General features: G+C 42.5%; 4 protein-coding genes, 1 non-coding gene and 1 pseudogene across 8 annotated transcripts; 3 read left to right on the top strand and 3 right to left on the bottom strand.

The window, feature by feature from the left end:
* The first annotated feature begins 63,729 nt into the window (after positions 1–63,729).
* LOC146683794 (retinoic acid receptor beta-like) lies at positions 63,730–228,920 on the top strand. Of its 2 annotated transcripts, none has more exons than XM_085447045.1 (8): positions 63,730–64,039; positions 129,538–129,686; positions 177,988–178,129; positions 194,402–194,562; positions 207,912–208,088; positions 214,018–214,222; positions 216,357–216,515; positions 222,888–228,920. In XM_085447045.1, the coding sequence occupies exons 1-8, from the start codon at positions 63,850–63,852 to the stop codon at positions 223,124–223,126; spliced, it is 1,422 nt and encodes a 473-aa protein (XP_085303171.1). In that variant the 5' UTR covers positions 63,730–63,849; the 3' UTR covers positions 223,127–228,920. The 2 variants fall into 2 exon arrangements, with proteins under 2 accessions (XP_085303171.1, XP_085303170.1); XM_085447044.1 differs by lacking the exon at positions 63,730–64,039 and adding an exon at positions 114,138–114,491.
* LOC146683795 (U6 spliceosomal RNA) lies at positions 118,201–118,308 on the top strand. Its single transcript, XR_014917789.1, has one exon. It is a non-coding gene; the product is annotated as a U6 spliceosomal RNA (small nuclear RNA).
* A 256-nt stretch (positions 228,921–229,176) lies between the features above and the next one.
* top2b (DNA topoisomerase II beta) lies at positions 229,177–252,064 on the bottom strand. 2 transcript variants are annotated; one of them, XM_085446879.1, is made up of 36 exons: positions 251,535–252,064; positions 248,496–248,651; positions 247,684–247,774; positions 244,350–244,413; positions 243,787–243,932; positions 243,597–243,694; positions 241,523–241,735; positions 240,904–241,077; positions 240,712–240,813; positions 240,483–240,620; positions 240,238–240,376; positions 239,292–239,449; positions 239,020–239,145; positions 238,820–238,930; positions 238,516–238,621; positions 238,300–238,409; positions 238,102–238,194; positions 237,844–237,958; positions 237,540–237,661; positions 236,942–237,090; positions 236,575–236,806; positions 235,701–235,835; positions 235,403–235,603; positions 235,119–235,314; positions 234,938–235,029; positions 234,674–234,829; positions 234,483–234,566; positions 234,030–234,224; positions 233,721–233,847; positions 233,332–233,496; positions 232,568–232,787; positions 232,173–232,255; positions 231,453–231,545; positions 231,158–231,289; positions 230,996–231,081; positions 229,177–229,649 (listed from the first exon to the last, which is right to left on the bottom strand). In XM_085446879.1, exons 1-36 carry the CDS (start codon positions 251,574–251,576, stop codon positions 229,491–229,493), a joined length of 4,809 nt encoding a protein of 1,602 aa, XP_085303005.1. In that variant the 5' UTR covers positions 251,577–252,064; the 3' UTR covers positions 229,177–229,490. The 2 variants fall into 2 exon arrangements, with proteins under 2 accessions (XP_085303005.1, XP_085303006.1); XM_085446880.1 differs by having other exon boundaries at positions 231,158–231,286.
* On the bottom strand, positions 239,677–239,776 carry LOC146683793 (U6 spliceosomal RNA; annotated as a pseudogene).
* Positions 252,065–252,345: 281 nt separating the features above from the next.
* On the bottom strand, positions 252,346–259,011 carry ngly1 (N-glycanase 1). Its single transcript, XM_085446881.1, has 12 exons — positions 258,805–259,011; positions 257,437–257,551; positions 257,091–257,300; positions 256,322–256,484; positions 256,018–256,237; positions 255,089–255,210; positions 254,651–254,796; positions 254,219–254,329; positions 253,954–254,139; positions 253,506–253,691; positions 252,980–253,157; positions 252,346–252,895 (listed from the first exon to the last, which is right to left on the bottom strand). The coding sequence occupies exons 1-12, from the start codon at positions 258,903–258,905 to the stop codon at positions 252,720–252,722; spliced, it is 1,914 nt and encodes a 637-aa protein (XP_085303007.1). The 5' UTR covers positions 258,906–259,011; the 3' UTR covers positions 252,346–252,719.
* oxsm (3-oxoacyl-ACP synthase, mitochondrial) lies at positions 258,694–265,407 on the top strand. Of its 2 annotated transcripts, none has more exons than XM_085446882.1 (3): positions 258,694–258,774; positions 259,330–260,379; positions 263,290–265,407. In XM_085446882.1, the coding sequence occupies exons 2-3, from the start codon at positions 259,385–259,387 to the stop codon at positions 263,690–263,692; spliced, it is 1,398 nt and encodes a 465-aa protein (XP_085303008.1). In that variant the 5' UTR covers positions 258,694–258,774; positions 259,330–259,384; the 3' UTR covers positions 263,693–265,407. The 2 variants fall into 2 exon arrangements, with proteins under 2 accessions (XP_085303008.1, XP_085303009.1); XM_085446883.1 differs by lacking the exon at positions 258,694–258,774 and adding an exon at positions 259,181–259,244.
* Positions 265,408–288,358: the final 22,951 nt, after the last annotated feature.

Genomic DNA, 288,358 nt, shown 5'->3' with positions numbered 1-288,358 from the left:
CGGGGAAAAGCAGAGGAGGAGGTTTGTGCATTTACACACATAACAACTGGTGCACAAACACTAAGATCATCACCACAGTCTGCTCCCCGGACATAGAGGCAATGTCTGTCATGTGCAGACCTTTCTACTTGCCTAGAGAACTGCCTAGCCTACCTGCACGACTCAATATCTGAACAGCAATGGCCATATCCAGAGGGAGTACATTGCAGGGGATTTCAACAAAGCATGCTTGTGAACTGTGCTACCTAAATTTGTTCAACATGTGAAATGCTGTATGAGAAGGAAAAACACCTTGGACCATGTTCACTTAAATATCAGGCAAGCCTACAGATCTGTTCCCCTCACCCTCACCCTGAGGCTGTCCGACCACCTCTCTCTGCTCGTTGTCCCGGCATACACACCACTCAGGAAAAGGACAAAGCCCACCATCAGAACCATTAACACCTTTTCTGAGGAAGCTCTGGCTCAGTTGCAGAAGTGTTTTGCCCTTACAGAGTGGAGTGCCTTTGAACATGATGACCTCGAGACTCACACAGTTGCAGTGCTGGGTTACATCAAACACTGCATGGACACTGCCACCACGGAAAAGCGGGTCCGGTTCTACCCCAACCATAAACCCTGGATGACAAGCAAGGTTCAGGCATTGTTAAAGGCACGCAACTCTGCATACAAATCTGGGGACCAGGATATGTACAGCAGAGCAAGAGCAGAAAAAGGCATCAGAGCAGCAAAACTGACTTTTCAAATAAGCTATCAGATCACCTCTCAGATAGCAACTCCAGATAGGTATGGGAGGGTCTGAAACAAATGACCAATTACAAAGGCAACGGGACAAATACAGATAACATGGACATCTCATTAGCAGAGGAACCTAACCACTTCTTTGTTCGTTTCGAGAGAAGTGCAGACACCTCTACTATGCACACCGCCCTGCCCACAGCCTCCTCTGAGCACAGCCCCACACATTTAGCCTCCAAGAACACCAGGTTTGCAGTGTGTTCAGAGAAGTAAATCAGAGAAAGCTGCTGGCCCTGACAGAATACCTGGCAGTGTGCTGACCAGCTGGCTCCTGTGTTCACCAGACTATTCAACCTCTCCCTGTTACATGTCACTGTCCCTCACTGCCTAAAGTCAGGAACAATAGTCCCAGTCCCCAAGTCCACCACCATCAGTGGCCTCAGTGACTACAGACCCATGACTCCAGTGCAGGTGTCAGGGTCCTGGGTCGCTCCCTGAGCACTTATGGACTAATATTATAATATATATTTTGTATTGCTGTCCCTCGTTATCCCTGCTTGTGTGTGTATGTGTTTCTGCGGGCGCCTTCAGGCCTGGTGGGTGTGGCCCTGCTGGCGGACTGGCCACACCCGAAGCCACACACCTGCTGCTGATCAGGCCTCGTTGGGGGAGCTACTTAAGAGAGTCTTGGAGCTCCCACCGACACGGGATCATTTCGTGAGACTTCCCGTCAGTTCTCCAGCTGGTCTGTTTGTGAGTGTGAGCTTACCAAGTGAACTGAGGGTACTAACTACTGCCTCTATTTTCCCAGGAAGGATTGCTGGATGAGAGGGCAGCAGACACAGAGTGCACTGGCACGAGGGAGCAGACACATGGGCACAAACACTGGGAGAAGACACGGAGTGGAAGTCGGGAGCACACGGGGATGTATTATTGTTGTGTATCAGTTCCATCACTGTAAATAAACGCACTGCTTGTACATAGAGCACCGCACCTGGGTCCCCCTTCCCCACACCCCCCACGGTCTGCTAGTCAGACCGTGACAGCAGGGGTGGCAAACTCCAGGCCTCGAGAGCCGATGTCCTGCAGGTTTTAGATCTCACCCTGGGTCAACACACCTGAATCAAATGATTAGTTCATTACCAGGCTTCTGGAGAACTTCAAGAAATGTTTGGGAGGTAATTTAGCCATTTAAATCAGCTGTGATGGATCAAGGACACATCTAAAACCTGCAGGACACCAGCTCTTGAGGCCTAGAGTTTGCCACCCCTGCTCCAGTAGTTATAAAGTGCTTTGAGAAGCTGGTCCTAAAGCACATAAAGGACTGCCTCCCACCTAGCTTCGACCCCCACCAGTTTGCCTATAAGGTAATTTCCACTGCCCTTCACTCTGCTCTGCATCACCTGGAGAATCCTGGGACTTCAGTAAGGATGCTCTTCATTGATTTCAGCTGGGCTTTTAACACCATCATCCCACCTGGTAAAACTGGACCCTACATGTGCATGGATCAGAAATGTTCTTACTGACCGAACACAATCAGTCAAGGAGATCATCCACCCTGTCACTCAGCACTGGCTCACCACAGGGATGTGTGCTGAGTCCTCTCCTATACACCATCTACACCAGTGACTGCATCCCCACGCACCCTGCAATATCATCATCAAATTTGCAGACAACACCTCTCTGATGGGGCTCATCACCAACGATGATGACACCGCCTACAGAGATGAGGTCCAGACAGTTCATCTGACAGAATGGTGTGACTACAATAACCTCACCCTCAACACCAGGAAAACCAAGGATGTGGTCATGGGCTTCCGCAAAACAAGAACTGATCCCCCTCCCCTCTCCATAAAAGGTGGAATGTGGGAAGTGTGCCCTCCTTTAAGTTCCTCGGTACCCACGTATCCGAGGCCCGATCTTGTACCACAAACACACCAGCCCTAATGAATAAATCCCAGCACCGCCTCCATTTCTTGAGGGTTCTGAGATGGAACAGGCTGCAGACTGACCTACTAGTGTCCTTCTATTGAGCCACAACTGAGAGTGTGGTGGTGCACACCATCTCTGTGTGGCACGCTGGTTGCACAACAGCCAATAAGAAGAGACTCCAGAGGGTCATCAGAATTGCAGAGAAGGTGATCGGCTGTACACGCTCCTCCCTGGACTCCATTGCTAGTTCGAGATGTCTCTCCAGAGCCAGGGCAATTATAAAAGACCACCTCCATCATAACCACCACCTCTTCAACATCCTGCCCTCTGGAAAAAGATTCAGATCCGTCAGTTGAAAAACCAACAGACTGAAAAACAGCTGTCAGAACTTTTAATGCAAACTAAGAGTGTGAGCAGACCTCTCTCATACAATCACACTGTCGCTGCTATTGCCAGTGCAATATTTTGTTCTTTCCTTGTTCTGTGCAGTATTTTCTGAGCAGTATCGAGGCTCCGCCTACTGGGCAGGTACCGGAGATAAAATAGGAAAATGGTGGAAAAACACTGGATGCTCACTCATCTTTAAAGCCAGCCTTAAAACACATTTTGTAAAGCTTGCCTATTCTGTTTGATTTTCATTTTATGATGTGATTTTATCCATACTGTGATTTTGTTATTTATTTGCGTCTATTTTGACAGATGCCTATAAATAAAACATATTAATATTATTTATTATTATTATGTTCAGGGGAATATTTATGTAAGTCATGTAGAAAGAGAGCTTAAGATTTGCTAACAGGTCTTTGGAGGTTGAACATATATCTGCTGAAATACACGTTCATTATTGTGGATAAATGTTCACCTGGAGCTGCTTGTCAAACATAAATCTTGATATAGTTTAGTGCGACTGTGTGCAAATTTGTGCAGTCCTTAACATTAAATAGCAGTGGGCAGTATGATAAAAAATACTGCATTTCTGTGTTGCTTTCTGTTTCGATCTGTTTGTTATTCGATTAAATGTTTTAGGCATTTGTTAAGCTAAATGAATATAACCTACTAAATCCCTAGACTAAACCACACATCACAAATATTTTACAATGCTATAAAGCATTTTTTGGCAGGTGAGAGAAACCAACTTCTCTTTTTTCAAAACACGGATGCAATGTCAGACATTTCAGCTCTACTGCAGTTTAATAAACGTGTACATAGAAACAAAGAAAGAGATCCAGGGAAACAGAGATTCCTGGGAGATGGAGGAAAAAGTGAGAACAAATTGTGTAAATGTGTGTTACAGAGATAAAGCTCTGCACTATTTATGGCTAAATAAAACCCACCATGCCAAAATGTAAATCGAAACGCTGTGCTTAGCTGAAAAAAATGAAAGAATGTAATTCTGGTCTTACAAAGAGATGAATGGCTGCTTGTATTAGAAATATGAAACAGAATATGAGAGTGAATGAGTGAAATGAAGTTCAATATGAGGTAAAGTACAGTTCACATAAATATTCTGCTGTTCCACAACTAGGATTTCTTTTCTGCGATCCCTCTGAGGTGTCCTTAGATATTCACACTTTGTATTAATGAGCATCTGTGCTCGCTTGACACATCGAGGACAAAATGGTTTAAAAAGAGTCAAATCCAGACCGAAGGGTTGATGCAACTGTGTGATTGTCAAATCTCACAACGCTCTGAGAAAAAATTCACTTTGGTCACGCCGCTTAATTGTCCTACAGATGGTGGAGACTTGAAATGCAAGTGACAAAAGGCATAAACATCGGGAAATACCTTGAAGCAGTATGACTGCTGTTCTAATATCTTTTGTAAAAAAGTTGTTTTTTTTACCAAGGTTCAAATACCACAGTTTGTTAATTTGTACAAACCAGTACTGAGCAAACAGGAGTAGTTAGCTAACAGCTGCTACTTTTGCTCTTCACTCTTAAAATGTTGGATGTTTCTTGTGAAAATAATGGAAATCACCATGTGACAGTTTTTCTCCTTTTATTTGCAGCAGGACAGAAAAAGGACAGGGCTGTGGAATATTTAGTTGTGAGAAAATTTCACAACTCGACTCGATGCACAGGTGGCGTCCTGTCATGGTATCATGCAGGAATGCAGTGAGAGCAACCCATTCTTTCATAAATGTTTGCTGAAGGAGCATGCTTGATTTTGTAGACGTGTGCTTATGAAAGTAATGTGGTGGATACTTTTGGCAACATAGTTTATCTTAAGGATCTCACAGTATCGTCACTGTATTGTTTTAAAAGTAGAGCCTTCAGTTTTCAGGCCCCTCTCTTATAGAATCAGCTCCCACTTTAAATTTGGGAGACAGTAACCCTTTCTACTTTTAACATTAGCTTAAAATGCGCTTTTTTGATGAAGTTTCCAAAGTGCTTTTTGAACAGAACAAAATATTTTCAACAGAAAATTTCTAAATATACTAGTTTTCTTGAGAAAGCATAAATTATTTCTATTTGCACACAATAACAGAAGTATTCCAGAAAAAAAAAACAATTGTCAAGTGAATGACTTAGTCAAGTTGGGATTTGTAGTTTCAAAGAAGACAATCACTACAACTAGGGCTGCCACAAACGATTATTTCGATAGTCGACTAGTCACCGATTATTTTTGCGATTAGTCGACTAATCAGATCATCATCCATTGGACGTAAAACTACAGCTTCTTGCACCAGCAGCATCTGCTCTTATATAACTATCATTAGCTTACAGCTTTAAGTGTTTAAGGTGCTAACTACAAATAAAGACAAGATGATAGTTTATTAAAGTTTAATGAAATCTGCAGATTGTTTCGGTGAAGTTTAATAAACTCCTTCTATCTAAAATATAACAGGACACCGGAGTAAACTCTGAGCATCTCACACTTCTGATGATCAGCTGTCTGCTTGACGTTTACTCAGCTGTGTAAAAACTATAACTTTAATCTCAGCCAAACCGATTTACTCAGGAACAAATAAAACACTGAAAAAAGCCAAACAACAACATTTTAAGTTATCTAAGTGACTCATATATCATGTTTAACCTGAGTAGCGAAAGACGGCGGTGGGTTTGAAAACGATTTGCGGGGAGTCCGGTGTTCTCACGGCGCTAGTGAGCCTAGCCCCCGGCTCGCTATCGAGCTAGTGGGTAACAGACGTCTCCGAAAACGTCGGAGCGCTTTTGAAAATATGTGGTGTCCTGATAAACTGAGCAGATATTTGAGGTTTGCACAGCTACATTCTCGCCTGAAAATATGTTAAACGTTTATTTTGTGACCCAGAAAGAATAATAAGAGTAACATTAAAACTAACTAGCTGCCGCCATTGTTGGAAACTGCGCTGGGCCGCGCTATGAATTCTGGGACACAGCTTCTTCTTCTTCGGGGTTTAACGGCAGCTGGCATCCTTGTACATGCAGTGCTGCCATCTTCTGTTTCAGTCCGTTATTACACTCTTAAATCCTGCTACTTATTCCTGCGTCTTTCAGGATCTTACAAAGCTTCAAACGACGCGTCGACTATTAAATCAGTCGTCGACAATTTTGATAGTCGACGTAATCGTGACTAGTCGACTAATCGTGGCAGCCCTACCTACAACTCTGCACAATAAAGGGCAAACTCCACTAATGCAGAAGATACACAAACTAGACTGAAGGATGACCTGCAGAAAGATTATAAATACTGGAAGTTTGTCATTTGGTCAGATGAGATGAAAATAGAGCTCTTTGGAGAGATGCTGCTTATGTTTGGTGAAAGAAAGGAGAGGCATACCATCCCCACACTGAAACACAATAGTGTACGTATCATGCTGTGGGGATGCCTCAGTGTGTCCCGGGCTGGGATTCTCATCAAGGTGTGAAGAGTCATGAAGAAAGAAGAATCTGTGAAGAATCTGGAAGAAAACCTCAAGCAGTCAGCTGCAAAACTGGCACTGGGTCTGGGTCATCACTTTGTCTTCAAACATGTCAGTGACCCAAAGAGCTCCTGGTGAAGAGCTACCTCCTGAAGGCCAAAGTGAACATTACTGACTGGCTTGCACAAAGCCCTGATTTGAATCCTGCTGAAAATCTTTGGGACAAACTGAAGACAAAGGTTTTTGTGAGAAGACCATCAAATCTGGAGGAGCTGAAGAGATTTGCCAGAGAACAGGCTAGGACTACTCAGGAGATATGTGTGAGAGCAAAACAAACAACTGAAAACAAAAAGGACACATGGTTGACCAGATGACTAATAAGAAGTAGTAGTCTGGAAATAATTGCATCGCAAGTCTGTGTGTAAATTAAATGTCTCATTTAGTATTTGAAACTAAACTCTCCCAAATCCATCTGTATACAAGCTGCTGTGGAAACATGTGGATTTAAAAAAAAGTCCTTATCGACAAGATTTGAACTATTAGACCTTCTTAAGACATTTCTAGTATTACCATTCCTTCTGCAGTTTTGAACCACAGGTTTGAATTTGTGCCTCTATCTCTGGGGAAAATTGTTACTCTAACCTGGCTCTCCTCTCTGCTCAGTTATAAACAAGTCTGGGTCACTATTGGACCTTATATTCAAAAGCTCACAAACATCAACCTGACCTCAGGCAGGGTACCTGGAAGTTGTAAACATGCAGGGGTACAGCTCTGCTGAAATGCCTTTGTTGGCTCTTCAGTCTTAGACTAGTAGTGGCCTCTCAGGTGCTGTATTTTTAAACACTCACAGCATTTTTGGGTGTTTCAGTTAATTTTTAAAGCTTTCCAGAGCACAGTCTGCACTTTTGAAAGTTTGAAAGATATTTCCACCAAGCTGGCATTACAGGCACTGCCATGTTCAATTGGTACATGACTGACAAAGGGGTTTCTGTCTCTCTTGGTCATTTCTGTTCATCATGCTCCCTCCTAAGTTGAGTGGTTCAAGGTTCCATCCTTGGGCCACTTCTTAGTATTTACTTCCTTCCCATTGGGATCACTTATTTAAAAAACACAATGTCTGATTTCATTTTTGTGCGAATGACAGTAAGGTTTACGAAACACAGTGACCCTGGCGCTCTCAGGCCTGTGTTAGAATCCCTGAAAGACAGCAGAGTGGCTGGCTTTAACCTTGTTACATTGTAAAGAGAATAGCACCGAGGTTATTATATTTAGGCCTTGGACAGCTTTTACAACAGCGCAATAGCCCTAATCCATGCTAACAGCTGACCTGATTGGCTACCTCCCTGGAGTTTTGGGGGGTCTAATAACAATAATAATGATACTATTGTGCAATAAAAACATACACTCATTTTTATTTGTTAAGTTAAGTTACTATTTTGTGTTGTGTAGTTTTGTGCGTAGTGCCGACGTGGGACAGTTTCCAATTTCGTTGTACTAGGTATGACTGCAATGACAATAAAGAGTTATCTCTTATCTCTATTGGTCCAGGTGTAACACCTCCCCACTTGGTGCTCTTGCATGTCAGATCAGTTGTCATCAACTTTGGGGTGAACATTTAAAAACAAAAATAAAGAAACACATAAATACAAACTGCCAAAGCTTTTTTAGCTGTTTCGTTTGTTTCTTTTAGTGGCTTGGAGAGAGGCCGTTCCAAGCATTTGTGACCACTTGTCTTCAGTACTGCAATGGACTTTATGTTGTTACTGTTAAGGCCTCACAGTCACACTTATAAATGGTCCAGATTTAAAAATGCACCTTTTCTTCTCTGCATTTCAAGACTGGTACCAGAGTTAGCATCTAGTCGGTTTTAATCATTTTTTGGTTTTTTAGTATTATTTATTGTAAATATCATTTTCAGTTTTTATGTTTACTTTTCATATTTCATTGATATGAAATATGAAACTATGTGTTTTTGTATTTTATTGCTGTCTTTCAACTATGTTGTTTTTAAAGTGCTCTCTAAGTAAAGTTACATTGGATTAGATTTGCAAGCCAGTAAGGTATGTTGAGAGGATGTCTTCCTCACCTACATCACACTGCTAATGCTTTGACTGGTTGCCACCTCGACTCTCACACTAATGACTAATGCTGTCATCAGCAACTCTATTGATGACTTCAGTCATCAGAAGTGTAGATTAGGCCACAATTTTATAAATGGGCTGAGTTGTACATTATGTGTATCAACATGCATCGTGGGGAAACTTAGCTGCCCCGGTTCTCATTTCATAAAAAGCTAATGTATTATTAATGGCATGGTTACTCTGAAAAAGGAACAGTTGTGAAAAATGGGTCTGGCATTATGGCTACCATCGCTCTCCCTCCCTCATGAAATGAAGAGTTGTTCATTGTGTGTCAATAACTTTCACAGTTCATTTGTCTAGTTTGATCAAATGAAGACTCATTTCAGACTGCGGGAGTTTCACCATTCGCTCACTGTGAGTCTCTGTCGTCTGTAATTGTGCTTAACAGGTGGGTTTTTTTATTTAACGCTGACTGATGCTCACTGCTTTTTTAAGGCCCCATGATTCCAAAGGTGCTTGATGACATGCACAAAGCTTTAACTGTAAGCATGGCTCTTAACCACGTACAGTCATGTGACGAAATTAGCGCAACCTATGAAAACATGTTGTTTAGCATATTTGGACATGTAGATATATATCTTTAATATAATTGTCACAATATTAGGGGACTCCAGTACTTACATAAATCAAAAGTGAAGAAAAGACTTTTCCGTAAAATGTAATTCTTTAAAACGTGTATTTTCTGGTAAACAGTAAATTAGGACATTCCCACTTAAAATACCTAAATTCACACAGAGGCGTTTCACATCGGGTGCAAAGATTAAAACATTGTTACTCATTGTCACGCATTTTGGGGGAGGATTGCCTTCCATGTAGGACTGGCTAAAATCCAAAACATGGAGAGTTCTGGAAGAGCCAGAATTAAACCTTCACCAAGAACAGAAACCAGGAACCATAAATACAATACAAACAGAAAAACATAATTCAAAGAGTATAACTTAAACAAAGAACACAAACACTGGGTTACCAGACATTGATATGTAAACTGTGAACTTACTGTGTGTTTATGATGTTGTATCTTACTTGGCAGCAATGGTCAGCCCAGTTGTTATATGTTGCTGTATTTATTTGGGGTTTTTTTGTAAGTCTGTTTGGAACGACTTTTATATGTCAATTGGCCCGTATGTGGAAAAGTAAAATATTCTGAACTTTACTAAATGTGTTATTCAATATTCAAATGTTTCATCTTTATAATAAATGTATGTTTAGTAACGCTACATCTGGGCATAACTCACCCATGTTTTGGGCTTTACTGGGAAAGTTTACTTAGAAAAAACAACAATCTGCACTGCAACAGTAAAGCTGTCTGAGGAAACTGGTTGGTGATTCGGGGACAGCCAATATCACTGAATTTGAAGTCGTGCTGCTTTTGAATTGTTTGCTTTGAAGACCGGGAGGAGATCTGTGTGAAGACGATGGAATCAGTGTGCTCTCAGTCTGTGATTGAGTGCAATCAGGTTGGCAGTTATTTGCCATCTGTTTGCAATAATAAAGCAATTAACTTAAGAATGACAATTTAACTGCTAAATGATAGAGGTCAGTGGTCTGTCCAGCGGCCTGTTTTTCTATTGAAGACCACGGCAGTGTGCATGGTGAGCCGTCTCTCTAGGTTCCTCTGTCTGCTGTTTGTTCTTATGTTGCCCTGATGGCTCTGTTTTACTCATTTTTGAACACCAAACACTTCTGAGTCTTTGTCCAGTTAAACTGCAAAAGTTTGATCTGACAAATAAGCCAGGAAGTCTTCCTCGACTAGTGGTGGACATAACACTCTGTCTTTCTTGGAACACTTTCCCTGCGCTTGTTCATTTATTAGCTCTCCCTGGATCACTGGTTAAGGTGGCTGCTTCAGTATGTTGTTGTTGGCAGCTGTCACCTGTCTTCTAAACTAGATTCAAAGTACCACCAAAATGTGTCAAGGATTTTAATCTTGATTTTGCCAACTTGCTGGGGAGTCTTAGGATATAACTGTGTTTTAATAGTTGGTGAGTTTAACATCCATGTTTGCTGTGAGTGTAATAAAAGACTTTCTCACTCTTATTGATCCAACTCATGACAAAAGAAATACACTCAATCTGACAGAAAACTAAAGACTAGGAACTATAAACACAAAACCATGAAAAACAACTAATCAAAGAACATAACTTAAACCACATTACAATAATCTTTCCTTCAAGATGATCTAACTGCTACAAAATCCAGAGCAAAAAGACTCAATCTTGAATCTCTGGGTCTAATCCAGTTGATCCATACCCCAGTATGGGTATGGATGATTTCCATTTCCACTCAAATCATTGCTGTTTTGACTTTACTATTCAAATTTAGAATAAATTTTTAATTATTTGATTATTCCTCTTAAAGCACAGCATTGTATTTAAACTTGATGACCATGAAGCCAATCTCCAGCAGTAAGCTGGTATCTTTGGTAAATGAATGCATCTAATTCCTGAGAGTGATGAGCTTATATTTTAGCTCTGTTGGCTCAAGCTGTGTGCCAAATGTACCAAAAGAAGCGTTCTTGCACGGTGAAATAATATGAAATTTACAAAAATATATGAATCTTTGTATGGAAATATTACAGCAATTACTCAAGCTTGTAGACATTGTAAACATAAACAAGAGTAGAAGAGAACACTGTTGAAGAGTGGATCATGCCACAGTGGACTTCTTTGGTTAGTGGAGGGAGGAAAAGGGGACAACAACCAGGATGCCACGTGAAAACTCACAACATTAAAAAAAGAAGAAAATAAAAGAGTTCATGCTGAAACTATAAAAACATACATGTGAATCAGAGATGCAGCAATAATGACACTTTATAACTATTTTCAACATACAAATGATTGTTTTTATACAAGATTAGCTCCTGCTTGTGTTGAAGCAATAATTATAATATATGATTCTGAAATGAGACACATAGTGTACTTTTAATTTAAACACTTTTTTACATTTAGGGTTTTAATTGCATGACTGTTTTTACACTGCTGAATCTGTTTCATTTATTCCTCTTTGCCTGAACCATTGCATTGATGGTAATAATGGGATTTGTAGTGTTTTCCCTTAGTGGTGTCTCTGTGAAACACAACTACACAACTCCCCTTGATTCCTTACTGACTGTCATTAGCTCGTCTGTCTTACTGTCCTGCAGTCTCACATTGCCCATATCACGGTTCTGGTTCTGTGAGCCAGTGTTTGTGTTTTGGGACTTGTTGTTTTATTGTTTTGACCTTGAAGAATTAGTTTGCTTTTCTTATGTCTATATGTTTCTGATGATATTGTTTATCTTTAGTGATTCAGGTTAATGTTGAGGTTGTTTAGTTTCCTACAGCATCTCTTGTTTCCATCTTTGTCTCTCTCTCTCCGTGTCTCATATCCCTAAACTGTTCCCATGTTTCTCTCTTTTTCTTGTTCCCATGTGTTTCTCAGTGTCAAGCCGTGTGTTTTAGTTTACGTCTCGGTGTGCTTCCTGTGTTATTTTGACAGTCCCGTGTTCAGTGTGCTCAGTTCACTTCCCCCGTCTCGTTATGTCTATTCGTTCCAGCTGTGTTCCCATGTATCTCTATTTTTCCTAATCACCCTGCTGTGTTTATATTGTGACAGTTCCCCTTTGTCTCTTGTCAGGTTATCAGTTCTTCTCCCTTTGTGTTTCAGGTGTCACGTTCGGTGTTCTTAGAGTTTAACATGAAAAAGGCAACATGGCAAGAACAGAGAGAGCTCTTTCAATCAGCAAATTTAGACATGGCACAGTGTAAAAGGAGTCACCAACAATAAAGTAAATACGTGAGAGAAAATAAAGTTAAAGCAAAGGAAGCATTGGACCAGCTATTTCACTCTCGGTTTCAGCCTTAAATTAATATTTATTTATATCAAGAATAATATTAAATCTATGTATTCTTATTCTCTAATACTTGGACAGTCTGCATTGTTAAGATCAACAACATCTAGGAGACTTCTCAAATAATAATAATAATAATACATTTTATTTGAGGGTGCCTTTCTAAAACCCAAGGTCACCTTACAAAGAGAAAAAGACATCAATAAAACAGTCAAATAAAATAGATTAAAATACAGAAACCAGCAAATTACAACCACAAACAACAAATTAAAAAACAAAAAACGATTTGACAGCAAGTAAAATCTGTATTAAATCGAGTAAGCCAGTTAAAACAAGTAGGTTTTGAGGAATCTATATTTCTTAAGACTGAAGGAAGTGAGTTTCAGAGCCGAGGAGCAGAGTGACAGAAAGCTCTGTTCCCCACAGTGATGACACGAGCAGAAGGAACAACAAGATGAGTGACAGACGAAGATCTGTGAGAGCAGGAAACAGTGGTGATATGAAGCAGATCACAGAGATGAGGGGTAAGGTTATGGATGCACTTACATATGAGATGTAAGATTTTAAAGTTTATCCTTGCTTCTATGGGCAACCAGTGAAGCTGTTGAAGAAATGGGATAATATGGTCTCTTAAGGGAGTACGAGTTATGACCCGAGCTGCAGAATTCTGAAGAAGTTGAATTTTATGGAGGGACTTATTGGGGAGACCAAATAAGAGGGAGTTGCAATAATCGATCTGGGAAGTAATAAGACTATGGATGAGGATGGCAGCAGCATGGGGAGTAAGGAAGGGACGAAGTCGGTTAATGTTACGTAAGTGATAGTATGCAGAAAGGGTTATGTAATTGATGTGAGACTGGAATGAGAGAGTACTGTCAAATATGACACCCAAACTCTTAACCTGCGGGGAGGGAAGGATGGAGGAATTTTTAATCTTAATGGAAAAACTGTGAGATTTTGTTAAGGTAGAGGCCGTGCCAACGAGTAAGACTTCTGTTTTATTACTGTTAGGTTTGAGAAAATTGGAGGAGAACCAGGATCTGATCTCCATAAGACAGTTCGAGAGGGAGGTAGGTGGGAGGGATGAATTAGGTTTGGAGGAAATGTAGAGCTGGGTGTCATCAGCATAACAATGAAAACTGATAATATATTATATTATATATATTTTTGGAATATTCAACCAAGGGGGAGCATGTAGATAACGAATAAAAGAGGCCCTGATACTGAACCCTGGGGCACACCAGCAGAAACAGGATAGAGACTTGAAGAGTGTGACTGAAGTTGGATAAACTGGGTGCGGTCTGAGAGATATGAGGTGAACCAGGTGTGACTAATGCCAATGGATGCTAATCTGCTCAGGAGGACATTATGAGAAATTGTGCCAAATGCCGCACGAAGATCCAGAAGGATGAGAATCAGCTGCCATCAGAAGGTCATTAGTAATCCTTAACAAAGCAGTTTCTGTACTATGATCAGGGCGGAAACCAGATGCAAATTGTTCGTAGAGATTATGGTCTTTGAGATGTGAGTGAAGCTGGGAGGCAACAACTTTCTCAAGGATCTTTAAAATAAAGGGGAGGTTTGATATAGGGTGGAGATTATTAAAATTATTGGGATCTGCATCAGGCTTTTTGAGAATCGGAGTGACAGAAGCAGTTTTAAAGGATGGAGGAAAAATCCCAGTGTTAAGGGAAGAGTGGATAATACTAGTTATGAGAGGAGCCAATGAGGGAACACAAGCTTTACTAGCACAGTGGGAAGAGGGTCGAGCTGACAAGTGGATCATTTAGATTTTTGAATACGATTTGATACATGTCTCACAGGAAGACAGTGAGGAAAACAGAAAGTCTACAGTTAGAAGCTCCTACAGAGTAATATTAAAATGGTTGTTTCAATTCCGACTGGTCAAATCCATTTGAGGCACTCGGGCCTCTCTCCACTGATAAGTTGTTTCAATGAGATGGAAGCTGAGGGGCTGTCAGCAGAACACTCACATCCACCTGTTAGCTGTGTCTGTGGGTTTCTTGCTGCAGACAGCTGAAGCATGAGCTGTATTTACAGAAAGCGATATCAGACGAGCACACACAGTAGAAGCATGAGCAGCAATGGTAGTTTCCATAATCTTACTCTGAATCTTTCATCAGACCCTGGTCACTGGGTGAGCACATGACTGGAGTTACTAAACAAACTTTGGGTGTTGTGTATATCCACCATATGGGGAAGAGAGCCAGCAGGCCTCTTTTTGGGCAGGCATGCTTCATGTTGTACATGATTTACAGTGAACCAAATATGTGTCAGATATCCAGTGACACATTTGGCTAAAGGTTAGTAGTCTTATTATCTTTGTTGCATTTAAAGTTTAACTTTAAACCCCCGCATTTCTAGAAATAATGAGTGCATACATATGACTAAGATGTGGCTTTTAAATGTTTTGCCAGGAAGTTTAAATCATGTCACATGAGTTTAAAATTTGATTGAAACAGCAGTTATTACACATTTATCCATTTTAATTTATAATGGCACAAACCTTGAGTCTGTCACTGGCTGGTATTCTAAATGAAAGATTACAGGCAAAGGAGGGTTGAATCAATTATTTAGGCTAAAATGAAAACTACAAAAGGCACAATTTCACTGCCTGCAGCAAGCCTTGAAAATTAGGTCAGTTTCATAATATTCTAGTGGGATCTAAGCTCTGCAGCTGCTGCACTAAAGGGAGCTTGGAAACAGCCATCGATAGACCTGAAGAAACTCCACTGCTGTCAATGAAAGCGTGTAGACTTCCACTATATATGTGCCCAGTCACTTTGGTTTGTTGTGAATTTCCCACAGGTAGTTACAATTTACAAGTACAGTTAAAGCTGTTTTATATAGCAGGCCAATTTAATTACATTTGTTCTAATTTGACCATAAAAATAATGATAATTCTGTGATAAGACTCAAACATCTATCAGGACTGTATTGCTTTCCAATAGTGCTGAAGAGTAATACAGTTTCACAGTCATTATATACTTTGGTTATTCACATTTCAAGTAGACATGGGATGAAATAGACGTGCAACACGTTGGATTGTTAAAGACAAACTAAAAGTGATACTTACAAGCAGTCACTTGCTAAACATATACAGTTTATCAAATTAGCTGTTTGTAGCGGGCGACCGTGGCTCAGGGGGTTGGGAAGCGCATCTGTAACTGGAAGGTCGCCGGTTCGATCCCCGTACTCTTTGTCCTGGTCGTTATGTCCTTGGGCAAGACGCTTTACCCTACTGGTGTTGGCCAGAGGGGCCGATGGTGCGATATGGCAGCCTCGCCTCTGTCAGTCTGCCCCAGGGCAGCTGTGGCTACAACTGTAGCTGCCTCCACCAGTGTGTGAATGTGAGAGTGAATGAATAGTGGTATTGTAAAGCGCTTTGGGTGCCTTGAAAAGCGCTATATAAATCCAATCCATTATTATTATTTGTTTGCTGGTGAGTTAATAGAAGTTTTATAATAATAATGATTTAATGAATTATAAATAGAGGCTACATTCATATTGTTTCATGGGTAAATCAGCAACACCCAAAAAGGTTGATGCTGTTCATCTGGACGTTTTCAGTGGGAGAAACGTTTCATCATCATCAGGTGACTTCTTCAGTCTCAGCTGACTGCAGGTTTCTCCAACCTTATAAACAGGACATTTACACAATAACTGAAACCAGGCAGTAAAGCAGGCAGTTATTAGTCATACAAAGCATGTAAAAAATACTTTGAAACTCAAACAAGTCTTCTCAGCGGGAAAAAACAGACAAAGCACAAAATACTGAACATATTTATAATAATAAATAATAACAGATAATTTCCTTTGGGATTCATAAAGTATTCTGATTATTAGAAGATACAAATATAACTCACTTAGGTTCCCAGAATACTGAAATTTTAAACATGTTTTAATGCTGTTTGGGAAACATATATGGAAGTTCAAAATATAAACAGCAGGGCACTGTTAGCTGTTCTCTCTAACCTTAAGCTTATTCAACACTACAAACTTGCTTCATGAGTTTTAATCCCTGCTAGTCTACCTCTCAGACCTACGGTGGCTGGGAAGTGCAAATCACATTTACAACATCAACAACAAAATAACATTTCCGAAAACTTACATTAAAAAACTAAAAAAATTGACAACATGTTTGTTGTTGATGTTGTAAATGTGATTTGCACTTCCCAGCCACCGTACAGACCTCTGTATATGTACTGTGGATGAGGTTAGAAAGGATGCAATATGCCAGGATCATTCTGGACTCTCTGTTAGGCTTTTAATGAGTGCTCCTGTACCGACTCAAGGCCCTGGGGTTGCAATCAAAGAGGAGAGGGATTGGAGGCTGATTATCTTGTTCTCAAGTGCTGGATCTTCCTTTGATTTCAGTTGAGTACTTTGCAGCGTCTATCAGCACAACATTCTCTGTGCCTAACCGTGCATTATTACCTTTGTTAGGAAAGTAGTAGGAAGTAGTATTTCTACTCTGGCTGGAACCTTAATTATGTGACTTCTCACAGTTTCCCACTGGTTTACAGTATTATCAGCAACATTTTAACAGCTACTGTTAGGTTCCATTATATACACCAGTGAGGCATTTTGAACACTGACAGGTGAAGTGAATAACATTAATTATCTCTTCATCATGACGCCTGTTGGTGGGCGGGATATTGAGTTAGGTCCATAAATATTTGGAAAACGTTTTTCTAATTTTGGTTCTTTGCTTTATGACAATAAATTTTAAATGAACAGAATAGAATAGCCCTTTGTAGGTGCTCCATGCCAGTAGTGCTATTTAACAGGAATAAATAGCAAACAGAAGCGATATATACAGTGGGGCAAAAAAGTATTTAGTCAGCCACCGATTGTGCAAGTTCCCCCACCTAAAATGATGACAGAGGTCAGTAATTTGCACCAGAGGTACACTTCAACTGTGAGAGACAGAATGTGAAAAAAAAATCCATGAATCCACATGGTAGGATTTGTAAAGAATTTATTCGTAAATCAGGGTGGAAAATAAGTATTTGGTCACCTCAAACAAGGAAAATCTCTGGCTCTCACAGACCTGTAACGTCTTCTGTAAGAAGCTTTTCTGTCCCCCACTCGTTACCTGTATGAATGGCACCTGTTTGAACTCATCATCTGTATAAAAGACACCTGTCCACAGCCTCAAACAGTCAGACTCCAAACTCCGCCATGGCCAAGACCAAAGAGCTTTCGAAGGACACCAGGAAAAGTATTGTAGACCTGCACCAGACTGGGAAGAGTGAATCTACAATAGGCAAGCAGCTTGGTGTGAAAAAATCAACTGTGGGAGCAATCATCAGAAAATGGAAGACCTCTGTTATTGCCAACAAAGGTTATGTTACAAAGTATTGAGTTGTATTTTTGTTATTGACCAAATACTTATTTTCCACCCTGATTTACGAATAAATTCTTTACAAATCCTACCATGTGGATTCATGGATTTTTTTTTCACATTCTGTCTCTCACAGTTGAAGTGTACCTCTGGTGCAAATTACTGACCTCTGTCATCATTTTAAGTGGGGGAACTTGCACAATCGGTGGCTGACTAAATACTTTTTTGCCCCACTGTAGATGCAGTCTTGTGGGACAAATACAAAACAGTAGACAGGCACACACTGGAAAACAACGTGTGAAACAACTCAGATGTAGCTGAAGTGAAGGTTGAACAAAAGGATTGCATAAAAATGAACTAATGCATTTTTAACACAATCCCTTCATTTCAATCTGTGTTATAACTAAGCAGATAAAAGGCCTGCAGTTGATTTGAGGTGTGGTGCTTACGTTTGGAAGATTCTGCTGTGAACACATGTTGTATGTGGTCAAAGGAGCTCTCCATGCAGGTGAAACAGGCCGTACTTAAACTGTGGAAACAGAAAAACTCATCTGAGAAATTGCTGCAATATTAGGAGTGGCAAAATCTTCAGATTGTACATCCTGAGAAAGAAAGAAAGCACTGGTGAACTCAGCAACACAAAAAGACCTGGACGTCCACAGAAGACAGCAGTGGTGGATGATCACAGAATCATTTCCACGGTGAAGAGAAACCCCATCACAACCAGGTGAACAACACTCTCCAGGAGAGGTAGCTGTATCGATGTCCAAGTCTAAATGCAGAGGGTTCACTGCAAGGTGCAGGCCGACCATAAGCCTCAAGAATAGAAAGGTTAGACTGGACTTTGATTAAACAAAAAGAACTGAAAAAGCCAGCACAGTTGTGGAAAAACATCCTTTGGACAGATGAAACCAAGATCAACCAGAACGATGGCAAGAAAACAGTATGACGAAGGTGTGGAACAGCTCGTGATCAGAAACATATCACATCATCTGTAAAACACAGTGATGGCTCGGGTGTGCATGGCTGCCAGTGGCACTGGGACACTGGTGTCTATTAACGATGTGACACAGGACAGAGGCAGCAGCGTGAACTCTGAGGTGTTCAGAGACAGCCTGTCTGCTCACATCCAGCTAAATGCAGTCAAACTGAATGTTCCATAGTTCAGATGATACAGGTATTGATCAGGCTTACTGAAATTTATTTAACACACCACCTTTGTTGATGATGACAGCTTCAAGATACATCCCGTATAGAGTACCTAGTTGCATTGTTCAGGTGTTATTTTGACCCCTTCTGTGAACTCTGAGCATTAGTCCTTTCCTTTTATTTTTCAGTTGGATTCGGGTCAGTTGATTGGCTGGGTCATGTCTCTGCAGTGTTGGGAAGGTTACTTTTAAAATGTATTCCATTACAGATTACAGATTACAACTGTAGCTGCCTCCACCAGTGTGTGAATGCGAGAGTGGATGAATAGTGGCATTGTGAAACGCTTTGGGTGCCTTGAAAAGCGCTATATAAATCCAATCCATTATTATTATTATTATTACATGCCCCAAAATGTATTTTGCAACATCTTCCGAATACGTTACTCAGTGACAGTAACGTATTCTGAATACTTTGGATTACCTATTATATTATCATGCTTTTTACAACTACATGAATGTACTATTGCTGTGTGATTTATTACTATTACTGAAGGTTACTCTCCATACCAATACCAGCTACATGTTTAAATCTTAATATAAATGAGTAACAGTAGGTGGACATTAGGTAAAGCTGCACTTTTTGCAGCGATCTCGTATAGAAAACTATTTCGCGCGTATATAAAACAGGTCCGCGGCTCCGAACCGTAGTAAAGGGACCTCTGGCTGATACGTCGGGTTCGTGTCGGGCTCGCAACTGAAAACTAGCTTTAATTTGTTGTCTGGGTCAACTTTGCTAGCGAGAGACAGAGAGAGGCGTTGAAAGGCTGCTCCAACGGAGCTTATTGTTTCAGAGGAAAACAGGAACACAGTGTACAGTCGAGTCTTAACAGCTTACTTACAACTGGGCTTGTCAGGCTCTCTTTTTGGCTGCAGTGGTTATTATTATATTTACATGCTTCCAGCTCCCGTTTCTGCTCGGTGACAGCTCGTACTTTTCCTTTTTCTCCCTCTTAACCTTTTAAAAGGGTAACTGTAACGGAATACAGTTACTCATATTTTGTATTTTAAATACGTAACGGCGTAGTGGCAGTAGTCAGGCCTGCGCGTGGCTACTAAACTGAATTTCCAAAGAAAGTGATTTAAAGCAAATTCATGATTTAATTAACTATTTTTATTGTTATTAATAAATTTCAAAACTGTATTTAATATTCTTTATATTTGTAAGCTTAAGCTAGCTGTTATACCGGGGTCTAAGGGTATGGGAGCACAACATAAGGGTTAAAAAGAGACTCCTCGCTGTCCCCAAAACAAGAAGACCAGTCGCAAATTCAGAACCTAAGGTGAGGTTTACTGCTGCTCCAGTAACACCAAAAACTAAAAGCATAAACTCTAGGGTGAGCCAAGGCAATCTATTCCAACCACATGCTGCCTAAACCCTGAAAAAAAAACCAAACAAAACAAAAGTGCTACCCCGAACTCCCTCTCTATATAAACCAGAGAAAACTGTGAAGAAATAAATTAGCAGTTTAACAGCTACAACATTCAAATGTGTCAACCTTCCCGCTTTACAAAATATCTGTTGTTTCCAGCTGTCGGTTTGACAGGGCGTATCATTTCAGAAGATGTCACCAATTTAGCTTTGACACTTCCTTTCCCCTTGATCCTGGCACTGCAGCTGAATGACAAAAGGACAGAAGGCACCACCTGCTCATTCCTGCTATGACTGAACAACAATAGGGAAGAAGATGGAATAAATGTCTTGATGGATTTTCATCCTGGTATCACTGCGTGGAGCAGTGAGTTGTCATGCGTCTTAACTTCTCCATTAACTGTTAATCAAAGCAGGAGGTTTTTTTTGGTTTTGATTTGGCTTTTGAAGGGGGGGGAGGCATCAAGGCTGAGGAGGAGCAGCCTTTTCAGATGCTGCTGGTTTATGAGCAGCATCTGAAAATGCACACTAGAGCAGGGCAATATGACCAACAATATTTATCATGATAACAATAAATTTGCGATAACGATATAACCGACGACATAACTAACTCTAGACAAAATACTTTACAACTCCACAACTTTATTAGTGCAAAAAACCCATCAATGTATTTTCACTTAAACAAGCAGCTGTTTTTTGCATTAAAGTTATATAAACTTTAACAGTGCAAATGCAAATTCTTTGCTGACAGTTTAACCAAAAGGCATTTCCAGTGGAAACTGGCCGACACATCCTCAGCATAACCATGTATAATATCCACAAAACTTAAAAAGAGCTTATACACACACAATACGGTAATATTATGTTGAAGCACAGTACATATCACTCCGCGAGGCTCCGCCTACGACAGCTGTAACGCTCCCACAATCCATCAAGCGGTGCGGCTTCGTAGCTTAGCAAAGTCGCACTGAAACACTTGACAGATTTTCGAGCGCCGTGCACATAAAATCGTTTCCAGGTCAGTAAACACAACCAGAGTTCATACATAAGGCACACGGGATTATAAGGGGCTCTGTCGACTTTCAGAAAAATCAAAGTATTGATTTTAAGTGCGCCGTATTTTCCAAACAATACGGTAATAACGACGGCCCGCTAGCATGCGCTACCAAAAATAGTGCTTTGTTGTGTATCTGACGGACGAAAGCCAAACCAGTTCCACACCAGTGAAGCTGCAGCATTTTTACAAACCAGTTCAGGTTCATCTGTTTCATTCAACGATCTGCTTTCGCCGCCATGTGTGTATGAAAACAAAGGCTCTGCACATGCGTGTTTTACCCATATTCTATCGCCATATTTCATTTTCTTATCGTTGCCCAACATTATACCGGTATTACTGTGAACGGTATAAAATGGCCCAGCCCTACTGCAGAGATCCTCTTATATTTATTACTGACTTTTAAGCTGCTACTATGTTACTAATAAACAACTATGATTTTCATTATTTGACAGTTTATTTAAAGCTAAAGTGTGTAGCACGTTTATAAAGAATTTACAAACATTCTAAATTAATAAAATAAAGAAGACCTTATCTAATTGTCAAGGAGAACGAGATCCCCCGATTCTACTCAGAAGTGGAATAAAATACTTCATATCAGCCCTTTTATGGTTCAAGTAATAGAGTGCTATAATAGAATATATCTATGTGTGATTCTGCTAGTAGTTAATTATGCATAAATCTAATCAATATATTGAATAAGGAAAAATAACCTGTGTAATGTAATGATTGACCGTTGCCCTAGTTTGTATTGTGTGTGTGTGTATTGAGATGAAACGAGGAAGTGCAGTAAAGTACTGCTGAAAGAGGTTGGGAAGTACAGGAGATACAGGAACATGTCCATGTACTGTAGGTTCTCAGTCATCCAGGTCATCGTACTCTAAGGAGCATGGAATGAAAAGCGTCTGGTCTCCTGCAAAGGTTTTCCTCAGTGTTTCACTTATAAGGATCCAGATGTTCTTGTTTTTGTTTTGTTATGTTGAGTAATAGTTTCATTGGTTCTCTAAAGGCCTTTCAAAGGGTTTCTTTGAATATTGGCTGCACTTCCATTCATTTTCAATCCTTTCCTTGTATCTGACCATTTTCAGACAAACCTTTTTTGTTTGCTTGTTAAGCCATTTGACACTGACCTACAAATCACTCAAACATTGCATCTAACTTGTTCAGCTATCGTGTCTCTACATAACAGAAAAGGTGGCAAAGAATACATTGTATAGATTATGTCCATATGCACTTTCTTAGCAAAAGCCTCTTGTAGAACCGATCATTTGTTTGCATTTCTTTAGTTAAATATATAAAAACGTCATGCTTAAAATTACATTTTTGTACCAACAAGATGATAAAAGCATATCAACACAATAGAACAGTCAGTCATGGATTGGCCTCACCATACCCCACACCTCAAGGTCATTGAAACAGGGGTCAATTTGACAGAGAACAGAACAAAATGCATCAAACTCAATGGATCAGAAAAGCTTTGCATTGTCCTCTGAAAAGCCTGGAGAACTATTCCTGAAGACTACTAGAATAAATAAAAAAAAAACATTTGCCTTAGAGAGTTCAGGATTTGTTGAAGAATAAAGGTGACTTTCAAGCTCGTTTGGATAAAAAACTATTTTTCTAAAAGAAATGCTAAACTTATTTCCCATTTTCCTGGCAAATATGGATGGCTGAAGAGCTAGAGGAAATGATTGTAATGTAATATAACTTGCTGATCTTTAATGATCACATTGAAAACATTGAACACACATGGAGCTCTCCTCACACAAGTCCATTAAGCCAGTTACAGCAGGGCAGGTGAGAAGGAGTCACGCGGGTGGATACAGTGGAGTCTGTAGTGCTCGCAGGAATCTGTCTGTGTGTCAGTATGAAATTTTAATGATGGTGGGTGGTTGGCCATGAGCACTGAGACATCTGTATTAGGAGCTGTACTGGCTGGCAAGCTGGAAGTCCTTGGAGAGACAAATGAGGAGCTCATCCAGGGAAGGGGAGCTTTGATCAGCTCCTCTTATTTCCATATGACAATACACCAACCGCTCGTCCCGCTAAATGAAAGACTGCATGGATTATGACTAACTGGGTTCAAGCGGCAGAACTGCATGCGCTCACTGCTTGGACAAAATTGAGAATGATGATCCATTGCACCGTTGAGTTCATCCTGTGCCACTTCAGCTTTATTTTCACAGTCCTGATCAAAGGTTTAAGACCATTTAAAAAATGTCAACAAAATCATATTTTGCATGGTTGGATCTTAACAAGGTTCCAAGTAGAGCTTCAGCATGAAACCAGAAGAAATGGGCGTGAGACAAAATCTTTTTTTGAGAATGCAATTTATTGAAAACAACTGAAACAGGCTGTTTTACAGCTGAGTATTGAACACTATTGAAGTGCTGAACAGACAATAAATTCATTTAATCCTTCATTCAAAAGCCTTTGTTGGTGATGAAAGCTTCAAGTGGAGAAACTAGTTGCATGCATTGCTCATTCTTCCACACAGTCTTCAAACCCTGAAGGTTCTGTGGGCCACTTCTATGAACTCTGATCTTTAGCTCTTCCTATAGATTTTCAGTTTGAGTCAGGTCAGATAATTGGCTGGGCCATTCTAGCATCTTACTGATGGAGTTAGATCAGTGGGAGTGTGTCTCACTCACTCCTGATATACAGCTTGACCTCATCCATCTACAGCAGGTGGCTCATGATCACTCTGCTCCTGAAGCTACATTCATAGCTGTTTTTATGAGCTGGCTTAGAGGATTGAGGCTATGCAGAACACCAGTGGGCACAATGCATTGCTTTGGTATAATAAGCAGCTGATAGTGACTTCTGCCATTGTCTTCCAGTTGTCTCCATTGTTGTCTTCCACAGTCCTACAGGGTTCCTGTTTAATGTTATCAGCATACTGTTAGTCTTGTACAGTGCCAAGCACTCCAGTATCCATGTGTGAGTCATCGGCTTTCTTGTAGCCAATCCAGGTGGTGCTAAGGTTGGTCTGTCTGGTCTTATAGTGCTGGTGTACTGTTCTATCAACCAGGACCTGGTGCTTTGACCCTTTGGTTTTATTTTCAAAGCCTTTCTGACCTGTCCTTGTGTGGATGCTTGTGTTGGTTGCTGTGATGCCCTAAAGGACCCTACATGTTGTATTGAGGCAGGGTAGTCGGCTGATAGTTTCTTGGTGTCGTACCCTTGTGGCATACTTGAGGTTGTTCTGTCCTGTCTTAGCTGGTCTCCATGAGTTTGACCACAGTCTTCATTATCAGCTCAGCAGATGCAGAATTGCAGGGCTTGAGAATTATTAAGTTCAATAGCACTCCACCTCTCTGGGAACTCCCAGGCCCTCCAAGGCCTATCTCCCCTCACCACACTCCCTGCCGGTGACTGATGCCCTCAGGGGTCGGTGCGTTGGTGGTTCTTGGTGTCCGGGGATGGGCGCTCAGGTATGTACCAGCTCACTTGGCGGGGCCTGGCGCCTGATGCTCGGTCAGGCCTCTTCCGGGGCAAAGGGGGCCCTCGGGCCTCTGGGCCTGCGGCTCGGTTCACTCTGGCACAGCTGGCTGCCAGCAGAGCCGGCGGGCACGCCTGTCCGGCCCCCTCTGGCTTCTGCTCCGTAGCTACTGGGTGACCCCTCATCTGGGGCTCTCCTCAGCTCTTCCCAGGAGGGTGGCACGGATGCCCCTCCAGTGGTCCTCCTTGGGCTCTCGCACTCTGGGGCCTCTGGATGTCCTCCATGCCTGCTTCATGCCCTGGGGGACGGGGCTATGGCTCTCTACATCCTCTAGCAGACCATTACATGGGGAAACCTTTTGAATACGAGCGCGCTGATCCACACAGGTGTGCACACGGGTGTTCACTGTTCATAGACATAAACTACACCTTTATTGGCTGCTACTTCCAAGCACATTGTGCGCTGTCTGTCCTGCGTGCTACACAACAACATTCAGTATTTAGTATTTACTGCTGTTTACACTTAGCTAGATTAACGTGATGGTGTTGTGTTTAGTATGTTGCTCTCTTCTTTTTCTCTCAACAGCTGATCCAGGAGATTTTTTTTCTCTTCTTTCTCTTTTTAAGTTTCCTTTCTCACTGTCCCTCTTCCCTTCTGTTTTTCTTGTCCTTCATCTTTCTTTCACCCTTTCCTATCCCTCACTCATGTCTGTCCCGTCTGTAACAACTGAAAATAAAATAAAATAAATAATAACAACAAAGGTCGATCAAATGGACTACAGCTTTCTTGGCTGCTGCCTCAAAGCACATTGTGCGCTGTCTATCTTGCGTGCTGCACAATATCGTTTATTATTTAGTATCTACTGTTATCTACTGCTAGCTAGTTTATTGTGATGGTGCTGTTTTTCTTATTATGTTGCTCTTTGTTGTTTGCTTTCTCTTCTGTTTTTTTTCTCCATACAGGTGATCCAGGTGTTTTGTTTCTTTCTTTCTTCCCCCCTTCTCACCGTCTCTTCTCCCCTTTGGTTTTCTTTCTCTCCCTCTCTTTCTTTCATTCTTTCTCCCTGTCCTATCCCCCAGTCATGTTTGTCCCGTTTGTAGCAACCGAAAATAAAATAAATTCATAATTATAATAAAGGTCAATCAAATGGACCAATATGGCAAGGCCATGATGATCCACTTGGTAAAGTAAATCTGCTTGGCATCTTTCTTGGCCTTCAGACAACAATTCTGATGACTAAAGATCCAAACGGGACACAAAAAAAAAAAGAAAAAAAAAAAAAGAAACAACAAAACCACTTTTAACCCCTGAGTTTGGCACACGTCATCTCTTTTCATGTGACACCCACTGGTGATTATTACACAAACCTTTCATGTGTTACTGTTTAGGCTCAAATCGGCTTCACGTTTGAAGGCTGGCAGCGATGACATATTAACTCTCCCAAAATGTGTCAAACCAAAATGCAGTGAGCCTGTTTTAAAAATGTAAGGAATAGAAAGTACAGATATTGTACTTAAATTGAACTTAATTACAATTTTCAGGTACCTGAAAATTGGTATCTGAAGGGTGGTCTTGGAAGCATGGGGACCCTCAAAAATGTAAAATGTTTACACAATTTCTGTTTAATATTCAGCATCATATTCTACAGTGGGGCAAAAAAGTATTTAGTCAGCCACCGATTGTGCAAGTTCCCCCACCTAAAATGATGACAGAGGTCAGTAATTTGCACCAGAGGTACACTTCAACTGTGAGAGACAGAATGTGAAAAAAAAAAATCATGAATCCACATGGTAGGATTTGTAAAGAATTTATTGGTAAATCAGGGTGGAAAATAAGTATTTGGTCAATAACAAAAATACAACTCAATACTTTGTAACATAACCTTTGTTGGCAATAACAGAGGTCAAACGTTTACTATAGGTCTTTACCAGGTTTGCACACACAGTAGCTGGTATTTTGGCCCATTCCTCCATGCAGATCTTCTCGAGAGCAGTGATGTTTTGGGGCTGTCGCCGAGCAACACGGACTTTCAACTCCCGCCACAGATTTTCTATGGGGTTGAGGTCTGGAGACTGGCTAGGCCACTCCAGGACTTTCAAATGCTTCTTACGGAGCCACTCCTTTGTTGCCCGGGCGGTGTGTTTTGGATCATTGTCATGTTGGAAGACCCAGCCTCGTTTCATCTTCAAAGTTCTCACTGATGGAAGGAGGTTTTGGCTCAAAATCTCACGATACATGGCCCCATTCATTCTGTCCTTAACACGGATCAGTCGTCCTGTCCCCTTGGCAGAAAAACAGCCCCATAGCATGATGTTTCCACCCCCATGCTTCACAGTAGGTATGGTGTTCTTGGGATGCAACTCAGTATTCTTCTTCCTCCAAACACGACGAGTTGAGTTTATACCAAAAAGTTCTACTTTGGTTTCATCTGACCACATGACATTCTCCCAATCCTCTGCTGTATCATCCATGTGCTCTCTGGCAAACTTCAGACGGGCCTGGACATGCACTGGCTTCAGCAGCGGAACACGTCTGGCACTGCGGGATTTGATTCCCTGCCGTTGTAGTGTGTTACTGATGGTGACCTTTGTTACTTTGGTCCCAGCTCTCTGCAGGTCATTCACCAGGTCCCCCCGTGTGGTTCTGGGATCTTTGCTCACCGTTCTCATGATCATTTTGACCCCATGGGATGAGATCTTGCGTGGAGCCCCAGATCGAGGGAGATTATCAGTGGTCTTGTATGTCTTCCATTTTCTGATGATTGCTCCCACAGTTAAATTTTTCACACCAAGCTGCTTGCCTATTGTAGATTCACTCTTCCCAGTCTGGTGCAGGTCTACAATACTTTTCCTGGTGTCCTTCGAAAGCTCTTTGGTCTTGGCCATGGCGGAGTTTGGAGTCTGACTGTTTGAGGCTGTGGACAGGTGTCTTTTATACAGATGATGAGTTCAAACAGGTGCCATTCATACAGGTAACGAGTGGGGGACAGAAAAGCTTCTTACAGAAGACGTTACAGGTCTGTGAGAGCCAGAGATTTTCCTTGTTTGAGGTGACCAAATACTTATTTTCCACCCTGATTTACGTATAAATTCTTTACAAATCCTACCATGTGGATTCATGGATTTTTTTTTCACATTCTGTCTCTCACAGTTGAAGTGTACCTCTGGTGCAAATTACTGACCTCTGTCATCATTTTAGGTGGGGGAACTTGCACAATCGGTGGCTGACTAAATACTTTTTTGCCCCACTGTATAAAGCACATGTTTGTGGTGGTTGTCCTCTGAGGACCACATATCTATAAAAAAAAGAATTGTTGTTCATGAGTTCAGTCATATAGCCCCGCACCATAACCCTCCCACCCCCTCCATCAAACTTTACACTTGGTACAGTGTAAGTCAGAGTAGTACTGCTGTCCACACCCAGACTTGTCCATTGGATTGTCAGTGAAGTTTCACTCCAGAGAACACATGTTCACTGCTCTAGAGTCCTGTGGTGGCCTTCTATCCACTCTTCTTGAGCTAATCTAAAGGCCACATAACATTTGGAGGTCTGTAGTGATCCTGTCTGTAGAAAGTTAGCAAACTGTGCCCTACGCACCAGCTGACCCTGCTCTGTGAGTTCAAGTGGCCTAACACTTTGTGGCTGAGTTGGTTTTGTTCCCAATCACTACTTTCTTTTGATACCACTGACAGTTAACTGTGAAGTATTTAGTAGCAAGGCATATTCACAGGACTATCACTATTCCTCTCACTGTACCACTGGAATTCGCTGAGCTCCTGACAGCAAATGTTTATAGAAGCAGTCTGCATGCCTGTGTGCTTGAATTATGATTCCTGTGGCTGTGGAAGTGACTGGAACACCTAAATTCAGTGATTTTGGTGGGTGAATGAATGTGTCAGAGGCAAAGAAAGAAAAAAAGATTCCTATAGAATGTAACCTATTAGTAATTACATACAGGATGAACTTTATTGATGGTAAATACGGAGAAAACAATCAAACAACCCCTTTTGAGCAAACACTTGGCCACAGCTGGAGTGTGTTGCTATGTAAGGTTATCAAGATTTCTGCCCTTTACATTTTGTGGTTGTCAGATAAAGGAACAAAAATGTAGAGTTACAGTGCTGTGAACAAGTATTCTCCTCTTTTCTGATGACACAGGATGTTGAATATGGAGCTGCCAGGCAGGAGTGAGGAAGACCACAGAGGAAATTCATGAATGGAGCTGTCCCTGTAGGAGACATTACAAGTAAGTACATTTTGTAAATTTACATTCAAATAGAGAAGATAATCAATCAATCAATCAATCAAGGCTTTATTCGCCACGTGCAGGTTGCCCTGCAGTGAAATAGGACCCCCCCCCCCCCAACCTTAAACACACAACACAGACATCACATGGGGATACAAGTCGGAGATCGGTAGCGTTACAGAAAAACACTGAAATGTACACTACAATGGGAAAGTACAAGAGGAAAAAAGAGACCTCTACTCATGCTGGGCTCCTGGGAGGACAACATGAGAACAGGAAACAAAAAAACTCCTCTGCACAAAAAGCACATAAATGTCCACAGCACAACATTATGGAACACGTGACAAGCCACAGGGTCGGGTGGGGGATGAGGAGTAATCCGAAGCAAACACAGCAGCCATCCTGCCCAGCACTACCATTCCAGCGTGCGCTCAGACCCGCCGTGTTCCCCAGGAGGGAACAAGCATCGAAGGCGTTTGGAAAGGGAGGGGAGATGAGAGTGTGCATATCAGTGTATATGTATGTGTGTGCGTGTCCAGAGTTCAGCTGAGACAGTGTCCTTCGCCCTGCCAGGCTCAGTAAACAGTCTTCCAGCCAACCCAGGTGGTCTTGGATGGAACAGGAAGGAACAGACTAAACACAGTCGTTATCAGGGTGTTGTTGTTCAGCTCCAGCCTTGAGACCGCAGCTGGCGCCAAAGGGGTATCCGCATGAAGTGATGGTGCTTTTTACTTTAGTGCGAACAGCTCATATGAATTTCAAAGCAGTTCTACAGTCCAACACTGGTCTCTCAATCTCCCGTTGGAGAGCCGCGAGCTTCGCCATGATGTATCAACCTTGCGCTTGGTGATGTTGTTATTCTTGTGCTCAAAGAGCAGATTCTGAGAACTCACGACCACAGTGAGCCTCCCCAAGATGTCATCCAATTTGCGCTCAGAGATGTTATTCCGAGCGAGCCCCTCCAAGATGTATCCAGTCTGCAGTCAGAGATCTTATTCTGAGTATTCACAGCAGCCGTAGCCTTTCCAAGATCTTATCCGTGCTGCACTCAATGAGCCCATTTTGAGAAACTCACGCCTCTTCCCATCATTTCAATCCCAGCGGGCAGCCTTGTGGAGGTTTGAATAGCCGGTTCCGCTTTCTAAATTTTTCGATAGGTCAGGGCCAAGCCAGCTCCGATCAGCCAGAACCCTGTTACCATGGTTCCGAATAGGTAGATATCTTCAGCACTCAGGCTCACCCAAGCCCAGACTTCTAGTTGAGAAAGGGTGTCAATTGCATTTAGGGACCAGTTGATCAAATCCATAATTCCTCTTTTAGGTTTTAGAGAACAGACTGTGAGAGAGTGTTCCAGGGAAAAGTAATACAAAAAACACGAGACTAGACAAGGACATAAGAGGCTAAGCAGGGAAGCTAAGGGAGAGGAGGAGGAGGAGAAAAGTGCGACCGCCTTCGTCAAGAGCAAGAGCAGAAAAATAAATCTGGTAATATAAAAAAAACCTATTAATTAAAACTAAAACTAATCTCACTTAAATTAAAATGATCTGTACTGCATGGTGTGCATCTCACAAGGATACAACATTTAATGGGGTGCAGTGGTATCTGCAATAAACTAGAAGCTCCGGTTTTTGTGAATATACTAAATTAAATGTTCAGATTTGAACATTTAATTTAATTTTAATTTTCTGCATAATCAAAATGAAATAAATTCTTACTACTCTCCTTATATATCTAGACTAACACTGTTAGTTTTTATAGGAAAGTAAACAAAAGAATGAGCACTCCTTACTGAATGTACTGCAGGGTGCAGAGCGGTTCTATCAAACTGTCAATTCTCTATGCACCATCTCGCTGTTTTTAATGCTATTTTTATTCAGCTTGTGCTCGGTGGCTGTGTGGTTTCTATCCACAGCGTATGAGTTATACTTCTAAAATTAAACCTCATGAATTATTCTTGCAGTGCTTTACCCCTTCTTTCTTCCCACAATGAAGGAAGAAAGTTGTCTTGAAGGAGACTGTTAAGAAGTTGCAGGATGCCTCTGCAATAGCCAGTGACTGCTGTGTGAATAACACTAACCTGTAAAGAGTAACATTGCCAACAATGTTAGAATCCTTCCCTCGAAGTTCAGGAGACTGTCTGTGAACATGTGTAATCCAGTTTACCCTGCCTCATGTCCTGGTTTGACACACCATTTTTAGCTTTTGAGTCTAAATGAAAAACCAAGTATCTTGATGACTTCTCAAAAACATCAACAAGACTTTAACATATTGATGAGTGAATGTTATTTGGATAATTAGGTAAATAATACTAATAATATAAACCAATTCATATAAGAAAAACTGATAAAACCCCAAAGAACAGATGACTCAGCTTACCTTTTCTAAAAAAAAAACACTGCATATAGTGCTTAGAAACATTTTCACCACAATGTTTACCTACGGTATGTTTTCCTATTAAAAGCTGCAAGGAAATGCCATGTCGACACAGGATAAGTAGAACCCAATTCCAAAAACGTTTGGATGCCATGTAAAATTTTAATAAACATGGAATACAATGCAGGAAGGCAGAAGCTTAACAGAAAAATAATGTTTTCAATGTTGATCAAGTTTGTGGGGTTAGGCTAACTAGTGATTCTAAACTGGTGATTTGGCTAAACTGGGATTCTAACAGGTGAGCTGTACACTTGGAAAAATTGAGAAAATGAGGAAGTGGCACAGAACAGAACAGGGGGATATGATGAAGTTGACACGAGGAGAAAACAGGCAGACATAGAGAAAAAGGTGGTACAGAAGGAGAAACAGAATGGAGCCACAAAGGGAATTAACTAAAGAGAGTAACAAAGCTAAGAACAGAAGAACAACTCAGCACATCCAAACAAAACACTGACAAACAGACAGAGGTACACAGACACTCAGTCCTAAAATATAACCTCAATTTTGTAGGACTGTAAAAATAAAAATGGAGATCTCTTGATAAACAATAATAAGCAAAACGAAGACAGTTATAATACATTTTAAGAAGGAAACAATGAACAGAATCACTTAACAAATTAACAAAAAACTCGATACTCAAACGTTTTGAGTATCGAGTATCAAAAAAAAAGAAAAAAGAATGAAATCATCATTTAAAAACAAATGGTCACAGAACTGGTTACTAGGCTGAAGAGACACACCAGACAAGCAGAGCCAAGGAGAACTAATGGCCTGCTCTCCAAGTATCCACACAGGGTGCACAGGAAACATAGAGCTTGAACAATACATGAAATACATGTATTGTTCATGAAAACCATCTGGGAGAAAGGAGTTCCATGACAACACAAAGTAACTGGTGGACATAAGAGCAGACCACAGGAAAAAAAACACCCTGAAGGGTTAGAGTCTGACCAGACATCCAATCTGGCACAGAGAGGAAGACAGTGTCAGAAACAAACGTCATTCAAGGCTTCTCTCTAAAGATACTAATGGCAGCAACTAAATGGGTCCATGGAAGGCAACAAAGGAGGCCAACTTGAAGGCAATGGCACAAGTCACTATCAAGTGCAGAAAATATTAACTGCCTAGGACCTGGGTTCACATATGTGGACATCACAGTTTGGGTTATTTGGAAAAAAAAACTTGATTTTGCTCTACAAGGGCCTGATATCCACTTACAAGGACATTATACAGCTACTGTTCTACTGAAATTTTAAATGAATATATGTGGCTCTCATTTTCTTAGAAACAAAAATCAGGTAAAAAAAGAAAAAGCCTGACGAGCCAGGAGTCAGAGCTCTGTTAGAGCCTTCCTTTAACCTGATCTAGTAATAACTGCATTTAGTTCAATTTTATTTACATAGTGCTACATCAAAACAGTCGCCTTCATTAATTTCTTTGAATAAAAATTTAACATTAAAAATAAATACTCATAACCACATCAGAGATATAAGCCGATAATAATCATTTCCTCCAAATCATCAATGTGTCTATAAGATCCCATTTCTTCAAGCCTGCTCAGACACGTCTTACCATTAATTAAGGCTCCAATCTTAAATATGATCAGTGTAGTTCTATTAATGGCTGCATACCACAGGCCTTCAAGCTGGCAGTAATTAAACCATTACTTAAAAAGATATCACTTGAGCTATTTTAGCTAATTATTGACCAATCTTCAACCTTCATTTTCTAGCTGAAATTCTTGAAAGAGTAGTTGTGCTCTGAAGAGTTTCAGTCAGGTTTCAGAACTCATCACAGTGTTAGTGACAGTGGACTCATCTCTGTGCTTGTCCTGCTAGAGCTCAGTGCAGTGTTCGATACAGCATGCCATACAAATGGAAGGTAATATACTTCAGTGGTAACCAGATGCTTACTCTAGATCTGTCAGATCTGTCAGAACCCACACGCAGGACTCTTTGAATGAAGACTGTTTGCTTACAGTGAGGTGAGTGACAAAGTGCAGAATATTTTCTTCTGGTGACGATGGCCCGTGTCTGCGTTTCCTCTGTTCCCAAAACCTGTGCGTCAGCTCGACCCACCTGTTTCCGAGATCCTGCAGGAAACACCACAAAAGCTGTTGTTAGAAAACTGCATGTTAGCCGAGAATCACACACTTCCTGATATCTAAATCAACTGGGAAACTGACAGTTTCTCAAACAATGATCCAGCGCTGATGGATGCTCAGCCGCTCTGCTAAGACTGCTCTCGATATGAGACTGATCAGCTGCAGGTGTGATTGCGTTCCGGTGTGGCGAGTCCCATGACGGGGACACCCCTCTATGGGCCCGGACTTGGAGGAAAAACTCCCTTTTAACAGGAAGAAACCTCCAGCAGAACCAGGCTCAGGGAGGGGCGGGGCCATCTGCTGTGATTGGTTGGGGTGAGAGAAGGAAGACAGGATAAAGACATGCTGTGGAAGACAGACAGAGATTAATAACAAGTATGATTCAATGCAGAGAGGTCTGTTAACACATAGTGAGTGAGGTAGAAACACCCAGTGCATCATGGGAATCCCCCAGCAGCCTACACCTATTGCAGCATAACTAAGGGAGGATTCAGGGTCACCTGGTCCAGCCCTAACTATATGCTTTAGCAAAAAGGAAAGTTTGAAGCCTGATCTTGAAAGTAGAGATAGTGTCTGTCTCCTGAATCCAAACTGGAAGCTGGTTCCACAGAAGAGGGGCCTGAAAACTGAAGGCTCTGCCTCCCATTCTACTTTTAAATACTCTAGGAACAACAAGTAGGCCTGCAGAGCGAGAGCGAAGTGCTCTAATAGGGTGATATGGTACTACAAGGTCATTAAGATGAGATGGGGCCTGATTATTTAAGACCTTGTATGTGAGGAGCAGGATTTTGAATTCTGGATTTAACAGGAAGCCAAAACAGGAGAAATCTGCTCTCTCTTTCTAGTCCCTGTCAGGACTCTTGCTGCAGCATTTTGGATCAGCTGAAGGCTTTTCAGGGAGTTTTAGGACTTCCTGATAATAATGAATTACAGTCGTCCAGCCTGGAAGTAATAAATGCATGAACTAGTTTTTCAGCGTCACTCTGAGACAGGATATTTCTAATTTTAGAGATGTTGCACAAATGGAAGAACGCAGTCTTACATATTTGTTTAATATGTGCGTTGAAGGACATGTCCTGGTCAAAAATGACTCCAAGGTTCCTCACAGCGTTACTGGAGGCCAAGGTAATGCCATCCAGAGTAAGAATCTGCTTAGATGCCATATTTCTAAGGTTTTCAGGGCCGAGTACAATAACCTCAGTTTGATCTGAATTAAGAAGCAGAAAGTTAGCGGCCATCCAGGTCTTTATGTCTTTAAGACATTCCTGCAGTTTAACTCATTGGTGTGTGTTATCTGGCTTCATGGACAGATAGAGCTGGGTGTCATCAGCATAGCAGTGTAAATGTATGCTATGTCTTCTAATGATGCTGCCTAAGGGAAGCATGTATAATGTAAACAGAATTGGTCCTAGCACTGAACCCTGTGGAACTCCATAATTAACCTCAGTGTGTGAAGAGGACTCTCCATTTACATGCACAAACTGGAGTCTATTAGTTAGATGTGATACAAACCACTGCAAAAAAAGGCAAAAAAGGCACGAAGCCTTTATTATGGCTGATCACAAACATAAACCAAATGAGGGAAACAACTAGAAGGGAACGAGTGTAAAACCTGAACTGGGAAGAACTAAATGCATGAAACCTAAAATAACTGGAAATACCTGGATGTGCTGAGACATGGAGGTACAGGGAAGGTTAACAGACGACCCGACAAAGCATGAATGACGACTCACACCATAAATACAGAAGAGGGTGACGAGGTAAGAGGAAACACACGGAGAACACAGCTGGGGCGAATAAACACGACACAGGAGGATGCAAAACTAAAGACACTGAACCCAGGACGCAAGACTATCAAAATAAAACAGAAAACACGCAGACTAAGGCACACGGACTTCACACTGGGACCAAAAAAGTCCCTTTAGAACAAAAAGGGAGAAAAGATATGAACACATCTAAGAATCAAACACAGAGGACACGACAGACTTGGATAGGACACAGAGAGTGACACGGTGACAGGAAAACATGGAAACAGAATTATAACTAATGTTCCCTCTAAGCTGCGCGCTTGCGCAATTGCGCACTGCTGGCACGGTCTCTGTGCACAGAAAATCTGTGTTGCGCACACACAAAAAAATAATCTAACCTGAATTGAAATTAAAATAAATACCTTAACAATTCTGTTTTGCAGTGTTAGTCAGTGAGTGACTGGCTGCTCCCGTATGGGATTAGAGCGATGCCATCTTATCCCAAAGTCCAGCCAATGATGCGATTCACATTCGTATATACGCAGCTAATCAACGTGGTTGACAGGCTATGACAGCATCCTTATGTGCGACACCGGTGTTTTCTAAGCTTACTGCAGTAAGCTTAGAAAAGTGCTGAAAATAAAAAGTGCTGAAAACAAAATAATATTTATACACATACAGATACAGCTAATGAGGTGCTCCCATCTGAAAAGCACCAGCGGTGACATAATTTACATGTGCTGCAGATTCTTCTATATACAGTGATGGTATTTTGTGACTTTTTTGTTTCTCCAAGAAGTGTAGTATGTAGGTGCAATATTTTTGGCAATCTTATTTTTGCTTTTTCTCCCACCCGCCAATCCACAGTGCCACCCCTATTCATGGCCCAGTCCTGCCAATCATGACAGTAGATGTCAAAGACGCCATGAAGAAGGTGAAAAATGGAAAAGTACCTGGTCCCAAAGATATCCCGGCAGGAGCCTGGAAACTCCTTGGCCAGCAAAGTATCACAATTGTATTATCATGGGTGGCAAAGTGCCAGAAGCCTGGACCAACAGCATCACGGTAACAATTTGGAAAGCCAGTGGCGATGCCATCAACTGGGCCAACTACCGCCTAATCCATTTTCTATGCCATACCATGAAGATATTTGTACGGATCCTGGACGCCCATCCCGGGAGTCTCACCATCAACGTGGGTGTACCCCCGGGTTCGGCCCTTTCGCCCCTCCTGTTCATCTTTTGCATGGACACTAAGATTACCGATCTCCAAACACCTCACCCATGGTCACTCCTCTACGCCGACAACGTCTTCCTGGTAAATCCATCCAGAACAGACCTGCGGCACCATATGCAGCAATGGAAGACATGCCTGGCTGACTATGGCAGGAGACTCAACACCAGGAAGACCGATTACATGGACACCCAACAAGATGTTGATGAAGATTAAGAAGACCTAAAGAAGACCAATGAATGTAAGTACCTGGGACTGATGGTCAGTAGTGATGTGGATATCCTCCCTGACATGCAGGCAAGGGCCAAAGCCGCTTGGACGAATTGGTATCAAGTAACGAGTGTCAGATTGTAGACCATCTCGAGGCAAAGATCTACAAGACCATTATCTGCCCAGTCACCCTCTATGGATCAGAATGCTGGTCAGCCACCGCAAAAACATAAACAGGCTCCACATATGATGGAAATGGAAACCTTTTGCTGCAGGTGGGGATGAAGCAACCCCTCCAGAAGAGCTTGAGGTAGTTTCTAGAGTTGGGAAAGAGCTGGTGGCGGATGATGAATGTCCTGACATCTGACTGCATTTCAGTTAGAAGTCGAGCTTTTACACAGTCAACGTTTGTCACAGAATCCCAGGTTTTTAAATCTGTTGTCCAGGAAGGTGCAGACAGCAAAATCATAAAATGTTTCAGTAGAGTTGAAACGACGGTGACAATGCCCTGACAGCTGAGCAGCTTGCTTGCTACCTTGAGACTCTGAAGCTTTAGTGGTTCTGAGAAGCAGTGAGACCAGGGGAATCACCTTGGACACAGAAACATATTTTTTCAGGAGACATCTCTCTGGTTGCTTCCTCAAATGGACAGAGTACATTTATGGAGAGACGGGTGACCATTCTTCCTCATTTAAACAAAGTGAGCTCTTCCCAAGGATACAGAGGCCTGTGTTAACTGCCTCCTTTTGCTCAAGCAATCTCTCTCACATGTAGAATATAGAATATAAAAATACTATTCCTCCTCTTCAGAGAGGTTTAAGCCTGCTGTGTCTATGTTTTGGTTACAGTTGGTTGCAGGAAGAAGACACAAATGAAGCCTGTTAAGGCAACAGAATAAAGTGAAAACTAGGGATGGATTTGCCATTTCAAACAAACAAACAAAAAAACATGCAATGCATACTTATAATTATACACACACAGTACACTAAGAGAACAATAGCCACAGTTATGAAAGTGCAAAAATATCTGTTTTTGATTGTAAAGGCAAAGAAGCAGACAAGCAAGAGCGGCATGTTCTCTATGTGCAGAAGTGGTTCAATGAACTCATCACACCCTAAGACAGCTGATTGTGAGCACACAACATACTCAACAGATTTCCATTTGTTTTATAATTTTTGGGTTCTCAAACTAGCTGCACTCTTTTAGTTTCAAAAAGACATGAGACTTAAAAGGAGTATCAAAATAAAACGGACGACTACTTGACAAGATGGCGCCAGCAGTACGCACGGCGACACGTCCGCTAACCCTGCTAACTTTGCTTTGGCTTTGGCTAGCCTTATCCTTCTTCTTTCTATCCCAAAATGCTCTCGCTCTGCGTGTGTATAATCGCCAGTTACTCCTTGAAATCAAAGCTTCATATGACCTCGCTCTTAAACAATCGGTGGTAGGAAATGCTTATGGGCCTCCTCCACCACTTCTAGAGCCCTGTATCCCGGCCTACCTGTGTCAACACACCTTCACAACGTCCTGGAAAAAGCGTCCGAGGAAACGAGGAAAGCGGGCTGGTACACTCATCAAACTCCGAGCTGTTCTCCGCGCTTCTCGCGGAACTACTGGACCAGCAGAGTGCATCTCGAGATGGATCCTACCTGTTGTCCCTGGAACTTCCACGTCACTTGATCCCCCGTCCTCAGCTTTTTATTTTCCTAAGCGGCCTCGGACCCGTGGATGCGGTGTGGACCACAGAAATCTTCGCACACTTAACCGAGCTGGAGCGTCCGATGCTAGGATCTACACATTCCAAATGGCCTTGCTAAATGTAAGATCATTAGCAAACAAGACGTTTGTATTAAACGACTTCATAAAGTCACAACAGTTGGACTTTCTATTTCTGACGGAAACATGGCTCCAACCCGGTGAGTCTGTAGCGTTTTCGGAACTGGTCCCTCCCAATTTCTCATTCTTCAGCCTCCCTCGGTCCTCTGGCAGGGGGGGAGGCCTAGCCACTGTGTTCAATTCTCGATTTCACTGCCATCAAATATTACAGCATGACTCATTTTCTAGTTTTGAACTCCAGCTGTTTGAGTTACATCTTAATCCTGCTGCGCCTCTGCTGTGTGCCCTCATATATCGCCCTCCCAAGTTTAATAAGGATTTTATCAAAGAGTTTTCTGATTTTATGGCTGGAATCGCTCTTAAATACGATAGCTTTTTGATCCTTGGCGATTTTAATATTCATGTCTGTTGTGATTCGAAACTTTTGGTCAAGGACTTTTTAAATATTATTGATTCCTTTAACTTGACCCAGTGGGTTTCTGGTCCTACGCACGAAAAAGGTCACACACTGGACTTGGTGCTTTCCCACGGGTTGGAAGTGTGCATCACGGATATATCCGAATTACGCATTTCCGATCATCTTCCTGTGTTGTTCACTCTAACACTGCGCTGCTCGATGGACAAGTCGAACGCCCCACTGCGCAAAAAGCGAGCGCTTAATGTACTAACAGCACCTGCCTTTTCTGCTGCCTTTATGGACTCTGGAATATTGAACTCCAATTGTAAAAATGTTGAGGACCTTTCGGCTATTCTTCATTCTACTTGCACTTATATCTTGGACTCTATTGCACCATTCAGAACTGTGCACGCTAAGAATTCATCAGAACCGTGGTTGAACGATTACACCCGCTCCCTCAGACGCGACTACAGACGCGCTGAAAGGAGATGGAAAAAGGACAGATTGTATGTTTCCTTACAGATTTTAAGGACTCGTCTCTCTGCTTATCAAGAAGCTGTAAAAACTGCAAAAACACAATTTGTCTCAAACTTAGTATCAGCAAACGGTCATAGGCCTCAGGTACTTTTTAACATTCTTAATCGCTTTTTTAGTTTATGTGATAATCCTGGAGTTACTTCTTCACCAAGTATGTGCGATGATTTTTTAGCATTTTTCAATAACAAGATCTTATCGATTAGGGCCCTTGTTTCGTTGTCTGTTGTCTCAGTTCAAAGCCCTCCACCTGTGTGTTCAGCTGTCTTAGAGCAGTTTGATCCCGTCTCCCTTAAGGACCTGACCGCGATAGTTAGTGGCCTAAGATCATCACACTGCCCCTCTGATTCTCTTCCCCCGAGTCTGCTCAAAAACACTTTTAATATTGTTGGCCCTTTTATTCTGAAATTGATTAATACGTCCCTTACTACAGGCTGCGTCCCACTATGCTTCAAACAAGCTGTAGTTCAGCCTCTTCTTAAAAAACAAAACCTGGACCCAACTGTTCTGTCTAATTACAGGCCCATCTCAAAGCTTCCTTTTCTATCTAAAGTTTTGGAGAAAGTGGTCTATCTACAGTTGCAGGCACACCTCGATTCTAATATGATCTCAGAAAAATTTCAATCTGGTTTTAAATCATTACATAGCACTGAGACAGCACTTTTAAGGATTTTTAACGATATTCTCTTAACTATGGATTCTGGCAGCCCTGCTGCCCTTTTACTGTTGGACTTGTCAGCAGCTTTTGACACGGTTGACCACGACATCCTGTTATCACGGCTAGAATCGCATGCTGGCCTAAAAGGATCTGCCCTTCAGTGGTTTCGCTCCTACTTGACAGAAAGGTTCTTTTATGTCAATATGGGCCCCCACAACTCCAAATTAGCTCCTCTTAAATACGGCGTTCCTCAAGGCTCTATTTTGGGTCCCGCCCTCTTCGCACTCTATTTGCTGCCATTGGGCTCCATCTTCTCGCGGTACAGCATTTCATTTCATTGCTTTGCGGATGATCTACAGATTTATCTACCTTTAAAATCAGGATCAGATCAACCGCAGCTCTTATTACGCTGCCTTGACGACGTTAAACAGTGGTTATCATTAAATTTTTTACAGCTAAACGAAAACAAAACTGAGGTTGTCATTTTTGGCAATTTCAATCATATCGACAGCACGTTGGGTACCCTCTCCTCGTATTGTAAAACACATGTAAAAAACCTCGGAGTTTACATTGATGGTTCTTTTAAATTGAATAAGCAGGTGAGTGCAGTAGTTCAGTCCTGTTTTTTTCAGCTAAGACAGCTAGCCAGGATAAAGCCATACCTTCCGGCTGACGTCTTCGAGCGTATCATCCACCTTTTTCTTACTTGCAGATTGGACTACTGCAATTCATTGTATTATGGCCTAGATCATGCCACCATCCATCGCCTTCAGATGGTTCAGAATGCTGCTGCTCGCCTGCTAACCGGTACCAAACGGAGAGAGCATATAACCCCAATTTTAGCCTCTTTACACTGGCTCTCTGTCCCCTACAGGATCCAATTTAAACTCTTACTTTTTGTTTTTAAGTCACTCAACGCCCGAGCCCCCCCCTACTTGTCAGAGCTCCTCTCTGCCTATGCTCCAGGAAAACCCACGAGATCTAGTTCAAAACTATTGTTGTCCATTCCACGGACTAACCTCAAATCTCGTGGTGATAGATCCTTCTCTGTGGCAGGTCCCAGACTTTGGAATAGTCTCCCCTTTAATATTAGATCTGCTCAAACTCTTGAGCAATTTAAATCTTTACTAAAGACACACTTTTACGCTCTGGCTTTTAACACATTATGACCCAAGCATTTTGGATTTATCTGAATTAGTTAGTATTGTTTCAATTCTTCTATTTTATTGTTTCTATTGTTATTATTGTATTACACTGTAGTTTTAATTTTATTGTTATTGTTAAGCACTTTGTGCAGCATCGGCTGTTGGAAATGTGCTATATAAATAAATCTGACCTTGACCTTGACCTGACCTTAACAGACTGTGCAGATAAGTGCTTTTGAGGTGGTGACGTGTATGAAGGTGTGTGTGTGTGTGTCAGTCCAGTCACTGAGTGTTGGAGTCTGACGGCTTGATCATGGGCGTAGGTGTTGATAGCCCAGATCTTGTTTTTACCATCCAGCTGACTCCTCAGGACTTGCCTGACCATCTGCAGGTACTTGGTGGTTGCAGCTTTCCTAGCGGCCTCTTCATGGTTTCCATTTGCCTGTGGGATGCGCAGGTACTTAGCTGTCCTCTATGTCTGCAATGTTGCCTTCCGGTAGCTCGATCCCCTCAGTTCTGACTACCTTCTCTTTGGTTACCATCTGACTACACTTCTCCTATACACCAATGGCATTAGAGTGTCATTGCTATATATCCTGGTGGCGTGGATCAGTGAACTGATGTTTCATTTACTCCTGGCATACATCTTGATGTCATACATGTACACGAGGTGGCTGACAGTTGCTCCATTCTGTATTCAGTATCTGTAGCCTAGTAATCTAGTAAATAATCTCTCAGATGGGGTTCAGGTCTATGCAGAACAGCAGACAGAGCATCTCTTCAATTCAATTCAATTTTATTTATTTATTTTAGAGAGACCTTACAATAATACATACAGAGAAAAACCCAACAATCATATGACCCCCTATGAGCAAACACTTTGGCAACAGTGGGAAAGAAACCCCCTCCCCCCCTTTATTTATAGAGTTTTTACATGTAATTTGACATATCAGGCCCAATAAAGCACCAACTGATACAAAGACATATCTCAATACAGATTAGGCCATTAAAATTTGGATGATACCAATAAAAAATAAAATAAAAATAAAAGGAAAAAACCCCACACTGTCATGGTCCTGGGTCGGTGACCCAGCGCTTTTAGTTTGTTATCATTTTCTAGATGATTGTTTAGGTTCTGTGTTATATTCGGTCTGCCTCTGAGTCTGCGTCTGTATCTGTCTGTCTATGGTGTCACCCCATCTGTTTGTGAATCTGTCTGTTTAGTTCAATGTCTTGTCTGGTTCCATGTGTCTGAGTTTCCTGTTTTATTGTGAAGGTCCGTGTCATATGTGAGTGTGTTCACTTTTCATTTCCCCTGTCCCGTCAGCCCAGATTCCTCCCAGCTGTGTTGCCCTCCTGTCTCTCATCCCCTGATTACTGCTGTGTGTATTTAAGCCCTGTGTGTTCTCCTGCCTGTTGCCGGTTCGTCTGTGTTCCTCTGTGTCAGTCTGTTACCCTGTGTTCCACGGTGTCCTGTTCCTCGTCTGCGTCTCTCTGCTATTCATCATCCGTTGTCATATGCTCCCAGGTCTGTTATTTTAGTTCTCCCAGTTTAGGTGTCTTTAGTTGTTTGTTATGCCCCACTGTTTGTTTGCCTCTACACCTCTGTAAATAAAACCACCGGTATCTCATCCACTGCCTGCATCTTGGGTCCTCCTTCTAAATCCACACGGCTCGCCTCGGCAGCCGTGACACACACACAGAACCCCCCCCCCCAAACAAAAACCCCCCAAACAAAAACAAAAAACAACTTGTAAGTTGTACGTGTTTTCAATGAATTGAAGTAAATAATAAAAGGCTGCCACATCTGTGAGATCTTATTAACATTTCCTCTGAGTCTGAATGTTATTTTCTCAATTTTTAAAAAGAACATAACATCTTCCACTCAACGTGATTGGGCTGGAGGGTGAGGAGCTTTCCAAGACTGTAAAATTCTACACTGTGACAGCAGTGAAGTGAAAGCGATAACATCCAGCTGCTTATGACTAAGGTTTAGGGTGGCATCTTCAGAAACACCAAAAATGGCAACTAGTGGGCATGGTTTGAGTGTAACGCTCAAAACATGAGAGAGCACTTCAAAATAAAAAGTGCAGTATAACTGAAGTGTCGGGCACGTAAGAAACATATGAGTTAAATCACAGGGGGAGGTACTGCATCTGTTGCACAGGTCAGGATTGCCGGGGTATATTTTAGGTAGTCTAGATAAGAGAAGTGTAATCCGTATACCGTCTTAAACTGAATAAGGGAGAGTCTTACACATGAGGCATGAGGCTGAGGTATGAATTTTTTCAATTACTTTGTCCCAGTAACCTTCCCCAAACTTAAGACTATTAAGTTTGAGTAATTGCCCGATACCATAATTAAAGTATATATTCAAAGTTCAACGTTCAAGGTTCTTTATTTGTCACATGCATAGTTATACAAGTATAACACACAGTGAAATGTAACCTGACACGCTCCTCGGCATGTACAAAAATGGGGGGGGGGGGTAGAGGAAGAACATTATATATATACAGTGTTGGGGAGTAACGGAATACATGTACCGCCGTTACGTATTTAGAATACAAAATATGAGTAACTGTATTCCGTTACAGTTACCGTTTAAAAAGGTGGTATTCAGAATACAGTTACTTTGTTGAAATAAATGGATTACACTGCGGTACTTTCCTGTTTCATATTGTCGCGGGTCAGGACTGTTTGGGTTTTGTTTGACAGCTACGTTCTTTTGTTCCAGGCGGCAGCGTTACGGTTGCCATGGTTACAGGGCGACGCTCTCTCTCTCTGCGACTGTGTGTTTCCTGGGTGAGAGAGCGCCTTTTCGTTGTTGTTGTTGTTGTTGTTGTTGTTGTTGTGCTAAGCTAACAGGCAGAATGCTACAAGCATAGCTCTAAAGAATGTAGCATCATGGGCAGTGTAGTCCGTGCTGCTGGGAGAATGGACTGCCATACACGTTATGTGTCTGTGAGCGAGGAGGGAGGAAAAGGGGAGTGGAAAGGTATGAGCAGTCATCGAGCAAAAACGGGAGCTGGAAGCATGTAAATATAATAATAACCACTGCAGCCAAGAAGAGAGCCTGACGAGCCCAGTTGTAAGTAAGCTATTAAGACTCGACTGTACACTGTGTTCGTGTTTTCCTCCGAAAACAACAAGTTCCGTTGGAGCAGCCTTTCAACGCCTCTCTCTGTCTGTCGCAAGAAAAGTTGACCCACACAACAAAGTAGAGCTATTTTTCGGCTACGAGCCGACAGGGACCCCACCGTATTATGCTGGGCTTACACTGTGCGATTTTTTCAGTCGCGCGATTCAGCTCCTGCTCAAACTGTACGATTGACTCGCAGGGGTTAGAAGTTCATAGGTCACGATGCAGGGTCTCACACTATACGGCCCGATGCTCTGATGCGACCTGAGTGCTCACACTGTGCGTCCATAAAATGAAGGTTATAACAGAAATTCTGTCGCTCGCTCTCCCTCTCCGTCTTTCACTCACACAGACACACCACCACCATCAACTTTGCTAAATTGCTAATGAAAAACATTGGTCAGGCAGCTGTGATTGAGCAGCAGTGTCGATCCAACTATTTTCACGGTTGTTGTGGTCGTGATAATTTTGTGAGGCCACATCGAAAGGGCTCGGATGGTTCTACAGGTTGTGCCTCCATCGCTTGTGTCCAGATCACACGCTGCACTGCCGTGCTACGCCGTCTTTTTCGCTGACATTTGTGTTTGCGCGTGCGCAGTGTGGCAAACTGCGGTGACACCCTCACGACCAAGCGATTGATGATCGGGAGCTGGTCGTGAGGTGTCAATCGCTTCTCGTTACCCCACATATACTACACGATGCATGACGCACGATGAAGGCCAAAATCGGGCCGATCGCCAAAACGATCGCACGACTCAAAAATCGGCTCAAAATGGGCCAAAAATCGCACAGTGTGAGCCCAGCATTAGTCAGAGGTCCCTTTACTACAGTTCAGAGTCGCGGACCTTCAGTAATAGTAATAAATCACACAGCAATAGTACATTCACGTTGTTGTAAAAAGCATGATAATATTGTAGCGGGTCAGGGCTGTTCGGGGTTCTGCTTGTACAGTTATGTTTTGTGTATGTTGCCATGGTGACGGGTGACGCCCTCTCGCTGCGACGGTGTGTCCTTCCGGGGTCAGAGGGCGCCCTATGTGTGTTGTGGTTGCCGCGCTGAGCAGTTAGCTAGTGGCAGTGTGTTCTTCTGCAAATTTTAATAAACGGCTGTGCTCCCTGGCTAGCTCACGGGAAGCAAGACCAAACGATACCTCCGTCTCCTCCTTGTCTGAACTCACCACAATATATTAAGTAATCCAAAGTATTCAGAATACGTTACTGTCATTGAGTAACGTAACGGAATAGGTTACAGAATACATTTTGGGGCATGTATTCTGTATTCTGTAATGGAATACATTTTAAAAGTAACCTTCCCAACACTGTATATATAGTATATACATTGGGTGAATGTGCAGTAGTAGCAGCAAGCAGGTGAATTCTGTACATTAATATGAATAGACAATCTGACTATTTTACAGGATAGACAATATAAACATATTTAAAATTAAAGGTATTGAAATGTACATTGTGCCTTGGTTTAGTGTCTGGAAGAGTCCTGACTCAGTCAATTATAGATGATGTGAGAGGGCGGGTGTGTGTGTTTAGGGCACGGATGGCTTGGGGATAGAAGCTCCTCTTGAGTCTCTCTGTCCTTGCCCGGAAGATGCTGAACCTTCTACCAGATTGCAGAAGTTGGAACAGTTTGTTGCCAGGATGGGACGGGTCCTTCAGTATCTGCGCTGCTCTAGTCCGGCATCTCCTGGTGTAGGTGTCCTGAAGCGGGGGGAGAGCAATCCTGCAGCAGCGTTCTGCTGTACGGATCACTCTCTGGAGAGCTTTTTGGTCCTTCACACAGCTGTTCCCAAACCACGATGTCATGTTCTGTGTGAGGATGCTCTCCACAGCGCCTGTATAGAAAATCCTGAGGATCTTTGGAGAGACCCTGAACTTCCTCAGTTGTCGTAGGTGATACAGGCGCTGCCTAGCCTTTTTGGTCTGGACCTGAATGTGGGCAGACCATGTCAGGTCTGAGGAGATGTGGACACCAAGATACTTGAAGGACTGCACCCTCTCCACTGGAGCTCCATTGATGATAATGGGCTTGTAGTCTCTGTGCTGACTCCTTCTGAAGTCCACCACCAGCTCCTTGGTCTTGCCGACGTTCAGCTGGAGGTGGTTGTCCTGGCACCATGATGCCAGATTCTTCACTTCGTCTATGTAGCCCACCTCATTGTTGTTGGAGATGGCACCCAACACCACTGTGTCGTCAGCAAACTTCACAATGGTGTTGGAGCCATGGGTGGCCACACAGTCTGAAGTGTAGAGGGAGTAGAGCAGTGGCGAGAGGACACATCCCTGAGGTGCTCCTGTGTTGATGGTGATGCTGTTGGAGAAGCACCTTCCCACCCTCACCACCTGAGTTCTGCCAGTGAGGAAGTCCAACACCCATGCACACAGACGGCTGTTAAGTCCCAGATCCCTCAGCTTTGTGAACAGTCTGCAGGGCACTATTGTGTTAAACGCTGAACTGTAATCAACAAACAGCATTCGCACATAGTTACCCTGTTTCTTGGCCACGTGGCTGAGAGTGGTGTGTAGGACGTGGGCGATGGCATCCTCTGTGGATCTGTTGGATCTGTAGGCGAACTGCAGCGGATCTGTGGTGTCTGGGATGGAGGAGGAGATGATGTTCTTCAGCAGCCTCTCAAACACCTTCATTACTACCGAGGTCAGTGCAACTGGCCGGTAATCGTTCAGGGATGAGGGTTTTCTGTTCTTGGGCACAGGGATGATGGTGGATCTTTTGAAGCATGTGGGGACCACAGACTTCGCCAGGGACTCGTTGAAGATGGAAGTGAACACACCTGCTAGCTGGTCAGCACAGCAGCGCAGCAGACAGCCGGTGATGCCATCTGGCCCTGCCGCTTTCCTTGTGTTCACTCTCCTCAATTCTAGGCGGACGTCATGCTCCGTGATGGTGGTCACTGGTCTCTTGCTGATGATGTCACTGTCCTCGGTAGTCAGGCGGTAGATAGCATTAGCCGCCTGGCTAACCTCGAAACGGGCGTAGAACTGATTCAGCTCGTTGGTGAATGCAGAGTCGGCGTTGATCGGCACAGTGTCCCTGGCTTTGTAGTCCGTAATGGTGCGTAGTCCGGGCCACATACTCCGTGTGTTGCCCTGGTGGAAGTGGGACTCCATACGCTCCCGGTACCGGCGTTTGGCATCTCTCACCGCCACTTTGTAGGCGCTCATATCGCCAGTGGCGAGACCCGCGTTGTAGGAGGCGGTCCTGGCGTTTACTGCAGTGCGGATCGATCTGTCCATCCACGATTTCTGGTTTGGGAATGTGGTGACTCTCGCAGTGGGGATAATCTCCTCCACTAGCATATTGACAAAGCATACTGCTACTTCCGTAAACTCGTTGATGTCGCCTGCGCATGCTCTGAACATGTCCCAGTCGACGTTGTTGAGTGCGTCCTGTAGCGTAGCTTCTGATTGGGCAGACCACCGTTTCACCTCCCTCATGGTTAACTCCTCCCTCCGTATGTTTTGTTTATACTGGGGAATGGGGAAGATGGCGTTGTGGTCACACTTCCCAAAAGCCGGGTGTGAGACAGCTTTGTAGCCCTGCTTGTATGGCGTGTAGCAGTGATCCAAAATTCGATCCCCTCTCGTTGGACACGAGACATGCTGGTAAAAGTTTGGCATGACTTGTCTGAGGTTCGCTTTGTTAAAGTCTCCTGCTACAATGAGGGCTGCGCCCGGGTCCTTGTTTTGAAGCGAGCTCAGCACATCATGTAATTCGGACAAAGCCATACCTGTGTCCGCTTGGGGTGGGATGTAGACCGCCGTGGCGATGACCGAGGTGAACTCACGGGGCAGATAGAAAGGGCGGCACTTAATGCTCAGGAATTCCAGATGTGGCGAGCAGCCGCTGGAGAGAGTAGAAATGCTCCTGGCATCACACCACTTTCTGTTTATCATGAAACACACTCCCCCACCTTTGGTTTTGTTCGACTCTGCCGTTCTGTCCGCGCGGAGCACAAAGAATGAATCCGACGGAGTTACGGCCTGGTCCGGCACGGTGGGGGTCAGCTATGTCTCCGTGAAGCACAGAATGTTGCAGTCCCTCATGTCACGTTGGAAGGTGACTCTTGCTCTTAGGTCATCGAGCTTGTTCTCCATGGATTGTACGTTGGCCAGTAGGATACTGGGCAGTGGTGCGCGATGCGCCTGCTGTCTCAGTCTGTTCCTAATGCTAGCCCTATATTTGTGATATTAGAGCCTTACTGTGAAGCTTCAACTGGAATAAGTCTTCCCACCAAGGCTTGAGAGGCTGACTTGGAAACTCTGGCAAGATAGAAGATGCACAGTGTCTTACTTGAAAGTAGCGGAACAAATGATACGAGGTCAAATCATACAAAGAAGAAAGGTCACTAAAGCTGAGAAAAGTGTTATCTTTAAAATATTTTTAGAGAGGCAATTACAACAGGGTTGTCTGTAAATTGTAACAGGGAAACAGGAAGGCATGAAAATAATAGTGCTGAAAGTGAGGAAGAGAAACATGATTGAGCCTCAAGGCCACACCAAGTAGCCTGAGGATTATTCAACCAATAGGTATACTTTATGTTGGCTGCCCAATAGTAAAACATCAACTTGGGCAGAACAAGCCCCACACTAAGCTTACCCTGTTGTAGTGAGGTCATACTAATGCCGGGGGTCTTATTTGCCTATATAAATGATGAAATCATTTGATTCACAAATTTGAAGAAGGATTTAGGTAAAAACAGTTGGACACACTGAAAAAGATAGAGAAATTTGGGTAGAATATTCATTTTTATAATATTTATCCTGCCAAGAAGTGATACAGGAAGGTTTGCCCACCTTTGAAAAGCCAACCTTACATAGGTGAGTAAAGGGTTAAAATTTGCAGTTCGCAAAGCTTTAAATGAACTGGCAATATGCACTCCTAGATATTTAAAGCCTGAAGAAGCTAAGTGGAAATCAAAATCGGTTTGTCTAAGCTCTTGTGCAGCTGGGTTTATAGGAAAACATTCACTTTTTTGTATATTAATCTTGTACCCAGAGAAAGAGCCAAAATTTAGAAGTATTTTCATAAGTCATCTGCATATAGAGTAACCCTATGTTCCACCACAAATAACCCCTTGAAACAGAGGAGGGGTTCTTGTCACGGCTGGGGCAGCAGTCGTGTGGTGGAAAGAATGAGGACCCAAGACGCAGACAGCAGTGGAGATCCGAGTGGAGATTTATTTACAGTGAAAATAACAAAGGTGAGGGCAGAATTGAACATAAACCTAAACTAGGAAAAACTAACAAACAAACCTGAAACATAAGGACAGCGGGAGATGTACAGAGATGGCAGATGAGGAAGGCTGGGCAGAGAGATGCGGAGGAACACAGTGAATGAACACAGACGACGCGACGAGGAACACAGGCAGACACACACTATAAATACACTGAGGGACACTGGGAAATCACACACAGGTGGGAGACACAGCTGGACCTGATTAACCTGACGAGACAGGGGAACCAACAGAGGGAGCACCAACCCAGAAACCCAGTATCCAAAAACACCAAAACACAAACCATCCCAAAACAGTCCACAAATAATAATGATAATAATAATAACAACAATAAATACACCAAACACAAAATCACTGAGTCCACGGACCATGACAGTTCTGAAAGTCACAGAGAGAGGCGTCATTACTAAAGTGAAAAGTAAAGGTGAGAGTGGGACAGTTTAGCCGGGAAGAGGAGCGCAGGTTTAAATCCCCGCTTATAAAGTTCAGACATCAAAGTGCGTCTTTAAACTCAGCTCAGTTTTTCACCACCTTGGGGCTGTAATCTTCATATAGCCGGATCCTATGGCCATTGTAGCTGAGCTCGCCGCAAGCTCGGCTACGAGCTTCACGGATTACCAGGTCTTTTATTTGGTACCGGTGAAATTGCAAAATAACCGGCCATGGTTTCGCCGATTTCGGAACTGGACTCCTGTGCGCCCTGTCCAGCCCGGGCGGTGAGGGAAGCACCTGCGCTCCGAAAACAGGAGCTAAGAGAAGAAAGCTGTGCGGCGTGGACCTTCAATGTCCTCAGGTAATCCCACAAGTCGTATATTCTGCCTTCTCCTGCGACCTTCCAAGTCTGCCACCTTGGATTTTAGCCAGTTGTTGTTTTTGCGAAGCGTAAAGCATTCCGACTCTAATTGATCCGGACGTTGGTCAAATTCGATGTTGACTCGAAAGAGTTAATGCGTTGACCGTGGTCCTGCACTGCAGACTGCACATTGTCTAACTTAGAGGACAAGTCCTCAAAGGATGACTTAAAGTTCACTAGCAATGCAGCTCTATGCTCCTCGAGCATTAAGCTAATCTCGGCTGCAGTTACAGGTGCCGTAGGTATCAAAGTTTCTCGGTCTCGGTCTTGTTTGCCTTTTGACTTTGACATTATTTGGATCTTGGGTAGTCGACAATGGTAAGGTAAATCCTGAACCGTGTAGCGGAGCAGACCTAAAACACGTCTACTCAGTAAACACCATTACCGGAAGTCCCTAAACTCCCTTTTAACAGGAAGAAACCTCCGGCATAACCAGGCCCAGGGAGGGGCGGGGCCATCTGCTGCAACCGTTTGGGGTGCGAGAAGGAAGACAGGACATGCTGTGGAAGAGAGCCAGCAGCCTACACTGCATAACTAAGGAAGGATTCAGGGTCACCTGATCCATCCCTAACTATATGCAACATCATCATCTCTTGCCCACTTATATACTTGATGGTGACTTGTGCTATTGCCTTGACGTTTGCCTCTAGTGTTGTTCACCACATCCCCAGTGAGTTCCTGATGAAGGGTCTTTGGGCCCTGTTGATCTTCTACAGTTCTCCAAGGCATTCCAGGATCCATGTGTTGAGTTCTTGTAGTCAAGCCTAGGGACCCTTACTGGATACATACGCCCTGGTTGGGAGTCAAACCCCCAACCTGAATTTCCAAATGTGTGTAATATTACCACAAAAAAAGGTGTACGGTTTAAGCTTTATGCCTTTATAAGAAAATGTATACCTCTGTTTGGAATTATGCAGGTCGTGTCTCTGACGTTGTTTCAGATTAGTATTGTCAAAATGAGGGAATAACAAAATTAGCTAACTGGTGTCTTTGTGGAGATGGGTAAAATGGTAAATGGCCTGTATCTGTATAGTGCTTTTACTAGTCCCTAACCCCAAAGCGCTTTACACATCCAGTCATTCACACACTGGTGATGGCAGCTACATTGTAGCCACAGCTGCCCTGACAGAGGCGAGGCTGCCGGACACTGGCACCACCGGGCCCTCTGACCACCACCAATGGGTGAAGTGTCTCGCCCAAGGACACAACAACAGAGACTGTCCAAGCCGGGGCTCGAACCGGCAACCTTCTGATTACAAGGCGAACTCCCAACTCTTGAGCCACAATCACCCCGATGGGGTGAATATTTCAGCGTTTCACAAAACCTTGCTTTGCCCCTCACTACTGAAAACTCACTTTTTTTAAACTGATGGAAAAATTAATAATCCATATAACATAGCCCATAAAAATGCAGAAATTCAGGCAGGGAAGGCACAAGAAGTGAAAACAAACATTGTGACAAGGACTGAGGGAAAGACACCACTAAATACACATAAGAGGGCACTTAGGGGATGTAAACAGCTGGGGTAAATGAGACTCAGGTGAGTAGAATCTTTTTTTTTTTTTTTTTTTTTTTTTTTTTTTTTTTTTAAATGACATCAGAAACAGCAGTATGCGACATTACGTGATGGCAGAGCTTCAGTTCATCCTTTGTCATTTTTTTTTTTTTTTTTTTTTTTTTTTTTAATAAATAGGACAGGGGGAATGAATGAGAGAGAGAGGGGGAGAGAAAGAAAGAAAACCCAAGGGGAGAAGAGACGGTGAGAAGGGGGGGGGAAGAGAGACAAAAAAAAAAAAAAAACTCCTGGGTCACCTGTATGGAGAAAAAACAAACAAACAAACAAACAAACAAACAGAGGAGACAGCAAACAACAAAGAGCAACATAATAATAGAGAAAACAAAGCACCATCACAATAAACTAGCTAGTCATAGATATCAGTATTTACTAAGTAATAAACGATATTGTGCAGCACGCAAGATAGACAGCGCACAGTGTGCTTTGAGGCAGCAGCCAAGAAAGCTTTAGTCCGCGTCTGTGAATACCCATGTGTGCATACCTGTGTGGATCAGCATGCTTGCATTCCAAAGGTTTCTCCATGTAATGATCTGCTAGGGAGTGTGGGGGGGCCACAGCCCCATCCTCCAGGGTGTGAAGCGGGTATGGAGGAGATCAAAACTCCAGACATCCAGAGGCCCCCAGAACACAAGAGACCATGGAAGACCAACAGAGGGGCAGCCGCGCCACTGTTCCAGTAAGAGCTGAGGAGAGTCCCAGATGAGGGCTCACTCAGCAGCCGCGGAGCAGAAGCCAGGGGGGGTTGCAGTGACGCGCCCGTGAGCTCCGCCGGCCCCCAGCTGCGCCTGAGTGACCGAGCCCTAGGCCGAGAGGCCGGGGGCACCCCACCTCCAAAGGGGCCCGAGCGAGCCCCAGGCCCCAGGCCCCGACAAGCGGCCGCCAAGGAGTGAGCCGGTGTGTACCCGGACGCCCACCCCCAGGCACAAAGAACCACCAACACACCGACACCTGAGGGAGTCCGCCACCGGCAGGGGAAGTGGTGGTGGGTGGAGATAGGCCTCCAAACCTTGGAGGGCCTGAGGTGTCCCCAGAGAGGTGGCGTCTGATACCCAACCTGACATATAGACACAGACATACAGGCACACACAGACACAAACATCCATTCCCACCCTCATGCTCTCATATGCACTCACTCCACACTCAACCAACGTGGAGACAGACATAAAGAGACGCTGTACACACAATCACACTCCCCAAGCGTACTCTACAAACCGGGTCTAGGTACCCTTGCCCCTGGAGGGGGGAATTGCACCCAGACCCAGGTGGTGTTACCCTTTTCCCTGCGGTGGGGAGAGGCAGACCACCCCGACTCCGCAGCAGCAGGGAGGCCCCACACCCCAGACCGCAGTCGGACGGCCAACTCCTCCTACTAGCCCCCCCGCTCCAGCAGGCCGCAGAGAATGGGGGTGGGAGAAGACTCCAAACCTCCCTCCACCCGCTCATTGTAGTGTTGATGCATATGTGTTCTAAGGTGCAATTAAAACCCAGGAGGGCATGGAGCTACCTGCCAAGGAGCAGCAGGTAAGCGCATGGTCCCTCCTGCTAGCCCTCAATGACTAAGTGTATTTAAAATTGAGAGGTGGGCAACGACGTCAGGGGTGAGGTATACACCCTGATGGTGATTTGGACTCCGTGATTGTGCCCACCCCCAAGATCCTATATGTATGTGTAATGAGAGTGTGAATAATGTGAATGTCTAAGTTGTGGGATAAAATTGAGGCAGAGGCAGCCAGAAGGGGACAGGGGGGGGGGGGGGTAGCCTCCTCTGCACCCTGGTGACATACCCCCACTCCAAGGCCCTGCATGTGTGGGTGGTTGTGGAGGAGCGGGAAGAGGGAGGCAGCTGGAGATGGGGAGGGAAGGAAGGGAGGGGCAGGTAACCCCTCCCTGGGGCCAGCTCCCCCGCTGACCCCAGTAGGCACTCCCACCCTCCGCGACCCGCCAGGGAAGGGGGGCCCAGGCCCATCAGACCGGGGCCCAGTGCAGTAGCGCCCCCCGGCTCCACAGAGCCCTGGACAGTCCACCCAACCCCACCACAGAGAAAACTGCACCCACCCCACCAACCACACATCTTCCAGACTACATAAGACGGTAAACGCCCAGGCTGAGATCTTCCTCCACCTCTCCTGTATCTCCCCCTCCTGCAGAGAGTTCCTGAGAGAAGAAAGCTCCTGCCAGATGTGACCATCCCCCCCACCAGTTGAAGAGCCCCCCAGGCGGCTCGATGCACCGGCGGCACCCTGCTCCAGGGCCGGGCCCCCATGCACCCACCCGCCCACAACCCCGGCAACACACCAACCAGGACCCGAGCCCCCGAGGCCCGGCCCGGGCCCCCGCCCAGAGACGGAGCACCCCCAGAACCTCACGCCCATCCCGGACCCACCCAGGGGCAGCCAGGTTGCCAGGTCAGTAACCCACGTCCGTCAGCACAGACCCTCCCCTAGCCCCGCTGCACGCAGCCGCGAGGAAACAGTCACCTGAGAGCCAACAGAGCCCTCAACCGGACGTGACCGCTACCCCGGGTTGAGCCCCCCAAGGAAGATGCCTCCGGGGAACCCCCCGACGCCCTAAGCCTGTCCCTACCCCCTCACCAATCACAACAGTGAAGGCGGGACCAAACTATGACCCCCCACCCCCACTAGGTGATGGAGCTGATAAAAGGGGCCCAGAGCAATTGATCTGATGTGGTGGCAGAGGCTGTGTCAAGACTAATGTAATCTAATAGATAATTTCTATATTGGTTAGAATTAAGATTATTTTTATTTTTCCAGTTCATGAGGACTGTTTTCTTGGCTATGCATAGGGCAGTGAAGATCATATGGGCTATATTCTTTTCTGAAGTGACATTATCTAAGCTGCCCAACAAACACACTAAGGGGGAGGTTGGAATGTTACATTTCAGACATTTTGATAAGTCTTCACATATCTCGCGCCAAAACTTTTGCACTGGTGGACAGAACCAAAGAGCGTGGATGTAATTGTCTGGTGTATTGCCTTGACAGTGTGAGCAGTTGTTGGAAGATGTAAAGCCCATCTTAAACATCCGATGACCTGTATAGTGCACTCTATGAAGTATTTTGTATTGTATTAATTGCAGACTGGGATTTTTAATTAATTTAAAAGTTTTTAAGCAAATCTGAGACCAGAAGTTTTGGTCTAGGTTGACTGATAAATCTGCTTCCCACTTTGCAGTAGGAAGGGATATTGATTCATCTAATTTAGAAAGTGTTCTGTATATTTTAGATAATAATTTGGGGGATTTAAGAGTAAGAAAATGTGCCGCACTTAGTGGTGTTTGTAATTCAACTTGACTGAGGTTAAATTTCTTTTTTACTATGGATTTAATTTGTTGATATTCTAAAAACCTTGTCTTGTTGATCCCATATTGTTCAACTAGTCTGTCAAATGGAATAAATTCTGTTCCCTCTAATATATGTTCTAAGTATTTAATTCCTTTACAACTCCATTCTGGGAAATTAATCATATTATTGTTTTGTAATATGTCAGGGTTATTCCAGATAGGTGTACGTTTGCATGGGATTAATGAAGACTCCGTTATTTTTAGAAACTCCCACCATGCTGTTAGAGAAAAGCTGATGTTGATACTTTTAAAGCATTCATGTCTTTTGATGTTTGAGCTAATAAATGGTAGGTCTGAAATCTCTAGATCCTTGCATAGTGCCTGTTCAACATCTAGCCAGGGCTCAACTAAGAAGGTATGTTTTAACCATTCTGAGATGAACTGAAGCCTGTTGGCTAAGAAGTATTGGTGAAAATTAGGCAGATCTAATCCTCCTCTATCCTTGGTTCTTTGTAGCGTTTTTAAGCTAATACGCGGGGGTTTATCTTTCCAAAGGAATTTGGAAATATATGAATCCAGAGATCTGAACCAATCTTGTGATGGTTTGTTAGGGATCATCAAAAATAAGTAATTTATTTTTGGCAAGATCATCATTTTTATAGTGGCGACCCTTCCCATGAGTGATATGGGTAAAGATTTCCATCTAGTCAGATCGCCTTCTACTTTCTTTAGAAGTGGGATGTGGTTTAGTTTAGTTAAGTCTGAAAGCTTAGGAGAGACATTAATACCTAAATATTTAATATTTCCGGATTGCAGTGGGGCAGAGGAAGAATTATGGAAGGAGCAGTTAATGGGGAGAACTGTAGATTTTGGCCAGTTAATTGAATAATCTGAAACTCTTGAAAACCAGTTTATTAAAGTAATTACCTCAGAGAGGTTGGTTTGTGTGTTTTGCAGAAAAAGCAACACATCATCCGCATAGAGACTGATTTTATGTTCTATGTTCTTACATTTTATGCCCTTAATTGTTGTAGCCTGTCTAAATGCTGCTGCTAGAGGTTCGATAAAAATTGCAAAAAGTGAGGGGGAGAGTGGGCATCCCTGTCTGGTGCCCCTCAGGAGATAGAAGCTGGAGGATGTCTGGTCATTTGTTCTGATACGAGCCGTTGGGGAATTGTATAATATTCTTATCCAGTTTATGAAAGAGTTTCCAAAACCAAATTTGTGTAAAGTTGCGAATAAAAATTTCCAATTAACTCTGTCAAATGCTTTTTCTGCATCTAGAGATAATATTATGGCTTCGATGTTTTTATCGTATGAGTAGTCTATTAAATTAAGTAATCTACGAGTGTTTGTTGAGGAGTGCCGACCCTTTATGAAACCAGTTTGGTCAGGATGAATTAAGAGGGGGGTCATTTTCTCTAATCTCTTTGAGAGAGCTTTGCAGATTATTTTAAGGTCTACATTTAAAAGAGAAATTGGACGATAGCTTGAGGGAAATAAAGGGTCTTTGCCTGGTTTTAGCAGGAGACTAATGTTGGCAGAATTCATATTTGGTGGTAGTCTGCCATTTTCCTCGATTTCCTGCAACATGCTGTGGAATACTGGTGCCAAAATTGTCCAGAATTCTTTGTAGAATTCTGCAGGGAAGCCGTCTGGACCTGGAGCCTTATTATTGGGCATACTTATCAGGGCTTCCTGGAGTTCACTTGGCGTCAGTGGCGAATCCAATTCCATTGCTTGACTGTCTAGTAATTTTGGAAGAGTTACGTTGTCAAGAAACAGATCAATTTCATTTTTAGATGGGTTTATTTGTGGTGAGTATAAAGTTTCATAGAAATCCCTAAAAATGTTGTTTATTCTTCCAGGATCATATATTGTGTTCCCCGATAAATCTTTAGCAGCACATATAGTTGTTTTTTCTTTATTTATTTTTAGCTGGTTAGCTAGAAATCGACCTGATTTGTTACTGTGTTCAAAATTCTGCAAGCGAAGTCTTTGTATAAGGAATTGTGTTTTTTTATTAATAATTTCATTTAATTCTAGTTTTGTTTTGCATATTTTGTTCAATGTTTCCTGATCTTGGTCGCACGCGTAGGCTTCTTCTAGTGATTTGATGTTTTTTTCTAATTCCTGAATATTTTTGTTTTCTTCTTTCTTTTTGTGTGATGAGAAAGAAATTATTTTACCTCTCATCACAGCTTTCCCTGCTTCCCATAGAACAGAAGCAGATATTCCGGGAGTGTCATTAAAGTCTAAATATGAAGTCCATTCCTTTTTAAAGTATTTAATAAAGTCTTCATCTTTAAGTAGTGATATATTAAATCTCCAGTTTTTACTTGGCGTAGTATTATTCTTGTGCATTAGTGTTAAAGATACAGGAGCATGATCGCTGACAGCTATAGGATGAATCTCAGTGTCTGAAATGTCACACAGCAGTGAGCTGCTGACCAAAAAATAATCCAGACGAGAGTAAGAGTGATGAACATGCGAGAAAAAAGTATATTCCTTACTGGTGGGGTGAAGAGAGCGCCATGCATCGCAAAGACCAAAGTCGTTCATATACTGTTTGATTATATTTGTGGACTGCCAATTACGCTGAGTTCCTGTTGTGTTGAGCCTATCCATTTCTTCATTTAGTCCAAGGTTGAGGTCACCGCCAAGAATGAGTGTGCAATCAAGGTGTTCAGAGAGTGCACTAAAAAAACCGTGGAAGAATGAGGGTTCATCAACATTTGGACCATATATACTAACAATACATAGTTTTTTGTTCAATATTGATAGTTTAATAATTAGAAATCTACCCTCTGGATCTATAACTGTATCGAGTACTGTAAAATTAACATTTTTATGTATTAAAATTGCTACTCCCCGTTGTCTAGAATTATAACCGGCTGCAAACGCGTTAGGAAACTCAGGTGTTTTAAGTTCGTTTAAACCTGTGACAGGTTTGTGAGTTTCTTGTAATAAAACAACATCTGCCTGTAGTTTTTTAAGCTGGTTAAATATTTTTAACCTCTTTCCTCTGGTGCCAGCTCCATTTACATTCCATGTGACAAACCTCAGCATGCCCTTAATTGTGCGTGTATGTTTAATGATGTATGCTGGGTGTTTCGTTTAGACAGGTGGAGAGAATATGGAAACATCCCTTGTTTGTAAATAGAAAGAGAAAAAGAAGTGTGGTGAGAGACTCCATAAGTCTGACTATGTGTGTGAATATTCACTAATATGAACAAGCGTGGCTTGCTTATGTGTCCTGCAAGTCTGTGCGTGCTGTGAGGCTGTTGTGAATGTGCTGCCGTTGAGCTGATGTGTTTGCGTGATCGTGTTGTGAAAATATGGAGAAATAGAGGGTGTTGTTTGTAGGTGAGTGGGGAAGTAGGTGATCACAGCAGTGAAAGACAAGAGAAAGAAAGAAACCACATGAACTGTGAGCGACAACAAAAAAAAGGAAACGAAACGGAAACATTCCAATTAAAGCAATGACGGAGGGTGACGGTATTATATCTGCTATGACATCCTACTGATATTACTAGGTTAAACACATTTTAAAGGAGAAAGTGTGAATGAATAAGAAAAGAGTGTAGCGGGTTCTTATCTGGAGTGCAGTCAGTATAACCACGGTGTGGTGCCGGGGTCGCGGTACAGCTGTCCGTCCACGTAGAGCCGGTCCACAGCGATGACAGCACGGGAGCCTTTCTGGATAAAGCTACGTCGAACTGGGAACAGGACCTTGCGTCGTTCCAGGATCTCTTTGGGGAACTGGTCGTTCACGCTGAAGTCCGTTCCTTTCAGCTCTCTGCCGCGACTCTTCACCTGTTCCTTTTGTTTGAATTGGCTGAATTTGGCCACAATAGGCCGTGGTCTCCCGGTCCGCGACCTCACGCCCCCCAAGCGATGTACTCTATCGAAGTCGATGTTCTTTACGGTGTCCTCCGGCAGCTTCAGGTGGATTTTAATGAAGCTTTTCACCGTTGCCTCTGCGTCCTCTCCGGCAGTTTCTGGAATACCAGAAAACACAAGATTATCTCTCATGCTACGGGCTTGTAAATCGATAACGGACTCTTTTATTTTTTTATTTTCAATGTTTAGCTGGGTCACGTTATCGGTGAGAGATTTAACCGACTCCCGTAGCGTGGCATTTTCAGCGGCAAGCGTTTCCACCTGCCGCTGGCTGAATTCCAGGGATTCTCTCAGAGATTTAAATTCCCGGTGTAAGATCTCCACCAGGGACAGCCTCGCATCGAAACTGGACAATCGCTTGTCGATGGACTCCAGGATTTCTGCGATGTCTTTGCCGGCAGGCGATGTTGTACCGGGGGAGTCTGCCTGGCGACTTCTCTTCGATGACGGCGTCTCGATTTTGGCCGGGGAAGATGCACTCTGGGCCTTATGCATTACTAAATCTTGAAAACAGCGGTCGATGTAATCTTGGAGAGCGTCTAAACTCTCCCCGTTGTCCTCCAGGGTGTTAGAGATGATAAAACAGATGTTGTTAGTTATATGACAATTGATTAGTATATTTGGTAATACTGAAGCTTGGAAAACCTTTGTTAAACTCTATGCTACCATTTGCTTTTTCTCCGCCAAAATCTCCGGCGTCTGACGTCACCTACAACATCACTTCCGTCACTTACCTCTCCTTCCGTCACTTACCCTCCGGGGGTCTTATGCCGGGGGTCTTATTTGCCTATATAAATGATGAAATCATTTGATTCACAAATTTGAAGAAGGATTTAGGTAAAAACAGTTGGACACACTGAAAAAGATAGAGAAATTTGGGTAGAATATTCATTTTTATAATATTTATCCTGCCAAGAAGTGATACAGGAAGGTTTGCCCACCTTTGAAAAGCCAACCTTACATAGGTGAGTAAAGGGTTAAAATTTGCAGTTCGCAAAGCTTTAAATGAACTGGCAATATGCACTCCTAGATATTTAAAGCCTGAAGAAGCTAAGTGGAAATCAAAATCGGTTTGTCTAAGCTCTTGTGCAGCTGGGTTTATAGGAAAACATTCACTTTTTTGTATATTAATCTTGTACCCAGAGAAAGAGCCAAAATTTAGAAGTATTTTCATAAGTCATCTGCATATAGAGTAACCCTATGTTCCACCACAAATAACCCCTTGAAACAGAGGAGGGGTTCTTGTCACGGCTGGGGCAGCAGTCGTGTGGTGGAAAGAATGAGGACCCAAGACGCAGACAGCAGTGGAGATCCGAGTGGAGATTTATTTACAGTGAAAATAACAAAGGTGAGGGCAGAATTGAACATAAACCTAAACTAGGAAAAACTAACAAACAAACCTGAAACATAAGGACAGCGGGAGATGTACAGAGATGGCAGATGAGGAAGGCTGGGCAGAGAGATGCGGAGGAACACAGTGAATGAACACAGACGACGCGACGAGGAACACAGGCAGACACACACTATAAATACACTGAGGGACACTGGGAAATCACACACAGGTGGGAGACACAGCTGGACCTGATTAACCTGACGAGACAGGGGAACCAACAGAGGGAGCACCAACCCAGAAACCCAGTATCCAAAAACACCAAAACACAAACCATCCCAAAACAGTCCACAAATAATAATGATAATAATAATAACAACAATAAATACACCAAACACAAAATCACTGAGTCCACGGACCATGACAGTTCTGAAAGTCACAGAGAGAGGCGTCATTACTAAAGTGAAAAGTAAAGGTGAGAGTGGGACAGTTTAGCCGGGAAGAGGAGCGCAGGTTTAAATCCCCGCTTATAAAGTTCAGACATCAAAGTGCGTCTTTAAACTCAGCTCAGTTTTTCACCACCTTGGGGCTGTAATCTTCATATAGCCGGATCCTATGGCCATTGTAGCTGAGCTCGCCGCAAGCTCGGCTACGAGCTTCACGGATTACCAGGTCTTTTATTTGGTACCGGTGAAATTGCAAAATAACCGGCCATGGTTTCGCCGATTTCGGAACTGGACTCCTGTGCGCCCTGTCCAGCCCGGGCGGTGAGGGAAGCACCTGCGCTCCGAAAACAGGAGCTAAGAGAAGAAAGCTGTGCGGCGTGGACCTTCAATGTCCTCAGGTAATCCCACAAGTCGTATATTCTGCCTTCTCCTGCGACCTTCCAAGTCTGCCACCTTGGATTTTAGCCAGTTGTTGTTTTTGCGAAGCGTAAAGCATTCCGACTCTAATTGATCCGGACGTTGGTCAAATTCGATGTTGACTCGAAAGAGTTAATGCGTTGACCGTGGTCCTGCACTGCAGACTGCACATTGTCTAACTTAGAGGACAAGTCCTCAAAGGATGACTTAAAGTTCACTAGCAATGCAGCTCTATGCTCCTCGAGCATTAAGCTAATCTCGGCTGCAGTTACAGGTGCCGTAGGTATCAAAGTTTCTCGGTCTCGGTCTTGTTTGCCTTTTGACTTTGACATTATTTGGATCTTGGGTAGTCGACAATGGTAAGGTAAATCCTGAACCGTGTAGCGGAGCAGACCTAAAACACGTCTACTCAGTAAACACCATTACCGGAAGTCCCTAAACTCCCTTTTAACAGGAAGAAACCTCCGGCATAACCAGGCCCAGGGAGGGGCGGGGCCATCTGCTGCAACCGTTTGGGGTGCGAGAAGGAAGACAGGACATGCTGTGGAAGAGAGCCAGCAGCCTACACTGCATAACTAAGGAAGGATTCAGGGTCACCTGATCCATCCCTAACTATATGCAACATCATCATCTCTTGCCCACTTATATACTTGATGGTGACTTGTGCTATTGCCTTGACGTTTGCCTCTAGTGTTGTTCACCACATCCCCAGTGAGTTCCTGATGAAGGGTCTTTGGGCCCTGTTGATCTTCTACAGTTCTCCAAGGCATTCCAGGATCCATGTGTTGAGTTCTTGTAGTCAAGCCTAGGGACCCTTACTGGATACATACGCCCTGGTTGGGAGTCAAACCCCCAACCTGAATTTCCAAATGTGTGTAATATTACCACAAAAAAAGGTGTACGGTTTAAGCTTTATGCCTTTATAAGAAAATGTATACCTCTGTTTGGAATTATGCAGGTCGTGTCTCTGACGTTGTTTCAGATTAGTATTGTCAAAATGAGGGAATAACAAAATTAGCTAACTGGTGTCTTTGTGGAGATGGGTAAAATGGTAAATGGCCTGTATCTGTATAGCGCTTTTACTAGTCCCTAACCCCAAAGCGCTTTACACATCCAGTCATTCACACACTGGTGATGGCAGCTACATTGTAGCCACAGCTGCCCTGACAGAGGCGAGGCTGCCGGACACTGGCACCACCGGGCCCTCTGACCACCACCAATGGGTGAAGTGTCTCGCCCAAGGACACAACAACAGAGACTGTCCAAGCCGGGGCTCGAACCGGCAACCTTCTGATTACAAGGCGAACTCCCAACTCTTGAGCCACAATCACCCCGATGGGGTGAATATTTCAGCGTTTCACAAAACCTTGCTTTGCCCCTCACTACTGAAAACTCACTTTTTTTAAACTGATGGAAAAATTAATAATCCATATAACATAGCCCATAAAAATGCAGAAATTCAGGCAGGGAAGGCACAAGAAGTGAAAACAAACATTGTGACAAGGACTGAGGGAAAGACACCACTAAATACACATAAGAGGGCACTTAGGGGATGTAAACAGCTGGGGTAAATGAGACTCAGGTGAGTAGAATCTAGGAAACAAGACAACAAGACAATATAATTTAAAACAAAGTACAAGTGAGAAAGGAGTGTCAAAATAAAACAGGAAGTAACAAACATGGGACAGAGACGAAGACTTAACAAGAAACACTGGGGAAACACTATGCTAAACTGAAACACAGAGAAGTAAACACAAACCAAAAGCAATTCTCAAGATAACAAAAACAAAGAATAGAAAACTAACCAGAATTAAAGACTAAAACCCCTCAAGATAACTATGTAAGCAGTAAGATCTTGATTCATTTATACCTATAGGAAACATTCAGCAAGGACACAGGAAATGATTAACAGAGAAATGCAGACTGGACCGCTCCACACCTTGTTCATATGTGTCTGTGTTACAGGGTTAGTCTCTGAGTCAACCTGGATGACACTAAACTCCACCACCATGCATCTTCGGAGTGCAGAGGTGGTACCACACCTGCTCCAGTTACATTAACTGCAACCAGGGGCTCATACGATGGTCTCCCATTTTCTCCAAACCTCTGACCATTCAGTGCTCAGCACGTCATTTGATCATCACTGTGATGAAGACGGCCAGCCGTGCCCCGGCTCGCAGCAGTTCCCCACTGACCCAGATGAAGCACTACACACCTGGGATCTACTCTTTTCTTATCCCATCAGTCATCAGCCCCCTGCCTCAGGTGCCACCACAATTAACTCAGAGACTTCAGATTCAGCACCTATCCAGCAGTGGCAGCACACCATTGCCTGTTGGTGAGTTCTCCTGATTCGCCACTTATACATGTTATAAGGATTTAAATGTTTTCTATGTGAAACGAGTAACCAGCTAGTATGAAATAAGATTACACAGCTTGTTTGGTTCTTCCTGTCATTCCTGCCTTGAACCATATAGCACAAGTACCTACCTTAACTTGTGTCACTTGGCTGGTAGAATCATTAGTATATAAAATTCTATGATTGATGGATCATGGTGACCTAATATGGAGAATTTTGTTACTTACATATGTTAATAAAATATGCTTCAATTTTTAAAACAGCTTTTGGCTGTGGATTGATACACTTAAGACACGTTTAGATTGAGAGGTCTAGGTGCAAAAGAGTTGTGAAATCCACACTGTTGCTGAATGATAAAGCAGTGGATTTATTGGTAATGCTTGCCCCGTGTGTGTTTAGTTTTACTCTCCCCGGTCTCATACAGCTGTGTTCCAGGAGTGTCTATTCTCCCTAATTACCTGCTGTGTCTCCCATAGCCTTTGTCACGTCATTCTGTTTCTATGGTCCCTGTTATTATAGTTTCTGTTTGGTGGTCCTTGTTTAGTATTGCTTAGTTACACGTCTTCCCTAGAATTATTGCTTTCTTTCGTGGATTATTATTGGATAAAAGGCTGTTTTAGGTTTGAAGTCTGCCTATGAGCCTGCATTGAGGTCCTAGCTCTTCCTGAAATATGACAGAATGACACGACCACACACAGACTCCCAGACTTCTTGGAGGAGCAGTTGGAGCGCATCGAACAGCAGATGGAGGATCAGATGGGTAGTCTTTGAAAACCCCAGGCTTGTAGGCTTTTTTCCAATCTGCCTAAAAGTCATTTCCACCCTCAGTCCTCCGTCAGATACTGTCTTGGATTTTGCATCGCTGCATCTCACTTTGCCTGTTGTCTCCTGCCGTTCACCCGGAAGCCCCTCTCCAGTCAATATTCAGCCTCTGTTCCCCTGCACTCAAGCCCTGTTTGCCAGTGACTCCCTGTCCATCTCTTTGCCATCACAGCAACCTGCTTCCTGTTTGAGGAAGTGTGGGCCTCAGTGGTGGATGCTAGAATAATATGCCTGAGACATGCATCACCTTAGCGTTCATCCACCCTATTAGATCTTGGACACAGAAGTATACCTTGCTGTCCAGCCTCTTATCCTCGATGCAGTTGCCAATCAGTTCCCCAGGCTCAGTGCTGCCATTTCCCAGATTGTCATAGGTCAACCTCTCTGGCCCATCGGTAAAAGGCTGACTGCAAGTTCTGCTCACTCTATGTCAGGTCTAGACTTACATGAGGAAACAAGGACATTCAAAGTTCAACCCTCTTTCTTCTGAGCCTGTTCACAGCGTGAGGGTGGATAGTGCCCAATTTAACCCTGCACCCAAGGGACTGGAGTCAGGGTAGCCAGTGTCTAGCCTGCCCCTGCCCCTTACGCTGTCCCCAGGGTCAGTATAGCTAAGTACCATGTGCAGCTTCATCCACTGAAGGCTGAGGGTCCTTGCAATCAAAGGGGTTACAACAATCCTGTGGGTCTCCAACCTGGAGCCGCTGCAGTCCCCATCTCCAAATCTCCCCCTGGTCAGTTGAGTAGCCCCAGGTTTTGTGTCCCTGGGTTCCCCTCTCTCTGCACCTGAGACAGAGAGTCCTGAATCCATGGGTTCCAGGATGTCTGTATAGAATTATTTTGCTGTCAATAGTCAGGCATGAGAAAAAACATAATCCTAGCAAACAATTTCATTTCATGTGTGCAGGTATTCATTGTCACTTGTGCAATTAAATTCTTCCCATAAATTTAACAAACACATGTAGAACATTGTAGCCATGTGCACAAAACTTTTACCAGCATGTCTCGTGTCCAACGAGAGGGGATCGAATTTTGGATCACTGCTACACGCCATACAAGCAGGGCTACAAAGCTGTCTCACACCCGGCTTTTGGGAAGTCTGACCACAACGCCATCTTCCTCATCCCCCAGTATAAACAAAGCATACGGAGGGAGGACGTGACCACGAGGGAGGGAAAACGGTGGACTGCCAATCAGAAGCTACGCTACAGGACGCACTCAACGACGTCGACTGGGACATGTTCAGAGCATGCGCAGTCGACATCAACGAGTTTACGGAAGTAGCAGTATGCTTCGTCAATATGCTAGCGGAGGAGATTATCCCCACTGCGAGAGTCACCACATTCCCAAACCAGAAACCGTGGATGGACAGATCGATCCGCACTGCAGTAAACGCCAGGACCGCCTCCTACAACGCGGGACTCGCCACTGGCGATATTAGCGCCTACAAAGCGGCCTCATACGGCGTGCGGCGTGCGGTGAGAGATGCCAAACGCCGGTACCGGGAACGTGACCAGCTTAACAGACTTAACTTAAGACCCAACCTGACATATAGACACAGACGAACAGGCACACGCGGACACAGACGTGCATTCCCACCCCATATGCACAACCAAATACTCGGCACTCACCCAACATGTAGACAGACACAAATAGACACTGCACAGACAGTCGCACTCCCCAAACATACTCTATATCCCAGGTCCAGGTATCCCCGCCCTCAGAGGGGCAAGCCGCACCTAGACCCAGGAGATGTAACCCTTCTCCCTGGGGTGGAGGCAAGCGGACCACCTCCTTATCTGCAGTAGCAGGGAGGCCCCGCATCCCAGACCCCAGTCTGACGGCCAGCACCTCCTCTCAGCCCCCCAGCCCGGACGGCTAACAGAACCGGGGTGAGTGAAGACCTCAAACCTCCCTACGCCCGCTCATATGTAGTGTTGCTGCGTGCTGTTCTAAAGTGCATTTAAAACTCAGGAGAGCATGGTTCCTGCTTCCTCTCAGAGAACAGCACGGCTCCTCCCGAAAACCCTTAGTGTCTAAATGCATTTAAAATTGAGGGTAGGGCACCAGCGCCAGAGGTGGGTTGGAGTACACCGACCATCCTCTGGATGCTGTAAAACGTGCCCACCCCCAAGGCCCTATATGTATGTGTTATGTGAGAGTGTGAGTAATGTGGATGTCTAGGTTGCAGAATAGAATTGAGGCACAGGTGGCCAGAAGGGGACAGAGGGGGAGTGCCTCCCCTGCACCCTGGTGACATACCTGCACCCCAAGCCCTGCGTGTGTGGGTGGGTGTGGTAGAGCGGGAATAGGGAGGCAGCTGAGGATGGGGAGGGAAGAAAGGGAGGGGCAAGCGGCCCCTCCCTGGGGCCAGCTCCCCCGCTGACCCCAGTAGGCACCCCCACACTCTGGAACCCACCAGGGCAAGGGGGCCCAGGCCCATCCGAACCGGGGCCCGCTGCAGCAGCACCGCCCAGCACCACAGAGTCCGGGGCAGCCCACCCGACTCCACCCCAGAGAAAACTGCACCCACCCCATCATCCAATCATCTCCCAAACTACACAAGACAATAGACGCCCAGTTCATTCTCCACCTCTCCTATATCTCTCCCCCCACCTACAGAGTGAGCTCCTGTAGTGAGGAGACCACCTGCAAAGATATAAAAACCTCCCCACCAGTTAGAGAACCCTCCAGTTGGGCCGATGCACCAGAGGTCCCCTGCACTGGGGCTGAGCCCCCATGCACCCACCCGCCCACTGCTCCGGCGACATAACAGCCAGACCCCCTAGCCTCCACGCCCGTCCCGGACCCTCCCAGGGGCAGCCAGGCTACCAGGCCAGTAACCAACGTCCGCCAGCACAGACCCTGCACAGACCCTGCACAGACCCTCCCCCATCTCCGCTGTACGCAGCCACAAGGAAAACACCATCTAAGAGCCCCCAGAGCTCCTAACCAGGTCATGGCCACATCCCGCAGGTTAGGCCCTCTAGGGACTCCCCAGACGCCCTAAGGCCGTCCCTATCCCCATATCAACCACAATAGCGAAGGCGGGACCAAACCATGACCCCCCACCCCCACTAGGTGATGAAGCCGATCAAAGGAGCCCAAAGGGATTGATCAAATGTGATGGCAGGGGCTGTATCAAGACTAATGTGATCTATTAGATGGTTTTTATATTGGTTAGAATTAAGATTATTTATATTTTTCCAGTTAATGAGGACCATTTTCTTGGCAATGCATAGGACCGTAAAAACAATGTGGGCTGTGTTTATTTCTGCAGTGACCTCATCCAAGTTGCCCAGCAAGCATACTAAAGGGGAGGCTGGAATGTTACATTTCAGACACTTTGATAAGTCTTCACATATCTCACGCCAAAATTTCTGAACTGGTGGACAGAACCAAAGAGCGTGGATGTAATTGTCCGGTGTATTTGCTGTGCAGTGTGAGCAGTTGTTGGAAGCCGTATAGCCCATCTTGAACATCCTATGACCAGTATAGTGCACTCTGTGTAATATTTTGTATTGTATTAATTGCAAACTGGGATTTCTGATCCATTGAAAGGTTTTTAAGCATATCTGAGACCAAAGGTTTGGGTCTAAGCTGATCGATAAATCTGCTTCCCATTTTGCAATAGGAAGGGATATTGATTCATCTATTGTAGAAAGTGTTCTGTATACAGGGAGTGCAGAATTATTAGGCAAATGAGTATTTTGTCCACATCATCCTCTTCATGCATGTTGTCTTACTCCAAGCTGTATAGGCTGGAAAGCCTACTACCAATTAAGCATATTAGGTGATGTGCATCTCTGTAATGAGAAGGGGTGTGGTCTAATGACATCAACACCCTATATCAGGTGTGCATAATTATTAGGCAACTTCCTTATCTTTGGCAAAATGGGTCAAAAGAAGGACTTGACAGGCTCAGAAAAGTCAAAAATAGTGAGATATCTTGCAGAGGGATGCAGCAGTCTCAAAATTGCAAAGCTTCTGAAGCGTGATCATTGAACAATCAAGCGTTTCATTCAAAATAGTCAACAGGGTCGCAAGAAGCGTGTGGAAAAACCAAGGCGCAAAATAACTGCCCATGAACTGAGAAAAGTCAAGCGTGCAGCTGCCAAGATGCCACTTGCCACCAGTTTGGCCATATTTCAGAGCTGCAACATCACTGGAGTGCCCAAAAGCACAAGGTGTGCAATACTCAGAGACATGGCCAAGGTAAGAAAGGCTGAAAGACGACCACCACTGAACAAGACACACAAGCTGAAACGTCAAGACTGGGCCAAGAAATATCTCAAGACTGATTTTTCTAAGGTTTTATGGACTGATGAAATGAGAGTGAGTCTTGATGGGCCAGATGGATGGGCCCGTGGCTGGATTGGTAAAGGGCAGAGAGCTCCAGTCCCACTCAGACGCCAGCAAGGTGGAGGTGGAGTACTGGTTTGGGCTGGTATCATCAAAGATGAGCTTGTGGGGCCTTTTCGGGTTGAGGATGGAGTCAAGCTCAACTCCCAGTCCTACTGCCAGTTTCTGGAAGACACCTTCTTCAAGCAGTGGTACAGGAAGAAGTCTGCATCCTTCAAGAAAAACATGATTTTCATGCAGGACAATGCTCCATCACACGCGTCCAAGTGCTCCACAGCGTGGCTGCAAGAAAGGGTATAAAAGAAGAAAAACTAATGACATGGCCTCCTTGTTCACCTGATCTGAACCCCATTGAGAACCTGTGGTCCATCATCAAATGTGAGATTTACAAGGAGGGAAAACAGTACACCTCTCTGAACAGTGTCTGGGAGGCTGTGGTTGCTGCTGCACGCAATGTTGATGGTGAACAGATCAAAACACTGACAGAATCCATGGATGGCAGGCTTTTGAGTGTCCTTGCAAAGAAAGGTGGCTATATTGGTCGCTGATTTGTTTTTGTTTTGTTTTTGAATGTCAGAAATGTATATTTGTGAATGTGGAGATGTTATATTGGTGTCACTGGTAAAAATAAATCATTGAAATGGGTATATATTTGTTTTTTGTTAAGTTGCCTAATAATTCTGCACAGTAATAGTCACCTGCACACACAGATATCCCCCTAAAATAGCTAAAACTAAAAACAAACTAAAAACTACCTCAAAAATACAACTTGCCTAATAATTCCGCACTCCCTGTATTTTAGACAATAGTTTGGGGGGTTTTAGACTAAAAAATTGTACCACACTTGGTGGTGTTTGTAATTCAGCTTCACTGGGATTAAATTTCTTTTTTGCTATGGATTTAATTTGTTGATATTCCAAAAATCGTTTCTTGTTGATCCTATATTGTGTAACTAGTCTGTCAAACGAAATAAAGTCTGTTCCTGCCAATATATGTTCCAAGTATGTAATTCCTTTGCAACTCCAGTCTGGAAAGTTTATCATATTATTGTTTTGTAATATGTCCGAATTGTTCCAGATAGGTGTATGTTTGCATGGGATTAATGAAGACTCTGTCATTTTTAGAAACTCCCACCATGCTGTCAGAGAAGAGCTGATGTTGATGCTTTTAAAGCATTCATGTCGTTTGATGTTTGAGCTGATAAATGGTAGGTCTGAAATTTCTAGGTTATTACATAGTGCCTGTTCTACATCTATCCAAGGTTCATCTAAGAGGGTGTGTTTGAACCATCTAGAGATGAACTTAAGCCTGTTGGCTAAAAAATAGTGATTAAAGTTAGGCAGATCTAATCCTCCTTTATCCTTGGTCTTTTGTAGTGTTTTTAAGCTGATACGCGGGGGTTTATCTTTCCAAAGGAATTTAGAAATATACGAGTCTAGAGATCTGAACCAATCTTGTGATGGCTTATTTGGGATCATTGAAAATAAATAGTTTATTTTTGGCAAGACCATCATTTTTATAGCGGCGACCCTTCCCATGAGTGATATGGGTAAAGATTTCCATCTAGCCAGGTCACCTTCTACTGTCTTTAAAAGCGGGATGTGGTTTAATTTGGTTAATTCTGAAAGTTTAGGAGAGACATTAATACCTAAATATTTTATATTTCCACATTGCAGTGGGGAAGGAGAAGAATTATGGAAGGAGCAATTAATCGGAAGAACTGTTGATTTCGACCAATTAATTGAGTAATCTGAGACACTTGAGAAAGAATTTATCAATGCGATTACCCCAGAGATATTGGTTTGTGAGTTTTGGAGAAAAAGTAACACATCATCTGCATAAAGGCTGATTTTATGTTCTATATTCTTACATTTTATGCCCTTAATTGTTGTAGCCTGTCTAATTGCTGCTGCTAGTGGCTCAATAAAAATTGCAAACAGTGAAGGGGAGAGTGGGCATCCCTGCCTGGTGCCCCTCAGAAGAGAGAAGGTGGACGATGTTTGGTCATTTGTTCTGACACAAGCTGTTGGGGAGTTATATAATATTTTTAACCAGCTTATGAAAGCGTTTCCAAAACCAAATTTATGTAAAGTTGCAAATAGAAATTTCCAGTTAACTCTGTCAAATGCTTTTTCTGCATCTAAAGAAAATATTATGGTTTCAATGTTTTTACTGCATGAGTACTCTATTAAATTAAGTAATCTACGTGTATTTGTTGATGAGTGCCTACCTTTTATGAAACCAGTTTGGTCAGGATGAATTAAGAGGGGGGTTATTTTCTCTAATCTTTTTGAGAGAGCTTTGCAGATTATTTTAAGGTCTACATTAATAAGGGACATTGGACGATAGCTTGAAGGAAATACAGGGTCTTTGCCTGGTTTTTGTAAGAGACTGATATTTGCAGAGTTCATATTTGGTGGTAGTCTACCATTTTCTTTGATTTCCTGCAACATTCTGTGAAAATTAGTGCCAGAATCGTCCAGAATTCTTTGTAAAAATCTGTTGGAAAACCGTCTGGACCTGGAGCCTTACTATTGGGCATACTTATCAGAGCTTCCTGGAGTTCACCTGGTGTCAGTGGCGACTCCAGTGCCATTGCTTGGGTGTCTAATAATTTTGGAAGAGTTATGTTGTCGAGAAATTGATCAATTTCGTTTTTAGATGGGTTTATTTGTGGTGTATATAAAGTTTCATAGAAATCCCTAAAAAATTTGTTTATTTTTTTAGGATCATATATTGTATTCCCAGATAAATCTTTAACAGCACATATAGTTGTTTGTTCTTTATTGATTTTTAACTGGTTAGCAAGAAATTGTCCGGATTTGTTACCGTGTTCATAATTTTGCAGGCGAAGTCTTTGTACTAAGAATTGAGTCTTTTTATTAATAATTTCATTTAATTCTAGTTTTGTCTTGCGTATTTTGTTTAATATTTCTTGATCTTGGTGGGACACATAGGCTTTTTCTAAGGATTTGATGTTTTTCTCTAGTTCCTGAATTTTTTTGTTTTCTTCTTTCTTCTTATGTGATGAGAAAGAGATTATTTTACCTCTCATCACAGCTTTCCCTGCTTCCCAGAGGACAGATGCTGATCTTCCAGGAATGTCATTAAAGCCTAAATATAGAGTCCATTCTTTTTTGAAGTATTTGATAAACTCTTCGTCTTTGAGCAGCGATGTATTAAATCTCCAGTTTTTTCTTGGTGTAGTATTATTCATCTGTATTAGTGTTAAAGATACAGGAGCATGATCGCTGACAGCTATAGGGTGAATCTCAGTGTCTGAAATTTCATTCAGCAGTGAGCTGCTGACCAGAAAATAATCCAGACGAGAGTAGGAGTGATGGACATGTGAGAAGAAAGAATATTCCTTACTGTTGGGGTGAAGGGAGCGCCATGCATCGCAAAGACCAAAGTCGCTCATATACTGTTTGATTATATTTGTGGATTGCCAGTTATGCTGAGTTCCTGCTGTATTGAGCCTATCCATGTCTTCATTTAGTCCCAGGTTGAGGTCTCCCCCAAGAACAATTGTGCAGTCTAGGTGTTCGGAGAGTGTACTAAAAAAACCGTGGAAGAATGAGGGGTCATCAACATTTGGACCATATATACTTACAATACCTAGCTTTTGGTTAAGTATAGATAGTTTGACAATTAGGAATCTGCCCTCTGGATCTATAACTGTATCGAGTACTGTGAATTTAATATTTTTATGTATTAAAATTGCTACTCCACTTTGTCTAGAATTATAACAGGCTGAGAACACATTAGGAAACTCAGGTGTTTTAAGTTCATTCAAGCCTGTGACAGGCCTGTGAGTCTCTTGTAATAAAACAACGTCTGCCTGTAATTTTTTAAGTTGGTTAAGTATTTTTTAACCTTTTTTCTCTGGAGCCAGCTCCATGCACATTCCATGTGACAAATCTTAGCATGCCCATAGTTGTGTGTTTGTGGCTAATGATGTACGCTGTGTGTCTCGCTTAGACAGGTGAGGAAAATGGAAACACGTCATTTTTTTTTTTTTTTTTTTTGTAAGTAAAGAGAAGAAAATGCGCAGCAAGAAGCTCCATAGGTCTTACTATGTGTGTGCATAATAACTAATATGAGCAAATATGTGCGTGTGTCCTATATCTGTGTGCGCTGTGTGGCTGTTGTAAATGTGTTGCCTTTAAACGCATGTGTGTGCGTGATCATGCAGAGTAAGCATGTAGAAATAGACAGTGTCGCTTGTGGATGGATAGGGAAACAGGTGATCGACATAGTGATAGAAAAGAGAAGCAAATAAACCAAAGAGCAAGGTGAGCGACAAGAGAGAGAGAGGGAAAAAGAAATAAAAACGGAAACATTCCAATTAAAGCGGTGACGTTATACTAAATTAGCAAACTGAAATTACATATTTAAGCAAAAGTTAATACAAGAGAGTGTGAGTGAAGAGAATAGTGTAGCGGATTCTTATCTGGTGTGCGGTCAATACAGCCAAGGAGTGGTGCCAGGGTCGCGGTAGAGCTGTCCGTCCACGTAGAGCCGGTCCACGGCGATGACAGCCTGGGAGCCTTTCTGGATAAAACTACGTCGGACTGGGAAGAGGACCCTGCGTAGTTCCAGGATCTCTCCGGGGAACTGATCGTTCTCGCTGAAATCCGTTCCTTTCAGCTCTCTGCCGCGACTCTTCACCTGCTCCTTCTGCTTGAAGTGGCTGAATTTGGCTACAATAGGACGTGGTCTCCCGCTTCCTGTCTTCGGAGCCTCTATGCGATGCACTCTATCGAACCCTATGTTTTTCACCGTGTCCTCCGGCAGCTTCAGGTGGATTTTAATGAAGCTTCTCACGGTCGTTTCCGGGTCCTCTCCGGCAGACTCTGGAATACCAGAAAACGCCAGATTATCTCTCATGCTACGGGCTTGTAAATCTATAATGGTCTCTTTTATTTTTTTATTTTCTATGTTTAATTGGGTCACATTTTCGGTTAGAGATTTGACCGAGTCCCGTAGCGTGGCGTTTTCCGCAGCAAGTGTTTCCACCTGCTGCTGGCTGAACTCCAGGGATTCTTTTAGAGATTTAAATTCCCGGTGTAAAATCTCCACCAGGGACAGCCTTGCATCAAAACTGGACAATCGCTTATCGATTGACTCCAGGATGTCGACGATATCTTTGCCGGCAGGCGATGTTGTGCCGGGGGAGTCTGCCGGGCGATATCTTTTAGATGACGGCGTCTCAGCTTTGGCCGGGGAAGAAGCGTTCTGGGCCTTCTTCATTACTAAATCTTCGAAGCACCGGTCGATGTATTCTTGGAGAGCGTCTAAACTCTCCTCATTGTCCTCCAGGGTGTTAGAGATGATAGGACAGATGTTGTTAGTTATGTGACAGTTGGTTAGTTTATTTGGCAATACTGAAGTTTAAAGAAACTTTGTTAAATTCTATGCTACTATTCGCCTTTTTTTTCTCCGCCAAATCTCCAGCGTCTGACGTCACCTCCAACATGGGTCGCTTACCTTAAAAAATGTTATTAAAAAGACAACAAATTGTGTCTCTTCATTGATCTTCCTTTAGTTTGTGAAACAGACTAATAATAATAATAATGGATTGCATTTATATAGCACTTTTCTAGGCACCCAAAGCGCTTTACAATTCCACTATTCATTCACTCTCACACACACTTGGTCGACCGTGTTTCAGGGGGTTGGGAAGCTGATCTGTAACCGGAAGGTTGCCAGTTTGATCCCCCAGCTCTCTCTGTCCTGGTCATTGTGTCCTTGGGCAAGACACTTTACCCTACCACCTACTGGTGTTGGTCAGAGGGGGCGATGATGTGATATGGCAGCCTCGCTTCTGTCAGTCTGCCCCAGGACAGCTGTGGCTACAACTGTGGTTTGCCTCCACCAGTGTGTGAATGTGAGACTGAAGACTCACGACAAAGAAAAAAAGACTACATGTAAGCCTATCTGATGCTGATACTTTGTGTCTGAACACATCTGAATTCCTTCTGTTTTAAAAAATCAAAACAGAAGGAACAAACATTAAGATAATGGCCACTGCTGTTGAGTGTCATTTGTAGATCCACACAATTGATTGCTGTCACAGCATCCCCAGAGGACACACTCAAACACAAACTGTTGTGAGTCAGCCATCTGGTTGGCCCTGTCTGCTTGCACTTCCACCGTAGGATTCACAAAGGAAATTTAGTGCTACTGCATAAATCATACACCTTCTGGGAATTCCAATGGCCAAGTAAACACCTGAGTTGTATGTATGTGTGTGTGTGTGTGTGTGTCCATGTTTATCCATTAGAGAGACAAAAAGAAGAAATAACAACAAAAGAAAAATAATGCAATTAACTGAAGTTTATATTCACACAGATATTTAACTAAATCAAAAGAGTTATACAGATTGGATTGTCTGAAAGCCAGCGCTGACAACTGTGTTAACATCTTATCACAGAAATACACAGTAACATTTTAACCTGGTTTTCTGTGGTTCTTTTGAAGGGATGCCCCCTAAATTGCCAATTCATAGGCTACGTTTTTAGTCAGTTGTTGTGTTCCATAAGATTTAAAACACCTGCATTCTGTCTTTTGTTATCTGGTTTGTCCAGTGTAGTTTTGGTACCATAGACTGTGGTACATAGAAAAAGAAGTACTGCCTCATTTTCAGACTTGATAGTGTCATTTTGGCAGATGACTATGTAGTGAATGTTGGTTTTTGTGAAGCATTAGAATATTCCAGATGTTAGAAATAGTTAATATGTATGGTAACCAATATAATAAAAGGAAAAAAACATTACAGCATTAAAGATCTGAAGGTATCTTTATATTATCAGATATTATCAATATCCCACATAGCAAAATTGGTATGGCCCGGACCTGGCCCACACAATGTGCTTACACATGGCCCACATACTGCAAAGAATGACAGCCATTTGGTGGCCCAGATCTGGTTTGCCAGAGGTGGCCCACACATGGGCCAGCACAAGGCCAGTTGCAGACACACTGGTGGTCCTGTGCTGGCCCATGTGTGGATTACCTCTGGCAAAACTGATCAGGGCCACCAAAGGGCCATCATTCTTTGTGGTATGTGGGCCATGTGTAAGTTGTGTGCAGCCACGGGCCTGTTGCAGACACACTGGTCCTGTGCTGGCCCAGGCAGTTTCAGCTCTGGACCCAGATGTCAGCCTAATGTGTACCTTAATCAAGCCATGTAATAACAACATGTGCTGGAACATAATAGTGCAAAAGTAACATGACGAAACTCTGTTCAGATAGTGAATGGACTGATTTTTATATAGTGTTTTTCTACTCTCCCAGATTAATTAAAGTGGTCTAGGCAACATGCTGCATTCACCCAGTCACACAATTTTTCTAAACTGAGTGTTTCCTAACTACATCCATACATATTCATACTCTTGACAGTGGTAAACATGAGGAAAATCCAAAACCTCACTAGGTTTTGGATAAAGTGTACACTCACAAACCTGTCAAACCTGCATTTGAAACGTTGGCTACCATAGCAGTATAGTATTGCAACATAGCATTTGGGTCTTCTAACTAAAATAGGAAAATAGGAACATAAATAGTGCCATCATTGCCAGACCTGGCCCACATCTGGTTGACAGACACCCTGCCATGACACCGGTCAGTCAGAAGTGCCAGCTTGATGCCGAATCCGGGCCAGACCTGTTTTCTATGAGCCTGGGCCACATACCAAACCATTATCGGGCCAGATATGGCATGCCATCACATAAATAGTGTCATCTACACCAGGCCTGGCCCAAAACTGGATGACATACAGCTTACCATGCCAGAAGTCAGCCAGCAGTGCGGTCTGCTATGTGGGATGACAAGTTCAGTTCAGAGTTAATATAACATAACAACATCACAATACTACAGAACTACTATTTTCAGTATGAATACATTTAAATCATTTTAAGTTCATGGCAGAGAGAAATAACAGTGACTTTATATGACACTTAAAAAAAAGATTACAAATTAATACATATTTTGAATAACATACACATTAAAATGTGAACATATCCCAAATGCTCAGTCAAAGATAGGTCTTATATGTATTCATTTATTTAAATACTTCCATACACATATTAGATGTGAACTAAAGCCAAAAAGTAATGTTGTTAAGATTAAGAAAATGTTCTGGACGGAGACCTCTGATGTTGGGGGCGATCGTGGCTCAAGAGTTGGGTGTTTGCCTTGTAATCGGAAGGTTGCCGGTTCGAGCAACAGTCTCGGTCGTTGTGTCCTTGGGCAAGACACTTTACCTGTTGCCTACTGGTGGTGGTCAGAGGGCCCGGTGGGGCCAGTGTCCGGCAGCCTCGCCTCTGTCAGTGCGCCCCAGGGTGGCTGTGGCTACAATGTAGCTGCCATCACCAGTGTCTGAATGTGTGGATGACTGGTTGTGTAAAGCGCTTCGGGGTCCTTAGGGACTAGAAAGGCGCTGTACAAATACAGGCCATTTACCATTTGTGACTGAAATCTGCTGGAGCCACTCTTCCAGTTTCAGGGTTATTACTTCTAATGCTCCTGTGACCATTGGGACCACTTTTGACTTTAGCTCTTTCTTCACTCTGGTACTTCTCTGTTTTATCAGGCTGCAGCTGTGGGCTGCTGGGTTTCCCACATTATCACAACGCTCTTTTGCTCCTTGTCAGTCACTACTATGTCTCTGACTTAAACTAAAGTCCCACAGGATCTTAGCCGTGTCATTCTCAACAACCTTTGGTGGTGTATCCTATTGAGACTTGTGGACTTGTAGTCCATATACAACACAAATACTCCTGTACACTGTCCATACCATTTCTCGGCGTATACAGTTCCAGCTTCTTACATCCTGCAACTATGTGCAGGACAACACCTTTGCACCAACTGCCACTTAGGTCTATCAGGTGTGGTAGACTCATGGATAGGTCCTGTTCCTCATCAGTATCTGTTTTCAGGTGCCCAACACACTCATCTTGTGATGGTTCCTCTTGGATTATAGCTCTCACACTCTTTAATGATCATGCTTCCTCTTTCTGTTGCTTGTAGGGCACCTACAAATGAAAATGCTTTCCCTTTCTGCAACCATTAAGCCACACTTATCCAGTTTGACTGACATTTTAATGTCCTCAATGTAGATCCCAGTGAGGTAAATGAGTGCCAGCTCACTCCTGGCATGCAGTTTGATGTCATCCATGTACAGGAGGTGGTAGATGATCATTCCACTCATCTACCAGTTTTCATAAATGTGCTTTGCAATGATCTGGTTTAGTGGGTTGAGTCCTGTTTAGAACAGCAGTGGGGAACATGAATCACCTTTGTATATGCTGCACTTTATGGTGACTTGTGCAACAGTCTTAAAGTTGGCCACCAGTTATTTCATCTCTGGCATTATTTCCAATGCCCATCTCAGCTGCAATCATGTTTTGATTAATGTCCCTACTCATCTTTGTTGCCATGATACCTGAGAAGCGCTTTAAATTTGTTTAGGGGCAGGTCATTGGCTGGTGGTCAGCCTTGTTCTGCCCTGTCAATCAATCAATCAATCAATCAATCAATCAATCAATCAATCAATCAATCAATCAAAGCTTTATTCGCCACATGCAGGTTGCCCTGCAGTGAAATAGGACCCCCCCCCCCCCGACCTTACACACACAACACAGACATTACATGGGGATACAAGTCGGAGATCAGTAGCGTTACAGAAAAAACACTGAAATGTACACAACATCGGGAAAGTACAAGAGGAAAAAAAGAGACCTCTACTCATGCTGTGCTTCCATGGTAGGACAGCACGAGAACAGGAAACAAAAAAACTCCTCTGCACAAAAAGCACATAAATGTCCACAGTACAACTTTGTGAAAGACATGACAAGCCACAGGATTGGTTGGGGGGTGAGGGGTTATACGAAGCGAACACAGCAGCCGCCCTGCACAGCGCTACCATTCCAGCGTGGCACACAGACCCGCCGTGTTCCCCTGCAGGAAACAAGCATCGAAGGTGTTTGGAAAGGGAGGGGGATGAGTGTGTGCTTATCAGTGTAAGTGTATGTGTGTGCGTGTCCATAGTTCAGCTGAGACAGTGTCCTTCGCCCTGCCAGGCTAAGTAAACAGTCTTCCAGCCAACCCAGGTGGTCTTGCATGGAATGGGAAGGAACAGACTAAACACAGTTGTTATCAGGATGTTGTTTTTCGGCTCCAGCCTCGAGACCGCCGCTGCCGCCAAAGGGGTATCCGCATGAAGTGATGGTGCTTTTTACTTTAGTGCAAACAGCTCATATGAATTTCAAAGCAGTTCTAAAGTCCAACACTGTTCTCTCAATCTCCCGTTGGAGAGCCGCGAGCTTCTCCATACTTGTGTTCTGTGATGTTGTCATTTCTTGTGCTCAAGGAGCCGATTTCTGAGAACTCACGGCAGTGTGCCTCCCCAAGATGTCATCCAATTTGCGCCCAGAGATGTTATTCCGGGCTAGCCCTTCCGAGATGTATCCAGTCTGCAGTCAGAGATCTTATTCTGAGTATTCACAGCAGCCGTAGCCTCTCCAAGATCTTATCCGTGCTGACTCAATGAGCCCATTTTGAGAAACTCACGTCTCTCCCATCATTCAAATCCCAGCGGGCAGCTTTGTGGGGGTTTGAACAACTGGTTACGCTTTCTTAGTTCTTCGATAAGTCAGGGCCAAGCCAGCTCCGATCCGCCAGAACCCTGTTACCATGGTTCAGAATAGGTAGATATCTTCAGCACTCAGGCTCACCCAAGCCCAGACCTCTCGTTGAGATAGGGGTATTGTTGAGTCTTAGCTCTGAGTGGGTCTGCCCTCGTATTATTGTCCCCTTGTAACTTAGGGGAACACCCTGGATGGATCTTTGGAGAACAGGCTGTTTATTCTCTTGGGCTCAGCTTCACTGGTGTATCTCTTCACCTTAGTAATCAGAGCTGAGAGGCCTTGTTTCGCAATTTCTACAGCCTCAGTTAAGTCTGTAATCATTCTTGATCTTTCTTCCCAAATGTTTCCAGGAGTGCACATCTGAGCTCATTGATTTCAGAGAAACAGTAAGTGGAGATGTTGAGTAGAACACCCGTAGCTAGCCAGGCCCCTGTAGCTGGTGCAGCCGAAGATAGCGTAGGCCCCGCTAGCTGTTCCCCGGCAGACCCCAAGCAGCTGGGGAAAGAGGGCGGCTGGGTGATGGTGAGGAGGAAGCATAGTCCTAAACAGAAGCCCCAGGTACACCACCAACCCGTTCATGTGTCTAACCGTTTTTCCCCACTCGGCGACACACCCGCCGGGGGTCAAACTCTGGTAATTGGTGATTCTGTTCTCAGACATGTGAAGCTAGAGACACCGGCAACCATAGTCAATTGTCTTCCAGGGGCCAGAGCAGGCGACATTGAAGAAAATTTAAAACTGCTGGCTAAGGGTAAACGTAAATTCAGTAAAATCATAATTCACGTCGGCAGTAATGACACCCGGTTACGCCAATCGGAGGTCACTAAAATCAATATTGAATCGGTGTGCAACTTTGCCAAAACAATGTCGGACTCTGTAGTTTTCTCTGGTCCCCTCCCCAATCAGACCAGGAGTGACATGTTTAGCCGCATGTTCTCCTTAAATTGCTGGCTGTCTGAGTGGTGTCCCAGAAACGATGTGGGCTTCATAGATAATTGGCAAACCTTCTGGAGGAAACCTGGTCTTGTTAGGAGAGACGGCATCCATCCCACTTTGGATGGAGCAGCTCTCATTTCTAGAAATATGGACAAATTTATTAAAACCCCAAAATATGACTATCCAGAGTTGGGACCAGGAAGCAGAGTTGCAGTCTTACACGCCTCTCTGCAGCTTCTCTCCTCCTGCTACCCCCCCCAAAAACCCATCTACATAGAGACTGTGTCAGCTTCCAAAAAGACAAAAAACAAACTAAAAACCAGCAACAAACAACTTAAACATAAACAATTACAAAGAAAGAACAATACAGTATCCACATCTGAACCAAAGAGTAAAACTGTCATGGTCTGGCTGGCAGACCGTGGGGAGATGGGGAAATAGGACCCAAACGCCGGACTCTTCAGTGCAACAGTGTTTATTTACAAGGTGGTGAAGTAAACAACAATAAACCCCCCGTTTCCCAGACTCCCGTGTAGTGTCTTCTTCCAAAAGTCCCCATGTAGTGCTCTCTGCCCCAGTGTCCCTGCGCTCCTTGTGCTCACTGCTCCTTCTCGTCCCACACTCCTCCTGAGGGGAAAACAATAGAGGCAGCCGTTACACACTTGTCCCAGCAGGCATACACTAACACTTGACTGTGCTAGAAGACTAACGTGTAGCCAACCACAATAATCCCGCGTCGGTGGAAGCTCCATCGCTCATCTAAATAGCTCCCCCGACGAGCCCAGATGAGGAGCAGGTGTGCGGCCAGGACTTCGGGTGTGGCCAGCCCTCAAGTTAGGCCACGCCCCCAGGGCTGAAGGTGCCTGTAACTTGGCCCAGCAGAAAGGCAATACACACAGATATACCTGCCTACATACAGATGTGCACAGGGGCAGTGCAGACAACACACCTAATAATAATAATAATAATAATAATAATAACAACAACAACAACAACAGTCATAGTCCCCACTGCCCACGGACCCCAAGTCCCCAGAGCCGGGTCGGTGACAAAAACAGTGAAATGTGGATTATTAAATATTAGGTCTCTCTCCTCCAAGTCTCTGTTTGTACATGACTTAATAATTGATTAACAAATTGATTTACACCCCCGAGTCATTCTAACTACCAGAAATCTCGAAGCACAGGCCGAGGGGGAGGTGTGGCAGCAATTTTTCACACCAGCCTATTAATTAATGAAAGACCAAGACAGACTTTTAATTCATTTGAAAGCCTGATGCTTAGCCTCGTCCACCCCAGCTGTGAAACTCAGAAACCAGTCTTACTTGTTATCATCTATCGTCCACCTGGGCCTTACACAGAGTTTCTGTCTGATTTCTCAGACTTTATATCTAATTTAGTTCTGAGCTCAGATAAAATAATTATTGTGGGTGATTTTAACATCCATGTAGATGCTAAAAATGACAGCCTCAACATGGCATTTAATCTGTTATTAGACTCAATTGGTTTCTCTCAAAATGTAAAAGAACCCACCCACCACTTTAATCACACTCTAGATCTTGTTTTAACACATGGCATAGAAACGGAACATTTAACAGTGTTTCCTGAAAACCCTCTGCTGTCTGATCATTTCCTAATAACATTTACATTTACAATAATTGATTACACAGCGGTGGAGAGTAGACTTTATCAAAGTAGATGTCTTTCTGAAAGCGTTGTAACTAAGTTTAAGAATATAATCCACCCACTGTTATCATCTTCAATGCCCTGTACCTGTCATGATCCTGGGTCCTTTTGACCCAGCGTTTTGTGTTTTCTCTTCGTGATTTTGGTTCTGTTCTTCCTCTGGTTAGCGTTTACTCTGTTCTGCCCGTGTGTTCCTGTATCTAGTCCGCGTTTCTTAGTTTGTGTCCTTTCATGTGTAAGTTCCTGTTTTATTGTGAAGGTCTGCATCTTATGTGAGTGTTTTCAGTTTGCCTCCCTAGTCTCGTCATGTTAATCACTCCCAGCTGTGTTCCCACCTGTGTGTAATCTCCCTGTGTTCTCTGAGTGTATTTAAGTTGTGTCTTCTGTCATAGTAGTTGCTGGTTCGTCTGTGTTGTTTCCCCTCGGTCTCCCTGCGTCTCTTCATGTGTATTTCCCCGGATCTCCCTGCACCGTCATTCCTGGTTTGTGTTGTTAGTTTACCCAGTTTAGGTTTTCGGTTTCATGTTCACACCCCGTTGCTGTTTGTACCCACTGCTGTAAATAAACACTCACCTGCACCAGAGCTGCCGCCTTTTGGGTCCTTTCTCCACCTCCACTGCCCCGGCAAACCGTGACAGTACGAACCAGCCACCATGGACCCAGCGGCAGTAAATCCGTCCGAGGAGCTCCAGGACGACATCGCGTATAATGTGGAGATTCTCCTCGGGCTATGGCTAGAGAACCCTCCAGAGGAGCTTCGTTGTGCCGTGGAAAGTCGGCTACAACGGCTCTTTTCTGGCCTGCCATGGCTTCTGCAGTTGCTTCCTCCGACCATGCAGGCTTTTCTCCAGCTCACACCGCACCTTCTCTCAGCCGCTCCTGCCTCGCTGCCCGACTCGCCGGATGTGATCTTGCCCGGCCCGTCGGAGCCGTCTGCGGGGAGGAAACGCAGATCGCGCCGCCGGCGCGCCACCCCACAGCCGGACGTTCGGACTTCTAATTCACCGGCTGTGGTGAGTGAGGACTCTGTGTCTTTTCCAGACTTTTTGACTGTTCATTCAGGGGCTGTGTTTTGTGTGGCGGATGTCAACGCGAGCTGCTTATCGCCTGTGCAGCTACCGGCAGCTCAGTTAGCTCCCCCGCAGCCATTCTCAGCTCGGTTAGCTCCCCCGCAGCCACTCTCAGCTCGGTTAGCTCCCCCGCAGCCACTCTCAGCTCGGTTAGCTACCCCGCAGCCACTCTCAGCTCGGTTAGCTACCCCAGTGCCACTCTCAGTTCAGCCTCCAGAGTCACCCTCAGTTCAGTCTCCAGTGCCACCCTCAGTTCAGTCTCCAGTGCCACCCTCAGTTCAGCCTCCAGAGTCACCCTCAGTTCAGTCTCCAGTGCCACCCTCAGTTCAGCCTCCAGTGCCACCCTCAGTTCAGCCTCCAGTGCCACCCTCAGTTCAGCCTCCAGAGTCACCCTCAGTTCAGCCTCCAGAATCACCCTCGTCCCTTTCAGTTCAGTTTCCAGAGCCACCCTCGTCCCTTTCAGTTCAGTTTCCAGAGCCACCCTCGTCCCTTTCAGTTCAGTTTCCAGAGCCTCCAGTGTCCCTTTCAGTTCAGTTTCCAGAGCCTCCAGTGCCACCCAGTAGCACCAGTGCCGCCTGTAGCGCAGGCCCCAGTAGCTCCAGTGCCCCCGCTACCCGTAGCTCTGGCTCCAGCATTACCGGTTTCACTCATTCACTCCATGCAGGGAGAAAGTCTAATTCCAACTCAAGGTGCTTTTCATGGTTTAGCCGCCATTGGCACAGTTTGCCGCTCCAGGGCTTCCCCAGAGGCTAGGTCCCAGTCCTCAGCTGATTCTGTACCCCTGGAGTTTAAGCAGCCACCCGAGGGACCGCTCCGGCCTTCGTCTCCTGTTTCCGCTGGAGGGTCCGAGGGGCCCGTCCGGCCTTCGTCTCCTGTCTCCGCTGGAGGGTCCGAGGGGCCCGTCCGGCCTTCGTCTCCTGTTTCCGCTGGAGGGTCCGAGGGACCGCTCCGGCCTTCGTCTCGTGTCTCCGCTGGAGGGTCCGAGGGACCGCTCCGGCCTTCGTCTCGTGTCTCCGCTGGAGGGTCCAAGGGGCCCGTCCGGCCTTCGTCTCCTGTCTCCGCTGGAGGGTCCAAGGGGCCCGTCCGGCCTTCGTCTCCTGTTTCCGCTGGAGGGTCCGAGGGACCGCTCCGGCCTTCGTCTCCTGTTTCCGCTGGAGGGTCCGAGGGACCGCTCCGGCCCTTGCTTCCTGCCTCGTCAGCTGGGGGGCCCGAGGAGCCCGTCCAGCCGCCAGCAGCAGCTTCCTCATCATCCTCGCCTGCTGCAGCTTCCTCATCATCCTCGCCTGCTGCAGCTTCATCATCATCCTCGCCTGCTGCAGCTTCATCATCATCCTCGCCTGGCCCAGCCTCCGTGCCTTCAGCCTCGCCTGGCCCAGCCTCCGTGCCTTCAGCCCCGCCTGGCCCAGCCTCGTTTGGGTCTGGAGCTAAACGGCCGTTGTCTAGACCGCTGGCTAGGCCACTGGCCAGGCACCATTGCCGTCGTGGGCGGCCCCCGGACCGCCTTCGCCTGAGCGGCCGCCGTTGCCTTCCGCACGGCCGGCCCCCGGACCCTCTTCGCCTGAGCGGCCGCCGTTGCCTTCCGCACGGCCGGCCCCCGGACCAGCGCTGTCGCCGTTGCCTTCCGCACGGTCGGCCTCCCGAACTGTGTCCACGTCGCCGCCGTTGCCGTCCGCACGGTCGGCCCCCTGAACTGTTTGGACTCCTGTGCTGTTGGCCCCCTGGCCGGCCCCCTGAGCTCTTCTGTTTTGGACTCCTGTGCTGTCGGCCCCCTGGCCGGCCCCCTGAGCTCTTCTGTTTTGGACTCCTGTGCTGTCGGCCCCCTGGCCGGCCCCCTGAGCTCTTCTGTTTTGGACTCCTGTGCTGTCGGCCTCGGGCCGGCCCCCTGAACTCTTCTGTTTTGGACTCCATTTTTCTTGGGCTGAGGTGTGTTTCGTTTCATTGGTTGTTTTGGGTTGGGACTCGTGTTTTGTTTTTCTTTTTGTCTTTTGGCCTTCTGGTGCTCCTGTTTTGTTTTGCCTCGTGCCCTCCTTCCTGGACCCCCTCCGCCCGCCCTGGTCGGGTTGTTTTCTGTTTTGGGCGGTTTTCTTTTTTTTGTTTTGGTGTTCTTGTGTTGGGCTGTCTGGGGCCAGCCCTTGACGGGGGGGGGGGGGGGTACTGTCATGATCCTGGGTCCTTTTGACCCAGCGTTTTGTGTTTTCTCTTCGTGATTTTGGTTCTGTTCTTCCTCTGGTTAGCGTTTACTCTGTTCTGCCCGTGTGTTCCTGTATCTAGTCCGCGTTTCTTAGTTTGTGTCCTTTCATGTGTAAGTTCCTGTTTTATTGTGAAGGTCTGCGTCTTATGTGAGTGTTTTCAGTTTGCCTCCCTAGTCTCGTCATGTTAATCACTCCCAGCTGTGTTCCCACCTGTGTGTAATCTCCCTGTGTTCTCTGAGTGTATTTAAGTTGTGTCTTCTGTCATAGTAGTTGCTGGTTCGTCTGTGTTGTTTCCCCTCGGTCTCCCTGCGTCTCTTCATGTGTATTTCCCCGGATCTCCCTGCACCGTCATTCCTGGTTTGTGTTGTTAGTTTACCCAGTTTAGGTTTTCGGTTTCATGTTCACACCCCGTTGCTGTTTGTACCCACTGCTGTAAATAAACACTCACCTGCACCAGAGCTGCCGCCTTTTGGGTCCTTTCTCCACCTCCACTGCCCCGGCAAACCGTGACAGTACCAACATAGAGCAGAGCAGCTATCTGAACGCTACCCCAACAGAGGTCGATTATCTTGTTAATAATTTCACCTCCTCACTACGTACGACTCTGGATACTGTAGCTCCAGTGAAAACTAAGGTCTCTAATCAGAAGTACCTGACTCCGTGGTATAATTCTCAAACACGTACCCTAAAGCAGATGACTCGTAATCTGGAGAGGAAATGGCGTGTCACAAATTTAGAGGATCATCATTTAGCCTGGAGAAATAGCTTGCTGCTTTATAAGAAAGCCCTCCGCAAAGCCAGAACATCTTACTATTCATCACTGATTGAAGAAAATAAGAACAACCCCAGGTTTCTCTTCAGCACTGTAGCCAGGCTGACAAAAAGTCAGAGCTCTTTTGAGCCAACCATCCCTTTAACGTTAACTAGTAATGACTTCATGAACTTCTTCACAAATAAAATTTTTATCAATAGAGAAAAAATTACCAATAATCATCCCACAGATCTAATATTATCTACAGCTACTCTTAGTACCATTGATGTTAAGTTAGACTCTTTTTCTCCAATTGATCTTTCTGAGTTAACTTCAATAATTACTTCCTCCAAACCATCAACGTGTCTTTTAGACCCCATTCCTACAAAACTGCTCAAAGAAGTCCTGCCATTAATTAATGCTTCGATCTTAAATATGATCAACCTATCTCTAATAATCAGCTATGTACCACAGGCCTTCAAGCTAGCTGTAATTAAACCTTTACTCAAAAAGCCATCTCTAGACCCAGCAGTCTTAGCTAATTATAGGCCAATCTCCAACCTTCCTTTCATATCAAACATTCTTGAAAGAGTAGTTGTCAAACAGCTAACAGATCATCTGCAGAGGAATGGTTTATTTGAAGAGTTTCAGTCAGGTTTCAGAGCTCATCACAGCACAGAAACAGCTTTAGTGAAGGTTACAAATGATCTTCTTATGGCCTCTGACAGTGGACTCATCTCTGTGCTTGTCCTGCTAGACCTCAGTGCAGCATTCGATACTGTCGACCATAATATCCTATTAGAGCGATTAGAACATGCTGTAGGTATTACAGGTACTGTGCTGCAGTGGTTTGTATCATATCTATCTAATAGACTCCAATTTGTGCATGTAAATGGAGAGTCCTCTTCACACACTGAGGTTAATTATGGAGTTCCACAGGGTTCAGTGCTAGGACCAATTCTGTTTACATTATACATGCTTCCCTTAGGCAGTATCATTAGAAGACATAGCATACATTTACACTGCTATGCAGATGACACCCAGCTCTATCTGTTCATGAAGCCAGATAACACACACCAATGAGTTAAACTGCAGGAATGTCTTAAAGACTTAAAGACCTGGATGGCCGCTAACTTTCTGCTTCTTAATTCAGATCAAACTGAGGTTATTGTACTCAGCCCTGAAAAGCTTAGAAATATGGTATCTAAGCAGATTCTTACTCTGGATGGCATTACCTTGGCCTCCAGTAACACTGTGAGGAACCTTGGAGTCATTTTTGACCAGGATATGTCCTTCAACGCACATATTAAACAAATATGTAAGAATGCGTTCTTCCATTTGCGCAACATCTCTAAAATTAGAAATATCCTGTCTCAGAGTGACGCACTGTAATTCATTATTATCAGGATGTCCAAAAAACTCCCTGAAAAGCCTTCAGCTAATCCAAAATGCTGCAGCAAGAGTCCTGACAGGGACTAGAAAGAGAGAGCAGATTTCTCCTGTTTTGGCTTCCCTTCATTGGCTTCCTGTTAAATCCAGAATTGAATTCAAAATCCTGCTCCTCACATACAAGGTCTTAAATAATCAGGCCCCATCTTATCTTAATGACCTTGTAGTACCATATCACCCTATTAGAGCACTTCGCTCTCGCTCTGCAGGCCTACTTGTTGTTCCTAGAGTATTTAAAAGTAGAATGGGAGGGAGAGCCTTCAGTTTTCAGGCCCCTCTTCTGTGGAACCAGCTTCCAGTTTGGATTCAGGAGACAGACACTATCTCTACTTTCAAGATTAGGCTTCAAACTTTCCTTTTTGCTAAAGCATATAGTTAGGGCTGGACCAGGTGACCCTGAATCCTCCCTTAGTTATGCTGCAATAGACGTAGGCTGCCGGGGGATTCCCATGATGCATTGAGTTTTTCCTTTCCAGTCACCTTTCTCACTCACTATGTATTAACAGACCTCTCTGCATTGAATCATACCTGTTATTAACCTCTGTCTCTCTTCCACAGCATGTCTTTTATCCAGTCTTCCTTCTCTCACCCCAACCGGTCGCAGCAGATGGCCCCGCCCCTCCCTGACCGTGGTTCTGCTGGAGGTTTCTTCCTGTTAAAAGGGAGTTTTTCCTTCCCACTGTCGCCAAAGTGCTTGCTCATAGGGGGTCATATGATTGTTGGGTTTTTCTCTGTATCTATGAAGCGCCTTGAGGCGACTTTTGTTGTGATTTGGCGCTATATAAATAAAATTGAATTGAATTGAATAGAACCTTGCTCACATCTACAAGCAACTTCTCTAATAGGTAGCGAGTTGAGAGTAGTGACCTTGGTTTTACGGTTACTGTCTGTCCACAGTGTTCATCCGCAGCTCAATATACGTATCTGGTTGGATATCATGTAGTTAGTTTCACTTCTGTGTAACACTGAAACACCTACACCTACACACACACACATACACACACAGAGTCACATACCACCAAAAATGAGCAAGCAAACAAATAAATAACAACAGTAAGTAAGTCAGTAACAGTAATAAGCAGCCAGTGAGCTTTGTTGTACTGAACACCGCCTGTGTGCTTTGTACTTCCTGTTGGCAGACCAAAGGTTTTTCATATTTCCTGTTTGCATCTCCGGGCCGAGCGAATCTGCTTCATAACTCGAAAGACGTGAGACTGAACCCAAATTTAGTTTTGAAAATTACACCAAACACAAACAAAAAATTCTAGCCCAATTCTGCTTTCTCAGTGAATCTGGTGTCAGACATAAATATCCAAATGTACATTATAAGATATAGCCTTGTCTGCCTGAATAGTCTTCATGTTGATAAATCAAAGAAATGGCTCCTTTTTGCATGTTCATTAACAGGCACAACATGCACTCTTACAGATCCTCAACTATTCTTTGAATGGACTTTGACTGAAAGCTGGCCTTATTTAACAATGGCATTGTTATTCTCGGCCTGTAGCAGCTTGTCTAGCTGTCTGAGCGCTTATTTTTTACCCATTGAAGATGAAACAATGAAAACGCAGTTCTCAGAGATCTCTTTGAATGTAGAGAACTGCAGCACAAAGCAGCTAGAGAGCATCTCATTGTTTGACGAGGCCAGCAGAAATCAGGCTTGCTTCTTTTTGGGTGGTGGGTGTTAAGGGAGTGGAGGAGGGGCTCTGAATCTATCACTAGGAGCAGATTTCATCAGAACAAAGAAAGGGAGGCTGTAGGAATTGTGAGGTGGGGCTGGAGATTCTCAATCAACCAATCAATCAATCAATCAATCAAGGCTTTATTCGCCACGTGCAGGTTGCCCTGCAGTGAAATAGGACACCCCCCCCCCCCCCCCCCCGGCCTTACACAACACAGACATCACATGGGGATACAGGTCGGAGATCAGTAGCGTTACAGAAAAACCTCTGCACAAAAAGCACATAAATGTCCATAGCACAACATTATGGAGCACGTGACAAGCCACAGGGTCGGGTGGGGGATGAGGAGTAATCCGAAGCAAACACAGCAGCCATCCTGCCTGAAGTCAAATACTGGCCACTGTGAACTTTCATGTGCTAAATTTTACTCACTTCTTTGGGAGTTTTACTGCACTTAGTTTTACCGTAATCCCTCCAGAAAAGCAAGCACTTTGTTTCCTTTCAGTTCATCTAGACTCAAAAAAGGGGGTTGGGAAATTAATGTGTGAAGCCATTTAGCATGCATCCATGAGTTGTCTGTATGAACCTACAAAAACATGAGGCACAGAGCCCAGGTCTGCACTCAGAGATAAGTTGGATGAATGTACACTGTCATTCACAGAGAGCCAATGTGCTTTTTCTGCTAAATGGGCTAGGGATACATCACAAGATGAGGCTTGACTCTGAAATACACACAGGGATGATGGAAAACTATTTTTAATTTGCAGGTAAGATCTGGATAGCGTTGCTGTGTAACACGCGTAGAGTGTCACATTTGGGTACAGTTGCCACACAGCAGAAGAGTTCTGGGCTAGAGTTTTCTGATCAGCTGAGGCCTTTTTGTGCGGAGTTTGGATGGCAGGCGTAGGTTATCCACAGAGATACATATTGATTCCAGATATTATGGTTTACTGGTGGTGGAATGTAAGTATCTCTGAGTTTTCACAGTAATAGATATGTTGCCTATCTCAGGTGTTATCCTACCCGCCCTCTATTTTAAGTAGGACGGGCTCCAGCCACACTGCAAGCCCAAGCTGTGTATAATTGTGAGAGTTTTGTTCACTATTCCCATGAGATCATCAGACTTATCGAGTCTGAGAATCTGATTGAGAATATAAACTTTGTGAATGTTACCATACAAAGCTCCTCGGCACAATGACACATTCGCTCAAATGTCTCTACAGTTATCTGACATGCTGTGGCCTAAACACTCAGTCGCTGTCTTTACAGTGTACCCGCCTCTGTTGGACCCTTTCTGTAGCCTCTGGTCACAACCTAGAGCCAAACTCCTCAGTTACATTAGAACAGGGGTGTCAAATTTATCCGGCCCGTGAGACAATTTCTTGTGTCGGTATGTAGGAACTGAATCTTCAGCCCTGCTGAGAATCCATGCAGGGTGGGAACTTTATTTTGATGGACAAACCGGGCGGCCAATCACATGCAAAGAAAGACTGGGATCATACGATTATGTGAAAGGAGGAAAAGGCTCAGGTGTTCTGTAGACAGCAAGCATATTGTCACGGCGAGTGGGATGAGCCATGTGGAGAAAATAAAGGAGGCAGGCACTCGTGGAGGTGCAAAAGAGGTTTACTGTAAAAATAAAACACAAGTTGAAAACGGCAAACGATAATCTAAACTGGGTAAACTAAACTACTAAACATGAACAAGAACACGAAGGAGGGTGAGCTGAGGCATATGACCGTACACAGCAGGGAGAACACATGGAATGAAACACGGTAGATTTACAGACAGACCAGCAACTAGCACACAGTTAGACACGACTTAAATACACACAGGAGAACACAGGGAGATTACAAACAGGTGGGGAACACAGCTGGGAGTAATAGACAAGACGAGACAGGGGAAGAAAAACAGAATACACTGACATCAGACGTGACCCTTCAAAGTAAAACAGGAAACGAGACAATTCACAAGACACAGACTAGACACTGAACTAAGCCTACATTAAACATGAGACACAAAACTTAAGAACTAAGCTGTCACCAACAATAACTGAAACATAGATTTATAATAATAATCGACAAAACACCAGAGAATCAGAAAATACTCCACAATACAAAAATAAACCAAAACATAAGAAACTCAAAATGCTGGGTCAAAATGACCCAGAAACATGACACATATACGCAACTTTTCATTTTCTACTTGGCTGCTGGTCTTGGCCTCCTCCAGCAAATGCAACCCATAGACAGACAGGGAGGGGGTGGTTCATTAATAGAGTAAGATGGGTTCTCTGTTTCTGTTTGTTGTGCAGGCTTTGAAAGCCGCTAAGCCACACCCTCCTGGGTTCTGCAGAACACTGGCAAAACTGCAGAGCTCTAACAATTGATTATCAAACGCTGGATATTTGGCGTTGAGGTAACAAGACAAACTTATAGACTGATTATAATGATGAGATTATACCAAATGAAGTTAAGGAAATGAATGCAAAGAAAGAATATTGATTGATTTTTACAAATGCAACTTTTATAAAGAATGTCAGACAATTGTGCAGAAATAGTTTTTGTCATCAAGCAATTTTCTATAGCAGAGGTATTAAGTCCCTTTGGTTATGTATTTTTCCCATCAATAAAGTTAGATGACAGCTCTGACCCATTGCTCTTTGTACACTCATGAACGTGAAATCCCTAACAGAGAATCTACAGGGTGGGCCATTTATATGGATACACCGTAATAACATGGGAATGGTTGGTGATATTAAAGTCCTGTTTGTGGCACATTAGTATATGTGAGGGGGCAAACTCCTCAAGATGGGTGGTGACCATGGTGGCCATTTAGAAGTCAGCCATCTTGGATACAACTTTCAAACTTATTGGTAATGTCACAAAACAATGGTGTGCTTGGTTTCAACGTAACTTTATTCTGTCATGAGTTATTTACAAGTTTCTGACCACTTATAAAATGTGTTCAATGTGCTGCCCATTGTGTTGGATTGTCAATGCAACCCTCTTCTCCCACTCTTCACACACTGATAGCAACACCGCAGGAGAAATGCCAGCACAGGCATCCAGTATCCGTAGTTTCAGGTGCTGCACATCTCGTATCTTCACACCATAGTCAATTGCCTTCAGATGACCCCAAAGATAAAAGTCTAAGGGGGTCAGATCGGGAGACCTTGGGGGCCATTCAACTGGCCCACGACGACCAATCCACTTTCCAGGAAACTGTTCATCTAGGAATGCTCGGACCTGGCACCCATAATGTGGTGGGGCACCATCTTGTTGGAAAAACTCAGGGAACGTGCCAGCTTCAGTGCATAAAGAGGGAAACACGTCATCATGTAGCAATTTCAAATATCCAGTGGCCTTGAAGTTTCCATTGATGAAGAATGGACCCACTGTCGTTCTACCCCATATACCACACCAAACCATCACTTTTGTTGTTCCAACAGTCTTGGAGGGATCCATCCAATGTGGGTTAGTGTCAGACCAATAGCGATGGTTTTGTTTGTTAACTTCACCATTCACATAAAAGTTTGCCTCATCACTGAACAAAATCTTCTGCGTGAACTGAGGGTCCTGTTCCAATTTTTGTTTTGCCCATTCTGCAAATTCTGTGCGCCGACCTGGGTCATGCTCGTTGAGATGCTGCAGTAGCTGGAGTTTGTAAGGGTGCCATTTGTGAGTAGCTAATATCCGCCGAAGGGATGTTCGACTAATGCCACTCTCCAGTGACATGCGGCGAGTGCTACGCTGTGGGCTCTTGCTGAATGAAGCTAGGACAGCCACTGATGTTTCTTCATTAGTGACAGTTTTCTTGCGTCCACATTTTGGCAAATCCAACACTGAACCAGTTTCACGAAACTTAGCAAGCAGTTTGCTAACTGTAGCATGGGAGATGGGTGGTCTCGTAGGGTGTCTTGCATTGAAATCTGCTGCAATGACCCGGTTACTGCGTTCACCACATATCAACACAATTTCGATCTGCTCCTCACGTGTTAACCTCTTCGACATGTCAATGGCTGTGAACAAAGAGAAACTTGTAAATAACTCATGAAAGAATAAAGTTACGTTGAAACCAATACCATCATTGTTTTTCTTGTGACATTACCAATAAGTTTGATGTGTCACATGGCCCTCTTCCTATTGAAAAAACAAAGGTTGTATCCAAGATGGCCGACTTCTAAATGGCCACCATGGTCACCACCCATCTTGAAGGAGTTTGCCCCCTCACATGTACTAATGTGCCACAAACAGGACTTTAATATCACCAACCATTCCTGTTTTATTACGGTGTATCCATATAAATGGCCCACCCTGGAGATTGCTTTTTGGCACAAGCTAAAGCCACCTGCTGTGTTGCAAAGATCCTGTCATTTGATACATATGATACAATCAAGTCCAAATGCATAATATGAAAGAACGCTGCTCTGTGCTGTGTATTAAATAGTGGTCATAACAGCTGTTTCCAAACTGTTACACTTACTGACTCTTAAAAATAAGCAGACTGTGGTAGCGTTTTTTCTTTCCTTTCTTCTCGTCTTATCCCTTAAACCCAATAAGAAGTCAGTTATATCTTTAATATATAAACAACTTATGGATTTAAATGTCCATTCAGTTGCTAAAATTAGGGGGGCTTGGGAGCGGGAGTTAGGAGTAATTTTTTCGGATCAGCGATGGGAGAAAGCAGTATCCAATGTCCGTTATAGTACGTCCTGTGCCAGGTTACAACTTATCCAGTTCAAGGTGTTGTACAGGGTTTACTATTCAAAGTCTCGTCTGTCTGAGATTTACCCACAAGTGATGGATCAGTGTGAGAGATGTCATGCCACCCCATGTGACCTAGGCCATATGTTCTTTCTGTGCCCAAGACTCCATGGCTTCTGGAGTCAGTATTCAGTTATTCTTTTGCAAGGCTCTTGGGACCCAGATCTGCATGGACCCTTTTCTAGCTGTTTTTGGGCTTCCAGTCAACACTGGTCTAACCGACCCAACACACTTCAAAATATTAGCCTTTACATCACTTTTGGCTAGACGTTGCATCTTACTCCTTTGGAAATCTTCAAAGTCACCTTCAGTTTCTTTTTGGTTTAGAGATGTGATGTCATTTCTTAAATTGCAAAAGATAGGCCTTGTGGCGAAGGGCAAATACAGATAATTTTATCGTATCTAGGGCCCCTTCATAGACTATTGCAAGCCATTAAATGCTCTACCAGCTGATTAATATCATATCCCCCCCCCCCCCTTTTTTTTTGTGTTTTGGGGTTTGTTGTTTGTGTTTGTTTTGGGTCTCTTATTAGGTTTTCTTTTGTTCGTTTGTTTGTTTTTTCAATTTTATTTAAGCGTGTGCGGGGGTGTGCCTGTGTGTGTGTGTGTGTGTGTGTGTGTGTGTGTGTGTGTGTGTGTATTATCGTATCTGTTCATGTAAGAAAAACTAAAAAATATGTGAGGGGAACAGATTGTATCCGGTTGTTCAGTGATGACGCGACGAATCCTACTTCCGGGCCTAAAGTAGTCTGCGTTTAATATGGCCTTTGTGTTGTTAACATGTTTAATGTTTTGTATTTTCTTCTATTTGATCTCAAAAAGCTCCTAAAACAGTCAGTGATCACTGTTGACCTCCCTCGGCTTTTATTACCGCTAATCATTTATTTAAGCTCAGTTTTTAAAACCTTAGGATGTAACTACAGCCCAGCCCATGCAGCAGTATATGAATGACTAACCTCGTATTGTGGATGGATTATCTCAGTTGTTCTCCTGGCTGAAGTTTGGTCCTTTTACAGCATCCTGCCATGCGATTACATTTGTTCCTGACCACCGAGAACACTCACGTTAACTTTTATCAAGTGGAAAAAAAGTTAGCTTGTTTATATTATGCTAACATAGCTGTGCCGCTAGCGGTCACGTAGCACATCATTATATACCAGCTAGCCCAACTTCAGTAACCGTACAAACGTCACTGCTGTTTAGTTTTCTGTCTTCATTTATGTTGGAAGTGATAACAGAGCTGTACGTTTTAATTTGTTTCCAAAACCCCGCAGCCAGGACATGCTATATTGTATTTAGATAGAAGCTAGCGAGCTAACTCCCTGCTAACTTCTAACTCTGTTAAATGTCATAAATTCCGTTTTCATGGATGCCTGGATGTTAAACTCAGTTGTTACACCCGGTAGAGCAGAACGCTGATCATTTTATTAAAGATGAAAGACTTTAGACAGTTTTTCAACTCTCAGTAATGCCACAGTGATCGTTTGATATATGGACCTGCAGCGGAGTTTAGACCCAGACATGGCTAGTGACGTCAGACTGAACAACCGGATTGTCATTGTAAACTAATGTACATTTGTCTCTCAATAAAAATATGAAAAAAAAAAGAGTTCTACATGTGAACTCTTAAAATCAGGACTTTCCTTCATATTCCCTTTTTTTTTTTACAAGCTCTAAACTTCACTCTGATATTCAGATGTTTTATTGTTTTAAGGCATTTTAATTTCCTGTTCTTATTAAAAATCTTTACATTTGTATCTGTACTCTGCATTTAAATGCATAGAAACTTTAAAACAATTAAAATCACAATGTCATGGTGAGCCAAAGTAAAGACAGGTGAAAAAACTGTAAGGAAGAAGAATTTTTACAAAGCAGCAAACTAGTGAGGAAAAAATGAGCACAGCAGAGGAAAGTTTCAATGTTAAAGCGGCGGTGACTGGATGTCAGGCACCATTTCGGCAAGCTTCTAGTCCATTGACCAGGAAGGCCCTTTTTAATTGTTGTCCTTGGGGCGATCCCTGCTGTGCAAGACTTATTGGAGTAATCTGCCCCTTGCAGCACCTTCATTATGATGTATGAACTCCAATAAATGCGAATGAGATGTGTGATAGCAGCTGATGAGATGTAAGTTTGCTTGTATTTAAAGGAGTCCATCTGAATAACAGTTTTTAGATGTATAAAACTGTGTAAAAAGGTGTATACGAAGATTGTGTGTTTGGAAGATGTAACACATGTAGCTGATGCCATTTCAAGAAGGTGAGATCCTTTTTGAAAAAATGAGCATGAGGTGGTTCAGGCATCTCTATAGTCTGTCTAATAGACTCCAGTTTGTGCATGTAAATGGAGAGTCCTCTTCACACACTGAGGTTAATTATGGAGTTCCACAGGGTTCAGTGCTAGGACCAATTCTGTTTACATTATACATGCTTCCCTTAGGCAGCATCATTAGAAGACATAGCATACATTTACACTGCTATGCAGATGACACCCAGCTCTATCTGTCCATGAAGCCAGATAACACACACCAATGAGTTAAACTGCAAGAATGTCTTAAAGACATAAAGACCTGGATGGCCGCTAACTTTCTGCTTCTTAATTCAGATCAAACTGAGGTTATTGTACTCGGCCCTGAAAATCTTAGAAATAGAATAGAATAGAATAGCTCTTTATTTTCATTGTTACAAAAACAATGAAAGGCAGTTTGGCAGTTTGGCATCTCTCCATGTTTGTGAAGTACACAATAGCATAAGTATTTACAATAATACAGACAAAGTTACATTTACACAATAAAGATATGTACAAGTTATACATACACCCATGCATGCATATATGTATATATACATATATGCATGCGTACATATGTACACACACATATTTCCACATACACGCTCACATATATATATATACACACATATATACATATATACACATATAATAAATATGGTATCTAAGCAGATTCTTACCCTGGATGGCATTACCTTGGCCTCCAGTAACGCTGTGAGGAACCTTGGAGTCATTTTTGACCAGGACATGTCCTTCAACGCACATATTAAAACAATTATGTAAGACTGCTTTCTTCCATTTCCGCAACATCTCTAAAGTTAGAAATATCCTGTCTCAGAGTGACGCTGAAAAACTAGTTCATGCATTTATTACTTCCAGGCTGGACGACTGTAATTCATTATTATCAGGAAGTCCTAAAAACTCCCTGAAAAGCCTTCAGCTAATCCAAAATGCTGCAGCAAGAGTCCTGACAGGGACTAGAAAGAGAGAGCATATTTCTCCTGTTTTGGCTTCCCTTCATTGGCTTCCTGTTAAATCCAGAATTAAAATCCTGCTCCTCACATACAAGGTCTTAAATAATCAGGCCCCATCTTATCTTAATGACCTTGTAGTACCATATCACCCTATTAGAGCACTTCGCTCTCGCTCTGCAGGCCTACTTGTTGTTCCTAGAGTATTTAAAAGTAGAATGGGAGGCAGAGCCTTCAGTTTTCAGGCCCCTCTTCTCTGCTGTGGTTTTTGAGTTTTGTAGAGTTTCTACTGCCTTTTCTGTTGTATTGTTCTTGTTATTTTTATGTCTTTTATAATTTAGCTCCATTTGTTATTATTCCTCCCCTGTGTCGTATTATTGTTCCATTATTGGAGTCTTGTGTTTTAGGTTTTCCTTTAGACCAGTTCATACTATATTCGTAGTAAGTTCTTGCTTTATTAGTCATAGAAATTACCATTTGTTTCTTTATCAATTAGTTTACTTCTTTCTTGTTTTTGCTGATATTTGTTTAGTACCTGTCAGCATTCTATCCCATCTTCTATTCTATTGTATTCTTATTTGAGTTATTTTATTGAAGTTTGCTTTTACGTAGTCGTTTCTCTCTTGTCTGTTGTGTTTAGTTTTACTTCCTCCTTCTGTGTCATTGATTGGATTCACCTCTACCTTGCCTTTGTCTTTGTTCTTTGTCTGAGTATCTCTTATCATCCCCTGTCTATTCCTGCCCCTGTGTTTAGTGGATTTAGTTTTGACTTTTGTTTTGGGGGTCCCAAATCACAACGCGTGAAATATATGTGGAAAAAAAACAAACTCATATGATTCTGGAGAGTTTTATAAACACAACTTCCTTTCTTTGTCTGAACAACTTCATGGGCTCCTAAAATGTGGGATAAATAATAGGGATTCATGTTTAAATATAATAAATTATTTGTACAACATTGAACATCTTTCCTTTGTGTCTCATGACTTGAATGAGCCTGTGCTATTTTCTTACTGTACCTTGATGCTTGTGAGTTCTTTTATTCAGGCACATAGAAAAAACTACCAGTGACTGAAAAGTATTGATTTTTCCTGCACTGCCCTGTGCCGTTCGTAGATTAAGAAATGCCAATACAAGTATTCCACTCCGACTCTCTGGTTCATGTCAAGTTCACTTGTCATTTTCGATAATTCTGACAAGCTCAAGATGCTTAACCATGATGTAGTTAGCAATGCTGGGTGGCCCTCAGGGTTTCTGATTGAATTAGCTGTCTGTGTTCTGCCATTTGGTACTAGTCTGAAGAATCCCCAACACTGAGATGGGAGAGACACCCCTTGAACCAAAATGTACTAATTTATAGTACTCACTGAGATGCAGTAACCAGTGTTTTCACTGCCCAGTAGTTGGATACAGTTTAAAAGTCAACTGAGCCAAAGCCAACCAAACAAATGACATGGTTATCCACAGCATATCCCTGCAGAAAAAACCCACGGTAGCATTGATGATGGTTCTTTTCCATTGAGATGTCTTTATGTTAAGTTATGGTAATTTTTATGCACAATAACTAGACCCCCAAACAAAGGAAGGTGCATGGAAAACTTTCATCATATCATTTACACCAAATGTCTGTCAAAAACAAATGTACAACAGATTTTTATGAATCTGGGATTAGTACTTTCCAGATTTGTGTATACTATTCCTTTAAGACTTTTGAGATCTGTTTTATTTAAAGATATTTGCTGGTAAGTTGTCTTCTGGAGTTACTTTTTTGCAAGTTGTTGGTTATTACGTTCTCGTGTTTGTACATAAAGGAATGTGATTGCCAGTATATGTATGCATTCATATCTGAGATAGCTATCAGTAGAAAGAGAAAGAGGAGGGAGAGATTAGGCGACTTTGTGTGCTAATCCCTGTGAAATCATTGCCCCAGGGGTATAAGGTGGGGAGATAGGAGAGTGCTCCACTGATCAGAGAGGCTGTGGCTCACTGTGTGAAGCTGTCTGTATCCTCAGTAATCTCTCCCCAAGCCACAGAGAAGACTGCCTGAATGATAGGCAGCTTCCCTGTCTGCAAAACCAGACTTCTGCCTCTAAAACTGTTCATTACAGCCAGGACTGTGAAGACTACAGCGGAGTTAGGGAGGTAAGGGCTGAGGTGACGCATTAAGGAGAAATTTGATTTGGCTGTGAAATAACCAGGGATATCAAAAATATGGTTTTGTTGGTTTCGTACAACGGTTTGGAGATATTATGACCATGCATACATGAGGCAAATAATGTTGATTGTAGTCTGCATGTCTGTGGGTCTAAAAGGGCAAATTTAAAACCAGTGTTGATGAAATCATTATTAGACTTCTTGGTTAGAAAATCTCCAGGTGAGCTGGAGTATTCCTGGTCAGCAGTGGTGAGTACCTGCCAACAGCAGTCAGAGAAGGCCTGAAACAGGAAACCTGGTCTTGGATGTTGAGGTAACTGTTGGAATAAATTTCATTCACATCAAAAACTGGTCATTTGTTAAATTCTCCAATGCCAGGGTATTCATAAAAGATAGCAAGCTGCAATTTGAAATTCAACTTGTTGTTTGACAGCTTTAGCCACTAAAAGTATTTTAATGTTCTATTTTGTAAGATTTGTAAGAACAAAATGTCAAAAAAGAATAATAGTACATTTTTAAACATACTATAAAAAATAGCAACCTTGGTATGTTATTACCTTTTTATTATTAGCTTAACTTAATTTAACTTAGGTTAGCATGCAGCCATGCCGGGACCTCAGATAATTTATAACTTAACATTAAGATGCAACAGAAACAATTCTCCAAAGCTGTATTTTTAAAAGTAGAAACAGGAATATTATGTTAGCAATGCCAGATGTCCACTTTATTTGTTGTTATTCGATTAGCTATTCACAAGCTACATTGTCCAAGCTCGGGTCCTCTACAAGAGGTCTGGGAGCTTGAGGGTCCTGCAGTATCTTAGCTGTTCGCAGGACTGCGCTCTTCTGGACAGAGATCTCCGATGTTGTTCCCGGTATCTGCTGGAGCCACTCGCCTAGCTTGGGAGTCACCGCACCGAGTGCTCCGACTGGGACCACTGTTACCTTCACCCTCCACATTTTCTCGCGCTCTTCTCTGAGCCCTTGGTATTTCTCGAGCTTCTCGTGTTCCTTCTTTCTGATGTTGCTGTCGTTGGGAACCGCTACATCGATCACTACGGCCTCTAGTGTTGTCCGCCACATTCCCATTGACTTCCTGATGAAGGCTCTTAGGGTCCTGGTGCTCTTGCATAGATCTAGGAATTCCAGGATCCAGGTGTGGGGCGTTGAGTCATAGGCCTTCTTGTAATCAATCCAGGCAGTGCACAGGTTGGTCAGTCTGGTCTTGCAGTCTCGGCTGACTGCTCGGTCTGCCAGTAGCTGGTGTTTTGTGCCTTTGGTATTCTTGCCCATCCCTTTCTGTGTCCCGCTCATGTATTGACCCCTGTACCTGTTCATCTCACCCGCTATGATGCCTGACAGGAGCTTCCATGTAGTACTGAGGCAGGTTATTGGTCGGTAGTTGGATGAGACCGGTTCCTTCTGGGGGTCCTCGGTTAGCTATTCTGGGTGTCTCTTGTCAACTGGTTCATGTGTGCTACCAGGAACTCGTGGAGTGCAGTCAGCTTCTTTAGCCAGTAGGCATGAACCATGTCAGGGCCTGTCCAACTGGACAGCACCAGGGGACCCTTTCTTGGATATCTGCCACTGTGATGTTTACTGGACCCTGTTCAGGGAGGTCGCTGTGGTCTGCTCCTAGATCTACTAACCACTGAGCATTGCCGTTTTGGGTTGCGTCCTTCTCCCATATGCTCTTCCAGTATTGCTCTGTCTCCAGCCTTGGTGGTGCTGCTCTCTTATTGTTCCCTTGCCACTGAGAGTACACCTTGGCTGGTTCTGTGGAGAACAGCTGGTTTATTCTCCTGCCTTCAATCCCTCTGGTGTACCTCTTAAAGTGGCACGCCAAGACTGTGAGTCTCGCCTGGCAGTTTCAGGTATGGAAAGCTTGCTGTATTTCTTAGGCACCTTCTTCATTGCACCTTTCTGCAGCTCCAATAGTTGGCTAGTAGCCAAACATCTCACTGATCACTGCTGCCGTTGTGTAGATCAGCTTGTTCGTCTTGGTAATGGTGACGGTGGGTATCGTCCATATGTAACACTAATGAAGCTCTATTGAATTAATACATGTCAGGTATTAAGCAGAATATTGGGCTATTGTTAATCAGAAGATTTAAGAACGGCCACTGGAGCTGATTGTCAGTAACTAATAAATACACATAACACAAAATGCTTTTGCAGGTACCATGTATTTCAACAAAACCAAAGGAAACTAACAAAGAAAAGGGAAAACTTAAATAATCATTCCTGCTGCAGCGGTTCGATTAATCAAAAACCCAGTTGGGGTGCACAAAGATAACTAAATAATCCTGTAGCTTATATCAAGCAATATAGATTCTCAAATTTAAAAAAATGTTCCCCATAAGTAACACACATCAACATCAAAAGCACTTGTCCACACAGAAGAGGGAAAAGTCCATGAATTTTATCTGAGTGTCCATGAGAGATGTCCAAGCGCTATTGTCCATAAACGGGGGAATGGTGTGTATGATTGTAGAAATCAGTGTAATTGAAAAATGGTTTCAGAGAAGAGCACAGAGCATCGTCTTTGATAACTTCCTACCAGACCAGTGGAAGTGGAAGCTTCAATGCAGAACGATTCCTGTTCCTAGCCGTTCGTTGGCTCGCCATCCTTTTTTATACCCAAAAAGGGTCACCTGGCCTGCATTAAATAAACAGAGCCAATAACAAATCACAAGAATATGAAAATGTCAGCCAGTTGAGCTAAATACATTAAGTTATTCTTGTTCCTGTGTACACAATTTATAAATACATAAATAAATAAATAAATAAATAAATAAACAGTATATTTAAAGTATATTTAATCAATAAGGATTTAACTAAAACAGTTCAACTGCTATATACAGATTGTATAGCTTCAAAACATTTGTTATCCAACAAATAGACAACAATCCTTCAAATTGTTTGGACTGGCAGCAGCCAATTAGCATCAGCTGCTAGCATCACAAACAGTCAATTAAAAGTTCAAACTCACCAGTGTATGACAACACTATACAGCTCTTGCTCACAGTAGTCGGTGTCTAAGTCACATAAGGTTATAGTTGGTGTTAAAAAAAAGATGCATTAAAAAATGGAAAAAGCAAGTGTTAATTGATTTTTACCCACTATTCAGTGAATCTTGAGTGTTCTTTCTATCACTATCTTGTAACAAACTGGCTCAAAGAATGAGACTAAGAGAGAGAGTCAAAATGTCTATTAAAATAATAAAATCTAATGATTTATTTACTGGCCATTAAAAAGAATTCAGGTTTGACATTTTCATGTGTATGCACACAGCAAATAAATTTTTTTACAACTTTAAGTAAACTGCAGTAACATAATATACAGTTTTGGGAAGGTTACTTTTAAATGTATTCCATTACAGATTACAGATTACATGCCCCAAAATGTATTCTGTAACGTATTCTGTTACGTTACTCAATGACAGTAACGTATTCTGAATACTTTGGATTACTTAATATATTATCATGCTGTTTACAACTACGTGAATGTACTATTGCTGTGTGATTTATTACTGTTACTGAAGGTCCGCGACTCCGAACTGTAGTAAAGGGACCTCTGACTAATACGGCGGGGTCCCTGTCGGCTCGTAGCCGAAAAATAGCTTTACTTTGTTGTGTGGGTCAACTTTGCTAGTGAGAGACAGAGCGAGGCGTTGAAAGGCTCCAACAGAACTCACTGTTTCAGAGGAAAACACGAACACGGTGTACAGTCGAGTCTTAATAGCTTACTTACAACTGGGCTCGTCAGGCTCTCTTCTTGGCTGCAGTGGTTATTATTATATTTACATGCTTCCAGCTCCCGTTTTTCCTTGATGACAACTCGTACTTTTCCACTCCCCTTTTTCTCCCAACTCGCGCTCATAAGAGACATAACGGGTATGGCATCCATTCTCCCTGCAGCAGGGACTACACTGCCTATGAGGCTACATTCTTTCAAGCTTATTCTCTTGCTGGTCGTGCGATCGAACATTGCAGCTGACCACACAGCAAATACGAACCATGGCTGTTGTGTGTGCCTTTGCTCCTTTTTTGCTTGCGCTTTGTTTAGACCCTCAAAATGGCGGCTCGGGCCAAAATCCTTTCCACGCCCACCCCCGTGACATCACGCTCCAAAGCCCTATACCTGTAGCATTCTGCCTGTTAGCTTAGCACAACAACAAAAAGGCGCTCTCTCACCCAGGAAACACGCAGAGAGAGCGTCACCCTGTAACCATGGCAACCGTAACGCTGCCGCCTGGAACAACAGAACGTAGCTGTCAAACAAAACCCAAACAGTCCTGACCCGCGACAATATGAAACAGGAAAGTACCGCAGTGTAATCCATTTATTTCAACAAAGTAACTGTATTCTGAATACCACCTTTTTAAACGGTAACTGTAACGGAATACAGTTACTCATATTTTGTATTCTAAATACGTAACGGCGGTACATGTATTCCGTTACTCCCGAACACTGATAATATGTAATATATATACTGGAAACAGAACTTTTTTCTGTGAATATCTTGGAATCCCCTTGGCAGAGCTGAAAACACAATATCAGGGCTATGGGTTTTATGGACAAATTAGTACATTTATTGATTGTTTTTCTGAAATGAGAGCTTCTTCTTTTTGAACATCTTTTAAATGTTTTTAAATCACATGCAAAGGTGATCAATGCCAAGAGAATGAATAGAGTTTATTTCTATACTATAGCACTATATCCCTTTATTTTATAAAGATAACTTTATAAAACTGTTAAAGAACCAATTGTTGACCGTAATAGATCAATTTCCACAGAAAGGTTTGGTTCTATCACAGTTTGAAATGTTGCTGCCATGATAGCTAAAACCACAGCTATCATGAGACATGAGCCAAGTAAATATGGACCTGTCAAAACAACATCTAAAACCTTTTCTTATAGGACAGTGGATGTAGCAAATGAAAAATTAATAGTGTTTTGCTCACCATTAAAATACACTAAAGTAAACTAAAAACAGATTAAAACATTAACAATTTTGTAAGAAAGCCTTTGCTGTAGGGCTAAATGAGAAAATTGTCTTAGATGGATTCGATTGCATTGTGACACAGAAAATACGCTCATACACATGCATATGGTGACAAGCAGATACACACATGCCCTCACAAATTGGAAATGAAAATGATCCATCAGCCAGTGTTTGGGAGACAGAAAAGTAAACAATTTAGGCAGTCACATTAAGACACTTAGAAGTGTAATTACTGCTCCTCCATCGACCCAGATTTCCAGCAGGGGACCCATTGCTGAATGTACTTAGGTTGTTAGGAGTAAATGAGCTCTCTTTATTGCAGTCTCGTTTCTAATGGGTCTCTCTTCTGCACCTCTGGCCAGCGGTACACATCTTTAACCACTCACAATCAGCCCTCACAGTCATTGTTTATAACCTATTGTCTTGTACAGAGCAAACAGTAATGTGCATTTAACTTGAAATACCCTGTCAGGGGAGCCTTGTGCTTACTTTAAGTCCAGTGTGAAGGTTGAACTGTGTTTGGTTGACAAATATGGTGGAGAATGCCATAAAATATTGCAAGAAGTAATTTTTCCCAGAGGAGAGATCCTATTGGTAGTGCTATTTCCTGAGTCTCTTAGTGCTACCAACAGGTTAAGAAATTGTTCTGGAAAACACTGAAGCATTTTTTAGACGACATTTGATCATCAAAGTAATGACGTACCATCTACAAAGTAATCAATCTTTCAGTCTCCAGTTGATCTTTCTGAGTAAAGTTCAATAACTTCCTCTAAATCATCACCATCTCTATTAAACCCCATCCCTGGAAGACTACTCAAAAAAAGTCCTGCCATTAATTAATGTTTCGATATTAAATGTGATCCATCTGTTTCTATTAGTGGGCTAAATACCGTGGGCCTTTAAGGTGGTGGAGTTCCATGCTAGGATCATTTCTATTGATATTATACAGCGTTCTCCAAGACAGTATTATTAGATGGGATAGTATACATTTTCCTTGCTATGTCAATGATTCCAGGCTGTATCTGTCTATGAAGCCAGGTGACACATACTACTTAGTTAAACTGCAGGAATCTCTGAAAGACACAAGGACCTGGATAGGCTCTAATCTCCTGGCCTAAAAGTCTTAGAAACGTAGTGTTTAACCAGATAACTACTCTGGAAGGCATTACAGTAAAAATGTGCGTAATCTTGGAGCCATTCTTGACAAGGATAGTGCACATAATCAATAAATACTGTGCAATTGTGAAGAAAAACATTCCTAAAAATCTTAAAATTACAAAATTAGAAACAGCTCAAAGCGGGAGACATGAAAAACATACTTATGTTCTGAGTTGGATAACAGAGTTGGGTGGGAGTTTCTTAGATTCTTTTTTTTTTTTGCCGCCTGTCCCGTTTGGTTCTTTTGCCATCAGAATTATTGTCTAAAGGCCAAGAAAGATGCCCAGCCGATTTACTTTACCGAGTGCACCATCCCGGCCTTCCCGTATTGGTCCATTTGATTGACCTTTGTTTTTATTGTTTATTTATTTTATTTTCAGTTCTTACATACGGGACAGACATGACTGGGGGAAAGGAACGGGAGAAAGAAGTAGAGGGAGGGAAAGAAAAACACCTGGATCGAGCAAAAATACAAAAGGAAATGGGAAAGGTGAAAACTAAACTATAACCTAAACTGGGTGAACTAGGACTAGACACAAGAACCTGTAAAAATGAACATGGTCTGAATTTCTACGAACATTATTGCTAAGGATTGTCTTATTGCATTGGAGTCACACTGGGTTAAATATGTACACTTGGGTTTTAAGGGGTATTTATTATTTTCTTCTTTTTTTGGGTTGTATGGAAGCCCCAAACGCAATTTCATTGTTCTTGACAATGACAATAAAATAATACTACTACTACTATGGTGTCATGGACCCAGTGTTTTGAGTTTTAGTCTATTTTGATGTTTATTGTTTGTTTAGGTTCATTAAGTTATTCTAGCTCATTTGTTATTATATTACCCTTGTGTTAAGTCTCCCTTGCCCTTCATGTGTTTATGTCTGTGTGTCTTATGTTGTCAAGTTCATGTTGTCGTTTCTGTCATCTTCCCCTGTACTCGGTCTCCCTGGTTCGTGCGCTTACCCGTTATGTGTCATGTCTGTGTGGCTCTTGTTGTCTAGTTCGTTTCATGTCTATGTCTCCGTGTTTCCTGTTTTATTTTGAAAGAGTCTGTTCTTTGTTCACTGCATTTAGGTTACTCTTTTCTGTGCATCATTATGTATATCCAAGTCAGCTGTTTCCTCATGTGTCTCCACTTCCCCTGATCGCCTCATGTGTGTATTTAAGTCCTCTGTTTTCTGAATGTCATTGTCAGGTCGTCTGTTATCCCACCATTGTCATTGTTATAGTCTTAGTCATAGAACGGCATAGTGTTTGTTTCTTAGTGTTTTTTAGTTTGCTTAGGGTTCCATGTTTAACTCCTGCTATCATCCAAATAAAGGATCGCTTTCTGTTTAAACCTGCAACTCCTCGTCCACATCTGCTTTTGGGTCCTGTTTCAAAAAACACAGCGGCGCACCCCGCCGTGACACATGGAAGAAACTGAGACTCGATTGTCTCATTATGAGCATGCCCCGACATCGTCAGGCATGCATACAAGCATGTGGGAGCCACACAAACTACCATTGTGAGTTGCTTGAAACATATTTCAGCAAAATGCTGCATCACTTTTTTCGGGGTGTCTTCAGTGGCCCGTCCAGAATGTTTCCATACAGTGGTCACTAAAAAGAATCTCCAGTTTTATTATACTCTTGTCAAATAAAGGGTTACTTGAAAAATGTGGCAAAAAAGAGAGAAGGAAAAGAATTGTCTAGTTAATTTCCTGCTATTAAAGTTGATATCACTGAAAATAGGTACATATGAAAACCAAATAAGATTTTTAAATCCGTAATAAACAGTCATGTTAGAATTATTGCATACATAGGACAGTGCTGCCAGAGGAGCCCAGAAAAATTTGGTTTCCTTGTTTTTGACTCATAATTTTGTACTTTGTTTTAGTTTAATAAAGCCATCTTTTAGTTTATCTCTTCTGTTTCCAAGTCTTGCATTTTGTTCCAACTCTGTCAGCCACACAGCCAGCTTTGGCATCTGATGTGTTTTCAAGTGTTGCTTAAATTTTTGGAGCAGCGTATACTTCCTGTTATTGGCCAAGTTTCTGCTGTAACCTCTGTGAGGCTGCATTGATACATTTTTCTGTGGCAGTTTGACATTAGTTCATTTTTGCTCTCTTTCATGAAAAAGTTTCTGATGTGTGCATCAAGAAATGTTTCGGGACTGGACCCGAGCTTCTCTGTTTTTATCAGATGAACAAAATAAACACAATCAGTCATCAGAACACAGACGTCCTGAACTTCATAGCACATGATACATGAAGTAAACTCAAACCATGTAAAAGGAAATATAAAGTATTCCAACTCTTGATTACTTCTAATAGTCATGTAACTAGAAGTCATTTTGTTGGCACATTTGCCACAACACCGCTCTTCTTGGACCGCACAAATCATCCATCCATCCGTCTTATTCCATTTATCTGGGACTGGGCCCAGGTCGCGGGGGCAGCGGCCTAAACAGAGAAGCCCTGACCTCCCCCTCCCCGGCCACCTCCTCCAGCTTGAACACCAAGGGGTTCCCAGGCCAGCCGAGAGATATAATTTCTCCAGCGTGGACAAATTATATAAAATCTATATGCAGCAGATAACACTATACTGTGTGAGATTTCATCAAAACAATTCTAAAAATTGAATTTCCAGCCCTTTCCCCATCTGTGGATCCAACCACAACCATCTTCAAATGTTTATTTTGATCCCAACTGCAGACCTGAAAAGACTACCCTGACTCTGTCTTACTTAGTCACCACACTGCAGTCTTGACAGAATCTGCACGCAGACAGGCATACCAACAGATTGGAAGGTCATTACATTGAGACCCGACTGTCCAGTCCACAGGCAAAAGTATCCTGGGGCAAGATGCTGAATCCCAAATTGGTTTACTTTCACTCTGTATCAGTTTGAAGCTCAAAGGTATAATTTCATGTACTGAAATCGTGCTCAGGCACGATTCATGAGTGGAAAATTACTTTCCTGCTTCATGCAGGTTCAATTAAATTAACAATAGATTAAGTGCAAATGTAACTAAATATAGCTGTGTGAACAGGTTTTGACCCATGAATGAATTGTGACTACCAAACTGACTAGTTCTCATAAGTACTTTATAAAATAAGGATTTCTTGTGGAGAAAAAATAGGATTTGAAAGTAGCTAAAAACATCAGCTGCTGTATGCATGTTCCCTTGAGGCTGTCAGACTTTACTCTTCCTTATTAAATGATCAGCTACACTGCTTATAGTCACAGTAGAGTGAGTTTTGGCAACAGCCATGAACTGCGGAGCAGTGATGCCAAAAAGTGGCTTATCTTGATGGATGGGTTCATTATCACCTTCTAATTACAGGTGGATTGTCAAATGTATTCATTACCTGTGCTGACCGGGGTTGTGTGAATGTGTGTCCAGGAGTTAGTGTTACACCTGCTGAACTCCAAGGGGTCAACTCGTGTGTGTTGGGGAGGGGCTTGGGGTGGGACTGGGTTCCAGGGGGTTTTGTTTCAGCTTTGCTGTAGGCTCTGTGCAATATTCATGAGTTATGTGGGGATCAGTGTGCTGTGTGCTGTGTACCACTCAAACTGGTTCTGCCTCTGAAACTGCCTCACTTACTCTGTGATCTATCTATCTATCTATCTATCTATCTATCTATCTATCTATCTATCTATCTATCTATCTGTTTTCCTTGTAAATCAAGTAAAACTATACCAGAGAAGTGGAAAAATTGATTTTATCAGCATTTAGAACAAACGCCTTTTTTTCAACAATCTTGACTTATAAAACTATAAAGTTTAGAGATTTGCTGTAGATAAAAACAATGTTTAGAATTGTAGGTTTTTGTATTTATTGTGGTTCCAAAAACACTAGAACATTTCCCATAATATGACTCAAAAGTATTTCTTTATAAGCACCACTGGTGACTGTTTGTTACAGATACGGCCATGCCCTGCAGAGCCACAGATAACTTTGCTTGTTTATACAGGCTTCACAGGCTGCATGGTGCCTTTCATAATGACTGTAATGATGAAGATATGTGATATGAATAGATAGAATGTCCTTGTGTCAGATCTAGTTGAAACCTTGAGACTCGTTTTCTGCTCTTCATGGTTTTCTCTGGTATAGTATGGTGTCGGGTAGCAAATTAATGGTGTTAGTTTAGATGAATGAGTATCTTCTTTTGACACTTGATTTTAATAAGGCTTAAGCATCCAAATATGTATGTAATATTTCTGCTAGACAAAGATTTAGAAATGGGACAATTCGGGAATAAACCAGTTTGGCTGGTTTATTTAAACCAGTGGAAACCAGCAACTCAAAAAATAATTTCTTGCTGTTTGGACCTTTATGTTAAGGTGCAAGCACCAAAGGTAAGTGGACTCTAAAGCATGACTAAGTTGAGACTAGAGAGTAGTGCAAATGTATTTACTTTGCACAAGAAGTAGAGAACTTGAAACACTGAATGGTTTGCACTGGGAAACTATGTGCCAGAGAATACGGGCACAAAGGGGAGAGCATAGATGGGTGAGCTTCAGAAGGCAGAACCTGAGCCTGGGATGGCGGTCCACTGGGAGAGAGGTGATGGGTGTTAAATCCCGAAAATGTACATGGGTAAAATAACAGTTCCAAGTGTTGTTAAGATTAATGTTCAGGTGTACTTGTGAATAGTGGTCCAGGAGGGGTGGACTGGTTTACTCACAGGAGATCATAGGCAGGAGGGCAAGCAGCTGGTGGAGCGGAGGGTTTTCCAGGGGCGATTTTTAATGGAGAACCAGCTCAACAAAACAGATGAAGGAATACAAAGGCAGAGATTGCTTAGGTCCACTGGGAGAGAATCTGAAACAGGGAGCAAAGAGGCCTCAGAAGACAGGAATATTTAGCACTGGGGGCCCTGACACCCAAAGTGCTTCAGACTACAAGGCACATTTTCAAACGTACATTCACACAGCACTTTTATCTACTTTACATCCATGACAAATTTCACATCACCAATTACCTTACATGTGTTTTTGGAGGAAGCCAGAGAACTTGGATGAAACCCAAGCAGGCGTTGAGAGAACATTCAAACTTTCACACAGAACCAGAACTAACCCAACCAGGAGATTTAGACATGAGACATTACTATGATGCAGTAGAACCAACCACAGCACCAGCATGAAAGATTTCCTCTGACACAACTCAAGCAAACATAACACAATATCACAATGTGCTGGTGTGGAACAGCTACAAGGCAGGAATAATACAATCACAGGAATCAATAACAAGAATGATATTGACAAAACTTATACACAAAAAAATCAAAGAACTTTTTTTTACTAGAGCAACTGTAGAAACTGACATTGACTAATGTAAACCAAGAGTTCAAACCACAAAACAGAGATGATAAGAATTAGAGACATTTACAAGAAAATACAATTCTGGTTTTAGGTGATTGTTTCGGTGTTTGCCTGGTCTGTCAGTAGAACATGTAGAGCCTGGTGGCCAGCAAAGAATATCACAGTAATTTAGTCTTAATTTGAAACCAAACACAGGCACAGGGAGAGTAATTATTAGATAGAATATACTGAGCTTAGTTCAGAAAGCAGCACTTCTTGTCTAATTAGCACATGATGCTAATTAAAATAAAATATTTACAGGACTGTGTAAAAGTCTTGAGCCACTTAACTTTGATCTATAAATCATTAAAACATCAAAAGGCACCTCACTAGGTGAATAAACTAGTGTTGTACCTACACCTACACACCTACACAAAACCAAGTCTATCTTTAGTCTGGTCGCAAAAACACAAAATCTGTTCTCATTTCTTTAGTTGAATTTACAAATGTCCAAAAATGTCAAGGTTTGAGAGACATACAATTGTATCTTTGAACCAACGAGGTGATTCCCACAGAGCTATCAGCTGAAACATTTGTCAAACCTCAATGTGGTATGGGATTTGTCCTTAAAGAAATGTAAGAAAACTGCGTAAGTAAAAGAAGTGTCTATAGCATATATATGTCTATAAACAGTATCTAAAAGTCATGTCCTTAGGAAATGGGGGTAAAATCCCAGCAAAGAGTCTCAATGGAAGAGAGAATTGAAATGAGGAGAAAAGGCTGAGCTATTTCTAACCACACACGTACTGGACTGCAACTTGTTTTAATCATTCATTAATCCAAAGTGGACATTTTGGGTTCAAATTATTGTTTATATGTACGGTCTAGGTTAGGGAAGAAGTACATCAGTGAGCGGTTTTAGCCATCTGTAAAATACACCTTAGGTGTCGTCATGGTTTTTTGGGGACCTTGTAAAGTTAAAGGTATTGGAACAGCTTCATTTTTCCAAATTACAGTGATCCCAACACTGCAAGTGCAGTAAAAGCATACCTGCATAGAAAAACATACACATGGGAACACGATCAGTCATGGATTGGCCTCGTGAAAGCCTGTACCTAGACATTATTGACGTAGTGCATCTTAACAAAGATTGGAACAAAAGGCAGCCAACTCAAAAAAAAAAAAAAAAAAACCTATGAAATGCCCCTCATGAAGCCCAAAGAAGTACTTCTGTTCCTTTTTAGAAGACCTACCTGCAAACCTGAACGACCTTCAGGTACCATCTCAAGCTACCAGTAAGTAGTCACGATGGTTTTTGTTTCCTAACTGAAGTTTATCTCTCTTTGTGTTTGTGATCAGCAGCTGTTCCCTTAATGTTGTTTTGAGGATTTGTATATAAGATTTCCCCCTCATGCATATTCCTAAATGTGCGAGAGGGCAAATAATTTATGTTGATTGATTCTCTTATTCATATGATTTCATGTTTGAAAACAGATAAAGATTCATCTGCCTGGAAGATCAACAGTCAGATGAATCATGTTGTTGTCAATAACAGATCATAAGAAACTAATGCTGTGTGAAAATGCTATACAAAGAACACTTTAAATAAGGAAGATTCTCGAAATAATACATTTGTTCCCTCAGCATGTAAGCCTGTAGGCTTAAATGTGTTCTACTTAATTCATTTCTTGGAATGGCAGCTGCACTGTAGCCAAAATAAATAAGAGTATTTAGAAGAACTCTCAGTAAAGTGGTTCAAATTATTATGCTAAAGTTTCTTAATTTTTTTTTTTTTTGCTTTAATCTGCTATTTTAAAATTAAGTCAAAGCAACTTAAATCTGTATTCTGGGTCTTACTGAAACTCATGTTTTAGAATGCAGCCATTTAATTATTCCGATATTAAATGCTACCAACATTGTGTATATATGTTCAGTATATCAATATAACAACAAAGTCAGCAGTTTTCTAAAATGTTGCAAATCACAGGTCACAGTTTAGTTTATAAGCCCTTTATATCTTTTACTAATGCGCACAACTGTGAATATGCTTATCGTTGTCAGTGAAAAACATGGTTTTCATGTAAAACAAGAACGCTTACTATTAACAAAATAGAGTATTGTTTTTTAATTCAAAAATAAAAGATAAATAAAATGACGATAAAGTTCTTATCACTAATCAAATAAATAATATGACCTCACGACTGATCTCATGGTCCAACATTCACCAACAGTGAGCGTCGTGCGTAAAAAGCAATATGCCCATCACAGCCAGAGAGATGTGAGTGCTGATACTGTATAATGACTAATAACAATAATAACAATAACAATAATACAATTGATAATAATAACGACAATAAAAAAAACCTCGTTTCAAATTTTAGGGACAGCTGCGTGGGTCTTCTTTCCCAACTGAAGAAAGTATTATTTTCCCTGCGTTTCTTCACTTCGCCTTGTTCCGCGCTGCGGAGCTGCAGTGATGTCAGCCTGCCTGGGTGATTTGAAGGTCAGCCGCCTCGGAAGGGTTCATACAGAGTTCACCGGCATATATTAAGCATTTCAATCTTTCACTCTCTGTGGCAAAACTAGTTGGAAATGAGTTGCGCGGGGGGGGTGGATAACCCATTCGTCATCGCAGAAGAAACGTGAGCTTTTAAACGCCGTCCGTGGTTCTTTTTTTTTATTATTATTATTACAAGAGACAAATTCTCCTGTTCGCGCGTGTTTTACCACCGCTCCCAATGCGAGACGGGGCGATTTCCAAAAAACAGGTCGGATTATTGTTATTATTATGGAGTCTTCAGAGGTTCGCGGCAGGGCGGAGAGTAGACTCGGTGCAAGAAATGAGGATTTAGAAAAAGCGGCGGAGCGTTTCGGACTGAAATAATTAGTGATTCCAGTGCGGGACGAAGGAGAAGAAGAGGAACGAAATCCGCCGTGCCAAGGAGAGGGGGAGGGAGGGGGAGAGGAGTTCGACGGAGTTGCTTGCGCTTATGTCGGCGATTTTTATCCATCACACACAAGAGTAGTTGAACGAAGAGCCTCTTATCATGTTTGACTGCATGGACATGCTCACCGTAAGTCCCGGACAGATGCTGGATTTCTACACCTCCAGCCCGTCCTCCTGCATGTTGCAAGAGAAGGCTCTGAAAGCATGCATCAGCGGACTGGCGCATAGAGAGTGGCAGCACCGCCGGAGCGCACACTGTAGGTCCAACTTCTCCACATTCTGTCGTATTCATGCTGTCGTTCTTGTGCTTATTGTTTCGCTTTGAGTCGCAGAGGTGAGCTTGAAATAATCATACAGGCGGAGTCCGGCATCTGTTCACAACAAGTTCTAATGAAAGGGCCTGCAGGTGGCAAGAGTGACAGTGGTAAACACGATGGAAACTGCTGGGTAATTATTTGAGAGTTTTACGCTGCCGCATAATTAAATCTTCCAAAAAAAAAAAGGTATTAAAGATTCAAAGGGAGACCATTTGTGGAGCATCTTTGGAGCAAAATCAAATGTTTAGATTATTAAAAACAAAGAAAAAGTCTCCGAGCGCCTCACGTGCTTCCCAGCAGAGCCGATCTACTGAATGAATGCTGATGGCTTCCAGCAGTTCAGTTCAGAGAGCAGCACCCTAGCTGGAGGAATGTAGACCGTAAACACGGGCGGTGTTTCCACACCTCCCTCCCCGGGCTGCACATGACAGGAGGGGGCGGCCTGGCAAACCGCGACTTACGTTCTCTGACACTAATGCAGATAAACGAGCGCGCGGACTTCATTGACTTTAGCGGCAGCTCGCTGCTGGAACACGAACTGACCAAAGCTAATGAATGATTTTGTGCTAGTTTTTATCCAGGAGACCAAGTGGACGCTTTAAGGGCACAGAGTGTTGCGTGTACTGTTGACATAAAGAATAAATGTAAGATTTAACAGTCCACAGTCAGGACTATATCGAGAATGAGCACTGTGTTAATTATTATTATTATATGAATTATGACTCGTTATTTGTGGATCTGTTTAGATTTTTGTTACAAAACTAGCCTGCATGTTACTGCACGACATTCGAAACAGCCGATATAATATCACACTCACAACTGAGCCTGTTGTCATGAGGCAGTTGTCAGTGTTTGTTTATGGCTGACGCCCTGTTGCTGCTCTCTGATTCATCTTAATTTGTTAACGACCTCCTCATGTGTCACTGCTCAAAGGCAAAACCCAGTGAGCAGAAAAGTTTCGGCTGAAGCCTTTAACCAGCAGCCGACTCCCACAGCGCTGTGCTGCGTGTCATTTACCTCAAATTTACATCTAGTTCTTATTTTCGTAATGACTGTATTTTCTGCTAACCTGTCAGAAACCTGTTCCTGGTGGTCAGGGCTCTTTAAATGATCAGCATGCCAAAACTCGATTGTCTTTAAGAGCTATGCTTTTTCTCCTAAAATTTATATCCAGTTGACATAAATTTGTGGTTATCTACAAATTATTGCTCTAAATAAAATAACAATAATAAAAAAACAGCGATCAGGCCGTTAAACCTGTTAAATATTTTCCCATTTAAAAATGTTTTCTATTACATTATGTGCTCAGTCAGAACTATGTAAACGTTTTAAATATGTATTTAAGATTAAATGAATTATTGTTTTTTATTTACAGGTATTCTGTATAGTTTTTCAATTATATGCTTTTTTATTTTTGTCCATTTATTTATTTAAGACACGAGCAAAACCAGAAAGCGATGATAGCATGGTGCTGTGAAAGGTTTACTCCAGCGGGTAAAGTGTCCGCATTAAGAATGTAAATGTAAAGACATTTCATTACTTGGAAAAATAATATTTTTTTTAAAAGGTAAATCTTAGTGTGTGTAGCAAGGAGCATTAGTCCCACGAGTTCTTGGATATGTCCATGTAAACTCGTCCTGTCAGCTTTGAACAAAAGGCCAACATGGACTGGATTTTATTCAGACTTCTGCCGTGTCCAAGTGTTTTTTCTTCCACTAAGTCCAAATGACTTTTTAAGCATTGGTCTATATTGATGCAGTTTTACATGATCTCTTAATTTGCAGTGAGCCTACTAATTAACAGATTGCGTAAATTTACTTTGTCTCACTGGCTTGCAGGGAGGATTTTCTCTGTCATCAGAGCAGAGGCCTGTTCCAGTGCATATTTATTTCTTTATTTCATGTATCTACTATTTCCTATTCAGTTGTTCCCTTTTTGTTTGAAACAACAGTTTTTGCACTTGATTTACTTCAAATAGAAAAGTGAATGTTTTTTGTTTGTTATATTTTGCATTTCATAATTTTTTATGGTTCTGTGATTGAGTGAATTCACTCTTATGTTCCTCATTGACGATGCAAAATGTCCTTAATCTTTTATATGAACCTTCAAAATGAACTCAGTACTTTAATTAATAAGTTAATTAAGTAAATTAAATTAAGAATCGATTGATGAAAATAGTGTAGCTTGTGAATATTTTAATATCTGTAGGGCATGTAAAACTGCTGTTGGTGACTGGGCAATGTTTCTTTTATCAATAATTCTATTCTTGATAAAAGTTTGCAGATTAATTTTTAAAGTAAGGTAGAAATAAGGAAATGACTGGGAAAGCCTCCCCTGCCCCCATTTTTTTAAATATGCCATTATTTTTGTGCAATCTCTCAATGTCAGATCTCAGTGAACTTGAAATAGCCGCAATGCTAAAAATGAGGAACTCATGAGTAACACTTTGGCCTGTGAAGCCCAGTGTGCAGGTGACAGGAGGCCTTCTAACTAACACATCCCAGTAAGCTACTGTTTAAATAAGACCTTGATTTGAAGAAGCATGTCTTGTGTTCACTGAAACATCGGTTTTATAGTTTGTTTTTCCAGGAAAATGCAAACCTCCTGAGTATTAATTAGCTGCAATGACAACAAAGCAACCATTAATGCATTTCCTCGTTCAGTTCAGATGTTAATTAAGAGTGAAAGAAACTCTTACACTGATGAAATGGACTATCGAATGGCTACACATGATGTCAATAATCTGGAAACAAGCAGCTGAAATGTTATCATGAAAAGACAAAGCCAAAGAGACAGCCTGGTATGGATTGTAGATCTGACACATGCTATGAAATAATGAGTCTTTTGTCTTTAAGCCTTAGCATCTCTGATATGGACATGAAAGGCCACGACTTGCCACCAAACTAATTGACTGTGTGAAATGACAGGTGAACGGGGGGAAATAAAACGCTGTGTACAACAGTGAAATGATTAGGGTGGCATTAAGGCTGCCCTGGGCTCTGCTGACACTGTGTGTTGATGAAAATACCTGCCTTTAAATAAATATCATATATTAGCGAGCTCATAAATGATCATAGCTGCTGATACATGCAACTTTTAGATTTCATATTATAAAGAATGACTCATTTTCACACTTTCTATAGCTGATGTTGTAGTGGTAATTAAAAAATCCTAGATGTTATTACTTTTAAAAAAGGTTTATGATGTTGAAAATTAGATTTTTTTCACAGAATTTTTTTTTAAAATAGCCTGCCCTGAGCTTCATGTCATCTTTAAATGTATAAAATGGACAGTTTTGTTTAAAACTGCAATAAAAAATAAAGAAATAGGATAAAACAACAGCGCGAACAACGGGAAACCTCAGTACAAACCAATAGATAATAATTTTATCGACTATGTTAAAAAATATGAGGAATTTTTTGTTGTGTCTTTTGCAGTCTTATTAGAGTTTTAGAGGAGTTTTCCCTGATTTGTCATTAATTACTTGACTATACATTAGAATTTCTCCTTCTGAAAGTATATTTGCAGAAGTGGAAAATATACATGTTTTAGGCTACTACAAAACACTATATATGGACCTCTCCCATCCCAACAATGGCCTCTTCTCAATGTTGAGGTCTGGCAAATGCTTCCAAGCACATAATCGTATGTGCTTGCTTCGGCAAGCGCGTACGCTAAATTGGATACGATACAGAGAAGATTAGCATGGCCCCTGCGCAAGGATGACACGCAAATTCGCAAATGCTTCCACTCTCTTAAGGCCAAAACAGAGAGAATGAGGACGAGCTTCTTCCCTCAGGCTATTCGGGTCTTGACCCAGGGATACTCTGAACTGTCATGCATCATGTCACTGCACACACACTGTTTATTTGCACACTTCTTATAATTTCTTTCTTAAATATTTTATTTGCATATTCTATTTTTTATCTTATAATTTAGCTTAGTTCTTAGGTTAAATTCCTAATTTATTCTTCAAATCTGTTAGACCTTTTTTTTACTGTAAACTTTTAAAATGTAAATTTTGTAAATTTCTTTACTGTAGTTTAATGGTCGGATATTGTACAGCAATAACGTTTCACTACATGTTGTACTGTGTACGACAGAATTTGAATGTACAAACCTGAAAAATACATTAAAATACATTATTGAAAATATACTGAAAGTTTTTCAGTCTGCTCTTAACACACCGTCACAGACCTTCTTATTAGGGTCCCAGTGATAGTTTCATAATTTTTCACAGTTGTGTGTTTATGTGATTTTTCATGATTTTTGATTTCCAAAAAAATAAACGTTGATTTTCTAATATAATCATACAGTTTTCTGAAGCTGACGGGCAAACAGTGAAATGTTTGGTTGTAAAGTAAAACAATTATTCTTTTATCAGAACGATTGCTGAATAACAATAACACACACACACACACACACACACACACACACACACACACGCACACACACACACACACACACACACACTTCTGAGATATAGTAGCGGATATAAATCAGTTGAAGCTTGAATGAAATTAAGAACAGAACAAACATTTTCACTCTTTATCTTTTCTGTTTTTTCATTATTTTGCATTTGGCTAGGGTCAGTGACCCTACGAGCAGCGCGAGGCAATAAATGAACCCTGCAGAGGTTCCACAGGTAGTCCAACGTGTCCAGGATGGCACATTAAGGCCACCTGTGTATGTGTCTTTAATTAAACAATCAGAAACAGACTCTATGAGGGTGGTCTGGTGGTCCTAACTCCTGTAGTGGGCTTTGTGCTCACTGCCTGGCACCATAGCCCAATTGGAATTTGCCATAGGATACCAAAACTGGGAGGTGTGAGACACAGACCTGTACAGGCTAGACCAGGGATGCCCAATCCCAGTCCTCGAGAGCTACCATCCTGCAGCTTTTAGATGCATCCTTGTTCCGTCACACCTGAATCAAATGAATGGCTTGTTATCAGGCCTTTGCCAAACTTGATGGCACGCTGAAGAGGTAATCCAATCGTTTGATTCAGCTGTGTTGGAGTAGGGATGCATCTAAAAGCTGCAGGACTCTTGAGGACTGGGATTGGGCACCCCTGGGCTGCACAATGGCACCCTGACTGCCTTTAGGTACTGGGGTGAAATCCTTGGCTCTGCGGTCATATCCTACGCTTCCAAAATGGGTCCTGAAGTCTTCCTGATTCAAGACGATGCCTCATGTGGGGAGAGTATGCAGGCAGTTCCTGGAGGATGAAGGAACTGATACCACTGACCTGCCCCCACACTGACCTGACCTAAATCTGATAAAACAGATCGGAACATTATTTTTCCGTCCATTTGATGCTGCCAGGTTACACCTCAGATTGTCCAGGAGCTCAGAAATGCCCTGGTCCAGATCTGGGAAGAGATCCCCATTATCCATCATCTCATTAGGAGCCCATGTTGTTGGGCAGACATACAAGCATGTGGGGGCCATACAAACTACTAAGTAAGAGTGGACAGAAGAGTGCAGAATGGACTAGTCTCTCACATCAGTTTTTGCCTTTGACTTTTGGTCTTTTGAATTCAGCACTCGAGGTTGATTTTTACTTCCATCAAAAGATGTGGCATTCTTTTGTTCCTAACACATTACTATGTAATGGTATCGATACCATGCTCATATTAGCAAAGACATCCAGCATAATCTTTTCCCATTGAGATCTGATGTTTTAACCCCCCCCCCCCACACACACACACATATATGTGTGAGTAAAATATGCAATATATTCCCTCATGCTACCAGTACTGACCAGAACTGACATCCATCCATCCTCTTCCACTTAACGTTGTCAGGGTTGCAGGAGGGCTGGAGCCAATCCCAGCTATCATAGGGCGAGAGGCAGGGTACACCCTGGACAGGTCAACCAGTACTGACACTGACCCCTTAAATTAGCTTAAATGCTTTGAGTATTTTAAGCTCTTCTTAACCTTGCTCCCTCTGGCACACATTGTAAGGCCATGCAAAGCTGCTTCTAATGTGGTGCACACTTTGTGAAAACCTGAACAAAAACACACTCCCATACAGAGGAGTGTCAGTATTAAGAGTGAGCTTCCTTTCCACAGCCACTCAGGTTATGCCTACGTCTCCACATCAAGATCACCACAGCTTAACACAAACCAAATACAGAAACATCTCTTTGTCAGGTTTAATTAAATCCTGTGATTTATGATAGTACCACTCAATTGATTTTTACTTAGGACATACATTTTTAGCGCACCTTCCCTTCTGCAGCATAAAAGCAGCTTTGTCCTCCAAAGCTTCATTGCTGTTTGTAGCGACAGGCTTTGCTTCATATTCTTTGCCATGTGTCTGTTTTGTGGACCGTGTGGACAGAGTTTCACAGGCTACTTGTTTTCCATCCTAGAGAATTGGATATAAGGATGCAGAGAGCACAGAACGAATCTCCAGATTAAAACCTAAAAACCTTTGTGTATGGAATTGACATGCTCTCCCTGTAAATAGGTTTCCGTCCACAGTCCAAAGATAATCATGGTTAGGTGTGGTCATTCTAAACTGGCTGTAGTGTGCTGTGAAAATGAAAACACTGGAGAAAAAAATGGTTTCCTAAAAAAATAAAATGTAGCATTAAGGGTGAAATCTTTCATAAAATAAAGGATGTGCAAAGATTCTTTGAATGGCAGAGATGTAGCACAGAGCCATGGCTCAACGTCTCACAGTGAAGCCATTTATAATTCTTAACTTGTTTGATCTGCTGCTCACAACAAACAAACACAAGCAGAATTTGTAGACTTTTAACTGTATTTTCATAAACTTTACAGCTTTTCCTACTGATAAAAACCTCCCTTATGGCCGTTCATTAAACAATAAATATATGACAGAAAAGTTTCTTTTTTCACCTTCTGCTATAGAAATTTTAGTTTTTTCTTTTCAGTTTTTCTTTCTTTGTCACAGCAGCTTTTTCTTCATCATGTAGAAAAATAGTTTAATATATTAATATTAATATTATATAATTATATATTATGTATAAATGTATGTAAATATCCTTTACAGTGACACAAAGGGGAGTGTCACTGCTCCGGCCCACTAATATCAAAGTGTGCTGCATGTGGCCCGCCGTGTAAAATGAGTTTGACAACCCTGCCTTAAACTGTGGCAGCGTCAGCTCCAGTGGAGCTATTGTGTTATCAGTCTTTTTGTTGAAAAACTGGGGGCTGCTGGGTTTAATGTTGTCAAACTTATTATTCACACACTGTTGTGGTGCAGGTCTATTTTTAGTCACGAATGTGGGTTAAACGCTCCCGCTTACATGGTGACGACGGTGCACTATGGCACTGTGCGATTAAAAAAAAGCATTGAAGCAAAAAAAATGTGAAGATTTTTTATAATTCTTTTTCAAATTACTTGGTGAATGGTTGCAGCCCTATTCTGAATTATTTTAATTTCTTTAAGGGGGAGGTATATGGTGTGAGTTCTCCATTCCAAGAGAGAAGAACTTCTCAGTCAGCATGTTCTCTTACTGGCTGGTTGTAAAAGGCAGTGTGTGTTCATATCAGCATTCTCTGGTGTCACTAACCACAGTTCTCATAGATAGCCAATCACAGTCCCTCCCCTTATTCATCTCGCAGACTCCAGCAGGGAGCCTGTGCTTTTTTACCCAACCGGCAGGTTCAGCCAGAGGGTAAGGGTTGAGGAGTCGCTCATTTTTCTCTCCCTGTTCGTAAGCCACACTAGCTGTGCCCACTTGTCTGTCAATGGCCTTTATTTCTCTGAGCTTTCTGTATATGTTAACATGCAGAGAAGCCGACTCAAAGTTTAATCACGCAGAAAATGGAAAAAGGCTCCCCCGCAACTGATGCCCATGTAGCTAACTGATGACCACACCTCCACACATACATGTAATGAGGGGTGTAATGCATCTATGTTTATACGTCCCATCTGTCTGCAGGTGGTCACACTGCCTCTTAGAAGCAGCCATGAGTTTCAAATAGGTAGCAGGGCTAAATTGTTGTGGCTGCCTCTCTTCAGTGTGTAATCGCCCAGCCATCACAAATGCACCAAAGTATTTTTCCTCTAGATGTATGTTGAAGTGTGCTGTACCGCCTGGTGAAGGCTAAGGCACATTAATTCTGTGCTTCAGTAGCCCTCACCTGATGCGAACACCTTGTTTCAGTTATTAAGTGTTTGATACAGAATATTACACTGTGGTTATTATATAGGGAACTGTTCTTGTGTAGAATGCTGCTTCTATATTTTAAGTCACAACAACAGACTGAACTATGTAAGAGTAAAACGTTATAATTCAATACAATGTGCTGAAAAAGTAAAATTACTTAAACATTTATTACTTGATGTATGTATAACATACATAATCTAAGTAGGCGGTAGGTGAAGTGTCTTGCCCAAGGACACAAGAGAGTCCGAGCCGGGGCTCGAACCAGCAACCTTCCGGTTACAAGGCGAACTGCCAACTCTTTGAGCCACGACCGCCTTATGTTATGCTAACTTAGCTGTGTAGCTAGCGATCAAGTAGCACATCATTATATAGCAGCTAGTCCAACTTCAGTAACCCTACAAACGTCACTGCTGTTTAGTTTTCTGTCCTCATTTATGTTGGAAGTGACAGCAGAGCTGTACGTTTGAATTTTTTCTCTCAGGGCTTTCTGTTGCTCTGCCTCCCTGTTAGGTGTGGCTGTGTGCAGGCAGGAATAGGACCCAAGGTGCAGACTCCGGAGACAGAACTTAAACCAAAACAGCTTTAATGCTGAACGCAAACATCATATAACTAGAAAAAACTCAAAATAAACTTACACCGGTGGATGAGCAAAACACACAGCAAAGTAAACGCGACACGGACACAGAGAAACACAGGGCTTAAATACACAGAGGGAGCAATCAGGGAATGAGTAACAGGAGGGAAACACAGCTGGGACAAATCAGAACTGACGAGACCAAAGAAGCGTAAACTGAACACACTGAGAAAAGACAGAGACCTTCAAAGTAAAACAGGAAACACATAACACAGACTGAACAAAGACACAGCCTCACATGTAGGCACTACAGAGGGAACAGAGACGTGGGACCAGGGCAGACACAAACACTGACTGCACACGGGGATATAGGAACTAAGGATACACATAGACGCGAACTAGACAAGGGGATGCAGGTGATAGGGGAGACAGAGCAACTAAAGAAGACAGAGACATAAACCATAAGACAGAACTCAAAAAAACCAAAAACTAGAAAATATAAATAATATCATAAACTCAAAAACTCTGGGTCAACGACCCAGGCATCCTAACACTCCCGTCTTTGGAACTCCCTTCCTCCTGAGATAAGAAACATCACTTCCTTCCCTCTTTTTAAGACTCAAAACTCACCTATTCACAATAGCCTATTTCACGGAAACTTTTCCATCCTGCTACTTTAATTTATTTTATTTATTTGCTCAATGTTTTATCCTTTTTTTTGTAAATTGTTATGTTTGTTGTTGTGATCGCTTGTGTACAGTGTCCTTGAGTGTTTTGAAAGGCGCTTTCTTAAATAAAATGTATTATTATTGTTATTATTATTATTATCATTATCATTATTATTATTATTAATCACTGCAGCAAACCCTCCTGGCACCGGGTTGCAAGTTCTTCTCACCTCGGCTTCTCTTTACAATATTTCAGCCTACATTCCTACTACCAGGTATCCAACTATATCTCCTCCTAACCCAGTTCTTTTTCCTCCTTCCGTCAGAGCAGCTCCAAGCAGCACATGGCCAAGTTTTTTAGCCCAGGACCCCTCTTTTCAAACTAATATTGCTCAGTTTTCGCTGGCCTCTTCACCTCCCTCTGCAATTCCTCTTCCCAGCCCACCAGCTCCAAAACCTTCCCCAGTATCTGCTCACCTTCGCCAACAAATCGTTGCTGGTAAATATATAGATCTAGCTGACCTCATTCTACTACCACTCAACCAGCCCACTCCACCCAGGTTGATCGACAGCCACGACGGTCCCATCATCATGTGCGGCCCCATCTCGGGCAAAGGAGCTCACTGCGCTTGAGTTTGCTTTCGCCTTTTCACTATACAGAGGTGTTCTCTGCACCGCTTTCCCCTTCCAAACACAAGAGCTCGATACGTACTTGACTATAATACTTGATCTCACCCTATGATTTGGCGGCACCGGCTTTAACTAGTACCACATCCAGTTCGCTTCTCATGCAGCAGTTTGCTTACAACAGTTTGATCAGGACACATTCAGGGGCAGTCTCAACCAGGAACTCTGGTCGCATCTTCGCTGCCCGTTTTTGTCTTTCCTGCAAGATATGCGGTGCTCCTGTATCATCCTGTATCGTTTGAGCCCAAAATAATTCACAGCCCATAAGCCGCACATCCGCTCTTAACTGCTTGGCCCCAACATGTACACCAGAAATTTCAAAACACACAGAATCCATTCCTAGCATGCCTTTGCCACAAGGTACAGATAGGAAGGGCAGACCCATCATGCATCCAGGAGGCCGCACCATTTGCAATAATTTCAACGATTCTGGTTGCCTCAGGTGTTAGTGCCGCTATCTCCACTCCTGCTCCTGTTACAACGGCGGCAATTCCCGCTCAGCATGCCCCCCAAGCAATGACTAGCTTTACCCGTTTCGACACGCATTCAGAATCCAAGATCAAAAGAAGCCTTAAAAAATCACCCTAACCCAGACTTTGTCAACTTTTTATTCAAAGGTTTTTCAGAAGGTTTCCACCCAGGCATTGTCACCCAGCCATCAGTTTCTTGTACCTGTAGAAACCTCCAGTTGACAGCCAAAGAAGTTAGGGAGGGTTTCATGATTGGACCCTTTTCTAAACCGCCTTTTCCCCTCTTTTGCATCAGCCCACTTGACATCACAACAGAAATTATTCAGGCAAAAAGCGCAAAATCGTTGAGTTATCTGTGCTTCATGGTAGTCATATTGCGTGCATAAATAGCCTTGTTCCCAGCGATGATTATTCTCTTAAATACTCTACAGTGAACCATGCCATTTCCCTTGTTAAGATCGCTGGCAGAGGTGCATGGCTTTTAAAATGCCTGCCAATTCACCCTGACTTCAGGTGCCTGTTCGGAGTCAAGTGGAGGGATGTCTATTATTTCGCCGTCAGGCTAACCTTTGGTTGCAAAAGCAGCCCCAAGCTGTTTGAATCACTCTCTGAAGCTCTATGTTAGTTCCTTTTCTACAACCATAAGCTGCCATTTTTAGTTCATCTTCTTGACAATTTCCTAGTCATATCCCCTTCCATGTCACCGCCAGCTCATGAGTCTTCTCCGAACTTGGCGTTCCAATTTCAGAAAAAAAGAGGGCCTATTGAAAAACTCTTGAAAACTCTTGAAAATCACTTTTGTCCTTCAAAACTTTCTCCTCGTTGCCACATGTTCCAAACGACAGCTAGCCTCCCTTACTTAAACTTTGCACTATGGATAATTCCTCAAGACCGCTCTTTTATCTCTCACTTGCTTTCACTTGCAGCATCTAAACCATCACTCCGCAGCACTATCACGCTAGAAAACTCTTCCAAAGCCAAACTGCGACTCTGGCAACTTCTCCTTGCTAACTGGACTGGCATTTCTTTCTTTTATGACATTCAGCTTTACACAGATGCTGCCCCTTCTGCCAGCTTTGGGGGTTATTATGGCAGAAGATGGTTCACTTCAGCATGGCCTCCTGAGTTCTGCCACTATATCCAGGAATGGTTCCTGCCTTCCTCAGCTGTTTTCGAAATCTACCCAGTGGTCATCTCAGCCTTACTGTGGGGCCACAAATGGTCAAAAAGATCCATCCTCATTCACTCAGACAACCTCACTGTAGCTCACATAATCAACAAAGGCCAAAGCAATTCCCCTTCCATCATGCCCCTCATGCATCTGCTCATGCATGGCTGTCAGCTCTGACACTAGTTCTCCATTTTCAGCCACAAAATGCGTGATCTAAACCCTAGCATCGCAGAGCTCATCGACCTCTCCCAAGAAGCTATAATCAATAGTCTTGCCGCAAGCAACTTGGAACATGTTCCGTTTCTTCCACAATCACTTCAATCTTCCCTTCCCGTTATTTGACATTGCAATCACGTCTAGGTTTGTATCTTTTGCATTCCGATTTCTGGGCGGCATCAATTTCTTTGCCAAAACACTCACAGGTTCGCCTTGCTTGACCATTTCATCGCCTCAGCTATCGCTACTCATCCAAGGTCTCAAACGGCAGACACCCTCTGCAACCCCACGGGTGCAACTCAATTCAATTACAATATAAAAATGCAGTCGAATTGAACATATGAGTCTTATAAGTTACAAATGAAATGAAATTCTCAGCTGTTGGTAACAATCTATCCAATCCACAGATGCAATGAAATCAAAACATGGATGTCCATGGGTTAAGTTATGAGAAATGACATAGGGAAATAGTCTTTAACATGCTTACTGAAATATATTTAATACTTTGTGTTGGTGGGGACAGCTTCAAGATACGTGAAGAAACTTTGCATGCATCAGGTGTGGTTGTGGCCCAATTTTCAACTGTTCTGATAATTCTTTATACTCCTCTGTCTAAAATCTTGCGGGGGGCATCTAATTGTGGTTTATGGTGAAATGATGATCTTTCCACTTCCAGATTATGGCCCCAACAGTGCTCACAGGAGCCAGTAGCATCAGTAGTTTTTGCAACAATAAGGTTATGAAGGTCTTGAGAGAGCTCATTGTTTTTACCCATCATGAGATGTTTCTTGTGTGACATGTTGGTAATGACACGTTTTTATTGGCCATCAGTTGGGACTGAACCAGCTGATATTAATTTGCATGACTGCTTTCTAATTACTGATAGATTTCTGCTGGTGTCATGACTGTCCATGCTTTTTTGCACCTTGCCTTCTTCATGTGTTCAATAGTTTTCCCCTGTTTTATTTCTTATTAATACACAAAACTTATGGACATCTATGGTTAGATTTCTGTGCATGTGCGATTTGGATTTTTTGTTACCGAAATCTGGTAATAATGTCAATAGCACCTGTTATGGGCTGGTGATTTGTTACACAAGACACACACATTGTGCTGAACAGACAACATTATTACAATTTATTCTGTCTGATATTCTCATATCATGTAAGTACAAGTATCTAGAGATTTGGACAAAATAGACCACCTGAAAATCAGCAAAAAAATTGTTCAGCGTAGTATGACTAGTTATAACTTGTATAGACATGCTGCCACACAGTAGAATGATGTATGTAAGACAACTGCATTAATGCATTATTCCAAGTATCTATATGTATTATCTGTGGTTTGGTTATATGAGCGAATTTTGCAAAAAAATGGAGATAGAAAGTTCAAAATTCTTCCTTAAATAATTTCCAACCCAGGCTGGTCTTTAACTCATACTGTAAATATATAAGAGCATGCACAAGTGTCTGTTTTCTTGATCCTCCTTTATCAAGTGGCTTTGTGTGTCAGACCACTGGCTCATCTCCAGCAGATTGTCTCAACGAACATCTGCTTTATGTGCAAATGTTTTAACCTGCTCTCTGCCAGCTTCACAGGGAAACCATCTGGAGCATTGGAAGCAATGAAATGAAAATCAGTGCTTGTCTCCCTGTCCTTACCAAGTTGGAAGTGCATTGTACATTGGCACTATAAAAATGCAATTGAATTGAACAAAGTAATAGTAAAATGCCCAAATATAAATAGTCAAGAGTACAGCTAAATATAAATACCCCAAATTGTATAATTTGGAATAACCTTGTAATTTGTAAGTAAACGGTGAGTGTGATGGAAGATCAGATTAAATCACCAGGGAATTCCATACAGGGACAAGGGTCCAGTAATTATAAGCTGGTCTGAGCTGGTCTCTCAAGATTGGTAATTGGGTTTACCCTGATGAACTACAGAAGAATGTAATCTTATCTGCTGGATGGAATGCTTCCCATTTCTATGTAGAAAGGTTGTGTATGTGTGTGGACAGCTGCTTGGTCTCTACAATCATCATGGTTTTGGTGCATTTTTATTGATGGTGCTAAATTCTCTCTTGTAGCATTGTTAGTGGTATTTTATCTGCATGTTACATGCACATCTCCCATAAACACTGCTGTTTAATGATTAATGCTTAACATTTATTTTATAGCCATCTCTTTTCTGTGTGTGCTCAGCTAATTTACTGGACCCTCCTTCATAATTATCTGAAAATGAAATAATATTTTGGAGTAAATTAGATGGATGTTTCCAAGAAAGGCCTATGCTGTTTGTTAATTGTAATAAGAGGAATTTGTTAACAAGTGTCTGTTTGGTGGATTCAAGTTTGACTAAAATAAAATGGGAAATTTAACTTGGATTGAACCAAAAGAACTTCCTATTTTTTCACTATTCTGGTTGTAAATCCTTGTAACCCGTTTTAGTCCTGGTTTTCAGTACACAGTGAACATCATGTATCAGTTAGTAAGTTTCTGTTCACATACGCACGTTGGTTGGAAAGATATTCATGAATATGAGCTTCAGTAACTTATAAGAAATTAAGTACAAATACGAGCAGTGCCTATTTCTTATTGTAGTAGACAATTAGTTTTTTATTCTAAAACAATAGTGACTTTTACTCAGTTGTATCACCAAAATCATTTCAAATATCTTCATTTGGTTATACTTCATCAAGCAATTTGATAAATGGTTATATTTTCTAGATCAAAGACTTGGCTGAGAAGGTAATTTAAATGAAAATGAACCATCCCTGGAAATGCATTAAGCATTTTGACCAAGCAACACACACAAACTAATCATGAGAAATACTCGAAAGCAGAATGTGATGTATAAAAGTTTATATGTGGAATTTGTAGCTAATGTTTTCTCTCTGTACCCAAAGAACCTAATTGTAGTGAGACCAGTTTAGTTTCCTGTAGGTTAAAATTTAAAGTTCTTTTCTAGTTCCAAATTGTTCAATTATTTTAGTTATTTTAGCAGAACAACCTTCTTCATCTCCTTCTTTTTGTTTGCAATCCCTGCAGCCATCGAAACACAGAGCACCAGTTCTGAGGAACTTGTCCCCAGCCCACCATCCCCACCACCCCCTCCTAGGGTGTACAAGCCCTGCTTCGTCTGCCAGGACAAATCCTCTGGATACCACTATGGTGTCAGTGCCTGCGAGGGCTGCAAGGTAGGACTCTTGTACTTTGTCACACAAAGTAATGAGCTTTTTTGTTTCTCTGCCATGCTGAGACCAGGGTTGTTTTTGCTGAAGAGGATTACACACAATTGCCTTTGTTTTTGCCTTCTGAGAACCTTGTGATGGAATTTTTGTTTCTTAATTGTTAACTTTTAAACCTATTTTTTCCATTGTGGGTGCCATGTTGCCTCGTAAGTAACAGCAAGACTGAGAGACAATGATACAGTGCTATGAAAAGAAAGTATTTGCCCCCTTCCTATTTTTTTTATTAAAATATTTATTTTCTCTTTTCTTTGTGCACATTTGTTTCAGATCATCAAACAAAGTTTCATGATAGACAAAGATAACCTGAGTAAATAAAAAATGCAATGATTTTTTTGTTAAGTGAAAAAAACTACCCAGGACTACCTGGCCCTATGTGAAAAAGCAATGGTCCCTTAAGTGATTGTGCCACTCTTGGCAGCACGAACTGCAGTCAAGCATTTGCAGTAACTGGACATTGTTTTATTTCTGCCACATTTGAGGGTTTTCAATACAACTTGTTTAAGGTCATGTCTAGGCAACTCCAAAGCCTTTAAGAGGTGGATTCGCTGGTGTGATGTGTTCATGCTCCTGCTGTATAACCCAAGCACGCGTAAGTCTTTGAGGAGTTTCTGGTAGAGAGCAGAATTCATGGTTCCATCACTTATGGCTAGTTGTTTAGGCCCTGTCCCAAATCATCATGCTACCACCACCATGTTTGACTCTTAGTGTAATGTTCTTTTATGATATGCTATGGTCATTTTATTCCTGATAGAATGGGATTCAAACTTCCAAAAAGCTGCTGTTGTCTTTTCAGTCCACAGACAATTTTCCCAAACGTCTTAGAGATTATCAAGATTTTTTTTCTTGATTCAAATGTGCGACAGCAATGGTTTTCACCTTGGAATTCTGTCAATATCCCAGTCTCTTTCTTCTTGCTGAATCGTGAACGATGACTGTGACTGCTTAACTGAGACTGAGGCCCTTGGATGTTGTTTTGGTTCTTTTGTGAGCTCCTGGAGGAGCTGTTGATTTGCTATTTGAGCTCTTTGTTTTTAGGACAACGACTCCTGGGAAGATTCAACACTATTCCACATTTTCTCCATTGTCAGATAATAACTATCGTGCTGGTTCGCTCGAATCCCCAAACCTTCTAAATGGCATTCCAGATGTCAGTGACTTTGTTTCTCCTCTGTTCTTTCGTTTCTTTAGATCATAGCGGGATGTGTTTTGCTTTTTGTGCTTTTTGAGGGAACCACCTGACTTTGTCTGAATGTATTCCTTGATTCAACAGGTCAGGCCTGGGTGTTTCCAAATTATGGTCGCGTCCAAATTCATGGGCTGCTTCCTCCTGAGGCCGCATTTGTAGACCGATTACGTCACAGCGACGCGCCGAAGGCTGTCCAAAGTCGTAGACTCCTCCGAATGCAGCCGACAAATGCATCCTTCATTTCCCCGAATTTGAAGGATGGGTCGGGTGTGTCCTTTGTGGCCCACCATATCCCAGAATTCATAGCGCGGCCCAGACAAAAAAAAGTTTCCGGCAATGGCGGCCGCTACTAAGTTTTAAAATTACTCTTACTAATCTTTCTGGGTCACAAAATAAACTTTTAACATATTTTCAGGTGAGAAAGTAGCTTTGTAAACTTCAAATATCTGCTCGGTTTATCAAGATATCGCATATTTGCAAAAGTGTGCCGACGTTTTCGGAGACGTCTGTTACCCACCAGCTCGATAGCTAGCCGGGAGCTCGAGGGTCACTGAAGCCGCCGAGAACGGCACAACTCCCGGCACATCATTTTCAGATCACTGCAGACTTTTGCTACTCAGGTTAAACGTAATATATAAGTCACTTAGACAACCTAAAATGTTATTGTTGGGCTTTTTATGCACTCCATACTGTACAGTAACGCCACTGTTTTGCACATGTCTCACTCTGTATATTTTATTTTATATATTTTATTTATTGTTTACTCTATTTAATTTGTAAAATATGTGTACACACACACACACACACACACACACACACACACACGTAGAAAAATATTTAGTATACACATCCAGAAATGCATATACTATTATATATTGTACATATATTTATTAGTTTCAGATGCAGCCATTCTTGTATTTTGCTTGTTTACATTATTGTATTTTGCACAACTCTGTTGCTTGTGAAGCTCGCACACAAGAATTTCACTCACATGTGCTGTACCAATGTACCTGCACATGTGATGTGACAATAAAAGTGATTTGATTTGATTTGATTTTTCAGTGTTTTATTTGTTCGTGAGTAAATTGGTTTGGCTGAGATTAAAGTTATTAGATTAGATTAGATAAAATAAAACTTTATTAATACATCGGGTGGGTTCCTCCTTGGTTTTCACACAGCTGACTAAACTTCAAATAGACTACTGATTAAACAGAAGTATGAGATGCTCGAGAATTTACTCCAGTGTCCTGTTATATTTTAGATAGCACGGAGCAGACGGCCGAGTTTATTAAACTCCACCGAGACAGCGGTGACCCGACCTTCTGAGGATCCGGCCCACGTAGACCGCGAAGGCCGGTTCCTCAGGAGGATGCAGCCCGTGAATTTGGACAGGACCTATGTGGTTAATCAAAGTTAATTTGTGATTTAACAAATGTGTGAAAAAAATAATTTCTGTAGTGTATAGATTTTTAGTTTTGTTTATGTTGGTTTTCAAAGCCTTAAACGCCATGAAGTAATTTTTTTATATATCTGCAGGAATAAAAAGATGTTAAGTGAGAAAATCTGATTGTTTTCCTAATTTGAGTCTACCACTCCTTTGTTACACAAGTGTATTCGTGCCCCGTCTCTGTCTGCCACTGTTCTACTTTTAGAAACTCCTCCCAACATCGGCTCTGGCAGCAGTTTCATATCTGTTGCTAGGCAACTGCTCACACCTGCATGCAGATAGACACGTATACAAACAATATTCAGTAGGCCTGTGTGGAGTTTGGTGTGCTTCTTTAACGTTTTTAATGGATTGGTGTACAGTACTGTTAGTAGGAGCAGTAACAGAGTAATATAATAATATTTTCTGAGGAATCCACATGTATTTGTTGAAGGTGGGCTGTACTATTTCTTGTCAAGTTCTGCAGTTTTCCTTTCCATGCAGTCCAACTACGTGATGACCTCTCCCCCTCCTCTCTTTGTAACTGAAGCAGTGGTATGAGAAGGATTTTTGGACTTAGAGAGGCGGTGATCCAACATGTCCTCATCCCAATGTGTAACATACCGACGACAGTGAGAAATCGTCGGTTACGCGCTGGGAATGATAATGCTCTGGGTCAAACTAAGTGCTGTGTAGGCTCCTATTACATCTATGTCTCATCATAAAGATCTGTCATGACCTCTGACCTTCTTGCTGTGACCTTGATTTAAGGAAAGCTCACATTAAGTGCGGCATCACACAAGAAGTATGGAAAACAAGAAGAAACAAAAGAAAAGAAAATCAGGAATGGAGCATATCCTTTTTCACAGTGTTACTAACTCTGATGTTAAAGATGTTAAAATCATGGCCGCATGTTTTGGGGGGTTTTTGTATTCTATTTGTTACAATGAATCTTTCTGTCTCAGTGACAAAAGCTTTTTTCCCTGCAGTGCATGGGGCAAGCCCCCTCTTATAGGCTGGTGCAACAAGCATGCAGTACAGCTGCAGGCTTCAGGCCAACAAAGAAGATGTTTTACTGCTCAGTGAATGTGCCAGTTAGAGCCACAGATACAGTCAAAAGCAGACAGTGGGAGATTCTGTGTGTAGGCCCGGTGGAGAAATGTTTGAGTAAACTTTTAAAAGTCTTCTATGAAATCTGGGAAACAGACACTATCTCTACTTTTAAGATTGGGCTTCAAACTTTTCTTTTTGATAAAGCATATAGTTAGTGCTGGATCAGGTGACCCTGAATCCTCCCTTAGCTATGCTGCAATAGACTTAGGCTGCTGGGCACTTCCCATAATCCACTGAGTATTTCTTCGCACACCTTTTTCATTCACCATGTATTGTGTATACACTAGTGGTGCAACGGATCATGGTTGATCCGATATCCGAACCGATATCGGATCAACTCCACGGTTCGGCACGCACGTGATCCGAAGAAAAAGAAAAAAAGTATCTGTATGGTGGCGTGGTGGGTCTGTCAAGCGATAGCTATGGTCAGCGCTAGAGGTCCAAGTGGAGGAGCAGAGGAGTTTGCGGCATTTAAGCAGCCCTTTGGTGCCCAGTCCGACCGGGCTAAAGCTATTACAGAAGCTACTGGGTGTTTAGCTGCAGATGGGAGGCCGTATTCTGTTGTGAAAAACAAGGGGTTTAAACTGTGATGAACGTGCTTGAGCCACGCTATGATATCTCGTTGCGCGTCCGCTTCAGTGACAAGATCGTTCCAAGCATGTATGAGCAGGAGAAGTTTAAAGTTATGGCTGAACTGTCCCAGGCATCTTCTGTTGCCCAACTACGACCTCCAGGGCAACGGAAAGCCACGTGACCGTGACCGCTCGTTATATCACAGCGGAGTGGTAGATACAAAGCCCTGCACTGCCCTATAGATTACATTAGATTAGATGAAACTTTATTTATCCCTCGCGTGGGTTCCTCCAGGAAATTCAGTTTCCAGTAGCACAGCACCGACAGAAGTTACAGAATGTGAGCAGAAATATACCACATATGCATTTATAAATACAGAGAATACAAAAGGGATAAATAGAATAAATAGGAATAAGAATACAAGGGAACGGCACATTTCAAGTATTGTGAGTCTATTACACCTTTGGATATTAACAAAAACTATTGCACAGTGAAGAGGCACTACAGCTACTTGTTCCCCCTCCTTTGTCCCTGTTTCCCCTCCCTCTCCCCTCCAGAGAGGAGTTAAACAGTTTGATGGCGTGTGGGACTTTTTAAGTCTGCTGGTCCTTGACTTTGGGCGAAGCAACCTGTCACTGAACAGACTCCTCTTGTTTATGGCCGTGTGCAGAGGATGCAGAGGCTGCCCAACATGGTCCATAATGTCCATATTGCACCTTAATTTGTTTTTATATAAGTGTGTGGAATGAGTCTTCAGTTGAATGTTTTTTAATAGGCAAAAAAATACTTAAATAAGTAAATGGCAAGTTGAAATTTTGTCTTTTTTTTCTATTTTTAAGGATCTGAAAATTGATCCGATCCGTGACTTAAAACCGTGATCCGATCCGAACCGTGAGATTTTTGATCCGTTGCACCGCTAGTATACACCATTCTGAATTTATTTACTTGATCTTATTAATCGCTGACCCTCTTCCACAGTGTGTGTTTGGCCTTGTCTTCCTACCCTCACTTGAAAATTGGTTGGGCCAGATGGCCACCCATCCCTGAGGCTGGTTCTCCTGGAAATTTTTTCCTGTTAAAAGAGAGTTTTTCCTTCCCATTGTCACCAGGTGCTTACACAAAGGGAGTCTTTTGACTGTTGGGGTTTCTCTCTGTTGCTGTAGGGTCTTTACTTTACAATATAAAACCCATTGAGGCAACTTTCCTTTTGATTTTGGTGCTATGTAAATAAAGTTGAATTGTGTTGAAATTGTCACAACAGCCCTGTACATGCTCTCCTTCTCCTTTCTCCTTCCAAAGATTACAAAGTATATTTTAGGTGAATTGATTTTTGTTAGAATTATTATTATTATTAGTTGTAGTAGTAGTACAAAAACAGAATTTTATTGCATTCTGTTTTTGCTTTGCTCCTACTAAATTTCTTACAGTTAAAGTCTAAATTGTGGACATTTACTTTTTAACCCTTTGTGAAACATTAAAGGTAACAACAGAGTATTAATCCATTTTAGTGTGAATAGCTGGTCCAGGTTACTCTAGCCCATTAAAATGAACAGAGGCCTGGGGCCGATTGGCCAGGCCCCTAACTTTAACCCAGTTATTACCAGGTGCCCCGATCTAGGGGGGAGCTACGGAAACAGGTGTGGGTGATAGATACTGGGCTTGCAAGGCTACTCAGGTTCCCGGCTTTTATTAGAGCAGGCTGGGTAGACACCTGGGAGAGAGAGATAATTAGAACTGGGCGAGTCCCCTCACCCATCCATTGGCTCTATTAACTCTGCATTACCTGCTGGGTAATACTCATAGGGTCAGATTAGGGTTAGTTCAAAACAAGAGCCGATCCAGACTTGCTGCATTGGGGTGCTTGTCCCACCAGATCAGACACCACATTTCTTAATGTTGTCTGTGATCTTCCTCTTTTCCTCTTACCTGGCAGCTCCATATTCAACATCATTTTCTAACACATCCACCGTCCCTTCTCCACACATGTCCAAACCATCTCAGCCATGCAGGAAAAAGATCCAGTATTAAAACCTGAAGCAGCTTAGGTCCTCAGCTAAGACAATATCTTCATTTGACACCTGTTCACTGTTGATGTCATGTATGTGCACATGTTTCAGTGTTACTCTCAGACTAATGTTCAGTGGACAGAAAAGGTTGTTGGTGCAGGATAGGCTGCACACCCATCTCTAAGGTTTATAGAGATTGGTCAGAAAAAAGAAAAATATGCAGTGAGTAGCAGTTTTCTGGGCGGAAATGACTTGTGCATGCCAGAGGTCAGAGGGGAATGCACTGTTTATTAAAACAAATGGTTGCAAATGTCCTTGGTGATATTGGTAACATGAGATGGTACAAGCAGTCCATTAAAGTCACGCATGTAGTCCAGTTCAATCAGGAAGTCCATAGCTACAGTTGCAAGGTTTGCTGTGTCTCTAAGCACAGTGTGGTAGAAACAGTAGGAGGCAACTACACAAGGAGAACAGGAAGAACAGGGCAGGAACGATCTTCATGTTATATGTTAGAACTTCTGATGTCTAGATTTTTAATCATACTGATTATTTCGTAGTTTACGTAACTGCAAGTTATAGTTTGAGAATATTTCTAATAACAGGTGTCAGTTAATTCGTTGTTAAAACTTTTACACTACATTTTAACACCAGACCAATGAACATGTGTGGGAAAACAACGTTAATAGATGGTGGTTGTCCTTCTTGCAGTGTGTGATTGTGTTATAACTGAGTCAGTGTGTTGCTCTGTCATGGCAGGGCTACTGTGTTAGCAGAGCTGATTTGAATTGTTAAAATCGGGTGCAGGCATATGGGCTTCCAGAAGCACATGCATATGCAAAAGATGACAATGTCTTCTGTATTGACCCAAAGTCACATTCAGTCACTCCTTACACTCCCTGCTGAGAAGGGACATGTCCTTCTGAAACTGAAGGTGAAATATCTACAACTTTCCAAGAGTGTTAAAGTGCCGACTGTCAGTTTTCCTTTACATGCAAACCCTTATGTTTAGAAATGTGAGCCCTTTTATTTATAATCAAGTACCACGTCCTTTTCATGGAACAAGAATCTTTAAAGGATGGTCACAGAAAAGGAAATAGGTGCAACACATGTTGTAATTACCGTGTCACATAGGAAAACAACAGTTTCTGTTGAAGTAGTTAAAGAACTATTTACATATGAAGAGAATATTTAGAGTTTTCAAAAGTAGAATGGGAGGCAGAGCTTTAAGCTATCAGCCCCCTCTGCTGTAGAGCAATCTCCTAGTTTAGATTTGGGAGAAAGACACCCTCTCTACTTTAGAGGCATTAAACCTTCAGGTGATCCTGAACCATCCCTTAGTGGTGGGTGCTTTTATTCTGTCTCTATTTAATATGTTTACCTTTTTTATATTTTCATACAGTGTTGAGCTAGCAAAATGTTGTTCTTTGCACACTCAGTGTAGTAAAACAGTTCTTCCACCCTTTCCTACTCAGTTTTCCCTAACGTTCCTTGGAATGCTCTTGAAGTTCTGCCTGAGGTGGGAGTTAAAGATCTCACGAACTGGGGCCTCTGTCAGGCGCCCTCAGCTCACCTTCACAATACATTTACTGAAGGTTTGCCAGGTCTGTCCAGCATCCTCCGCTGCCACCTGATCCAACTTATCACCAGGTGGTGATCAGGTGATAGCTCGGCTCGTCTCTTCACCTGAGTGTCCAGAACATACGGCTGCAGATCAGATGAAACAATTACACAGTTGTGGACCTGGGTGTCCTGGTGGCACATGCATTTATGGAGAGTCTCATGATTTAACATAGTCTTCATTGTGGATATTAGTTCAAATTGTATTAATATTAATAATATATAGTTATTAATATTAGTTCAAATGTCAAATATGTATTTTTCATGAAATGTTATCTTGACTTTCATTGTATTAATTGTAAGAATCAAAGCCTAGATAAATAAATCCTAAGACACAAATATGACCAGTGAACACAACAGTTAAATCAGACCGGATGTATTCTCAGTTCGCCATAAAGAAAGATGGGTTGAACTTGTAAATGCGTCATGAGTGCTGACAGGTGTTTGGGGATGAAGGTCAAGGTCAAGGTAACTTTATTTATACCCAAAGGCAAGGTAAATTTGCTTTACAGAAAAATGACAGCATTTGGCATCCCTTTAAAAACACACATACCTAGTAAATATATAAAGCTCACTGTGGCACATATATAGTAATTTTAATATTTCGAATCAAAAACAGTTCTTATTTAATTCAGTGACAGCAACGGGGACAAAGCTGTTTTTATAACGCTTTGTCCTGCATCTCGGAAATAGAAACCTCTGTCCTGAGGGAAGAAGCTGAAATTCACCCCTTAGAGGATGGGAACCATTTTTAAGGATTGATAAAGCCATCCTCTGTACCTGCTCAGAGTACAGGGAGGCTAAACAAGACTGTGGCTCACCTATCGGACGACTGGACCATCTCACTATCTGATTCAGAGAGTTTTTCTCTGTGACAGAGGTCTGACCAAACCATGCCACCAAACAAAAGGATAAAACAGACTCAATAAAAGAACGATAAAACAAAGTTAAAATTTTTTGGTCAATGTGGAAATGAACAAGTTTCCTAAGGCAATAAAGGTGCTGGTGACCCTTTGTACAAACTGATTTGCAATTTTGATCAAAGTTCAGTTTTTCATTTATTATGGTCCCAAGATATTTATATGATTGTACTTGCTCTATTTTCTGACCTTTAATTAAAGTGACTCCGTGCCCATTGTGTTGTTTCCTAAAATCAACAACCATATCTTTTGTTTTAGATATGTTCAGCTGGAGATAAGACTCCTCACACCACTGAACAAAGTCATCAATGACTGGGCCGTGAATGAAGACAAAACTTTGAGTCGTTACACTGCTCACCCCGTCCCTTCTGTTTGTTGGGTTCTGGAGCGTCGACACAATAGGATGTTTGATGGAACTGGTTTGACAAGCGAGCGACCTTAACCTCATCTCTTTATGAACTCTCTCTGCTCTGTGTTTCACCTTCAAATCCACAGAAGGGAAGAACCTCACCCACAGCTATTTTAGATTTTTAGGTTCAAAGTTAGGACTCAGCTTACTATCGATTTTACTGGATGTATGCTGACTGACATGCCAGCGTGGCAAAACCCAGGAAACCCTCCAGGCTGACGCCTAAAATCGTATTCTTTCGTAAGTATAACAGGTGTTCACATTCATCCATCCATCCATACTCTTCCACTTATCCTTATCAGGGCGTCAGGTATGAGCTGGGATGATCAAAATCAATCTGTCTTTTAATTTCTTTACGTGGTCTTGAAGAATATTTCTTCAGTCTTTATGGAGGACACTCCAGAGGTCGTCTTTGGATGCTACAGTTTGAATCTATTTTGGCATACCTCAGCCTTTTTCTCCTATTTTCCCTCAAATGGCTTCTTGACAGCCAGCTTTCCACTGAAAACACTGCTGCTGATGCCATGGCAAACAATGAGAGATGCATTTCCCAGGTCTTGTGATGGGTCGATGCTGCATTTTTTCCTGCTTCTTGAAGACATGATTTTCAAATGCTACTTATCTGCATTAGAGTTTTTTCTAGGCATTCTGTTGTCTTCCCCTTTTCCAGTTTCCTCAATTTTCTTTAAGACACACTTCATGCCGTGCTAATATATGGCAAGTTTTTGGCTAATATCTCTTTTGGGACATATCTTGTTATTGCAAAAATACAATTGTATTCCCATTAAACTGTCTTATCTTTGGGATTTTCATACATTCAGCTAAAGAAATGGGAACAAAATATATGTTTTTGCAACAACAAATTGTTTTTTTCTGCCATTAAGTCAAGTGTGTTCTTTTATCCATCCATCCATCCATTAAATAATTCATATGTCAGTGTTCAGTGGTTCAACAAATGGTCAGGTAAACACTGGACTGAAAATAAATGAAACCCTGCTCTTTTCAGAGGGTGTTTTGCATATTGGGGTGGCTGTAGCTCAGGAAGTGCAGTAGTTTATCTAAGACTGGTGCTTTGAACCCTGGCTGCTCCATGCTCAGAGTATCCTTGGCCAAGATACTGAATCCCAGGCTGCTCTCCGATTTGTTCACTGGAGTTTAAATGTCAGATAGGCAACACCTAGGTGCAAAAAAGTGTTTGTGTCAATGGGTGAATGAAGCATGTTGTGTAAGTGCTTTGAGGAGAAAAATGCTTCAGAATAACCAATCCATATTTGTGGTTTTAGATATCCTGCTGACTAACAAACACATAAACAGGAGTGATGGATGGATGGATACATGTATATAAATGTGGTAACAATACTGCATCCGTGTATTTCTTTACCGATTTCGAATCAACACTCTTAAATCTGCTTATTAGTTAACTGTACACTGCTAATCAGTTGTGTTTGCTTTGGGGTTAATGAAAATAACAGGTGCACTAGGGGAACAACAATGAGACAAACAGGAATGGCTTTACAGCTGGAGACCACTGACACACTTTCCTTTTCTGTCTGTTTTTTTCACTAGCTTTGCATTTGGTCAAGGTCAGGGTTACTACAAGTAGCTTGAGGTGATAGAATAACCACCAGTAAGCCACTTGTATAAATGTCTCTGACCAAGCAATCAGAAATATACTCCATGAGCGTGGCTGAGGGCCTGACATCCTCTAGTGGGTCCTGTGCTTATTATCTGGGACCGTAGTGCCCAATAAAGCACCAGGTCCAACACCGGCTGAGTACACATGGCAGACGTGAAAGGGTTATGTTACCTGTAACATCGTTCGCAGTGATTGGTTTGGTGGCGGGTTAGTGATGGTCTGGGGAGGCATATCCATGGATGGAAACAAAGACCTCTACAGGCTAGGCAACAGGACCCTGACTACCCACTGCTTCACTGAGTGAATGGGTCAAATGCAGAGAGAGTAATTTCCCCACAGGGATCAATAAAATATACATTATTATTATTATTATAATCTTTGACCCACTGTCAGACCTTAGACCGGCGGGTTCCTTATGTGGCTAGAGCAGGGGTAGGCAACCTTTTTGATGACGAGTGCCATCTAAAATTTCCTCAGAAGTCAATGTGCCATATAATTGCATTAGCAATAAATTTAATTACGATCTATATTAACAGCTGCTGTGCTGAGTGGACAGCTGCTGAAGCATTTGAAGGGTCGGAATGTGGAAATTTCAACATCGTTTGAAAAAACTGACAGCTAGCAACGTCCCTCTCACCGGTAGGCTAAGTGATTTTTAGCCAATTACAAGTTGAATCTGGTAGTTTGGGGTTGTTAGCTAAGATCCCATCATTAAGAAGTGGTACAACTAATGTGTCTATGCGAGCTAATTTGCGATGTGCTCCGCTGGCCCGGCCATTTGCTTTTTAATGCACCTGCTCAGATTAATTCACTGCGTGTCGTGTCCAGGGCTGGACTGAGACATAAATGGACATTTTGACTAGAGACCAGCCCCCCAGGTATTATAGGAAAAGCCATAAAGCCTTTGAATGAAAACAAACGCTGCTGTGACAGTGATGTACAGTCTTGTTGGTATATGTATGATTTCTATACATTTTACATCAGATAAAAACTTTGGTTGTAAGATTCAGATAATTATTTAATAAAAGCGAGACATTTTAAATGAGAATCAGAAAGAAAAGTATTTCTTTGTGCCCCGCCCCTGCACAGTTACCAGCTGTCAGCTACTTAGAAAAGGATCCTGGTGTTATTTGTCTCTCAGAAACAGTTCATAACTTCAACTCATTCATGTCACCTAAAAGGTAAACCTGTTTCTCCATCACAGCTCTGATGATTCAGTAAGGACATCTCCTGGTTTCATCTTCATGTTTCCCTCTCACCACATATTCAAACCGACATCATGACCAGCAGCTTCACAGCTGTGGCTCCAGCAAACATCAGCTGATATTAGAAATTAATATTAAATAAATTCTAACAACAGCTGATCAAGCTTAAACGTGCTGCTGTTGTTTAGCGCGACATCCGCTGGTTTCCTCTTTCGGCGCAAAGTGAGTGATAAACAAACAAGAGAGCCGATCAGCTGATCACTGATCAGTTTTCATGACTGAATTAGAGATGAAGAGGCAGCTGACAGCGTAAAGGCGCAGAATAAATCCAGCTTTGTATCTTTTTTCATCGTAGCTGAAGTTCGGGACAAACTGTGTTCCTTTTCAGCTCAATAGGAATCGCGTGACATTTTCTCTGAATACGGGACGACTCCATTTTTTACGGGACGGTTGGAAACTCTACTAACTAACCTTATGAATTAAATAAAGTTCACTATCAGTAAAATCATAGCACCCACCCAGCTGTATATAAACTCCATCATGCTAGCTAGTAATATCTAATATCTAATATCAGTAGTATATCTGACCCAGATAGACTGCAGGTCATAACTTCTTATCTGAAGTTCAGTTCACCTGACACTTGGACCACCCCAGCTCCGCCATATCCGACACCAAACAACTGAGTTATTCTTACACATCTGCCAGCATCTGGCCAGTCCAACATCTTTCATTGTTTATTAAATCGTTACTAAAAAAAAAAAATCATCATCGGCCCATAAAAATGAAAGATCACCATCGATGGCCAGTCCAGCTATGGTCGTGCCATCAGTTAACCCTTCGCGTGCCAACTGTGGCACGCGTGCCCAGGGTTGCCGACCCCTGGGCTAGAGTATGCAGGCACTTCCCGGAGGATGAAGGATATTTGACCCACACTTGCCTGACCTAAATCCAATAGAACATCTCTGGGACATCATGTTTTAGTCCAACTGACGCTGCCAGGAGCTCAGTGATATCCTGGGCCAGATGTGGGTGTGTCCCACGATAACATCTGTCATCTCATCAGGATCACGTCCTGATATTGCAAAACAGACTAGCCTGCTGCATCACTTTTTCACTTTGATTGGTGAGGTGTCTTTGAATTCATCAGACACTTGGGATCCCATGTGTTCTGAAGTACTCCTTTCTTATTATGACTGCTCTGCACTGCAGCCTCTTCTTCCAATTTCCTCTTTATATCATTATTTACTCCCTGCAGTCAGCTTCTGTAGCAGAATGGAGATGAAGAGGTCAGTTGTGTCAATAGTTTACTGCAGAGCCAAAAGAGGACATGAATCTGCTCGGGCCTTTCTCTGCCTGTCACCATAATCTCTCTCTTACAGTCTCTCTCACTCTGCGCTAACACACACTCCATAATGTGATTTGTCAACGTTGTATAACATACAATAAGCCCAGGCAGTAATAGAGAGGAAGAAATAAAATGGAGAAGGTCAAAATGTCAGAGCTGTGACAGGAAATAGATGCAGTGGTGTGAAAAAATGTTTGTCCCTTTTTTTGTCACACTTAAATATTTTAGATCATCAAACAAATGTAAATATTAGACAAACACAAGTAGACACAAAATGCAGTTTATAAAAGAAGGTGTTTATTGTTAAGGGGGGAAAAACCCAAACCTGACCTCAAACATTTAAGTGTAATAAACATTTACATTTTTACAAGACCGCATGATTTATCTCTCCTCTCCTTAGTGCAGCTCACTTCTTGTCTGCTCGATCTCTGGCACTGTGTGAGTACACACACAGCCTGAGACATTTATTCTGGTAACAACATAATGACATCAGGTCAGCTTCAAGCTAACAAGTTCTATAAAACAAAGAAAGAAACAGCAATCCTCCTTATATGTGACCAGTCTACAACAGCAAACACACTGTGAAAGAAATGAACTGCTGCTGGTTAACATATTTATAACAGGATATATCAGTAAAATAATGAAGTATGCATGGACATATCCTGAAGTGAAGTTTTTTTTAGGTCTTCCAACTTTCTCCCATAGTACATAGTACATAGTTCGGTTAATTGGTGATTATGGCCATTGGTGGGTATGTGAGCTGGATAAAGTGGTTATAGATAGTATGTAGAATATTCTGTGTGTATTTATGTGTGAATATGGGTCCTTCTCTCAGTGACCAGTAAGAATGAAAAATATATAAAATGCAGGTCCGTTTCTAATTCCTTTTAATGGGCAGCACAATAATAATGCATCCATCCATCCATCCATTCTCTTATAATAAATACTTGTTACTATTAATACAGAAGCTAACTGATTTCAAGGTGTAATTGCATCCTTATCAGAAAATTAAATCAAATTTACAGCGTTTAGTGGAACTGACCAAAAAACACGTCTTTCAAAATTAACTGCGCTTTGGTTTGCAAACAACATCTGTCAAGAAAAGAACCTAAACCATTTGATTGTACTTTCATTCCATATTCAAATATATTTTCAAGGTAAACATTTTTTTATTAATGAATTAATACAGTATTTTATATAATTTCATTTTAAATATGAAAAATATTATAATAGCCTTGAAATGGTATGGTCTAGTACACTTCGTTTCTTTGTGTTTCTCTGTGTAAAACAAACAATGCTGGAGCTGCTACAAAGTTTCAAAGATGATTCCTGCTAACTTTGTCCAAGTAAAGGTTTTAACGGTGATTAAACCCACAGACCTACAGTAATACATATGAATACATTAGATTCATATGTATAGGACTGTAGCTTTCACAGCATCTTTGATATTACTTGGATATGGTGGTTATTACTTTGGTAATTGCATAGTGATAACTTTACCACATTATTACGTTCCTGTTTTCCCCTTGTTACTGTACTATTACCCCTTTATTACTGAGCAGTAATAGAAAGTGTTACCATAATGTCTATATTTGCTAAAGTTGCATGTGTCCTGGTGTCACATAATTGAGTTTGGTCATTATTTTGCGTTCATATCAATACTAATGTGGCAGAATGTTAAACCTACGATAGTCAATAATTTTCATACTAAAATACTAAAATGTCTCAAATAAGTCTATTGAGCTCAGACAGGAATTAGATCTTTGGTTGCTTTGGTTAGTGTACACTTTGTGGGTAGATTCTCATTAGGAGAGATATTTTTTTATATAAATTAATAACTAAAAGAACAAAATAAAATAAAAACTATCCTGTTCTTTACCTAACTAGAAGCGAATGGCAGACAAAGCTAAGAAATAAAATAAAAAACATATTTTTTGGAAATACATAGATTAGTTGGTTAGATGAATCTGAAAGTCTTTAAGATGTTTTATCAAAGTGGTAGGTGTGTAAAGGCATAATCTAAATTATTATCAGTTAGAATTACCTAGTAAGAAAAATTTAAATCTGTCACCACAACAAAAGTACCAAAAAGATTTGGCCTGTTATTGTAAAGAAGTACGTTGGACAGGTCGGCAATAGCTTTGAACACAAATAATCTAATCTAGTTTGAGTCTATGCAGAGTGTGTTTATGTGTAACTGAGCACAGCTGAGAGTGAGGTAGCCTAAAGATGGCTTCTGATCACTATTAGGGCCCTCGGCAGGTCCAGGCCGAAAGACAAGCCCAGAATGACCAGAACAGTAGGGCCACAGTGGGATGTCTGTGGGACCGGGTGATCTGAAACCTCTTTATTCTCTCTGTTGTCTTTTGATGGCTCACGCTTAGTCTCTGGTTCTCTGTTGCAGCTATTCAAAGCAGGCTGGGTGAGTCACACGGGTCCTCTGCCGAGGACTCCAATTAACTTTCTCTCCTTTTTCCTTCCTGCTCCTGTTCCCGTTGTATTTCTTGCTCTTTCTTTGATTTGACCCTTATTCGGTTTCCTGTCTCTACTGTATCTCCTGGTCTAATTACAGTTCTTGGATGCTCAGGTGGATAAATATGCTCTGATTGGGTTGGCAGGTGTGGTGTGGAGATAAATAGAAGAGCAGAGGCTGTGCCCTTTTTCTGTGTTAGTTAGTGACTGGTGATTTGTCTGTGCCTTATCTGTTTAAGTTTCGTGTTTTCCACACTAACAATGCAGGTCTTTGTGCTCGTGTACCTTTTCTGTCCTCTTGTTTTGTATTTTCAGTTGATATGGCTGATGAACAAAGACAATGACTTTGATGCACTGTACTTGTAATGTCAGGTTAATTTTACAGTGGCGGTAGGTGTTGATGTGATCGTGAATGGTTCTATGTAACTGATTTGAAATCCAGTCAAGGTTTACCTTGACTTCTGCCCAGTGGTAGCTGGGACAGGCTCTACAGAGTTATGATTATATGATTATAATATGATTATAATATGCCCATAACTTTAGGCAATTAGTTTGGAAGGGAATTAATTAAACTACACATTCTCAAAGCTGCAACAGTTCAAGGACCCAGTGGTTGGTGAACCCAGATGGTGTGTGTTCAGTAGAGTCTCAATATGGACCTTATGTGATCGTAAGCCTTAGATAGGCAACAACGTTTTGCATAATAGCTTTAAAGACATGAATAAAAACAAATTGCAGACTCAAATTTAGTTGAAGCTCTTCATTTTTGACCAAACATTGACCCCAGGTTAAAAACAACCACAGAAAGAACTCAAAGTGTTTAAAAGAAAACAGCTACAAAAAGGTGGCAATGCACTCTCTAGACAGCCACAGAAAAACACAACATAATTTCTTGTCTTCTTACTTTGAGCCAGCCACAGTCCGTCCCTAAAATCAGTGATGTGTGTCACCCCTACACACACACAAACCTCCCTTCTCCTCATTTTTCAGGAACCCCCTGGGTCTCCAATCCCCTCACGTTTTCTGATAGCTGTAAGATGCTGACACGATTAAACATGAATCCTAATACACTGCTGTGCCTCTAATCCCAACAACCCACCCCCACTTATCCCTACCTCTTGACTGTACTGGATGCTCAAGCAACACAAAACACCATGGCCCAGTGAGGCAAGTGAGATAAACAGCCAGCTGAAGGTAGAACCAGTAAAATAAAGAACAAAAAAGGGAGAGTAAAAGATAAAGCAAGAGTAAATGAGAGGTTGCGCATGAGTGAGAGAAGGGAGAAGGGGTAGGCCAGGTGAGCAAGGGTTGGATTCTATCTAAATATTTAATGGGCAGCACTTTCGTTTTTTAATCTGTAAATGAGAAGGCCTGAGATGTTGAGACCATGGCTGTGACACCCTATCCCTGGCCCATTAAAATAACAAGATGCTCGATACTGATCTTGGTTAAGGTGCAGTATATCAGTCCAGGGGGAAGTGGCCTTGTCTCCCAGGTGGCTGGGTCTCTGTCCCTTGTACTCAAAATTATTCATCTGCATGGCCTTATCTACCGAATAAAGAGAGCTCTGGTGTGAAGAGGGCCGTTATTGGCATTGCAAACACATTTACCTTTGGAGTGAGTGTTATTTATATCTGTTCAATCAAGCTTAAGGTGCAAGTTATGACATTAGAGCTAAGCTGTTTTTTACACAATAGAATTTTATGTTGCGAAGAAGCCGCTGTTAGTTTTTTGATTTATGGTTATTTCTGACACTGTGGATTCCTTCGGGTCAGTTTGGATCTTTCTGTGGTAACTTTGCATTTTGTGGAGATACTTCTTTGTGCTTTTGCAGCTATTTGTGTTCATTTTATGTTATTTGTTCTGGTTTCTTTGTATCCCCTTGTGGTAATAATACAGTTATTGTGGGGGGGGGGGTCTCTTTCTGTTAATTTTTCACTTTTAAAGTTGTTTTATGCCTTTTTTCGATTGTTTTCATATGTTATAGTGCTCCTTTGGTGTATGTTTTTGATGTTTTTACAAAATTTCTATAGATGCGAACATGGCCATGGAATTTTTGAATTGTAAATGTCCTTTACAGTCTGCTGCACACGTTTCGGTGGTGCATGCAAAAAAAGATTTAAGATTATTTACTGACTCATTTTGGACGATTGCCTGAACAATATATGTAGGCGTGGGAATTTAACACGTTAATTGCGATTAATTAATTTGAAAAAATTAACGTGTTTTAAAAAATAATGCATTTAATTGCACTTTGCATTCCAAGCAAGGGGGAACATTTGTCAATGCACGATTTTTTGGTATACTGATTACACTGATGCACACATCAGAGCTACAAAGAATCATAAGAAAGCGTGTTGCTTGGACTCATCGAGGCAAATTTCATTTCAAAAGACTACCCAACAGAAGCCTTGATAAAAGCGTGGTTTGCATACCACCGAAGCATTTAGATGTTACCGTGAGCACAGAAACTGTGGGAGCTGCCCAAACTTGATCAAATGACTGCCTTGATGACCAAAATTATTAAGTCAACGTCAGACAAACTTACAAATTCTCTTGCAAAATGGATTGCTCTGGACTGTAGACCACTATCACTGGTAGAAGATTGGGGGTTAGAAAATGTGCTACAGTTAGAGTCAGGTGATCCAACTTTCTTCAACTGCTGTGCTGAAAAACTATTTCAAATATAATTCAACAGCTTTATGACACTGAAAAGAAAGCAAAATGAGATGCATTACAGACAACCCTACTAATATGGAGGAATTACACCTAGAGCAAACAAGACTGGGGCAACGCAAAGAGCCACTCATACAGGATGTTTCCACACAGTGGAATTCAACACGGGATATGGTTTCTCTCTACTAAAGAATGAAGAGGCTGTTTTTGCTGCTTTAGACAAATAAAAGCACAAACTAGTCATTTTAACTCCATCACAGCTGGTAAAACTTCAAAAGCTGGCAACTGTTCCTGAGCCATGCAGGTAAATTAAACTTTTTTTTTTTTTAACTTTTTAAACTTATTGTTACTGTAACAGCCCTACAGAGCAGAATCCACCATCAGCAAGACAGACTGCCCGCTGCAGTGGTGGTCCAGTCGAGCAGGGACCCACCCACAGCTGTCTGTCCTGGCCTGCAAGTACCTGATTAGTCCTGCCACTTTCCAATGTGAGAGACTATTCTCACTTGCATGTCACATAGTAACAAAAAAGAGAGCTGCCTTGAGCTCTGAAAATGTGAGCAGGCTAGTTTGTCTAAATACATGCTGAAAGAGAGGGACAGTAAATAAGCATGAAGGTATTGTGAGTCCAATGGGTTTGTTATATTTTGCACTAAAATGTTCGATGATCACACTGTTTTAGCCTAATGTGCAAAATAATTTTGGCTAAGGTTATTTTAAAGGTTAAGCTGGTCAAATAACCTTTATGTTTCTGCCTTGTTTTTTTTAAAGAAGAAACACTGTTGAAATTTTCATTATTATTTTTATTTAAAGACAATACCATTTTGAAAATGTACTTCAAGTACTTAAAATAGCACTTTGTCTTTAAGTCTACCCAACGATCTGTGTTAACTATATATATAATATATATATCTGTATATATATAGATATACATATATATATATATATATATATATATATATATATATATATATATATATATATATACATATATACACATGCTGGATAGCATAGTGGTAAGACTACATGACTTTGGAGCAGGAGAATTAAGGTCTGCGTCAGGTGTTGAGGAACCAGGGCACCCTGATGAGAAGTGGGCTACTGGAATAAGGCGGCATCGGTAGGCGAGAGATGAAAATAGGGCGGTATTGGAAAGCTACTACGCAAGTAACCCCAACGAAAGGGGCTACATGAATATCTTCGATACCCAACATCCAAACTGACAGCTCAGTGTTCCAACATTCAGAAAAAGGGACTGCTCTCACAGCTAGACATTGACACATTCTACGGAAAGGGGGAGCCAGGACAACAGGTCGGGGAGGAGATATCATCACCCCCACCCAAGATTGGGTACCAAGCCCCAAGTGCGATGGAAGAAGGATTGTTGAGTGCGAGAGGAAATGACCTAAAAGATAGGACCATGGTGAAGCTTGAAACTTGGAGCTTGATGATGTGAAAGTAGCACTATGGACAATACCCACCACCACCATTACCGAGACTAACAAGCTGATCTACTCCACGGCAGCAATGATCAGTGAGATCCTGGGCTTCAAGTTGAACAGACACAAGGAGCAGAACACTCGATGGAGAAGGAAACTGGAGGCTAACATCTAGGTAGCACAGAGGGAGATTAGCCAGCTTTTGGAGCTGCAGAAAAGTGCGACAAAGAAGATGACTAAGAAGTATAGCAAGCTGTCTTTACCCGGCCAAGCAAAGACTCACAGCCTTGGCCAGCCACTAGAGAGATCGAAGGCAGGAGAATGAACCATCTGTTCTCCACAGAACCAGCCAAGGTGTACTCTCAGTGGCAGGGGAACAATATGAGAACAGCACCACGAAGGCTGGAGACGGAGAAATACTGGAAGAGCATATGGGAGAAGGATGCAACCCATAACACAGAAAGGAAATGGCAAGTATACCAGAGGCACAAAAACTAGCTACTGGTAGACAGAGCAGTCAGCCGAGACTGCAGGACTAGGCTGACCAACCTGTGCACTGGCTGGATTGATTACCTACCAACCTAGATTTCGGCTTAAGACCAGAGGTGACCGCGCATTCGCCTCTGTTGCACCCTACCTCTGGAATAATCTCCCTCAAGATATTGGCACGTCTGATTCAATTAAATTTTTTAAATTATTAATATCAACACTTCACCGAGTTCTTTTGATTCCTCAGAGGCATCCGATGGAAGACAAAACACTGCTCAGTAGACCATTTAACACTTTATTTCACTTTCACAATACTTCTAGAAGGGAGATGCGTCCTGCAAGACACGTTGCCGCGGATCTCAAAATGGTGACGGGCACCTGACAGTTTTATTACCAGGCACCCTAGTCTAGTCTAAACAACAGTATTTTTCAGTAACAAGATGGTTCCCTCTTATCTACTGCTCTACAGGAAAACATGGGTGAGAGCCTACGATTGAAGGACACCTATTCTACTGCCTTTATTATTTAGGGCTGTGTCCACTTAACACCACTTCTATATGATTATATGGCAGTTTTGATTAATATGAGATTAATATAAGGCACAGTAATAAAGCACTTCAGGTACAATCATTCCAACATCCCCTCTTACTGCAAGTCATCAAACATAAGATCAGCAGATTGACCCTCCTCATCATTTTGGCTATGTTCACACGCGCATCAAATCCAATTTTTTTGACCCTATGCGACCCATATCCGATCATGGTCTGACAGTGTGAACGGCTCAAATCCGATCTGGGTCACTTTCGTATGCGGTACTGAATCCGATACATATCCGATGTTTTAGAAAGCGACTGCTGTTTGAACAGTCATGTCACATTAAATCCGTCTTTTACGTCACTGACGCAAGACAGACGCCAATTATCAGCGCCGGAGAAGCGCCCGAGAAGACATCGCGAACGCTTCCTGGCCATCCAGTGTAGATGTCAGTGAAACTGTTGGGAAGACAACGTTGGAGAAACGTGAACATTTTATTTGTACTGTATAATCTGCAGATTCTGACAGAAATCTGCAACTAACCTTTGAAGCACCGCTCCTCTAAAACAGCAATAAGGATCATTATTAGGTTGTCTACTTTATTATGTAAATAACAAAATAACTTAAAGCAAAAATTGGGAAACGTAAAGTCCGAAGTCTTTATATTAAGGGCCATCAGTCAAACAATACTGTTTGGTCTGGGTCTAAACAGAGCGCGTTGTGTGTGACGTCTTCTTTTGTGCATGCGGCCACTTTGAGCGTTCACACTAGAGCGCGTTTGCTGTCGTATTTTATTTGTAGTGTGAACAAGCAGACAAAAAAATTGGATTTGATCAAAAAATCGGAATTGAGCATTAAGACCTGCAGTGTGAACGTAGCCTTTGTCTGCCTCGGCATCAGACCCTCCAACAGCCTGATTAATCACTCTTACCAATAATGTTCTGAGGCAAGGCACACAACAACAGCCACATATTACCAGAATAGCTGTTAAAGTAGATAAAGAAACCAAAATAGACATAATAAAACTCTTCCATTGCCCAAAGACAGAGGTCATCCACTCTCCCAACGGATTATTGACCCCCAAATGCTCATGCATGGTATTGGACAAAGTCTTCAGGCCCAACGCTCTGGTCACAGATCCATCAGGGGCTGTATTATTAGGAATAAAAGTGCAGCACATATCGCCAAACACTGCGCAAGTGCCCCCTTTTTCCGCCAACAACATATCTAATGCCATTCGATTCTGCACAGTCATAAGAGAAGTGGGTCTTAATTGTTCCGCAAACCCTCCTACAACATCATGGGTTAAATTAGCCAATCTAAGGATATTATAATGGACGTAGTTAATACAATCCACATTCTTATTTGGAGTAATTGGGATAATTCCTGCAATCAAAGGCAAATTCTCAAACCCAGCCGCAATTGGGTTGGCCAACTTATAGTGGTCTGGCACCCCTCTGGGCGCACCAATGCAATCTATGTACGTTGGTGAACCTATAGAACGGTCAAATGAGCTTGTCGAACGCTTCTTCAAAACATGACGTCTACATCTCGCTGTTAGCTGGGCAGTGCCGGGTTTACCCAGTTGCACCCTCTTTTCACCCACCAGTATTAACGGGGCTCCCCACCACACTAAGATGCACAAGCCAGATGTTCCCCTTGGAATTCTCACAAACAAACGATATTCCCCACAATAATAATACAAACCAGATCATGCCCATGTGTCCTTCTCCCTTGAGGCGTTCCCCCTGGCTGGCTGGAAAGATTTCTACACACCAGTCAGCAGGAATCTCGCCGGCGTCATGCTTGTGGCTGGAAGGTTCAGAAACAGTAAAGTTAATACAGGTGTAATTTGCTTTACTCGGTGTGAACGGTCCCACTACAGTTTTATTATCAATTGGGGGAAACAGACTGGCCAACAACGTGCAGTTGCCCTCCGAAACCACCTCCCTAGTGAGTCTAAGCATGCACTTAAACCCCAGTGGTCCACTGGATACAGGGGTGCCGGTTCAGTGAACAAATTTGGTCTGGCCGCCGCACAGGCCACACAATCAGACACATTTTGCTCTCGGGAGTTTTGAATTAACCAATCTAACCACACATGACTATCCCTCTAGCCAGTTGCCATAGAGATCAACTGTCTGGGCTTCAATTTAGTGTAATCCACTTCCATAATCCCTGTAAAATTTTCAAAAAGTGGTGCCGGGGTTGGGAACAAACCTTGTAATGAATTTCTAAAGTTCACCTTGACCACTCCATATGGGTCCTCGCCGACCACATCCACTCCTAAGGTAAAATAAACCACGCTATTGGCAATCCCCGTGGGTGGAGCCGTCCATTTCTCCAATGACAGAGTCACTAGATTCTGTGGGATCCTAAAATCTCGCTGTGAATAAAACCTGTCTCCCCAACCCTCTTGATTCTGGCTCTGTGGTTTCCAGTTTCCAGTATACCCCACAACCTCCGACCAGGCACATCTCCCACGCCCACTTCGCCCCGGGCACCGTCTGCTCCTGTCCTTGATCTGCGGTCACCTGTGATGCAAAACTTGAGACAAGAGCCTTGTGTGCTTTAAATTGCTTAACATATTCTAACCCAGGTCCCTCCTCCCTCAAAGCTGGGACCCCCTGCGGTGGGCCCTGGAAATTGTCTTCCTCTGAACAACTCATAAGGAATGAACCTGGTAGATTGATTGACAGAGCATCTAATGCTCATCAGGGCTATGGGGAGTGCATCAACCCAATCCATTTTTGTCTGTGCACAGATTTTTGCCAATTTGCTCTTCAAATTTTGGTTCATTCTTTCCACCCTGCCCTGAGATTGTGGATGATAAACCGTCCCAAATTTATGTTGGGGTCCCAACATAGATTCCACCTCCTGAAGGTGTTTATTTTTAAAATGAGTCCCAGTATCTGATCTGATTCTTTCGAGGAAACCATGCCAAGGAATATAATGGTTCACCAAACACTTAATCACCGTCTTAGTGTCTTCTCTCCTCGCCAGCCATGCTTCTGGCCACCCCGTCAGACTATCTACACAGCGATCTGAACCCCTTTGCGGACATAATCATGTCCGTGTAATCGATTACAATCTCCTGCCCGGGTCTTTGGAGCAGAGGAAACTTACCCATCTCTGGCTTCACTGTTACTTTGGAGTTGTACTGTCCACAGATCAGGCAAGTCCTCACATGCCCCCGCACCATTTCCTTCAAATATGGGTGCCACCAATGACAGAGATTCCTCTCCATCTGGGTCACCTCCACATGTCCTAGGCCATGAGCCTCTCTGATCTTCCTCTCTGCCAGACCCGCAGTTAGAACCGGTCTCCCGTTGGGTCCTCTCCATATTTCCTCCACTTTTCTGGCCCCCCTTTCTCTCCATACTGATTTCTCTTCCAGCAGGGCCTTCTCCCGCTCTTTAACCTCCTAGGACCTGGCGTCCATATGTGGAGAGTAAAATACTCAATTTTACTCTACAAGGGCCTGATATCCACTTACGAGGACATTATACTGCTACTGTTCTATCAAAATTTTAAACGAATATCCTCATATGTGGATCTCATTTTTCTTAGAAACAAAAATTAGGTAAAAAAAATAATAAAATCTGGTAATTCTTTATTTTTACTTTCATCAGGTCCCAATCAGCCCAAATATCAAAGAGAAATTAAAAATGCATGCTGTGGAAGAGTTCGTGTCTCAGGAGGTTAAACCTCAACAGTTGTTCTTCAAGTTCCTCTAGATCATCTTTCTTTTTCTCTTTCTCCAATTTATACTTATTAAGATGGTGCACCAAGTGTGTCTCCCAGCGATGTGAATCCGCCCCCTTTAAATCAGGGTCATCCAAAATTTTCTCTCTCACCTCCTCTGGAACTCTTCCCAACACTGCTTTCCTGAATCACTCTTGATGGAGACCCCTTGTAGTTGGGTTGTGGCCAGTTTGCTGCAGCCACTTCTCCTTGCTCTTCTCTATATAGTCTCTGGAGTTCTGATCAGGTTTCCAGTCCAATTTAATAATTGCAGCAGCATTTGGGTTTGGGTACATCTGTCTAACGGCATTCCCTACTCTCTCCTGCACACAGCAGTAAGGTGTGGCATCAGGAAGATCCACCACCCTTGCTATCACCTGCACCTCTTCTAACGATGTTATAGTGATGCATCTTCCAGCTATGGCCCTGAAGTCTCCCAGAGCCAGTTGGGTGCCTGAAGTCACTTTATCCAGTTGTCTCAGCCACGCTGCTCCTCCCTCAGTTATTGGAGGCAGCATCTGTACTAACCCAGTGACATTCCCCACATTAAAAGGCTTGTACCTTCTATCCCTGCCACCCGTAGCCACAATGGGGTACTGTCCAGGACTCTTACTCTCGGTGTCCCAATGGACCTTTCCCCCTTTGGATTGGCTGCGCAGACGAATATAACAACCTTGCTCTTCCTCTTCATGTAGTTCTCTCTGTCCTCGCCTATAAAATCCTTCATACTCTTCAGGTTCTTCAGTCTCACTGAAATTCAGTCGTTTTGTAGGATTCTCATGATTCTCATCCTCTTTCACTGCAGCTTTTACCCAACCACCCCACGAATCGTCATCCAACTCTCATTTCTCGCTCCATCACTGGAGTAAACTTCTGACATTTCTCCCGACTCCCCTGCTCCGGACCTCCCTCTAAGTTCTTTACCAGTTTCTTAGGGGCCAGGAGCACAGCTGGGGTACTCCCTTTCCCTTTCAAATTCTGCAGCCGGCTCTTAAATATGTCCAAGCTCTCTTCTTCCTCCTGTGCTGGACTGCGCCCTTTGTCTTCCTTCTGTGTCTGAGCTGGAGTGGGTAGTTCTGGAAACGGAACTGGCTCTTCTCCCTCTTCACTTACCTCTCCCTGTGAGGCCTCCTCCGGGCCCCCGCCTGTGGCCATTCCCACTGTAGTGTTGTCTGGGCGAAAAGTCGTGGGTGAAATTTTAAATAACGTTTGGTTCAAAGGCCTAGGTCACTTAGTCGGCTCATAATCACAGTTGATGGTCCCCGAGTTGAGCCTCACCACTATGCCATCCTCTTTCTCCATACTTCTGTCAATAACCACGAAAGTTGGGAAATTTCCTGGACACTGTGGCAGAGCACACTCCACAGGGGGCGCAGTGGGCTGGAATGGTGGAGAGGGGAAACCCTGCTTACCTTTTTCCTCCACCGGCTCCCTCATCCAATGCTCCACCCCCTGGCACCAAACTCCCCATTTCATTAGCTTAGCTCTTCTCTCCTCCTCCTCCTCAAGTTGTTTCTTAATACCCCCTTTCTTCCACACATTTTCCCCTTTCATCTCCTTTGTCAAATTCTTTCCCTTTTCTTCAGAAGCTTTTGCAGCTTCTAACAGTACCTTGCCCAGTGGGCGGCGCGTATCATCTGTCACCTCTTGCTCATCACATATTTCTTTAATTTCTCTTCGTATTTCCAATATTTCCCCATCCTTACCTGTATTATTTCCAGAAATTATGCTCCTCAGAAATTTTCCCAGTTCTTCTCTCTGTTTTCCAATGGTTTTCCATATGTTTCTGTAAGGCAGTGACTGGAATAAGTCACAAGGTGTCGCCGTTGAGCTGCATATGTATGGTAGATCTAAGCAATTTTGACCATTTGTCCTCTGCAGGACACCGTAGTTCAGATTTCTCGTTCGCACAGGCGCCATCTTGGTTCAGTGTTTACTGTGATTTGTGAAGGTAAGCACTGTCAGTGGTGTACTGCATTGGTTTTGTTGAAAATGAAGTGTTCCACTGTGTAAAATAGCGGTTTGTCATTTAAGCCAAGCATATATTTTGTTTATTGAGAGGTTCATGTACTGTCTGATGAGAGTATGAGCAGTTTGTGTGCATGTTCCATTTTGTAATATCTGCCGCAATTTCGGGCTACATTCCCGCTTGTTAGCAGAGCACTCATTCGGGCAAAGTAATGCAAGATGAAGCATTAGCTTTTCAGCTACAGTTTGCTGGTAGTCCTGCTATGTTAGTTTTGTGTCATGCACATTCCTGAGACAGAGGAATTTTGACATGATTATTTTTGTTTAATGTGTTTTTTTATATATTTGTTGTTGGCTTTCACTATGTGTTGATAATCACGCAGTTTTTACTGTGATTTGCGAAGGGCCAGCAGCAGAGTTGGAGTGGTGTTTGCCCCAGCATCTGAATAAACGGCGCAGTCCGAGCCACAAATTGAACGCCTGTGTCCGACTGGTCAACACAAACTTACACAACGCAGAGTCCGGGGTGTAGGGAGGGCCCTGCACTGGTTGGGTTACATCTTTGGTGCCCCGACCCGGATTTGTGGCACTTCAAGACCAAAGAGAAAGCAATGCCGACACCCCCCAGCTATGCTGCTGCAGTAAGAGGTGTTGCCGTCTGATGGGGTACTGAACTAAGTTATAACTGCCTGTGCAGCTGTATTACTGGGACTTTCACCTCCCCAGGCATATCCTTTGAAAGTGAAATCTTGGGGTGGTTTTATTTGAGGGTTTTCTGTCCTTGAAAAAAAAAAAAGACTCAGAGAGTTGAATTGTAGCGAGAATGTTAAATGATGTTCCCTGTCTATAATGATAATCACTGAATACGGTTAAGCAATTGCTGCTGATTTGTGTCATCCACAACCTCTGTGCTGAAGATAGTTGTTTAACTGCACTCTGAGTTTAATGCTGTTTTTTTGTGAAGTCTTTTTTGCGTTATGAGATGATAGTTGTCATACATCTGTGTTGTTCTATTTTACTAGAAATAGATTGTACTTACTCACAGTTAAGCATACTACAAGTAACCCACACACATTTTCTGGTGCAGCTAAATTAGAGATACAGGACAGTGAAAATGATGAGACACTCCAAAGAGGGCACAGCCTCACCTTTTGAATGAAGGGGCAACAGCTAGCGCCAGTACAGTGGACCAACAGTCATCAGTGAAGTCGAAGCTGGTCACCCAGTTCCCCAGCTTCACTGGCCAGCGGTTACAGTACCACACCCCAATCAGGGACCTCACTGACTCTGGGCTGAGCACACAACAGACCCCACCACCAACCATGCTTTCACCCCAGACTGATCTTGGTGTGGCTCCAGCTCATGCCCCACCACTGCCAGCCTATGGAGGCCAAATGCAGGTGCCCTCACACCTATCTGAAATTCGCCCAAGTTCAGTGCCAACCAATCAGACAAGCCAGTCCAATCGCAGCCCTCTAACTACAGCCCCTCCAGTGTTTCAGCCAGATGTACAGATAACTATGCCCCCTGCTTTTTCCTCTCAGGCCAGTGTCCATGGGCCCACTGCTACACCGGCACCCCATGTTGCCTCATATCCCAACTACCCAGTGGTGCAAAGTACCCAGCAGCCCACCCTGAACCAATCACTTAACACTCCTTACCCAACGATGACCGTTCCATTCAGCTCCCAAGCATACACCAGCTATCTGTATTCCACACCTGCCCCCCAAGCCGCCATGCCAAGCCCCCTAACACTGCAGGGAGTGGGCATAATGATTAATCCCTCTGCAGCCGAGCAGACCCTTGAAAGTTCAAAGCATGGGCTGACCCCCCGTTTGCCCCACATGCCACTAGTTGCTGTCCATGACTCTCGAGTTCCCCTCCACTCATCTGCTATAAGCTCGAACACTGTCATGCCCCCTATCATGAATATGACCCATGCAGGTTTTATAGCCCCACCCGGCACCCATGCCTCAATGCACATACCAACCTCTGCTTTAGACCCCCAAGTTAGTGGACATCAAGTGAAAAATGTCCAAGCCTTCACTGGCAGTGCTGACAGCAAGGTGCTTGTAGAGGACTGGATTCGTGACATGCAGTATCTTCTTGAGGCAATAGAGCTCCCCATTCACCTCCGCTTTTCCACGGTGGTGCGTCACCTAACTGGTGAAGCCCGAAAGCTGGTGCTGAATCTACCTCTCCATGACCAAACACCTGAAAGGGCATTCGAAGAACTGAGAGCAGAGTACAGCGACACACAGAGCTCCTCAGATCTACTAGCGGACTTCTATGAGCGTGTTCAGAGGTCTGGGGAGTCTGCCTGTTCATATGCTATAGCACTGGAGGCAACACTGCAAGCTGTGGAAGAAAACCAAAGAGGAGGCAAGTCTTTCCCTCACCGTGACAGTAAACTCACCCGGCAGTTCATACGGGGGATTAATGATGAGGATGTGTATGCGAGGATTTCGCCAATGAAGCCCCAGCTTTTGAGTTTCCGTGAGCTGCAGGCTCAGCTCCGAAATTTAGCAAAAGAAACAAAGAGATTCCAGCCTCAAAACAAGTCAAAGAAAACTTATGCCCAGGTACAAGTGGCATCAGAGTGTAGTGTGAATGTTAAGGCAGAAAAGGCTAAACATTTCTCAGAGTCGTCAGAGCTAGCAGAGATGGTCAAGAAATTAGCATTGAGCCAGGAGGAGCAGATGGCCAAGTTGACCCACCTTTAATCGAGAATTGATGCTCCATCCTCTGCCACTCCACTGAGAGTCCGACCACCTCCTGAGGTGGTCTCCGGCGGTCGCCGGGGCAATCATGGGCGAGCAGCAAGTCCCCACACTGCAGGTGAACAAAGGTGACGGAGGAGAGAGCACTCCCCTAGTTGGTCCCAGGAATGAGGGGGAGGTGGAAGTCAACGGAATGAAGTGCAGGGCACTCATCGACTCTGGCTCCCAAATAACCAGTATTACGCATCAGTACTGGCGCAGCCACCCCACCCTCCATAAACAAAAGCGACAGCCTTCTACGATACCCATAGTAGGTGCAGGGGGCCAGAGTGTCACCTACCATGGTGTGCTACGCATCAACCTGAAATTGTTGGGGAGAGAGTTTAAGGGTGTGCCTGCTTTTGTTGTCACTAACACAGAGTACTGCTCCTCTGTTCCTCTGCTTGTGGGAACTAATGTCCTCCGTGCCTCCAGAAGCCACCTCCAGGCAACCTACGGCCAGCAGTTCCTTCTCCAGGTCAAGGAGACTCATCCGGAGTGGTACACCTCCCTGCTAGAGATTGGGAGCACTGAACAGTGTGATATGGATGACACAGTGTGCCCCGTTGTTTATACTGGTCGTAAGGTACACATTCAAGCAGGGAAAGAGATGGATTTAATGTGCAAAATAAAAGCTGGACCACAAAGAAAGACTTATACAGCCCTAATTGAAGGCCACCCCTCCCTGCGGCTCAGCCAAGACATCCTGGTCGCCAGAGTTCTTGCTGATGTAAAGAAAGGATGTGATGAACCTTTCCCAGCATGCTATCACTATCAAGCCTCACACGCATCTGGCCAAGGCATCTCTGGTGGAAAGTATTGTGGACTTTTCAGACAGGATGCAGGGCAGTCATCACATTCGCGGAGGCAGAGAAGCATGCCTGGGTATGGACCACATGGTGGCAAGCCAGGAAGTGGATTTAAGTGGAGCAGATGTCGAAAACAAGCACCAGCGTTCCCTTCTTAAAGAGCTTGTGGAAAGGAATGTAGGTGTGTTCTCACAGCATCCCATGGATTATGGCCATATAAAGACTGTGCAACATGAAATCCCTCTGGTTGAGGCTTAGCCATTCCGACTGCCTTACCGTAATATCCCCCCATCACAGTGGCAGGATGTGAGAAGGTTGCTGACAGAAATGGAGGCAGCAGGAGTTATCAGGCCCAGCAAAAGTCCATATGCTTCACCTGTTGTGATCGTAACCAAGAAAGATGGATCACTAAGGCTGTGTATTGACTACAGCAAACTGAACTCCTGTAGCACGAGAGATGCTTTTCCCCTCCCCAGAATAGAGGAAGCCCTGGAGGCTCTAGGGCAGGCAAGATACTTCTCCACCCTTGACCTCAGTTCTGGTTATTGGCAGGTAGAGGTGGCGGAGCATGACAAACACAAGACGGCATTCAGCACCTCTATGGGGCTTTTTGAAGCAAATCGTATGCCCTTTGGACTGCAGAATGCTCCCTCCACCTTTCAGAGACTCATGACCTGCTGCTTTGGCGATCTGAACTTCACCCACCTCCTAATCTATCTTGATGACCTCATCGTATTCTCTAAAACCTTTGATGAGCATCTGGAAAGACTGCAGCTGGTGTTTGATCGGCTTCGGGAGCATGGCTTGAAGTTAAAGCCTTCTAAATGCCAGCTTGTGAGAAAGGAGGTTCAGTATTTGGGTCAGAATGTCTGTGAAGGTTCTCAGTCATCCAGGTCATCGTAGTCAAAGGAGCTTGCAAAGAAAAGCGTCTGGACTTCTTTAAGTTACTTGAAGACGTTTCACCTCTCATCCGAGAAGCTTCTTCAGTTCTAAGGTCAAATGGTGGAGAGTCCCAGATATAAACCTAGTGGGAGTGACCCCCCACAGAGGGACAAAAGGACCCCCTGATGATCCTCTTATCGCCTGAGCCAAGGTGTGAAACTGGGTGTGGGTCCCAATCAGCCAGAGTTTCGGGTGAGTTCATTGTGAAACCTGGCCCCACCTTATCATGCGAATTCCTGAGATCAGATGGCCCAGGATGTGAGTGGGCGTTAAGGCGTCTGGGAAGGGATCTCAAAACTCGATTATAGATGGCAGAGAGTTGGTGTCGTAAACCACCGCCTCTGTTCAAAGATGGTCGCTCACAGTGGACATAGATGGCTTCTTTCACTCCTCTTTCAAACCAAAATGTCCAAAATGTGAACATTGGCATCCTCGAAAGAGTGTCCTTTATCCTTAAGATGCAGATGGACAGCTGAGTCTTGTCCTGTGGAGGTGGCTCTTCTGTGTTGTGCCATGCGCTTGTGAAGTGGCTGTTTGGTCTCTCCAAACAACAGGAAAGACCAAACAGCCACTTCACAAGCGCATGGCACAACATAGAAGAGCCACCACTGTGAGCGACCATCTAAAGGACATCAGTGCAGGGCAGAAAAAATACCTTGTTATTGGCCCTGTCTTGCACTATAAGAGTATGAACCAGAAATCAAGCCGCAGTGAGCGGATCAGTGGTGGAGGGCACGTGGGCCTTCTCTTAAAGGAGTGGAGAAGGTTAGTGGTAAGGGATGGCATCCTGTACCGCTGCATGCAAGACAGCCAAAGGGGAGTAGTTGAGCAATTGGTGCTACCAGAGGATTTGCGTATATCAGTCAAGACTGCTCTCCACGATGACTCAGGCCACCTTGGTTTTGAGAGGACATTGCACATGATAAGGGAGAGATTTTATTGGCCACGGATGTTTCAGGAAATCAAGGCTTGGTGCGAGCAATGTGAGAGGTGCTGCCTTAGAAAATCTACAACCGCAGGGGTCAGGGCCCCCCTGGTCAGTATCCACAGCAGTGCCCCCTTGGAGCTAGTTTGTGTAGATTTTTTTAACTGTTGAGAAATCAAAAGGTGGTATCGAAAATGTCCTCGTTGTCACTGACCATCTCTCATGCTATGCGCAAGCACACCCCACTAAAGACCAAAGAGCCAGCACAGTGGCTAAGGTGCTGTATAGAAACTTTTTCTGTCGATTTGGCTTCCCAGCAAAATTGCATGCAGACCAAGGGCGCAATTTTGAAAGTGCTGTGGTGAAGGCACATGGTAAATGCACCGGAATCACTAAGACCCACACCACGCCCTATCACCCACAGGGCAACGGGACAACTGAATGGTTTAACCGCACCCTCATGAACATGCTGGGGACGCTAGAAGCTCACCTGAAGCCCCGGTGGCATAATATGTGGATGCAATGACATACGCCTACAACTGCACCCGCCATGATTTGACAGGGTACACACCATACTACTTAATGTTTGGCAGGCATCCCCGGCTCCTTGTCGACTTGGTTTTTGGGCTGTCAACCACTAATGGGTCGGGTGGATATAGCGAGTATGTCCAGACCCTGCATGACTGCCTGTCACAGGCTTATGCACAGGCTAATCAGGCCACGGTCTAGGATTAGACAACGAACATCCACAAATACATCAGGAAGATGGCCACAACTGACCGCGCGCTCAGTGAATACCTCAGGCAGCAGAAACCCAAGAAAGAGGAGGAAGAGGGGGAACCATCATGGAAGGACAGGCCCCTGCACGGTATGTACCACCAGCAGATAGCGGAGGTGGCTGACATCCGGAAGTCCTAGCAGTGGCTGGACAAAGCTGGATGGATAGACAACACAGAGGCACTAATCATGGCATAACAGGAATGAGCTCTGAGGACAAGATCCATAGAGGCTGGGGTCTATCACACCAGGCAAGACCCCAGGTGCAGTCTGTGTAAAGAAGCCCTTCAGACAATCCAGCACATAACAGCAGGGTGCAAGATGCTAGCAGGCAGGCAGGCATGGAACACCATAACTGAGTGGCCAACATAGTATACAGAAACATCTGTGCCGAATATGGAAAAAAAATGGAAGACGCCCCCTAGGGTGGTGGAGAATGACAAGCTAAGATCCTGTGGGACTTCCAGATACAGATGGACAAAATGGTGATGGCTAAATAACCGGACATAGTGGTGGTAGACAAACAGAAGAAGACGGCCGTAGTTATAGATGTAGCGGTTCCCGGTGACAGCAACATCAGGAAGAAGGAAGCCAGAGAAGTACCAAGGGCTCAGAGAAGAGCTCAAGAAGATGTGGAGTGTGAAGGTAACAGGGGTCCCAGTGGTAATCGAAGTGCTTGGCACAGTTCTAGGAACAGCTAAGATACTGTGCAGGACCCTCAATCTCCCAGGTCTCTGGTAGAGGACCTGAGCTTGAAGGATCGACCGCCCACAGGGGCGTGGATATTTAATGGTAAAAAACAACAGAGAAAATTATTATCTCATTTATCAAAAGATAGAGAGCAATAACACATCAGAAAATCTCTCAAGAAATTTCAACAAATTAAATAAAGAGTAGAAAAACACTTGAAACATATTTACGTATACCACTTAAAACAGGCTTAGGATCTTATTTTCCAGTGTCATCTCATATTGATTCTACAGTAATACAGAGAAAACATCAAAATCAGACAATGGCCTATGAGCAAGCACATGCCAAGAGTAAGAATGGAAAAACTCCCTTTTAGCAGGAAGAAACCTCTGCCAGAACCAGACTCAGAGAGTCACATCTGATGGGGGTGATGGGGTTGTCACATATTGTTGGCCATTTGGGATTTGGGCCCACATTTCCAATTGCCCCTACACCTAGAAGCTCAGGTGGTTGGACAGCTTTCCCAATGTAAACTTCAAAATTTGATCCTGTTGTGATTTGGCACAAAACAAATAAAGCTGGATTGGTCCAGCAAGGACTAATATCTTGAAACCCCATTTTCTTGGTGTACTGGGTAGCTATTCTTGTCCATAAATGGCACAATTTGCTCATCCACAATTTCTCTTGCATAGAAGGAGAAATAGTCTCATCATAGTCACCCATATTGAGATTGAGCAACTGTTGTTGCTGAAATGGAGAAATTTTTAATGCCCTCTCACTGTGCAAGAAGTATCACATCAGTATCAGCATGCGAAATGTGCACAAATCAACGTCTCCTTCAATATTGCACAGCAGGGCCCTGAGGCAATGAAGAGAAAAACTGAATTGCTTAACACGCAAAATAAAAAAAACAAAAAATCATGAAAACATCTCTACAGCTTCATATGCTCACGCTTGTTTTTTATTTACAGGTTATGTCATTTTAAATATCATTACTAGGGCAAATATTCTTACTTCAGTCTCACACCATATGTTCCTCCAACCATGTGTCAGAAAAAGGTGTCCCATCTTCAAATCATGCTTGATAGTGACTCCCACATTTTTTCTATTGGACTTTTTCAAACACTGATTGGTTGGCATCATACATTCACATGTAATATAGACATGTAATAGGCATGAGGCTTAAATAAACTTTCTGTTGCCCAACAGCAATGCTGTAAAGTCTATTTAAACGTAAATGAAACTTATAGTTGGACATTTTAGGATAATTTGTCCAATTGAAAGAAAATAATAAAATAAATACATCTCTTTTTAAAAATATTTATCCTTTTTGATTTGCTTAAGCTTCTTAAGTCAAAAATATTCAACGTATTATTTGTTAAAATTATTCTTTTTCTTTTTAGTTCTAAATTAGTTTTCTCCACAGAAAGTGTCTGATTCTGTTGCTACTTTATGAAGGCCAAGTACATAGTTGCTAACTTAAAAATGATAAAATCTTTATTGAAATCAGTCCACATTTATCTTTTTTAACTATTTTTCAATTTTATTTAACAACAAAGACAACATACATCACATAAAACTACAAAAAAGTATTTTTGGTTGCCCAACATTTTGTAATTTTGGGTAACAAAGAGTATATTTAAGCATCATGCCTCAAATTACTTTTGTAATTTTGTTATAGCAAGTTTCAAAATAGAGATATTGTGGTATAAAAACCACACACTCATCAAGGAAGGCATGAAAAGCTGACTTCAGAAATTCATGTCCGTCTTTTATACTGTCTTTGACTTAATCAGAATTTATTTGGAACAAAGAGGAGGTATGCCAACGTGGAAGCAGAGAACGCTTGTTATTTTTCTCACAGAAGCTGTGTCTGAATTCAGCGGCTGTTAAATTCGATGGTCTAGCCTAGCAACTGTGACAGCAGCAGCTACAAAGGTTAATTCTAAATTATAATTATAATATATATGATATCTATATTTTATATTTATTTATAAGAAAGGTCAGTGGTTGAATTTAACTCAGCTGTCTCAAATATTGGATCATGTTTCAGATAAAATGAAGGGTAAACCGATGTGGCGGGTCTAACAGGAGAGAGGTTATACATGACACGTGACATTCTTACAAAATATTATGCAATGTTGTATATTAACCCAGAAATATATCAAGCATATACCAATCTACAGCAGTAATATGCAACACCCACATACAAGTAGCAGCAATATACATCCAAAAAACACCATGTTTCACTTAACTGGAGAAAGACAACACTGTTTTCCCTGACATTTATATTTTAAGTACATTTTGGTGCTAATACCCGCACAGTTTAAGTTTTTGAATTTACAACTTTTTGCTGTCCTTGAAAGACCTCAGTACTCATTCTGCTGAAACCACTACAATCCCACTTTGATAATAAAATATTGTAATATGAGCTAAAATTACTATTACTATAATATAAATTAAACCCTCATTGAAGCTGTCCACAGTTCCCTTTATTATTTCGTCTTTCTATAAACATCCTGTCCTGCAGGATAAACCTTAGTGATTCAGGTTGAGCAGAGAGGTCTTGACAGTCTCTTGGAGCTTCCCAGCAGGCACAGGGACATGGACAGGAGGGCTTTGTATGTATAGTAGCACCAGGGAGTCACTGCTCTGTTAGAAAAATAAAAGGATTCATTTTCCAAAATAAAAATTACTTTCTTTTTCAGCTGCTCAGCTAAAATAGATTTCCAGAAAAATGAATGTGAATGCACAGGCATTTGTGGGCCGCAACTGAAGGTGCCTTTAAATGTAGACAGCCTTCATCACCTCACTGTAATGTAATCAACCTTCACATTCAACCTTGGGATTCAGAGGGTTCAGGGACATGGGAAAGATGCAAGAATATGTGGAAACTCACCCATTTAAAAGGAAATGAACTGCTTTCTCAGAGAAAAAAAGGGGTTGAACAAGAAGAGTGACAGAAGATAAAGGAGGAATTAAAACTGGATATTAATAACAGACAGCAAGCTATTATATACTATATATTTCTACTCAGTGAGTTAAAAAAAAAACCTCTGCATTTATAAATGCAACAGTAATTTCTTATTTTTGTTTCATGCTGCTTAGATATAGGATTGTAATTCAAATTGGCATTCTTAGGACTTTTATTTCTTGGCACAACCTTGGTGGCTACCTGTAGACATGATGAACTGTCTCCTTTGAACAACCACCAACTCTGCCGTGAGTGCAGTTTGTTTATCTTCACCGAGACGTGGCTAACCGAGCTCACGCCCCAGACTAACGTAGACCTATGTGGATTTACATCCGTGAGACGCACAGGCCAGCGGGAAAAATCAGAGGTGGGGGACTCATTGTCTACATTAACAACAGATACTGTAACCCTGGACACGTCTCCGTTAAAGTTTCGGTATGCCGTCTGGACCTGGAGCTGCTAGCTGTTAGCTTGCGGCCATATTATCTATCTCGGGAGTTCAGTCATGTGATCTGTGTGTGTGTTTACATCCCTCCGAGGGCTGACACAACAGCTGCCTGTGAGGAAATACACACAGTTACAGCAAGACTGCAGACACAACACCCCAAGGCTTTCATTATTATATCTGGAGACTTTAATCATGTCATACTGAATTCTACTCTGGCTGCTGTTCACTGTCCCACACGGCACAACAGGACAATTGACTTGATGTATGCTAATGTGACAGATGCATGCAGAGCTACCCCCCTCCCCCCACTAGGGAAGTCAGAACACAACCTGGTCTACTTACAGCCACAGTACACACCCCTCGTCCAAAGGCAGCCTTTGACAACGCGTTCCATTAGGAGATGGACCCCAGAAAAGGAGGAAGCTCTGAGAGACTGCTATGACACCACAGACTGGGATGTTCTTCTGAGCCCACATAGCGAGGATATAGAGGGGGCAACACACTGTCTATCTCAACTTTTGTGTGGATGTGGTCGCCCTGCTAAGACGGCATGGTGCTATCCTAATAACAAACTGTGGGTAACACAGGAAGTCAAAGCTGTCCTCAACATGAAGAAGAAGGCCTTCAGAAGCAAAGTGAAGGAGGAGATGAAAGCAGCACAGCGAGAGGTGAAAGGCTGCCTAAGGGAAGCAGAAGACACCTACAAGAGGAAGGTGGAGCAAAAGTTGGAGAGGAGGTCTGGAATGGTGTGAAAACCATCACACAGGCCACAACATCAAGAACAGCACAGTGGGGGGGGCTGTGGATAAGGCAAACGAACTCAACAACTTCTTCAACCGGCTTGACCCCCCCTTTACAGAGCCCTCTCCCTACTTTCCTATGTCCCTCAATTCTCCCCCTGACACTATGGTAAATAATAAATTGACTGATTCTTATATAGTGCTTTTCTACTCTCCCGGAGTACTCAAAGCTCTAAGCTGTATACAACATGCCACATTCACCCAGACTGGAGGAGCCAGGGATCAAACCACCAACCTTCCAATCAGTAACTGATCAGCTCTACCTCCTGAGCCACAGCCACCCCCTCCTCCAACCACTCTCTCAACAGCATGACAGCCCCCCCCCCCCCCCCCAAAGTGTCACAGTGGACCAGGTCAGGAGACAACTGAGGAAGCTTCGCCCCAGGAAGGCAGCAGGCCCAGACAAGGTCTGTCCTAGGATGTTAAAGGTGTGTGCTGCTGAACTTGGGGAGCCGCTACAACGAGTCTTCAACCTCAGGCTGCGACTGGGGAGAGTGCCCACCCTATGGAAGACATCCTGCATCGTCCCGGTCCCCAAAAGGAACCGGCCCAATGAGCTGAAACACTTCCGACTGATGGCACTGACGTCACATCTTATGAAGACTCTAGAGCGGCTCTTCCTCAACCTCCTCCGACCACAGGTACAACATGCCCAGGACCCACTACAGTTTGCATACAAGGCGGGTGTCGGAGTGGAGGATGCCATCCTGTACCTCCTACACAGAGCCCACTCACACCTGGATGGGGGAAAAGGCACGGTCAGGATCCTGTTTCTTGACTTATCTAGTGCCTTTAATACAATCCGGCCCCGTCTGCTTCAGGAAAAACTGAACAGGATGGAGGTGGACCCCTGGCTCGTCGCTTGGATCTCCGACTACCTCACTGACAGACCACAGTACGTCAGGCTGAAGGACATCACGTTTGACACTGTGGTAGTTTGCAGACGACACGGCCATCATGGGGTGTATCTGGGATGATCAGTAAGAGTACAGGAGACTGGTGAGGAACTTTGTCACATGGAGTCACACAAACCACCTGCAACTCAACACCTCAAAGACCAAGGGACTGGTTGTGGACTTCGGGAAGTTTAGAGCAGGGCCACTGCCGGTTCAGATAGAGGGAGAGGAGGTGGAGGTGGTCAACATGTACAAGTACCTCTGGCTGTGGGTGGACAACAAACTGGACTGGTCATGCAACATGCAGCACCTGTATAAAAAAGCCCAAAGCCGACTGTACTTCCTCAGGAGGCTGAGGTCTTTTAACATCTGCAGGAAGCTCCTGAGGATGTTTTACCAGTCGGTGGTTGTAGGAGTCCTGTTCTATGCTGTGGTGTGCTGGGGGAGCAGCACAACAAAGGACTCATCCAGGCTGGAAAAACGAATCAGGAAGGCTGGCTCTGTGGTCGGCATGAAGCCGGACACTCTGGTGACAGTGGCAGAGAAAAGGACATTAAAGAAACTGCTGGACATTATGGACAATGCTGGGCATCCTCTGCACATGGTCGTAAACAATCTGAGGAGCCTATTCAGCGACAGGTTGCTTCTCCCAGAGTCCAGAACCAACAGACTTAAAAACTCCTTTGTCCCACACGCCATCAGACTGTTTATCTCCTCGTTGGAGGAGAGAGGGAGGGGAAACAGGAGGACAAATGAGGGGGGAACAACTAAGCTGAAGTGATTTTTTTCACTGTGCAATATTTGCAATATTTTTTCTTATATTCGACTGTGCAATAATCACTGGACAATAGACTCACTCAAATGTGCAATCCACTGGTATTCCCATTTATCCCTATTATATATTTTTTATTTATATATGTGTATATATCGTATATTTATGCTCATATCCTTGCTCTCATTCCCCTTGTTTTATCTTTAACATGCAACTTCTGTCGGTGCTGTGCTACTGGAAACTAAATTTCCTGGAGCAACCCACCCGAGGGATTAATAAAGTTTCATCTAATCTAATCTAAAATCTTTTTGGTCATTTATTTAAATAGCCTTCAGGGATCAAAGCTCTTCTTTGGATGTTGTCTGTTCTCTGTTGATGATACCACACTGTTTCAGTAAAACTGAGGTCTGGGCTCTTGGGAGGCATATGATAGCATGTTTGGGATCATTGCCATGCTGACAAATTTAGATTTTTCCAATCAAACGCATTCCAGATATTATTGCATCGTGTATCAAAAACTGACAGGACTTTTCTTTGTTCATAATTCCATCAGTTTTGACCTGACGTCCAATTCCGCTGGTGGAAACATAATAAACTTATAAACTTTATTTATAAAGTTTCCCCATATCCCCAAATTATCACAGAGCCTTCATCCTGTTTTACAGATAAACACTCAGGACTGAACCTGTCTCCTCACCTCCTCTGTACACAATGAGCCAAAAAGGTCAAATTTGAGTCATCACTCCATCAGCTGTGCTACCCCTGATTTTCAGTACAGTTCTTATGTACCTTGGCAGCCTTTTCTCCTAGTTTTTTTCTTTAAGAATGGCTTCTTGATAGTCACCATTCCAGTAAATGTACTTCTAATGAGGTTCTGGTAAATACTGTATGGATCAACTGAAGGGCTAGATGCATTTCTCAGTTCTTTGCTGCATTTTTTCCCCATGCTACTTAAGGATACACTACATACCATGCTGACATATGCCAACTTTTTCCAATGGCTCTTTGCGAGTACTCCTTGTTGCAAAAACAATGTTATGCCTGTTATAATGACATATTTATCTTTAGCATTTTTTGCAGATTCAGCTAAAGAAATTAGAAAAAATTATGTGTTTTTGATACAGCCTGCTAGTAACAAAGTAACTGAAGATATAGTTCTTTGCTAGGTTGTCAGATTCATTCCTTATGTTTGGTGCCATTTTTTATCTTTGAAAGATTAAAGCTGCTTAACAGAAAAAAAAGAAAAGAAAGAAAAACAAAAAGGACTCTGAGAAGTCCAAGGACTGAAGAACTGGACTGTAAATGAGTGAAAAAGTCCATGTCCAAAGAAAACGATTGAAATACTTTTAGAAAGTCCTGATAACTATTACCACTTTAATAAATTGGTTCCTTGGAAGCAGAATATTAAAAAATGAGTGGTGGCTCAAAAGCATAATGTAAATGACAAAAGTTAAGTGAAGAACATTGCAGTCCAGGCCTTGAACTGTCAACAAGCCTCTTCCAAGTAGAGGATCCCCCAAAATCTTGAGAAACATTTTATAGGCAGTACATAAAACATCACCTTATGCAGGTCCAACTTCCAATATACTATCACATACTATCTCACATACGCATAGACTTCCAAGGTTAAAGTGATCAGGATGCGCTTAACTTTGAATGACTTAAGTACCTGGGTAGCCTTGGATTCAGAATCCAACCTGAACACACTTATGCATCAGCTGTATGCGTGTTGCTCCCATTGTTATCCATCAGACCTCACAAGTAATTTTTACCAGCTCACTCAGCTTACATCATCCAATATAAAGGCTTCTATTAGAGAAATGAATAATATCAAATGAGCAAAGGTGACCTCGGTCTGCTCACGTGCTATCATGGCTTAGACACAATTGGCTGAGCTCAGCTTGTATCCGTGCTACCAAGTGTGCTGCTTGGTACTTGACAGATGCTTGAGTCTGAAGCAAGATGGGCAACAGAGACTGCAGTTTCAATCCTGTGATCTAATTTCTAACCCATCATCATCCCACTTCCCTAATGAAAGGAAATGCAAGGTCCCATCTGTCACAGGGAGATATTGCAAATGGAACCTCTCCATAGTGAAGGAAGTTCCTGAGGCAGAAATGCCTTCAACCATGTGCAAAAGGATTTGGATGATGTATAAAAATCATTTTAAGAGTTAAATTAATATCTGCAGACTAGGATATTGAAGACTCTTACTTTCTTTAGTTGCATCCCTGCTTTTTGCCACTCTGCATCAAAACAAACGTGTTCCTAAACCTGCTGTTGTGTCCCAGATCTTTCTGAGGATATGAATCATCTTCCTTATTGCTTTCCTTTAAGGGGGCAGTCCAGTGTGCATGCAGCATCATTCAACATGATTAAAAATCGTGCTCTCTCCTTTAGTTTGTGTTTTGTCCCATCTCCCTTTGCTCTCATCTTCCTGCCTCTTGTTTTCTTTTCCCCTCACACCCAATTGGTTGCCTTCCAATTGGGTTCAAACGCTCACTTTTAAAATTTTCTGTATGGAGGTTGCATGTTCTCTTTGTGCTTGGATGGGTCACTTGGTTAAATTTGGCACTAAAGTGTTCTGACTGATGAAGACACAGATGTTGGTCCACTTTCAAACTATCCACAGATTGTATTTATTTATTTTTCTCCATGCAAGGTAGAAGACGCTCTCAAACACACAACTTCAGAAACCAAAGTTTTTCAAAATTTCCAAATCCTACATGTTTTTAAAATTTGAGTTCCTTGCAATGGATCATGTAGACTGTAAAACAGTTTAGATTTTGACAGGTCACTAATTTGTAGTCAGTGTTGGGGAGTAACAGAGTACATGTACCGGCGTTACGTATTTAAAAAACAAAAAATGAGTAACTGCATTCCCTTACAGTTACCGTTTGAAAAGGTGGTATTCAGAATACAGTTACTTTGCTGAAATAAATGGTTTACACGGCGGTCTTTTCCTGTTTCATATGTTAGGCTAGGCCCTCTCTGTTTTTGGTAATTCCACGCTGGTGGAAACCCAAACAAAACACACATTAAGAGGCTCTAATGCCTGTGTCTCATCTCTACTTGTGGCCCGCAAAATGACGTGAAGAAATATTTTTAAAAATTATTATTCACAAAAATGATTTAATATGAAGGCAATATCAGAGTGTTACAAGCTTCACCCTAAACAATGTAGCCTCATGGGCAGTGTTGTCCGTGCTGCAGGGAGAATGGACTGCCATACCCGTGATGTGTCTGTGAGAGGGAGGGAGAGAAAGAAGAGTAGAAAAGTGCGAGTATTCACCAACCAGAAATGGGAGCTGGAAGCATGTAAATATAATAATTAGGGATTCACCGATACCGATACTGGTATCGGGTATCGGGGCCGATACTGTAAAATGTGTGTGTACTCATACTCGTAAAAGTTAACCGATACCATGAACCGATACTAACTTATTTCATTAATCAGAGGGAGGCTTGTGATTTTTGTTGTAGTTTTTTAGATTGGCCACTAGGGGGACATCCCGTGCTAAACAGGCACAGGGTTAGACGAGTCAGACTGGCAGCTCCAGATAAAAAAAGAGAAACTGGAGGCTGCTGTAGCTAGGCTAAACAAAATGTCAGCAGTGTGGACCGGAACAGCCGACTTTAACTCAGGTTTTGGAAAAGCGATGAAAAATGTCAAGAGAAAATCCACGGGCAGTTAAAACAACAGAGGCTCTGACTCATTTTATCGCTCTGGATGACCAGCCAATGCCAGTCGTGGAAAACATAGGATTCTTCTCAGCATACTCGAGCTGCGATATGAAATTCCCAGCCGCCCACACATCAGGGAGATAATGGTGCCAAAACTTCCTAAAGAGGTAAAGACAAGCAGTGTGTGCGCGATGTCAGTCCTTGGTTTAACGGCACAGTGGACTGATGATCCACGGGCAGATGGGGAGTTCGTTCGTCAATGCCAGATACTTTCGTTATTTTGTTTGTTTGTTTACAATATGGACACTCTGCACTCTGCATTTAAAAGTTTATTTTATTCTCAAACCTAATTTGTATTTATTTTATTCCAAACAGAAGTGTTTATTTATTATTCCGAAAGCTCGAGACAGTGCCAATAGTTCAGTGATATTTTGTTAAATTACAATGTGGAGACTCTGCAATAATTTAACAGAAGTGCTTATTTTTCACTTGAAATTTTTTTGTGGTCATTTTTATTAAGATATTATTTATTATCGTCAGAGAATAAAATAAAACCTGTCTTCCAATTCATTGCATTTGTGTGTGTGTGTGTGTGTGTGGTAGAAGTATCGGTTTTTGTACTCTGTATCGGCAAGTACTCAGATCCAAGTATCGGTATCGTATCGGTTTGAAAAAATTGGTATCGTTGCATCCCTAATAATAATAGCCCAGTTGTAAGTAAGCTTACAACGCCTCTCTCTGTCTCTCGCTAGCAAAGTTGACCCAGACAACAAAGTAAAGCTAGTTTTCAGCTACGAGCCCAACACGAACCCGACGTATCAGCCAGAGGTCCCTTTACTACGGTTCGGAGCCGCGGACCTGTTTTATATACGCGCGGAACAGTTTTCTATACGAGATCGCTGCAAAAAGTGCAGCCTTACCTAATGTCCAGCTACTGTTACTCATTTTATATCAAGATTTAAACATCTAGCTGGTGTTGGTATGGAGCGTAACCTTCAGTAATAGTAATAAATCACACAGCAATAGTACATTCATGTAGTTGTAAAAAGCATGATCCAAAGTAATCCAAAGTGTTCAGAATCCGTTACTCTCATTGAATAACGTAACGGAATACGTTACAAAATACATTTTGGGGCATGTAATCTGTAATCTGTAGTGGAGTACATTTTAAAAGTAACCTTCCCAACACTGTATGTAGTTTGTCATATCTCTCAGCAAAAAGCATTACTACTTAGATCATCTGCTTCCATCTCACCCTGTCCCTAGGGACCTCTTCTCAGACACCAACCCTCTGCATGTCCTTGTTTACTACATCCATGAACCTCCTCTGACGTCTTGCTCTTTTTCTCCTGCCTGTCTGCTTCATCTTAAACATCATTTGTCTAATGCAGTAGCTTTGCACGTATCCAAATAAGCTTTACCTCTCTAACTTGTCTTGTCTTATAAGACAAACAGGACAAATTGTCTTATTTGTCTTGTCTATCTCAGTCATTCTCAGTGAAAAAGAATATTAACATCTGACGTTTTTCACTCCCAACATCTCCAAACCATACATCATGGCAGGTCTCACTACCATCTTGTAAACGCTCGCTCTCACTCTTACAGCTGTCCTGTCTCAAATCACCCTTGGCACTCTTCTCTCCCCTGCATTTTCTCTCTTCTGTCGTCTGTTTAAACTCATCTCTGTTTATTAGTTGTTCACTTTTCCACCTGCCTCCTTGTCATTCACATACATATTCGGTCTTGCTTCTTCTGACTTTCATTCCTCTTCTCTCTAGGGCATGCCTCCACCTCTCCAGGTCTTCCACCTGCTCCCCAATCTCACCACAGATCACAATGTCATCTGCAAACATTATAGGCCACGGAGACTCCTGCCTGACCTCATCTCATCTGTCAACCTCTCCACCATTGCAGACAAGATTTCCATCATTATTGGGGAAATTTAAAAGTCAGTGTGCACTGTAAATCAATACAGATTTAAGGTCTGAGTCTTATTACCCACTGGAGCAGAAACTGGGTTTCATCAGGACGCTACAACACAGTACAAACATCCCCACAGACACAGTGGCCAGGAAAGCAGAAGAGCATCATTTCAAGACGGCCCAGAGTAAATGTGGTTATCCCAGGAACAGCTGAGGCGCATTTTCTCAAGCCATAACATTTCAGTGGCTTTCAACGCCCCCGCCCCCCTCTCTGGTCCACAGGAAGGACTAGGTCCCCTTGCACAAAAGGGTCATGTAGTGTATCCGGTTCAGTTCCAGGTGGATTACCATGATTTATATATTGGGGAAATCAATTTATAATGTACCACCATGGTACTTTGGTCAATGGTCACAAGAGTTTGCATATTAATGATGGTGAAATTGACCTCACGACCCATTGTTAGTCAGTTGTACCAGTTGCAGTCATGTAAACCTACAGTTTATAAGGTTAGGGAGACTGAGAAAGAGACTTGGATGAGTGATGAAAAGTTTCTCCCACTGAAAATGCAATGTCCACATGAACAGAATCTACTCTCTGGGGCCTCTTGGAGCCATTTCATAATTCATTTCATCAGTTCAAACAGTTGTACGTAAGTACTATTCATATATGTCAACACTTTGCCATAACCTGTCAGAAGACTCAGTTTCCACTATCAGATGAGTAGAAATTGGTTAGGATGTTCAGGAACAATCCAGGAATCACCAAGGCTCAAACCTGCAATGAACTGAGAGCTGCTGAAACACCAGGGTCACTGTCCACAGTGAAGTGCAATTTACCTTGACATAGACTGAGAGAGTGCTGACCAAGAAGGAAGCCCCGGCTCCAATATTGACAGCTTCAAGTTTTACTGAGATTTACAGCTGCCCACATGGTAGGGCTGTTCGATATAACGATATATATCGGATGACGATATAAAAACGTCTATCGTTTCATTTTACGCTACCGTTTGTTTCGTGGTGTCGCAAAATAAACAGTTTACAGCAATATTTTTTCATTGTTTTGATGGTCACTGTAGTGGCTATATTCATTTCTTAAAGTTCTCTCTTTCTCTTATATTTAAAATAACCACACTACGGACGGACAAGCGCCTGTTTTTATGGGTTGTCGTTAGCAACAACGACGGTAAAACCATCGCATGTCCGCTTGTTTATTTTCCACATAAACCTTTCACAATAAAGCTCAAGATCCTGTTGAGACTTATGGTCAACCAAGACAAAGACTTGAGCTATTTGATTATATTAACAAGAGATATATAGGTAAACGGACTGGTTCTTATATAGCGCTTTTCTACTCTTCTGAGCACTCAAAGGGCTTTACACAACTTGTACATTCACCCAATCACACAAGCACATTTTTCTAAGTGCTTTCTAAGTAACATTCACACACACTTTCATACTCCAATGGATGCATCTGAGAGCAACTTGGCTAGTATCTTGCCCAAGGATATTTGGCATGCAGACTAGGGGAAGCCAGGAATCGAACCACCAACCTTCCGATCAGCAGATGACCCGCTCTACCACCTGAGCTACAGCAAGTGTTCATGGATTTCAAAGGTGAGGCTTTGAAATCCATAAACACTGTCAAGCATCGTGCTTTGGGGTTGTTTTGCTGCTAGTGGTATAAGCACAATGGAAAAAGTTGAGGGAATAGTGAAGAAGGGCAAGTACTTCCAGATTCTTTAAATTCACCTCATATCAATATCTTTACGATTGGGACACAACTGGGTGTGCCAACAGGACAGTGATGTCAAATGCATATCAAACTGGTTTGGGATGAATAAAGCAGGCTAATCATGAAGCTTCTGGAACTGCCTTCTAAAAGCCATGACCTCAATCCTATTGAATATTTGTGAACCATGCTTAACAGCCAGGTTAAGCATGGCCAGGAAACCAACCACTTTATATAAACTCTACCAAGCATCGTTTTCAAATATCAAACCAAATTATGCCCAAAGCTTATTGATGGCTATCAGAAGTGTAAATAACTAAAGGCTTTACAAGGAACTTTTAGAACAGCAAGATAATAATGTTTCATTTTTTTATGTTTGTTAATAACTGCATGCTGTAGAATAATATTATCACAAACTTATTTTGATGGCACCCAGCTGGGAAGGACTGTCTGTTCAGCTGCAAGTCAGAACAGTCCAAAAGCACTGAAGATGGTGGTTAGCCACTCTGTGGGAAAACTTTTAATTTAAACCAAAAATGCTCCTTAAAAACAAATTTGGCCTTTAGCTCGTTAACTTATATTTCAAACACAGCACAACACCAGTAATTTCACTGAGCATTTGAGCAGTAGTGTCCATTCTGTCCCTTCATTCAGTTTAGGAGGTCTCGTTGTTATTCACTTAAGATGCTCTAAGAGCAGCTTTTATGAAGGAACTCACTTGGAATTGTTAGTGCCATTTATGCAAGTAAATCATCTTCCTTTTAATCCAGCTCCTGTAGATCCCAAAGCAGAGTCTCTGAAATAGAAATGATCGTCTCCATCAACACACATCTTTCCACTAACCCAAGGTTTTTAGGCACTTTGTTGCCTAAAACTTTTTGGACAGACTCACAGATTGAGTTCATTTGAAATCCTCTAGTAATTAATTATTAGAACACTCATTTGGTCTTCTGCAGAAATTTAATGTTACTTTAAGTACAGATATGGCAAGTTGTTGGTTAAGTCTTTCATACTGTACGAGCAGCCTCACTTTTTGATACCATTAAATTCTTTAGTGTCTGTTCCTGCTTGTATTCAATTTCCCAGCTCAAAGCAGCATTTGAAGCTCCCAGCTGGGACACACTCTCTTTTTGCTCAGTATTAATGGCAATAAAAAAACAAAACATCCAGCACATTGTTATACACACTGTTGTGACGTTATGATATCCAGTGACCAGAGGATTTCAGTGGAGCTGTGTGGATGTTTTAGCAAAAATGCAGTTGCAGAAGATTAGAAGTGAAGTGAGGATAACTATGTGAGACGCTGCTTTTATAATGCATCCCCACCCTCCCCTGCCTTCCTATATGTATCTGTCTCTGCAGGGTTTTTTCCGCCGAAGCATCCAGAAAAACATGGTGTACACGTGTCACCGGGACAAGAACTGCATTATCAACAAGGTGACGCGGAACCGTTGTCAGTATTGCCGCCTACAGAAGTGCTTTGCAGTTGGAATGTCCAAAGAGTGTGAGTTTCTGACACAATTTACACAAAGTACTGATGTGAGCAAATTAAATACAGCTGTTGGTTTGAAATAAAGGATTTGTTGTGGTCTATATATTCCAAGCAATAGTAAAATCAGGGGTATTCAGTATTTATTTTTTCAAAAAATAAGAATTGCAACATTTAATTTGATTAACTTATGTAGAGGAGTAACTGTCTGCATTTGCATTAATATATAAAATGTCCAAAACAAGAGAAAATATGATTTTTTTAATACAGTGAAAAGATGGAATTGGAAACATTCTATCAGACACAAATTTTCAAAAGGATGTTTAGTGTCATTGTAGTTTTGTTGTTTGAACTTAACAGATTTAGTGCTGAGTAATCAAGCATTGTTTGTAAAAGATGGCTGTAAGCACTGGATCTGAGAACTGAAGTGCAATATCACTGGGAGCCGGCTATATAGTAGTTTTTCATACCTTCATAAAACATCTTGATCCAATAGTCACCCATTCCAATTTTTTTCACAAACCTCAAAATATTATGTTGAAATGAGCTAATTTGACTCCTTCTGCTCAGTGTGATGGTGGTCCTCGTGAAAATAAATTATTCCTTAATTTGATATTAGCCCTCAACCAGAAGTTTCACTCTTATGTTTCACTCTGGTTACCAAATGCAGTCACATCTTGGTTCTTAGTGCTTTTTTACTCTACCTGAGCACTCAGACTGTTTTATATAACACAACCATTCACACTAGCACTTTTTTCAACACCTAAGCACTCTCTATCTAACCTTCACACACATTCAAACTCCAGTGAACACATTATTGCCCAAGGATACTTAGGCATACAGATCAGAGCATCTGGGGCTCAAACCACCAACCTCCCGATTAGACTTATTCTACAAAGCTATAATTTATTATTTGATTTCTAAGATATAAACTAATACGTTTTAATTACAGACATGTGAAAATTGTGTTTTTCACAGGACTGTGAAAACCAGTACATACTTACTGCTTCTAGAAGTAAGAACTAAGTCCTGCTAATTTATCATCAGAACGTGTGACCATCTCTACAAAAGGTTTTGTCATGTTACTTGTCTGGAACTTATTTTCTCTAAGTTTATATAAAATCAGTGTTAGTACAAACAATGGCAGTAAGAAATATTGCTTTAAATAGCATTTTTATCACTTTGCCCATCAGAGCAGTCTAGTGATATTGAAGGAGAGGTCAGAGGTCAAATGTGATATTTTGTCAGTTTGACCATTTTTTGAATGAAATGCAATTTATAATCTTCTTTCTTCAATCCTCCAATCTACTGAACAAGACCAAACAAGGGTCAACAGCAGAATGAGCTGATTGGTGTTGACAGAGAAGAGTTGGAAAGCTTTTTATGGGCACAGCCCAAATACTCAATTCTGCTCTTTAACACACAAATGCTTTGTCCTTACAAATGCAGCTTCATTTAAAGGGATATTAACAGGCTTTCCAATGGCATAAGGTTTCTTGCAAAGAAGTATTGTTATAAAAAAGATAGAATCCACCACAGACAGTGCAGTTTGTTTAAAGGAAGGGATGCTGCTGCAGGGCAAGTATTGCTACTCTGGCTTTACAGAGTAATTCCATAGTGACCTGTATTTTAGCCAATTCAATTCAGTTCAATTAAAATTAATTCAGTTCAATTTTATTTATATAGCATCAGAACAGCAGGCACTTTTTATTGTAAGATAAAGACCCTACAATAATACAGAGAACACCCCAACAATCAAGAGACCACACTTGGTGACATGGGAAGGAAAAACTCCCTTTTACCAGGAAGAAACCTCGGCCAGAACCAGGCTCAGGGAGGGGCGGGGCCATCTGCTACATCCAGTTGGGGGTGAGGGAAGGAAGACAAATAGGCGCACTGTGGAGGAGAGCCAGAAGTTAATGATGAATAATGATTAAATACGGAGAGGTGTATAAACACATAATGAGTGAAAGAAAAGGTGAGTGAAGAAGAAACACATTATGGGAAGTCCCCAGCAGCCTCGGAGCAGGATTTTGAATTCTGGATTTAACAGGAAGCCAATGAAGGGAAGCCAATACAGGAGAAACCTGCTCTCTCTTTCTAGTCCCTGTCAGGACTCTTGCTGCAGCATTTTGGGTTAACTGAAGGCTTTTCAGGGAGTTTTTAGGACATCCTGATAATAATGAATCACAGTCGTCCAGCCTGGAAGTAATAAATGCATGAACTAGTTTTTCAGCATCACTTGTTTCTAATTTTAGAGACATTGTGCAAATGCAAGAAATTTCTTTAATCAAACTATCTGTACTTTATCACTTGCTGTTGTTAAGACCCTCAAGATCCTCTGCATCACAGACATTCATAGGAACAGTTTGCATTTCATAGGTTACTGGTGTCCCTTGACTGAATCAGAATTTATGGTTTAGGTCCACTTTACGTTCCATTAGTCTCAGTGGGGAGGGGGTCCATTCCCTTCTGTTATACACTCTAGTAGAAGTGGAAAATATGATATCGTGATTTCCTTAGGCTAAGCACCCCCACAGGGCCCCTGATTAAAAATAACTTACTCTATTTCCTATATTCCTGTTGTGATCCTCAGCCTCTTACCCTAACTACCCTAACTGTCTGTTTGTCAAATAAAGCTGTCTTTTTCAGCTTGGTTTGCCAATACAAACCAAAAACTACGTTCTTTGGTTTGTATTGCCAACTACTAGGAAATGATACTGGTATATGGGGATTCTAAATAACAGATGTATCCAAATATCATGTCACGTTTGAGCTCTGATGTTGCATCTGCCTTTCTTTCAAGGTGACTCCAATATGCATAATATCTTCAAAGAAGGTATTATCAAGACAAGGATAATGAGCTGCCTAGTTAGTATAATATTTTATAATAAGGTTCTAATGTCATTATTCACAAGTCAGTACCTATTATGCATTACCTACTGCTGCATAATGTTTGTGTAATCAAAGTAACCTTCTGTCTGAGTTTTGTCTGAGTTTTACTGCTTTACAAACTTCTTAAAGTATGTTTTTTTAAAGAAAGGAAAAAATGACTACATACACAACACGATTTTCTTAGAGTTAAATACTGCCCAGAGTGAGAGCTGCCTTTACAGAGGTTTGCACTCTCTGGAAGAGAGTTCTTTCTTGGTTGATGGTTTCAATTAGTCTTATGTATGTGTGAATCATCACAGTAATATATATAAAATTACTCCCAGTGTTGATCTTGTTACAGGGAATTCTTACAAAAAGTTACGACTGGCATCTGCTGGATGTGCTAGCTTGCTTAATTGTCCACAGACAGGAGTGTTAGCTAATTCCCGTCACTACTAGCTATGGTTTGCTCATCTCTCCTGAACCCAAATTTTAACCATAGATCAGCTGTCATACCAGTTACCCTCCAGTAAGGCGATCTTATCTGCAAGACTTTATTTGGATTGTACTAAGGACTTTCAGAGTAATTACCAGCTTTTTAGGCCTTACAAGGCAGGCCCTCGTAAGAGCCATAAGCAATGGCTCTGACTTTGGATTGTGGAGGTGATTGCTCTTTGGTATACTAGCCTGCAGCAGCAGGGACCAGAATGCCTGCAGGCTTACTCCACTCATGGTCTGGCAGTGTCCTGGGCCCTTTTCAGAGGAATGTGAATCCAGGTATCTGTGCAGCAGCAAGCTGGTCTTCACCTCTCACCTTTGTCCGGTTTTACAGGCTGGATGTCTCAGCTTCAAGCAGAGTCCTCACCTATCCAAGTGCGGACCCAGAGCCCAAGCAGTGCTGGGCTCTGGGTCCGCACTTGGATAGGTGAGATACTGGCTATTTCTATGACTGCTTGAGATAAGCTTGTCTAACAATACGGGAGCCTCCATTTTTCCATAGTGAGAAATGCTAGGAATGAGAACCTTAGGTTACTTTGTAACCCCGGTTCTCAGAGTAGCATGAGTGAGATGTCTCACCAGACGGCCCTTCTTGCTGGGATGAAGCAAGAGGAGGGGCTTATCTTGAATAAAGACTATGCAATATTTATATTTAACAGTGGGTGGCTTGGTCCGACATGTTCATTGCAATCACCAGCCAATCAGAACTGGCAGAATGAGATACATGATTATGAGGAATATGCAGGGAACCGCATCCCATAGTGGACCCAGAACAGTATGTGAAGAACTACTTAAACTTTGCATAGGTTCTTTTTTGGGTACTCCGGCTTCCTCCCACAGTCCAAAGACATGCACAGACAGTGTTAGTCCTGCGACAGACTAGCGACCTCTCCAGAGTGCACTTTGCCTCTCGCCCTATGGCAGCTGCAATAGGCTCGAGCCCTTCAGCGACCCTGAATTAATAAGCAGAATAGGATGGATAGTTTGACCCCCACTGGATGGGATGCAGCTAGGCACCAGGGGGCAACTGAAGCATTTCGGCTTTCTAGAAGCCACTATAACATTTTATTCACTCTTTGCTTGCAAATAGGCAAGCACACAGATCTTCCCTTCAGCAGCTGAAGTAGTCGACATGTGAAGCCCTAAAAAACACTTTTTTGAGGATGTTAGCCGGCTTTGAATTGAACTGAAGTAAGGACACAGAGAAAGGTACTTTTATCTGACAACCACATTAGCAGTGTGTTAAGTTGTAATTATAATTAAGGTATAATTAATTATGACATTAATGTGGGAGATGGGCAGCAGAAGTTATCTGATGGGTAGGCAGGGGTTGGGTTCACCAGCTGGAGTCAAATGGATCTTGGTCTTATCAGTAGCAAAGCCTGTTAACCAATAGTGAGATCATCATAGAGCAATCTTTTATTTTTTAAGTTGTGTTCGAGTTGTATTTGACTGCTGAGGTGATTTGGTTTCTCTGTATTATTGTAGGATTATTACATGACAATATAAAGTGCCTTGAAGCAACTCATGTTGTGATTTGGTGCAATATAAATAAAACTGAAATGAATCAAATTAAATTGAATTAAAAATTTGCTCCAAGGTAATATTTTAATATTAATAATTTGTTATCCTGTAAGTCTCTTATAAAACCACTCTGCTAAGTGGTTTTATAGGACTTTTTCTAGGCTATTGAGAACTTGTGACTGAGGGAGGGCACGGCATATTGAGACACTTGTAACAGATCAAGAGCCCTTTGGGCAGACATTTCCTCTAATCCTTTGTAATACTTTCATTGTTGTAAAAAGAGCGACAGATTCAGACCTTGATTGGCAAATGCCTGGCTGGTTATTCAACCAGTTAGTCGTGGATGTGAGCAGACATGAGCAGACCAAGAGTAAACATATTTGTTGACACATAGATTCAGTAACATGACTATGAAGTGTCATATAACAAACTTATCACAAAATATATTTCAGAAATAATCTGAGGGACAGAATAATACTTTTTTAATAAAAAAGTAATGTAATAAATAATATACCCAATTACTTTCTCAAGCAAGTAATTAAGTAATACACTGCATTAATCTTCTTTTTTAATAAGGAGTTCAAAACAAAAGTTGCTGGAGTCCAGGAACACAGTTCAAAACCCAAAATCCTAGGAGCAGGAGTCCTAGGACAAACCAAAAACAGTCCAGGGACTGGCCATGTGCCCAGAAAAAACAGTCTGAGACTGAACAAGGGCCGACCCAGATGCCGACGGCACAACAGTCCATAACAGGCCATTTCAGGGGCCAACCGCGTGGAAGACTGCTGCAACAGAGCAGTTCTGGTGGCTGACCGCTTGGAAGGTGGCGGCGACAGAGCAGGTCTAGAGGCTGACTGCATGGAAAGCAAAGGCAAAGCAGATGTGGTTGTAGGCAACGACCTTGAGTTATACCGCAGCAGTATACTGTGTAGTAGTATACTGTGCTCGTCCCTGTTAGTTGTGCACGTTTCCCTTACACTTTTAACTAATATACAGTCAACATTCTCACAAATGACCTTTTGTTTTTTACCCCGTTTGTTGACAATGTTGATAATTGTCATCAGGACAACTGTCAAGTCAGCCGTCCTCCTCAGGATTGTGGTTGAATGTACTGAACTAGACCAAGAAGTAGAATTGTGGAAGTCTGCTGTCTAACATGTGTGAGCCCTCATTAGAAAACAATAGTAAATAACCAAATGCTGAGTCATTTTGGTGTATTTTCAAGAAACTGGTCCTTCTGCTGAATATGATCTGCAGACAGGTGTGTGAAAGCAACACACGCATTATTACGGACAAATGTAGTTTTTGGACTTTACCAATTGTACATTGGTGACCAAGAAAGAAGCTCCTGCTCCAAAATCGACACGTCCAAGCTTGACTGAAATTTGCAGTTCATATTTGAGGTGTTCTTCTTTGTATTAATATTTAAGTAAAAGTGAATATATATGAGCCTCTGTGGGTCCTACGGTCTATACAAGTGTTTCTGAGATAGCAGTCCTCATTCGTCGTTCCAGTTGTTTGTTCATTGTGACAGAATATGAAAACATTGGAAGACGTGCATCAACAGAAAGCCTGTATATATGTGACATTGCTTATTCTAAAGGTAGCCAGATCAACGCCTACTCACACTGCTACTATATTGTAGGGATGTACAGTACTTCCAAAGATCGGACAGCAATCCTGACTTGGGACAAATACTCATTAAAGATGATTTACAGAGCAAAATATTTTTATACTTTTATGCCTTGATGAAAGCTTTGCACTTTTTGTGTTTCGTCTATGAACTGTCCCCCTTAGGGGTCACCACAGCGCCTTTTTCCCTCCTGTCTGGCATCTTCCAAACTCTTTGGCCAATACGTTCACTATCCCGCCTCTGCACATGCCCGAACCACCTCAGCCTCACTTCTCTAACTTTGTCTCCAAACCACTTAACTTGATGTGCTCATTTTCCTGTCATCCCCAAATTAGCATCCTCAACTGAGCCTTGTGTCTTTTCAACTAGTGCCACTGTCTCTGCACTACTGATTATATCAGGTCTCACTACTATCTCGTAAACATTCACATTAACTCGTGCTGCTATCCTTCTTATACAAATCAGCCTGGACTCCATCTACTCCACCAAGCCATGGTTGGTGCCAGGTATTTAAATTCTCTCTACTCTTGCATGTTCAGCTTTTCACCTTCCTCACTCTCATTTACACACATATATTCTATTTTGCTTCAACTGACTTTCATTCCTCTTCTCTCCATAGAGTTCCTCCACCTCTGCAGGCTCTCAAAACAAATCACAGTGTTGTCTGCAAACATAACAGTCCATGGAGATTCGTTCCTGACATTATCTGTCAACCTGTTCATCACCACTGCACATGACACGGGGCTCAGAGCCAGCCCCTGATGTAATCCATCCCATGATGTGAACCCATCGGTCACTCCTCACCACTGTTTCACTGTCCTCACACGTGTCCTGCACCAGCCTCACATACTCAAATAACCTCACTACTCTGCCACTCCTGCCTTCCTCATACAGTAGCACAGTTTCTCTTTTGGGACTCTGTCATAAGCATTGGTTGGATCCACAAAGACACAGAGCAGCTCCGTCTCTGTACTTCTAAAAACAAACATTGTATCTGCTACTCACTGATCGTCACCTCTTTTCTTAACAACTCTTCTCCAAAGCTTCATGGTATGGCTCAATTCAATTTATACAGCGCCAAATCACAACAGCAGTCATCGCAAGGCACTTTATATAGTACAGTAGATCGTACAATAATAGATACAGAGGAAAAACCCAACAATCATATGACCCCCTCTGAGCAGTTTGTCATATTTGGCGACAGTGGGAAGGAAAAACTTCCTTTAAACAGGAAGAAACCTCCGGCAGAACCAGGCTCAGGGAGGGGCGGGCTCATCAGTTCTATAGTTATTATACCTCTTGAATATCATTACCAGTATACTTTTCCATTCCACAGGTATCTTCTGCCTCTTTTGTTGAAAACTCAGTGCCTTTGACTCTTCATCATTTTCATCATTAGTTGCCTTCACTTCCTCCTTACTCATCGTCTTCCTGATTTCGCTAGCTGTCCTCCATCCATCATTCTCTACATTCATCATTTCCTCAAAGGACTCTTCTCAACACACTTTCTTCACTTGTTAGCACATTTCCATCTCATCAACTTGCTGCCAGAGATGGGCAGTAACGCGTTAATGTAATCCGATTATTTTTTCAAGTAACAAGTGAGGGATGCAAAAACGGTAATTAGATTACCGTTACTTTCCCGTAGGAACGCTGCGTTACTGCGTTACTAAAACAGTGATTTCTTTGCAAGAATGTCTCATGACAGTGACGTAAGCAAGTGTGACAACAGCTGTGCGCAGATCAACAATGGATAATATATCGAGTGCGGGAGAGAGTATGAGCGTGCAGCGTTTAAAGCTTAGAAGTACTGACCTTACTTTGAGTTTGATTCCATAAAAAGTGATAAAAACATTAGTGTCCGCTGTGCGTGGGAAGAAAACTTTTTACAGCGAAAAAAAAACATTGAACAACTTCCAAGCAAGCACCGCGTGCGCTACCACGTAATGGGAAACTCAGAGAAACTCGCGGCTTCTTCAACTGACCGCTGCAGCACACCTGCACCAGGGTAAACTTGCGCCTGCTTTACAGGTGAAAATAGAGCAACAGGACCGCTGAGTCTTTGACTTTATTTATTTTCTGCTGTGTTTCACTTGCATCTATTTGAAAGACTGAGTGTAAACACAAAAAATATTTTATTTTATGAGCTGGAATGTGCAGAAAATACGTTTACATGTTAAACTAATTTATTCAAGTCAGAGAATGTTGCATATAATTAAATGTTTGCTTGATGCATAAAGTTAAAAGATTAAAACTGATAAAGTTAAATAAAAGAGAGTTTTCCATTTGATTACATTTTGTATGATGGATTATGCAGAAAAAGTAGAATTGGGCTGAAAGATCTATCACTTTATCACCTACTCAGGTTGTAAATCGTGTTTTTAAAAGTAACTAAGCAATTAATTACTTTTGAAAATAAGTGATCAGTAAAGTAACGGGATTACTTTTGGGGGAAGTAATCAGTAATTAGTTACTTTTTTCAAGTAACTTGACCAACGCTGCTTGCTGCACATTGTTTCCAACTCGATCTCTCTAACTATTCGGTTCTGTCCTGATTCACATATAACTCATGACAAACCTGTTCCTATAGTTTTTGCCAACTCTCTCCTTTTGTTAGGTGTGGCTGTGTGCAGACAGGAATAGGACCCAAGGTGCAGACTCCGGAGACAGAACTTAAACCAAAACAGCTTTAATGCTGAACTCAAACATAACATAACTGGGGGAAAAAGGTCAAAAATAAACTAACACCGGCGGATTGACAAAACACACAGCAAAATAAACGGTAGATCGCGACACAGACACAGAGAAACACAGGGCTTAAATACACAGAGGGAGCAATCAGGGAATGGGTAACAGGAGGGAAACACAGCTGGGGCAAATCAGGCCTAACGAGACAAGGGGAAGCAAAACCAGACACATTAACATCAGACATGGACTTTCAAAGTAAAACAGGAAACACATAACACAGACTGAACAAAGACACAGACTCGCATGCACTGCAACAGAGGGAACAGAGACGTGGGACCAGGGCAGACACAAACACTGACTGGACACGGGGATATAGCCACTAAGGACACACAGAGACGCGAACTAGACAAGGGGATACAGCTGACAGGGGAGACAGAGCAGCTAGAGAAGACAGAGACATAAACTATAAGAGAGAACTCAAACAAACCAAAGACTAGAAAGTATAAATAATATAATAAACTCAAAACCCCTGGGTCAACGACCCAGGCATCCTAACAGTACCCCCCCCCTTAAGGGCTGGCTTCCAGACAGCCCAAACCAAAACATCAAAAAAAAAAAAACAAAAAAAAAAAAAAACAACCCAACCAGGGTGGGCGGCGGGGGAAACAGGATGGAGGGCTCGAAACAAACCAAACAAGGAGCCAGAAACAAAAAAAAGAACAAACAACGGAGCCTGGAAAGCAACAGAACAAAACACAGGAACAACGTCCAAAACAACAGCACCAAGGCCCAGGCATAGTCCAAAAGCAAACAAACAAAAGAGCTCACGAAAGGCGCAGAGGCCCAGGCAATAGTCTCAAAAAAGTTCAGGGGGGCCGGCCCGGAGGCTAACGGCACAACAGTCCAAACCCGGGCAGGTCAGGGGGGCGGCCCGGAGGCTGATGGTCCAATAGCCCAGAAAACAGGTCAGGAGGCCGGCCAGGCGGGAGGCACCGACGGCGACCGAGCAGATCAGGAGGCCGGCCGGGCGGGAGGCACCGACGGCGACGTAGTTCAGGGGGCCGTCCATGACGGCAATGACGTCCAGTCATCGGCCGGACAGGACGTGCAGGACGAGCAGGCCGGACGGGACGAGCAGGACGTGCAGGACGAGCAGGACGTGCAGGACGTGCAGGCTGGACAAGATGTGCAGGACCAGACAGCATGGAGACCTCAGGAGCAGACGAAGCTGAACACTCGGAGGCCGGACCAGGCGGAGCTACAGAGGCTGAGGCCGGACCAGGCGGAGCTACAGAGGCTGAGGCCGGACCAGGCGGAGCTACAGAGGCCGGACCAGGCAGAGGAGCCGGTGGTGGCTGAACGGCCTCGCCAGAACCATCAGCAGACACTGGGACGTGCTGGCTGGGTCCTCCCGGACCCCCAGCTGACAAGGCAAGAGGCTGAACGGGCCCCTCGGACCCTCCAGCGGAGACAGGTGGCTGAACGGGCCCTTCGGATCCTCCAAGCAGGAAGAGACGGCTGAAGCGGTTCCTCGGACCCTCCAGCGGAGACAGACGGCTGAACGGGCCCCTCGGACCCTCCAGCGGGAACAGACGGCTGAGCAGCTAAGTGACCCCGTGGCTGAGCAGCTGATGCAAAAAATATAGCCCCAGAATAAATAGTCCCATGGCCCGAAGAAAAAGAAAAAGTGTCCTTATTGCTCACCACAGCCGGTTGTTTTGACATCCCGGGGTCCAGCTGTGGGGTGACACGCCGGTGGTGCGGCCGCCGCTTCCTCCTCGGTGATGGCTCCAATGGGCCGGGCAACTCCAAGTCCGGCGGGCTGGGCAGCACATCTTTCTCCGAGTTGGGTAGGTGAGCGGTAGCAACAGGGGGATGCAGATCAAGCTCATTAAGGAAAAACTCCTGTATGAGTGGGTGAAGTGAGTCCAAAAGCCAGGGGAGACCAGAAACCAGTCGCTGTAGCCGGTTCGCTACAGCACGCTGAAATTCCTCCCCAGAATGATTCAGCCACAGGTCACATAATTTATCCACTGAATAAATTATATCCTCCCTGAGCTCTTCAGACGGGGCGAGTGCTGCTGGGTCCATGTACTGGTCGCGATCTTCTGTTAGGTGTGGCTGTGTGCAGACAGGAATAGGACCCAAGGTGCAGACTCCGGAGACAGAACTTAAACCAAAACAGCTTTAATGCTGAACTCAAACATAACATAACTGGGGGAAAAAGGTCAAAAATAAACTAACACCGGCGGATTGACAAAACACACAGCAAAATAAACGGTAGATCACGACACAGACACAGAGAAACACAGGGCTTAAATACACAGAGGAATCAGGGAATGGGTAACAGGAGGGAAACACAGCTGGGGCAAATCAGGCCTAACGAGACAAGGGGAAGCAAAACCAGACACATTAACATCAGACATGGACTTTCAAAGTAAAACAGGAAACACATAACACAGACTGAACAAAGACACAGACTCTCATGCACTGCAACAGAGGGAACAGAGACGTGGGACCAGGGCAGACACAAACACTGACTGGACACGGGGATATAGCCACTAAGGACACACAGAGACGCGAACTAGACAAGGGGATACAGCTGACAGGGGAGACAGAGCAGCTAGAGAAGACAGAGACATAAACTATAAGAGAGAACTCAAACAAACCAAAGACTAGAAAGTATAAATAATTAGATTAGATTAGATAGAACTTTATTAATCCCTCGGGTGGGTTCCTCTGGGAAATTCGATTTCCAAAAAGCACAGCACCGACAGAAGTTTCAGAGTTACAGAATATTATATATATATATATATATATACACACACACACACACACACACACACACACACACACACACACACACACACATATATATATAAATACAGAGACAAATATAAATAAAATATACGAAGGGGATAAATAGAATAAATAGGAATAAAAAATAAAAATACAAGTGAATTGCACATTTCGAGTATTGAGGTCTATTGCACTGTTGACTATTTACAAAAGTATTGCACAAGGTATTGCACAGTGAGGTGAAGAGGCACTACAGCTTAGTTGTTCCCCCCTCCTTTGTCCTCCTGTTTCCCCTCCCTCTCCCCTCCAGAGAGGAGTTAAACAGTCTGATGGCGTGTGGGACAAAGGAGTTTTTAAGTCTGTTAGTTCTTGTCTTTGGGAGAAGCAACCTGTCACTGAACAGACTCTTCTGGTTGTTAATGGCCGTGTGCAGAGGATGCCCAGCATTGTTCATAATGTCCATCAGTTTCTTTAATGTCCTTTTCTCTGCCACTGTCACCAGAGTGTCCAGCTTCATGCCGACCACAGAGCTAGCCCTCCTGATCAGTTTCTCTAGCCTGGATGAGTCCCTCTTTGCTGTGCTGCTCCCCCAGCACACCACAGCATAGAAAAGTACTCCAGCAACCACCGACTGGTAAAACATCCTCAGGAGCTTCCTGCAGATGTTAAAAGACCTCAGCCTCCTGAGGAAGTACAGTCGGCTTTGGGCTTTTTTATACAGGTGCTCTGTGTTGCATGACCAGTCCAGTTTGTTGTCCACCCACAGCCCGAGGTACTTGTACTTGTTGACCACCTCCACCTCCTCCCCCTCTATCTGAACCGGCAGTGGACCTTCTCTGGACCTCCCGAAGTCCACAACCAGTTCCTTAGTCTTTGAGGTGTTGAGTTGCAGGTGGTTTGTGTGACTCCATGCGACAAAGTTCCTCACCAGACTTCTGTACTCCTCTTCCTGATCATCCCAGATACACCCCATGATGGCTGTGTCGTCTGCAAACTTCTGAATGTGGCATAATTCAGAGTTGTAGCAGAAGTCAGAGGTGTACAGGGTGAAGAGAAGAGGGGACAGCACAGTTCCCTGTGGTGCTCCTGTGCTGCTGAACACAGTGTCAGACGTGATGTCCTTCAGCCTGACGTACTGTGGTCTGTCGGTGAGGTAGTCGGAGATCCAAGCCACCAGGCAGGGGTCCACCTCCATCCTGTTCAGTTTTTCCTGAAGCATACAGGGCCGGATGGTATTAAAGGCACTGGAAAAGTCAAGAAACAGTATCCTGACCGTGCCTTTTCCCCCATCCAGGTGTGAGTGGGCTCTGTGTAGGAGGTACAGGATGGCATCCTCCACTCCGACACCCGCCTTGTATGCAAACTGTAGTGGGTCCTGGGCATGTTGTACCTGTGGTCGGAGGAGGTTGAGGAAGAGCCGCTCTAGAGTCTTCATAAGATGTGACGTCAGTGCCACCGGTCGGAAGTCATTCAGCTCATTGGGCCGGTTCTTTTTGGGGACCGGGACGATGCAGGATGTCTTCCAGAGGGCGGGCACTCTCCCCAGTCGCAGACTGAGGTTGAAGACTCGTTGTAGCGGCTCCCCAAGTTCAGCAGCACACGCCTTTAGCATCCTAGGACACACCTTGTCTGGGCCTGCTGCCTTTCTGGGGCGAAGCTTCCTCAGTTGTCTCCTGACCTGATCCACTGTGACACTGGGAGATGTTTGGGGGGAGGGGAGGGGGGGAGATGTCTTGCTGCTGAGAGAGGGATTGGAGGAGGGGGGTGTCATGGTGTCAGGAAGGGGGGGAAGCGAGGGAGGTAGGAGAGTGGGGAGAGGACTCTGTAGTGAAGGTGAGGGTGGGGGGGTTGTGGGCTGGTCAAACCTGTTGAAGAAGTTGTTGAGTTCGTTTGCCTTCTCCACAGTCCCCCCCACTGTGCTTTTCTTGGTGTTGTGGCCTGTGATGGTTTTCACACCATTCCAGACCTCCCTCATATTGTTCCTCTCCAACTTCTGCTCCACCTTCCTCCTGTAGGTGTCCTTTGCTTCCCTCAGGCAGCCTTTCACCTCCCGCTGTGCTGCTTTCATCTCCTCCTTCACTTTGCTCCTGAAAGCCTTCTTCTTAATGTTGAGGACAGCTTTGACTTCCTGTGTTACCCACGGTTTGTTATTAGGGTAACACCGTACCGTCTTAGCAGGGGCAACTGTGTCCACACAAAAGTTGAGGTAGTCTGTAAGACAGTGTGTCACCCCCTCTATGTCCTCACCATGTGGGCTCAGGAGCACATCCCAGTCTGTGGTGTCATAACAGTCCCTCAGAGCATCCTCCTTTTCTGGGGTCCATCTCCGGATGGAGCGCGTTGTGACAGGCTGCCTTTGGACGAGGGGTGTGTATTGTGGCTGTAGGTAAACCAGGTTGTGGTCTGACTTCCCTAGTGGGGGGAGGGGGGTGGCTCTGTATGCATCTCTCACATTAGCATACAGTAGGTCAATTGTCCTGTTGCTTCTTGTGGGACAATTCACAAACTGGTGAAAAGCAGCCAGAGTAGAGTCCAGTGTGGCATGGTTAAAGTCTCCAGATATAATAATGAAAGCCTCGGGGTTTTGTGTCTGAAGTCTTGCTGTGACTGTGTGTATTTTCTCACAGGCAGCTGTTGCGTCGGCCCTCGGAGGGATGTAAACACACACACAGATCACATGACTGAACTCCCGAGGTAGATAATATGGCCGCAAGCTAACAGCTAGCAGCTCCAGGTCCGGACGGCATACCGAAACTTTAACGGAGACGTGTCCAGGGTTACAGTATCTGTTGTTAACGTAGACAATGAGTCCCCCACCTCTGCTTTTTCCGCTGGCCTGCGTGTCCCTATCGGCTCTCATGGATGTGAAACCGCATAGGTCTACGTTAGCCTGCGGCGTTAGCTCGGTTAGCCACGTCTCCGTGAAGATAAACAAGCTGCACTCACGGTATAGTCTGTGGTTGTTCAGAGCGCACAGTTCGTCAATCTTATTCTGTAACGAGTTCACGTTGCCCATGATCACTGTCGGGATTGATGGTTTGAATCGCCTCCGGTGATCCGCTCTCCTCGCTCCAGCTTTGCAGCCTCTGTAGCTCCTCTTTAGCTCGGCCGGGATGTTGTGTCGCATGCCGGTCTGTCCCTTTGTTTTTAGTGCCAGCAGCTCCGCTCTCGAATAGATGACGGAACTGGTTCCAGAAGTTTTAAAAAGTGCATTATCCATCTTGTATCGCTATATCTAAGAGGTATAAGTAGAGGAAGGTGAAAAAAAGTTTGAAAAGCCTAGTCTAAAAAAGTTAAAGTTAACAAAAAAGGTGCGGTGTTGCAGAGCTACTTGGAAAGGCTGCCGTCACTCCAGCGCCATCTTGTAACCAATATAATATAATAAACTCAAAACCCCTGGGTCAACGACCCAGGCATCCTAACACCTTTTTGAAGATGTTTTATCTTTTATAACCTTTCTTTAATGTGGGTTTTCTGGATTTTAGTTTTTCTTTTACTGTTCCTTTGTTCTGTCTCTCACCCTTAAAATTAAGCAATCATTAAATTAGAGACTGTTCATTTCTGACTTACAAATTCACAAAGTGATCAAATAGTTATTTGCCCATTTATTCCTCCTGAGAGTTTTCATAAAGCGGGACACTATCTTTAGAATCTAAAACCTTGTTTTTGTATTAGGCTGTTAATGTGGTTTTTAATGTGCTAGAGTTGTGTATTTTACCATGGTTTACGGTGACCGACTCATTTTTGGAACCAACCTAAAGTGGCCTTAGAGGCCTTGAAGTTTCTGTTACTTCCACAATTACTTTATTTTTCACCTCATTTCTGGTCTGTCGCCTACAGTCTGAAAGGTTTTGTCCTTATATAAGGTCTGATTTGTTTGATTTGACGACTGGCTACATTTCTAAACTGTAATCAAAGAAATGCTTACTAGCAACACATTTCTACCTCTATTCAATTCAGTTCAATTCAATTTTATTTACACAGCGCCAAATCACAACAGCAGCCGCCTCAAGGCTCTTTATATTGTTAGTAGATCGTACAATAATACATACAGAGAAAAACCCAACAATCATATGACCCCCTATGAACAAGCACTTTGGCGACAGTGGGAAGGAAAAACTCCCTTCTAACAGGAAGAAACCTCCGGCAGAAACAGGCTCAGGGAGGGGCGGGGCCATCTGCTGTGATTGGTTGGGGTGCCTTATATGTTGTTTGCTTCACTAAGAGCTACATTTGTTTAGAGGATAATCCAAATTTTTGTGTTCCTCCAGCTGTTAGAAATGACCGGAACAAGAAGAAGAAGGAGAGCCCAAAGCCAGATCTGGCAGAGAGCTACGAGCTGACAACTGAGCTGGAGACAATCATTGAAAAGATCCGTAGGGCTCATCAAGAAACGTTCCCCTCCCTCTGCCAGCTTGGCAAGTACACGACGGTAAGTATGATTTAACAAGGTGCCTGAACAACGTCATTCTGCAACGAGCATTTAGTTGTATTATTTTTTTATGCAGTAAATGTTACATTGTTACTTTGACTTTATGCCCCTGTATGGCCATATCCCTGTATGGCAATGTGTTTCTGTGGTTTGATCCAGCTACTGCACCAGTACAATTCAAATTTAAGTGCATTTTATTTATAAAGCACCAAATCACAAAAAACAGTTGCCTCGGGGCACTTTGTAAATACCCTACAATAATACATGGCGAGTGAAAAGAGGTAAGAGAAGGACAAACAGAAGGAGCTCATTATCATACTTTTGTACTGTACTCTAAATCTCCCTGTAATGCAACTTGAGACCTCAGATGTATGCCTCTGATAGTCCTCACAGAACCTCAGTGACAATTGTTGTTCCCCTCTCAGCAGCCATATATTCGATATAAATTGTGACGAGTAGAATAAAAGTGCAGCAACCACATCGTGATTTTAGCCTCAGAGTTCGATGGTAATAGTGTTTGTTTACAGCAGTTTTTATAGAATGCAACAGATTGGAGAAACTAAACAAAAGCTGTAAATACTGGAAGACTTAGCCATTGTCAAAAGCAAATCCTCATCAGGGAGATTTTTGCAGACCAGCAGCTGCCCATCCGTCTGGCTGGGGCTCACTCCAACCTCCAGTTTTTGACATGTCTGAAAAGTGGAATAAATGTCGTAAACCCAACTTGTGTCCTTTTATCCTCGGGTAAATTAAACCACAGATTTGTGCACTGAGTTAAGCTGGGTGCTCGCAAGGCCTTTCTCCCCCTTCTGTCATCTGCCAGTAGACATCAAGGCTGAGAGTTATTTAAAGTTATTTAAATGCCAAACTAAAAAGCAATGAAATGCCAGATAGTTGGAGACTGCTAATCCACAAAGGGCCTTGTCAATCAGAAACATCAGGACCTGGTTTGTCCAGTCTGAAAGCAGATGAGCTTTCCCACTGAGGGAAGGTTCTGCACTCAGTGTGACATGGCAAAAAAGTAAGAGGTGATAGAAATGTTTAGAAACTCTCCAAAGTACCATCTCCTACTTGACGTCAGCTAAATTCTGTGATGCTTTCACAGGCAAACAGTAGGAGCTGCATTACAGCTGATACATTCATAGCATGTTGAGACAATATTGACTTGATTGTGTTTGTTTTTAACCTAACAGAGAGCGTTTGGTGGCAGGAGATTGGGGTGTATGTTTAATGAACTAGTGGTAGTACTAGTTTTAGTCATCACATCAGATTTCATAAGTGAGTATTTTTTTTAAATCCACTGGCAGTTATAATATGCCTCTCTTTTTGGGGAAGTGATAATAAACCTCTGGGTTGGATATGAGATCTTAAAGGGGAACAAACCAGCTTACAGTACAGCAATTTTGCTCCAATGTATGCAGTTGTATACTGATTCTGTTGTCTCAGTGTAAGCAGCGCTTGCTGTTTGTTGGAGTGGTTAGTGTGGTTTGTGCTAATTATACTTGTTTATAGATTGCGAGAAATCCCTCATTATTACAATCGATTGGATCCTGATGCGCCTTTTGATTCGTGCTTGTCTGAAAAGTAGACCAGCTCCCGCTCCCCTAGATTATGTTAAAGCACCAATTATGTGGTGAAATATTCAAATCCTGGTCTGCAGTTATTTAGGAGTTCATTGCTGGGTTAGCTGAGATAGCTGTGCAATTGAGAGGGCTTAGCTCAACAATGAATAATGCTTCATTGACAGTGATGGTAATGAAAAATGAGCCTGGCAGTTTCAAAGACAAAATAAAGCACTGAGCCACACTGGCTCCAGGCACTGATGGTGGTGGTATATGCCACTGCAATACAGTGCTCAGCTTGATGATATTTGCCACCTTAGAGTTTTGCGTGCTATCACAATCCTTCACATGTGGTGGCTGCTTTTACTGCCTTTTCCATCTCTGCATCTGCACATGAGTTTTTCTGATGTACAGTTTTTCACACTACTAGTGTATTTTGTAATGTTGCAACTGTCTTTGGATAAATGTTGGTAAATTAAATCAGAATTCCCCAGCAACTGTCTTGTTTGGTCCTATTGAATTATGGGACTGGTGTAATTAACTGTGCGTGTGTGTGTGTGTGTGTGTGTGTGTGTGTGTGTGTGTGTGTGTGTGTGTGTGGTGGGGGTGTTATTCTCCCGTCCTCTCAAGTTCCCCTTATTCTAGCCTTTCCCTTTACACCCAGAAGGAAGAGCAAGATAAGTTGTTTTAATATCGGCCATCAGCCCAACGTGCACTGAGCAAATGCACACACGTGTGTGTTGCACCGTCACATCCTCCGTCCCTATGAATCTGGATGTCAGTCAGTTTTATGTGTCTGTAATGCTGTTGTGTGGACTAGAGCTCATTGTCTGTGATTTAAGCACAGCCCTAATGTGCTGCTCACTTAACCCCAGATCATATTTAATGGTCTCTCTCTCCATTTATCTGACTCTCTCTCTTTATTGGCTTGTGAATAGATTTCTTGCTTGTGATGGTGTCCAGCATCTGTGCTAACTGCCTCTCATACAACCTCAGACGAATGAATGTGCTGTAAAGCCAGATTCCTCTGGTTGTCTGTGCCGTCTTAAACCGAACTCCACTCTTCCTTATGAGAGCTGCTCTCACTTCCTCCTCACTAATCCCCTGCAGTTCCTGATTCACTAACTGTTTTCTATTTGTCCTCCTCTTGCTCTCATTCATCAGATCTTCAGCCTTTCATCAGGTTTTCTCTGTATGTATTATTGTAGGGTGTACCTTACAATATAAAGCACCTTGAGACGACTGTTGTTGTGATTTGGCGCTGTATAAATAAAATTGAATAAAATTGAATTGAATCATCTTCTCAGTAGATTTTCTCTAATTGGTAGCACATTTTCATTTGTCCTCAATCACTCTAACCTGCTGCACATCCTTTCCAGCCTGATCTCTCTGCCTACATGTCCTTTGCTCCTTCCTTGGTGTCTTGCCTTACATACAACTCACTATACATATATAAATTATATATCACAAGTAGGGCTGGGTATCGTCGCTGATTTCTAGAATCGATTTGATTCCAATTCACAAGGTCCCGAATCGATTCAATCCAAGATTCGATTCGAATCAGGGAAATTTTGCCTCAGTCAGAAATATTATAAATCAGATCATGCATCAGTACATTCCCATATTTTTATATCTATAAAAAGAAAGCTGACACTTGTGAGCTTTTATCAAAAGTGTGAGCATCACAGCCTTTGTGTCAAAGTAACTGAGGATAAAACACAGAAAAACATGGAGGTGATTTTCCTGGCCGGGGATTTATAAAAATATTCTGCAGTAGATCAAAAACGAAAGAAAACCTTTAATCAACTTATGAACATTACCTGATGCTGCTGGAGTAATGCAGAGCAAAGTTACAGAGGTTTAATGAGAGACACAGCTGAGTGTTTTGCAATTTTGCATAATTAAAAAGTTTAAATTTGTTCAGTATTGAACAGCAGAAATGAGGTTTTCTTTTTCGGAAGTAAGTAAAAGGAAAAAACAGCGGCCGACAGCGCTGTAAACAACGGCAGACTTGTGATAGCAAGCAAGCGAATAATGCAGAAAACAGATTTTTAGACGGGAAACTGTTCTTGAAGTACAGAGAGAGAGAGAGAGAGAGAGCGAGCTGTGCATGAAGTGTGGTGGAAGCAAAACAGGAAAAGTCAGAGGGAATTCATGACGATGTTTATGTGAAGCGTAGTTTGGATCTTCTTTTGCTGCTGGTTCAGTCAATATTGTTTGGAGAGAGATCAAACTAACAGCTTTAGAATCAGCGCAAAAAGGACGTAAACACAAAGCGCGGACCCGCCGAAACATCAGAATCAGCGAGCTGTCGGCTTTCAGCCCCGACCGTGTCCGTGCTGTCGGGTGAGAAAGTCACATCTCACTGATCCTGATCCGTCGGCGGTCCGAGCTTTGTGTTTGTGTCTCTGTGCAGAATCTGTGTTCCTGCTCTCATTTACTGTTTAGCTGTTTGGTGGTTGTTGAAATGTTGTGAGGTTTAACCTGAGGCTCTGGCGATTTAAAAGTCGATTCAGGATTTTAATGAATCAACTTTACATTATCCAAGCTAGAATCGATTTTAATCGATAAATCAATCATCAAAGCCCACCCCTAATCACTATATATCAAACTTACATGTTTCAGATCATCAAACAAACTGTAATATTAGACAAAGATAACCAGAGTAAATAGATGTGTTTTTCAAATGATGATTTCATTATTTAAGGGAGAAAGGTTATCCAACCCTGCCTAATCCTGTGTGAAAAGTCATTGCCCCTCTTGTTAAATCATGAATTAACTGTGATTAACCACATTTTTTGGAAAGCTGTGTTCAGTTTCACTAAACACACTCAGGCCCGATTACTGGCAGACCTGTTGAGTCAAGAAATCACCTAAATAGAACCTCCCTGATGCAAGCTAAAAGATCTCAAGAGCAACAAATATTGCTAAGATCGAAGGAAACACATGAGTCACTGGCAATCATCAGTCTGAAGAGGGTTACAAAGCCATTTCTAAGGTTTTGGGAGTCCAGTGAATCATGGTGAGAGCCATTATGCACAAATGGGGAAACCTTGGAACAGTGGTGAATATTTTCCAGGAGAAGCTGGCCTACCAAAATGACTCCAAGAGCAACTGAGACTCATCCAGGAGGTCAAAAAAAGAACTGAGAACAACATTAAGGAACCACAGGCTTCACATGTCTCAGTTAAGGTCGGAGTTCATAATTCAACCACAAGAAAGAGGCTGGGCAAAAATGGCATCTATGTTCAACGAGAAAACACTTGCTGGAAAAGTAAAGAACACAAAGGCTCGTCTCACATTTGCCCAAAACATCGAGACAATGCTGAAGACATTTGGGAAAATATTCTGAAGAGACAAAAGCCGAACTCTTTGGAAGGTTTGAGTTCCATTAAATCTGGCATTAAGCTAACACAGCAAAGGGAACATCGAACCAACAGTAAAATATGTTGGTGGTAGTGTGATGGTCTGGGGCTGTTTTGCTGCTTCAGGACCTGAAAGACTTGCTGTGGTCGATGGAACCATGAATTCTGCTGTCTTTCTCCTGTCCAGAGGATACACCTTCTTGGCAGTTTCTCTCTTATTATGACAGTAATCATTTGAATAAGAGAAGCGGTAATATTAAAACCATTAACTTCTGCAACTACAAGGCCAGCGTAAATTATTGTGACCTGTCCAAAAATGGCATCCTGGGATCGAGCTCGGTTTTAACCACCCTTACCCTTCCACCCACTGTTCTTCAGTTAATCTGTGGGCCCCCATAAACAGACAAACAAAAACTATCACTATTTAACAATTTAACAAGATACAGCGGGGAAAATAAGTATTTGACACATCAGCATTTTTATCAGTAAGGGGATTTCCAAGTGGACCATTGACACAACATTTCCACCAGATGTTGCCATCAAGCCAAATATTGACGTCATACAAACAAATCAGAACATATAAGTATACAAGTTAAACCACAATAAATAAAGTGAAATGACACAGGGAATAAGTATTGAATACATGGAGATAACAAGGGGCAAAATGACATAGAAAGCCAGGAGATCACCTGAAATCTGTCAGTATTGATAGAGAAATCCTGTCCCCTATCAGTACTAATTGATATCAGCTGCCTTATTCCTAATTGATGGCCTATAAAGGCTCCTCATTACCCAGAAGGCACACAGGAAAGACTTCATGATGGGTAAAAGCAAAGAACTCTCTCAAGATCTTCGTAATCTTATCGTTGAAAAGCATTTTGATGGGAATGGTTATAGGTGCATTTCCAGAATGCTGAATGTTCCTGTGAGCACTGTGGGGGCCATTATCCGGAAATGGAAAGTGCATCAGTTCACCATAAACCTGCCACGATCAGGTGCTCCACGCAAGATCCCTGTCCGAGGAGTCCAAAGAATAATCAGGAGGGTTCTCCAAGAGCCAAGAACCACTCGGACAGAACTTCAGGAAGACCTTGCATCAGCAGGTACTGTTGTTTCAAAGAAAACTATAAGCAATGCACTGAACCGCCATGGCATCCATGCACGCTCACCACGCAAGACTCCATTGCTGAACAAAAAGCATGTCAAGGCTCGGTTAAAATTTGCGCAACAGCATTTGGAGAAGCCTGTGGATTATTGGACGACTATAGTATGGTCAGATGAAAGCAAAATTGAACTTTTTGGCAGTCATTCTACACACCATGTTTGGAGAAGAAATGGCACTGCTCACCACCCCAAGAACACCATACCAACAGTCAAGTTTGGGGGTGGAAGCATCATGGTTTGGGGCTGCTTTTCAGCAAGGGGTACTGGCAGACTTCATATTATTGAAGGCAGGATGAATGGAGAGATGTACCGGGACATTCTGGATAAAAATCTGCTGCCATCTACCAGGAAGCTAAAAATGAAAAGAGGGTGGACATTTCAGCAAGACAATGATCCCAAACACAAGGCCAAGGAAACAATGAAGTGGTTTCAAAGAAAGAAAATCAAGTTGCTTGAATGGCCCAGTCAATCACCTGACCTAAATCCCATAGAAAATCTATGGAGAGAACTGAAGATTAAAGTTCATAAAAGAGGCCCAAGGAACCTTCAAGATTTAAAGACCGTTTGTGTGGAAGAATGGGCCAGAATCACTCCTGAGCAATGCAGACGACTGGTCTATCCATACAAGAGGCGTCTAGAAGCTGTAATCACCAACAAAGGCTTTTCTACAAAGTATTGAATAAAGTGTGTTCAATACTTATTCCCTGTGTCATTTCACTTTATTTATTATGGTTTAACTTGTATACTTATATGTTCTGATTTGATTGTATGACTTCAATATTTGGCTTGATGGCAACATCTGGTGGAAATGTTGTGTCAATAGTCCACTTGGAAATCCCCTTACTGATAAAAATGCTGATGTGTCAAATACTTATTTTCCCCGCTGTAAACAACATCAGATTAATTTATACAATCTGATCTTTGTCTGCACAATACATGGACATGTAGCATGCAGACATGTTTCTGCATTCCTTGCTGGCTTAAGATTGTAAAATATAAATGCCAATGTAGTTAAATACATATCTGTTGTTATTATTACATGAGTATGACCAATGGTGGAGTCATTTTGAAAAATATTCCCTTAGGAAAAGAAGCAAGAAAACATCATGAAAAGACCACAGTACACATAAAAGTCTACTATTTGAAATGTGCATAAAACATCAAAACTAAGAATTATTATTCTGTACAAAAATGTCCTCCAACAGCGTCAAATGGATTAATATTACTGCAGGAGCTCACTTTAAATACTTTCTTCATTTCTGTTTAATGTTCAGCAAAATATTCCTTACATGAGTGTGTGCGGTGACAGCGAGGACCAAGTAACACTGAAACTAAATCAGCTAAAAACACATAAAAATATTAGTTAAAAAATCAACTGAATTAAAAGACTGAACAGTGTGTGACATAGTTAACTGTCAATAAAGATGAAGGTGGGGTGTTGGCAAACAGGTAGGTAGACTTATTTCTGTCATGGACAATCTCCAAAAAGCCCTGAACAACAGCATTTCAAACCATTAATCGCGTTCTTTAATAAAATGTCACACTTTAAAAGCCGCTTAACTGTGGGCCACATCAATTCGCACATTATGAACATTACACAAAAAGACAACGAACACAAGGCGGAAAAATAAAATAAGCTGACTTTCATGTGCTTTGTGAAAATGCAGTACTGCAAACGATGTTCACGTAAAACTTGAAAAACAAATCAACTGCGACTAATAGTGTGTCACAGTGCACTAAATCTAACAGCAACACAACCATGAATCATCATCCCTCAAAATGAGTAACAACAGAAAACCCATTAAAAACAATCAGGCTTAGATTAAGAGGGTTTTTGTATGTTTGTTTGTTTTATACAAAAATCAGCAATCAGCTAACGACATCATAAGTGTACTCCCTCAGCTGAAGTAACATTTTTGTTCAGGTCAAAATGTCAACATGAATGATGAGATCTCAGTTTATTTCAAATAAGTCCAGCAGCAGAAGTAAAATCTTTCAGCTGGAACAGATGTAGCAGGGATGGAGAGATCCCAAGCTGACGTAACCGTGGGAAGCACTACATCTGCCATAGTCGCCGCACGAAGCAGCAACTGCTCACCTTTCGCCACTGAAGTGGGTCTTCATTAGGTGAAAGACCAGTCGAGTATCACTCCAGCTCGTCTATGGGCTCTTTATAGACATCCCCAAAAGAGGAAGTTAAGCAAGTGACTGCACATTTCTCTGTTTAGTTCATTTCCTGCTATTCTTGGTAGATACAGAAGGAGAAATAATTATTCGATCCCTGATAAATTTGTTTGCTCACTTGAGCAATGAGCAGTCTCTATTTTTACAGTAGTTTAATTTTAACAGCGAGAGACAGAGTATCAACCAAAAACCCAGAAACAGCACGTTACATAAAAGCTCTGAACTGATTTGAATGTTGCTTCGTGTATATGTGTGCATTGGATTGGTAATAAAGAAGGTACCTAGAATTCATGAAGTTATGGTGTGCACCCCGAGCAGTTCATCGCATGGTTTAACCTGGTGACTGTCTAGTTCAATAGTATTCTTCTATTGTACGGTAGGTTGCTGTTGTTAAATATATTATCATACGTAATATAATGTTCATTTTTCCTTCTTCGAGCACAACAAAACCTGAAAGTAGGTTTTATTTTTCAAACAAACATTTTAAATATCACCTTTGTCACTGACATGAAAAATACACAATAATGAGTCTCTCTGGTTAGTCTGTAAATCTAATGTGAACTCAGATGCTTTCTGCTCTTGACTTTATAATAGTTATTTATGGAGAATAAACAAGCTAATTGTCCAAGGAGTTTGCTTGGTGAGACAAAGCCCTCTGTCAGCATCTCTGAGCAGTTGCATTTGTGATTGGAACAGCAACAGTCAATTACAGTAACACAAAGGCTTTGTGTCCATATCTCCTGAGGTCTGTGAGTCACACTGTGTGCACTCCTGCCACATCACAGTGCTTCTGTAGGCCAGGGCAACTACACAGACATCTTTAACGTGTCATTTTTAACACAGTTGTGCGAGCTGTTGTGTGAAGCAAAAATCCAGATAGATGGATAGCCACTCATTCTTTCTTGACTGTCAAACTCCCATGTCCCATTTTTGCTGTCAGTTAGTGTTTCCTAGTACAGCCTACTAGTCGATACTGTTATACTTCTTTGAAGTCTACCAGCTGGAGCGCATGCGTATTGGTGCGTTGAGATTTAAATTCTCCATGGATGAATTTACAACAGAAAACAAGCAAACAGAATGCAAAGAAAACAGACGAGGCTCTATGTGGATGTCTGCACGCCTGTCTTATGGTGGGTACCCTGCTGGACTTGCAGACGTGGAAAGTATAATGGCTTGTGGCCCATTAATGATCACCACGTTAGTTCCTTCATGGGCAAACAGTGACATTGCCACAATCCCATACCATTTACACCAGTCCTCATAGTATGATTGTTTGATTAATATGCATGTTGTTGTGAGGCTGGACCTCGGTCTGTGGGACAAGTTCAGCGAGGTGGCCACGAAGTGCATTATCAAGATTGTGGAGTTTGACGAACGAGTGCCTGGCTTCATGATTGTTTTATAATCATGCACGTTGTTTTTCCTTGTTATTTTTGCTTTCGCTCCTTGTTTCAGCGCCCGTCATTTGCGATTACTGCTCCAGGTTGCATCACTTTGCTTTCAGTCTGCCAACCAGTTCACACTTTGCTGGTATCCTGCCGTTTCCATTTGTATGTCTTCTGTTTTCTGGTCTGCTCCTCGCCTGATTGGTTTGCCACACAGTTTGCCTATCCATGTAAAAGTTGTGATCCAAAAATTCTGAAACCAATCAACAGCCATTCATGATTTACACTCAACAAAAATATAAACGCAACACCTTTGTTACTGCTCCCATTCCCCATGGAATGGACGTAGAGACCTAAAATTCATTCCAGATACACAATATAACCATCCCTCCCAAACAGTGGTCACAAATCAGTCCAAATGTGTGGTAGTGGGCACATCTGCTATATTGAGATAATCCATCCCACCTCACAGGTGTGCCACATCAGGATGCTGATCTGACATCATGAGTAGTGCACAGGTGTACCTCAGACTGCCCACAACAAAAGGCCACCCTGGAATGTGCAGTTTTTTGCGCTATTGGGGGTCTGGGGACCCAGAACTGGTCAGTATCTGGTGTGACCACCATTTGCCTCATGCAGTGCAACACATCGTCGCATGGAGTCTATCAGATTGTCAATTGTGGCCTGTGGAATGTTGGTCCACTCCACTTCAATGGCTGTGCGAGGTTGTTGGATATTCGTGGGAACTGGTACACGCTGTCGTATACGCCGGTCAAGCACATCCCGAACATGCTCAATGGGTGACATGTCTGGTGAGTATGCTGGCCATGCAAGAACTGGGACATTCTCAGCTGCCATCTGCCCTGAACAATGTGAACCATGATTCATCCGTGAAGCGCACACCTCTCCAACGTGCCAGACGCCATCGAATGTGAGCATTTGCCCACACAAGTCTGTTACGGCGACGAGCTGGAGTCAGGTCAAGACCCCGATGAGGACGACGGGCATGCAGTTGAGCGTCCCTGAGACGGTTTCTGACAGTTTGTGCAGAAATTGTTTGGTTGTGCAAACCAATTGTTCCAGCAGCTGTGGGTGGCTGGTCTCAGACGATCTTGGAGGTGAACCTGCTGGATGTGGAGGTCCTGGGCTGGTGTGGTTACACGAGGTCTGCGGTTGTGAGGCCGGTTGGATGTGCTGCCATATTCTCTGAAACGCCTGTGGAGACGGCTTATGGTTGAGAAATGAACATTCAATGCACGGGCGACAGATCTGGTTGACATTCCTGCTGTCAGCATGCCAGTTGCACGCTCCCTCATTGCTTGTGGCATCTGTGGCATTTTGCTGTGAGACAAAACTGCACATTCCAGGGTGGCCTTTTGTTGTGGGCAGTCTGAGGTACACCTGTGTCATGATGTCAGATCAGCATCCTGATGTGGCACACCTGTGAGGTGGGATGGATTATCTCAATATGGCAGATGTGCCCACTACCACACATTTGGACTGATTTGTGACCACTGTTTGGGAGGGATGGTTATATTGTGTATCTGGAATGAATTTTAGGCCTCTACGTCCATCCCATGGGGAATGGGAGCAGTAACAAAGGTGTTGCGTTTATATTTTTGTTGAGTGTACATTCAATCATCTTCCATTCAATGCCACCTGCTCAGGTACAATCTGTGCAAAGGTCTTTAGTTGCCTTTCATTTCTTTTTCCATTTTGCTGAAATGGGAATTATGTAACCAGTCTGTAAAAAAAACCCTCATTCTTTAACACAGACTGAACTCTCTTTCTTTAGTCATTATTATTCAGGCATAGTTCTTCAAGGACCGTTCTTAAAGGACAATCCAGAGCTCTTCTTTCGATGCTCACTGTCTTTTGTCCTTTCTCTGTCACAGTAATCTCACACTGCTTCAGTAATGTTAAGGTCTGGGGCACAACTCCTCATAGTGTTTCATTGTGTGTGTTTTCTATCCAGGTGTCCTTTTACTGCACTGGCAGTGTATTTGGGTTGATTGTCATACTGGCGAATAACATTTTCCAACATAGCAAATTGGTATGGTCCGGATCTGGCCCACACAATGTGCTTACACATGGCCCACATACCGCAAAGAACAATGGCCCTTTGGTGGCCCAGACCTGGTTTGCCAGAGGTGGCCCATACATGGGCCAGCACAAGCCTGTTGCAGACACAATGGTGGCCCTGTGCTGGCCCAGAACAGTTTCAGCTCTGGCCCCAGATGTCAGCCTAATGTGTACCTTAATCAAGCCATGTAATAACAACATGTGCTGGAACACAATAGTACAAAAGTAACATGACAAATCTCTGTTCACACAGTGAATGGACTGATTCTTATATAGTGTTTTTCTGCTCTCCCGGATTACTAAAAGTGCTCTATACAGCACACCACATTCACACACTTTCTCTAAACTGAGTGCTTCCTAACTACATTGACACTCTTGACATGCAGACTGGAGGAGCCAGGGATCGAACCACTAACCTTCCGATCAGTAGGTGACCTGCTCTACCTTCTGAGCTTCAGCCACCTGGTGGTAAACATGAATAAACTGTCACTAGGTTTTGGATAAAGTGTACACTCACAAACCTGTCAAACCTGCATTTGAAACGTTGGCCACCATAGCAGTATAGTACTGCAACATGGCATTTGGGTCTTCTAACTAAAATAGGAACATAAATAGTGCCATCATTGCCAGACCTGGCCCACATCTGGTTGACAGACACCCTGCCATGACACCGGTCAGTCAGAAGTGCCAGCTTGATGCCGGATCCAGGCCAGACCTGTCTGCTATGTGGGTTTGTATATTACACAGTGGATCAAAATCTGATAGTGGACGTTATGTGAATAAACATTCTCTGTCATGATATTTAACAAACACACATGATCTCTGAGAGACAATCACTCGTTCACATTTTCATCTCAAATATTAAACCTGACTTGACTGCATTTAAGCCCTAAACAGAGTTCTGCTACTGAACAAGAATAAAAAAATCATAAAATAATTAAAGAAAAATAGAAAAACAATGAGTCTAGGATTCATCTTGGCCAATAACTCAAGAAATAATCAGAACAAATCACAGCAGAGGTGAAAGTCACAGACTATGTTATGATTTGAAGTTAAATTCCACAAAACAACAATCTGTTGTAATGATTCTCACTTTAACGCACTGTGCATGAGACATTATCTCAGGATTGCCTTTCCCTCTTACAGTTCCCGACTTTAGCCCTTCATTTGCCATTACTTTTCTTTCTTTCCTCCCCTGAATCACTTTTACTCTTTCCTGTTTTTATTGCTCTATGGATTCCAACCATCCTTGCCTCCCTGTCATCTTTGGATAGATTCTGCACCATATAGCTGTATTAATGATACCCTGGCTTCAAACTGCTCTGCACTATCTGTCACTGCTCCATTGCTGCATCCCGTCATTGCCAAAGCATCCCTCTGACACTGTTAGGCTCATTATCGCAGGGCCTAGCCACCAGGCTCAGTACAGCATATTCACAACAACAATCTTTGTGTTTTTGAGAGCTTGGGTTTTATGGTGAATATATTCTATATGCACGTCTGAGACATGTGGAGCAGAGTGAAGAGATCATTAGCAGCAATGACGACAGTAGCTGTCTCTTGGCCTGACACTGCTCTCTGTGTATGCGTATATATGTGTGATGCAGAACTCGAGTGCAGACCACCGTGTGAGGTTGGACCTAGGACTGTGGGACAAGTTCAGCGAGCTGGCCACTAAGTGCATTATCAAGATTGTGGAGTTTGCCAAACGAGTGCCTGGCTTCACGGGGCTGACCATTGCAGACCAGATCACACTACTGAAAGCTGCCTGTCTCGACATTCTGGTGGGTGCTTTTATTTTGAAGAAGCAACGTTATTATTTAGTGATTGGACGATGCTTTCTTTTGTACTGGCCTAACATTGATGCGTCTTTTGTCAAGGTGGAAAAGACTTGGATACATCTCAGCCAATCATAATTTTCTTGATATACGAGGCATTGTTCGATGCCAACAATGTATAGCCAAGATCAGCTTTATTGTCAATACTACCATATCATCTCCTGTCTCACAATGTGCAAAACAAATATGTAAATTATAAATGGGGAAAAAAGAGAATAAAAATATGGGATACAAATTCAAAAATATGAATATTGATAAAGAAATATAAAAATGTATTAAACCCTATTATTATTGCAGTCTATATATAAAAATATGATGCATGCTAGGATGAGTATACCCTATACACAATACTGCAGTTTCTGTATTAAATCATATGCAGAATATAGGCACTGTGTCCCTGTCCAGGAGATACTTCTCATTTCCTAATGTGGAAAATTCTTCTGAATACTTTTGTAGGGCTGAGGCAGCTGAAGCAAGCACTAAACATAGAGCACTGGCATTTCCTTTAATGTAGGACAAATTGTGTTCTGGTTTGTGAACCTGAATCATAGCGAGGTGCTTTATATTGTAAGATAAAGAACCTACAATAAAAGAGAGGAAACCCCAACAAACATCCCCTTTGAGCAAGCGCTTGGCAACAATGGGAAGGAAAAACTCCCTTTAAATGGAACCTTGGCAGAACCAGACCTAGGTATGGGGCAGTCATGAGGAGAGGGAGGAAAAAGAAGAAACTATATAGGAGAGACAGACATTAATAATATGTAATGATTACATGCAGAGAGCTGTATAAACACAATGTGAAAAAGGTGAGTGAAGAAGAAATACTCTTTCTTACATGGGAATCCCCGGCAGCCTACACCTATTGCAGCATAACTAAGGGAGGATTCAGGGTCACCTGGTCCAGCCCTAACTATATGCTTTAGCAAAAAGGAAAGTTTGAAGCCTAATCTTGAAAGTAGAGATAGTGTCTGTCTCCTGAATCCAAACTGGAAGCTGGTTCCACAGAAGAGGGGCCTGAAAACTGAAGGCTCTGCCTCCCATTCTACTTTTAAATACTCTAGGAACAACAAGTAGGCCTGCAGAGCGAGAGCGAAGTGCTCTAATGGGGTGATATGGTACTACAAGGTCATTAAGATAAGATGGGGCCTGATTATTTAAGACCTTGTATGTGAGGAGCAGGATTTTGAATTCTGGATTTAACAGGAAGCCAAAACAGGAGAAATCTGCTCTCTCTTTCTAGTCCCTGTCAGGACTCTTGCTGCAGCATTTTGGATTAGCTGAAGGCTTTTCAGGGAGTTTTTAGGACTTCCTGATAATAATGAATTACAGTCGTCCAGCCTGGAAGTAATAAATGCATGAACTAGTTTTTCAGCGTCACTCTGAGACAGGATATTTCTAACTTTAGAGATGTTGCACAAATGGAAGAAAGCAGTCTTACATATTTGTTTAATATGTGCTTTGAAGGACATGTCCTGGTCAAAAATGACTCCAAGGTTCGTCACAGTGTTACTGGAGGCCAAGGTAATGCCATCCAGAGTAAGAATCTGGTTAGAGACCATATTTCTAAGCTTTTCAGGGCCGAGTACAATAACCTCAGTTTTATCTGAATTAAGAAGCAGAAAGTTAGCGGCCATCCAGGTCTTTATGTCTTTAAGACATTCCTGCAGTTTAACTCATTGGTGTGTGTTATCTGGCTTCATGGACAGATAGAGCTGGGTGTCATCTGCATAGCAGTGTAAATGTATGCTATGTCTTCTAATGATGCTGCCTAAGGGAAGCATGTATAATGTAAACAGAATTGGTCCTAGCACTGAACCCTGTGGAACTCCATAGTTAACCTCAGTGTGTGAAGAGGACTCTCCATTTACATGCACAAACTGGAGTCTATTAGATAGATATGATACAAACCACTGCAGCGCAGTACCTGTAATACCTACAGCATGTTCTAATCGCTCTAATAGGATATTATGGTCAACAGTATCGAACGCTGTATAAATAAAATTGAATTGAATTGAATACAAATGATTGTGATGTCACAATCGCAGAATAATACAATAACAATGTGCTGTAATTTCTTTATGTGAAGGGTTCGAAGGATTAGGATTCAGGATTTAACCAGAGACTATAAACCTGAAATCTGTGTAGGACAGCTGATCTGGACAAATGCATTATTTATTTCCTATAAGAGATCACAAGCTGTTCCAGTTCCTGTGTTACTGAGCAGATCCACGTTTCACTCTTTTTAAATAGCACATTGCAACATTTAACACTTTTATTTGTTACAGATTCAGCAGAGGGACGTCACTCACGGTGTGTTCCCTGCTGAGAAAAAGGCAGCTTGTTTCAGTTCGTTGCTACTGTTTGATGAAAATACCGGCGTTATTGAAGAATGATAGTTGTGGCTCACCTCTAGGCACAGGCTCTAAGTCATACAGTTTTGGCTCTGTGATAACAGTTTGAACCATCCAGTGCTGATTATGCATTCATAAACTCTTCTAGTAGCAACTTTCACAACCATAGTAGGCATACGGCATGTATGTAAAAGCAAACAGCACAGTAAATTGTGTGCCACAGACATTGCATTTCTCATTGACTCATTTATATAGTCTCCTCCTGAAAGTGAAACTCTTACAAATACAGGTACCATGAGGCCAGCAGCAAAAATACTCCAAAAATACTAGTTGTGACACTGAGCCTCTTTAAAGCGAGGTAGCTTTTTACTGCTTAAAGAAGGTTTTTGGGTGCCTCAGTAAATCTTGACCTAATTGTTCCTTTAAAATTCCAACCTTATTTTTTCACAGGCCGGCCTGTGTTTATATGACCTCTGTAGAACAACAAGGTTCAAACATGTGGCGAAGTCAGATGTGAGTTTTGTGGTCCATCTTCTGCACATTGTAATTTCAACAAGGTGGATATCCAGCATCACATTGTTAAGGAGACAAGTGTAAGGTAGTTCCAATTCTCAGTGCTCCGCTCTTCTCTTTCCTAAGCCCTTATCGATTTTCCTACCCATCAGAATTTGGGTAAGAGGTTAGGAAAGATAGGTGTTTTTGGAGCAATGATCAATTCCAGCTGTGCCTGGAAGCTGTCAATCAAAGAGGTCAGACATCTTCCACCAGGATCTATTTGGATGAGTTATCAGAAAATTCGCCAGCTGAGACTTACGAAGGGAGAAACAATCAATGTGTCTTTTTTTATTTCTATTTGTAAAATAAATATGCTTGTCGATTATGTAAAGTTAGCAATTTCATCATGAGTCTGCAGTGACTGATTTGCTTTTAGCCTCAGGTGGCCAGTGGACAAACTGCACTTCAGCGCTGCCTTCATTTTTCTCTATAGAGGTTTCCATGTAGTCACAAGTGTAAACAAACGTAAAAGACAAACCAGCCACTGGAATCTGAGAGCAGCAAGCTGCCACACTGTCACGTGACTCCGCCAAGTGAGAGCAAGAATGTATGATCTTAACTGATACAAATACATCTGCTATAGTCTTTATTAACCACTAATAAACCCAACTAACATTATAGTATAAACATAAACGTGGTAAATTAAACTGAGAATGTAAAATCCACCATTGATGGCTATTGATGTAGTTGCAACAGAGCTAAATCACACAGGATTTCAGGACTTGTTGGTCGCTACCACATTATTTATTATTCTTTATATGTATTTGTTAACAGGTTAGTTTTGGGGCTATTGCTGTAGTTGAGTTTGAGACTTTGTACTGGCCTGTCGTACTTGTCAGGTGTGACAAAGCAGTGTAATGAACTCACAGGGACACACGCGAGGTGAGAAGTTGAAGGCCGACCACGATGAGTTTCTGGCTCTGACTCAACCATCAACATCCGCTCACCCGCACGTTTTTATGGTGAAGGGCGTAGATATTATGCACAAGGACTGGGTGAGGGAGTGTCAGTAGAAAGATCAAACACTTTGTGGGTAGATGTGTGTATGTGTGTATCTAAGCGCAGGCCTGGCCAGCCGGTGCGAGTCACCGCCAGTAGCCATGTTTTATTCTTTTTCATGTTGCAGACATGCCTGCCACTCACTGTCAGAGTCAACCCACTCAAATAGCTTCAAAGGCTACTGTAAGCTTCACATCCACCATCAGTTGCTTCATTAGGTGAACACACACACACACACACAAACATGCAGTGCAACAGGGAGATCCAAAGGTTACTCTCTTCGGGTCTTTGGAAGGTCACTGTTTTTCTGGTGTATTGTGTCTGCTGGTTTATGTAAAATGTGTTAGACCTCATAGAGTCAGCTGACTTCTATTAAAATCAAACAGAGCAACATGTCAAGGTAAATAATGGTCTGTAAATAAGAACAGCAGCCAGGTGTTAGGTAGATGAATGTGCATTTAACTCCTTGTTTTAGGTTGAACATGTCAGCAAATCACTGGCTCGTTCAGCAGCAACAATACACAGAACAACTATAACATTTCAAGTGTCTTTAGGATCTCGTCTGCATTTAGCCCTCTCTGTGGTCTCTAATTTATATATAAATGACATTTGTGATGTGTCAGAAATGTTACATTTTGTTTTGTTTGCAGATGATACAAATTTTTATTGTGAAAGAATTGGCTAAAATTATGGTTGTTGAAATGAAAAAAATTAAAAAATGGTTTGATGTAAATGAGTTATTGCTGAATTTGGAAAAAACAAAGTTTATGATATTCGGAAACCGTGTAAAGGAGGAAGAGATAGTATTATCTATAGAGGGAGTGATAATTGAAAGAGTGACAGAATTCAGTTTTCTGGGTGTAATAGTGGACAAGTTACCATGGAAACCTCATACTGAACATGTTAAAAAAAAGATGGCTAAAAGTATTTATATCCTGGGTAATGTTAGATATATATTAGATTACAAGACAATGAGAATATTATATTTTTTATTGTTTCTACCCTATCTGAGCTATTGTGTTGAAGTATGGGGGAATACATACGTGACTAATATGAAACCATTATATTTATTACAGAAGAGAGCGCTTCGAATGATGCATAATGTTAAATATAGAGAACACACTAATAGTTTGTTTATAAATCGAAATTATTAAAACTAGAAGACATAGTGAAATTACAGACTTTAACTATTATGTTTAGGGCGAAAAATAAAACACTACCTCTCAAGTTACAAAGTTTATTTGTATTGTGTTCAGAAAATGGGGACGGCAGAAGGAAGTTTTATTTTAAGCTCGAACCACACAAAGGCAAATGTGTCCAACAGTCACAGGCATAAGAAACTGGAGTTCTCTCAGTGATCATCTTAAGTGTTATATAAATGTTTCTCAATTTAAAATCTGCTATAAGAATAAAATGATAAACCAATATGAAGAAGTTGAAAAGAATAGAATTTAATTGTAGAAAAATGATCCTTTTAGTTTGATATTTAGTGGTATTGCTCATTGTTGAGTATATTGTTCTGTTTGCTTTGTTTTGTTATGTGCAGAAAATTGTCATAGTGTAATTTTGGTTGCCTACTTGTATTATCACAGATAGGGGGCAGGTGTCAGTAAGAATTTATTCTTCTTCCTGCTCCTTTTCATGCATGGAAACAGTGCTACTTTATTTGAAAGGAAGGTTGTGTATGGGAATGCATTACTGCTGTACCATGTGTGAAACAAAAAATAAATAAATAAATACTAACTGCAAGGAGAAACATCCTTCTCTCTGGTAGTAAACTACACTACACTGCACTCCACTACAGTTTATATTATTGGACAAATTGTGATATAAAGCTAATCACGTGGAGTCTCAGAATAAAGATGCAGTCTGAAAGTGAGCAGAATAGGTCCCCTTTAAACTTGCATTTCATTAAAAACCTGCCAGCTGTGAATCTCTCACAGTTTCTGCCTTGTTTGCTTCTCTGTCAGATCCTGCGCATCTGTACAAGATACACCCCTGACCAGGACACCATGACCTTTTCAGATGGGCTGACCCTCAACCGGACGCAGATGCACAATGCTGGCTTCGGCCCGCTTACTGACTTGGTGTTCACTTTTGCCAACCAGCTCCTGCCCATTGAGATGGATGACACAGAAACAGGCCTCCTCAGCGCTATCTGTCTCATCTCTGGAGGTGAATAAAGGACAGAGCATCAGGCGTTTAGTGAGAATGGGAACCGTTGGTGTTGATTAGTGTTGGTACCAAAGAATGACGAGAAACTGACAACGTGTACCTCAAAAAATGAGGACACGAGGACACAAATTTTGAGCAGACCTCATCACATTTCTGTCGGTCCTCAGAGGGATTGTATGGTTACACCTGCTTGTGCTTGCTCAAAAGAAGGAATTACCCACAAATGTTATCTAAGCAATCAGATCTTGGCTGTAGTCACAACTATACTTAGATCGTTTTAGTCAAAAACCACGTGGTGATTGAGTGGATCCAGATGCAGGACTCAAACAGACTAGAACTCAAATCACAGCTTTATTTGCTAAATACAAATACAACTGAGCACATGAAGCGAAGTGAAACATTACAGGCTGCCAGACCAACAGGACCACACATAACATGCTGTTTGCAGCCTGATTGCATCATAGTCTAAAGACATACACTAAGCAGTTTATGGTGAAATGTTGGAGTACGTAAAGAAAATGATTCAGTCCACATTTAAACTCTGCCTGACTCGTATTCGTTCAGCACAGTTAGCCCGTATTGACTCCAGCTGAATGTAGTCTGAAAGTCAGCCACAGGTTTCTTTGAGTAAGGCAGCAACGATCAGACTGTCAAACACATGAAGGAAATTAGAGAGTAATAATGTTTCATTTACTGTATGTCCACCAAAAATCATGCTTCAGTTGTCTTAATCACTCCCACCCGCCATCAGCACTCAGATTTCATCACTGCTGGGTTTTCATTCAGAGCTCTATACGTATATACTCAACCCACAAGGTCTCGCTACATATTACAGGCTCTTGCATAACCCATGAAAGGCACAAGACACCTCTGATCGCATTTGTAATCACATATCTTGACTACAGTTTCCCCAGGTCTAGATCTGAGTGTAAACACTGCCACCTTATGACTGGTTTGTGAAGTACACATTACACCATCAGGTCATCAACATCCGTTCTCATTTTTATTTACATACCACGTAATCTCATCTTGTTTGCTCGCTAATGTTTCAGGTAACTGTAAATATTTCAAATGAGTTCCATCACATTACTCAAACACACAGAACCAAACAGCAACAAAATATCAACTAAAATCACTTTTGTTCAAACTAACAAACCTATTATAGAAGGTTAAAGGTTAAAGGTTAAAGATTCCTTGGCTGCACTGCAGGCACAGCGGTATCGTTAACTTACAGTGTCAGTAGAATACTGCACATGTTAAACTTTAGTTTTTTCTCTTTAATGAATTTGCAAGAATTGCAACACAGTGAGCAAACAAACAGTTCCACTGTTATTATGGGATTTTGAGGTGGAAATGAATTTAACCTATTTTGAAATAAGGCTGTAACATGACAAGAGGTGGAACAGGTGAAGCTCTCTGAATACTTTCCAGATACACTGTATCAACCAAACAAACAACAACAACAAAATATTATTATTGTTGAGTCAAACAAGTATTTGAACCCTCAAACAGAATACGATTGAGTACTTGGTGAGGCATTTCTTGTAGTTGTTCACCAGGTTTGCACTCATCTCAGGAGCGAGGAGTTGGTGAACTCTAAATCCTTTCTTGGCTGCCACTGGGCAACTTGAAGCTTCAATGACCAACACAGATTTTCTGTAGGACTGAGGTCTACAGACTGGTTGGGCCTCTCTAGACCTGCAAATAATTATTTCCCCCGCTGTATAGTGGAGGTAGGTGCACACATATGGACTACATCATATGCAGACGGTGTAATCTGAAAGACAGGAGACTGCAAGGTGATATGAAGAGTCAGCATCGAACAGTAGTCTGCAGGATAACTTTGGATGTCCGGAAAAGGACGCAAGTGAGAGCAAATGCTGAGTTGTTCTCTTTTATATTAAAGGGTTTTTTAACTTTGCAATTTAAGGTACACTGAGATCATTGCTGCTATTGAAAGACAACACTGAACCCGACTGAACAGCTCTGTTTGCAATGTTTTTCTTCTAAATCAAACCAAACTTCATCACATATAATCGCCTCAGTTTTGTCTATATCATATAAAACCAATATATGAATTTGTCCTAATTGAGCCTCAAGTCTGACGTGTTTTGTGCATCTGTCTGCGTATCAGATCGTCAGGATCTCGAGGAGCCCTCTAAAGTGGACCAGCTGCAGGAGCCACTGCTTGAAGCTCTCAAGATCTATGTGAGAAAGCGTCGGCCAAGTAAACCACACATGTTCCCCAAAACCCTGATGAAGATCACCGACCTGCGCAGTATCAGTGCTAAAGGTAGGGTGGACATTAGCGTACCGTGTGGTGATGATTGAGCTTACAATCAGCAAAGTGATGTTTTTAAAGTGCTGTGTGGTGACAGCTACAGGAAGGCATTATTAGTACCACTGTAGTTAAATAAATATCTGCTATATCCCCAAAGATCATTTATTATTAGCTGAAAATTAGCTGGAAATAAAAGTGGTTTTAAATAAAACATCATGAAAACACTTCAGGACACATAAAACTCTGAAAAGTAAAAAGAATAGAAGATTCCCCATATTACTGCTGCACATGTTTAAGGTTGAGCTGCTTTACTTTCATATAAATTTATTTGAATATGAAGTATTTGCTGAATAATGCATATGCTGTTTCATGTCCAGCCTACATCTTATGTATATTAAAATATAATAATAATAAAACAAATTCAACCTAATTAAAAGGCTTGAGCCGAAATGGTTAACGGTCCAAAGGTAGGTTATTAACTGATTGCTCACTCTCCATCTCTTCATCACTAAGGTGGTTCAGGCTTTGTTGTTGTTTTGGAGACAATGATGATTAAAGCTGGGTTGAGGTGCTGTTACACGACACAGCTTTGATAGTAGCTCTTTGGAAAGTTTTGAAATCCTTTGGTGGAAAGATATAAAGATATATACAGCTTACAGTAGGGGAAATAATTATTTGATCCCATGCTGATTTTTCTAAAAGACTGAGGTCTGGACACTGGGTAGGCCTCTCCACACCTCCAAATAATTATTTCTCCCACTGTGCAAGAGTGGAGGAATGTGCACACATGTGAAGCATCGGCTAGTCGTCTCCAGGATCACGTTGGACGTCGAAGAGGAAGCAGAGGATTGTCTAATATTGTGATGTCTTTATCTTTCAGTATAAACTGCACTGAGATGAGCTTTTGTGAATTGCTGCCATTTAAAAATAAAATTGAACTGAATTAAACATAATGATGAAATGCTGCAAATAACTATATTTTAGGAAATTGTAAACATGTTTGTGAACATCTTTTTATTTTGCATATACACGACAAAAATAACAGATTTCTTCTATATTGGCTTTTCTTCCTGTTAAATCCAGGATCTAATTTAAAATCCTCCTCAACAATCTGGCCCCATCTTATGATGCTCGTAGTACCATAGCGTCCCAATAGAGCACTTTATTCTCTTCTGCTGGCTTACTTGTAGACTATAGGGTCTTTAAAGGAAAAGGAAAAGCTGATCCTTCAGTTTTCAGGCCCCTCTTCTGTGGAACAGCTCCCAGTTTGGATTCAGGAGACAGACACTATCTCTATTTTTAAGATTTAAAACTTTCTTTTGTGCTAAAGCATGTAGTTAGGGCTGATCAGGTGACCACGAGTCCTCCCTTAGTTATGCTGCAGTATGCTTATGCTGCTAGTGGCCTGCCATGATGCACTGAGTACTTCTTCACTCACCCTTTTTACTCACTATGTGTTTTTTTGTTATTTCTCCCTCCCCTCACTCCCAAATAGTCACGACAGATAGCTGCTCTGCTTCTGCTCAGGTTTTATTTTGGCCAAAGGGGAGTTTTTCCTTCCCACTGTTGCCAAGTGCTTGCTCAAAGGAATCATTTATTGGGGGTTTCTCTCTACTATTGTTGTGTCTTTATTGTACAATATAAAGTGCCTTGAGGCAACTGCTGTTGTCATTTGGCGCTGAATAAATAAAATAAAACTGAACAGGACTAAATTGAAACAGCTAACCATCCAATTTTATATCTTCAAGCTTTTTCAAGCATATATACAAAACAGAGCACACACACAGGAAGGAAAATACTATCTTCTACTACAACAGGTGCTCAAAAAGCAGTGGGAAGAAGTAACACTTATGCACTCCCACCCCTCCACATGCTTCACAGAACTGTGCACCTACCCTTGTCTGCCAGAAGGATGATGATGTTGTTTTATTACTAAGTGATGTCAGTGCCTTCGTTCATCCAACAGATGCCCCCCGCACCTGTTGGATGCTGGGGGCTTTGCATTACTGCAACAGGCTGAAAATTTCACCCGTAGTTGCTCTGTTTCCACGTCTGCAATGTTCCATCCATCCACCCATCCACCACCTCCTCCAGCTTATCCGGGGGAACACCAAGGCGTTCCCAGGCCAGCCGAGAGATATAATCTCTCCAGCGTGTCCTGGGTCTGCCCCGGGGCCTCCTCCCGGTGGGACATGCCCGGAACACCTCACGCAGGAGGCGCCCAGGAGGCATCCTTGTCAGATGCCCGAACCACCTCAGCTGGCTCCTTTCGATGTGGAGGAGCAGCGGCTCTACTCTGAGCCCCTCCCGGATGGCTGAACTTCTCACCCTTAGGAGGAAGCTCATTTCCGCCGCTTGTATTCGCGATCTCGTTCTTTCGCTCACTACCCACAGCTCAGCACAGCATTGGTGAGGGTAGGGACGTAGATCGACTGTTAAATTGAGAGCTTCGCTTTTACACTCAGCTCTCTCTTCACCACGACAGACAGACAGTGATCGGGCGTACAGCATCCGATCACTGCAGCCGAAGCAAGTCTCTGTTGGATCTGCTCCTCTTTAGATTTTAGCACATCGATGGTAAAATTTGTTTGTTTCACTCATTCATTGAGCAGCTGGTGCTGTGCCTCCTGGAGGATTTTAGTTGTAACAGCAAGGGCCAAACTGTCTTGAGCTATCAGAGTGCGTGCATGGCAGAAGAATCCACAGCCACTTCCAGGACAGCGGCGACATGTGGCGCATATGGCAGGGCATCCAGGCCATCACCAACTACAGGAAGACAACACCTGCCTGTGATGGTGACGCCTCCCTACCAGATGCGTTGAACAACTTCTATGCACGCTTTGACCCTCAGAATGATGTGTTGGTAAGGAAGTCCACCCCCCTCACAAAAACCAGGTTCTGTGTCTGACCTCTGCTGATGTGAGGAAAAATCTTCGCAGAGTTAACCCACGGAAAGTTGCTGGTCCAGATAACATCCCTGGGAGAGTGCTCAGAGAATGTGCAGACCAGCTGACAGCTGTCCTCACAGACATCTTCTGTTGTCCCAACGTGCCTCAAGGCCACCACCATCGTTCCCGTGCCAAAGTCCCCAGTGTCCTGCTTCAATGACTACTGCCCCGTTACACTCACGCCCATCATAATGAAGTCAAGACGCTCATCATGAGGCACATTAAGACCCTGCTGCCATCCACACTGGACCCACTGCAGTTCGCTTATCGGCCCAACCGATCAACTGACGACACCATCGCCACCACCTTACTTCTCGCCCTCACCCACCTGGACAATAAGGACACGTTTGTATGAATGCCATTCATAGACTTCAGTTCAGCATTCAACACAATCATTCCTCAGCACCTGATTGGAAAACTGAGCCTATTGAGCCTGAACACCTCCCTCTGCAACTGGATCCTGGACTTTCTGACGGAGAGACCTCAGACAGTCTGAATCGGCAACAGCATCTCCAACCACACTGAGCACTGGAGCCTCTCAAGGCTGTGTGCTCAGCCCACTGCTGTTCACTGTGCTGACTCACGACTGTGCAGCAATGCACAGTTTGATCCACATCATCAAGTTCGCCAATGACACGACTGTGTTGGGTCTCAACAGCAAGAACGACGAGTCAGCATACGGAGAGGACGCACAACAGACTGGTGTAGAGTCAACAACCTGTCTCTGAACGTGGACAAAACAAAAGACAGGATTGTTGACTTCATGAGAGCACAGAGAGATCACTGTCCACTTAACATCAATGGATCCTCTGTGGAGGTCGTCAAGTGCACCAAATTCCTTGGTGTCCACCTGGCAAAGAACCTCTCCTGGTCCCTCAAAACCAGCTCCATAACTAAGAAGGCCCAACAGCATCTCTACTTCCTGAGGAAGCTGAGAAAAGCCCATCTCCCACCATCCATTCTTACCACCTTCTACAGAGGGACTATTGAGAGCATCCCGAGCAGCTGCATCACTGTCTGGTATGGTAACTGCACCGTATTGGATTGCAATACCCTACAAGCCACCAGCGTTGTACACACACCCCTCAAACACACTCTTCACCCTGCTGCCTTCTGGAAAGAACTACCGGAGCATCCGGGCCCTCAATGCCAGACTGTGGAAGAGTTTCTTCCCCCAGGCCATCAGACTCCTGAACACTCAGTGACTGGACTGACACACTCATACCTTCATACACGTCACTACCAAGCACTTACCTGCAGTATCTCATACACACACACACACACCTTCAGACACCAAGTTACTTTATGCACAATACTCAGTATTTTGCACATTTCCATTGCTTGTGTCTGTATCATTCTGTTCTGTTTAGTGTTGCACTGTCTTGTCTTGTTTTCTTGCAATTTTTGAACTTCACACTCTACGTAGTCCTGTGTTTGTCCGTTATATGTCATATGTAGCACCAGGGTCTCGGAGGAACGTTGTCTCTTTTCACTCTGTGCTGTACTACTGCACATCCCTGAAATGACAATAAAGCCACTCTTTTTTTGGCCATCACAAGGGATTTTTGACTCATGATAAAAAAGAAAAATGTTCACAAACAACCAAATTATCCATTCATCCAGTGCATCTTCAAGGTTTTTAATAGATATGTTTAGGCCTTTAAAAGGAAAAGACAAAAAGCCAGTATTGACCCCTCAGTGAGGTGAAGTAGTCCTACAGCACGTTTCCACCGCTGTGCTTGACTGTGGGGATGGTGTTCTTTGTGTATTTGTACAGCGGGTCAAGTTGATGGCAGAGAGCTTGACTTTGGTTTCATCTGACCGGAAGCCTTCTCTGAATCATTTAGATGTTCACTGTGTCCAGTGTTGGGGAGTAACAGAGTACATGTACCGGCGTTACGTATTTAAAATACAAAATATGAGTAACTGTATTCCGTTACAGTTACTGTATGTCCAACAGCAGCCTTTCAACGCCTCTCTCTGTCTCTCGCTAGCAAAGTTGACCCAGACAACAAAGTAAAACTAGTTTTCGGCTACGAGCCCGACACGAACCCGACGTATTAGCCAGAGGTCCCTTTACTACGGTTCGGAGCCGCGGACCTGTTTTATATACGCGCTGAATAGTTTTCTATACGAGATGACTGCAAAAAGTGCAGCCTTACCTAATGTGCACCTACTGTTACTCATATATATTAAGATTTAAACATCTAGCTGGTGTTGGTGTGGAGAGTAACCTTCAGTAATAAATCACACAGCAATAGCACATTCATGTAGTTGTAAAAAGCATGATAATATATTAAGTAATCCAAAGTATTCAAAATACGTTACAAAATACATCAGGTGTTGTTGGTGACTGTGGTTCCAACTGCCTTCAGATCATTAACAAGCTCCAACTGTGTAGTTTTGGGCTAGTCCACCACCTTTCGCCCCATGAAGTGAGATCCTGCATGGAGCTCCAGACCAACAGCATTTTGTATTTCTGCTATTTCTATTTTAATCAGGAATTGTGGGAATGGGTCACTTAATACTGACATTTTTAATGTGTTGAGCTTCTGAAGTGCTGATATTTCGAAACACTGTGTCACGTGACCATGGCTAAGTAAGGTTTAGTGCACAAGCATTTACAGTTAACACTCACCTTTTCACTGAGCTTAGTGATTGTTTAGTAGCCCATTCCAACTTTGTGCAGGTTTCCTTGTCCCTGATTGATTGATTGATTGATTGATTGATTGATTGATTGATTGATTGATTGATTGATTGATTGATTGATTGATTGATGCCATAAGATTGGGGCATCAATCAGTCTTGGTTTCAATGGGATTATTTATTTATCAGTCAATTACATGCAAGTCAATTTATAACTTTTATGCAGCGTGACCCAGATGGGATCTGCGGGTCTTACCTGGGGTCTACTTCCTGTAGGACATGCCTGGCTAGTAGAGGCCAGGAGGCAACCACCTCAGCTGGCTCCTTTCTATGTGGAGGCTCAGCAGCTATACTCTGAACCCCCCACACGACTGAACTCCTCACACTATTAATAAGGGAGAGCCCATCCACCCATTGGAGAAAGCTAATTTCAGCTGCTTATATCAGCGATCTCATTCTTTCACCTTTAGAGAACGATAGCAGTGTTAACATGATGTTCAGGCCTGGATTAATAGATTTATGGCGTTTCCTAACATAGATGCTCTATCTGGTAGCAAATGGCTGCATAACATTTATGAAACAACAATCTACCAGCATCGGCATCAGTTACAATGTAAAACCATCAGATTAAACGACTCGTGCATAACAGCAACAATCAGTCGACTACTTGTGCACATCCCTACTGCTAGTATTTTAGGTATTATATGGTTTATATTGAGAAAAGGACTATAGATGTTAAGGATTTATATTCCAGTTTCAAAACTGTTTTTCTCCTACCGTGGTCTTGCAGGAGCAGAGCGAGTCATCTCTCTAAAAATGGAGATCCCAGGTTCCATGCCACCGCTAATCCAGGAGATGCTGGAGAACTCAGAGGGCCAAGATAGCCAGAGCAGCAGCAGTACTTCAGCTGAGGTGGGGCCCAGACTCAACAGCAAGGGAAGTCGCAGCAAGGATGCTGCTACTGTGGAATCCCCTAATTCCTCAGACAACGAGGAGGGTGCTGCCACACCACCCAGAATCGAGCCCTAGGAGGCACCCCGGGAAACTCTCTGGCATTACTTTGCTCAAAAACATGGGCAAGATGTACATCCCTTAAAATCTACCTAACCTGACTCCTAAGCTTGATATTCCATTTTACGTCCATTTTGTCCCTATTTTTCTCTCCAATTTCCCCAAAATTCTTTCATTGAAAAGAATATAACACAGAGGTCTCAAAGGATCCCTGCTTTGTGTACATTTCTGAATCGAGCTCTTATTTGACATGCCTCTGGGACTGTGACAGGAAGGGCATCGCTCTCACAAACCAGCAGAGATAATACTCCTCAGGTCTCCTGTGTAAATTCGTATCTGCATGACGGGAGTTTGATAAGTGTTTTCTCTGGTTCGCTCGGTCTTTCTCTGTCATCTGTTTTCTTCTCTTGTATCGTTGTCACATATGCATTGTACATATCATTGAATGGTTAGGTCTCTGTTTCTAAGATGAATTTTGTGGTGCTTTATTCATTGTCTCTGAGGTGACACATCGAGGATTAAAGCGGGGCTCATTTTAGGTCCTTCAAAAGGTTATCTAGAAGGTTACAGCATATAGACATCATGGAAGTCTAATATTTTATATTTCTTATTATATTTAAAACGTTTTATCTTTTATAACCGTTTTGGGTTCACATTTCTCCGTGAATAAGTGTACATCCAGACGTCGAGTTTGTTCGTTTGTTTCCTCGAAGGAGGAAAGCACAAGAGCAGAAGCCTGGAGATACACGCTGATCAGATCGGTCATGTCTCTTCTGCTTCAACCTTCCAGGTAAACTGCTGAGACCTAATGTAGAAGGTTAGATTGAGAATGCACCAGTCTATGAAATCAACTCATTTTGTGGCTCTTGTCAGAACTGATTGGGGAAATTAGGCTGATGACAGATACCAGAGGTTTGATCACATAAGATCCTTTTCCCTGTTACAGTATACTTCAGGTTTACCAAGATTCTCTTTTATTGTTTGCACTTTGGAACTGGGAGAGAATAACTGGAAAACGTGGAAAAAGATTCCATGTGTTCTCGCCATCTGTTTCCACAGTGTCAGATTAGCCTTCTGTGTAGAACAGAGAGGTAGTTCCTGGCTTTAACTGAGTCTATGGCTGCAGTTCCACCTCAGATACTTCAACAAGATACCAGGAACATTTGAAGAAAGTCAGTCCGGGCAGAATCTATCACAGATTATTTTATTTTGGTGTTAACTTGTACTCACTGATGAAATCTGAGAATACAAAGAATTACTGTCATTAAGTTATGCTTTAAATAACTAGCTTTGTTGCTAACTTTATTTGGAGCTAAAGCTGAAAGTTAGCACAGTCGAAATGTTGGCAGTGACCTTTCATTGCATAGGAAAGCTACACAAACTACTTGCTTAACTGGACTTTAGTTGTGGATGATAATGTTACTTCTAATTTTAATGTAATTCCTGCGTCTGACCACTTATTTTAAGTCAGGTGTTAGCAGGTAACTTGGTGATTGAAATAGGATAGAATACCTGCTTTATTGTCATAAAATAAGCTAATAAGAACCACAGTGCAAAACAAGCTAATAAGACTTCCAATGTCTCTTGCCAGTCCCTGTTTTCCCCGTCAGCAAGCTGTGCTAACATTTGTGCTTAACCCTCCTGTTTGATTCCAGCCTACATTAGCTTAGCAGCGATGAATGATTGAATGTCAGCCTAATCAGTGACTCCAGTGCTAGCAACATGCACTGCCAAGTGTGCGTGCATCTATTATGGCCTTATGAGAAGAGCTCCATAACCTCTTTTTCTGTCCCTTGCTTGAATCAGTGACACACGGGGGTAATGCTATACACACGACAACTGTACACTAATGTAAAAAGCACACAGTGGGGTGAATTGTGGAAAGACCCCAAACACTGACCGAGCTCTTTACATTGATAGACTTTCATCCCTCTTAAGTCAGCAGAGTAAAGACAATTGATCCAATATTAATCTCACTGACTGTGAACATAAACATGGTGAAGCTTTGATGAGTAGCTGTAACTATATAACTAAACAAAACGACGATTAAATGGCCTGTATTTGTATAGCGCTTTACTAGTCCCTAAGGACACCAAAGCGCTTTACATATCCAGTCATCCACCCATTCACACACACATTCACACACTGGTGATGGCAGCTACATTGTAGCCACAGCCACCCTGGGGCGCACTGACAGAGGCGAGGCTGCCGGACACTGGCGCCACCGGGCCCTCTGACCACCACCAGTAGGCAACGGGTGTCTTGCCCAAGGACACAACGACCGAGACTGTCGGAGCCGGGGCTCGAACCGGCAACCTTCCGATTACAAGGAAAACTCCCAACTCTTGAGCCACGATCGCCCCACAAACACAAACACAGCACAATGTTCAACTTTAAAACAATTAAGTACAAAAAGTATATAACAATTTTTTAAAGAAAAAGATGTGTTTCTTCATTTCAAAGAGGATGCAGTAAAGATGGAAAGACTTTTTTGTTTTAGTTTCAGCAGTAAATACAGTTTACAGGCAGAGTTTTGTGCTAGCAGGCAAAATTCATGCAGAAAATCAAGTTTCAGGTTTGATTTAAATAACTCTGCATTGATCATTTTGAAACCAGATTTTACATCTAGACTGTAATTAAATATTATTATTATTATTAATAATAAATTATTTCAAGTCAAACAGGTTTAAATAAAGCTTTAAGTTTGCATTGAGCTGAGCAGTTAATTTGTCACATTCTGAATAAAAGCACGCAGAGCTTCACAGTTCTTGCTTTGACACGCGACATGAAGTTTTTCCTGATCAGCGCACAGACGCTGCACACGCTGCATCTTATCTAACATGGGTTCGATAACGTGGAACCTTTGGGGCTAACTTTTCAGTTTGGGGCAATAGCAGTTTCTGCTTTCTTGTTGATAGCAAAGTGAGAGCAGCAATACCATCCTTGTGTCTTTTCGTTAATGAAACTAGAGCCTTAAGTACAATAACTGAGTTTACCATGAAGACAGAAGTGTGTCTTACAACAAACCTCATTCATTATAACATTAAATTTGCCTTCTTTAGACAGACTGAATCTTGAGAGACACCAGTTAGTTCATTATAGCCGGGCTCCTTTCACACAGCATGGGACTGAGTGCCGCCTGTTTCAGTTGGAAACATTATTCGAGCAACAAGTGTAAGAATTCTATAAAAAGTATAACAGTCATAACAAATAAGACGTTAAAATGATTACACTGTGAAAATGATGGTAAATGTGTTCAGTACAGGTTACTCAGTCTGTTCAAGTCTCATACGATTCTGCAGTCCGGTGAAGAAGACCTGCAGTCACATGATTTGTCAGACGATATGTGGACAGCTCTCTGTGATCTGTTTTCTATTACATTGAGACAAAAATGAAAATAATACTTCTTCATTTTCTGTATTACCAACTGAATTCTTGATTCCTTTGGTAAAGTGACTCAAAGGTATGAAAGTGTAGCACAGCAGGTTACACTGTGAAAGTGTGTGACAGCTATGCTGGTCCACAGAGCAACATTTATCTTGTATTCATAATCAATACTGTCAGATTGTAACATTCTTGTGTTTGGAGGAGCAAACTTTGGTAGTTCGTGTCCCTGCTGTCAGCACGCCAACTCATTCCAGGTGCAGTTTGAAGCATGAATCCTTTTTCATGTCACTGCATCCTGTGAACTTACATTTCAAATGCATAGCACATGAAACATGCTTAAAATGGTGTGTGTGTGTGTGTGTGTGTGTGTGATGACAGATTACTACGCGAGCAAACACAAAACAAAGTCCCCAAAAAACACTCACACAAGGCTAAAGTGATGTCCACTGTGGGCGAGTACAGCTGTTGCATGCGTTGTCATTGCTCTTATTGAAGCGTCAGCTGACAATGACATTTAAAAAGATCGACTCAACATCAGCTGTCATGTGTTTTTGGTACTGCACAACAAAAGGACTCAAAATCACTCCCTATTGTACATTTTACACTCCCACAGTTTATTGAAGGCTCACATCAGATTAAAATAATGAATTCTCAGTGGACTGATTTGGATTAGGTGAACTGTGACGCCACACTCTCGCTCAGCATACATGGATGACATTTGTCCCAAAAAAAGGCTCCAAAGTTCAGAACAGGTTTCCACGTGTGGAACATGTGGCAGCACATCTGGAACTCTTAATGTGTGACTTTGATCGGAAACAGAAAAAGCAGCACTTAAGGGGACAGGTTCTAAAAATCTAGATTCTATCACTGCAAATACATATCATACCTGAGCTGTTGTTTGTGTGCTTGGATGTGAGTGACGTGTTGGCGTCTGACAGAAGAATGATGTGCAGTATTAGGGAATTTTATCTTAATGTAACATAGGACTTGTTCTCCTGTGGTTCTCTCTCTGACGTGCTCTCCTGGTGAGAGACTTTTTTTATTTTGACATGAAAAGTCCTCACAGCTGAAGAATGTCCACATCCTGTCCTGAAGCATCGACGAGCCCTCGGGATCCTGGATGCAGCAGGGACTGTTCTCTGTTCCTTTTAGGAAAGAACCTCACCGTGCTGAATTACTTATTAGTCTCCACTGAATGTCGTACCGATGTAACTGTACTCTACTATCTAGCTCACTGCAGAGATGTTATATAAATGCTGTGTGCTTTGCATTCCAGTCGGCAGCTCTGTGGAAACGACGCTCTGTGTTTGTGCTTGGAAATGTAAACTCCCACTGAGACAGGAGGAAAATGCAACACGCGTGTCATTTAGGACAAATGGGACAAATGCCAACCGAGTCACCTCAACTCTCGATGTTTGATGTCTGTTTGTGTTCATGTCAAACAGCAGAGCTCCATCTGCCATTCCTCAGCCAGGGAGCCAGCTAGCTGTCATCAATCAATCGAATCAATCATCTGACAGCTACTTGGTTCACAGGTGAGGTACGAACTTGAGTTCGACTGATATGGGAAGACTAAGCAGCACTGGCCAGTATTCTGTACCAACAATCAGTTCAAGTTCAAACGGACCTTTACAGACACTCAACGATGATCTGTCCCCTGCTAGGAAGTTAACCCTGTACATACTCCAGGTCACCGTGACGTAGTGAGGCTTAGGGGCGGGATCTCTCTCTCTGTGCTTAATTTCATCTAATTTATTTATTTTAACTTATTGTTTTTTGTTTCCTCTTTGACTTTATTTGGAAGATAGGTTTCTGAAAATGTACTTGGTTTGCATGAGGTTAGAATACAATCCAACCTGTACACTGACCATGAGAGGGCCACTGGTGATCTGATAGATCACGATTGGTTAGTCACGAGGAGCTGATTTACAGATGTACAGAGTACATTTACAGATTTACTTTCTTGTTGTGAATAAAACCCAGACAGGAGTCTAAAAACTCCACGAGTGCCCGAGTATCAGTCTAACCCAAGATGAAGCTAATCAGGAGCCAGAAATCATGACTGTGAACTTCACCATCAGCCATATAACAGTAGGTCTGTGGTGTTTGTCTGCCAGGAACCCCTCCAGGACAGACGAGTTCACCACCTTTCCCATCAGACAATAGACGATATGCAGTCTTGTATATTTGTGTTAATATGAGACGATATGCTCAGTTTACTGTGGGATGTGTTGTACATTTATCCAGCCTGTGCTGCAGGCTGAAGGCGACCATGGAAAGTTTTGAGATTTAAGCTTTGATTGGTTTCCATTTCCCATCATAAATATTGTCTTTGTACATTAACATATACTTTTTATGTTCATATACTGTTTAACTTTACCATGAACTGTCCTGGCAAAGTAATAAAATATATTTATTTTAAACACTGGTGTGTGCAGATGCTTGAAGGACAAAGATGAAGCAAGCCTCGTATTACTCATTTAAAAACATTATTTAATACTTTTCCTGTTCTGAGTCCCTCTCATTGTCGTATAAACCAGTCCACACTGAACTGTGTGCACTGGAGACAATTTAAAATGAGCAGGCACTGAGATGTGTTAGCGTCAGTGTAAACTGACATCAGCAGTTTGTCTTCTTACGCAGCGGCTCAGTAATAAAAGAATGAAACCAGCAGACTCGGGGACATTTCAGCATTTACTTTCAACTTCATGTTCCAAAAGGTACATATTATTTTAACAATTAAAATGTGCTAAAGCACTGCATTCTAAACTTCTAAAAGCTGCTTCAGACAAATACAGAACGTTTCAATGAGCATAAAAAAGAAACCTGTATATGTATAATAATAACAAGTGTAAAACATCTACACGTTAAAAATCATTGAACATCACCATTAATGAAAAGAAAATGTAACAGGAAATGTACAAAAGTCTGTTTGGAAGAGGAGGAGGAAGGGCAGATTTCTATACAGGTGGCGTTTGTGTGACGGCGGGCTACTTTAATCAAACATGTCGTCGTCGTCTTCTTCCTCGTTCTCCGACTCGTTGAAGTACTTCACCTCCTTTTTGGCGCGGCCTGGCCGGTCGCGGGTCAGAGCGCTCAGGCCGCTCATGCTGTTGCTGTCGTCCTCGTCGTCTGACGGAGGTTTCTGAGGCTTCTGCACAGAATCAAACCCTCGTGTTAATCGTTCACGTCACCACGAGACTCGGACGCTTTATTAAAGAAGCAAAACCGTAACACGACTACATGATACTTGTTATGAATGAAGAGAGGAAACATAATAAAATTCACTCAAATGACAGTTCTCATTTATTCCACCCTGGCTGCATTATGTGTGTTAACTTCAGACAGATGTGTCCAAAGGTGGACGCACATAAAACAGCCTCCCACAGTATATCAGTGAAGCACTTCAGGCCTCTGTGCTTGGATGACTTTAGCACTGAGGATACTAAAATCCCTTCTAGGGTTTTTCTCTATATAAATACTGGCGGTGGCCAGCAGTCCCTCTCATGCACCTGTGGTATCAACATCTTACATCACCTTCTTCTCAAGTAATCAAATTCACGAGACTGAGAAACCACGACCTCTGACCTTGACATCACTTGTCTGATTTCTTTGGTAGAAACACGTGTGGTGTCAGTTTGAGGCTACGTCCACACGTACCCGGGTATTTTTGAAAACGCAGATTTTTCTATGCGTTTGCACCTTTCGTCCACACGTAAACGGCGTTTTCGGTCACTGAAAACGGAGATTTTTAAAAACTCCGGGCAGGGTGGAGATTTTCTAAAACTCCGTTTTTGCATTTAAGTGTGGACGAGAAAAACGGAAAAAAATGCAGAAAACACAGCGTCAAAGGTGTGCGCCTTTTTTGACGTCACACTGTGCGCCACGTTATTGTTTCGGTGAAATGAATTTCTACAATACTGTTAATTCTACTCTCTGCAGTGTTTAAATGCTTACATATACACACAGTTACTGTCCCTCCACACATACGACTCGGTTCTGCTTCTATGCCCCAGCTTTGTTTACTTTTTCCCACCGAGGCTTCTAGACTTATGATTGGCCAACATTTCTGCACGGTTAGGACTCTAGCGCCACCTGCTGCTTTGGCATGTTCATAGCAGCGTTTTCCTTCATTTCTGCCTTTATGTGTGGACGGGATTATTTTTTAAAACGAAAACGGAAAATCTGTTTTCAAAAATACCCGTGTACGTGTGGACGGAGCCTGAAATTCCGATGCTACCTCTTCTTCAAGTTATCAGCAAACATGATCTCTGACCTTGAGGTTGAGATCACCCAGATTCACACTCGCCTGATATTTTACGTAATGAATTTGAACTGCTACAGTCACAAACTTGGTAGTCCATTTTGGCTGATGGTGTAAAAAACACAAGTGGGGTGACCTGTCCAGGTCAAAGTCAACCATGACCTGGACAGGTCACCAGTTCAGCCTGGCCCCGCCTGCCAGAATCACACAGTAAAATGTCGTCTCTATGCACTTACTCTCCCCGGAGGCTTTGACATTTTCTTCATGGGGCTGTACTCGTCCTCAGAGCCAGAGCCCTTCCTCTTCCTCCCCCGGCCTTTACCTGCAACAAGGTAACAAAAGCTCACAACCTGCACTGTGACTTTTTTACATTTCTTCTTCTTCTTTTTGTGCCTTACCTTTAAGAGCTGGTGCTGGTTTCTTAGAGCCAGTATCAGAGTCAGAGTCCCAAATGGATTTATCGGGTTTTTTTGCTTTTGGTGCTGGTGGTTTCTTAGGTTTAGGAGCTGCATCAGATGGCTTCTTAGCTGCTACAGAAAACAAACACCTGGTTTTCAAATGCTGCACGTGCATGAGTGAGTAACTGTGGCACATTTGAGCCTTTGCTTTGACGCATCAGCAGCATCTTGACACAACATAACAGACTGTCACTGTGTGGTAAGGAGTGCGCTGCTCTCTCCTGGACATACTGACCTTTCTTTGCTGGAGATGCTTTGTCAAATGCAGAGCTGCTGGAGTAAGTGAACACTGGGCTGTTGTCATTGTCGCTGTCAGACTTTGCTTCGTCTACAACAAAAACATGAGCATTCAGCTGCTGTTGTGTCTGCAGGTCACTGAGAGATCAGGCCGTTTGTATATCATCCAAATCTGCTCCAGACTTCTTTTAGTCAAACCTCCCAACAGGAGCTCTACTAGACAGAGATCGGGGGACTACAGAGGACATTTGAGTACAGTGAACTCGTCGTCCTGAAATGACTGCAGCTTTGTAACAGCATGCTATCCTGCTGAAAGCATCCACCAGAAGATAATGGGATAAACTGGTCAGAAACATGCTCAGTTGGTCTGTGTTGATCCTCAAATCATAGTAAGAGACCCAAAGAAAACATATTGTGACACCGTAACACCAACACCCTGAACCACTGATGCTAGCAGGATGTTTTGAGTTGTTTACATCAAATTCTGACCCTGCAGTTCAAATTGTGTCGAAGAAATCGAGGCTCATCAGACCTGGCAGTGTTTCGTTCCCCCCTACAAGCTTCTATTGTCCAATTATGGTGAGCTTGTGTTAACTGAAGCCTGTTTCCTGTTCTTCACTGACAACAATAGCACAGGCGTGATCATCTGAAGCTGTAGCCCCCCATCTGTTTCAGTCTGGAGTGTTCTCAAAGACACAGACTCCCAAGTGATACTCACCGCTTTCATTGCTCTTTTCAGACGCAGCTACCTTGGATGAGAAGATGCTGGCTGCGTCTTTCTTTTTAGCTGCAGTCGCTGAACTGCAGAGAGGGAGGAGAAACATATTCAACAGTAAAATACTGCCCAAGTCAGAAGGGAGAGATTGTGTGTGTGTGTTCATATCTTCGTGGGGACCAACAACCCTTTGAAGGCATTTTTGAGACTCAAAATGTGGTTTTAGTGACAGGGTTAGCTTTAGGGTAGGGGGCTAGGGAAAGCATCACGTCAATTAAATCTCCCCACAAGATATGAATCACAGACGTGTGTGTGTGTGGTGGGTGCAAGAACACGAATGGTGGAAATCCAGGTGCTGAAAGTAGCATTGAACGTAGTGAACTATTCCTAAACCTTACACGGCTTTTTGTTTGGGTGACGTGTATGCTTCATCGTTGTCATCGTCTTCATTGTCATCATTATGGTCATTATAGCGGTCCTTAGCGCCAGGGAAAGCAAAGTCGTCTTTGAACGACCTCGCTGGAGAAGAAGGAGGCTCGTCGTCTGCGTTCTCCTCTTCATCTGCCTCTTCCTCATCCTCCTCCTCCGAGAAATCAAATGTGTATTTTGGTTTGGAAGCTGAAAGATGAGAGCAGGGTCTGTGTGAAACCACATTCTAACTGCCGGGGATTCTGATGCCACTCTGATGTACAATAATTAGCTGAGTTACATCAGACTCCTGTCAGAAGCTGAGTGATATTTTTAGCCCCGGGTGGTTTGAAATCAAGGAGCTGGCTTCGGATTGAAATGAAACGCTAACCAGTCACACTAAGCAACCACCTGATGCAGACGGGGGAATAAAGCAAAGACTGAGTGGATTTAAAAGAGAAACAAAAGGAAATAAATGCATGATGCACAGTGTGAGAATTTTCATTTTGCACATTTGGTGCAGTGAAATGCACATTTAATAAATACTTTCTTTCTGTGTCTGACTCAAACAAATCCCATCAACCACCCAGAGGCTGCTTTAGACTTTCTTGGTGTCTAAACCGTTTCCTTCGCTAATGACAGAAAGACAAATAAATGACATCATTAACAATGCATTTATGCTCTGCACTGAACACGAAATGAACACGATGATCGGAGGGATGACAGTGAATGTTCACAGTGACTGTAACCGTACCCGATGCTCTCTGGGACTTGGTCTCTCTGGGAATGATGGGCTCGCTGTCCTCTAGGTCGCTCTCTGACTTGGACTCGTCGTCAGACCATGGGTTCCTCTTCTTTACCTTTTTAGCAGGAGCACCTGTACCTTTAGGTGCAGGAGGTTTTCTCACTTTAGGAGCTCCTGTATAAGAGTGAACAAGATTACCAGCCTGTCTGTTGGAGTGTTCACATAATACAGTGAAGCTCCTCGATGTGCTTTTTAAACTGCAGTAAATCATCAACCAGGGATGAAACCTGTAGTGTTAAACAGCATCCATGCATGGCCAGATCACACAGCATGATTTGTCATTTTCACTGCAGCACACTGACTTAACCGCTGTGTAACTGAATGATTTCTGCACTGACCGGGCTCCTTCTTCTCCTTCTTCACTCGTGGCGCTTTCGGTTTGGCTGCCATGTTTTCTCCACCTCCGCCTTCACCACCCAAACCATCCTCATCAAACTCCAGTTTCAGTGCTGGGTCTGAGTCACCCTGAGAGGAGAATGCAACAAACCTTTATTCCCTTTATTTGGACATGAAAGTGTTTTAGTCTCATATTTGTTTTTCTCAGGAAGTATTTTAGGTTTTATAAGAGAACGACACCTGTGTCACTGTGTTCTAGTAATGCTGTCATGAAATCTACGTCAACTTTGAAGCCGAAACACAAAGGTTACCTTCTTCTTTTTGATCAGTTTTTTGGCTGCGTCAGATTTAATTGCTTGCGTTGGAGGCTCCACCCTTCGGCCAAACGGTGAAGGCATAGTTTCCTCCAGGTTCATCTTCTTCACTTTGGGCTTGCCCACTTTACCCTTCACCAGTTTGATGGCCTTGCCTATGCTCTGCTCCTCTCGTTCCTGGGCTTCCACATTCTGAGAGGCAGAACAAAAAGATGAGTCATGGTTTAAATGTAGCAGATTACCAGATAAAATAACTCTGGACAAAAGTAGCCTGCACAAAAAAACAAAGGACAGTTGCTGCAAGAGTTCAAACTCTATGGATCTACTGACCTAAACAACACAAGACAAACACATTTCAGGTGAATGCTTTCTCCTCTGTATTGTTCGGCTCTGCACCTGCCCGTACGATGTGCGTCTTTAGAAAACAATAAATGGCAACAACAAACTTACATCCAGCTCCTCGATGAACACCGTCAAGTCCTCCTTCCACAGATCCTCTGGAGACTTTTTCTGCAGGTCATTCAGCTCTCCTCTCTGCACACAAACACGCACATTCACTCTGTTAATCAACACGTTATAGTCTACATATTCTTACATGTGAGGATGACAGATGTCAGTCTGTGAAGAGATCTATAGAATACCTTTTGGTCCCTCTGCTTAAGCAGTTCGTCCACCTTCTCTTTGGTCAGGCACCACAGAGGCATGTTGAGGATATAGTTGAAGTTTGGGCCTGATGTGGACCCTGAGTCCACTGAACCGTCACTCTCGTTCCCGTCCTTGTAATCCTCTTCTTGAGACTGGCGGATAAAAGCATGAAAAATAAATAGTGTGTTGTAGAGATTCTCCCTGCAGTGTTTGTGTTCAGTACCAATCATGTGTGAATATTTCTAGAAGCTCTGCAATACCTTTTCCTGAGCCTTGGTCCAGGCAGCAACTGGATCAGATTCAAAGCCTTTCTGCACCAGCATGCGGATGAGTTCACGCTTGGACTTGTTTTCTGGTTGGGTTAAAAACAAACGGTGAGATAGAAAAAAGGAATCTGTACTGTGTGCCACGTGGGTGTTGGAGGATTTTCTGCGTTCCTACCGATTACAATTTTCCCTTCGATTTTCTCGAGTACAAAGCGAGCTTGATTGGATAGTTTGGCGGCTTCAGCGCCCAGGTTGCCCAGTAACCAGTCCTTCCTCAGTTTGTAATAGTGCAGGCGGAGCTCAAAGAACTCCTTCAGGATGTCCTGGACTGAATCGTACCTCTTCAGACAGCCCATGTGGTCAAACAACACCTGAGAATGGTGTAGTTAAAAAAATGAAACAGTTCTAAGACAACAGCTGTGGTTAAAGCAGAGCAAGATAAACCAGGGGAATATCTACCATCGAGTTACAGGTGAGACTAGACTGCAGTTTAAAGACTTTGTGAAGGCCAGCTGCCTCTGCTTGGGCCAGCTTCTCCTCAGACAAGCGAACCACAAACTTCACTGTAGCATCTGTATGGTATTCCTTGTAATCGTTGATGAGAGCTGGCGTCTTGTCAGTGCCCTGCAACATGGGCTCCAGCACAGACTCCTTGTACGCCTGCATACAAAACGGTTAAACATACAGACAGACATAAAAATATATTCCAGATCATTTGTGACTCTTTACACTCTCGAGAAAACAACCTGGACTGTACCTGTGTCCAAGTCCGAACAGGAAGCTCTGTGATCTCAATGGTGTTCTTGTCTATGACTGACACCTCTCCACTGACCAGATACTGGTTCTGACCCAGTTCATGGATTATCCCTTTGAAGTTTTTGTAGCTAGGAAGCTGTGGGTAGAAGGAAATCAGGACAGGGAGGTTAAAGCCTTTATCTACACTTCAAGCAACAAACCACAGCAGTTTGTGGAAATCAGAAGCACAGCGCGCTGATGAGGACTGTTTGTTCACATCTCTGACTCTCTGCACCCATCCTATAATTTGATGCCCTCTCATGGCCCACAACGACCAGGACAGAGAGCTGGGGGAACGAACCAGCAACCTCCCTGTTACAGATGAGCTTCCCAACCCCCTGAACCACGGTCGCCCTCTAGACACAGAATGAGCATGTGCGTGTGCCCCGCTGACAACCGTGAACAAGCTGGGGGGTGGACTCTGTGGCACTTCCTGCACGTGCCCTGTGGACACTCCTGTGATCCTGTTTGGGAGGCTGACAGAACCATAGAAACATCAAGCTGCTTTCGACCTACCTTCAACCACTACAATCAGTTAAGATATGGCAAGTTTCACTGTATAGGTAAACAGCTAAGAGGTAGAGCGAACAAGCAGTTTACACTATGACTTATCTACTTGTCAATTTCTTTTACTAAGATTTGTGATATAAAGTAAGTGTGTGGTACAAATCAGCTCCAGCCATCTCCAGATTCCACAAGACATTTTAAACTCTGCACATATGGAAATATGCTTGATATATAGCTGATGTGCTAATCTGAACCAGCAGTTTCATCTTTAAAATATACTTTCATCTGTCTCCGTACTTGGCGTGCTTTTATTTGTTCACAATGTTTACCATTGGCAGTGGGTCCTGATGCTTGAGCATTCTGTTTATATTGTTGACAATCTCTCGGGGGTCATAGTTGGGAATCTTGCAGGCCCAGCCTGTCCCGATGCCCTCGGCACCATTCACTAGCACCATTGGAATGATGGGAATGTACCATTCTGGCTCCACCTTCTGGTTATCATCATACAGAAACTTTAGTAGGTTGGAATCCACTGCTGGAAACAACAGCTTGGCAAGAGGACTGTGGGAAATTGGACAACATTTATGAAAATTATGCAGTGGAAGCCAAAAATGTTTACTCTGTCTAAAGGTGTCAGATGAGAAACCTTTTAGAAAAATACATTTGAATTAAAAGACATGCAGGACTCATTTGTACCTGAGCATGGTGAAGATGTAACGAGGACTGGCTGCATCTTTTCCTCCATTGATGCGAGTACCAAACTGACCCAGCGGCTGCAGGATGTTCACGTTGTTGCTGCCCACAAAGTTCTGTGCCAGGTTCACTATGGTCATCATGAGAGCTTGCTAGAAGCACGAACGAAAGAAAAAGACATGAATTTGGGTAGTCGCAGTGTTAAAGTCTCAGGGTAAATATCTAAAGGTTAAAAAGTTTCAGTTGTTATTAATATGCTTTCAGATATTCCCGTGTATCCTTTGTTTGTTTGTAGGTTTGAAAATATATTTTACTATATTGTATCTGTGTAATCTGTACAATAAATAAAACATCAAGACTAAAAAAAAACCCATCTTCCATTAAAATTCTATTAAGAATGAGAAGTTTGTTGAAAATGAACACGTTTTCTTCTCAGCCATTTTTTAGGATGGGGTCAATATCCTCTCTGTGGTGTTGAAAAGGAGCAGCGAGTATTTTCCCGGGTATCAGTTTATAGTTAGAAACTCAGAGATGCGTGGACAGAAATGTCACGCTGTGCTGCGTACGATGGTTCATAACGTTCTTAATGATTTGACTGCACCTCTCCATGATGGTAGGCAGACATCTCTGCTACTGAACCAGCCAGCTGAGCGACCTTCACTTCCCTCTTGTCATTCCTCTTCAAGCAGGTAAACAACACTTTTCTCTGACCCGGCTTCAAACCTAAAAGCAACACAAACACCAACATTTACAAAGCTGAAATATCCAGGGCTGATTATACCTCGCATACATTTATAAAATACTGACGTTATGTGTTTGTTGGTATGTTAGGGATGCTTTCACTGTGAAAAAGAAAACTCGGCTAAAAAACCCAAACAGTTAAAAGATGGAGGAAGTGTACAAACCATCAACCAAAGACGGGATCGATCTCTCATTGTCAGAATTGGAGAACAAAATCAGCTCTTTGTTGATGAAGTCATTGTAGGAGAGGTGTCGGGCATGAGTTCCATACAGGTATTGCTGGGTGGTGGGGAAGATGAGGGGAGGGGGAGAAAAGAGCAATAACTCATCTATGTTTTCTCCATTTCACCCAAATCAAATATTGCTGAGTTAGCAGGATTCTGTGAGAGGAGCACGCAAATGAAAGCTTCTTCCATACAAACCTCTGGCAGGCCGTGCATCCTTCTCTGACGTCTGTCCTCCATGAAGTTAGTGAGCCACTCCTTCCTGTCGTCCGTCTTCTTCTTACTGAAGGCCTGAATCAAAGTAGCACATTGAACAGACCCTGAGCACAAATGTATGCTATAATTACTGGCTGCTTTCATAGTCTGTTTGTCCTAGCAGCAGTACGGCGTGCTCACCAGAGTGATGGCAGCGTCGTCCTCAGCACCAGTGTATCTGAATGTGATCCGGTGTTTCTCCATGTCAGCAAAGTATTCCTTTGCTTCTTTGCTTGTACTTGTTCCCAAACCTGCAACAAAAAATTGATCTTTTTATAATGAACAATTTTTCAGACAAAAACGTGTGATTTCAAAAGTCGCTCTAAAATCGTTTCTGAAATGATTCAAACGCCAAACCTTTGTAGTACTTTATATGCCAGGTTTTATAATTTTCCGTGTGTTTCTTCCACTCGTCAAACTCTGGAATGCTGTAGAAGGCCAGCTCTTGTTTGTTCTTAGTAGCCTGGAAATAAATGATGAGGAGGAATCTTTATCACAATGTGTTGCAAGTCGCTCTATTCGCCGCTGTCACGACACGCAAAACAAGACACGTGATTGACTGAATGATCTGAGTCCAACACACAAATATCACCCTGCATATTTTTCAAGTTTCAGGCTGCTTGATCGGTTTAATAAAATGGTAATGGTGTGCCTCCCTTACTTTGACAATGGGTGTGATGAACTCCTCCAAGAAGGTGTGTTTCAGCAGGGAAGGCCAGTTGTGATGGAAGAAGTTGATGAGCAGACCTTTGATATGGGAGCCGTCTTGATCCTGGTGCACAAGGAGAAGAGTTACTGCTATTTTCTGAGCAGCTGTGAGTCCTACCAGAACTGTGAGCGAGTGTCCGTGAGGCCGCTCACCTGATCTGTCATGATCATGATCTTGCCGTAGCGCAGGGACCTCAGCGACTCTGGGTCGTCGTAACTCTTCTTGTATTGGAGCCCGACGATCTTAATGATGTTGTTAATCTCGGCGTTTTCCATGATCTGTTGACAACATGGATGAAACGATGAGCAAATGGACGAAAACACAGAACAGAGTCAATGTCCTGTTATCACGTGAACTGGCATTTGTCCGTTTCACCTGCTTTTGTTTCCTACATGTGAAATGTCATTATTGCTCAGGCTCGTACCTGCTTGTGTGTTGCCTCTCGCACATTCAGGATCTTGCCTCTCAGCGGGAATACTCCATAACGATCCCGACCAATGACTCCCAGTCCAGAGACGGCCAGAGACTTTGCCGAGTCCCCCTCAGTGAGGATAAGTGTGCATTCAGAGGAGTGTTTGCCACCTAAGATGGAGATATGAAGAGGATTACTAAGTTAGCTGCAGTGAGCAGCTTCGTGTTGAGTTTTTCCTGCAGCTATAACAAATGAGTGGCTCCACAGCATAATGTGCAAAAGCACCCGGTCCCAGACTAAGAGGAAACTCAGAAAAACACAAACGTAATTCAGAAGGCTAACATTTTATATTTACTCCACATCTGACACACTTTTCATTTTGATGATTATGATGCTGTAAACAGGTGTTGATTTCTTTTTCGTGTCATCCTTGCGCAGGGGCCATGCTAATCTTCTCTGTATCGTATCCAATTTAGCGTACGCGCTTGCCGAAGCGTACGATTTCTTTTTCCAGGACTTGGCACCTTTCCACAGCTACCATCACATGGTTTTCAATTCAATTTGTTTTTTTTTAATTTAGTTGTTACTGCGTGAACGCAAACTGGGTCTGAATAACACATCAGCAGAGCCACAAGCGATGAACCTCCACGCCGCACAGTCGGACATGGCAAATTCTTTTTAACTGAGAATTCGTCTAATAATAGACTAATATTTTTAAAATATATTTTCATGCATTATTGTTTTTCTCTCTGCTTGTAGTCCACCTGAAGTGCATATTTTTAGCAGGTTTACTGCATAGTGTAGAGTCTCAGGAAAACTGTGAAAATGACATCGCTATGACCCAATCAGACCCAACAGTGCACCATGCAACTCTCTTCTGTAAGATTTCATTAAGAGGTAGTTGCTTGTGGACATTCCTCATTTTAGACTTGAATAAAGAATGAAACTAGTTACATACCGGCATCATTGGCATCATCTAGCTTCGGGATGCCTTTGATCTTGCTGTGCTTCACAGATGAACACTTTTTATTCAGCTGTGTCTGAGCTTTGAACTTTACCCAGTTGAGTATACTCTCCACAATCCCACAGTTGGTCGCCTGTAGGTGACAAACGTTTTTTCTTTGAAGTCCAGCTACTTTACATGAGAAAAGATTAAGTACAAACAATGGTGACGGCTTGAAAAGAAGTGAGAAATGTCCTTACAGCCCTGATAAACTTGTCTGACAGAAGGCACTTGGACCCAAAGCTCTTGGTCTGGAGTGTCATGTTCTCCTTTGTCTGGGAGTCAAACGATGGATTCTCAATCAGTGCGTTCACAAACACCCAGATGTGGTTTTTCACCTGAAGTACAAATGACAGAAAGATTAAATGTTTTTCAGCATGAAGCTGTGAATTGAAACCAATGTATAAATAAGAACCCCAGTGACGTCACCTGGAAGGGTTTAACTGACACTCCTGCCTTGTTCTTCTTTTTCACCACCTCAATAAGTTTGGCTACAATCTGGTCCACCACATAGTCAATGTGCCTGCCACCCTAAAACGTACATGTCTCAGCGTTAAAAGAACTTTCTTTACTTCTGACAGCCATTTACACTTCTGCAGCCTACTACTCATATGCAGATACCTTTGTGGTGGCAATGCTGTTAACAAAGCTGATTTGTTGGAATCCTTTCTCGCTCATGGTGAGGCAAACCTCCCAGCGATCATTCACCGTTTCATGCACCACCTTCAGGGCCACGCCTGTCTCATCTAGTTTGTCCTTCACATACAGGTCCACATAGCTGCGGAACCCGTTAACCTTCAGTGAAAGAGAGAAGGGTTATTGAACATATAATGTGATATTCAACATGGCAATTAAGTTCTCTTTATTTTGCTTCAAGCAAACTTTGGTAGAAGTAGCCACGACACAAGAACCACGTACTGAGGAGGCTATAAAGTCCTTATACTCCAAAAATTACACTTCTCATTTAAACAATCCAAACTGGCGTGATGTGAAGATCAGAGTCTGATACATCCATGTTCTTTAAAATTAAACATTCACACCCATTATCATCCCGTTAACTCAAAACACATACTAATTTCACCTTCAGTGCTCAGCATTGATGTTTACACTCAATGGTACAGTTTTTGCTATATTTATGCAAACATATACAGTGACAAATCTTTACACACGAACACAACAAATGACTACTTTATGGTTAGCTAGTGTGGCACGATAAGGGAAGACATAGAAGGAGACTTACAGGTAATTTTTTGCCGTTCAGAGACACTTTAACTCCCCTGCAGGAGCCAGCTACATCATATGCTCTGCGGGTAAGAAGTGCTACAATATCTTTGTCCAGTTTCTCCATCTTAAACTTGGACAGGTCCGGCTGGAATGTCACAGAGGTGAAGTCATCTCCATCAAAAAACTTAATCTTGGGCTCGGAGGTTTTGGTCATGTTGTTCTGCCACGTCTGAGGAGGATGAAGCAAATGATAACATACACATACCTGGTATTTAGACATGGTCATGTGCAGGAGTCTTAAACTTGGACCCCCTTTGCTGTATTGAGTGAACCTGAAAATCTTAATGTGAAAACATTTGGTGTCTTAATAACTGTGCTTGTAAAACCCAGACAAGTGGACTTCTTTATGTTTGTAAAGATGTTTCACCTCTCACCCGAATCACTTCATATGAAAACAGCTCTGATTTCAGTGGGCAAGATTTCAGATATTAGTCTATAAACAAGGAAGACTGTGACTGTGACCTTGCGGCAAATAAATATATATATATATATATATATATATATATATATATATATATATATATATATATATTAGTGCTACTGAAATGAAAATTCTCACTAGACGTCTGTAACGACCCATCCAATCCACACATGTGACCACAGATGTCCTTAAATTAAGTTGTATGTAATAATGAGAAATGAAACACAGAAAACGGTGTTGAACACATGAAGAAAGGGAGGTGTAAAAAGGCATGGACAGTCATGGCACCAGCAGAAATCTGTCACTAATTAGACAGCAGTCCTGCAAATTACTATCAGCTGGTTCAGTCCCAACTGATGGCCAATAAAAACACGTCTCATTGCCAACATGTAACACAAGAAACATCTCATGATGGGTAAAATTAAGACCTTCACAACCTTATTGTTGCAAAACCTGTTCATGGCTACTGAAAGTTCCAGGGAGCACTGTTGGGGCCATAATCTGGAAGTGGAAAGATCCTCATTTCACCATAAACTGTCCACAGCCAGGTGCTCCCCACAAGGTTTCAGACAGAGGAATATAAAGAATTATCAGAAGCGTTGTCCAAGAGCTGAGGAGCACCTGTGGAGAGCTACAGGAAGACTTGGGAGTCAGCAGATACAATCGTTTCCAGTGACGAGGCCAACTGAAACTTTCTGAAGCTTGTGTTAAAGACGGGGTTCACTATTCAAAGCTTTTTAATACGGCCCTCTTTGGTGGCATCTGGTGGCCAAAAACATGAAGAACAAGTTGAACTAAAGTTGAACTTTCATTGTGAAATAGTGAATAGTGTTATGTCAGATTGATTAATGCTTTTGATGTTTTAAACACCTCACAGTTCTTTGTCCCTTTGCTTCTGATGTTTGTAAACATTATGTGCTTTTATCTTTACACCTTTAGTGTATTTCTAATCTATCTTAGCTCAATTTTATTTCCACAAATGCAAATACACTAGCCTCATTTTAAACACTACTATAATGATACTCTATCTTACGTAAAATTGATTATTGGACCACTTAATAAAAAGGCTATAAAAACAATTACTATTTGTACTAATTATAAATTATTTGAATGTAACTTTTTATATTTCACCCCTGGCATATGTTAATTATGTTCCAGTTTTGGCACGTGAACAGGAAAGAGAACTGACTCAGTGCTTCTGAACCACTGTGAATAGTACCTTCAGAAATATACAGGTTTATAAAATTGGGGCCGTGTTCAGCACTTGCAGCTTTGATGGAAAAATACTGACGGCCGCCAATATTACCTCTCAGCCTCCTAACAGATACAAATGTGGTGTCAAAGTCTATATGTTGCTAAATTATCAAATTCTTTTGATCGTCAGAAAAGTTGACGTGTTAAAAAAATAAATAAATCAGAAATCTGCAAAACCAACTTGTGAAGTTTCTCATCCAAAAGAATGAGAAATGATAATATAATGAAACATGCAACAGGGTTACTATGAAATCCCAGAAACCGGATATACATTAGTAATATATATGTGTGGTAATAAAGCATGAAAAGTACTGCTGTGAGGAAGTAACAGTAAGCAAGTTTGTAGTTATCTCACCTGTTTGAAACTGTGTCTGTACTCCTTACATGCTGTTTCCACTGTGAACTTGGTGCTAAAGATATTGCAGAGTTTAGCACCATAGCCATTCCTTCCACCTGAAACCAATCAAACAGTCAGCAACGCTGCTTTCAGTAACTTTTCTGCATTCACAATAACAACTGAGTGATGTCAGACTGTCTGCATTCACCTGTGACCTTCTTTTCCTCGTCGTCATAGTTGCTGGAGGTGAGCAGGTGGCCAAAAATGAGAGCTGGGACGTACATCTTCTCGTCTTTATGCTCCACCACAGGTATTCCTTTACCATTGTTCCAAATGGAAATGGTGTTGGATTCACTGAAACCAGTATAAAAAGTTTAAATACAGGATAAATGTTGACCTCATCATCAGGGAAATGTATTACACTTTTCACTGTACGTCATAACCCTGTGGTATTTCTTTCTTGTAATGGCTGCAAAAATATTGTTTCAACATTGACACTAAAGGAGTGTGAATCCTTTTATCTTTTATAAGTGAAATGTATTATTCCACACTTATATGTAACCTTTCCAGAGTGTTTTATACAAAAAAAAACATTTTCAGCTTCCCCAGTTTGACAAAGTGACCCATAACCAGTTCCTCTGCCTCAGATATAAATTTCAGGAGGACACAGGAGGCAGCTTGTTTAAACTGGCTCAAAGAAAAATACATGCTTCCTAAGATCAGCTGCATTATTTTTAATGTAATGAGGTAAATATAAAATGATGTACTCACGGGTCAATGGTGATCTTGATGGCAGTCATGTTCTTGTCCCTTTGTTTGTTGTCAGCTGCATTGACTGTCAACAAGCAAAACATCAAAACACAAAGTTGAAAGAACAAAAGTATCCCAGCAGCCGTCCATTACCACGGCTTATGATCTGTAGTTTACTTTATTTCGGCAAGATTTACGCTTGTGTTCAGAATTTATCTCAAAAACCTATTTTGGGATATTTTTAGTAATCGGACATGGTCAAAACCTTTGACAGAGGCATTATAAATATCAATTTCCACACATTTATTCCTGGGAGTCCACTACAGCAGTTTTGCATAAATCACAGTTCACTTTACTTTGACTTAGTTCCCCCCACACCGGATGGCGCATTGGGCAGCAAGGGATTGCCAACGAGCTCGGTTTGCAGCCACATCTTCAGCCTCGTCCCATGAAAGATCGACCGCTTTCAGGTCCTCAATGAATGACCGCCCCCACGTCTGTTTTAGTCGTCCACGGCTCCGTGACCCCCGGGCGGGTCTCCATGACATGGCTATCTTTGGTAGTCTTTCCCGATGTTGGCGAAGAACGTGACCGGCGAAACGAAATCATCGCTCCAATACCACGTCCTCTAGCAGTCGTGAGGCAGTGCACTGAAGGACCTCCTTGTTGGTAACACGATCTTGATATGAAATCTTGAGAATCCGTCGAAGGCCGCGCTGTTGGAAAACATTTATCGTCGGGTGATTGTTGCCGTCGACTTCCATGTTTCACTCGCATAGATAGCCACTGTTACGACTATCGTATTGAACAAACAGACTTTGGATGATATTGAGTTGGTGGTCGATCTCCAAACCGGATTCAAGTTACGCATGGCCGATGCTGCTTTTCCGAGCCGACAGGCAATGTCCTTGTCCGAGCCACCGTCCGGTGTTATCACACTGCCCAGATACATGAACTGATCGACTTCATCAAGCGGGCGGTGGCCAACAAGTACCGGAGTATTCGCTCTGGCATAACCGAACTGCATGACTTTGTTTTTGGCAGCGCTGATCTGCAGTCCGATCATTTTCCAGTATGGCGGTCAAATTGCGAATGAAGCGTTGAGTAGATCCGAGCAGCGCAATGTCGTCCGCGAAATCAAGATCTGCAGTTCGTCATCCGTCATTTCCTTGGACTCCGTGCTCACCGACTCACAGTTCACATCAATAATTATTTATCTTACGTAGGGGCATGGTTTAATCTTCACTTTATCTTTAAGACCACCCTCTCTTACAGTAACAGTCTTCAGACTGTCTGCTAACCACAGACACAAAGTTTGTGGTTAGCAGACACATTTCAGATAGAGCTGAAAGGAAGAGAAAAATGTCACTTGGACAATGTTGTACATTTTTTAATGGAGAGCACCAACTACCTGATGCTTTCACATCCAGTATAGTTAGACACAGCACAGACTACAAACCCAGAACAGTGTTTCTGTGTGGAGCACATTTTCACATTGTTTTTAGTTGTTTGTAGTGGAAGCCTCTGTCCACTGTCACACCCAGTTTGGGATGAACAAAACCCTCCATTATGAAAATTATTTGATTTGATTTGATATACCTTTATTAGTCCCACAAGGGGAAATTTCATAAGGCTGCCGACCTATTGCACGCAATGGCGGCGCCATCTTACCCTCCGACCATACATACATTACACAAAGCATCACATGGGGAAGACAGGTCAGAGAGGTATAACAATGGAAAAATGCACCACACGAGGAAAGATAAGGAGAAAAAATAACTCCCCCCAGACTGAGCTTCAACAGGGAGATCAGTTTGAGAACAGAAAAAAACACCTCTGCACAAAGCACATGAAAAAACTCTTAATACACCAAAGAAACACATGAGTTGTTTCTTTGGTGTATGGTGAGTTCAGGTTTAGCCTCTCTCATTTAGCAGTTTTTAATTCAAGAGATATATCACAAGTTTAATCAGTTTAATCTCTTTTGCAGTACAATATTTCATACAAGAGTTACAGACCTTACAAAATCTGAAAAACACGCTGTGTAAGCACACCTCTGGAGTGGTTATCTTGGAATTTTGGAAGCCTTTGCACTGTTCTACATAGTCTGTGAGCCTAAATGTATCCCCTCCCTGAACTGATGTGATTGTCGCACATTTTATTATTAAGTCTTTATCACTGTCCGTTGACCTGTGAATACGGATGGGTAGTGATATCGGTTCTGACATAAACGGTAGTAACCAGACCGAAAAGCAGTGCACATTTCGGTGCTTTTTTTTCCTGAGATGTCACACACTTTGGATTCTAGCCAATCATTTTACCTTTCCAAGGATAGTAGGCGGGCCCAGGTACGTACGTTCTTTTAGAGCAGCGCTAAAATTTCATTAAAATCAATTGTTTGACCAAGATCTTCTGGACCTGGTTGTTTGTACTCTCCTTCCTCAATTATGTGAACCTTAACAATGCCCAAGGCGAAGCGGTCAAAAGTCTGGCTGTACTTCACAGCAAAAGATGCAAACTCAGCAGCAACAAGTGCTTTAAGCTGATACTGTGATACTGTGCAAAGGAAGTAACACCTCGAATCTGATGAAACACCTGGTGACGCATAGCGCTTTTTTTAAAAGCCGGGAAATGCACCGTATTTGATAGCTTGCTGCGAGACCTCACACCGAGCGCATCTACTGCGGGTGTGGTGCCTGTTATCTGACCCGGAGTTAGCAACATCCCCCAAAAACCCAAAGAGGAGAGTCCTGGCCCCTAGCCCTGCCAGTGTAGCAGAAATGATGAGGATGATGATGCAGCAGCAGCCGTTCTTCTCTGCGTGAGTAGCTTAATGTTGTTCGTGTGTAATTTACGTTGAGTAGGCTAACCACGTTATTACATTAATGCATGTAAGGTGAACTAACAAACATCATCATCAAAAAGTTAAGGCCGCAGCTATGACTGCGTGCTACCTCAAACACATTTGACTTTGAATAGGTCATAAATAGGCTCACATAGAAATACTGTACACATCAAGTCCAGTGCTAACGGTGCTAACAGAACAGTGCTAACAACAGCCTGACTCAGTGAATAATACCAACATTATAATGATAATGCCTCATATAGTGTGTAAAAGACAAATGTTGAAATGTTTCATACACATATTCGGGATTTACTCGTGTTTTCTTAAACTGAACAACAGATCTTCTATGTGCCCAGATGACGACGGCCCAGCTGCACACACATCTTTAAACTAAATAATCCAAATTTCTAATCACACATTAACAAGTTTTCTTAAACAATTTGAATCTTTAATCGAGGGGCAGAAACATTTTTCCACACACTTATTAGAGAACAGTTTGGAATCACTCACCAAGAATTTCATCAAAGATTTTGTACAGTCCAGGAACATAGGTGATTTCTCTCTGGTTCATCCCGATCTCTTCATCAAAAACCCACATTTGCTGGAAGAGTTGCAAAAAACAAAACACATTAAAAATAATGACAATAATCAAATTCTAATAGTAAGTTTAAGGAATGTTGAGGTTATATTCATCAGAACAGTCTCGGGAAGTAACAGAAGGAATAGGATTCTGAATTTAAATTTGGCCATTAAAACAGGTTTTCAATTATAGATTCAGTTACTGATTATTCCTTTAATTAAAATGTGAATGGTTTAAACTATAGCTATACTGGTGGACAGACGTTTGTATGTATTATTTCACTGGGCACCAGGACTGTCTTGGAAGATCCTGAGAGGGGACTTGTGTTAACTTGTCAATTAACTCTTCTGAACTGGGCAAACATTTTGGTACATAATCTGCAAAAGACAGATAATTTGTCACACATTTCCTAAATGACACAGCCAAAGGACAATGGGCTCTGTACTACACACAACAGCAAAGATGGGAGACAGTTCAAAACCAAAGGACTTTTACTGTGAGCAGAGATCCTTACGACACACTTACAGGCAACCATTAATGTGCTACTCTAGCCAAACAGATTTTCACCTGAAGACAGAATCATTTTAGCAGATAATTTTCAGAAAAAAATTAAAATAAAGATCGTTATTCTATAAACTCCTGACACAAAAATAAGCTTGAAGCCCTCTTTGTAAAATGCCAGTGAAGTTGTACTGCAAGTAGTTCTGTAGCCACCAGCAGAAGGCAGTCTCCTGGGACCCACCTGGGTGATTGGCTCAACAGAACCAATGTACGTGTCTGGACGGAGGAGGATGTGCTCTAGCTGGGTCTTCTTCTGGTACACTCGCTCCACAGATAACTTGGATCCTTTCTTGGCCCCTTCCATTTTTCCAGCATCCCCTCTGCCGTTCGCAGCCTCCTGTTAGACAGAATGGTTTTGGTTGTGAGTTCATTTATTGCTGTATGAGACACACAGGATATACACAGAACTGAATTTCATTGTTACTGGAGGGCAGGGGTCTAATCCACCATCTTTATTCCAAACGACATGTTTTATTTTTAGTTTGAAAGTTGTGAAAAATACCAGCTTTAAGTTTTACTGAACATACATTACTGTCGAAACGTCTTGAGTCACATTTCATCTCTTTATGTTTTACTAGGCAGATGGAAAATAGGTGCAGCAAAAGTACTGAAACATCTGGAAACATAGATGGGATAGCACAGCGTAATCAGGCAATTCTACTTTTTTTTTTATTCTAACAAGTTAGAAATATTTGGCATGATCTCCTTTATCCTTCAACACAGCCTTAAGTCTCTTAAGTTTTCTTTTAATTTCTTGAAGCATTCCTCAGGAATTCTCCAGGGTTCTTGAAGGACATTACAAACCTCTTCTTTGGGATCAATACGCTCTTCGTAGGTAAATACCAACACAAGCAGGCACAATGAAAGCATCAGCACGTAAAAAGAGAGCGACTTCAACAGCCTCCAGCAAAGCATGACACTTTTCAAAATATGCAAGAAAATCGTTCTCTGTGATCGAGGAACCAACAGACATGTTCCACCCCTGGAGCCAAAAACACATCTTTGACTACAACCAGGCTATAAAAGAGGAGATATTAGCAGCTGGTGATGTGTGACTCCAATGTAAACAAATGACTCTGCCTAGTATTGGTGTGTAATCGCTAGTTGCACTGCGTATGACAAGATAAGTAAATAGTGGATGGAAATTACTGATGCAGTTATATAGTGGAAAAAGCAGCTTTAAGCTGCTGGTTAAAAAGCTCCAACCTTGACATTAGCTTCAGGGTGGCTGTAGCTCACGAAGCAGAGCAGGTCATCTGCTTATTGAAAGGTTGGTGGTTTGATTCCTGGCTGCTCCAGTATGCACGCCAAATATCCTTGGGCAAGTTACTAAGTTGCTCTCTGATGCATCCATGGGAGAATGTAAGTTAGATAGAAAGTAATTATAGTAGAACTAGTGCTCTTGTGAATGAGGCAAGTTGTGTAAAGTGCTTTTTATTATGTGACGATTTATGCAGATTCCTGATGATTTCTGAAGTTATTTCAGTTACTGTTAAACCAAAGTGTTAAATTGTTATTTTGTACTCTCACTTAAACATTTCTGGGGAAAAAGATACTCAAACTACCTAATGTGTGCTTATATTTGAATTATGCTTCATCAGTTCTAGTGCTCTATAATTTCGCTCATCGCCGCACACTTGTGTTTCTTTTTGCAAACTCCAAACATCAATAAAACAACTTCAGTATATTTTTCCATAGCATCAGCAATATTATTTCTAATTTTCTTGAAATAATATGATATAATCTTAACCTCTACTTAACAACCACCATTGCACTGAGAGCATTTCTGACGAGGCTTCCAGAAACCTTTATTTTCTCCACCAATTTGCTAAACTTTTTAAGCTGACCCTGCACAATGTACCGAGACATGCAAAATGTTTTGTTAAAATCTCGATGCTAAACACCTTGTTGGTGCAAGCACACTAAGAACAGATGCTTTAGTGACAGACTGTTAGTAACAGATAAAATGAAAATAACAATTAGCCAAGTTTTAATTGTAAGTTGTCTGTTACAACTTTTTCATAGTAGTGGTGAATTAATGACAATAAACAACAAAAGGACAAAAGTTTAATTTCTGTCTGTAGTTCATAATCATATGTTTTGGTCATGAAGTGATAAATATAACTATGCTCATAGTATTATATACGCTTTAATACATATTAATTGATGATATTCTACTAAATATATTCTCATACACTAACAAGCAGGAAATCCCAACAACAAGGGGGTGGGGGTTGGTCTCAGAAAAAAATATTCACCTTGTTTTAACAAATTAATAAATTACACAGGCTTAAACAACAGATAATAACCACTTTCATAAATGCTAAGATTCAAGTTCAGCCTATTAGTAAAATATACTCATACAGTAAGTCTAATGGTACGGAATGTAAACAGTGTGTCACACAGACCTGGATTTGAAAAGCATTAATTACAGTCACCTCGTCAATGCAGTGCTTGAAGTAACTAATTATTCGTATCAACAGCAGGTAACTGCTATGTTACAAGATTTTTGAAGCGCATGTAAACATCTGCATTTTTAAATACTTTAGTTCAAATCTGTTACTACAGTATTACTTACAGTAGTACTCATACAGCAAAAGTCGGATATTAAAACAATGTTAATGCTGCAGAGAAGTTTAAATGTAGCTGCACACCAGACGGTCGGTGTGAACAGGTCAGACTGAGGGAGGGCAGAGAGCGGTCTGAATCACCGTACAACTGTAGTGTGAAGTGCTGTGCTGGCTCGCACTTGTGATCATTTTCAATACATCTCCTACTGCATTTTTCATCACGTATTAGCCGTACATGTAGTGGTACAAACAGTCATGTAAACCAGTCTCGATGAGACGCTTCTTCCAACTTTCGCTTGAAGACATAAACAAGGAACCATCAGGGCACAAAAAGAAAAGGATGAATGTCGCGTTTGACCTCCCAGCCCTTCACGTCTACAAGACTCAACCCAGTTCACTGCTTTGTACCCGAGTTAGAATTTAAAAACAGACTGTAGATGCCTCATCCTTAACAACTGTATGAATAGCCAGCAGAACAAATACACCGGCTGGCGATGAAATTTAAATGCCATCGAGAGGCAATAGTCGAGGTTCGCGCTGCCCTTGGGTTGAAACAACATTGTAAAGTATTGCGATAGCGCTATTACTTAAAAAAAATATATATTATTTTTTTAAGCCAAGTTCGTTACTCGTGTGCCAAACAAACTTACCATCCAAGCCAGATCCCCGCTTCCTGTAGCGCCGTTGGACATCTTCCTTTGTGATTGTTATTTTTTTTCTAGCTCGCAAAAGGTCTTAGTTCCCGTCCAAGTCAAAGTCCGTCTACATAACAAAATGTCTTACTTGCTAAAACACACCCAGACCAGTCTATATCCCATGTCTTTTTTGGGTCGTTTAAAAGATAACTCTTAAAAATGCAACGAAACAGGCAGACGATTATTGCGTATCGCAGCTATTGTTAAAATCGACAAGCGCTGGCACAGTAGGCCTAAACTTCCAACAAAGATGCTAACCGGCTACAGGCTTTCAAATAAATACTGTACAAAAGTCACGCATTAAATAGGTTTACAATTTCACGTGAAAATGAAACATAATAAAAGCGCAGTTTATCTGAAACGCTCTGAAAATTGATTTAATTAAACACTTTGCATTTACACATAAAGCCTGTATTAGCTAACCGCAGCTACCGCTGTCCGGCTCCGCCATCTGCAAGATATACGCCGAACCGTCTCGTAGATATGCTGACCAATCAGGTGTAAGCTTTTCAAACGCACCGGCGTTTCAACCAATAGGACAGGTCCATTTATAGTAACCCTTCCTCCTTTTTTCAACACAAGATGGCGGTAAAAGTCCGTTCGAGCTTCGTCACAGCAGGCAGCGTAATATTATTAGTGCTACGAATACGTTGTTTTACCTTTACTCCAGGGTTACCACGCGCCCTCACGTGTTTTCGTTAATTCAAATCTTACCACGAGAGCAACACAGCATTATTAAATGTACTATCTGACACATAACTGAATATTGTAGGTAAACAGCCCATTTTTAATTTGCAGATTTAACATCAAACAGTTTATTAGTAACAACAGACCTGCAGTACTCGGACCCTAACAGAACAGAGTGTGAAACGTCTCCACGCACTACAAATTGCAAACACATTTACAGTGGAGGGAAACATTGCAAAACTATATGGCTTTATGGTTAAAACTGTGCAAGTCTCATGTTAAATGGCCTTCAGTCAAAGTAAGAGATTAAATTGTGTGACAGGAATGAAAGTCATATCTTAATGAGTCCATCATTAGGCCATGCATGTCCAATCATCCTGAGGAATTCTATATTGCACTGAAACTACAACCCAAACAGCTCTGCATGTCAGAGTGATCAAGTATTTTTAAGTGTTAAGCATCTTGAAGATGAACGATGACTTCAAACGTAGACTCCTCCGTCTCCTTCAAGCTCTGTCTGAACAGCTGAGAATGCTGCCATGCCGTTTCCCCCGTGCCCCCGCTGACTTCTGCTGCAACGATGAACTCTGAAGAGCCACACAGACTGGAAAAGGACTGCGCACTGCCATCTAAGAGTTCAAAGGTGGGGGAGGAAGTCAGGTGGTTTCATGGCAACACAAAACAGGATGCTGAATATATGTAAATGCCGATACCTCCGGAGAACTCTGCAGTAAACGGGCCCGAGCGCAAATGCCAGCAGGCTTTCCCAGAGTGGTAGGTCTGGCTACTGGCCATGATAGAGACAGACTTTATCTTCATTCCTGCTGGAGCAAAGTCAAACTTCCAGCTGATTCCTCCTGCAGGAGAGCCTTCTGTCCGAGCCAGGTACACCTAAAGAAATGCAATCACATCCACTCCGTGGAAATCCAGATTTTCTTGCCACGTTCACTCAATGAATTTTCTCTATTTTGCATTAAGAGACATTTCCACACCTACTGTTATTAAACATTTTCTAACCTGATAATCGTATTTTAGTTTTAAACTGCTGCTCAGAAAAAATAATTGTATTTTTCTATGCTGTTTAAAACAAACTCAGTAGAATGAGCTCTAACAGAGGTTTGGCACTGTCCATCTAGAACAGGAGACCAGCATTTGTTCACTTAGTGCTTGACAATTATACATATACAGAGAATAAAGGTAAAAGATAACGACACTGCTATAAAACAAAAACAAACATACCATCTGCCAATCATGTTCCACCTTTCTGAAAATTGACTCCGTGCTCCACGCGCACTGAGACCAGCTCTGGATCAGTTCAGAGCCATTGGACACTCGGCAGTACTGGTCTTTGGAGGCGCTGTAGCGTATATGGAGCATCCTGTCACTCTTCTCTTTGTCAGTCGGAGTGAACACAAAACCTACAGCCTGGAAAGAAAACGCATGCTTTTTCAGTAAAATGTACACTTCCAAACGGTGAATCTACTCAACAACTGAAGAGAGGCCGCATCATCAAAATGTGTTACTGAGAAAGCTGTGTGTTTATTGCATTGTTGTGTCATTTTCTGTACATGTTGATGCCATAGCTACAGCAGAATCAAAAGGATATTTAGTATATTGCTGATAACAAGAAGCCTGTTTAAATGTCTGCTCAAACCGATGCCAGAGGCCATATTTTGTTGTACCGTACCTCTGTGGAGGTTTCTTCATTGCTCGCTCTGGTCTCTCCCCGAGCTGTTCTCCAGGCCAGAGAGCCAGAGTTGCGCCCGCCTAGCTCTCCTGCTTTAGGTTTCTTCGGAGAGATGAACTCCACCAACTCGACAAGCAGCCTCTCTGTCAGTTCTTTCTTCCTCTCTGGACTCAGGAACTGCTGCCGCTTTAATGACAGAGCAGCAGGTGAGTGCTTTACACCAGAGACACCACAGTAATTAGTCTGTTAAGTGAGTTAGTCTTACCACTGCAGAGAGCCTATTAATGGTGTGCAGCAGCCAGGCCTCCTGAACCCTGGTCCTTCTCAACACAACCTCTGGATGATTGCAGGAATACCTCCATGTCACATCAACCACCTACAGCACAAATCCACACACACCCACAACTGTTCAAACAACCAGCTGTAATTATCTGAGCTGTTCTTAAGCTAGTGAAGGCTATCCCCCCCCCCCCAAAGATATAAACATGAAAGAGGCCGTGTCAAAGACAGCAATATAATCTCATATATACACTTAACTCAACTTTGACTTTGAGGGGGAGTCGATATCTAAACACAGAAACATCTATACCTCAACACAAAGTGAGAAAGTACAGTGCAGATAACAGCATTCGTATTAAATAATAATACAATAGTAGTACAAGTTACAACAGTACTAGCATGTGTCCATTTCTTGTACCTGGTCCTTGGAGAAGCCCAGAACATAGGCCAATTCTTTCCCCCAACCGACCTCATACAGAAGAGGCTTATCACAGATATTCTCACATGGATCACAGTGTAGCCAGCGGCGCTGAGAGACAGAGTAAATCTCTGTCCACACATGGTCTGAAACACACAGGGAACACGACTCATTTACACACGTGTGCACCAGCACATCACGCAGGAATCTTAGGAGATGTGATAACGTTTTCTTAATGTACAAGCAGGTATGAGCCTGTCCTGTCAACATATACACTGAAGCTCATCTTTTATGTTACTTAAAATGATACAAACTCAAGTTAAACAGTCTGTATGATCCAGTGACGCTGAGAAATGTAAGAGCACGACAGAGCAGAGTAAACTGACATCTTTCCTCTTTGAGCAGAGAAGCAGAAAAGGTGTCCAATGACGTATATACCTGTGCTGTCCCAGATGTACCTGGCCTCAAGGCCAACAGCCCTGCAGCACAGGGTGAAACAGTTGGCCCATTCCCCACAGCGCCCTCTCCTGGTTTCCAGCAGCTTCTCAGGACTGTTATACCTGGTGTTAACAAGAACAGACGAGGCATCCAAAATATGCCAGCCACACACACACCCACACCCACACACACACACACACCTCATTTTGTTATGAACTTCACTGATGTGAATGTTACAGATTCTGAGATCCTTCTGTGACGCTCTTTACAGTTGTATCTCTATCACTACAATCAGTGGCTTTACTGTATTTACACGTGTTTCTATCTGGCTTTGATCCCAGTCTTCAGATGGCAGGAGCTCAGGACAGATTTGATCCAGCGTTTACAAACTAACTGTTAAAACTACGTCAGCACCATCATCCTTTATGATGTAGTTATCAGTAAGATATTGAACTCCTTGTGCTGTTCACAACTATTTTTAATAATGCTGTTTAATATATCCCATATTCTCTGAAATTTGTGTTTATTAATTTTCAGTATTTCTTTCTACACACATTCCAACATTTGTTGTTTTTAGGTTTTAGAGTTATTTTCTGCCTCTGTAGGTCTTTGATTTCTACAGTGAACATCTGAATATTTCTTTTCTTTTTCTTGCATTTTGTAAACTTTTTGTGATCCAAGAACAATGTGAAACAGAATTCTGCTTCTCTTAACAGTTTTTAGTTAAAACATGTTTTGTTTTTTGTTGTTTTATGTTTCGCTGTCCATATCTTTGTTAACTACATACCTTCATATGCTACATTCTGCTGATGTCTTCGTTTTGTTCTCTACATAGAAAATTGTTCAGCGAGCAGTGGAAAGCAACATATCCCTGCCTAACTCGCCGTACTTGTTTTGCAACCAAATGCAAACGTATAACCTACACTCACCTGGGGAATCTGGTGGAAACCCGGCAGCTCTGACAATAGTGGTTTTCCACTCGCTGGGCTCCCCAGTGGAGGTCATCGGTGCTAGGACTGAGGGAGGGAGCGTTCTGAGTCTGTCCTCCACAGAGGTGGCAGGGCAAACGGTCCACCCAGGTGAAGAAGTCATTTTTGAACCACCTGAGCAATTCCAGCACCAAGAAGTCTTCTATTCCAATTTTACATTCTGAAAACAGGACAGCAAGTCAAAAACTTCACCACACACACACACGTTACATATCCAAGTTTTCTGTGGGTGAAATTTTCTTACTTGGGTCAGACTCATTAGCCTCCTTCAGCTTCTGTTGAGCAGCAGAGTACAGCTCCTGGTGAGGGATCAAACTCCGGGCTTTCTGCTGCAGCTCAGGGTTTTCATAAAGCAGCACATGTTGGAAGTTTGTTTGAAGAGTCACAAAGAAGCTCATGCTGCTCTCCTGACACAGAGGCAAATAAACAGACAGGTCTCCAATGTGTCATTCAAGGAAGTGAATGTTGTTCAGGCGTTGTACAGGCATTTGGCGGAAGCTTAAAATAGTGCTATTAATAATTTCCTCACTAACTACTGAAACTATGATGTCCTATAACTTGAAAGCATAACTGATATAAAGTCACACTGCTTTATTTTTTCAGTTCTCTGTCCACGTTGTAGAGAAAATATCCTCTGTACAGATCAGGAAACTGAAGATCCTTTCAAAATAAAAGTAACAAAAAGAAGATCCTTTGTGTTTTTGGCTTATAGAGTGAGTCTTGTTACCCATAATTAATAACTGTATCACATGACTTCAGCTAAATCATTGTAAGATGTCCCAGCCCTGGAATGCCAGGTGGTTTGGTCAGCTGTCCAATATCCTTGGATGAAAATCCACAACACAGTTACAAACTAATGTTCAAAGTGGCTAATTTCTGTGTTACATTCTTTATTTGTCACAAATCTGTCCAAGGAGGTCTCTATGCTCTGTAAAAAGAGGATAGAGTTGGCATGACCAAATTTAATCAGGGTTTCTCTACTCTCTGATTCATCAGTGAGTGTCTTTATTTACCACGGACGGTGGCTGCTGTGCTGGTGATGCTGCCGATAGGTTAGCCGCAGCAGTAGAGCTCGCTGCTGCTGAAGCTGCAGCAGGCACAGGAGCTGGTTGGACAGGACATCCCTCACGCAGCCTCTGGTCCCTTTCTGTGGCAATAGATTCCCTGATGAGCTTCAGCTTTTCCACTGATGCAGACTTGGGGAAGACTAAGTGAGTCTCAGCCTGGCAAGAGGTAGTTTGCTCACAGTCAAGCAAGTGAGAAATGTCCAATGGATTTCTAGGCAAGTTCTACACAGCAAAAACACCAGCTTGCTTCTAAAATAGAAGCCACCTGGTACAGTAGAAATGAATAAATTACCTCCTCAAATCCCATCTCAAAGAGACATTCTACAGCACCTTTGACAGGCAACAGCTTTGTGGAGAAAGTTGGATTCCCAATGCGTATTGATCTGTATTTCTCTTCATTGGGATACCTGTTAGAGATGACATAATAGTAATCATCAGGAATACTGACTGATACTAACCAATCGCACATTTTCAGTGTTGGCATTTAAGTTGTCCAGTATCTGCCAGCAGATATAATGTGCCTTGAATCCACTGTTTTTCTACACAAGTATCATCACAGCTAAGCAGACAACATATATGGATTACTCTATTGCAAATTATCGTGGGCCCTCTGCTTCACTAACTGTCAATTTACCCCCAAAAAATCATGGTTCAAAGTTTACACATGTACACTGATCACTATAAAATGTTAGCTTCATATATAAAGTACTTTTCCGGATATCTGAGGCAATGTTTGAACATGAACATCTCAGAAACTATTACAGATATTTCAGAATGCTACGAGGTTGCATTTTACAATTACGCAAAACAAAACATGAAGAATGCTAATTAGAAAATGTGAAATTCATAGTCACAAAAACTAGAAAGTTTTATTTTTATTCATTTAAATTTCACGATACAGTGACAGTTGTGACGTGTTGTACAACAAAAACAAAATAGTAATAGGTATATAGATATACCATTCAGAAACTGCTGCTCGTTGTCTTCTGCAGTGTTAAGTTGGTTTCAGTGTGCTCAAACACGGGGCAGTTCATATTTTGAGAAGCCAATACTCAGACATTTTTTGATCCGCCTCAATTTACAGATCCTGATTTCACTTTTACAGTAAGAGAGAGTTTGTGTGGGGGCGGGTTTCTCGTGTACCTTCTTCCTGACGTTGCTATCACTTGGTATCCCTACATCTATCATTACAGCTGACTTCCTTTTCTTGTCCACCGCCACTATATCTCTGGTTGGTTAGCCATAAGCAGATGGTCAAGCAGAAAAATAAAACGAACAAACAAACCCCCAAAACATAATTTTCAGATGAAACGACCCACGTGCAAACCAAAGACACCTATGGTTATGACACATACTTCTGTGGTCGTTTAGAGTAGACTAGCATTCACCTTTATTGACACCTGCACTGACATATTTAGCGTTACTGTCCTTGTAGCAATAAATCGCTTAATCAACGTGTAAATATATAAATGTATTTTACATAACCAAAAACTGTTTTCTGTTAAGTCATTTAAACCCATTTCAATAGTTATGCCCTGATCTTCTAGGATTCGGCGAGTGACATAAAAGCTAAAGGGCATTACATTAACGGCTACAAGCGTACAAAACACCGAGGCTCGACTGCAGCTGGGTAAGCTTTCCTAGCGTTTCGTTGCCTTACCTTATAATGTTGTCCGCGTATGTAAGTAACAACTTTGTGACATCTAAGAAGACTTCATTTGGATTCTCACACAACGTCGTGACCGCTGGTGAAACAGCCATGTTGATATTTCTTGTAAAAAAAATGGAAAAGTCTTGTAAGTTTTCAATGCGCTAACGCTAAGTAGCTACTTTAGGGTCCTAAAGGAAGCTGCCCCATCACAGCCTGAATAAATGTTTGATTCGTCTGAAGGACTTAAAAAAATGTGTTTGAATATTTTTGCCATAATTATCCACAATTAAACACTTTTATATGTTTTCTTCCTGTGGTATTGAGTTGGTTGATTTTTGTTGGCCATTTAAATGGATCTGGCCTTTACTAATACTACCTAAATACAGCTGAAGACAAACACAAGGAAGGCATGGACACGGACATCATAAATAACCGCTAACTCTAGTCTGGTCTGTTCTGTAATTAGTTTATGTAAGTCCGTAATTTATATATTTTTTTCTAAATTATATTTCCTTTTTCCTCTGATATTTACAGTAAAAACTCCAATCCAACTAAGCCTGAAGCTGTCAAAGCTTACACAGACAGCAGGATGTCTGTTTTTTCACTGTTTTGTTGGAATAAACTACGGTTGAGACCACAGAACATAAGGACGCTTCTGCACAAGAATGCCGGTGTTTGTCCGAATCAGGAGTCTAGGCACCACAGCTCTGGACGGCAACAAAGAAGGAGGGTTGTTATCACAGGAATAGGGTTAGTTTGTCCTCTGGGCACAGGCACTGCTCTGTCCTGGGACCGTCTGATCAAAGGTCAGAGTGGGGTAGTTTCCCTGGACTCAGAAGAGTACAGGACTCTCCCCTGTAGAGTGGCAGCTCTGGTGCCCAGAGGAACCAAGGAGGGTCAGTTTGAAGAGGAAACATTTGCTTCTCGTAAGGAGATCAGTAGCATGTCATCAGCAACCGTAATGGCCCTTGGAGCTACTCAGCTGGCCCTGGAGGATGCAGGCTGGTGTCCCAAAAGCCCAGAGCAGCAGCTCAGCACAGGGGTGGCTGTTGGGATGGGCATGGTGTCGCTGGACGAAATCGCTCGTACCGCCTCCCTCTTCCAAGAGAAGGGCTACAACAAAGTGAGTCCATTCTTTGTGCCACGCATCCTTGTCAACATGGCTGCTGGACACATAAGCATCAAACACAAGCTAAAGGGTCCCAATCATGCCGTGTCCACCGCTTGCACCACAGGTGCACATGCCGTAGGTGATGCAGCCAGGTTCATCGTTCACGGGGATGCAGTTGCTATGGTTGCAGGGGGCACAGAATCCTGTGTGGGGCCACTTTCATTAGCTGGCTTTGCTAGGGCCCGTGCCCTCGCGACCAAATGGAATAACAACCCTACACTTGCTTCAAGGCCTTTTCATCCAGAAAGAGAAGGTTTTGTAATGGGAGAAGGAGCAGCTGTGCTGCTGCTGGAGGATCTGAACCATGCAGTGAGTAGAGGAGCCCGGATTTACGCAGAGGTCCTGGGTTATGGGCTCTCAGGGGACGCTACTCACATAACTGCTCCTACTGTGGATGGTGATGGGGCATTCAGGTGACTCATTTCAAAGTTTTCTCACTTGATGATGCTGTTTCTTATTTGTTTGGTTTTTTTATATATATATTTTTCAAATATACTGATAATCAGTAAAGTAGGGTAAGAACAAATATAGTTACTTCATGCAGAAATATATGCCCAAAATTTCATAAGTGGTGTTTATGAAACTGTGAATTTATAAAACTGGATCCCAGATAGAAGGACCAAAAAAATGGATGGGATGCAACAGGTACATATCAACCATGCAGTTCCATGTAATGTTTGTAGTCTTACTGATGGGTGGCAGATGATGTGGTGGTTAGTACTCTTGTTTCTAGTTTCTAGTTTTGCCTAGGACATTTCTGTGTGGAGTTTGCAGGTTCTCCCTGTGTCTCCACGGGTTCTCTCCAGGTACTCCAACTTACTCCCACAGTCTAAAGACATGCATAGGGTTAGGTCAATTTGTAAATCTAAATTCACCATGCTGTGAATGTGAATGGTTGTCTGTTCCTATGTGGGTTGGGTAAGTGGAAGAAAATGAGTGCACATTAGACTATATGTCAGAGTTTAAGCCACATTTTTCGAAAATAAATACAATTCAATTTTATTTATATAGCACCAAATCACAACAGCAGTCACCTCAAGGCACTTTATATTGTACAGTAGACCCTACAATAATAGATACAGAGAAAAACCCAACAATCATATCACCCCCCGTGAGCAAGCACTTTGGCAACAGTGGGAAGGAAAATCTCCCTTTTAACAGGAAGAAACCTCCAACACAACCAGGCTCAGGGAGGGGCGGGACCATACTTGCCAACCTTGAGACCTCAGAATTAAGGACACATACAAAAGGGCTGTTGTGGGGGTGGCTGGAAACAGCGGTGGTGTCCAAATTCAGAGGCTGCATCCACCTGAGGACCTGTCCTTCGTGGTCTAAGTGGGCCGGGTCCTCCGAAGGCCGGGTAGGCTGGAAGTGAGCGACTGTGAAATTGGACGGTCTAGCCTTCAGAATTACATCACGAGCTCTCTCGGTGTATTTAATCTAATCTAATAACTTTAACCTCAGCCAAACCAATTTACTCACGAACAAATAAAACACTGAAAAAAGCCAAACAATAAAAGTTATCTGAGTGACTCATATATCATGTTTAACCTGAGTAGCGAAAGACCGCGGGGGTTTGAAAACGATGTGCCGGGAGTTGGCTGTTCTCGCCGGCTCAGATATTTGAAGTTTACACAGCTACATTCTTGTCTTAAAATATGTTAAAAGTTTATTTTGTGACCCAGAAAGAGAAATAAGAGTAATATTAAAACTTATTAGCTGCCGCCATTGTTGGAAATTTGAATTGGCTGGGCCGCGCTATGAATTCTGGGATATGGTTTTTCAGTTTTGTTGTTCAGGTGGAAAATCAGGAGATATTCGGGAGAATGGTGGCTCCGGGAGATTTTCGGGAGGGGCACTGAAATTCGGGATTCTCCCAGAAAAATCGTGAGGGTTGGCATGTATGGGCGGGGCCATCTGCTGCGACCGGTTGGAGTGAGAGAAGATAACAGACATGTTATTTTAGATTCATACAGCACTCTATTCTATTCTATGCAATTTAACACTTTATCTAACTCACTCTCATCTCAGCCATGTTAGAGTCACAAATTACATGGACACATGTCTTTGGACTGGACCACTAATTGTAGGTAGGCTATGGTAGAGAACGAGATGAATATAGGCTGCTATGTAATTGTATCCATACCTTGTATTACCGTTACCAAGTTAAAGTACCTGTGCTTTAGAAAGAGTTTTGAAATATCATTTTTCAGTTGATTATGAAAATATTATTCTGGAAACAACCTCGGGTTTACAACATCATTGATCAGCTGTGTTGTATGCTGATATGTGTAAGGCACAAACACTAATGTGCTGTTATTTCTCATGTTCAAATTGTGTGTGCTGCTTTTTTTATGTTAGTCACAAACACACGAGTGTAAGATTAGTTACAATTTATATTTTCCATTTTTTAGACTACTGACATTTTGTTGCATCCACCTGGTAGCAGCATCGTAAAGGATGGATGAAGGGGCAGGAGAAGGGTACCGCCTGAGTGAGAGCCAGCGAGCATGTTATTTTGCTGGCCTAATTAGTTATACAGGAAGCTTGTTGCTTTGTGCTTGGTGGTAAGAGTGTTTTACCAGGTTGAAATGTTGAAGATGAGTAAAGATTTACTTGTCTTCCTATAAAAAAATCTTAAAATGCCTGTGATGCTTTAAAAACACCAACAAGCCTGGACTGGTCTCTCTGTTCTGTATGTTAATTGAGTTTTCTATCAGAGGTTTGGGGTTGTTGAGGGATTCTGTCCCCTTAGCACAGCTTCTCTGTCTTAGTGATATTATGTCCAGGCTGTTTATTTCCTGGAAGTATTCACATAAAGCATTTGTGACAAACTAGGGTCAATACGCTGGCATGCTTTTATCTCTTAAAAGTCTCAATCCTTTCATTGTAGCAGATACTGGTGTAAACCACACAGTATAAAACATGGATGTAGCCATCATAACAACATCTGTTAGTTTTGGACCTCACATTTTATAACTTGAACATTAGAAATCTGGCCTATACCATGATTTCACCTTATATGGATACAACGGGGGGGCAAAGCAACACTAAGGCTTCTTTCACAATTTGAATATAAAGAGAACCAAGTCCTCTTTATAGCGGTTACAGTTTCAGTCAATTGTTATGGGTATGTTGGGTGTTTCCTTTTACAGAGAAGTCTATATGACAACATCCTGAAAAAAATGACTTGAAATCTGTGCTGACATGTAAACATTCATGTCTTTGTTTAAATGGAGCAATAAGAATCTGTAGGGTAGCAAAAACAACACAACCAAGAAACAAGTTATCCTTAAACTTCCTCTTTCGTACCCTCTCCACAGGTGCATGTCCGCAGCCTTAAAAGATGCAGATGTCTCTCTGGCTGATGTCACATATATAAATGCTCACGCCACATCGACACCTTTGGGAGACGCAGCAGAAAATGCAGCCATCAAGAGACTTTTCCAGCAAAGTGCTAGCATCCTGGCTGTGTCCTCTACCAAGGGGGCCACAGGACATCTCCTTGGGGCTGCTGGGGCTCTGGAGGCAGCTTTCACCGCTCTGGCCTGTTACCACAAAGTCCTGCCCCCAACCCTTAACCTGGACCGAACAGAGCCCGAGTTCGACTTGAATTACGTTCCCTGCACAGCGCAGCAATGGCAGACTCGGGGTCGACGGGTAGCCCTCACAAATTCATTCGGCTTCGGCGGCACCAATGCCTCACTGTGTCTCGGCAGCATCTGAGGACACACTGGGAGCGACTGGGAAGTTCTCCTCATTGACCAGATCCCATCCAGGCATGACACATTTACTGAGAGTAGTGATGTTGGCTGTTTGCAACAATCTGCCCTGGATTTTTATGGAAAAACATCGTTTGGAATTTGTTCCTTCAGTCCATGTGCGTGTGTGTGTGTGTCTGCATCAGCTCCATTTCTGTTTGAGGGATTCAATTCAGTTCATATCTGGCAAACTTAACGACTCTCTGGATTCTTTAAATGTGCAAAACCCAATCATTTCTACAATTTACCATATTTATACTAACATAATCATGTCCAGACAACACATGAATGTCATTTTAAAAAAGCATCAGTTGTCACCATAGTGAGCTGCTTGGAAACAGGAAAACATTTCAGCATCTAAGTTTGTACCTCGGGTTTAAATACAGCTCACTAGTGTCAAATCTTGTAATAAAACACAAAGGCTTAAAATTGTTTTAGTCATTGTATTAATCTTTTATTTGCACTGCATAGACATAAAAATGGTCCTCAAAGTACTCACAAATATGTAGACTCATTAATTGACTGAATGACTTCACTAAACAACTCTTCCCATGGTCTCCATAACTGAGTAATGAGTTTGCTGTTAATGTTTTGATGGTGGCGGGATGGAGGCTTAGAGTGGGACTTGGTTGGTGTTTCTCAGCTGTAGCAGCGTGGGTAAAGGGAACGGTCAGAAATAAGTCTCATAACATGTTGTTGTTGTTGATACAAGGAGTGAATTGATCCTATTTACGTAAAAGTCCAGAGCCTCTATAGACGATGATCTGAGTACTTGTAACACTGCACAAAGGTCACGATCACACTGTTCATGAAGTGCTGGGTTTGTCCATCTTCAGGGGCTGAAGACTGCGAGTCCTGCTTGATTCCTGCGATTAGCATGTATGTAGACACACACACACTATATATATATGCCTCTCTCAGTGGGTCAACAGAACATCTGACACAGCACAGCTGTAATGAAAGAATGGGAGGGTATTTCTCCAAGAGGAAACCTAGCTTGACGCTAACGTCCACTGTGAATGTAGCTGTTGAAAATAATGTGGACTCCTGGCTATCCTGTTATTACATAAAATAACTAATTACACTTTTATTAAACTTCCTGCTGTTGTGTTTTTTAGTCTAACATTTTATTTAAAGTTTCCATGTTACCAGGCTGTAGAGCGCTCTGTGAAACTTTAAATTTAATTTCCAGATAATTCTGATATGAAGTGTAAATGTGGGCCTCTGTGGAGCGTACAGTTGATGTCATCTCTGTGAATATAGGGTAACAGAATTAGTGTATGCTAACAGCTAATCTAGCTAACAAACTAACAGAATGCTACAGAGTGATGTTGGACGCTGTGCAGAACTATAAGATGCTAAGCTATGTGTCATTTTAATTGTAGTGACATGGTTGTATTTAGCTTAATTTAGTCATCAGCATAGATGGGCAGTAACGCGTTACTTGTAACGCGTTACTGTAATCTCATTACTTTTTTCAAGTAATGAGTAAAGTAAGGGATTACTATTGCAAAAATGGTAATTAGATTACCGTTACTTTCCCATAGGAACGCTGCGTTACTGCGTTACTAAAACCGTGATTTTTTTTGCGAGAATGTCTCATGACAGTGACGTAAGCGAGTGCGCCGTTCGTGACAACAGCTGTGTGCAGATCAACAATGGATAATATATCGAGTGCAGAGAGAGTGCAGCGTTTAAAGCGTGGAAGTACTGACCTTACTTTGAGTTTGATTCCATAAAAAGTGACAAAAACATTAGTGTCCGCTGTGCGTGGGAAGAAAACTTCTTTTTACAGCGAAAAAACCCCTAAACTTCCAAACAAGCACCAAGTAGCTACGACGTAATGGGAAACTCACAGAGAAACTCGAGGATTCTTCCACTGACCGCGGCACACCTGCACCAGGGTAAACCTCCGCCTGCTCCACTCCTGCTTTACAGGTGAAAATAGAGCAACAGGACCGCTGAGTCTTTGACTTTATTTATTTTCTGCTGTGTTTTACTTGCATCTATTTGAAAGACTGAGTGTAAACACAAAAAAATATTTTATTTTATGTGCTGGAATGTGCAGAAAATAGGTTTAAATGTTAAACTAATTTCTTCCAGTCAGAGAATGTTGCAGATAATTAAATGTTTGCTTGATGCATAAAGTTAAAAGATTAAAACTAATAAAACAAGTTTTAAAAAGAGACTTTTCCATTTGATTACATTTTGTATGATGATTATGCAGAAAAAGTAGAATTGGGCTGAAAGATCTATCGCTTTATCACCTCTTCAGGTTGTAAATCGTGTTTTTAAAAAGTAACTAAGTAACTAAGTAATTAATTACTTTTGAAAATAAGTAATCAGTAAAGTAATGGGATTACTTTTTTGGGGGAAGTAATCAATAATTAGTTGCTGATTACTTTTTTCAAGTAAGTTGACCAACACTGGTCATCAGTAGCAGTAAAAGCAGCAGAGACGATCAGAACTGGAGCAGCCAGGCTATGTAACAAGTGTTCGTGGTCACATCCAGCAGGTGTGTGTTTTTGTGCAGTGGGGTTATATCTTTTATAGTCACTGATGCTGCTCGATCTAGCAAACAATACACTCTAATATCAAAGCATAAAACCTGTGAAATGAAAAGTAAAATGGCTGCTTGGAAACAGGGCTGCAGACAGCAGAGTTTCTTGCAGTTTTAGTGGATTTTTTTTCTGTGGATTTATCACTTCTTTGCTGCTCAGAGATGTGAACTCCACTGCCACACGTCTCATCATCTACCTGAAAATTGAGGTATTTATTATTTTGTCTGCACCCTGATATCTTGCTTTGCTCAGCTACAGCTATAGAAAGGGACAGATGTCTGGCTGATCTTAATGAGCGGTCGTTGATCTCTCTGGAAGTTGCTGCACGGAGGTTGTGACGTCTGTGCAAAGCGCTGAACTTTGTCTCCTTGTCAGGATTAAGCCGTGCCTCAGCTTCCAGGCTTGTAAAAGTTATTCATATACATCTCTCCCAGATGACAGGATGTGCAGTTAAATGTTTGTTTATATTCAAAAATCTAAGCTCACATTTTGTCGAGTGTACTGGTGTAATTAAAACAAATGAATTTAAAGCAATAGTGTCATCTCTACTCTTTGCCTTGACAGGGCAGCAACACTAGGTGTGACAGCTACCGCTGTAATCGTCCTGTTTCAGTTCTTTTTTCAATTCTCGGTTCTCATCATTTACTCAAATGGACTCAGCAGCATCTAAATTTCCTGCACCTGATGAGGAGAGCACACCTCACCCCTCCCATCCTCACCACTTTCTACCGAGGCACCAGTGAGAGCGTGCTGAGCAGCTGTATCTCCGTCTGGTTTGGCAGCTCCAGGGCCTCGGAGAAGAAATCGCTGCAGAGTGGTGAGGACTGCAGAGAAGATCACAGGGACTTCTCTTCCATCCTTCCATGACGTTGTTCACAGACGCTGTCACGGCAGAGCCAGCATCATCATCACAGACTCCACCCACCTCCACCATGCGCTGTTCTCCTGCTGCCAGGTCCAGGATTGCCAGGTTCTGCAACAGTTTAGTTTCCCATCCAATTAGACTCTTGTATATTAATAAAACAGCGTCTTCTCCAAACTGCAGCCCCCAACTCCATAAATATGCACACGGCACATTATGACTGTATATGTAGGGCAGTGAAGTTTCATACATGGACTGGTGATTGTGCACTTTTCTTCTGCTGCTATTTCTGCTGTGCAGCATATTTAGATTTCCTAAAATTCTGTGGACAAATTTCCCTCATAATCTTACGGGTACACATCCTTTTTTTATTCAGATTTACATTTATTTAATTGTCCAATGATGAGTAAATGCACTAAAATTTCGTTCTGTTTTTCCGAATGACAAAAACTAGTTATTCTGTTCTACATATCAGAAAGTTATGTGCTAACATTCGCACTGGTGTGTTTACAGACAGCAGTTTAATCTTGATTTTCATGGGTGTAGGGTGCAGTCATTGTTATAACACTGTGTGTAAATGTAAAAGGACCCATTTACAGTCTGAGGTGCTTCAAGCTTTATTTCTGAAGAGCACTTTAGCATATTAAAAACAGTAGCTAGCTAGTACTGCTGGGAAGCTAAGATGATCTTCAAAGAGCGGGGCTACATGCACTGACCAGTGACTGACACACGTTACCTAACAGGTGGTCAGGCTGTAAACAGGTGCACACCCAGAGTGTAAATACTGAGGCTGAAAGCCCTTTGGACGAGCACACACACTTCTTAGTGGTTGGGATGGAGAAGAGCTTTTCTTTTAGACTCTGGAGACAATGGAATCTACCATTAGCTCCTGGTTAAATCCAGCATAGGGAAAAAACAAGCAGTGCCTAACTGGTCCAGGACAGCCTGGGATAAGTGTCAAATTGTGGGTCCTTGTTCACCTTGCGGTAGTCAACACAGAATGGTATAGACCCATCCTTCTTCACCACAAGAACTACGGGGCTACACCACGCACTGTGTGACTCTATTACACCCATCTTCAGCATTTCCATCAGTTCCCATTAAATAATTTGTCTTTGTGTTCAGGTAACCGATAGGGCTGTGAGTGCACCATCACACCTGGGCATGTTTTGAACTAGAGCTCTTTGAGAGTGGTATGATTGGGCAGAGGAGAGAACACATCTGCAAAACGCTCTGCTCTCGGGGTCTGTGTGAGATGGTTGGCACAATGGAGGGAGGCGAGAATGGTGGAATTTGGCACCTGCAGCCACTTAAAGCTGCAGGTGTCACTTAAAGTCACTTAAAGCCAAGTTCACTCATAAAATGTGTCCGTCACAATAACGTTAGGCTATGCTAGAGGAGCAGGCATGTGTTTGGCTGCTTCACATAGTGGACATTGAGTTGTTGTGTGGGGCATGTAGTCCATATCTGTTGCTGTAACAGTAGCTCATGTTGAGAATAAAAAATCCCAGCTCAGGGAGGTCATTCAGTGTTCCCTTAGTGCTAATGTGTCAGAGATGTTGGTGTAACTGAAGTAATGTTAAGTCCTTAAAGTCATATTCTTTTATTGTCATGACTCTATTTGCACTATAAAGCACAAAGTGCTGGCGAAACGATCAGACCTCAGGTTGTTTTGTGGTTTTCCAGACAGAAACAAACTAAACGTGGAAAAAATTCTTTCTTTCAAATGACTTTGTTGTATTTTTTCAGCGTGTGTTTACCACTAAGTCCCCATTGGTCCAGATAAACCAGTACAACTGCACTTGGTCTGAGATCCAGTGTTTTGAGTTTGGTCTCTTGTCAGTATCTCCTGACGTTTCTGTATATTTTTGTTTCCAGGGTTTGGTTTTCTATCTACTTTGTCACTGATTTCAGTTTTTGCGTCTTGTCTCCAGCTCTGCCTCGATTTTTTTGTATTGTAATTTTTTCCCAGAGAATTACAGCAAAAAGTCTGTTTTTGAGTTTAGTCCTGTTTCCACGTTGGGTCCACGCTCTGCCTGCTACACGGTGGTTTTACAACAGCAGGCAGTCTGTCTCGCCTGTTTCCTCCAGTTTGTCATCCTCGCCACTTCAGCCTAATTGCTTTTCATTCACCAGCTCCTCAGCGCTACAGTTCTGCACTTGCGCCCCATTCACCCAAGTCACCACCAGCCAGGGATTCACTGCAGCCTGTGCCTACATCCCAACCCGAGTCAGCTGTTGAGCAACCATGAGAACCCACTGTCATCCTCAGAGGCTGTGAGCCATGCATAGTCCCAGCCCGAGTATCCTGCGAATCTTACCCGTCTGATGTGATTGGTCCTTTCTGTCAGACCAGTGTCCTGGTCAACCTGAAGACTCTTGTCTGGTCCTACCCTGCCCAAGTTGCTGCCTGCAGGCCCTGCTGAACCCAGGCATCCTGGGGCCGAGTGTCAATATGAGGACCACACTTACTGAATTAGTTTATACAGTCACTGTGTTTAGATATATAACTTAACTGTATTAATAACACAATTTGTATGCCTGTATATTGACACATTGATGTGCTGGAAATGAACACATATGTTTTAAGAATGCAGGAAGCACAAACCCACAGTCCTTACACTACATAACTAAGTTACATATGCAAACCCAGTTCTTAAAATACTGGGATGCAATGGTTTCTCATAAACCCATATTTTATTCACAGTGCAACACAGAAATGTTGAAACTGAGACATTTTAATGTTTTATGAAAAACATTAGCTGCATTTGGATTTGAATACTTTGTGCAGCTTTGTAACTTTGAGAGAAACCTTGCTATCGACTTATTTTATACAGTTACAAAAATATCCGATTGCAGAAAAGCTAACTATTAATATTATTATTGGACAATTTAATGCTGTGCCTGGCCTGTGGTAGCTAGTATAGGCTCAAGCCCTCTAACAGAAGAGGCTGGATGGAGATTTCATGCTATGAGATCTAAATAGTCACAGCTGAATGTGTGTTACAGGCCAATATTCATCTGCAGTACATCAATCAGCATTAAACTGCTGTTTAGTCCTCCTGCATTCTGTCATCACAGCTACATCACTTCCTCTTTTATTATTATTTGCAGTTTTCTAGTTTTACATTTTTTAATGATCATTTTCCTTCCAGCTTCCTCCCACAGTCCAAACACATGCACTTTGTGGGGATAGGTTAATTGAAAAATCTAAATTGCCCACAGGTGTGAATGTGAGTGTGAATGGTTGTCTGTCCCTGTGTGTTGGCCCTGCGACAGACTGGCGACCTGTCCAGGGTGTACCCCGCCTCTCGCCCTATGACAGCTGGGATAGGCTCCAGCAACACCCGTGACCCTGAAAAGGAGAAGCAGATGTGAATGGATGGATGGATTTTCCTTCCATAGTTTTTTTTGTGCACTATATTTGTCACCATTTGTGTCATTTCATGCAAACAATTCTCTGTATTGTCTTTAAATGTCCTCTAGTTTATCCTCGGTGAACATGGAACATAATATTTTACATTAACGTCTATCTATCATCTTTATGTTACATTTTGAATAAGCAGATCAAATCAAATCAAATCACTTTTTATTGTCACATCACATGTGCAGGCACACTGGCACAGCACATGCGAGTGAAATTCTTGTGTGCGAGCCCCACAAGCAACAGAGATGTGCAAACACAACAACACAAACGAGCAAAATACAAGAATGGCCAACCTGAAACTAATAAATATATGTACAATATATAATAGTGTATGCATTTCTGGATGTGTATACTAAATATTTTCCTACGTGTGTGTGTGTGTGTGTGTGTGTGTGTGTGTGTGTGTGTGTGTGTGTGTGTATACACATTTTTACAAATTAAATAGTAAAAAAAATAATAATAATAATAATAATAATAAAATATATAAATATACAGAGTTGAATATGTGCAAAACAAGTGGCATTTATATACAGTGTGGAGTGCATAATGTTGAAGTTCCAGTAGTGAAGCTGAGGTGTCTATGACGTGTTCAGCAGTCTGATGGCCTGATGGAAGAAGCTGTCTCTCAGTCTGCTGGTACGGGACCGGATGCTGCAGAACCTCCTTCCTGATGGAAGCAGTCTGAACAGTTTATGGCTGGGGTGACTGGAGTCCTTGATGATCCTCCCCGCTTTCCTCAGGCACCGCTTCCTGTAGATGTCTTGGAGGGAGGGAAGCTCACCTCCAATTATCCGTTCAGAGCACCGCACTACTCGCTGGAGAGCTTTGCAGTTGTAGGCGGTGCTGTTGCCATACCAGGTGGTGATGCATCCAGTGAGGATGCTCTCAATGGCACAGTGATAGAAGGTCCTGAGGATGCGGGGGCTCATGCCGAATCTTTTCAGTCTCCTGAGAAAGAAGATGTGCATATCTTTAAAATGAACAATAAAATGTAAATAGGGGAAATTACACAAGATGAACTCGCATCACAGACAGCCACAGTTTCCTTTACAGTGACTGTTGAAAAGAAGAAGTCAGTATTATTGTTGCTACAACAGAAATAAACACTGTCTACATATACAGTACATGTTACCAGGTTTTAGGATTGTAGTGCGTTCTTGGTTTCACATGGACGTGTTAACCTGAGAGCTTTTATTGTCTTCAGAGCGATAGGCACAGAACAATCCCTTGTTGCCATGGTTACTCACTGTGACGCATGCCTGTGCGCACAGTTTGAGAGGAGAAAGACCGACACTGTGCATACCTCCAACAAATAATTCAGGACATGAGCACCTGGCAGCCGAGAGGAGACAGTCACACTGAAATCTCAGTGGATAAAAAAGATAATATAGCTGAGCGGGTGAGACCAACGCGAGCTTAAGGACAAATCATTTGATATGCGAAAAATAAACCAGAGACGAGTTGTGTTAGTGGAATTCAGCGACCTCCAAATCTGTCCGTGTACTATTTAAACCACCTGATGGAATAGGTTCAGAGTACACTGGCTTAGACTGTCCCACAGCTGGAAACTGAGACATTCATCTACAAGATCCCTTTGTTTGCATTACATTGTGAAATTGCCTTTGGCAGCCTTGCCTGGACTAACCTACCTCTCCTCAATGAGCTCGAGCAAGTTTTTTTCTTAATGGATTGGATTTATATAGCGCTTTTCAAGGCACCCAAAGCGCTTTACAATGCCACTATTCATTCACTCTCACATTCACACACTGGTGGAGGCAGCTACAGTTGTAGCCACAGCTGCCCTGGGGCAGACTGACAGAGGCGAGGCTGCCATATCGCGCCATCGGCCCCTCTGGCCATCACCAGTAGGCGGTAGGTGAAGTGTCTTGCCCAAGGACACAATGACCATGACAGAGAGCCTGGGGATCGAACCGGCAACCTTCCGGTTACAGATACGCTTCCCAACCCCCTGAGCCACAGTCTTGTGTTTAAAGAAAAAAATGTGAAACTACCTCAAAAACTACCGCTTTTGTTTCAGAGTCAGAACTAAGAATAAATGTTCAAGATGATTCACGCCATTAATTAGAGACTATCCTTCCTCCACAGGAGGAAAAATGCCTCTACACAGGAACCTGGATGAACAATCAAGAGGGAGATTCCTGCAGAGAGCTGATTCTGTGTGTCTGTTTGAGCTTTGGGTCTTTTTCCTTAACCTTTCCCTTGACTTTTTTGTAAATAAACATGTTAACTTTTCTTATCTGCACCACCAATTATGACAGAAAAATCAGGCCAAACAAAGATCAGTGACTTGCTGACTTTATTGCCACATTCACGCAGCTGTTCCCAAAGAAGATGTATGTTGGAGAAAAAGTGTGATGCAAATGAAGATAAGCCATTGGAACAGCTAAGCATGTCCATCTCCACTAGAGAGATGCCAAAGAATTTCTGTGGGTGAGTGTTTATACTGTGGACAGAAGGGAAAATTGAAACCTGCCCAAAGCTGCCAAGAAATGATGCCCAACAGTATAGGTTGGGATATTGGCAGGCAAAGTAAATAATACAGTAATTCCCTACCAAGATTTTTGCTTCCACCCAAGACAACATGCCTATCTGTAACCCATTCTCTCCGAACTCTTGACTCGGATCACAGCCTGGCTGTAAAACTGGACATCCCAGAGTTACCCAAACCTTTGCAGGTGTCAGCTTTGGATGGGAGTCATCCTCCGGACATCACCCACAGAAGCCAGCCTGCCACTCTCTCCCTATATGGTAAACACCCACTCTGAGCAAATTCAGTTGTACCTGTTGAAACTCCTGGGTCATCCCTGTAAGCACAATACCGTATGTGGACTGATAACATTATTTCTCATTGGAGTTGTTGTCATCAGCACTGTCTAAGATCTGTGTCAGTCTCTTCCCCTGTGCCATCAGATGCACTTAATTTGTTATAAATGGCCTTCAGTGTCCATCTGAGCCACTTAGAATATTTGGTTATTTTTCAGGCTTTAGATAATGATGTCCTCCATGATTACCTGAACCATTTGGTTTTTGTGTTCTTTGATGATAGTCTAATTTTTTCCAGGAACTTATCTGAACACCAGACCCACAGCCACAATGTGCTGCACCACCTGTGAAAAAACAAACTCTATGTCAAAGGTGAGAAATGTGAATTTCATGTTGACGCAGTGTCGTTCCAGGGAGCTTTATCACACAGAAAGGCTGAAGCAGCAAGAGTCCAGGTAGTATTGGATTAGTCCAAACAAACAACCCTGAAGCACCTCCAGCATTTCCTTGGCTGTGGTGCAGCGGGTTCAGAGGGCAGTGCTAGGAGTGTCTGGATGGCACAGCTGACAGCGAGTAAACTAATCAGATCTCTTCTGTCGTTGATGCACTGGGACAGGGAGTCAGTGGAGAGACAGCAATCAGTGCTACAGCCTTGTAATTAACCGCTCTCACTTCTCCAAAGCTTCAGAACCCAAATTCAACCTGATCCATCACAACGGTTTATTGTTGTGCCTTGCGGCGACTGTCATTTTGATTTGGCACTATATAAATACTTTTTTTGAATTGTGGGAGTCACAGCAAAGAGAAGGTAAAATACATCCTTGTGCCGCCTTCTCCCATCTCTCGGGTACAACTGACACCTCAGACAGCGGTTAAGGTCAAAGGTTGCACAACTTCAGTTCATGCCAGCCATTGCAAGACGATTCCAGAACCACAATAATAATCCAAAGGGTTAAACAGATTTCCACACTGAAGCTGAGGAAGACAACAAGTGTACAGTGTGCCCGTTCAGCATGTTGTTTTGTAGTTACAGTAGCTATTGGTGTGATAAACACTCACATGATTTAGAGAGGTTTTAAAGGAAAACAGCGATCCATAGTGTTCTCATCATGGTCACAGAAACAGGAAGTGATAACGGTTTTAAAAATAAAACTTCACTATTCTCCCTTATGAAGGGATTCTTTGTAGCTTTGGTCCTCCTAACACTGTGTGGATGCTGTGTTATCCTCTCTGTTAGACGCCTCATTGTTATAACATTTGATAAATCTAGCTCACAGGAAACGACGACTGAACAATAACTTCTGATGAAAAAAAACAACAACCTGATTTCAATTAGTTAAAAATAATAACAATGTTTTATAAACCTTTAAATCTCTTTATAATTTGTAACCACTGGCATGTTCTACTGATCAGCGATGGCTACTTCATGAGTTACTTAAACATCAGATGTGTAAAACACTGTTTTTTAATTACTACTACGTTTTAGACTCAAATGTGATGTTATGAGTGATTGCATATAATTAAAAGGATTGTAGTGGAGAATTTGTATTTCACATCATTTAAATGTTCTGTGCTTTTGGTGTGTGACTGATTTTTGATTGCTGTATTGCTCCCTTTGCAAACCAAAAAACCCAAAACAAACAAACAAAAATCCTCAATAGTGACAAGTGCTATTCTACCATTTCAAACACCGTGGTTTTTAATTAATTAATTAAGTTCTTGCCTTTTCCTTCAGGAACAATGTGTCCCCGTTCTACCTCTCTATATCAGCAGTGTGTCAGCAGGGCAGACTGTGATGATGATGACTTTAGCTCCTCATATGTCTTCTATTTCTTTACCATCCATGCTCTCTTAATTAGAAGACATCCAATTGTGGTTGCCATGGAAACAGTTAGCATGCATTCCTTTTGATATCACCGTGTCTAACGGGGAGCACAGCTCATCACTAGTTTCTAAAATTAGAAGTCTCTCACTCTGTGGCACATGCTGGATGTTCACCATTTCTCTACCACGAGCATTTTTTGTCTGACTGTAAAATGACTGAATTTTAACAATTTCTGATTTGGTAAAGTTGCCAGAGTTGGAAGCTCACATTTTGGAAGTTTTAACTCTCAAACGACTGATGCTGATGTGCTGGTCTGTTAATATGCTTTTTGACTCTTTAAAATTAATAATAATCATAATTTTGATTTTGGTCATTTATTGTTAGATTTGGTTTATGTTTGTTTGTTTGTTTGTTTTCAGAAAATAACAACAGAAACCAAACAATACACAAAAAATAGTAATTGAAAGACAGCAAATAATTAATTGAGAAAAAAAACAAAACCAAATCACTGACCAAAAAGTGAAGACTGAAGCTTTTGGTTAATTATTTATACTTTTCACACAGCACCTTCGGTCACATTCTGTAAATTTTACCAAAACAAAGACCAAAGAAATTTGGAATTTAAAAAAATAAAATAGTGACGTACACACTATTACATTGCTCTACACTTATGTGGTACATTTTTGACTTTTGCTGCCATGATGCCAGGTGTCTCTTGGAAATGAGATTTGTTTTTAATCTCAAGGAGATTTTTTCCTGGATAAATAAAGGACTAATAATTAAATTTGCCTCTGTCACAGATCTGTGACTTAAAAAAAGTCCGAGCCTTTAACTGCATAAGTGATGGTTAAGGGTAATCTGGTTCAGCTATAAATTAAATAAATCGTCAAATCAAAACAATAGCTGCCTCGAGGTGTCTTAATATTGTAGTTTAAAAATAACAACAACAATAAGAGAAACCTCTGGCAAAACCAGGCTCAGGGATGGGCGGCCATCTGTCGCAAATGGTGGGAGTGGGGAGAAGAGGACAAAGACACGCTGTGGAACACAGCCAGAGATTAACAATAACTAATATTAAATGCAGTGCAATGCAAAACAAAAAAAGGTAAGTTAGGTAGAAACACTCACACGGTGAATCACTGGGAGCCCCCAGCAGCCTAGGCAGGAAGGATTCAGGGTCACCTGATCCGGCCCTCACCATAATCTTTTTCAACATCATTCCAACTGGTTTGCTCAACCCTGACACAAAGTTTGAAAGGTGTACTGGTAATGTACAACAAAAGCAAGCTAAAGCCACTGGGAAAATGTTAAATAAAGCTAAGAAACCCAGGAAACTACAGACTGTACCAACTGGAGCTCCAGGTGGTAGACAAGGAGGGTGTTGTGCCAATAATGGGCAAACAAGCCAGTGAGACTGTGAAACTGATAAAGGTGCACTACGAAAACATTCTGGCAATAGGCTGTTTTACTACCTCAGAAAATCCCACAAATGGACAGTGGACACTGGAACAAATAAAAGCAGAATGTGCACTGGTGATGGATGTCCTGAGGAGGGGAATACAAGACAGAGGTAGACAATACAGTGAAGCGTGTTCAGCTGCCAAAAAGACATGTTCCAGTGAAGCTGCTGAAGGAGGAATTATAGGACCTCCAGCACAGACGAATCATCACTCCGGTTGAATGCAGGACAGATTGAATCAGTGGTTTTGGTGATGAAACAGAATGGCAGACCAAAGGTTAGCACTGATCTGGGAACTCTAAATGAGACCCTATTCAATTCAATTCAATTTTATTTACACAGCGCCAAATCACAACAACAGTCGCCTCAAGGTGCTTTATATTGTACAGTAGATCCTACAATAATAGATACAGAGAAAAACCCAACAATCATATGACCCCCTATGAGCAAGCACTTTGGCGACAGTGGGAAGGAAAAACTCCCTTTTAACAGGAAGAAACCTCCGGCAGAACCAGGCTCAGGGAGGGGCGGGGCCATCTGCTGTGATTGGTTGGGGTGAGAGAAGGAAGACAGGATAAAGACATGCTGTGGAAGAGAGACAGAGATTAATAACAGATATGATTCAATGCAGAGAGGTCTGTTAACACATAGTGAGTGAGGTAGAAACACCCAGTTCATCATGGGAATCCCCGGCAGCCTACGTCTATTGCAGCATAACTACGGGAGGATTCAGGGTCACCTGGTCCAGCCCTAACTATATGCTTTAGCAAAAAGGAAAGTTTGAAGCCTAATCTTGAAAGTAGAGATAGTGTCTGTCTCCTGAATCCAAACTGGAAGCTGGTTCCACAGAAGAGGGGCCTGAAAACTGAAGGCTCTGCCTCCCATTCTACTTTTAAATACTCTAGGAACAACAAGTAGGCTTGCAGAGCGAGAGCGAAGTGCTCTAATAGGGTGATATGGTACTACAAGGTCATTAAGATAAGATGGGGCCTGATTATTTAAGACCTTGTATGTGAGGAGCAGGATTTTGAATTCTGGATTTAACAGGAAGCCAATGAAGGGAAGCAGGAGAAATCTGCTCTCTCTTTCTAGTCCCTGTCAGGACTCTTGCTGCAGCATTTTGGATTAACTGAAGGCTTTTCAGGGAGTTTTTAGGACTTCCTGGTAATAATGAATTACAGTCGTCCAGCCTGGAGGTAATAAATGCATGAACTAGTTTTTCAGTGTCACTCTGAGGCTACGTCCACACTAATGCGTTTTCGTTTGAAAACGCATTGTTTTCTCTCCGTTTTGGCCCCCCGTCCTCAAGGAAAAACGCAGCGTTTTCGAAAACATAACATAAACGAATACATTTCAAAACGCAGCTGTCCCGTCGCAGTGTGGACACACGAAAACGCAGACTTTCTAAAACGATGATGTATTTTAGTCATGTGATGCAGTCATGTGACCAAATAAACAAAGATAGCGGAGTGCATTATACAGCCGTTGTTTTGATTGCTCTCAATTTTGACAGCCCTAAAAAAGAGGAATATCAGTTTGTACCTGCTCCGGTTAGCTTTTCTTCAAATTCTTTAATCCTCACTCGCTTTTGCGAAACAGATGAAAACGTAAGCGTTTTCATCTGTTTCAATGTGGACGCACGACTCTGTGAAAACGACTGAAAACGCTAGTGTGGACGGGGAGCGTTTTCAGATGAAAACGCCGTTTTCAAATCTATCCAGGCTAGTGTGGACTGTTAAGGTTCAAATATTGGGGAAGGAGAGTACAAACAACCATGGTCCAGAACTTGGTCAAACAATTGATTTTAATGAAATACACGCGTGGGAAGACCAGCTCCGTTCGCAGACAGGGCTGATCTCCGACTTAATCAAAGCATAAACAGATATTTTATACCATCAGGGCTTGCATCTCATGCGTCATCAGATACAATATATGCATACATCAAATCAAAACCACAATGACTTTTAACACAGTTTAAAAAGAACATTGTCTTCTAGCTTCATGGCAGGTACTTCCTGTCACTGCCGGATGCTCGCTTATCATCTTGACACATCAGCAGCAGTTCTGCGACAAACTGCTCTTTTGCAACCCCGAGCAAAACATGATTAAACTTCCACCTATAAATGATTCTCTTTAACTAAGTCTGTGTGTGTGTGTGTGTGTGTGTGCGTGTGTGTGTGTGTGTGTGCTAACCACAACTGCACCCTATTTCACCTCGCCAACTGGCTCCTGACCTCTCACCAGACAGAGAGACAGAAGCCACTCTCATATATGTAATAACCTGAACTGAAACTATGTATATGTCATCTACTAAATAAATGTTTTAATCAAGAACCTCTACTATAAGCTTAATACAAGAATATGAACTTATAAACGATAATTAAAAATAACCTGATATAAGTGTTTTGTAAGCATGTATTGCAATTCCTTTAATATGATAACAGTATGCATAAACATCTTAAGGCCATCTTAAAGCTATCTCTTACATTGTTAAAAGCAATGATCACACCGCAGATTATATTGTGCTGGTAAAATACTTTTGTTCATCCCCACAGGATGTAGCCTGAGACAGGATATTTCTAACTTTAGAGATGTTGCACAAATGGAAGAAAGCAGTCTTACATATTTGTTTAATATGTGCATTGAAGGACATGTCCTGGTCAAAAATGACTTCAAGGTTCCTCACAGCGTTACTGGAGGCCAAGGTAATGCCATCCAGAGTAAGAATCTGGTTAGAGACCATATTTCTAAGATTTTCAGGGCCGAGTACAATAACCTCAGTTTGATCTGAATTAAGAAGCAGAAAGTTAGCGGCCATCCAGGTCTTTATGTCTTTAAGACATTCCTGCAGTTTAACTCATTGGTGTGTGTTATCTGGCTTCATGGACAGATAGAGCTGGGTGTCATCTGCATAGCAGTGAAAATGTATGCTATGTCTTCTAATGATGCTGCCTAAGGGAAGCATGTATAATGTAAACAGAATTGGTCCTAGCACTGAACCCTGTGGAACTCCATAATTAACCTCAGTGTGTGAAGAGGACTCTCCATTTACATGTACAAACTGGAGTCTATTAGATAGATATGATACAAACCACTGCAGTGCAGTACCTGTAATACCTACAGCATGTTCTAATCGCTCTAATAGGATATTATGGTCGACAGTATCGAACGCTGCACTGAGGTCTAGCAGGACAAGCACAGAGATGAGTCCACTGTCAGAGGCCATAAGAAGATCATTTGTAACCTTCACTAAAGCTGTTTCTGTGCTGTGCTGAGCTCTGAAACCTGACTGAAACTCTTCAAATAAACCTCTGCAGATGATCTGTTAGCTGTTTGACAACTACTCTTTCAAGGATGTTTGATATGAAAGGAAGGTTGGAGATTGGCCTATAATTAGCTAAGACTGCTGGGTCTAGAGATGCTTCTTGAGTAAAGGTTTAACTACAGCCAGCTTGAAGGCCTGTGGTACATAGCTGATTATTAGAGATAGGTTGATCATATTTAAGATTGAAGCATTAATTAATGGCAGGACTTCTTTGAGCAGTTTTGTTGGAATGGGGTCTAAAAGACACGTTGATGGTTTGGAGGAAGTAATTATTGAAGTTAACTCAGAAACACCAATTGGAGAAAAAGAGTCTGATGTCTGAGAACAGAATCACCAGTTACCAGACTTTGACCCCCGGCGGGTGTGTCGCCGAGTGGGGAAAAACGGGTAGACACATGAACAGGTTGGTGGTGTACCTGGAGCTTTTGTTTAAGACTATGCTTCCTCCTCACCGTCACCCAGCCGCCCTCTTTCCCCAGCTGCTTGGGGTCTGCTGGGGAACAGCTAGCGGGGCCTACGCTATCTTCGGCTGCACCAGCTACAGGGGCCTGGCTAGCTACGGGTGAATGAAGGGTGCAAAGCCGAGTCTCCAATTCAGTAATCCTGGCCTCCAGAGCTGCAAATATGCTACATTTGTTATAAGTATCATTACTGCTAAAGGAGGCCGAAGAGTAGCTAAACATCTGACACAATGAGCAGGAAAGTGCAGGAGGTACAGGTGAAGTAGCCATGCTGCTAGCGAGTTGGCTACAAGTTAACCTAAGCTAGCAAAACAGTAAAGACACAGTGAGTGAATACTTTGGCTATAAATTAGGGAGCGAGTACACAGAAAGTGTCCTTCAGATGAAGCACATGAAGATTATGCTATGAAGAAAGAAGGTATCTAAAACGTTTTAAATAAATCGCTAAGCAGATAAGCTACTCAAAAACACCCCTGTGTTTGAGCAGGAACAGGAAGTAATACTCTACTGCAGAGAGAGCGAACACCAACTGACAGCGCCACTCTAAAAGGCAGTCACTTCCCATTACCAACCAAACTAACACAAGAATTATTTCAGATGATGTGTTGATTAGGGGACGAGGAGACACACGAGGAAGCGAAAAGAACATCAAACTAAATGCCGACAGGTTTAATCTGAGGCAAAAGAAGGCTGCGTACACAGGACACCTCCTAACAGCAGATGGACTAAAAATAGAATCTGAAACAGTGTGTGCCATAAGAAAGACGCCGAAACTAACAGATGTGAAAGCGGTTCAGAGGCTGTTGGGTATGAAAATTACCTAACATTTTGCCCACACCTCTCTGATCACTGTGAGGCACTGAGGCAATTAACACACAACGACTGTGAATGAAATGGACATCACAAGATTAGGATGCATTCCTCAAACTAAAGGAGACTACTGCAAATGCTCCAGTTCTGAAATATTACAACCCAGAGGTGGAAGTGACAGTGCAGTGTGATGCCTCAGACACAGGCTTGGCTGCAGCACTTCTGCAGGAGGTAGACCCATTGCTTTTGCAAGCAGAGGACTCACACAAACGCTCAAAGTAGAAAAAGAGTTCTTGGCTATTCAGCATGGAAATGTTCCACAAGTACACATATGGCTGCAAAGTTACCACGAGCCACTGGAGACCATAGTGAGAAAACCACTGTTGACTTCTCCTAAGCGACTTCAGAGAATAATGTTATGCATTGAAAAGTTTGATCTGGATGTGGCGTACGTGCATGGAAGGGAACTTACAGACACTCTAAGCAGATCAGAACTTCTTGAATGTCCATCTTTCAGCTCTGTCGAAGCTGATATTGACTCTAACACACCTGCTAATCTCCAAGAACAGGCTCTGTGCAATACACCCTGCTACAAAACAGGATAACACCCTGCAGATCCTCATTTGAATCATGCAGGCTGATGAGTTAAAGTATCAAGATGGAATAGTATTCATGGGAGAACGTGGTGTCATCCCTGATAATCTGAGGAGCGAGATCACTCATTACACTTTCCACATCTTGGTGTAGAAGGATGCTTTCAGAGGGCTGATGATGTGTCTACTGGTATGACAGGAATGTCCAGATCAAGACACACAGCCAAGGGTGACATCTGCAGGGCAGTAGACAACAAACAACCAAAAGCAACCTTCCTCCCACATGAAGTGCCGAGCAGGCCGTGGTCAAGGTGGGAACAGATTTGTTTTCATCAGACAACAGAGATGATCTTATTACTGGAGACAATTACTCAAACCTTTGGGGCATTGCCTATTGTGTGCCAAAGTTTAATAAACGATTCTCCTGTTTGAATAAGAATCGCCAGTGCTGTATTTATTTTGTCTAGAAGAGGACGAAATACAACAATCTAGATTCACTAACCCCAGCATTGGCTGTCAGGATAAATGGTTACACGCTGGTTATCAACTGGCTAAGGTAACCCCGGGTGTCCCCTGCCTGTGCCCTTTTCCATTACAACCAGGTACTACCTAATGTGCGTGGTTGTCGTCATAGCAACACAACCGAGCATTCCGCGACATAATTAATAAGTGACATGAACGCTAAAAAAGGTGGACATCGAGGCGACGATATACCTGCTCCTCGGTCTGTGGCTTTTCGGCAGACTCTGGGATCACAGCGTTGTCTTTTGTAGCCATTTCCCTGAGCAAGACATCGCCAGACAGGAATGGCGGTTTTAATTTTCATGAACGAGACATGCTCATGACTCATTGAGTGACGCTACTGACCAGCCAATCGGTGGCATGCAGTCTGACGACCTCACATTGCAGTACCTGCTTGGATCGCTTGGAGCCTGGTACCAGGTACTGTGACCTAATGGAAAACCCTGGAAACTGTGGCGAACCGTGCCGAGTTGATCCCAGTAGGTACTAATGGAAAAGGGGCAACTGTGTCTTTGTACTTTTCCTCCTGTCACCCCCAACCAGCGCTGGCAGATGGCAGACCCTCCTTGAGCCTGTTTCTGCCAGAGGTTTCATCCTGTTAAAAGAGAGCTTCATCTAACCTCTGTGCACTATTGATATGTAACTATAACTTTCTTAAACAAAGAATGAGTTTGAAGATTTAAAAACAGCTAATTGTAAACTGTGTTTAAGGTCATGACACATTCTATGCGTCTTCACTATCACCCCATGGCCTACATGAATTTGGGAATTGACCTCTCTACAGCTGAATAGAGGAAGATTGTGTTCACACAATGGGTATAAAGGTACTCTTATTATTTTGCCTATTAGTCAGTGCTAGTACAAATCCTCTATTCATGGGACATGCCCGAATTACCTCACCCAGGAGGCGCCCAGGAGGCATCCTTGTCAGATGCCCGAACTACCTTAACTGGCTCCTTTTGATGTGGAAGAGCAGCGGCTCTACTCTGAGCCCCTCCCGGATGGCTGAACCTCTCTGTCATGGTCTGGGTGGGTGCCAGTGGCTGTATCCCAATTCAGGGTCTGCAGCCTTAAAGGCCGCATTTTAAGGCCGATTACGTCACAGCGACGCGACGAAGGCTGTCCCAATTCGAAGGCTGCTCGAAATGCGGCCCTGAAATGCGTCCTTCATTTCCCTGAATTTTAAGGATGTGGCAGTGTAGACTTTGTTGGCCACATGTCGGCAAAGTTATGTGACAATAGTGACGTTTGTACTAACTTGGTTTTAAAGCCTTTACTTTAAAATATACGCCGTTCAATAGCTGAGCTTAATCAGAGAATGATCAAAGCTCATGTAGAAAGAAACAAACAAATGAACAAAAGATTTTCTCCTTCATTTCTGTTAAACAAAGCTTTATGAAACGTTTCCAGCTGTTATTATCATGGTTGCTAGGCAACCTGGGCAGCGCAACGGAGGTTAGACCGTCCCATTTCACAAGCCTCGCACTTCCGGCCTTAGCGGTCTTTGAGTACGCGGCCCTTGAGGATCGTTGAGACTGCGTACTTTAAGGCTGCAGACCCTGAATTGGGATACAGCCAGTGTTTCTCCCTCCATCTCCACCCATGGGAGGAGCCACTGTGTTCTGCTTATTACTCGCACCTGTGGGTAATTAAGCCGGGGTCTCATAAGGGCAGCGCACTCAACCTCTCTTCGCCAGATTCTCAGCTAACCCTAGTTAATGCAGGCCACCGCTGTGATTTTGTACACGAGTTGCAAACTACCTTGTCTCATCCTGTATCTCTCTTCCATAGCCACGCACCAAGTTGCCAGACACGAATCTCCGCTGTAGAGCACCCATCCGGACGCTGGACCTCCTGACAGTCTCATGGGTTTCTCGCCCCATGCACCTGCCTGCCTCCCTGCCTCAACGCCAGGGATTTCGGACCACTCACCCAGACCACTCACCCCTCCACGCCACTACTGACCACCCGCGGCAAGTAAGCAGTGCAAAGGAAAATTCAGAACAGACAGCTTGCCCGTATTCCTCCCGAACCATACCTGAACGTCTGTACTCTGATTTCAGTGACTCTGACCCTTTCCCTGGACCCAGCCAACCAGTTTGACTCTCCCTTCAGCCCAATCCACAGAACTGCAGTTTCCACTGACGAGTGATCAGATTGTTTACTTAGCTCAGGCTGCATCCCTCAGAGATAGGGAGCCCCCTATCTCTGAGGGAGAGTCCAGCCACCCTTTGGAGGAAGTTCATTTCCTCTGCTTGTATCTGTGATCTTGTTCTTCAGTCTCTACCCACAACTCGTGACCATAGGTGAGGGTAGGGACGTAGGTCGACCGGTAAATTGAAAGCTTCACTTTTACACTCAGCTGTCTCTCAGTGTAAAAACGTCCTGCAGCTGCAGCACCAATCCATCTGTCAATCTCCTGCTCCCTTCTCCTGTCACTTGTGAACAAGACCCTGACATACTTAAACTCCTCCACTTGGGTAAGGAACTTGTCCCTGACCCGAAGTGGGCACTCCACCCTTTTCCGGCTGAGGACCATGGCCTTACATTTGGAGGTGCCGATCCTCGTTCCCACCGCTTCACACTTGACCTCGAACCGTTCCAGTGTGAGCTGGAGGCCATCACCCGATGAAGCCCACAGAACCACATCATCTGCGAAAAGCTAATCAGCTAATCCAAAATGCTGCAGCAAGAGTCCTGACAGGGACTAGAAAGAGAGAGCAGATTTCTCCTGCTTCCCTTCATTGGCTTCCTGTTAAATCCAGAATTCAAAATCCTGCTCCTCACATGCAAGGTCTTAAATAATCAGGCCCCATCTTATCTTAATGACCTTGTAGTACCATATCACCCTATTAGAGCACTTCGCTCTCGCTCTGCAGGCCTACTTGTTGTTCCTAGAGCAGAGGTGTGGACTCGAGTCACATGACTTGGACTCGAGTCAGACTCGAGTCATTAATTTTATGACTTTAGACTTGACTTGAAAAAATGTTCTAAGACTTGTGACTTGACTTGGACTTTTACACCAATGACTTGGGACTTGAATTGGACTTGAACCGGTTTACTTGAAAAGACTTGATATTTTACCCCAAATATAAAATTTAACATGCATATTATGTGGAGATTGAAAATGTGACGTCATTCACGGGTAGAACCGCAAAGGATTCTGGGAACTCGTGGCAAGCGGTACTAGCGCACGCAGGCTTTCAATTAAAATCAGTTACACAGCGATAAAAAGAAACACAAAAATGTCAAGAAGCTGTTGTATTATTAACTGCAATAGCCGGTCGCATGACAGCCACGGGAAGCCGACGGGTAAAGAGATCGGTTGTTATCGGATTACGTCGTTGAAGAGAAATTGTTCGAGCCAAGTTTCCGAAGTAACAAAGAGGCGACTGGATTGCAGCCATTCAAAGATCAAATATAACGTCCCAGAACCCTCCAGCTCACAGGTTAGTCTGCTCCAAGCATTTACACAAAGGTCAGTCTGCTGTTGTAGTTAATGCGTCATTTTTCTTAACATAATTGGTGATATAGGTTACAAGCAAGTCTGGCGCTGAACAGAAATTGTCGCGCTATGCTCCTTTGTTTATTGTGCATAAATAGTAAATTGTCCTGACACAATATTGCGTTTCGCTTCTGTTATTATGGTACACTGACAAAAACACATACTTTTATTCACAGGATAAAACAGGTTTTTTGTATCACTAATTGCCCAGTACGATTACAGCATACAATATTATTGTCACTGCTACATTTCTGTGATGAACAAGAAATTATTTCCACTACTAATTAATTACCGTTGAGCTCAAAGGTTATATTAATAAACGGTTAACGAATGTGTATTTATGAAGACGATTTGTGAGACTGGTAAACTTATGATACATACGATGGTCTTTACTTTCTACACGGTGCATTTCAAGGTCCTGCACCCATCCGTCGGTAAACTGTACCTGGGCTTGTTGCAGTGACCGGAAGTTACTAAACTTCATGAGTGTATGCACTCACTCCAAGAACCGTATAATTATAAATATGCATATAAATATGCTAAGATGAGATAGCTGACTTCATCTAACTAGCAAATGTTTTCCAGGCTACGTTGGTGATGCAGTTTTTTTTAATGTGTATGATATTTTTGTCATGCGATTTTAAAGCTGGTCCTACAACCGCATCCAAGAATAACATGCAGCGTATCTCAGAACTGTCGGTGAAAATTATTCTTGGAGCTAAGTTTAATTGAGCTGCATTTTAAAGAGGTGCAATTTCACAATTTGTGTATATTTTCTAAGTTCACTATTTTGTATGTGTTGAGAAAAACACAGATTTTAAAATTACATGGTCTAATATTTACATTTAGCATAACTGCAACATTATTTTTTCGTTTGTTTTTTTTAAAGACTCGAAAGGACTTGAAATTCAAAGTTTCAGACTTGTGACTTGACTCGGACTTTTACACCAGTGACTTGAGACTCGACTCTGACTTGCCTGACATTACTTGAGACTTGACTTGAGACTTGAGGATAAAGACTTGAGACTTACTTGAGACTTGCAAAACAATGACTTGGTCCCACCTCTGTCCTAGAGTATTTAAAAGTAGAATGGGAGGCAGAGCCTTCAGTTTTCAGGCCCCTCTTCTGTGGAACCAGCTTCCAATTTGGATTCAGGAGACAGACACTATCTCTACTTTCAAGATCAGGCTTCAAACTTTCCTTTTTGCTAAAGCATATAGTTAGGGCTGGACCAGGTGACCCTGAATCCTCCCTTAGTTATGCTGCAATAGACGTAGGCTGCCGGGGGATTCCCATGATGCATTGAGTTTTTCCTTTCCAGTCACCTTTCTCACTCACTATGTGTTAACAGACCTCTCTGCATTGAATCATATCTGTTATTAACCTCTGTCTCTCTTCCACAGCATGTCTTTTATCCTGTCTTCCTTCTCTCACCCCAACCAATCACAGCAGATGGCCCCGCCCCTCCCTGAGCCTGGTTCTGCCGGAGGTTTCTTCCTGTTAAAAGGGAGTTTTTCCTTCCCACTGTCGCCAAAGTGCTGCTCATAGGGGGTCATATGATTGTTGGGTTTTTCTCTGTATCTATGAAGCACCTTGAGGCGACTTTTGTTGTGATTTGGCGCTATATAAATAAAATTGAATTGAAATTGAATTGAATAGATTCTGAGACCACCCAAGTGAAAGCCTTCAGTCACTTGGCTGCGCCTAGAAATTCTGTCCATAAAAATTATGACCAGAATCCTGTTCATGCTATATTGATTTTAACTTTCCTTCAATAAATCTCATTAAATCACTTTGCTTTCGATGTGCAATTTGTTTTTCAACAATTAATTAAAAACAAACAAACAACAAAAAGCAGAGCATCAAGTATTCTTGGGCAATACACTGTACCCTCATCCTCATCATAGTGCAATTGTGTGTGAATGTCAGATAAATGTGTGGTGTTGAAGTACATGCACAAAAGGCTACCTTTGTGCTTACATGGTGCTGCTGGAGAGAGAATAATGCTGCTGTAACTGCAAAAGACTTAGACGAGAATCCTCCTTATTGGCCAGATGTTCCTGACAGATCTGACAGATCTGGATAAGTTAATACATTTTGTGTGGTCCACTCTGGTCTGCCATGAAATGTTCTAACCTTCTTCTTTCTAGAAAATTTGACTAACAGATTATAGTGAGTAGCAGGACTGATAAGAAGCTGGCCTCATGAGATCATGTCTGCTATATGTCAGCTGTCTTATTCATTTTGTTCCCACGAGATTTCTATTTTCTCAGGAAGGTTTTTATCACAATAGCAAAAGTAAACTAATTAGGATGGAAACAGGCTTTTTAAAGTGTTGATATTTATAAGGCTGTGTTCTTTTGGAACAGCACCATTGTGGTGTTTTCACAGCCTCTACAAGCTGTGAGAAATTCGACAGACGCTTCTCACATAGCACAGATGGAAATATTTCTCAAAGCACAGTGCCACAAGCCAGAATCCCCAACACATGTGCAG

The sequence above is a fragment of the Copadichromis virginalis genome, linkage group LG22 (genome assembly GCF_057382275.1).
Source record: "Copadichromis virginalis isolate Kocher_CV1m ecotype Utaka linkage group LG22, C_Virginalis_male_GT1.1, whole genome shotgun sequence".
NCBI lineage: Eukaryota > Metazoa > Chordata > Actinopteri > Cichliformes > Cichlidae > Copadichromis > Copadichromis virginalis.
This window is presented reverse-complemented; position numbering and strand designations above follow the sequence as displayed.

What these genes read in the sequence shown, in the direction of transcription:
- top2b (XM_085446879.1), bottom strand. Translation starts at nt 251,576, where the DNA reads ATGTCCAACGGCGCTACAGGAAGCGGGGATCTGGCTTGGATG. An exon ending in CGAAGGGAAAATTGTAATCG is followed by an intron (nt 235,030 to 235,118) that starts GTAGGAACGCAG and finishes TAACCCAACCAG; the next exon opens with AAAACAAGTCCAAGCGTGAA. An exon ending in GAAGGAGAAGAAGGAGCCCG is followed by an intron (nt 233,497 to 233,720) that starts GTCAGTGCAGAA and finishes ACTCTTATACAG; the next exon opens with GAGCTCCTAAAGTGAGAAAA.
- oxsm (XM_085446882.1), top strand. Translation starts at nt 259,385, where the DNA reads ATGTCTGTTTTTTCACTGTTTTGTTGGAATAAACTACGGTTGAGACCA. An exon ending in GATGGTGATGGGGCATTCAG is followed by an intron (nt 260,380 to 263,289) that starts GTGACTCATTTC and finishes CCCTCTCCACAG; the next exon opens with GTGCATGTCCGCAGCCTTAA.
- LOC146683794 (XM_085447045.1), top strand. Translation starts at nt 63,850, where the DNA reads ATGAAGACGGCCAGCCGTGCCCCGGCTCGCAGCAGTTCCCCACTGACC. An exon ending in AGCTTGGCAAGTACACGACG is followed by an intron (nt 194,563 to 207,911) that starts GTAAGTATGATT and finishes TGTGTGATGCAG; the next exon opens with AACTCGAGTGCAGACCACCG. An exon ending in CTGCCTGTCTCGACATTCTG is followed by an intron (nt 208,089 to 214,017) that starts GTGGGTGCTTTT and finishes CTTCTCTGTCAG; the next exon opens with ATCCTGCGCATCTGTACAAG.
- ngly1 (XM_085446881.1), bottom strand. Translation starts at nt 258,905, where the DNA reads ATGGCTGTTTCACCAGCGGTCACGACGTTGTGTGAGAATCCAAATGAA. An exon ending in TACGCGGACAACATTATAAG is followed by an intron (nt 257,552 to 258,804) that starts GTAAGGCAACGA and finishes CATCTCTAACAG; the next exon opens with GTATCCCAATGAAGAGAAAT. An exon ending in GGCTAATGAGTCTGACCCAA is followed by an intron (nt 256,238 to 256,321) that starts GTAAGAAAATTT and finishes TCCTGTTTTCAG; the next exon opens with AATGTAAAATTGGAATAGAA.